Source organism: Leopardus geoffroyi, chromosome D1, assembly GCF_018350155.1.
Source record: "Leopardus geoffroyi isolate Oge1 chromosome D1, O.geoffroyi_Oge1_pat1.0, whole genome shotgun sequence".
Classification (NCBI taxonomy): domain Eukaryota; kingdom Metazoa; phylum Chordata; class Mammalia; order Carnivora; family Felidae; genus Leopardus; species Leopardus geoffroyi.
The window spans coordinates 11,500,585-11,743,017 of NC_059329.1; the positions used below are offsets into that span (position 1 = coordinate 11,500,585).

At 44.1% G+C, this 242,433-nt stretch overlaps 4 protein-coding genes and 1 non-coding gene across 21 annotated transcripts; 1 reads left to right on the forward strand and 4 right to left on the reverse strand.

Moving 5' to 3' along the window:
- Positions 1 to 14,541: 14,541 nt before the first annotated feature.
- On the reverse strand, positions 14,542 to 106,541 carry TMPRSS5 (transmembrane serine protease 5). 8 transcript variants are annotated; one of them, XR_006713737.1, is made up of 14 exons: positions 106,362 to 106,541; positions 84,286 to 84,409; positions 83,859 to 83,957; positions 83,243 to 83,365; positions 82,744 to 82,879; positions 82,279 to 82,392; positions 81,520 to 81,563; positions 80,655 to 80,817; positions 79,296 to 79,474; positions 77,440 to 77,538; positions 76,859 to 77,001; positions 76,432 to 76,584; positions 64,158 to 64,292; positions 14,542 to 14,925 (listed from the first exon to the last, which is right to left on the reverse strand). XR_006713737.1 is itself a non-coding variant. In XM_045482845.1 (14 exons), the coding sequence occupies exons 1-14, from the start codon at positions 106,422 to 106,424 to the stop codon at positions 14,852 to 14,854; spliced, it is 1,665 nt and encodes a 554-aa protein (XP_045338801.1). In that variant the 5' UTR covers positions 106,425 to 106,541; the 3' UTR covers positions 14,542 to 14,851. The 8 variants fall into 8 exon arrangements, 6 of the variants coding, with proteins under 6 accessions (XP_045338801.1, XP_045338802.1, XP_045338807.1 ...); XM_045482845.1 differs by lacking the exon at positions 64,158 to 64,292 and adding an exon at positions 49,326 to 49,476; XM_045482846.1 differs by lacking the exon at positions 64,158 to 64,292 and adding an exon at positions 67,794 to 67,912.
- Positions 106,542 to 118,248: 11,707 nt separating this feature from the next.
- On the reverse strand, positions 118,249 to 138,859 carry ZW10 (zw10 kinetochore protein). 2 transcript variants are annotated; one of them, XM_045482852.1, is made up of 8 exons: positions 138,654 to 138,859; positions 135,108 to 135,242; positions 130,254 to 130,355; positions 129,984 to 130,061; positions 129,671 to 129,830; positions 127,951 to 128,103; positions 127,287 to 127,478; positions 118,249 to 120,922 (listed from the first exon to the last, which is right to left on the reverse strand). In XM_045482852.1, exons 1-8 carry the CDS (start codon positions 138,756 to 138,758, stop codon positions 120,846 to 120,848), a joined length of 1,002 nt encoding a protein of 333 aa, XP_045338808.1. In that variant the 5' UTR covers positions 138,759 to 138,859; the 3' UTR covers positions 118,249 to 120,845. The 2 variants fall into 2 exon arrangements, with proteins under 2 accessions (XP_045338808.1, XP_045338809.1); XM_045482853.1 differs by lacking the exons at positions 118,249 to 120,922; positions 127,287 to 127,478 and having other exon boundaries at positions 127,993 to 128,103; positions 129,655 to 129,830.
- Positions 138,860 to 143,461: 4,602 nt separating this feature from the next.
- On the forward strand, positions 143,462 to 144,148 carry CLDN25 (claudin 25). Its single transcript, XM_045486874.1, has one exon. It carries the CDS (start codon positions 143,462 to 143,464, stop codon positions 144,146 to 144,148), a length of 687 nt encoding a protein of 228 aa, XP_045342830.1.
- Positions 144,149 to 154,833: 10,685 nt separating this feature from the next.
- On the reverse strand, positions 154,834 to 154,937 carry LOC123602771. Its single transcript, XR_006714549.1, has one exon. It is a non-coding gene; the product is annotated as a U6 spliceosomal RNA (small nuclear RNA).
- Positions 154,938 to 158,480: 3,543 nt separating this feature from the next.
- On the reverse strand, positions 158,481 to 225,150 carry USP28 (ubiquitin specific peptidase 28). Of its 9 annotated transcripts, none has more exons than XM_045482855.1 (26): positions 224,960 to 225,148; positions 205,941 to 206,018; positions 204,338 to 204,470; positions 195,372 to 195,477; positions 194,282 to 194,441; positions 189,454 to 189,540; positions 188,587 to 188,724; positions 187,672 to 187,745; positions 186,667 to 186,743; positions 185,068 to 185,216; positions 183,184 to 183,311; positions 180,359 to 180,454; positions 176,669 to 176,845; positions 174,810 to 175,030; positions 172,845 to 172,915; positions 171,249 to 171,477; positions 168,223 to 168,417; positions 167,554 to 167,693; positions 167,223 to 167,408; positions 165,866 to 165,961; positions 165,001 to 165,179; positions 164,812 to 164,890; positions 163,908 to 163,987; positions 163,240 to 163,363; positions 161,096 to 161,291; positions 158,481 to 159,722 (listed from the first exon to the last, which is right to left on the reverse strand). In XM_045482855.1, exons 1-26 carry the CDS (start codon positions 225,014 to 225,016, stop codon positions 159,547 to 159,549), a joined length of 3,432 nt encoding a protein of 1,143 aa, XP_045338811.1. In that variant the 5' UTR covers positions 225,017 to 225,148; the 3' UTR covers positions 158,481 to 159,546. The 9 variants fall into 9 exon arrangements, with proteins under 9 accessions (XP_045338811.1, XP_045338810.1, XP_045338813.1 ...); XM_045482854.1 differs by having other exon boundaries at positions 186,667 to 186,746; XM_045482857.1 differs by lacking the exons at positions 165,866 to 165,961; positions 167,223 to 167,408.
- Between the last annotated feature and the right edge of the window lie 17,283 nt (positions 225,151 to 242,433).

Sequence of the window (242,433 nt, forward strand, 5' to 3'; positions counted from 1 at the left end):
TTTGTTATAGCGGCCCCAGCAGACAAGAGCAGTGAGCTTGTGAAGAGAATGACTTGTGGAAGGCCTGGTGTGGTTGAGACACCAGCCTGCTTGCTATTATGAGCCCCCTCCCCCTTTACTTATCTTGCCCTGCCCTTTACACAGAAAGCTCCAGGGCTCCCGAGGGAGTTGTATCGGGTGGAGAGACGACTGTGGAAAACCGAACACAGGAGATCAATCGGCATCTCATAGATAAGGGAGGTGTAGAGTCAGCTCCTAGGAACTGAAACAGTACTGCAGCAGACGGGTTGTCCATCCTGAGGCACCAGATATCCAATGAGGCTGATCAGAGAAGGGTGGCCTCCAGCCTGTCTTATCTTGCTCAGACCAACTAGGGTCTCGGAGCAGAGGTCTTATTACTGTCTGCTCCCTCCTCTCCCAGGCCCCATGCACCACAAAAGTGAGGAGACTAGAGCAAAAACCTCCACATTGGGAAGGCAGATAATCCGAATGCTTGTCTGGTCTCTTCTATATGATATGATACGATGGAGTCACCTGACCCTCTGTTCTCATCTACTAAATAAGGTACTCATCCCTGCCTTCTCAGCATGGTGTGAGGGTAAGCATGATCTTATCTCTGCAATTGCATCCAGAGAGCTCCCAAGGTCTCTGGGTTGCTAAAGATTGTGGAAACTGTTATCGCTCTCTGCAGGAATACGTGGTCAGAAAACCAGAAGAACACTAGCAAAACCAAGCAGCAAGCAGAGAAAGGACGCAGGGACTTGTGGCCTAGAGAGACTGGGCAGGCATTAAATGAAGTTAAAGTTGGTGGCCAGGGCCTGGGGACTGACTCTGGGTGGGTAGAGGGGGTCTACAGAGCCAAGAGATTTTATAGCCATCTGCTCCTCCCTGGCTCCCATCTCCAAGCAGCCCAGAGTTTTTGGCGAAGCCAGAGGTTTTATCTGGACTAGTCTCTGGTGAAAACAATCATTTTGGCACTGTGTTTTTAGGGAAAATTGTCATTGAGACGCCATGTTCTCGGTGATGTCCACCTTGGATGGGATAGAGGTGATGGAGTAACGTCAGGCTGGTGTGCAGGAAGAGTGGAGGGTTAGGTGATGGAGAATTTATGGTCCTAAAGCCTGGTCCGAGACCAGCTTGAGAGGCAGGCACCGTACAATTCTGTTCTCCGTCCAAAAATCCACCAAGGCCATCAAGCAAACCCTTTGGAAAGGAGAAGGCACAGGGAGAACAGGAAACTAGGAAGAAGCTTGTTTCCTTGCTGTCAGACAGGCGGAGAACTTCAGGAAGAAACAGTCATACTCGACTTTGCCCGCCCCTTCCACACCAAAGAATAATCACATGCCCACCTCCCAGAGCCTTTTCTCTGGAACGAGAGAGAGGCAGGGGAAAGAGTCTAAGAGGACGACCATCCCAGGCTAATCTTTCTTTTTAACAGCTTTGTTGGGGTCCAGTGGAAGTATGACAACCTGCACAGACGTCAAGTGCACAAGTGGATACATTTCAACACACCGTTATCAAGACAACAAACACTTCCATCACACCCGAAGGTTTCCTTGTGCCCCTCTGTAATCCATCCTTCCTTTCACCCCATCTTCAGGCAACCACTCATGTACCTTCTGTCTCTATAGATTAGTTTGCTTTTCCTAGAATTTTATAGGAATGGGATGATACAGTCCATACTCTGCAACAGTAGCTTGGTCCCGGTATCACTGAGAAGCGTTCCACTGTGTGGATACACCACAATGTGCTAATCCATTCACCTACCCATGTCCATCTGGGTTGTTTTCACCGTGGGGCAACTCTGAAAATCCACCGTCAAACTGCTACGAATATGCACCAGCGTGTATAAAAGCAAGCCCATCTTTGACTACTGTTTGGCCAGGGCAGGGATGGTGTCTTTGAGGCTTTAAATTTAAGGTCTTTCACCTGCATGAGGTCATTAGATATTCAACACAACCCTGGTGTGCTGGTTATAGGTGAGGTAGGTTTTAGGCACCACTGAAACACATGACGACATGCTGGCCGCCTGCTATGTTCAGGCACCGTGTTACGTGTTGGGGTTCGGGAGGGATGTGAGACGGGCCCTGAAGGATCTGACACTCTAGTACTTTGTAGATGAAGAAGCAGAAGTCCCTTGCCCAAGGGCACACAGATGGGAAGGGACAGAGTGGGAAGCAGAGCCTTGTCTGGTATCCCCTCCCCACACGGTTGCCTCTTTAGATGGCCAGGTTTCAGGAGCTGCATCTGAACTGGATGTTGACCAGGAGGCAAAAGGTAGGAAGACAGGAAGAGGATGAAGTGAACGCATGCTGTCTTGACTTTTATCTGTGACGAGGCAATGGTGGGAAGTGTTCCCACACAAGCTGGTCCAGGGCTTCCCCTTGCCGACCGACTTACTTTGTGGGCACAATTGCTAGACCTCTTTGGGGATGTAGGTTCTGTTTTAGGGGGAATCCCTCTCTTGTTTATCCACCATGTTGTGGTGGACCTTGCAGGTGGCTGCATCAGGAAAGACCTCCGTGGTGGTTGGCTCTTGTCCCCCAGACCCCTAGGGCAGCAGAGCTGATAACAGAAGGGAAACCCAGATGAAGGGGTGTCAGGCCCTGCTCTTCCCACACGTGAATCCCACACGTGAATCAGTATTTCATTCCTTTTATTTTGGGCTGAATAGCATCCCATTGTATAGATATTCCACATTTTGTTTATCCATTCACCAACTAATGGATATTTGGGTTATTCCCACTTTTTGCCTATTCTAGAACACCACGACGAACATTCGAGTTTTGGTATACAGAGGAGCACATACGACAGAGACCCTAATGCCTAGATTCCAGCCCTGCCACAGGAACAGTAGGACTGACAGCTGCTGGGGCACAGGGGAGTTTGGCAGGCTCAGTCTTGGAAGACTACCTGGAAGAGGCAACTTTTGAGCTGCATTTAACAGTCTTGTTTTTTGTTTGCTTGTTTACGTGTTTATTTATTTATTTTGAGAGAGAGCAGGGGAGAGACAGAGAGAGAGGGAGACAAAATCTCAAGAAGGATCCACAACGTCAGTGCTGAGCCCGACAGAGGACTAGATGTGAGATCACGTCCTGAGCAGAGATCGAGAGTCTGACGCTTAACAGGAGTCACCCAGGTGCTCCTAAAAGCCTCGAAGGGGGGCAGGGTGAGGGAGATGAGCTGATGGGTAGCAGGTAAGAGGTAAGGAGAAAAACTGTTCCAGGTTAAGTGAGAAGGTTGCCTTCACTTACAGAAGATTGAGTCTGGACTGGACTCTCAGGGAGAGCACGCAAAAGGGAAGGGGACTAATTTTTGGCGAGCAGTTTTGTGCTTCCCATTTGAGCCTCACAAGCTCACTAATCTTATTCTCAATTGAGGCTTTTTTATGGAAAAAGCTTGGGATCAAAAGTCACCCTGTCCTAGTTCCTCTGCTTAGTGCTTATGTGATTTTAACCTTTCCGAGCCTCAGCATCCTCATGTAGAAAACAGGAGCTATACCAATGTCCACCCCAGGAGTTGGTCCTGTGTTTAACCAAAGTGTGTCTATTCTATGAGATTCCAGGGCACGTGATGCTCGACGCATGTTTAACAAACAGAAGCACAGCCAGGAAAAAGGCCCTCCGGCACCCCGCTCAGGGCTGTCGGCTCCAGCATTCCAGCTTCCTCCAGCTCGGCCCTGCCCTTTCCGGTGTTTTCAAGATAATCCCGTAGGAGGAGGCCCTGCAGACACTCCTGCCTGTTCAGAAGCTGGCAGGCACTGAAATGCCCCATCTGCCAAAGGGAAGTACAATGACTCCTCTTAACAGGAGAAACGACCTTGGCCACAGATCTTTCAGAGACTTATCTAGGCTTAGGCAGAGGAACGGGGCCCCCTTTCCAGGGTTGAAATACAGCCTCCAGCATCCCTGCTGTGGCACTGGGGCGTCTGCTGCTCCTGGGACAGACAGTGCCACTTCTGGAAAGGCCCCTGCCCACATCAGGTGCTCCGGCGCTGCACTTGGGCCCTAATGTGTAGGGGGCACAGGTGCCTAACGGCCCCACATTTCCAGTCTCTTGCTGTAAGCGTCGCTAACCCAATCTCCGCAGATGCCCAAAGTGGCTCCCGATTGAATTCAGAATTTTTGTTTAATTAATTATCATTCATCTGAAAACTACTGCTTTCCTCAGACCAAGTGATTAACTGTTTCCCTTTCTGAGACTCTTAGCTTCCCCTGAGCCCTGAAACTAGGACTAAAGAGTAAATCTCCTCCCAGGGAGACTCCTAGTTAAAGCTTCAAAGAGGACAAGACAAAATGTCAAGGAGTCAAAAAAGTATAAAGGCGGTCCAGGATGGGAGAAGATATTTGCGAATCTGTTAAAAGGTTAGTATCCTGAACATATAAAGAACTCTTACAACAATTAGAAAAAATTTTTTTAAATAAGGAAAGAATGTAAATAGGCATTAGTACATGTTTTCTTTAGAAAGTGTTTTAAGGGGTGCCTGGGTGGCTCAGTCAGTTGAGCGGCCGACTTTGGCTCAGTCATTATCTCATAGTTTATGAGTTCGAAGCCCACATCAGACTCTATGCTGACAGCTCAGAGCCTGGAGACTGTTTCAGATTCTGTGTCTCCCTCTCTCTCTGCCCCTCTCCCTCTCTTGCTCTGTCTCTCTCAAAAATAAATAAACAATCATTTTTAAAAATGTTTTTTAAATTTAAGAAGTGTTGTAAAATTACTTGTAATTTAGGGGAGGAGCCAAGATGGTAGAACAGCATGGAAGTTTTTCGTGTGTCTCGCGTCCATGAAATGCAGCCAGATCAACACTAAACCATCCTGCACACCTAGAAAACTGACCTGAGGGTGAACACAACAATCTGCACAACGCGAACCACAGAATTCAGCAAGTACGCGGCTTGAAGAGGTGAGCTGGGGGAAACAGAAGCGGCGGAGGGCAGGGAGCTGTTTTTGCTTGCGGAGAGAGGACGGGAAAAGCAGCGCCCCCCTCCCCCTCAAAGCAGCTGGAGAGAAAGTAGAAACGTGGAAACAGCTGCAGGGACTGAACTAAAAAGAAAGAAAGGAGAAAGGAGAGGGTTTGAATTCCATGAAGACGGTATAAATAAGGAGCGCAGAGTCTGAACCTCGGAAGCTCCATACCTGGTGGTGCTCTGGTGAGAAGGGCGAATCCCCAGGAGCAGAGTGAAGTTCGGGGTCTTCAGGCCACATGGGGAAAGCTGGTTTCCCTGCTCGGAGGACATCGGGTAGAGGCTGTGTGCCCACAGGCAAAGGCCCCAGTGGACCCGGGAGAACAACCACATTCACTGAAACAAGGTTGTTGGGACTGAAGCCTGGTGCCAGGTATGTGTTGTGATTTTCCATAATCCCTGAAATACTGCTGCTACACGATCACGTGAACTCTTTCTGGGGCCAGTTAGCACCTGGCCCCAATCTCTGGGCATCACCAGAAGCACAGTCCGTGAAGGCTCCTGGGTGCAGGCGGCACCCGGCCATTGCTCGGTGAGCCCCTCCTGCAGAGGGACAGAACGGGTCAAAGCCGCAGTCCCTCAGAGGTGAGAGGTCGGGACACACAGCTGCATCTGAGATAAAACCCAGGAGGGAGGTGCCACCTGACAACCTGACGGCTTGGTCACAGACATTGTAAAAGTGGGGAGTGGACGGAAGCCGGAGACAAACTACGGGCGCGCGATGGCTGATCAGAGAGAACAGAATTCTGGTACTAGAAAAGGGGTAGCTGGGTGACGCCATGTTCACCGATCCCGCGCATGCGCATACGCATACGCACCTACGAGAGCAGCAACAATCCGCCCCAGTAATCTAAGCAGCGCCATCTAGTGGAGAAGGGAGCCATTACACAAAGCCCAGCCTAACTGGGCCAACCTCACTCTTCAGGAACATAAATCTCTCCGCCTGCTTAGTTTACAGACTTCGAGTTCTAGGGGAAAACGAAGAAATTTCAATCTTATTTCAGTCTGTTCAGTGGCCCATCTATTCAATTTTATTTTTTTCCTCTCTTTTTCATTTTTCTTGAATACAGAAAGATAAAAAAGTTATTTTTATTAAAAATATTTTTTAATCATTTTCTAGTATATTTTTTACTTTTGTGTAAATTATTTCAAATTCTATTTTACTTCCATCATTTCACTTTATTTTATTTCAATGTATTCATTTTTCCAAATTTTCAAATGTTTTCTTTTTTTTCTTTCCCTATTTTCTATAATCAAGACCCTTTCAACACCCAGACCAAAATACACCTAGAATCTACCATCATTTATTTGATTTGTTTATGTTGTTTTTAATTTTTTAATTTTATTTTTTTTTTTCTTCAACGTTTTTATTTATTTTTGGGACAGAGAGAGACAGAGCATGAACGGGGGAGGGGCAGAGAGAGAGGGAGACACAGAATCGGAAACAGGCTCCAGGCTCTGAGCCATCAGCCCAGAGCCTGACGCGGGGCTCGAACTCACGGACCGCGAGATCGTGACCTGGCTGAAGTCGGACGCTTAACCGACTGCGCCACCCAGGCGCCCCTAATTTTAATTTTTTAATTTTAATTTTTTTCATTTTAATTTCTTTTTTTTTTTTACCTTATTAATACCTTTTCTTCCTTCAAAATGATGAAACGAAGGAATTCACCCCAAAAGAAAGAGCAGGAAGAAATGACAGCTAGAGACTTAACCAACATCGATACAAGCAAGATGTCTGAACCAGACTTTAGAATCAAGATAAGAATAATAGCTGGAGTTGAAAATGGATTAAAATCCCTCCGTGTGGAGATAAAAGAAATACAATCTAGACAGGATGAAATTAAAAAATGCCATAACTGAGCTGCAATCTCAAATGCATGCCATGGCAGCAAGGAAGGATGAGGCAGAGCAGAGAAACAGTGATACAGAGGACAGATTTATGGAGAATAATGAAGCAGAAAAAAAAGAGGGAGACTAAGGCAAAAGAGTACAATTTAACAATTGGAGAAATCAGTGACTCATTAAAAAGGAACATCAGAATCATGGGGTCCCAGAAGATGGAGAGAAAAAGGGGTAGAACAGTTATGTCAACATATCATAGCAGAAAACTTCCCTAACCTGAGCAAAGACACAGACATCAAAATCCAGGAAGTACAGAGGACTCCCATTAGATTCAACAAAAACCGACATCAACAAGGCATATCATAGTCAAATTCACAAAATACTCAGGCAATGAGAGAATCATGAAAGCAACAAGGGAAAAAAAGTCCTTAACCTACAAGGGAAGACAGATCAGGCTTGCAGCAGAACTATCCCCAGAAACTTGGCAGGCCAGAAAGGAGGAGCAGTATATATTCAATGTGCTAAATCTGAAAAATATGCAGCCAAGAATTCTTTATCCAGCAAGGTGTCATTCAAAATAGAAGGAAAGATTAAAAGTTTCCCAGATAAACAAAAATTAAAGCAGTTTGTGACCAACTAAACCAGCCCTGCAAGAAATTTTAAGGGGGACTCTCTAAGGGGAGAAAAGAATGAATGAATGAATGAATGAATGAATGAATGAATGAATAAATAAATAAATAAATACCAAAAGCAGCAAAGACTAGAAAGGACCAGAGAACACCACCAGAAACTCCAACTCTACAAGTAGAGTTGGCAATAAATTCATTATCTTTCAGTACTCACTCTAAATGTCAATGGACTAAATACTCTAATCAAAAGCCATAGGGTAACAGAATGGATAAGAAAAAAAAAGATCCATCTGGGGCGCCTGGGTGGCTCAATCGGTTAAGCATCCAACTTCACTCAGGTCATGATCTCACAGTCCGTGAGTTCGAGCCCCAAGTCGGGCTCTGTGCTGACAGCTCAGAGCCTGGAGCCTGCTTCAGATTCTTTGTCTCTCTCTCTCTCTACCCCTCCACTGCTCATGCTCTGTCTGTCTCTGTCTCAAAAATAAATAAAAATATTAAAAAATTAAAAGAAAACAAGATCCATCTATATGCTGTTTACAAGAGACCCACTTTAGACCTAAGGACACCTTCTGACTGAAAGTAAGGGGATGGAGAACCTTCTGTCATGCTAATGGTCACCAAAAGAAAGCTGGAGTAGCCATACTTAAATCAGAAAATCTAGACTTTAAAGTCTGTAACAAGAGATGAAGAAGGGCATTATATCATAATTAAGGGGTCCATCCACCAAGAACACCTAACAATTGTAAACATTTATGTTCCAAATGTGAGAGCACCCAAATATATAAGTCAATTAATCACAGACATAAAGAAACTCATTGATAATAATGCCATGTTAGTAGGGGACTTCAACACCCCACTTACAACAATGCACAGATTATCTAAACAGAAAATCAACAAGGAAACAATGGCTTTGAATGACATACCAGACCAGATTGACTTAACAGATATATTCAGAACATTTCATCCTAAAGCAGCAGAATATACATTCTTCTCCAGTGCACATGGAACGTTCTCCAGAATTGGCCACACGCTGGGACACAAATCAGCCCTCAAGAAGTACAAAAAGATTGAGACCATACCGTGCATATTTTCAGACCACAACAGTTTGAAACTCAAAATCAATCACAAGAAAAAATTTGGAAAGGTAACAAATACCTGGAGACTAAAGTAAAGCCTAGTAAAGAATGAATGGGCTAACCAAGAAGTTAAAGAGGAAATTAAAAAGTACTTGGAAGCCAATGAAAATGATAACACCACAGTCTAAAACCTCTGGGACGCAGCAAAGGTAGTCCATTGCTGCTGGATGCAGCAATCCAGGTCTTCCTATAGAAGGAAGAAACGTCTCCGATACACAACCTAACGTTACACCTTAAAAAGCCGGAAAAAGAACAGCAGCTAAAACACAAAACCAGCAGAAGACAGGAAGTAATAAAGATTAGAGCAGAAATCAACGCTATTGTAACCAAAAACAAAAACAAAAAGAGTAGAACAGATCAATGAAACCAGAAGCTGGTTCTTTGAAAGAGTTAACAAAATTGATAAACCACTAGCCAGTTGGATCAAAAAGAAAAAGGAAAGGACCCAAATAAATAAAATCAAGAATGAAAGAGGAGAGATCACAACCAACACAGCAGAAACACAAACAATAATAGGAGAATATTATGAGCAATTATATGCCAACAAAATGGGCAATCTGGAAGAAATGGACAAATTCCTAGAAACATATACACTACCAAAACTGAAACATGAAGAAACAGAAAATTTGAACAAACCCATAACCAGTAAAGAAATTGAATTAGTAATCAAAAATCTCCCAAAAAGGGGCGCCAGGGTGGCTCAGTCGGTTGGGCGTCCAACTTAGGCTCAGGTCACAATCTCACGGTCTGTGGGTTTGAGCCCCATGTTGAGTCCCGTCTGTGCTGACAGCTTAGAGCCTGGAGCCTGCTTCGGATTCTGTTTCTCCCTCTCTCTCTGCCCCAACCCCCGCTCAAGCTCTGTCTCTGTCTCTGTCAAAAATAAATAAACATTTAAAAAAATTTTTTAAATATCTCCCAAAAAACAAGAGTCCAGGGCCAGATGACATTCCAGAAGAATTCTACCAAACATTTAAGGAAGAGTTAACACCTATTCTCTTGAAGCTGTTCCAAAAAAGAGAAATAGAAGGAAAACTCCCACTTTTTCTATGAAGCAGCATTACCTTGATTCCAAAAACAGAGACCCCACTAAAAAGGAGAACTATAGCCAATTTCCCTGATGAACATGTATGCAAAAATCCTCAACAAGATATTAGCCAACCGGATCCAACATTAAAAAAATTACTCACCACGACCAAGTGGGATTTATACCTGGGATGCAGGGCTGGTTCAATATCCACAAAACAATCAATGTGATCCATCACATCAACAAAAGAAAGGACAAGAACTACATGATCCTCTCAAGAGATGCAGAGAAAGGATTTAAGAAAATACAGCATCCTTTATTGATAAAAAAACCCTCAAGAAAGTAGGGACAGAAGGATCATACCTTGAGATGATAAAAGCCATATATGAAAGACCCAATGCTAATATAATTCTCAATGGAGAAAAACTGAGAGCTTCCCCCTAAGGTCAAGAACAAGACAGGGATGTCCACTCTCACCACTGTTATTCAACACAGTATTGGAAGTCTTAGCCTCAGCAATGAGACAACACAAAGAAATAAAGGCATCCAGGTGCGCCTGGGTGGCGCAGTCGGTTAAGCGTCCGACTTCAGCCAGGTCACGATCTCGCGGTCCGGGAGTTCGAGCCCCGCATCGGGCTCTGGGCTGATGGCTCAGAGCCTGGAGCCTGTTTCCGATTCTGTGTCTCCCTCTCTCTCTGCCCTTACCCCGTTCATGCTCTGTCTCTCTCTGTCCCAAAAATAAATAAACATTGAAAAAAAATTAAAAAAAAAAAAGAAATAAAGACATCCAAATCAGCCAGGAGGAGGTCAAACTTTCACTCTTCACAGATGACATGATACTCTATATGGAAAACCCAAAAGATTCCGCCACAAAACTGCTAGAACTGATTCATGAATTTAGCAAAGTTGCAAGATATAAAATCAAAGCACCTAAATCAGTTGCATTCCTATACACCAACAATGAAGCAACAGAAAGAGAAATCAAGGAAGTTATCCCATTTACAATTGCACCAAAAACCATAAAATACCTAGGAATAAATCTAACCAAAGAGGTGGAAAATGTATACACTGAAAACTATAGAAAGCTTATGAAAGAAATTGAAGAAGACACAAAATTGGAAAAATATTCCATGCTCCTGGATAGGAAGAACAAATATTGTTAAAATGTCAATACTACCCAAAGTAATCCACATATTCAATGCAATACCTATCAAAACAACACCAGCATTCTCCACAGTGCTAGAACAAACAGTCCTACAATTTGTATGGAACCAGAAAAGTCCCCAAATAGCCAAAGGAATCTTGAAAAAGAAAACCAAAGCAGGAGGCATCACAATCCTGGACTTCAAGCTACATTAAAAAGCTATAATCATAAAGACAGTATGGTACTAGCACAAGAACAGACACTCAGAGCAATGGAACAGAATAGAGAACCCAGAAATGGACCCACAAACGTATGGCCAACTTATCTTTGACAAAGCAAGAAGGGATATTCAATGGAATAAAGACAGTCTCTTCAGCAAATTGTACTGGGAAAACTGGACAGCAACATGCAGAAGAATGAACCTGGACCACTTTCTTACACCATACACAAAAATAAACTCAAAATGGATGGAAGACCTCAATGTAAGACAGGAAGCCATCAAAATCCTTGAGGAGAAAGCAGGCAAAATCCTCTTTGACCTTGGCCGCAGAAATTTCTTACCCAACATGTCTCCAGAAGCAAGGGAAACAAAAGCAGAAATGAACTATTGGAACCTCATCAAAATAAAGAGCTTCTGCACAGTGAAGGAAACAATCAGCAAAACTAAAAGGCAACCGACACAGTATGAGAAGATATTTGCAAACACCATATTAGATAAAGGGTTAGTATCCAAAATCTATACAGAACTTATCAAATTCAACACCCAAAAAACAAATAATCCAATAAAGAAATGGGCAAAAGACATGAATAGACGCTTCTCCAAAGAAGACATCCAGATGGCCAACCAACACATGAAAACATGTTCAACATCACTTATCATCAGAGAAATACAAACCACAATCACAATTAGATAACTCCTCACACCTGTCAGAATGGCTAACATTAACAACTCAGGCAACAGATGTTGATGAGGATGTGGAGAAAGGGGAACACTTCTGCACTGTTGATGGGAATGTAAACTGGTGCAGCCACTCTAGAAAACAGTATGGAGGTTCTTGAAAAAATTAAAAATAGAACTACCCTATGACCCAGCAATTGCACAACTAGGTATTTATCCAAGGTATGCACATATGCTGTTTCGAATGGGCACATATACCCCAATGTTTATAGCAGCACTATAGACAATAGCCAAAGTTTGGAAAGAGCCCAAATGTCCATCGATGGATGAATGGATAAAGAAGATGTGATATATAGATACAATGGAGTATTACTCGGCAATCAAAAAGAATGAAATCTTGCCATTTGCAACTACATGGATGGAACTACAGGGTATTATGCTAAGTGAAATTAGTCAGAGAAAGACAAATATCATAGGACTTCACTCATGAGGACTTTAAGACACAGAAGAGATGAACACAAGGGAAGGGAAGCAAAAATAATATAAAAACAGGAAGGGGGACAAAACATAAGCGACTCTTAACTATGGAGAACAAACAGAGGATTACTGGAGGGGTTGTGGGAGGGGGTTGGGCTAAATAGGTAAGTGGCATTAAGGAATCTACTCCTGAAATTGTTGCACTATATGCTAACTAACTTGGATATAAATTTTAAAAATTAAATTAAATTAAAAGAAAAGAAAAAGAAAGAAAATTACTTTTAATTAAAAAAATTTTTTAATGTTTATTTTTAGAGAGAGAGAGACAGAGCATGAGTGAGGGAGAAGCAGAGAGAGAGGGAGACCCAGAATTCGAAGCAGGCTCCAGGCTCTGAGCTGTCAGCACAGAGCCTGGAGTGCGTCTCAAAGTCATGAACCATGAGATCATGACCTGAGCCGAATTCGCACGCCCAACTGACTGAGTCACCCAGGTGCCCCTAAAGTTACTTTTAATTTTATAAAAAGACTATCATCTTATATCTAATCTTCTGGGATTTAAGTCTTTCACTTATATGCGAAAGATTCATTCATAATAATGTCCTGTTGGTAGTTAACATTATAATTAAATCGATAGGCATGCTGTCCTAAAACGTGCTGGCAAATTTTTTAAAACCAGCTTTCCAGAAAACAAAATATATGCATTCAGTAAATTCTGTTCATTAATTCAGAATTGAGGAGCACCCCAGACACCTGGCAATTTCTCTGACCCCAGTGGGGCTCCCTACCTTTCAACTCAATTCTGATACTATCTACCCAGAGATGGCATCAGGTCCCATAGGTTAAGAGCTCGGTCCCACAGGTCAGCCCTCTGCTGCAGGTGATCAGCAGGCTACAAAATAGAGCTTCTAACAACCCCCTTCTTGGTTTATAGGCTAAGGGCTCAGTCCTACAAGGCTGCACACACACACCCCAACTTCAGACATCATCTGCAAGTTCAGGCTGTCTGTCGCCTGTGCTTCTGATCAATCGGCTATAAATCAGAGGTCCCCATGACCCCCTTCTAGGATTCAATTAACTTTTAGAGCAGCTCACAAACTGAGAGAAACAGTTTACTTACTAGATTACCAGTTTATTATAAAAGGGTATAACTCAGGAACAGCCAGACAGAAGAGATGCTTAGGGAAAGGCATGGGGAAAGGGGTGGAGCTTCCATGCTCTCTGAGTGCACTCTTCTCCCTGAATCTCTGCCTTTTCACCACCCAGAAGCTCTCTGAACCCTATCCTTTCAGGTTTTCAATGGAGGCTTTATTACACAGGCAAAATTGGTTAAATCTTTGGCCATTGGCAACTAAGTCAACCTCCAGCTGCTCCCCCCTCCCTCCCCTCCCGTAGGTCAGGAGGTGGAATTTAAAGTTCCTTCCCTCTAATCACATAGTTGGTTCTCCTGGCAGCAAGCCCCTCCATCTCCTACCCCCTCTCCCCACCCCCATACACCCCCATACCCCGCTTTGGGTGCCTTTCAAAAGTCACCTCGTTAACAAAACAAAGAGCACCTTTGTCTATTAAACATACTGAAAGTACTTTTTACCTGTCCTTTGTCCTAACTTTGTTTATGATGCCTTGGACATACTGAACTGTTGAGTCTTCATGTAGTTAAGCAAAAGACCTCTCTTGCTTTTGGCTCTTGGGTTTGTATCTTTCAGAGAAAAGCCCCTCCCTTTGCCAACATTTTCTTTCTCCTGTTGACTTCATGGGTTTACATCTTGACTCTGACTCTGGCTGGCTCCATGCAACACAGAGACAGTGATGATATCTGCCAAGTGAGCCAGTTAGCCTGCATCTAGACAGTAATCTACATTTTAGATATTAGTCTCTGTCGTTAAAATAAGTGTATGGGTTATCTGTTTAATTCCTCTGGAATGAATGTTTATGTGTGGGGTGGTGGTCGTTTCCTTAGGACGCTGGGATGAGTACCACAAACTGGGTGGCTTAAAAGAACCAATATGCATTCTCTCACAGTTCTGGAAGACAGAAGTCCGAAATGAAGGTGTCAGCAGGGCCAAGCTCCCTCTGAGACTCTGGGTGGAATCCTTCCTTGCCTCTTCCAGCTTCTGTTGGTGAATGGCCACCTTGGTGTCCTTGGCCGGCAGCCCCATATCTCTACTCTCTGCTTCCACCGTCACTGTGTGTGACATCTCCCTGTGTGTCTCTGTCTTCACAGGCTGTGGCAGTTTCCTCTTTTTATAAGGACACCAAGCATATTGGATTAGGGCGCACATTAATGACTTTGTCTTAACTTGGTTACACCTGCAAAACTCTATTTCCAAATAAGATCACAGTATCAGCCAGGGTTCTCCAAGGAAATAGAACCAAATATATACATGTATAACATTATATTTTATACAATGAAATAGAGAAAGAAAGAGAGAGAGAGAGAGATTGATTTATTTTTTGTAAATTGGCTCAAGCAATTATGGGGGCAGGTGAGTCCAAACTCTGTGGAGCAGCCAAAAGCTGGCAGGGTGGAAATTCAGCTAAGAGGTGATGTTATGGTCTCAAGTCCCAAAACCATAGGACAGGCCAGCTAGAAACTCAGGCAGGATTGCTATGTCTAGAGGCAAATGTGGGGAGAGCAAGCCCAGGCTGTGTGCGCCTCTCGTTGTCCGGCTCCCTTCTTCACTCAGAATGGAGCAGCTCACAGTGAGGTGTGGGTCTTGGTCTCCTCCCCTGTCACAATTCAAGCCAAGATTCTGACATCCCAGGGGAAAATGAACTCACAGGCAAAATCCACCAGCCACCTGAGAAGCATCACTGTAAAAAGAAAGACAACAAACTGCACAATCAATACAGGATAAATTAGAACCAATGGCACAAACTGATCAATAATGCAAAATAGGTATAATAAATAAGAGAAGGCAATGGTAAGATGAAGCAAAACAAAGCAGTTATTAAAAAGAATCAAATAGAAACACCAGATACAAAAAATTTAATCATTGAAACAAAGCATTCAATAGATGATGTAAACAATAAAAATGGATTCCACTGGAACATAGACAAGTGAGCAAGGTGATCAGGTTGATGTCTTCTCCAGAATAACACCGGGAATAAGAAAGATATAACAGAGGGGCGCCTGGGTGGCTGATTCGGTTAAGCCGACTTCGGCTCAGGTCATGATCTCACGGTCCATGGGTTCAAGCCCTGCATTGGGCTCTGTGCTGACAGCTTGGAACCTGGAGCCTGCTTTGGATTCTGTGTTTCCCTCTCTCTCTCTGCCTCTCCCCTGCTCATGCTCTGGTTCTCTCTCTGTCAAGAATAAACATTAAAAATAATTTTAAAAAAAGAAATATATAGAATTAGAAGCTAATAAATAGAAAAATAAGCTAATAAAATGTAGGTGTTATCACCTGTATACTAGGAAGTCTTGAAGAAAAGAAAGAAAGAAATTTTAAAAAGGAATGCGTCAAAGAAAAAAAATAGCTAAGCATTTTCCGAGATTAAAAAAAAGATGAAAAGCTACATGGGCTCATGGGGTGTCTAATCAGAAAGACATGAGAAAACTCACGCCTAGACACATTACAAGAACATTTAAAAACATGGAGACAAAGGCAAAACTCTAAAGGCTGCCAAAGAAAAGGAGATGGTCCTTCATGAAGGAATGAGAATCTGATAGACATCCAATTTCTGTTCAATAGTTACAACACAGGCCAAAAGACAGACATGTATTCTTTTCAAAGTGTTAATGAACTTCAAACCAAGGATCTACCTTGAACAAAAACAAAGATTTAAATATGCCATAAAAATAATCTCGGGCATAAAAGGCCCAAAGAAGCTAATACATGAAAGTCTCTTTCAAACAAAATTCTCTCTTAGCGAATGTGTTCTAATTGGAAAAGAAATGAATCCATGACACTACTATGAGATAAAAATGAAATGAGAATCAATAAATAACTTAAAAAAGTTAATTCTGTATTAAAAAGTAGAGGGAGAAGGAGAGCTAGAGCTAAAAATTAAGAGATGGAGAGAGAAAAAGAGAGTGAGACTGAGAGAGAAAGAGAGACTATCAAAAGTATTCATAACCACCCAGAAATAAACTCTGGGCAACACTAACACAACAAATGAGCAGTGGATGAAAAATAGTTCTTTGCAAAGGGAGCCAAGTGCAAAGTGAGCATATACTTATTTTGTTATAGAGAAACATATAAACACTGATAGAGAACCTATGAGAAAAAAATAAACACATACATGATTTTTAATAAGCTTAATATAACCATCAAAATGAGTAAAAATAGAAGTCAAGGTTTTCGAACAGGCAGAAGAAAACTGTATCTGATGAAAGACATGAAAGGGAAAAAAAGCAAAGAAAAGTAAAATACAGTAAGTATAAATTAGAAATAAGAGGAGTGAAATAAACACCAATATAATATCAACTACATAATTTGTGTTCTGGATTGAATTGTGTCCCCACAAAAAAGACACATTGGACTTTTAAACCCCAGTACCTCAGAACGTAACCTTATTTGGAAATAGGGTTGTCTCAGACGTAACCAGCCAAATTAAGATGAGGTCATACTGGAGCAGGGTGGGAGCCTAACTCAATATAACTGGTGTCCTAAGAAAAAGCTGGCCACAAGAAGACAGAGACGCAGGGAGAAGGCCATGTGACAACAAAGGCAGAGATTGGAATTCTCCAGCAGCAAGCCAAGAATGCCTAGGAAGAGATGGAAAAGGATTCTCCTGCAGTTTTCAGAGGCAGCATGGCTCTTCTGACACCTTGATTCCAGGCCTCTGGCCACCAGAACCACAAAACAGTACATTTCTTTTTATAAAGTGGTTTTTTTTTTTTTAAGTTTATTTATTTATTTTGAGAGAGACAGTGAGAGTGTGAGTTGGGGAGGGGCAGAGAGAGAGAGGGAGACAGAGAATCCCAAGCAGTCTCCATAGTCTCAGAGCAGAGTGCGGTGCGGGACTTGAACTCAGGAAACCAGGAGATCATGATCTGAGCCAAAACCAAGAGTCGAGGCTTAACTGACTGAGCCACCCTCGCACCCGGATTTCTGTTGTTTTAAGAACCCAGTTTGTGGTATTTTGTAAATGGCGACCTTAGGAAACGAATACAATTTGTAATGGATGAAACTCGCCAATCAGAAGACAGAGATTCACAGACTGGAAGGTTTTTCTCTTTCGAAAAATAATAATTGGCAATGTTTTCTCAAAGGAATATTCATAAAATACAAGGTGACAGGAAAGCTACAAATAAAAGGATGGAAAGGGGATATGCAGTAATTTTGAGCCAAATAAAACAGGAGAGTGAATTGAGTGTCAAATAAAACTGAATTCAAAGCAAAAATAAATCATAAAGAGGGATGTTTTTTAAGGAAAACAAAATCAGAAAGCTGTAACGATTTTGAACATACATGCCTTTAAAAAACAGCTTCAAGATATAAGACGCAATAGCGTAACTACAGAGAGAAACATATAGAAATTATTTCAGAAACTTTTTTTTTTTAATTTTTTTTAACGTTTTATTTATTTTTGAGACAGAGAGAGACAAAGCATGAACGGGGGAGGGTCAGAGAGAGGGAGACACAGAATCTGAAACAGGCTCCAGGCTCTGAGCTGTCAGCACAGAGCCCGACGCAGGGCTCGAACTCACGGACCGCAAGATCATGACCTGAGCCGAAGTCGGCCGCTTAACCAACTGAGCCACCCAGGCGCCCCCAGAAACTTTTAAAAATGTTTGGTTATTTTTTAGAAAGACAGAGATCGTCAGTGGGGGAGGGGCAGAGAGAGGTACAGAGGATCCCAAGCAGGCTCCATGCTGACAGTGTCCAGCCCAGTGCACAGCTCGAACTCACAAACTGTGAGATCATGACCTGAGTCAAAGTCGGGTGCTCAACCTACTGAGTCACCCGGGCACCCCTGTATTAGAAACTTTTGTACAACCATCTAAGAAACTAAGAAAATGAGCAGACAAATAATAAGGGATGACAGAGGATATTCAAATGACATGATTCACACACTTGAAATAATAATTATATGGGAAGGGAGAATAACTTAAAAAAACTGACTAACAAGTGGGAAAAACACATTTTTTGAGCACACACTGAACATTTAAACAATTTACCATTTAGCAGATCAGAAAGAGAGACTCAACACAGGTACCAAAAATCAACATTATACACATTATTATCTGAGCACAATGGATGAAAGTGATAAGCTATCACTTTAATACCTTTAAGGCCTTTACATCTGGAGAGTAAATGGCATGATACTCAATAACCCTTGGGTTAATAAGAAAATATAGAGGAAATTATAAAATACTTGGAAATGAATGATAATGGGAAAAGTACATGACAGAATTTAAGAGACAGCTAAAACAGCCTGAAGAATAAAATTTATGGCTCTGAACGTATTTATCAGAAAAAAATAACAATTAAAAATGAGCTAAGGTTGTAGGCTTTTTTCCTTCCAAGATTAATTAACGTATGGTGTAGTATTGGCTTCAGGAGTAAAATTTAGTTATTAATCACTTACATATGACACCCAGCGCTCTAAGGAGCTAAGGTTTTAACTCAAGAATTTAGGGAATGAACAATAGAACAAATATAAAAAAAAGAAGAAAGAGAAAAAGTAAGGGCAGAATTCAATAAACAACTGGACCAAAGCAGAAGCAACTACAAAGTAAGTAAAAACCAAGCCAGAATCTGGACTTTTGGAAAGATTGCTAAGATGTACTAACCTCCATCAGGAACTGATAAACGTGAAAATAGATGCAGATATACAAAATTCAGAATCAAAAAAGGGAAAATACTTATAGACACCAAAGAGATCAAAATAATCATATAAAAGAGCATTCCGGATAGCTATTCACTAGTAAAATAAAAGCAAAGATAAAATATATTTAAAACATTAAAATATTTAAAATTTATAGAAAAAGTATAAAATATAAAACTGACCCAAGAAAAATTAGGAAATTTGAACAAATTGGCAACCAATAAAGAAATTGAAATGATTGGGGTGCCTGGGTGGCTCAGTCAGTTAGGTGTCTTCGGCTCAGGTCATGATCTCACAGCTTATGAGTTTGAGCCCCGTGTCAGGCTCTGTGCTGACAGCTCAAAGCCTGGGGCCTGCTTCGGATTGTGTGTCTCCCTCTCTCTCTCTGCCCCACCCCTGCTTGCTCTCTGCCTCTCAAAACTGAATAAACATTAAAAAGAAAAGAAAAGAAAAGAAAAGAAAAGAAAAGAAAAGAAAAAAGAAAAGAAAAGAAAAGAAAAGAAAAGAAAAGAAAAGAAACTGAAATGATTAATAACAACAAAAAAGGGACACATACCCCTATCACAAGGGGGAAACATGGCCTCAGGCAGTTGGTTTTACAGATGAGAGCTCAAAAAACATCTGGAACAATTTGCTTCAGAAAGTAGAGAAAAAGAAAAAGCTACCCAGCTCGTTCTATTAGACTAGTATTAGATTAATTCCAAACCCTAATAAAAAAGGAAGAAATAAGAGAATGGCTCTTTTTCACTTACAGATACCCCAGATCTTAAATAAAATATAAGCCAACCAAAGTCAACAAAATATAAAAAGTAATAGGTCATAATTAAATTAGGTTTATCCCAGTAATGTAAAGATCATTTGACACCAGAAATCACTGGATATGATCGACATCCTAGACTAAAGGAAAAACACTAAATGATTTCAAAATATTTTTTTTAATTTGATCAGAATTCTACATATACTTATCATAGAAACCCTCAGAATAAATAAAAGGGAATTCCCTTAACTTAATAAAAGACTTATGCCCCAAATATACAGCACATATCATACTGAATAGAGAAGATTAGATTAGACATGGTGTTCATTATCACCATTTCTGGGTATCCTGGCCAAGACTTGTCATACTAATAACAACAGCACAACAACAATAAGTTGTAAGAATTCAGGGGTGCCTGAGTGACTCGGTCGGTTAAGTGTCTGACTTTGGCTCAGGTCATGATCTCACAGTTTGTGAGTTCAAGAGCCACATCAGGCTCTGTGCTGACAGCTCAAAGACTGGAGCCTGCTTCGGATTCTGTGTCTCCCTCCCTCTCTGCCTCTCTCCCTCTCTCAAAAATAAATAAACATGAAAAATTTTTTTAATTAAAAAAAAGAAGTTGTAAGAACCCAATGGGAAGTGATGAAACTGCTATCATTTGCAAATTATATGCTCTCTATGAGGAATGCCAAACTGTAAAATTCAGCAAGGAGGCTGGATAAAAAAAACAGTCTCCAAAGATCAGAAGCATTTCTGCGGATCTATAATAACTATCTAGAAATAGAAACAAAAAAAGACATGATTCACAACAGTGACAAAATCGATAACATAATCAGGAAATAAGCTAATAAAGAATGCACATTCTTCTAAAGGCATAAATTTAAAATACTATTAGTGTTTAAAGCTTGTTTAAAAGATATAAAGAAGACAACTAAATGGAGAGCTCTCTTTTCCCCCAAATTAATCTATAAAAGCAATGCAATCCAATTAGAACGTAAGCTGAATTTTTGGAGGAACTTGACAAATACTTCTACAATTTATTGGAAAAATAAGGATGTCATCTAGCAAAAATCAACTTAAAAATACAGTACTCCAAACCACTGGTCATTAGGGAAGAGCAAACAAAACCACAAAGAGATGTCACTTGTCACCTACTAGGATGTCTATCATAAAAACACCAGAAAACAAGGTGTTTTGGCAGGAATGTGGAGAACTGGAGCCCTGATGCATTGCTGTTGGAAATGTAAAATGGTGCAGCCACTGTGGAAAACATTTTGGCATTTCTTCAAAAAGTAAAATATAGTATTACCATCTGATCCAGCCATTCCACTTCTAGGTATTTACCCAAGAGAACTGAGCGAACAGATACTTGTACACCCATGTTTACTGCAGAATTATTCACAACAGTCAAGAGGTAGAAACAATCACATGTTCCTGGGTGGTTCAGTCGGTCGAGTGTCTGACTCTTGATTTTGGCTCAAGTCATGATCTCACAGTTCGCGGGTTCAAGCCCTGCATTGGGATCTTTACTGACAGTGCAGAGCCTGCTTGGGATTCTCCCTCTCTCCCTCTCCCTCTGCCCCTCCCCTGCTTATGTTCTCTTTCTATCTCAAAATAAATAAATAAGCTTTAAAAAAAAAAAAGGTAGAAACAACCCAAACATATATCACAAACGACTAAATAAATATGATACATACATACAATGGAATATTGCTCAGCCATAAAATGGAAGGAAATCCTGAAACATGCTACAGCATGGATGAATCCTGAAGGCATTATGCTTAAATGAAATAAGTCAGTCACAAAACGACAAATACTGTATAATTCCACTCATAGGAGGTTCCTGAAATAGGCAAACAGAGAGAGAGAGAAAGTAGACCAGAGGTTACCAGGGGTGAGGGGGAGGAGGGGTTGGGGAATTACTGTTTAACGGGTACACAGTGTCTATTTGGGATGATGAAAAGTTTCTGGAAATGGACAGTGGCGATGATTACACAGCCTTACGAATGGACTTCATGCCACCGAATTGTACACTTAAAAATTGTTAAAATGGTAAATTTTACATTATGTATATTTTACTACCGTAAAAAATACAGCAGAAAAAATAACCAATACACAACAGTAAAAGAAAATATAAAATCCCTAGGATTAGACAAATAAAAATTCAGCTGGTCTACATGATGATAAGTGTACAACATGGCTGGAAGATGTTAAAGAAGACCATACCATTTTCCTGAATGTGGAAGTTCGATATGGCAAATATGTCCATTTTTGCCAAGTAGATCTATAAATTTATCAAAGTTCAAAAATTGTGCTGTTTCTGGAGATGCGCTCATGTATACCTGTACTTACACATCACATGTACCTTTGAAACTAGGTGTGCACTGAAACTCTAGAGAACAAAGGGAAAAGATACTCTGGCTCAGTCTGTCATTTTTTAAATTTTTTATAATGTTTATTTTTGAGAGAGAGAGACAGAGCATGAGCATGAGCAGGGAGGGGCAGAAAAAGACGGAGACACAGAATCTGGAGCGGGCTCCTGCTTCAGAGCTGTCAGCACAGAGCCCAACCCAGGGCTCAAACTCACGGACCATGAGCTCATGACCTGAGTTGAAGTCGGACGCTTAACCGACTGAGCCACTCAGGCTCCCCTCTATCATCTTAATCCAATCTGTCAAAAGCCTCTTCTGGTTTGGGGGGAAGGGGTTAAAAAAGAAACAATCAAAAAGGCTAACTAGATGAGTAGAAGCCATTTCACCATGCATCTCTTCTCTGGAGAAAGAAGCCTCCTTCTTTTACCCAAAAGAAATGTTCTCGAGATACCAAAGTGGGCAGATCCCTCTTTGGTTCCACAGTTACCCCCTGAGTCTGTAGACAGACAGATGCTCTCAGAACAGACTGAAGTGGTAAGAAATGGAACAGAGACTTTGCTAAGCTTATTGGAAAGGCAGGAGGGACCTCTTTCCAGATGTCTGTATGGTGGAGGGTCCATTCTCAAACCTGAAGGGACCCAGGCTCCCCTGCCACCCTGATAAACAGAATCTTGGGGAAAGAGAAGCCCTGTACTGAGAGGAACCCCTCTGTGCTGAGTGACGGCTCCAGCCAGCCGGAGCAAAATTAGGAAGAGGAGGAAACTCAACTGTGCTCTATCTTCCAGTACCCTTTTTCCTTCTTGCCTTTTTTGGTCTTTCCTTGCTGTGCCCTTTCCTCACTCACTCACTCACACAACAAATACTTCTTGAGCTCTTCCTATGTGCCAGGCACAATGTCTGGCATCCAGGACTCCGAGGAAAGCAAGGATTTAGGCACCAACCCAAAGACCTGGAGATGTAAAATGCTCCTTCTGCCAACTTCTCTCATGAGGATTTGTGTTTTAAGAGCCCTCAGAGAGAAGGCAATGCTTAACCCAAAGGTTATCACTTCTCTAATAGAGGGTTTTAAGATATTGCTATCTATTGGGGAAGAGAAAATACTTTGGCCAGCAAAAACGTTTCCATTATTCCTCATAATGCCAACAATAGCTGGCATTACAGCTCAAAACAAAGTCTCCCTAGAACATTTCCTCATTCCACTATGTAGTGACTTTCCCCATGCAGCAGTGATTTCCACCATGGGATATGCCAGAAGATCTATGAAGTATGAGAAAAGAATATGAGACCTTCTCATTCTTCACAACTTTCTCAGCCTATAAATTTCCCATAGGCTTTATAACATATACATTAGTACAAATGTACAGGTAGAGAACTTATGAATAAATACATAAGCAAAAACTGGAGTGTGTGCTCAAAGGAAAACATGATCAAAAATCGTGGATCCCTGATGTAACAAGAAGTGTGATCTGTTATACTTAAAACCAGTCTTGGTAGGAACAGTCTTGGCAGGTGCCTGGGATTTTAAGGTGTGTGTCCCCACACTAAGGTGCAGCTCAGTTAACTCTGGGTCATTTCATCCCAGTCCCACAGACAGAAGGAAATTCTAGTAAAACAATAAGGGAAATGAGGGAGTCAGAAACATAGACTGGAGGGAGAATTGGCTCTTCCAGGTCACTGGCTCATTCATGGGCAACATCCCAGGATCTAAAAATAGAAGAACCATCTGCAGTTTGCCTCCTGGAGCTGGGGCTTGGACGAGCCCCAGGATAGACCCTTACAGACTGGTGGCCATGATGACAGCACTGGCCTCTCAGGTGACCTCAGCAGATAATGGCCAGGAGCCAAAGCAAGATGCTTCCAAAGCCAGGATCCTCACAGTAAAATTAGAGTAGCAGGAATAAACAGAGACATTAGCTCTATACCCGAAAGCTGGCTCTTGTTTCTTAGTCCAGAAACTGGCAACAGTGTAGGGAAAGGAAAGAAGTCTAGAAAAGAAGTTCAAAAATCAGATGGAGTCTCCATTCTCAAGGTTACATACTGTGTGATTCCAACTATATGACGTTCTGGAAAAGACAAAACTATGGATATGGTTAAAAAAAAAAATCACTGGTACCCAGAAGTTGGGACGGGGACAGAGTACAGAAGACTTTTCAGGGCAGTGAAAATGCTCCACATGATACTATAATAATGGATATATGTCATTATACATTTGTCCAAATCCACAGAAGGTACAACGCCAATTTTGATATATCACTGTAGGTTAATCAACTATAACAAAGTGACTCTCTGGTCAGGGATATTGATAATGGGGGAGGCTATGCATGTGTGGGGTAAGTGATGTATATGGGAAATCTCTACACCTTGCCCTCAATTTTGCTGTGAACGTAAAACTGCTCTAAAAAAAAAAAAAAAAAAACACGAAGTCCTAAAAAGATTAAAACCCCTGCAGTCCTGAATTTGCACTGGAAGTATCAGGATTAACTAATGATATTTTTTTATATGTATTTTCTAGCTTTGACCATTGAAAAGACCAAAAGCAATGGCTAAACCTAGAGCAAGGAGCAAATCCTAGCACTAGACTATGACCTTTATAGTCATTTCCCCCTAAAATGAACCAGGGCTCTAAGGAGAAATGGCTGATTCTAGGTCTTAGACAGGAAATTTGCAATAGGAGCTTAGAAGATCTTATCTTACCAGAGACCTATCAGAGACAACCACATGCAGGAGCCAACCTGAAGAGGCTCCTATGGGCGAAAGATGGAACACTCTGAGCATCAGTAAGAATAAATACAATTATTTAAACACATCAAATATGGGGCGCCTGGGTGGCGCAGTCGGTTAAGCGTCCGACTTCAGCCAGGTCACGATCTCGCGGTCCGTGAGTTCGAGCCCCGCGTTGGGCTCTGGGCTGATGGCTCAGAGCCTGGGGCCTGTTTCCAATTCTGTGTCTCCCTCTCTCTCTGCCCCTCCCCCGTTCATGCTCTGTCTCTCTCTGTCCCAAAAATAAATAAACGTTGAAAAAAAAATTTTTTAAATAAATAAATAAATAAACACATCAAATATGTTTAAATCCATGAGTTTGTAATGTCACATTTTTTAAAAAACTTCATTGGATGGTTATCTTTGGAGAATTCTAGGGAACCATTACCTGAAAACTGGCAAATAACAACAAAAAAATCAAGATCTATCTTGCCCCTTTTTTTGTGAACTATCTCAAGAAAAGCAAATAATTGATGAGAGTAACTTTCTTTTTCAGGTGTCTGGCAGCTAAAACATGAAGGCAGCATGCTAGAATTAGAATATCATGAATATGCATCCTCCAGTGGAGAACGGATCCAGCCCATAGTAGTTCTGTCCAGTATGGTAGCCAGTAGCCACATGTGGCTACCGAGCACTTGAAATGTGGCAAGTTCGAATTGAGATGTGCTTTAAGTGTAAGATCCACACTGAATTTCAAAGACTTCATATAAAAAAAAGAATGTAAAATAATCCATTAGTAATGTTTCTATTGATTTCATGTTGAAATGATAATATTTGAAACATATTAGACTAAATAAAATATATTATTAAGATTAATATTACCTGTTTCTTTTTACTTTTTCTAAATATAACTACTAGAAAATTTTAAATTACTTATATGGCTTGAATTATGCTTCTATTTTGTAGGACAGATCGAAGCAATACCCACCAATACAATAAGCACTAGCAATACAAGACAACAGCTAACAAATGTTATATGCCTCTCGATAAAAGTATACAACATTGCCTAGGATGGATTTTTTCTTAAAATATCGACACTGGGGGCACATGGCTGGCTCAGTCAGTAGATCATGGGACTCTTGATCTCAGGGTCATGAGTTCAAGCCCCACAGTGGGTGTGGAACCTACTTTAAAATGTGTGTGTATGTGTGTGTGTGTGTATACACATATATATAATCTGATACTTTATATTTAGCTACTAAATTCGGTAGATACAGGTGGAAGAGATAAGGTAAATGATACCATGAGCACACAATGAGCAAAATCATGAAAATAGGAAACTAATTCCACAAACAAATCACCCTGTTAGTACAACAGATAAATTGCAAAGAAGGGAAAAACAGGAAGAAGAAAGCTAGCAGTGAAGAGAGATTTAAAAACATCAACTAGTTGTGAGGTATGGACCTTATTTGGATCTTGATTTGAAAGAACCATAAAAATAAATAAATAAATTAGGATACAATAGGATTGATTTGACAACTAACTGGATACCTGGTCATATTAAGGAATCATTCATAATTTAGGTAATGGTATTACACTTATTTTTATAAGTCGCTCATCATTTAAAGATGCAAACAGAATATTTATGAATAACATGGTAGGATCTCTAGGATTTGCCTGGAAACAACATAGGGATGGAGAGATAAGAGTGGGGATGGTATGAAACGAGATGGGCTGTAAGTAAATTGTTGGTAAAACAGGATGATGAGGACGTGGCTACTTGTTACACTCTTGCACTTTTGTACGTGTTTGAAATTTCCCATAGTAAATGTAAATGGAATGCGTTATATGTAATAGTATTCATTATTAAAAGTGGAAAATCAGAGGGGCACCTGGGTGGCTCAGTTAGTTAAGTGTCCGACTCTTGATTTCAGCTCAGGTCACGATCTCACAGTTCATGAGAACAAGCTCTGCATTGGCTTCTATGCTGACAGAGTGGAGCCTACTTGGGATTCTCTCTCTCCCCCCTCTCTCTACCCTTCTCCTGCTCATGCTGTCTCTAAAAATAAATAAGTAAACTAAAAAAAATTAAATAGGGGCACCTGGACAGCTCAATCGGTTAAGTGTCCGACTTCAGCTCATGTCATGGTGTTGTGGTTCGTGGGCTGGAGCCCCAGGTCAGGCTCTGTGCTGACAGCTCAGAGCCTGGAGCCTGCTTCAGATTCTGTGTCTCCCTCTCTCTCTTCCCCTCCCCTGCTCACACTCTGTCTCTGTCTCAAAAATAAACACTAAAAAAAATTTTAATAAAAAATGAAATAAATAAAAATTTTAAAATGACTTTTTAAAAAGTTGGACAAGTAGATTATAAACCCACAGGGTTAGCATGTGGAATCTGGCAAACAAAGCAGTAAGCTTATTTCATGTGGTCCCAGAGACTGGGGACTCCAGTGACTGTGCCCAGAGACACAGAGGTCAGTCAAATACAGTGCATGAAAGATAAATGTGACTCCCAGACTGAAAGAGACAAAGCACAAAGGTTCTGGATGCTTCAAATGAAATCAGTCCCAGAACTCAAGACAGAATCCTGGGTTCTGGTGATGGGAGAAGTCAAGTCAGTTGCCTAAGTCTGAAAGGACCAGGCCACACCGGGCTCGGCATCGTAATGGGTTTTTATTTTTTAATCTAGGGCCAGGACCAGAAATTCTTCTGCAAGCCAGCCACATGATTGCTTTGCTGATACCAAAAGGGAGGGGAGAGTAATAACCTCCTCTCATTCACTGCCAGCTCTGTGCCAGAGACTCACCCAAGACTTCCCTTTAAACCTCGCATCATTGGATGCAGGTATTGTTCACGGCTCTTCATAGAGGAGGAATCAAAGACTTGGAGCCTTCAATCATTCACTCAAGTTCACAAAGCCAACAGATGACAGTGGCAGGATTCGCACCCATGTCTTACTAACTCCAGAGCACTTATTTTTATATGTTAGGTTATGTTGTATCTGTTAGCACACACATACGGACTAATATTGAACATGACACAAAAGTGAGTCGGGATAATGCCCTGTTTTATGTGCTACTTCGGTGCCTCACTGCTCAGGGTTCCCCTCAGACCAGCACCATGGGCACGACCTAGAAGCTTGCTAAAAACACAGGATCTCAAACCGACTAAATTGGGATCCACACTTGGACAAGGTACACAGGTGAGTCTTACGCACACTGAAGTTGGAGAACAGCTTCAGTGCGTTTAAACCTGAAGAGTTCAAAATGACATAACTGATTCAGTCAACTGTAAACAACTAAATGTAAATGTATTAATTGATCCAAGTCTCTTAGCATAAATGTTTGCCCTACGGTTCTTCCCATTCTTCCTGTTCATGAGTTTTGCGTTAGGTAATTAAAATGTTTTTAAGTTTGCAAAAACCTACAGGTAGACCTCATCTGGGACCATGGGCTGCAGACCAGAGAGGCAATTCAGGGTTCCTGACTCCTATTTGAATCTCCAGGGAGTTCTATATTCTAATGAAGACTCAGAAAGTGAAACCTTCCCACCCTAGTGCCCAAGGCATCCAGATTCTATGAGGGTGAATATAGCAGCCCCATTTTTATTTTTTTCACATTTTAAAAAATTTAAATCCAAGTTAGTTAACATATAGTGTAATAATGATTTCAGGAATAGAATTTAGTGATTCATCACTTACATATAACACCCAGTGCTCATCCCAACAAGCGTCCTCCTTAATGCCCATCACCCATTTAGCCCATCCCCCAACCCATAACCCTTCCAGCAACCTCTGTATTTAACAGTCTCTTACGGTTTGTCTCCCTGTTTTCATCTTATTTGTGCTTCCCTTCCCCTATGCTCATCTGTTTTGTATCTTAAGTTCCACATATGAGTGAAATCGTGTGATACTTGTCTTTCTCCGATAAGAGAATGGCAAGGTTTCTTTCTTTTTAATTGCTGAGTAATATTCCACTGTACATATGTACCACATCTTCTTTATCATCAGTTGATGGACACTTGGGTCCTTCTCATACTTTAGCTACTGTTGATAGTGTGTGGCAGCCCCATTTTAGAAGCTGGTGGATCTCACCCAAATCTATGTGTGCCTCACCATTTCCCAGACCCCTTGTCATAGACTGGCCAAGTGATGGAGTTTTGGTCAATAGGGTGCGGGAGAAAGTGATGTGTGCCACTTCCAGGCCCCCAGCAAATCCCACACCAAATTCCATCAGAGAGCCTGGCAGAACCACAAAAGAGAAGGAGACTGGCTGGGCCCCTGAGTCACCACTTGGAAGGAGACATCCGACAGCATAACCCAACCCCATCAACATAAAACTTTATGTTGATGGGCCACTGATATTTGAGGGTTGATATAATGGCTAGCGTTACTTAGGGTGGCTAGAGAGTGCTACTAACCTATCACGCTGTCTGGGATCCAGCCCAAGAAGCCAAAAAGGCGAGATTTTCCGAACATCTGAGACAAGAGTAAGTAAAAGTAATTGCTTATATATTAGTCAGGGTTACTCTAACACACAGAATGGCCTTTTGCCAGAAAATAATATTTAGGGGCACCTGGGTGGCGCAGTCGGTTAAGCGTCCGACTTCAGCCAGGTCACGATCTCGCGGTCCGTGAGTTCGAGCCCCGCGTCAGGCTCTGGGCTGATGGCTCAGAGCCTGGAGCCTGTTTCCGATTCTGTGTCTCCCTCTCTCTCTGCCCCTCCCCCGTTCATGCTCTGTCTCTCTCTGTCCCAAAAATAAATAAACGTTAAAAAAAAAAAATTAAAAAAAAAAAAAAGAAAATAATATTTAAAGTCGTACTGTGTGTATAAACTAGTTTCACTACTGGCAAATTAAAGTTCTGAATTATAGTGGAGATGAAAATCACATCTAAATTTACAGAATTGTCAATGTAACACAAGTTATTATTTGCGAGGGTTGGGGGGAGGGTAGTAATATGCTTCCTGAAACAGCCAAAGATTCTTTTTTTCCTAAAAGCTGATTATACCTTTGTTGCTAGAATTAATGGGCCTATTTTATATACTTAACTGGAGATGACTGTGCTAAGTTAGAAATCTTATCTCAAGTGGAATATAAAGTAAAAAGCAACCATTTTTGAAATTGCAGAAAGCGCATATAAAAGGATACTTTTGAGAGTTGGATATTGAACATTACAAAAATCATAATTATGTAGAAAGAAATTTATTTCTAAGAAAGGAAACTAAATAAATATTAGAAATGTTCATGTTATATGAAATTAGAGCAAGTGTTTGTGTCCAAATTCACTTGATTTTTATCAACACTGACATTATGTTGAAGGCAATCTGTTAATGTTTCAGTAAGAGTAAAATTAAGTGGATGTCAAAATTGTTTAGCTGTTTGTACAACAATTAAAAAAAAATTTTAATGTTTATTTAGTTTTGAGAGGGGGAGAGAGAGTGCACGAGTGGGGGAGGGTCAGAGAGAGAGGGAGTTACAGAATCTGAAGCAGGCTCCAGGCTCCAAGCTGCCAGCACAGGGGCTGATGCAGGGCTCAAACTCACAAACCACTAGATCATGACCCGAGCCGAAGTCAGATGCTTAGCCAACTGAGCCGCCCAGGTGCCCCTGTTTGTACAGTAATTTTAAAACAAAAACAGGTTTGTTATCATTTGTGATTTTTTAATAAGCGTGCAGACTCAATCAAGCCCCCTTCACGAGGGCCTGGGATGAGCAGTTTGGGCTGGATGCATTTTAGGATCAGGAGTCATCCAGCAGCCTCCCAGAGCCACCTCATTATAGCAAAAGATGTTCCTATTTCTCTTATCACATAGGAATTTACATGGTTTGGGGGGCTCTATATCAGGAACCAGAGGCAGAGATCAACATGTATATTTTCTATGATCTTACAGTAGATGGCATGGAAAAGAAACTAGAGGTGTCACTAAGGCCACTTTCAGAGATGTACAAGGTTTCAGACAGCATGAGGACAAGTACAATAGCAGTGGAATTAAAGAAAGACAGGCAAGAAATATGTTGGAAGAAAGATAGACAGGAAGTGATAGCTGGAGAGAGGTAAACAAGGAGACAAAATATTAAAGTCTCAAACCTGGGTTCCAGGGAGAAGGACAGAGTATTGCAAGGGGCCGCAGAAGAGGAAGGAAGGTGTCGATGGTGAGATGCTTTGTCCGTAAAGGGTAGGGCAGCAGAGAGGTCGTTTTGGGTTGGGAAGCTACGTTTCCACTGGTGGAGAAGCGGGAACGTGAGGGGCTTGTCTGTTAGACGAGTGCCTAGGCCAGGCTGAGAGAAGCTTCCTGAAGACAGTTGGAAAGTGTTCAGGAAAGAGCCCAGCACCTGGCATCAGGCAGATCGGCCCCTGAATCCTAGCTCAGCCCTTGAGAGCTGTGTGAGCTTAGGCAATTTACTTAACCTTTCTGGACTTGAGTTTCCTCCTCCATAAAATGAGATAAACAATAGGTGGCTAAACAGAAGCCATTCTTTTTCCTTGACCTGTAAGACTACTTCCCAAACTCATCTCAGATATAGCAATTCCTGGGATCACAGGGGGAATCGTTTCTTCATCCCCTGTCCATCGGCCCAGGGAAAATATTGTTTACAACTGTGGTTCTTGAATGCTGTGTATGCACCAAAATCATCTATGGAATATTTTTAAAATACAGATTCCTGAGCTCTCATCCAAGAGCTTCCGTCTCAGTACTTCTAGGCTGGGATCCATCAATATCTTTCTGCTCAAGAACCACTAATCCATAATAAAAGCTGCAGTGGCGATTGAACAGAATGATGGTTACCAACCCCACGCAGCCCAGGTCCTGGAATCCAGTGTTTGCTTAAAAAGTGGCTCTGGTTGTGATGGTGAGATGGTGATGTAGACGGGAGGGGAGTGGGGGTGGGGGGGTGATGGGTGATGGTGAGAGAGGGTGGGTGGTGGCCCTGGAAGAGGGGAGTGATGGCAGGGGCTGGTGAGTGGTGGGAGCCAGGTCCTTGGAGGTCCCTAATTCAGCAAGAAGATTCAGATGATCTCAGGTAGAGCCTGAGGAGGCAGAAAATGGGAAGCTTCCATTGGGAACATGTATCCCTTCTAGCCTCCATCAGGGATCTCCTCCTGGACTGAATCAAAGAAGTAGCAGCTCTTAAGAAATCATATTCTCCTGTCTTCAGAGGGCAAAAATAAAACTGAATCCATGAATAGCAAAACTGTACTAGAATTTGCAAAAGAGATCAATTGTATGAAACCATGCTTTGCTATACAACCTAAGATCAAAATAATGTAATGCCAGCTCCTACACACCCACGGGCTCCATGATGAAAATGATTTAACAGTAATTCCATATAAACTCAGGTTCTAGAGACAAGACCACTGACCGTTCATCCGTTTGCAAATTCTGACCAATCCTTGTCCAGACCTCACTTACTAACTTCTCCCCTAAAAACACCCTATCACAAGAGCTCAGGAACTTCCCCCTTTTCAGCTACTACTGAGATGCTGCCAACATGATAATCCCCTTTCTCAGCATGTTGAATAAGCTCCATTTTGCAAAATCACTGCATTTCCCAGCGGTCATTGTAGGGGGCTTCGACAAGGAAGGTAGGGACCCATGGGCCTTTGCTCTTAGGACGTCAGCTCGTTTTACTGAAACAGCCATCCAGCATCTGGGCCCACTGAATATGGAAAACGGCTCAAACACTTTGAAGAATTCAGTGAGTCACTCCCTGTCAGAATCAAAATTTTGGCATGTTAAAATGAAACCTTAAAGTTAAATTTATTAGAGTCTTTTTACATTCATTTTGAAAAGGGATCTGGGGCCTGGAGGAGCCATCAACAGGTACTTACCTTCCCACACTCGGAGCTCTCTGAGCACTTCTTGGAGAGAAAAAGACCAGTGGAAAAGCAGGGGCAACTTAATCATACCTGCAAAGGCCATTTTTCCAACTAAGGTCAAACTGACAGTTTCCAGGGATTAGAACATGGATGTATTTGGTGGGAGGGGGGGGCACCATTCGACTGCCTAAGCCTCCTGACATACATTATGAAAATAAGAGACGCCCCTTCTGTCATCTGTATAAACCTAGCTCTAAATGTATCCCTTTGAGCCCATCTTGAGAAGTCATTTTATTCTTCCCTGCAAAGTTCCTTAACTTTCCATGTTACCACCAGCAGAAAGGCGTCTTATCGTTTCTAGAGAACCTCAGAACTTAAGAAGCTCGGATATTGACAGGAAGCAACACACTTCCTCATCCTGAAAGCTTTACTCCCCTCCGCCTGCCTGGCTGTTCTCCCCCAAACCCATGCTGCTCTTTGAGGCTTCCTTGAAACCACCCCTCATCCACCCCTCTCACAACCAGGCAAAGATTCGGTCAGCTTCCTGTTGCCCTTCACTACATAGCTGCGTGACTTCCTGCTTCTCACTTCCACTCTCCAGTCCCATTTTCTCCTCGGTATGGAGGGGGCAAAGGCAGACAGTTTGATCTTGAAGGTCCCTCCATTCGAACCACAGAGTTGAAGTTGTTCAGCCCAGAAACCACCGTCTCTCTTGCAAGACCCCCATTCGGCCTCACTGTCCTGCTCAGGGACATCTCAGCTTCTCCTCTCACCCCAAGCCCGCTCATCCTGTTCTCCTGCCCTGAAAGGACCCTCGAAAGGCTAGGCTTACGTCCACCCCTGAGTTCTCCCCTCCCCTCTGAAGGAATCAGAGCAGAATTCTCAACTTCTTAATCCAGCTCCTGCTTCCTCACCAGTAAGTAACCTTCTGATCGTTTCACGAAGGCACACAGAGTACTTCAGTATTCTCAGCAAAGCCCCACAAAAGCCTGCAAATGTTGTTATTTACCCATCACATCCCATTACCAGCCAGAAAGTGAGTATGATGAGAAAGAACTTTCTGTGGGTTTCTATGCCTTCCCTGTTAGAGGTGGCAGATGGTTCCCAACCAAAAATAAATACTTAATCATGCTTGATTAAAAATATATATATATACGTACAGTGTGCACACCAAACCAAAAGGACAGAGACAGAGCGCAAATCAACAGCCTTCACTACGATAGCTTATATTTTTCATTCAAAGGCACTGGTTCGTGTGCATTCAAATCACATCATGCCACAATAAAATCCATAATGGATTTGAAAAAAACAAAAGAGAGAGAGAGAGAGAGAGAGAGAAACCTGCATGCGGTATTTTTTCCAGCAGACATCAAGCTCAAACACTAGACGGTTTAGTTCAAAACCAAGCACACGGTAATCCCACTGCCTGCAGGGGCCTGGGGCCAAAACAGAGCCAGTGTGATACCCTCAAGAACAAGTCCAGGGGCAAGGCCAGCACTGTGGATTCCAGGGATCAATTGCTTTAAATAGCTGTCATCCTATGACTACCTTCCCTACCTCCCTCTTGGGCTGGCTTTGAAATTTTATCACCTTAGCCTTCACCAGAGCATCAACAGGGTTTTATCTTCCAGCCGTGCTCAGGGGAGTGGGTGACCCACCCCTTCTCATCCAGGCCTGTGAGCTGCAGAGCCAGCCCACAGTCATCCTCCCTGCTCAAAACCCGGCCAGCAGGGCAACCCTGGGGAGGCCCCGGGCCACTCTACCACAAGAGCTGGCAGCTAGGATTCAAAAGGTTTCACCAACTGTAGGAAGCAGAAAAATATCAAATGGGGGGGGGGAAATCCAGTGAGTTGTTCTGTGATAAGCCTGCCCTGAGGAGTCTCTACAAGCCATTATTCTGAAGCCTAGAGGCAATGCCTTCCCCAGGGGTGCCCTGCTCTCACAGATACTGAGAGGCCAGACAAAAACACTCAGTTTCAGAGCTTCGAGGAACCCCTGATGAGGCCGGGGCCCCCTGCAGCCGCACGGTGGTTCTGTGCATGAGGAGAGGTCTGAGGCCACTGGCAGAAGCAAGGGACGTGAAATGTAGGAACCACCCCACGGGGAAGGACAGATGTCAGTGGACATCACTGTTTGTGTCTCTCAAAAACCCAGATAGCTCCAGACTGGACAGGTTGCCATTCATTCATTCGTTCATTCATTCATTCACTAAGGACCTAACAAGTGTTAGGGGTCACAGCAGTCCTTGTCCTACTAGAACTGTTTTCACGCGGGGCGCCCAGGTGGTACAGTCGGTTAAGCAGCAACTTCAGCTCCCATCATGATCTCGCGGTTTGTGAGTTCGGGCCCCGCGTCGGGCTTGCTGCTGTCAGCAAGCCAATGCAGAGCCCGCTTCAGATCCTCTGTCCTCCTCTCTCTGCCCCTCCCCCACTTGTGCTCGCCCAATAAATATTTTTTTTAAATCTTAAAAAAAAAAAAAAAAAAGAACTCTTTCCATGGGAAGAGAAAATAGTATTTGTGATTATAAAACATCTGATCTGTTTTCTCGGAGGCATGCAAATTGAGGTGTTGAGGGGCACAGAGGAGGAAAGTCTAAAGCCCAAGGCAGGAGGGAGTCCTAGAGGAAGTCATGTCTAACCTGAGGACTTTACAAGGAGGAAGGGGAGACAAGTTGCTGCGGACAGAGAGAGCAGCCAAATTCTATGCCTCAGAAAGATCAGTGTAGCTGGAGCAGAAAGGAAGGGGGAGGCTCGTTGGTGGGAGGCGAGCCTGGGTAGTGGATTATAGGCGCTTTAAGGACTCTGGACATTGTCCTAAGCGTATCTGGATAGTCTTAAGTGAGTAGGGGAGAGGGACAGCATGCAGATGGGGAGCAAATGACATAATTAGATCTGCAATTTAGAATTGTTTCTCTTAGAAGCAGCACCTTGACCTTGGGCTCTTTGTTATCTTTGACATGCTCAGCACTGGTGTCACAGCAATTGGTAAAAAAAAAATAAAAGTTAAAAAAAAAAAAAGGCAGAAGATAGGAGACAGAAGATGGGAGGAGTCCCTTAACAATCCCCTTACAGAACCAGCATAAGCCTGCAAGGTCCAAGGCTCTCTTGAACCCACATCTGAAGGGAATGCCCCAGGTCCCTCCAATGCCCGGGACAGGACAGGCGCCCCAGCCTTCCCTGCACACAGACGGGGCCTTTGGTAAGCTCTCCATTGCCTTTTAGCCAACTGCGCCCCATCACATCAGGCTGAGTCTGTGTTTATAAAAGATGCCCAGAGACCCCCTCCACACTCACACTCAGATGCTTCTGAGGCCATCACCACAACCCCAAGAGACCAGCCCCTCTCTCCTGCCCACAGTCAGCACATTTCCCGAGTGAGGCTGCTGGGGGTGCTCTAGGACATCCCTGGGGAGCAAGTGGCCTGAACACTGAGCGGCTGTCAGCGCAGTGGATGCCTTTCCCGAGGGGCCTGCCTGCTGCTTGCTCTGCTAACCGGAGAAGGCAGAGTCCTGCCTCTGAGCCCAGAGGGGTTGCTACCCTGAGACTGACTATAAGTGGACACTGTGAGAACGCCACTCCAGGACAGGACGTTCTGGGCAACCTGCACCAGCTCTCAGTTCTGGCAGGGTTTCCCACTCTCAGGGCGAGAACCTGGAAGTGGGGGGTTTGGGACCGTGTAGCCCGAAGGAGAGACAGAAGAGTTTGGGGGTGCATACGGTAGTGAGGGAAGAGCAGAGTGGATTAAAACTCTTCCAACGAAGGCAAATGGGCCACTTACTTAGAAACGACCTGTTGTCAGGTGCCAAGGAGGATCCAGAAGCGACCAGAGATCCGTGACCCCATCAGGGCAACAGTGTTTTCTTGTGCAACTCAGAGATGCTAGAAGACGACAGCTTTAAGAGGTGCCTTATTTTAGGTGCAATGGATGCTCAGTACAGTCCCTGAGACACACATATAGATGCAGTGAGAACTCACATTTGTAATAGAGCTTTAGAGTTTGCAAAATTCTACCACCATCATATTGGATCTTTCTCACAAATCAGATGAAGTAGAAAAGGAAGGTATATTCACCACTTGACAGATGAGGACGCTGCGAGGAGGTGAAGCGAAACAGGCGTGGCAGAAAGGACGTGAGCTCTGGGCCCAAAAAATCGGGATCCAAGCCCTTCCTCTCCACCAACCAAAGCTGCAATAATAACTGTGTTTGTGGATTAACTCTTACAAAAATGGCTGCATTTCTCTTATTTCCATGTTCCTGGGGAGGGGACGGGCACCTCACTGCTGCCCCCATGCATGGCCAACACAGTTCACATTCTCTCCATGGCTCCCAACAGATTACTGCTCTCTCAGTTAATGTGCGCCAAGAGCTTTGAGGAGAGCCTCATCTGCAGCAAGTTGTATAGGTATGTTAGCTGCTTTCGTTTATCTCTCTGTCCCCAACTCCCAGCACAGGGTCTGACACGTGCCGAACACTCCATAAAGGCTGAGGGCATGACTGAAAGGCCTTCATCGTCCAGTGAAGGAGACAGACACATATACACACGATGGCAAATGCACTGATGAATGCCATGGAAGGCATGATGAGCGTGTGGTGGTGGGGAGCACGAGACGGAGCTGCTGGCTGTGGGCAGAAGGGTGAGGGATGGTGCCCTGAGGAGGGGACCCACAAGGGTTTCAAGGAAGAGGGAGAAGAACAAACAATTCAGTACGACTGGAAGGTAGAGTGTGAGGGAAATCATGGTAGAAGATGTTGGTAGAGCCGGGGATCAGAGCCAGACATGAAGAGCTCCAAACGCCAGGCTAAGGAATTTGGATCTTGTTGTCGAGCAATAACAGAGAGCCAGTGAAGGTTCCTCTGTGAAGCCAATAAGTGAATGTTTGTATTACAGAAAGGCTGCTCTAGGGATCGTAGGCAGGATGGACTTGAAAGGCGTGAGACCAGAAGCAGAGGGGACTAGTCAGGAAAACTCCCTTCACGCTCCAAGAAAAAGAGAAGAAGGGTCTCAACTAAGGTTGGATCCCAACATCAGGTTGGATCCCTTGGATGCACCAGGGAAGAAGAAGGAGGAGGCAGCGATGGTGGTGACGTTTCAAACTTGAGTGACTGAGTAAATCGAGGCACCACTCACTGAGTTAGAGGACACCAGCCTGAGAGCACAGGAGGGTTTCCCATCTAGATGCTCACCCAGTGTGTACAAAGCTGTGCAGTGGGTGCCCAGAACCAGAAGAGTCTGTGAAGAGTCTGCAGGAAAGTCTACCCTGGAGCTGTAGGCTTGGAGTCATCAATGGACAGGCAACGGCTCAGCCATGGGAGAGGAGGTAACCTGCACTGGCCATGCCTGGGAGCCACGGCCACATGCTCGTTCTGCCTAAGAACTTGGAGATGAGGAAATACAGACACTCTTCTAAGAATGAAACAGTAATAAACAGCGGATGTGAGGAGCTAACGGTGGGAGTCAACCAAGATGTCTGTAGCCAAGGGCCCCATGAATTGAAAAGGCCTAAAACACCAATCAGAACAGCCTGGTGTAACCTCCTTTGCTTGGACCTCATTTATAGCTGTGAGGCCTGGGCTCGGTGCAGGGTACCAGCCTGAAGAAAGGTCAGAGTGCCAAGAGCATCTCAAAGAAAGCGAGCATGAGCCATGTTTGAACCATGCTCCATGCCTGGCCTTTTTCAGTTACATGATCCAACCAATCTCTTTTACTGCTTTTGGCTTATTTGAATTGTGTTTCTTGATACTTTCGGTTAAAAGCATCCTAAGCTGGGGGCGCCTGGGTGACTCAGTCAGTTAAGTGTCTGACTTCGGCTCAGGTCATGATTTCACAGTTCATTAGTTTGAGTACTGAGTCAGGCTCTCTGCGGTCTGCACAGAGCCTGCTTCAGATCCTCTGTCCCCACCTCTCTCTGCCCCTCCCCTGCCCTCTCTCTCTCTCTCTCAAAAATAAATTAAAAAAAAAAAAAAAAAGCATCCCAAGCTGGTATCCCCAGTGAGCCTGGAAGCATGGCAAGAGGAGGTAATGAATGAGTCCCAGTAGGACACAGCTGTCTGGGAACCAGGGGACTCAAGTCTAAGGGGCGGACCAGGCTTCCCAGGATCACTGCTTGCATGGGGTCTGGATCTTGGCTCCCTGTTTTCAGAACTCCAGAGTCATCAGAGATACAATTTCTGTGGCTCTTTCTTAAAACAAAATTTGTTTAACGCTTATTTATTTTTGAGACAGAGACAGAGCACAAGCGGGGGAGGGGAAGAGAGAGAGAGAGACACACAGAATCCGAAGCAGGCTCCAGGCACCAAACTGTCGGCACAGAGCCTGACACGGGGCTCAAACTCACAGACCGCAAGATCATGTCCTGAGCTGACGTCAGACGCTCAGCCGACTGAGCCACCCAGGCACCCCTCTGTGGCTCTTAAGAGTGAAGAAGCATCTGGGAATGCAAGCTGGTGCAGCCACTCTGGAAAACAGTATGCAGGTTCCTCAAAAAACTAAAAATAGAACTACCCTACGACCCAGCAATTGCACTACTAGGCATTTATCCATGTGATACAGGTGTGCTGTTTCAAAGGGACACATGCACCCCCGTGTTTATAGCAGCACTATCCACAATAGCCAAAGTATGGAAAGAGCCCAAATGTCCATCGATGGATGAATGGATAAAGAAGATGTGATATATAGATACAATGGAGTATTACTCGGCAATCAAAAAGAATGAAATCTTGCCATTTGCAACTACATGGATGGAACTACAGGGTATTATGCTAAGTGAAATTAGTCAGAGAAAGACAAATATCATATGACTTCACTCATGTGAGGACTTAAGAGACAAAACAGATGAACCTTAGGGAAGGGAAACAAAAATAATATAAAAACAGGGAGGAGGACAAAACAGAAGAGACTCATAAATATGGAGAACAAACAGAAGGTTACTAGAAGGGTTGTGGGAGGGGGGATGGCCTAAATGAGTGAGGGGCACTAAGGAATCTACTCTTGAAATCATTGTTGTACTACATGCTTACTAATTTGGGTGTAAATTTTTAAAAATAAAAAAAATTTAAAAAAAAGAAAAAAAGAAAACTAAGACCTACTAGAAATTTAAAAAAGGAGTTTATATGGGTTTGCAGTGATGAAGCAAAAAAAAAGTTCACAACTTAAATTACCAATTTTAAATTGCCAATATTTTCCTTTGTGATTTTTTTGTATTTTGTCTAAAAACTACTTTTTACACCAAGGTAATAAAGTATTCTTTATATGGTTTTCTAATTAAAAAAAAAAAAGAGTGAAGAAGGATCTTTCCAAACAGACCCCAGTAAACCTGGCCCCCCGTCTCACTGGACCAAGTGGGTCACAACCTTCCCTGAAAGAATCCTGAGGCCATGACTGATTCACAGCGGCCTGGATCCCTAATGCCAAGAAAATGTAGTTATTCTTAAGCCCAACAGGCCAAACCTTGGAGCCGAGGGTGGGGGCGGACAAGGGCAGGGGACCTGAACAAAACTGAGATAGCTGCCACAGGTAAGGGAAATGGGTTTCAGGGAGGGGCCTGAGACATCCGCTAGACTAACCAACTTCGCCAACACTGAATACAAGCTGGCTTCCCATTCAGACCTACCTGAGGAGAGAATAAAGACACTGCCCGTGCAAATATCCGGGCCCAAGCTGTATTTCATATTAGTAAGGTTGTTTTCATTTTCAAGCCATTTCGCTTTCAACAGATAAACCCAGAGATCTCAATGGTTCCATATAGTAAAAGTTTCTCTTCCTTTTTAAAAAAATGTTTAATGTTTATTTATTTTTGAGAGACAGAGCATGAACAGAGGAGGGGCAGAGAGAGAGGGAGACACAGAACCCGAAGCAGGCTCCAGGCTCTGAGCTGTCAGCACAGAGCCCGACATGAGGCTCAAACTCACAAATGGTGAGATCATGACCTGAGCTGAAGTCAGATGCTTAACTGACTGAGCTACCCAGGCATCCAAGTAAAAGTTTTTCTTGTCCAAACTCTAATTAGTGGCAACAATGATAGGAGTGCTCGGCTCTAGAGATGGCGGGGTCCCTGCCTCCTTCAAAGGGGCTTCGAAGGTAATCCTGGACATCAGCATTCAGCCAGAAAACGGTGGAAGAGAAGTAAAGGATCAAGAGGGAAGTTCTATGGGCCACGCCTGGAAGTGAGGTACCTTACCCCCATCCACAGTTACATGCCACACACATACAACATAACTTCAGGGAAGTCTGGGGAAGATGTTCCAACCACACGCCCCAGAGGAAGGGGAAATGCGTGTGTAAACAGTAGCCAGTCTGTGCCACAGAGGCTTCTTAGCATTCCCTGGCTCCATTCCCTGCTCCCATCCAACCTTCCCCCAGCTGCTCCCCTCACCCCATTGCAATTGCCAAAGAGACAGAAAGGAACAGAAGATGGGACAGAACACTGGAGGAAAAGAACATGTCATCTGTGAGCCAAGTAGAAAAAGAAGCAAATGAAGAAAACTAAGAATGGAAATCCAAGGACTGAAGACAAAAACCAGAAATGTGGACACACTGAGCTCAAAGAAAGGCATCCCAACAAGGGAAATGAGAACACTTAACCTGTCTTTTTTCCTCATCAGATGGTGTGGAGGGTGAATGAGCTGGGGAAATGAAGTGCTTTGAAAATGGTGAGCTGTGCAGTCGGTCGAGCGGCCAGCTTCGGCTCAGGTCATGATCTAATGGTCCGTGAGTTTGAGCCCCGCGTGGGGCTCTATGCTGACAGCTCAGAGCCTGGAGCCTGTTTCAGATTCTGTGTCTCCCTCTCTCTGACCCTCCCCTGCTCATGCTCTGTCTCTCTCTGTCTCAAAAATAAACGTTAAAAAAAAAAAAAAGAAAAAAAAAAAGAAAATGGTGAGCTGTGGCAGCCATGGAAGATGTCACTTCGGATACCCTATCGGTTTCCTACCACCATCAGGAGCCCAGCCGGCCTGCAACATTCCCAGCAGTCCCACCCTGCTCCCTGACTTTCTGCACTCCCAGCAGATGGAATAGCCAGGAAGGTTTGGACAACTACTCCCTACGACCCCCCGCCAAAATGCCCGCATGATTCCAAAACCTCAGGTAGAGCTTCCAAAGTCAAGAGATGCCTCGAAACCCCCAAGAGGTCACGAGGGCTTACATCCCCAAGTTACAGTGTCCCTGGACCCTTTGTTCACACTAGACTGGACTGCGCTTGTACTAGAAGAAGAAAAAGAGAGAAAGAATAAATACAAGAAATCTCTTGTACAGGCGGCGGGATGGGAGGGTAGGAGGAGTGTTTCAAAAGCTTTTCTAAATTTAATTATATGTCATTTTCTAATTGTACTTCGTAATTGTGTGATTATCCCCAAGTATTTTTTCTTTAAGTAATAGAACTCATAATTACATGCTAATTGAAATGTGTAATCTCGTCATTAGGATATGTAAATACATAATAGTGTGAAGATAGGTAATTAAAATTCCAGGGATGACTCTGCCATAAAAACCTGTACATGGTGCTGCTTCTTTCCCAGGAGTCTCTGTTGCAATGGGCTTTGAAATTCCACCTGGACGGGAGAGATAAGCTCCAGGACCCAGGAAACACGTAATGAGACAGTACATTTACCAACAAACATGGGCCATTGAGCAGTGAGGTTGCCTCCCTCCACACAATCATAAATACCCCAAATTCCTCTCTGGGATTTCCCATTTTCACACTCTTCCCCAGCGGGGAAGACTAGACTTTCAGAACATCTAAATATGCGCTCTCTGACAACTCTCCCTCCCCTGGCTGAATGCAGAGCTCAGAGAGGGCTAGACTGGCCATGATACTAGTCCCTAGAAATGCACAAAAGTTAGAATATATATCCCTCCTCCCCCATATTAGTCAGTGTTCCCCAGAGGAACAGTACCAGTAGGATCTACAGAGACATATTTAAGAGGAGGTTTATTCTAGGAATTAGTTAATGTGGTTACGGAGACCCTGAAGTCCCACAGTCTCCTACAACCTGGAGAAGTAGGAAAGCCAATGGTGTCATTCAGGGCAGATCTGAAGGCCTGTGCATCAGGAGCTGAAAGTTAAAGTCCTGGTCTGAGTCTGAAAGCCTGAGAACCAGGAGCCCTGATGCCCAAGGGCAGGAGAAGATTCACGTCTTAGTTCAAGTAAAGAGAGTGAATCTACCCTTCCTCCACCTTTTATGTTCTATTCGAGCCCTCAACAGATGGGATGATGTCCACCCACATCGGTGAGGGTAATTTTCACCAATTCAAATGCTACCAATTCAAATGCTAATCTCTTCGGTAGGCATCCTCACAGACACACCCAGAAAAAAATGTTTTACCAGCTGTCTGGGCATTCCTTAGCCCAGTCAAGTTGACATATAAAATGAATCATCACACATCCCCTAACCCCTGACCTCCTAACCCCTGTGATGCCCCAAACCAACCACAGATCAATTATGTGAGATTTCATTCATGGGTAGAAACTGCCCCTTTAGGGAGGTCCACTAACCAGGATGACTCTGGGAGAGATTTCAGCCACCTGGACGGCCCCAAGAGGGAGGCAGAGAACCAGCCTGAGCCACAGCCACCAGGGGCACAGACCATGAACAACCCAGCCAACGCAAGATGACACTCATGTCTTCCCCTATAGGGTGACAGGTGTCCTCATGGAGTAAATTCTAAAGCTAAAGAAGCACAGATAAGGAGCACCAACAGGCAATGGGGAGGATATGAGAACAGGCTTCCTGGAGGAAATGACACCTCAGTTCAAGCCTGAAGGCTGAGTGGAAGATGAACCCGGTAGAGGAGTCAGAGTAGACAGGGTGTGATGTAGGGGAGACAACATGCACCACAGCTAGGAGGTGAGAGTGTGGCCATTTCAACGGGGAGTAGAGCATGAAGAAGAGGGTCAAGAGAGAAAGGCTGGAGAGGAGACAGGCTGGGCTGAAGAGCCTTGGAACTTTCATTAAAATTTGGACCCTCCTGAAGATAATGTTTCTGATTAATTTGGCCGGAAGGATGAAAAGATGGACAAATGGATGGACTGATGGAGTAATGGCAGATGGGAAGATCTTGGGTATCACAGCCAAGCCTAAAGCACAGCTGGGCTCCATCAAGGCTGAGGTGTTTCATTCTTCTTCTGGTTGCCTAATCCTACAAGGCCAGTGGCAAAGCAAAGGCTACACCATTAGGCCCAGTGCTCTCTCCCCTCTGTGTGCTCATCTTGACGACATAGAGAAGGTTGTGTCATCCATCCAATACACCTCACCTGCTCTAGTCACTTCATGTAAACACACACACACACACACACTCCAAGTGCCCCTACCCAAGAGCACTAAAGTCCCTTGACCTCCAAGTCCCAGAGGAAGGACCCCTCCGAGCCGACATTCTTTTTTTTTTTTTAAATGTTTGTTTATTTTTGAGAGAGACAGAGACAGAATATGAATGGGTTAGGGGCAGAGAGAGAGGGAGACAGAGAATCCAAAGCAGGCTCCAGGCTCCGAGCTGTCAGCACAGAGCTCAAGGCGGGGCTCAAACTCACAAGCTGTGAGATCATGACCCGAGCCGAAGTCGGACGCTTGACCGACTGAGCCATCCAGGTACCCCTGAGCTGACATTCTTAAACAGAGAATTTAATACCAGATACACAGATTGATTTTTTTTTGTCATCATATTAAAAAAATGAGAATTTCAAGCAAGTTGCTATGAGGTTCAGTGGATGATCCTCAGAAATCTCAGAGGTGCCTGGCTCTACAGCCAGATGGACAAGGCGGACGCTTTCCTAGGAAGTGGATCACACACTCGTCTCCAGAGTGCAGGGCCTGTTGAAGTGTGGCTTGAGTGACAGAGAGGAGGAGGGAGGGTGGCTCTCTGCAGGGAACCTAGTGGAACCCCTTGGTGACAGCTTTGGTGTAGGAGGGAAGAGGAGGGGAGATTAATGTCAGAAACTGGAAAGAAGGTAAGTGGAGCCCCTACTTGTGTGTATTTTAAGCACCTTCTCCATATACCAGTCAGATGAGGGTTGAATTGTGACTTGACTCAGTGTCCCCAGATGCCAGCAATCTGTTACAAGACCCACTCTAATCACTGAAACTGAAGAATACTTCTTACAAGTCCTTTTTTTCTGTCTTCTGAGATGTCTTTTTATTAACATGAAGAATTCAGCCCATGGGCACACAGAAATCCCCAAGCTGATGTTGGTGGCCTTCTTCCACCATGCTGTGCTGAAAGGCTGGGGATAAAGCATGAGAACAGAGGGATCACCCAGCACAGATTCCAGTGCTACTCTTGAGGGGATAATAAGGACCTTCTTCCTTACATTTTCTTGGAAGCCTGGAATCTCAACTACAGTGAGGCCTCAAATGCCAGTCCTAGACAGATGGCTTAAATCTCATCCCATTTGTTCAGAAAAGTAACAGTTGCCTTGGCTTAGACATATTCTTTATCAAAGTTTCTATAATTGGCTGCCTCAGAGACACACACAATAGGACTTACATTAGTAACAATACAGCAGTGTATTAAGTTAAATTACATTTTGAAAGCCATTATCTACTTCAGAAGTCTTTCCCAATAGGTCTGGAAGATGAAGCTGGACAGCTCCCAGCTGAGTCATTACCCAGGGCCTCTCTGGTGAAATTGGTAGGGGGGTGGGGGGGGGGGGTAGGGTGGGGGGTAGGAGCCGATGGGACAGAGGGAATCACAAGCAACCTGAAAACAGAGCTGAGATCCTTGGACATAGCTTGTGGCCTGAGACCCTGTCATCTAGTTGTGGTCCTCTGCCTGGGTTATTCATCTCAGCACCCCTAATTCAGAGGCCATGGCTGTGGCAGATAGGGCTTGGACTCCTGAGTCACACAGATGTGTGTGAATTCAAGTCCTGGCTTTGCCACTGAAAGTAGAGGGACATAAAGAATTTAACTTTATCTCCCTGAACTTTAGTTTATTTCAGTAAAATAAAAATAGATGCACAGAGCATAAGACTATTGGAAAGATTAAATCAGATAGTGTCTTTAAGTACCTGGCACAGAATAGGTATGCAACAATGGTCTTTCCTTGGCTCCCCGTGACATAAAATATAACATACTCTGCCCTCAGGGCTTCTTCCTTGCCCTAGAAATTATCTCTGTCTAGCTGGCTAGCTCATCTCCCTCCTACTCACCCTAATAAGAAAATGGCTAGTATTTATTGAGCAATTACTAACAAAGAATCCATAAATGGTGAGTGATAAACCTGGAGGGATGGGGGGAGTGATCAGGGAATGCTGTCCTAGAATCTCATAAATGAAGCCATTCATCATCTCATAGAGAATGAGATACAAGGGTTGAGTGATGGGGTGAGTGAGATTATGGAGTACAAGAGATCAAAGGTTCCAAAAGCCATGCTATTTCATACCACCTGTCTTTAAAAGTTTAGAGACAACTGGAGAAAGAAGACATGCAAATACAAACCAGGTGCAGCCACAAGATTATGACAGTTATTATCAGCTGGGGGACCATAGAGGACTGTGTGTAACAAATACTAGTGCAGATGGGCAATATTTAGCAATGCAAAGACTGGAGGAAACAAGTTTGAGGAAAATATATGAGGACTCAGTTATTGTGAAGATCTTCTATCTTGGTTCTGGTTCTCCCAAGAAGCTTAAATTGGAGTCAGAAATGTGGATTTTAAGCCCAGCTACTCTGCTTAAAAGTTGGTGACATTGGACACATCACAACCTTCCTGAACCGTAGTTTTCTCAACTGTAAAATATGGATAAGAATATTGGTTTGGATTCTAAGATTAAAGGAAAAAGCGATTGGTAAACAGCATACAGGTCAATGATTCCCAGGCCTACCTGAGTACTAAAATTACCTACAATAAAGGCTAAAAATACAGTTTCTGGAGGGACACAGCTCTGACTAGCAAGGGCAGAGCAGAGAACATGTTTCCAGGGCTCTTGTTGACTGAATCTTGCCAGAAGCTGGCCATCATGGAGGGTGGGTAAGGCAGCTTGTGGGAGTCTTTCTCCTAGTACATACAAACAAGGGTACAAACACAGAATAATTCACACTCTCCCCTTCTCAAAACCTTCAGTGGCTGCCTACTGCCTAGTAAACTAAGCCTAATCTCCCTAACTGAACACCCACCCCAGTCCCTTCATACCTACAGAAAGAGTCTGGAAAGACTCTTCTTCCACTCACCGCTCACATACTTGAGTCTGAAATGAAAATCAGCCAGCACCACTTGTTTTCTAGCCCATCTTCTCAAGCCAGTCCACCTGCTGGAATGTTCTGCCCAGCCCCCTCTGTTTTAGGAGATTCCACTCAGCCTTAATTTAGAGTGGGTCTTGAGCTCTGTCCCTTCCATCATGATATCTCTGATCACCTCCAGCTGAAAGGATTCTTCTTTCCTTCTATTACTACGAATTTCATTTGTGCCTTTTGTATGATTCAGCACATCCTACACCTACACCTGTCATCCATCCTCACTATTCCTTGTAGTGATGTTATGTGTCTACCACTTCCCCTGTTTGATTAAAAGCTCCTGGAGGGTAGAAACCATATCTTGTATGTCTACATTCCCTCGTTCTCAACATTGTCCTGCTCAAGGTGTCTCTCCTTCCTTCCCCTAGCTCACAGGCTCGTATGCCTTCTTTAAGGTACCATTAAATGCTAACCCCACATATCCTCTGTGCACTGTATACTTGGCCCCCTACCCCACCTAGGAAGACAACACCATAGTTAGGAGCACACACTTTCAAATCTGAGTTCAAACCCCAAAACTCTATCAACTCAAAAACTGTGTAACACTGAGGAATTTATTTAACCTCTCTATGCCTGTTTCTTCACGGCACCTTTCATAGCAAATGAGTTAATATATGTAAAGCGCTGATTTAGCACATTGCTGGACATATATATTCAGTGCTGAATAAATTTTAGCTTCATATCATTACTTCACTCTGAGCCCCTTGAACAGAGGACTTGTGTCTTGATCTTTGTTTCCCTAGTGTCTACACAATGCCTGGTATATAGTGGGTGCTCAATATGTTTGTGAGCTGCATGAATGAATACGCCTTTACTATTCAATAAATACTGAATTAATTTATTGATTGCTGGTTGGTTGTTGGTTAGTTGGTGGGTTGGTTGGTTGGTTGGTTGATTGGATGGATGGAGGGATGGGTGGGTGGTCAAAGAGTAGGCACTTTGTTACTGATTGGTTGCATGAGTAAGTAAATCAGTAGCTATTCAATACATGTTGGCTGGTTAGTTCACTGCTTAAAACAAATGAATGAACAAGGAAATGAATGAATAATAGGTATTTAATAAGAAGGTTGGCTGTTTGCATGGCTGAATTAACAAACAGATTTTCCACAAATAGCAGATGTTCCATAAATGTTGGCTGGTTGAGTGAATGAACAAATATCCCTAAAATATAACAACAGCCTCGAGCCAAAGCCAGAGAGGCCACAGCTAGAACATTGGAGGGGGAGAGGGGTGATAGAGGCTGCCCCCCACTAACTGCCTCAGAGATTGTTCCCTTGTGCCTGCCATCTCTGAAGCTCTCCCCCATTCAACAGCTGCTTGTATATATTGCCTAGGGCTGCAGTGTGTTGCTATGGGAACCCAGGGCTGGGGAGATGACAAGAGATGGGCCACCCCAACCTTCTCCCCACTCAGCCCCAGAGGCCCCAGTGCTGGCCTCCCTGCCCCACCCCTAGTAAGGGGTGGGGGCTACACCTTCAAGCACAGTAGAAGCAAATTCTCCATTACCTCAGTTCCCGAGGGCAGGGATGTCAGCTAATTAGTTCACACATCCTTGGCCCCATTCCTTGGCCCTGCTTTTCCCCTGAGGCAGCACCAACAGCTCACATCTCTAGTTAATGAATTATTTTGCAACATGTCTGGAGATGCATGAACTAGAAATCTTACACAAGTTGGAAGATTTTGCCATTTCCATTAAATATGCCATTCATTTGGTGGGTAATTAAATGTGCAATAATGGGCTCTAATTTCCATCTTAAATGACGTCCTAGAAGCAGCAGAAAGGGAAATGCAGGGTGTAATTTTCTGGGAAAGACTTCGCACCCCCACCCCTAAGGCTTCTTAGCACATAGAGGAAGGGGGAATTCAGTAAAATAAAGTTGGTTTTGATCCTGTTCCACAGGTGAGTCATCTGCAATTACCCACCTTGGGGAAAGATACAAGAGCCTACAACACAATAACAAACCCCCATCCCAAAGCCCCAGGGCAGCCTGGGGACAGCCTGAAGTGGGGCAGGTGTGGTGAGGAAGAAGCATCTCTGCAGACCCCAGACCTTCCTCCTCCTGTCCATACTTCCTACAATGTATATGTATGCTGTACATGAGCACACACATACACACGTGCACACACAGCATAGGATTCACCTTCTAACCCTAGAAGCACCAGTCTGAGCCAGCTGCAGGAAGCTGCCAGGAAGCAGGAGGGAAACCATGGAGTCCACATTAGGAATGGAGCCAGGTGAGAAGCACCCAGGGATGAGCAGCATGGGCTTTGAAATCAGACACATCTGGGTTCAAATTCAAGCTCCACCACTTGCTGTGAGAATATAGTTGAATTATTTTACCTTCCTGAGCCTCAGCTTCCTCATCTGTAAGATGGGAGTAGTCAAACCCAACTCAGAAGATAATTGTAATAGTCAAAGGAACCATGTATGGAGGTCCCCGTTCAGCCCTGGACATGGTAGCAAGCTCTCAACAAATCACATTCCCTCTTGCCCTTCTCCCCTCAGTTGGCAATGAAGGCCAGGCCTGCGGGGTCAACTCACAATTATAGAGGTCCAGGAGGCACTCACCCTCTGAGAGGTGCCCTGATTCCTCACTGCTCTCCAGCTTGCACTGGGCCCATTCCTGCCCTTCCCATCGATGAGGGAGCATAGGGCAAGCTGATAGCCAGCAAATACAGCCCCCCTGCCTCCCACCAGGTGTGACATCCCTCAGGCACTCCTGTCGGAACAAGAACAAAGGAAAGGAAAAGAAAACAAATGGTTAACTGATAGAGATCAAAGTCCTGCAGGACAGGAGTCTCTGTCAGTTTACAAATATCTTAGTAAATTATAAGAAAAAGGCAATCTTGTCCACAGCCTAATCTCCAGAAACCCACAGACTCAGTTTCCTGGAGCCCCAACATCATCCCTCAACAGTGATAAGGGAAACAAAGGTGAGAAGGAAATGGCAGGTAAAATTAAATTTCCTTATAACCTGCAGCCCATTGACAAATACTTGAGGCAAATACAGAGTATAACAGGTCTCCAGGAACCCCCTGCTGTCCTAATATTAATGCCTTACTAGAGGGAAAACAGCCTTAGCTTGACAATAGCAAGGCCCCTGGCATCTTATGAGTCCTCTTTAGCACATGAAAATCCTTCTGGAGGCCTCCCTTTTGCCTTTACCTCCCCCAACTCCACAGTACAGAACCAGTCACTCTTCACAACCCCAGTGCAGCTCTTTCTGCCCATGCATCCTATCGCTGTGCTTCAATAAAATCACCATTTTGCTCCAAAGACATCTCAAGAATTCTTTCTTGGCCAACAGCTCTGGACCCCCACGACTCCAAAACCCATCACCATCTCTAGGACAGCCTCAGCATTTCAGGGGGAATGGGTCTTTCAGCCTTTCTTGAGGCAGGGCTGAGATTGCAGAGAGGCTGAGGAGGGTGGAAGAAACTGGGCTCCTGATGTGAACACAAAGGTAGCACAAGGCAGCCTTTCTTGAAGCAGAGCTGTGAAGACCAAGACCAGGCCCTCGATTTTCTAGCATGGTCTGTGGTGAGTTCACAGACTTCCTGGTCAGCCCTCAGAGGCATGCCCCCCTCATTGAATCTTCAGAGGCTGATGCCTGGAGGCATCTAGCCAGGCTTCTCCCTTCCTCATGAATTTGGAGGACTCAATGGCAGAGCTATCCCTGGCTGGAGCCTCCCAGTTCCTGGGTCTCTCCTTAGCTTGGCAGAGCCTCTGAGTGTGGATGAGGGTGCCAGGATGGGGCTGAGGGTAATAAATCAGGCTGTCCCCTGCTCCTCTGACTGGTCTCCACTCTGGGCATCTGGAAAGGAGATAAGTGAATAACTCTGAGGACACATCCCAGGGTATCTCAGAATCTGAGTCCAGAAAATGGATGCATAATAGCCTACCTGGAAGTAGGCTTGGGGAAGAGGTAGAGTGAAGACAAAAAGAAACCGAAAAAACAAACAAAAAAACCCGGTTGACTCAAAGCAGACACTTCACTCAAAAAAGTAGATACAGGTGAATGTGTGCTGGGCATTTATGAGGTGAGACCACAGACTAGAATGGAAAGGAACCCCAGAAGACAGTTCCCAACTACAGGATCTGGGGTCTATTCAGTGAGGTGAAGGAGGTGGCCTGTGACTCCCTGAAGCCCCTCAGGGTCTACCCCAAAGTCTTTCCATTTATTTATTCTTTCAAGTTCTCACTCTTTGCTTACTCAATTACTCAACTAATATTTCTGGACTGTCAACTTTACACAGAGCAGACTATTCATATGATAAATGTCACAGGTTTTAGGGGCAGACAGACCTCGGTTGAGTCCCTGCTCTGTCGTTACTGGCTTTAAGACACTGGTAAGTTACTGAAGTCCCTGGGCCTCAGTTCCTACATCTCTAGAACAGGATTGTTGTGAAGGTTAATGAGGCAGTACCCACAAAGTGCCTAACGTGACGGCAGGCACATAGTTTTGTGTGAACTAAAAAAATTAGTCATTGCTGTTATTATGAAGGCAATATGCTAATGCCCTGAGATGTTCAACACATTATTATCTCCTTGGAAAATCAGTGCATAAAATACACTATATAAAATTACGTCCCTTAGGAAAAGAGTATTCTGTCCTTTTCATTGCCTACGCATGCCTGATAAGGTTTTGCACATAATAGGAATTCAGAAGCTATTTGATAAATGGAGTTAAATTCCTTAATGACCAAGGATGAACCATTTCAGCGGCTTGCCATAGAGAATATTATTACCTCATATAGGACCATTGGGCTGGAGAGGTGGCCATTTAAGTTGGGGCAATGACACAGACCCAAATTTAGACCAGTCATGAAATCTAGGCCTGAACAGTCTCCAGAGTTTGCCTTCATGATGTTTCATTTGATTTTTTCTTAAAGATATAGGACATAAAACATTACACATAGGCTGCCAGGAATTAGCATTACAACATTCATCTCATGTTTTGTGTAATATTTAACCCTTCCTCCCATCAGTGATGCTAATATGCAAAGCAATTTTAGTTTGTAAAGAGGGAGAGAGAGGTTTGAGGGGGTCCAGGCAGAATTCATAAAATCATAGGGCATGACACAAATCTGGAAACTCATCCCATAATACAAGACCAAGAGGGCAGAAGGAACTTAAGAAATCACCCTCATTCTTCCTGCTCATCTGACAGATGGTCCCAGGTGGCTCCAAGAGCTGGCCAAGGCCACTGGCCAGCTAGTGACAGGGCTGGGACAAAGTGTAGTCTCCTGACTCCACTTCGATGATCTTCCCACTACACCTGTCTGTCATGTTCCCTGAACAAGAAATCATCAGAGACAAGCAGATGACTGCTTTCCTTCCCAAGCAGGCCAGAGGGAACACAAGAGCATCACTTAGCAAGAGAGCCAAACACAGTTCTTGATAAGAAAGAAGGCAATGTGGTGATGTAGCCATGCTCAAACGGATCCCGGTTCTTCTTTGCCCCCCAACCACTGCCCTCTACCCTGCTTCTGAAGAGACGGAGGTTGGTAAGCAAGTTTACATCTGCTACTAAGCCAGCTGTTCAGGGGACTTCATCCTAGACACAATTAGAACGGACACCTGCTTTTAATAACGAAAACAATCTGAGGATATTTAAGTTAGTCACAGTTCAGTTGTCACATTTGGGGGGAGAAAAAGCAGGATGAGCCTGAGGGATGGCCCTAAGGAAGGGATAATGGCTGCTGGGCCAGGCTCTTCAAAGGCCCTCTTCCACATGAAACCAAACTCAGGAAAATCCGCGGAGACCCCATCTGCCCTCTCTTCCCAGCCCTGGTCCACCAGGGAGACATAGGAGAGCAATGTGTCTCTCCTGTGGAAGACAGAGCACTTCCTGTGGAAGTGCTCTTCTCCTGTGGAAGGAGAGCACTTCCACAGTGGAAGTGGACAGGCTGGGGGCCATGGAGAAAAGGACATTGAAGGGCCTGGGAGCTACCTGTGGACCCAGCCCCTGCCTGCCCACCCACTCAGGGTCCTGCCCTCACACACAGTCCACTCCTTCTTCACTCTGCCTCGTTCTCCCTGATAACCATTGCAAAGTCTCAAGTGACAAGTGAGGGACCCTCATCATTTTATATCCAGAGCCTGATACAGGTCCTGGTGTGCAGTAAGCACGTATTAAATAAGTGTTAAATAACCGATAACCTTCAAGCGTCAGCATTCATTTCCTTACAACATTATAGTTTAATTCTATCATATCCGTCCTTCACTTAGGTATTTATTACCTTTCAGATGTAGGTGGCTATGAGCACCATTTCACAGATGGAAAACTGGAGTTTGAGTCAGTGAGGAGGACCTGCCCAGGATTACCAGGTAGCCAGAGAAGCCGGGAAGCCCGTAGGCCTTAGGCCCGGTACTCTTTCTGCCACGTGAGGAGCCTTGTCTGCCCAGAGTTGTTCCACAGGTATTAGCATTTAAAAGAGAACCCCGCCCACAGCCCAGGACCTACCTTGGGGCCATGCACATTGTCAGAGCTCATTAGCTAAGACAAACCAAACTTGGAGGCTATTCTCTCACAGGAGCCTGCTTGGGGGGCCGGGGGGAGGTGACCTAAGCCTAGTGGTGGAGGTAGGCGCTGCCACATAGGTGGTGATGATAAGAAGGGGCAAGAACACAGAATAATAAAGCAATCTCAGATAGTCACAAGAGCTGCAAAGATGGTCACAAATGGGGAATTTTAGGGGAAAAATACAGGACCAAATGCATCAGTGGACTCAAGGACTGGGCTGTATGAGTCACACGCTAAGTGCTCAGAGACTCAGGGAAGGGAGAAACTAGGGTAAACAGTGTCTGAGACGCTTCATGGAAGTGGAGGGCCTTAAGAAAGCTTAGAATCTGCTTAAGTGAAGGGTGCAGGAGCTGGGTCTTCCCAATGTGAAATCCAGAACAGGGAAAGGAAAGCAAGGATGCATTTATGGAGCGATTGTTATGTGTCTGGCACCATGCCAGATGCGTCACATCCATTAACAGCTCATTCCACAGAAGAGAGAGTAAGCACAACATGAGGGAACGGGGATGGGAAGAGACCAGACTACAGCAGAGGGCCCAAGTAGGAGCGGAATGAATAAGGAATGAGAGGTGGGGGCAGAGGAGCTCAGGTTAAGTAGGACCTGGCATGCTGGGCTGGGAACACATCCCTGACTTCCCATGGCCTTGCTACAACACTGCGTCATGATTGTTCAGTAACGTCAGCTAAGCCATGAGCAGCTTAAGAGCACAGAAGGTTTCATATCTCACTGCAGTGGTTCCCAGACTGTAGCATGCATCTGAGGCACTGGGAGGGGTTATGCAAACAAGTTCCCAGTCTCACAAATGGCCCTCCTGATGCTTGCTTCCTGGTCAGTCCCCTGTGGGCTTTCCTCCCACACTGAGTAGATCTGACTTGTGGGACCAATGGGCTATTGTGGGAGTGAAGGTGTGTGGCTTCTGAGATGAGATTACAAAAGAAATTGCAGCTTGTCGCTTTTTCTCTTAGGCTGCTCCAGCCACCATGTTGTGAGGACACTCAAGCAACGCTGAGGAGAGGTGCACAGGGGTTGGAACTGAAGCCTCCAGCCAGCAACCAACACCAATGTGCCAGCGATGTGAATGGGCCACCTCGGAGGCAGGTCCTCCAGTCCTACTTCAGGCCTCCTGACTGCACTCCCAGCAGCTCCATGATAGATCCTAAGCCAGAAGCTCCAGAAACTAGGAGGGATAAGAGATGGTTATTATTGATTTAGGCCACTAAGTTTTGGAATCATTTGTTAGGCATCCATAGGTAACTAACACACCAGATGGTGCGGATGCGGCTGGCCCAGAGACCACACTTAGAGAATGGCTGTGCTATTTTAACCTTTGTACCTAGCATGTGCCTGGCACACAGGATGCACTTAATAAATGTGTTTTTTTTAATGTTTATTTATTTTTGAGCAAGAGAGAGAATGCAAGTAGGATACAGGGCGGGGTGGGGTGGGGGGAACAGAGGATCCAAAGGGGCTCTGTGCCAACAGCAATGAGCCCAATGCAGGGTGCAAACTCACGAACTGTGAGATCATAACCTGAGCCAGTCCAATGCTCAACTGACTGATCCATCCAGGTGCCCCAATAAATATTTTTTAATCGATTAATTAATGAGTAAGTAGCATATGAATGGATAAAGGTGAGAAACCTACAGCTATGAGTACTGGGGGGCCATACAGTTGGTGAATGTTAGGACATGGGAAATATTTGGGGATGTTTGCTGAGAAAGGTCTGTAGAACCTTGGTTTGCCGAAGGGCCCTGCTGGCAAAATTGCCATCTTAGTGTGCAATCTCCACTCTAGTTTCTAATGCCTCTGACCAGGGGCTTGGCAGGCAAGGGAGCCTAGGCCTGGAAACTGGTCTCTCTACTTCTCCTTCCAGCCAACAGAAGACCTGCCAAGACATCCATCCACCCCTGCATTTTTACCTCCATCAGGGATCTTCCAGCCCTCTCCCTGCTCTCCTTTGTCAGCCCTCATGCTCCCATTCTGCCAGCCCCCACCTTTTTTCCTCCAACAGCTTCACCTTCCTCTATAAGCCCACTGGGGAAATTCCAGCCTCCTCTGCTGCTGGCCCCATGATGACTGTTTTATCCCATTTACATTATTCCTACAAAGCAACTCACAATACAATGCCCCAAGTATTTACCAAGCACCAGCTGTCTGTGCTGGCCAGCACTAGACTGAATATACAGAGACAAATAAAACCTATTTACAAGTGAAAGATTTCCATTAAAGACTTCAGAGCACCCAGGACCAGCATCTCTGTTTCAGCTAAAATCCCTCCATGCCAAACTCCAATCTCCCCACCCGCCTCCACATACACCACAGCCACCTCTGTGGGACTAGTGTGGGTATGGGGGTTGTGACCACCAGCCTACGCTATGCATCACCTCCTTAGTGGCAGAAACATGTAGAAAAGTGCTAAACATGAGCATCTCTATCAGAGGGGACCTTTCACCACAACCCTAGCCCAGGACAAATCCTCTGCTCCTCCAGATATTTGATTACTGCATTTGTAACTAGCCTGGAGTCTATGGAAGAAAACTGGCTTTGCTTTGATGTTTTTCCAGCTCTCTCCCTCTTGCTCCATTGGTTTCAGTCACTCTGCAAGGGCTTCAGACTTGTTTGTCTTCCCTTGCATTTTGGCTCAAAGTGTTTGTGCAGCAATACTCAGGATTCAGTTGGGATTTCTGAAAAACACAGTATCTGATATGCTATAGAAGACTGGGGCTGTCTAGCCCACTTCTAGGCAGAGCTTGAGATACTGAGCCATTTATTTTTAGCATTGTTATGGTCAGGGTTAAGTGGGCCCATCCAAACCCCCTTATCCCCTTTGGGTCTCAGAGGTCACTTCCCAGGATGCCTAGAGCCTTCAAGACAAGTGTAGTAAGCTTAAGGGGAGGGAGTTGAGCCCAGCCTCAAGTGCCACCCTCTCCTAAGCCTTTGCCATAGGAGCTCTAGAGTTGTTCGATGATACAAGTAAACTTCTAGAGAAACTCTCAGTCCACATGAGGAAGTGGGCCACATGCTCCCACAAAGGATACAGACCACCAGTGTCAACTCAGGCAATGTCCACCCCAGAGCCCTACCTGTTGGGGCTCTCAGAGTCTGACTTCCGGCCCCTTCCCTGAGGCTGCTTTCTATAATGAAAGCACCTCATACCTAGCAAGCCCGAATCAGAATGTTTGATCTTCCCCTCTATCTGCACACATTCATTAATATCACCAGCAGTGTCAGAAAGTCTTGAAGAAGTGGGAAGCTATCCAGATCCTGGTGGGTACAAGCTTTCCAAAACCCTACTGTTCACTTGAAACTTCAAATGCCATCGTTGTCAACCCATCAGTTGTTTTCCTTGAACTGGCAGACTCCCTGTGTTCATTTTTAAATGTCTGCAAAATACCAAATCTGAATAATCATAGTTTTTCTATCAATATATCTCACAAGTAAAATGACATTCTAGGGAAAAAGTGGCTAGTTCAGCTTGCAACTCGGTCATATGAGTGCTTTTCCTAAAGACATCCTCTGTATTTCAGTATGCAACAGAAGGGCTGTAGGGGGGCTCCACGCAGACCTAAAAAAGACATACATGTCTTGTCTCAAAAGCCAAGATTTAATAAAACTAGTACTCTATTGCTTCATCAAGTATACTCTTTAGTGAAACTGGATTTTTTTAAATGTGTGTGGTAGTGAAAAATATGGTGGAAAACCACTAGAACAGTTTGGTGGCATTGCCTTGATCGGTGCCAAGGCACCAGCAGTTTTGCCCACCATCGTTTTCGAAGTGTCAACACTAAGAAAGGGGCAAATGAAATCTTAGTATTATCATGAAAAGAGTTTTAACCATACAGATATCCTGAAGGAGTCTCAGACCCCAGGGGTCCTCAGACAATACCCTGAGTACTACTGGCCTAGGGCAAAAATGATCAGCTAGGGAATCAGATTCCCTCTCAGAAATTTTCTAAACCAAGAAATACTTAACCAACCAGGTGGCTAGTAGGGAAAAGTAAACTTGAGAAGGTAACACCCTTAGATCAGAACCAGCAGGGACCCTGTCCTGGATTGGCCTCCCACCTCAGGGGAGGCCAGTACTTTCTCTCTGATGCCTAATACCTGTGACAAAGGAGACTATCAGTATCATTTAGAAGGGGCACCCCAAGCCTGGATGAGGACCTGCAAAGGCCCTGTTTTATTTCTTCCCTTTGGGGAGCTCACAGACCCTCTACCTCATATGTGGGATTAACCACATTCCCTGAGAGCCCTGGGGCTCACAGCAATGTGGTTGTCACAGGCCCTCATAGGTGGGTCCTGATTCTAGGAGGGCAGCTTGGCAAGAGGATTGCTTCTGCTGGCCAATGCAAAGTATTTCTTTCAAGGGATTACACAAGGTCAGGAAACCAGGATGGTATTGTCACATTTCTTTTGGTGACACTCACTCATGTCAGACACAAGATGAATTTAGGACTTTGGGCTACCAAAGGTTCACTATCAATCTTTGGGCTCATGTATCAGGTGTTCATCCATGGTGCTCCCTTCAGTCTACAGCACCCAAGGACAGTGGAGACACCCATGCTCCCCCACCATCTGTAGTACTTCTGCTTTCTGTGGGCTCCATGCCACATGTCAGATGATCCTCTGGGGATGGTCAGGCCATCTCCTCCAAGGGCTTTAGAGATCATGGTTCCACAATGCCAATAGACCCTTATGATCAATGTCTTCTTTTGATTCTGATAGATGTGATGACATCATATTCTTCCAGGTTAGTCTTTAACTGTCTAAAACCAGGGACTTTCCTTCTTCCTCCACCTGTGTGTCCTTCATCTATCCTCCCTGCAGATGGCAGTGTATAGAGTACTACAGTGGAGTCAACATTGAAAGAAATCATATTCTAAAGTGTCCGAAAAAGTCAAAACAAGACTTAATTAGGAATGTCTTAAATTCACCTTCATTTTTTTTTAAGGATACTTTTGCTGGATATAAACTTCTTGGTTGACAGTCTTTCTATCAGAACTTTGAACATGTAATCCCACTTCCTCCTGGCCTCCATGGGTTCTCATGAGAAGTCAGCTGTTAACCTCGTGGAGGATCCTTTGTATTTTTATTTATTTATTCTTTTTTTTATTGGAGGATCCTTTGTAAATGATGAGTTACTTCTCTCTTGCTGCTTTCAAAATTCTCTGCCTTTGGCTTTTGTTATTTTGACTATAATGTGTCTTGGAGTGAATCTCTTTGAGTTTGTCTTCCTTGGAGTTTGTCAAGCTTTTATATGTATAGATTAGTGTTTTTAATCAAATTTGTTAAGTTTTTAGCCATTATTCCTTCAGATTTTCTCTCTGTCCTTTTCTCTAACTCCTTTCCTTCTGGGACTCCCATTATTTATATGTTGGTAATTTGATGGTGTCCTACATGTCTGAGCTCTGAGTTGGGTCAAACAAAGGCAAGCCTTGAGAATGGCTCTCTTCCAGGGAGCCTCCATACAACTCAAATAAAGCTCTTCTCTGAGTATAGGGTTTTTTTGGAGAGTCCAAGCCCATTCTTCCCCTTTTGGCAGCTATTAAGCTGCTAATTTTCAATAAACCATAGTTGTGAGGCTGCTCATTTCCAAGGTTGCTGTGGAGCAAGGGAGAGGGGAATGGGAATAGGGCAAGCTAAAATACTATGAAAACATGATGTTCTTGCTGACATTTGGCCATTTCTTGAGTGAATGATCCTCAAATTGTTGTATATTGTGGTCAAATTCCAGCATTCTAATAAAGTTGATTTTGACTATTTTTGCCAGTGTTTTCATTGCTTTAATGAAGAAGATTTTTGGAGGACCCTCTTCCACCATTGTTATAAGTGCTTTAAATTGTTTACATACACAAGGGCCCTGAACACCCTCCCAGTAGCCCTATCTGAAAGATTGTCAATGAGGCAGAATTTGAGCCATGGCTCAAGCCAAAGTTATAAGGAAACAGAAACTACATAAGATGAGGAAGAGCAAGCAGAAGTTATAAACTGGATGGAAAAAAAAACCAAAACATATTGGGGAAGCATATATTAGTTGGAAGAGAGCAGAGTTAAGAGCAGATGCCCAGAGTTGCTGAGTCACTTAGTGGCCAAACATTAGAGGAAATGCACACAAATTTCTGTGGCTGATATCCCTTCAGACACCTTGAAATCAGAACCGCCCATCTGTTCCTGCTCTTCCTGAGATCTGGTCTGCCTCTCTTGGGATCTTTAAAATAAAGTTCCTATAAAATGAAGTAATTCGAGAGAGTACCTGTTCCTTCGAACCAAAAGAGGCAAATAAAACAGGCAGACAGAGAGAAAGGAAGGAAATTCCGGGCTCAGAACTCAGCATATGTGATGGCACAGCCAAGTCATAAAACAGCCTGGAATGTTTGAAAAGATGAAAATGAGAGCCAGAAAAGAGGAAAAGGCTGAGAAGCAGGAGAAAAGAAACAGTCAGGAGGACAAGGATTGCATTTTGTGGTGGTTAAAGTTGATGCTAAAGGAACCTGGAAAATGTCTGCTACAGTTTCCATGAGGAGAGGGCAGTGCACGGCTTTATATCTTGGATTTCCAGGAGTATTCCAGGGTTTGGTTCTCCCTAAGTTGGGTTAACACCCAGAGACTCCAGACCAAAAAGGGCCTGTCTTCTCAAGCAGAAATTCTCAAAACGTGCTGCCAGGACCAGCAGCATCAGCACCACGCAGGAATTTTCTAGAAATACAAGTTCTCAAGCCCCACCGTAATCCTACAGAATCAGAAACCCTGGTGGTGGGGCCTAACAGTCTGCATTTAACAATCCCTCCAGGTGATTCGGATACATGCTAAAGAACTACAGGTCTGTGAGCTGAGAGAGGTCTATGGACCCAGGAAGGAGAAGCCCAAGTAGAATTAGAGAAACACATGTACACGGAACTTGATGAAGAGAAACATTCACGTTTCATGAGCCCTGCATGTGGCCAGGACTGAGGAGGCCTCACTTCTGGTCACAGGAATCTGCATCCCCATCACTGGTTTGGGGTAGAAGTGTGGAGGAAGGAGATAGAGGGGAGTATTGCATGTGCTAAGGGCAGTAAACTTGAGCCACTTCAGGGACTGGAGGAATCCAGAATATCCTAGATCCAGACTTATCTTAGCATTATTTTAGGTTCCCACTTTAGTTTTCCAGCTGATTAGAGCTACACTGTGCTGACTTCAACATAAACTCAATATTGTAGAAGTAGAAGAGTGATCGTCCTCCCCCAGGTTATGTCTCTTATCCCCTTAATCTGGGACTAGAATGTTCAGGACTGACTTGGTCAATTCTGAGATGGTTCTACCTGTACTCCTACCTCAATGGTAGGCCTTGGGGCAAAGCCAGCTCATTCCTCAGCCTTCAGCAGCTTTGACCACAGAGTTTATTGATCCTCAACATTAAAATCAATAAGAGAACTTTCAAAAAAAATTTTTTTAAGTCTGACCCTGAGCCTGGGAGCAACTGAATCAGAATTTCTGGAATGGGTTGGTATTTTTAGGGTGATTGCCACGGCAACTCTAACACACATCCAGTGTGGAGAACCAGTGATGACTGCAGTTTCCTTGTGAATCCCATCCTCCTGCCCCATAGAAGGAGCACCCTGGGGTGCTGGGAATCTCAAAGGGTCAAGAGATGGAGTGAGGGAAGAAGGTGGACCTGCATTCTGCTAGAGGGTGTGTGTGCCCAACCCAGGGGTTCCGACACCATCCTGAGGACGCTGGACAGTCGCAGACAGACCTGAGATGGCACCGTGTATGTCTGGAAAAGTCACAGTGTGGTGGTGATGCAGTGGGAGGACCAGGTGTGGAGGACTGGAGCCAAAAGCCTGAGGGGAGATGCTGAGAGTGTGAAGGAAGGGGCCACGGAGGAGGAGGAAGAGGAAGACGATGTGGAGGAGGCCAGGTTCACGGAACTCTGTGCGGATTGATGAGGGAGGACCAGGGATAACCCTGGGTTTCTGGCTTAGGCGCTGGCTGCAGGATGATTCCATTCACTGAGCTGGATATAGGGGCTGCCCTAGCTGCCTGGCGCCCAACCCAGGGGTGATTAGTGGCCCCCTGAGAGCCCAATAAAGCAAGTGGCTGGGAGTCTGGGCTCTGGATTGGTTGGTCTGCATATGGAAGGTGCCCTTGCAGGGGAGTCCTTTACTCTCCATAAGAATTAGCGAGCCCTGGGAGGGACAGTCCCTCCAGAGTCACTGAGGCCTAAGGCATCAAAGCATCAGAAAATAAAAAGGTACGATTAGCACAAGTGCCAATTCATGTAGCCCGCTCCCATGTGCCTGGCACATAGCAGATGTTCAGTGGATGCTCATGGAAGAGACAAGCAGCATAGGAGAAGCATTTCTGTCTCTGAAGGCACCCAAGGTGGGTGTGGGAGGGCCTGATCGGATGGTGTCCTATCCCTGACAGGCAGTGAGGAACAGGCCTGAGAGACAGGTGGCAGGAGAGGGATGTTCTAAGGATGCATGAGGGCTCTTCAGAGCAGGAAGTGTTTGAAGAGAGGGGCAATGTCAGCGGGGTCCTGCGAGGAGGACAGAAATGGGACAGCTGGGGAGCCAGGGCCCCAAAACCACCCGGCCTCCATTGCAGGGCTAAGCCGAGCCCCGCAGGCCTTCCCGGAAGTGCCCTCTTGCATTTACCAGCACTGCCCTCCTGCTCCCACCCAAGTCTTAAAGGACCTGAAGCACCTGGGGTTCTGGCAGGAGCCACCATCCTCATCCCAGGTAACGACTCCAGGCCTGCCCTCCCCTCCGGCCTGGGCATCTTCCACCCTTCCCTGGACTTGGCTGGCTACCCAGGCCTCGAATCAAAAGATGACTTACTTCCTTTCTGGTGCCAGCACAAAACAAAGTTTTGCCTTTAGATGGATTTTTCCTCCCATTCTGCCCCACAGTGACCAGACCCCGAGAGGAATTATAAATGACTTCTTGGCTGAACAGTGAGATCTTCATCCGTTCAAGCCCAGAATGTTTGGAGATCAGTGTTGTGCCAGAGATCCCCAGGGGTACATAATGGGGAAGAGGAGAGTGAACTCACTGGACACTTCAGTGCTGATTGTTCTGTCACCAAATGTGTCCTTGACCGTGACGACAGCTTCTGCATACTTGCTTTCATCTATCTCACAACACACCAAGGGGAAGGGGAGCATATTATTTCTGTCATACCCGAGTTGGACACTGAGGCTCAAAAAAGTCAAATAACTTGCCCAAGGGCAAAAGCTGAGAGCCTGCGAGTCCCATGGGGAACATTTTGGCTCGAGCCCTGCCAGGAGACACCATGGCGGCCACTCCTGGGCGTCACTGAAAGCGGTGAGTTTCTTGTCTTTTGCTCAGGAGGCAGGGCTAGTGCAAAGACCACAGATGAACCCCATCCCCACCTTCTCCAGGTGTGTGAACTTGTGTGTGTTAACATAGCTGAGCCTCAGTTTCGTTTACACAAAGAACAGGCTACCTCCTCGAAGCAGTTTTGTACAGATTCTGTGAACCAAGGTACTTAGCATGGCTCAGTACTTGATACAAAGGCGGTGTCCCACAAGCAACAGTTCCCTCCCTGCTCTTTTCAGCCAGGAGCAGTGGTTTGGCCACATGGAAAGAGACCACATGCTCGTTCTCAGAGCTGTGGTTGCGTTGGAACCAGCTCCCTGCTCACGGAGAGACCTGAGCTCGGTGTGATCCCCAGGAGTTGACACCCTGAGGTTTGTGGGCTGTGCGCAGGGCTGTGAGATCTCTGAGCACGGTGCTCAGACTAACCCGGGGGTGGGGACAGCCCACGGATACCTGAGCAGAGGCCCTCGAAGGTCAGGTGGCAATCATGGCCTGTGTTCACTTGGCTGCACAGTGCCACCAGGAGCCCGGGGAGGCTGAACTTCCCGGTGGCCATTCCACAAGGTCAAGCAGCTTCCCTGAACCTCTCTATACCCCTCCCCAGGCCTTCTGCTCTGCACACTCCAAGAACTCATTAAATCCTTCCTTGATGGTATATCCATTCCCTGGTTCTCACACCACAGATTATAAGCTCTCCCAACAGGAGATTCCTTTTGTTGATGCTGAAATAAACTCTTTCCAACTTCAACTTTGAGATCCGGCAAACAGGTCAGAGGCCACCCTGACCATGACCTGACTCTAGAGGGTGCTGCTCCTGCCCATCCGTGCAGCCCTGACTGATGTGCCTTTATTTATTCAGTCTGCTCAGCTCAGCATTTATTCTGGAGAAAAAGCCATCCTGGCCTCTTGGGACCTTCTCTTAATAGACTGGTTTTGCAATGGCTGATCCCACCCTGCTGTTTCCTATCAATTTAGCTGCTTTGCCAACTTACTCTCATTACAGTCTCCTCTTAAGCTTTTCAACCTCCTACATTCAGTGCAGGCTTAACCGGCTGCTTCTCTTCACTTGGAAGGACCAATGCCAGAAAAGGGTGGATCTGAGGCAGACCTGGAAGCCGGGAACACAGGTCGCCCCAAGCCTCAGCTTCCCACCACCCTCTCTGTACTGGGTCTGTCCCACCCTCTTGGTACCTTGGATCCTGCAGTTGACAGAGAAACAGAGGCTGTGTGGCTCACAGACCCCCTAGGATTATTTCCTGACTTCACGATACCTGATGCTTCATATTAGCATCATGAATCCAGACCATGGAGGGCCCAAGCCCACCTCCAAAGAATACTTTTCCAAAAAGTTCACATGTGTGTGAAGTCCCTTTCCCCACCTACACTGCCCATTGCACAATTTCCACCGAAAGCCCATCCTCAACATCAGCAGAAGAACCTATGTGCTGTGACCGGCACTGAGGATATTCCTGGGGAAAATTAAGGGACAAATGCAATGCTCATTCCAATGAAAAGATATGTGACCTCAGAGGTCTAATGTAAATTCTTACCTTGAAGAGGCACAAGACAGCATAGTGATTAGGTACGCAGGCTCCAGACTATGGATTCAAATCCCAGCTCTGTCACTTCCTAGCTGTGTGATCTTGGGCAAGACGCTTAACCTCTTTGTGCCTCAATTTCCTCGTCTTTAAAATGGAGAAAATAAGAGCAATCATCTCATAGGACTGCTGCAAAGGTTAACAGTGTTGGTACATATAAACTGCATAAAACAGTGCGCAGCACATAGCAGGTGTTCAGTAAAAGCATTTGTTATCAGTTTCCTCTTGGAGGGTAGAGGGGGGTGCTTTTGTACTTGGTGAGTTCCCTGAGCATACACAGGTAGAAGTTTGCAAATGAATATAAGGTCTCTCAATATCCTGATGTTTTGCTTGGGTTCTCCCAACTCCCACAAATCATAGGTCACAAAGTACCAAGATTATAGAAGTGCCACACGCTGTCTATAGGGAAGATGAACCCAATGTAGCTACCCCACTGCACTGCTCCTGCCAGTTTTGAGAGAAGTCCCCATCAACATCCAACTGAAGAAGCATGTATTAACGTAACCCTAATTGTCCAACTTCGGCCATGGCAGGATCAACACAAACAAACCACATAATACCCTTCACTCATGTCTTCACCTTCTGCAAGTGGCATAGGGGTTCTCAAATATTTGATTTACATTTAGTTTAAAACATATTTTAGCCATCTAGACAATTACGAAAATGTGTAACATGCCCAATTTTGGTACTTGGAGACCACCACCCCATTAACTTAGGATACGAGATTAACTCATTTTTATACAGACCTCTGAATGAAGTTTTCCTCTTTTAATTAAAGCATGCCCTGAGACTAAAAGTCAAGCTGTGCAAACCCCATTGTAACTATTAGCAACGACTTAACTGTGTTAAGTCAGGATTCCTTGGTGCAATGCAACTGAAACCAAAATCTGGAATTAAGCTGGGTCGTGAAATGAATATAACTCTGTAATTTGATGCATGGTTCCTGACTTCAACTGCTGACGCTCATCAAAATGGCATCACTGTTCTCACTGACTGATTTTATCCTACATAGGTATCGGCAATGTGGAATTATAAAATGAACGCGTGCTAATAAAACACTGCTTTGTCTCAAATATTTAAGGGCTCCAAATAAAGATTTTATCTTTAAAAGGAGTTTGAGACCCTACACTAACGGTTATATTAGTATGCCACAGTTCCCCTCAAAGCCCACCTGCATATCTCCTTCAGGGTAATCTCTCCATTATACACAACTGTGACTCTCTCCTGCTTTAACGGTCTCAGAAGCTCCCCCCACACTTCTCATTAGACAAAGGAGGACTTCTTGGCTTGGCTGCCACTTATTCACAGGTGTCAGACCCTGTTCTAGGTCCACAATCACAAAACTACTTGCTTCCCAGAAAATATCAGGTGTTTCATGCTGTTCCCTTGGTCCCAAATGGCCTTGTTCTCTCTTCCCCTCCTGGCCATATCCACGCCCCTGCCCCAGCTCATTGCTGACATTCATCAGTCAAGGCCCAGCTCAAGCAGTCTCCTTACCCAGCCACACACCTTATTCATGCTCCAGAATGAAGCACCTTGCACCTGGCCCTTATTGAAATGATTGGTGCACATCTCTAATCTCCCCCACATGATTATGAGTTTCTGCTGAAATAGTGAGATACTTATCTCCACGTTCTGGTACATGACAAGCATTCAATAAAAATGAAGGGAATGAGTATGGAGGGGAAAGGGAGGGAAGGAGGAAAGAGGAGACAGGAAAAGGGAGGACAGAGGGAGGGAGGAAGGGATGGTCAGAGGTTAGCATGACAGATTGGGGAGGACCCGATCCTCCACAGTGATCATCCTCACAAAACTAAACACGGCTTCTCATGCCACACTGCTCACCTCCTAGGAACATAAAAGACCTTCCAGATTAAGCTATGGCTGGACTACCTATGTGACTACTCTGTTACTTGCTCTTTCTTTTTTTTTTTTTTTTTTCTCAACGTTTATTTATTTTTGGGACAGAGAGAGACAGAGCATGAACGGGGGAGGGGCAGAGAGAGAGGGAGACACAGAATCGGAAACAGGCTCCAGGCTCTGAGCCATCAGCCCAGAGCCCGACGCGGGGCTCGAACTCACGGACCGCGAGGTCGTGACCTGGCTGAAGTCGGACGCTTAACCGACTGCGCCACCCAGGCGCCCCTGTTACTTGCTCTTTCAAGATACTAGTACCTTTGGTGTAATTTCAGTTTCATGATAATAAAAGTAATGAGACAGAATCACTCCTCCTATACAGACAAGGAAACTGAGACCCAGACATGTAAAGTGACAGGCCAGGGTTAGAACCCAGGATTCCACAGAGAGCCTGATCTGATCCCCCTAAGGGCCCCAGTTTACCTCCCATTGTGTGCTTGCACGTATGTGTACGGGAGCACAGACAATTTGGCAAGGCACTGTGGGGGCTGGGGGCTTAGTCTTTTCTACTAAACACATGATTCAACTAAGGCTCGTCTTATTGTGAATCAGAGGCAGCATTTTGTTTTGGGCTTTTTATTCTGCACAAATACGTTGGTATGGAAACCACATTTCTGAGGTTACGATCGAAACACCATTTGCCTCCATTGGTTTTCTTAAAACCTTACATGCTGATAGTAGGTGGGAAATTTCTACATTTGCCACATCAGTTCTTTCTTGGCAACAAGCAACTATCTGTAAATGGTTGTACAGTAATTGTAGCAAACTCTTTCAAAATATTTCATATTTGTGCTCTTTCAGCAAATAACAAATATAGCCGTGTTTTAGTGTTTGCCTGCAACTAGCCCATGAACCCCTCGAAGACAGTGCTATTCTTCTATTCAGTTCTGGGTATTCCAGGCTCAAGATGGGGCATGATAGCAAGGAGACATTCAATAAATGGGGTTTGAGTGGATAAACGTGACAAGTGGCAGATGTACCAATCCAGATTAGAAGCAATAACCTGTTACATTTGCCTAGCTCCACACAATCTCCGAGGCCTTCTGGTTATTTCATTTGACTTGGTCTCCCCATCTACTCTGTGAGTTATGTAGAACATATGTTATTAGTCCCGTTACATAGAGGAGAAAATAGGAACTTCGCAAAGTCCAGAGACAGCTGGGCTCAATCACAAGGGATGAAGGCCAGTTCGGAACCCAAGCTCCAGGGGTCCTGGACCTGGCCTCCCCAAATGCTTCCCACGCATCATGTGATGGAAACCCAAACCACGGTCTCCAGCATCAGTCTCCAACACCCTGGACGTCCTCTTCTATTTATTCTCCTGTTTTATGAGCATCTTCTACAGTGATTCTCCTTTATTTTTTTAAGTTTGTTTATTTTGAGAATGAGGGACAGCACACATGCACATGTGTGCAAGGACGGGAAGGGGCAGAGAGAGAGGGAGAGAGAGAGAGAATCCCAAGCAGGCTCCACACTGCTAGTGCAGAGCCCATCTTGGGGCTCGATCTCACAATGAGATCGTGACCTGAGCCGAAATCAAGAGTCAGAGGCTTAACCGACTGAGCCACCCAGGCGTCCCTACAGTGATTTAATTTTATATTAATTGCCGTGGGCTGCCCTAACAGAATACTACAGACTGCATGGTTTAAAGAACAGAAATCTATTTCTCACAGTTCTGGAGCCTGGAAGTCCAAGATCAAGGTGCCATCACGGTCAGGTTCTCGTGAGAACTCCCCTCTTGGCTTGCTGATGACCAACTTCTGACTGTGTCCTCCTATATAGCCTCTTCTCTGTGCTTGTGAGGAAAGAGAGTGCTGGTGTCTCTTCCTTTTCTTATAAGGACACCAGTGAAGACCTCATTCAACCTTAATTACCTCCCAAAGGTCCTATCTCCAGATACAGTCACATTGGGGGTTGGGGTTTCGACACATGCATTTGGGGAAGACATAATTCTGTCCATAACAAGTTCAATCCAGATTTCTCCAAAATGCATACAGATTGTATCCTGGCTCCTCTCCCACAGACCTCCCCTGACCCTACACATCCATTTTTCTAATTAGCTTTGGCTTGCCTTTGTTTTAGCGAATTCTGTCTGTGAGAGAGTTCTGGAATATAGTTCATTTGTTCACTAGAGTTTTGTCCCTGTGTTTATCTCAGTTAATTTCTGAGGGCCAGTGAGTGGGAATCATGAATCACTCTATTTTTCCACTGAGCATGAGTCTGGGGACTGCCATGAGGGGTGGGGGAGGGAGGGTGGCTGATGTAAAGTGGAGCCCCCTGAAATGTAGCCAGGGGCACTTTATAGCATCTGGAAGAGTGGGTGGGGTCTACTTTTGTCATCTCACCTCTGTCTCACATGATGGGCTGCAGTAAATATCAGCCCCTACAGAGACCAGAAAGAGAAGCCAGCCTCGTTCTGGGCTGCTTACTTAATAAGACCCTGTCCAATAGGGGCAGGACCAGGATGAGGCAGGAGCCAGCCCACCCTGTGAGATCCTGAGAGCCATGCCTCACTTAACCTCACCCCTAGGCCTGACCCTGCTGTCCTGGACCTTTTTGATCGTACCCTCCCTCAAAGGAGAAGCTCGCAGGGCTGAGGTCACATGCCCACCCAGAGCCCATGTGCCCCCTTCTAGACCCTGGAATTCAAGTGGCCCTGAGGCTGCATTCGCCTCTTTCCCTGAGGGCAGACCCCACTGGTGGGCACAGCCCTAGGCAGGAGGAATGCCCTCCTGGCTGCCTACGAGGCCCTGTGCAGGAGGGCAGGGATCAGGAGGTGGGAAGAAAAGGTAGCCACACGCCAGTTCTCCCCATCCTGCCATGCCCCAGGAAAGAATCCAAGGATTCTAGGATTCTAAATTTGAATCTGGTATTCTACATCTTTAAGGAGGTATATTTGTCATGGCAAGACATTTTCAATTGAATGATCTGCTACTTTGATGTGTTACTTTTAACTCTTTAGACATATGGTATATTCCATCCATGCTCCTGCCCAAGCCCCACAAATGTTCAAGTGGACCTGGGGGAAGCAGTCTTGAGAGGCTGACTTAAGATTCAGAAGCTCCCATGGGCACATGACCACACATACGTGCACACACACACATATGCACACGTGCACATGCGCATATATACAAACAAGCTAGTACCAGAGGTCTGTGTTTCTTATATGTGACCACTGATTCTTCCTAATTATTTATGATCACATCTGCCAGCGTAAAGTGTTGAGGTGGTGTGTGTGTGTGTGTGTGTCATGGGGAGGAAGAAGCTAAAGGTGGGGGGAGCCCTGTACATGGAAACTGGCCAGAGTTCGATCTGCCTCTTCAAGGTTAGGGGAGAAATTCTGTAGAGCCTTATCCCAGACTCCCTTTATGTCTCCTCTTCCCTCAAGACCTTCAAGTTTCATAGAATATACATACCAGTATACACACAAATATACACACAGACATGTGCCCAAAAACACACAGAGACCACACACACACACACACACACACACACACACACACACGCAGACACAGACACACAAAGATACACATACACAGGCAGACACACAGATACATAGACACACACACAGTATGGATCCTATCACTTCCCAGAAGACGCTACCAGTCCCTCAGACTCTCCTCTTTTCTGCTACCTCCCACCACCAGCTTTGACCCATTAGGATTGAGTGTACAAAAAGTGGTCCATCTTTTGTTGGCCCCAGGACACTACGATGCTGTACTGTCTTGGATGTGCATGCAGAGGTGACACTGGACCCCGTCCAAGGTCACTCTCAGCTGAAAGGTTCCAGGTCCCAGCCCCAGGCCAGGCTAGGCCACGACTAATGTCACTTCTTGATTGTGCCCATTACCAGGGCCATGAATACAAATGAGCGCAGCCTGGGGCCCTTTCTTTTGGGGTCCTCATTGGCAGTGCACCCTACCAGGCCCACCACATGCCCCTGGGTTTAAGAGGTTCTTGGACCCAAGCTGTTGGCTACTGGTTCATGTAAGGGACAGAGCAGAAGAGTGGAGGGGATGCTCTGGCCCCTGGGGGGTCACAGAGATGGCCTAAGTAGCCCCCTCACAGCCTCACCTTCCGCTCCGCCCCAGGGTCCCTTCGAAAAGACTGCCTGGAGTCTGGCTTTCTCCCTGAGTCCCAGCCTGGCCTCCACCTGCTCCAGCCCCTCCCAGCCAGGATCCGCTCTGCAAATACAGGGCCACCGCCAAGTGTGGGAACAGTAAATCTTCCCTCGCTCTTTTATTCATGCCCTCACCTCTGCAGACAGTGCCGAGGCAAAATAAACCCCACAAAATCCCTGTGGGCTCCAGCAGTCTGGCAGTCTCTTCTTTGCTCTTCTCTGCTCCCCTCCGGAGGGCAGAGGCTGGAGAAGAGACCCACCCGCCTCCCAGGAGGGCGATAACCCCCTCTTATCCTCCTCCCAAGGGGGATCAGTGAGCACCTCATGCCAAGCCCCAGACCAGGATCTGGGGACCAGACATGAGTGAGACCTGGGCAAAGTGGGAAAGCGATGTTCATGGCTTCCGGGAGCAACGCTACATGTACATCACCTTCCTAGCCTCCCCCAAATTGCAGGAGGGCTTCTGGGCCTGGGAGGATCAGGCTGTGTGCCCAGAACATTAGGTGAAGCGAGGTACGGCTGTCCTGGCTGCCATCTGAGGGACCACCGTAGGGAAGGACGGACAGCCAGGTCTGTGGGAGACTTGCTCCGAGGGCCTCAGGGCCAAGGCACTATCTGCTAACGTTGCAGCCTTGACAAAACCATCCAGACCTCGAGAATTCCCGGGAACCTTCTCTTCCTCCAACTCTGGGTCACCAGGGAAGCTTTCTTTTAAGCCCGATTGGACTGGAGGAGGCCGAGGGGCACTAGAGTTTACAGAAATGCCTTTTATACAGAAGGGAGGCAGCAGACTTAGCGTGACCCACTGGTTTGCCCAGATGGTAGTTTCAGTGTTAAAACCAGGTCAATCCTAGGCAAATTGGGAAGATAGGGTCACCCTGACTGAAGGGCCATGGGAAAGGATTCTCCCCCTGTGAGGCTGGTAACATGGCCAGGAACGGGGACATCTTGGACCAAAGCTGCCTGTTAATGGTTCTGGTAGCCAAAACCTTTCCTCACTACTCGTCCTCATGCACGGGGAGAGGCTGGGGAGCAGAGGGGGTCCTGCGGCCAGCTCAGGAGCTGTCAAGAGAAAATGGGCGAAAGGAAAGTGTCCGTGGGTCTTTGAGGTAAGGAGGAAATTCCCTCAGTGTCTTTAGGAGTCTGCGGCCCATGAGGCCCCACACAGAGCCCAGGGTGTCGGGAAGGAGCTGAGGAGCAGCTGAAACAGTGCCAGTCACCGGGCTCAGCCTGTCCTGGAACCCTTCACCCCTATACAAACGCTGGACAGACGGACATGGGAAAGACAGCTTTTCAAATTGCCTGGTGCTGTCTCTCCCCTTTCCCCCAGGACCCAGAGGGCGAGCCTCAAGGGAGAGCAGCTGTGAGTGCCTTCCTCTTATGCGCCTGAGGAGCCAGAACAGTCTTGGTCCTTTAGATCCATCCCAGGGAACAGGCAGCTGTCCATTGTGTCCCAACTACAGGGTGTGGGGCAGATGTCTCCAGGGGTGACGGAGGTTTGCGTGAAAGCTGACAAGGCAGATCCCATGGAGACCACCCGGCCCAGACTCCCTATTTGACAGGTGAGAGCCCAAGTTGGAGGGAGGCTGAGTCGTTAGCTCAGGAAAGCAAACTCCCAACTGGTTGGAGACCTAGATTGGGACTCTACACCCTCAGAGGCCACAGCCAAAGATTCCTGGGGAGGGAGGAGGCTCAGGAGATGAGCCCAGCCCTGTGAGCCCCCCTGCCTTCCTGCAGCCCTCACCCCGCTCTGGGAGAGGCACACAAGGGCAAGACCGGCGCCTTCTGGAGCCAGGACTCCTCTTTCCATTCCGTCTGAGTCCCCAGCTTGGTCTGCTCCAGCACCAACCCCAGGTACAAACCCTCCAGTGGCTTCCCCTGGGCTGCCCTGACCCAGGGCCTCCAGGGCACGAGAAGTGTGCCCGCCTGCCCCGCGTCTTCCTGTCCAGGTAATGGAATGTGTACGAAAGATAAGCCTCGTCCTCAGGAGTAGGAAGCTACTCCAGGCCTGCTACTAGGAACTCTTCTAGATGCGATGGTATTCAAGACAGTTTAAACAGCCGTGAGCAACCCTGGGCTCCAATGGGCCAGCAGGAGGCAGAGCCCCAAGGGTGAAATGTACCCCAAGAGTGCATTCTGATGTATCTGAGTAGAGGGGTGGGGGGATCCGGACCAGATATGCTGAGAGAGGCTGAATAGTGTAGCTGGGTTCTCTCTTCACTAGCCTGGAGGGTCCTAAGTGCATGGCCAGGAGAGGGCAGAGCACAGAAGGCAATAGAGAGACTGGGGAAAACCATCCCCTGACAGCTGCTGTACCAGCTTTTAGCATTTATAGCATTTCCAGTTTTGTCCTACTGTGGGTGAGCCCAGCACTTCCAAAAATAAAATGTAGGAAAGAGCTTGAGAAATGTTCCTCAGGAATGGCAGGCCTGCCCCCTCATTCACAGCAGCCCTTCTAGGAAAAGCAGGACCCCACGGAAGTTCTAACAAGTAGAGAGAGCCTGCATCCCACTATACCTTCCAGACCCCGAAAGCACAGAAAAGGAGAAGGTTTCCACCCTGGGCATGGCAGCCAGGAGCAACCTGCTTACAAAGTCTCCTGGGGCTCACAAGCTCTGCCCAGGCAGGTGCGATGCTGAATCCTTGGAAGGGACAGACAAGTTTCCTGCACAGAAATGCCCTGACTTATTCCACGATAGTCCCCTAGAGCTCCCTTCGCAATTATTGCCTCACCACGCAGCTTTGTGCCTGGCTGGCCACTAATAATTTATTACAAATAAGTCTCCTCGCTCCAATAAGGCAGTCAGTTTCTCAACCTCTGAATTCCCTACAGAGCTTAACACAGCTGGGCACCCAGCTGGTCCTCATTAAAATCCTTCTGGACCTGAATTTTCCCACCCTTCCTTGCCCCCATCCCCACCGCTGCACTCCAGCAGCTGGCCCAGGAGAAAGAGCCCAGGCACTCTTTCTCCTCATTTTCCTAAGAGTTGGATTGGCGGGTGCCAGCCAACAAAGGAAGAGCAGGTGGGAGCCTCTGAGTCTGCAGATCTGACTGGTAGCTTGATGAAAGATCCTGGGATCTTCTGTAGGTAAACAGGGAATCACTTTTAGCAAATTCTCTAGTTAGGGTTCTCTTTATCGTCCTCCTGTGGAAGATACTCATTTGTAACGTTTAAGTCAGGCCATCAATCTCACAGAGAACTGGAAATCTGTCAGAATATTGCCTAAGAAGGGTCTCTGGCAGGAGCCACTTAACTTCTTCCCAGGTTTTGGTTGCCTCACCTACAAAAAGCAGGGATGGCGATGCATTTGTGCAGGCAGGTGACTCCACTAGGTGATAAAGAACCTTTCACGTCTACACTGCTGTGCAACACTGAACCATCTCGTTCATCCATGTGCCAAATGGTGATGTGGGTGTGGAATAAAAAGACCCAGGGTTCACTGGCGCTTACTAGTGGCTGGTCTTGGGGAGATGCTTCCTCTTTCTGAACTAATTTTCTTGCCTATAAAGTGGGCACAATAATAATATCTTCACCGCATAGCTAGTGTGAGATCTCAATGAGGTACATGTGAGCTGTGTTGATAAACTGTAATAGCCCCATGTTACTGATTATTAACCGGCTACAATGACTATGATAAAGGAAAACCTCCCTTTAAATAAGCAAACACTCACAGGGACATGAGTAACACTGAAAAGATTATAGTTGATGGATTTGCAGGTAACTCTTTCCTGCCCAGGGGGATCAGCTGCCCTGAACCTGCCTCTTGAGATGGGGACTCACCAGAGTCAGGTGGTAAATGTTCGAGCTCAGGGAAGAGGCTGGAGATCTAAGAGCCGGGTGGTGGGGGTGGGAGGGAATGAGGCTGTCTGTCACCTACCAGAGTCTCTCCCCCACCACTTCTGCAATGTGAGAGCCAACTCCCAGCAACCCCTCCCAGGTAATACAGCGACAGTAAATCGAGGTCCTTATTTTTTAGTGCACTTCTCCAAAAGTGAGCAGACCTTCCAGGAATGAATATTCATTTGTACTACCCCTCCAAAAAAATGCTGATAAATTCATGAAAAAGTTGTTATTGCTAAACGCTAATTGCATTTCCTTGGGTAAGCACCATAAAAAATTCATTGCACTTTTTAGAAACAAGATGCCAAGTGCATTTTAATTGCTAGAGAGAAGAGAGTCGGGGAGAAGCTTAACCAGGAAAATGCTAACTGGGCATAAACTCAGAAAGAAATCTCCCCGAGACAGAAGGCCCAGTGCTGGAACAGGAGCCAAGGAGACAGAGGTCTCATGAGGAAGCCGGAGCCTCCCAAGACAGCACTGACTTGGGGTGGGGGGAAGGTCCTCAAACCTGTGCACCAGCCCATCTGGACGGCGGGGGCTCTTTGCTGCAGGTTATGACACGTAGATTCAAGAAATGTAAAGAATTGAATAAGTGAATGCCCAGATTCTAGAGAGAGGAGCAGGAGTCAGATCCGGAGATTTAAGAAACATGTATGGGAGGAAAACTGCAATTCTATCCTTTTAGCGTGTATGTGTGTGTGAGAGAAAGAGAGACAGAGACAAAGAGTGTGTGTGTGAAAGAGAGACCGACAGAGACAGAGACACAGATAGAGAGTGCGTGTGTACGAGAGAAAGAGAGACACAGAGAGCAAGAGAAAATGAGGGACTGAGACCCTATATCACTTCACTCCAAGACAGCAGTCCTTGAACCAGTTCACAGAACTGTCATTATAAAAGCAAAGTCCTAACTGAAGGCCAACCAGAGCATTCTTAAATGTCCCCGACCCTGCCCGGTCGGGTCAGCCACAGCCACTTGAGAACACGCAAAGTGGGGAGGATCCTGACTGCATGGGCTTGCCCAGCCTTGACCCCATCTGCCCAGAAGCCTCGGGGCCAGGGGCTCCTCTAAGGAGGCACTTTCCTTGCCTGAGAGACATGGAGAAAGCGGTCCCAGGGCATCCCCGAGCATCCTCCCAAAAGATGCGTGCAGGGAAGGGCAGAGGGGGAAGGCCGGGTACCCAGCTGCCGCCAGCAGCATCTTCCTCACCCGCCCCTCCCCCCACTTTTCCAGCCCAGCCCCATCGGCTCTCCCGTTACTGAGGCTCCCTGGTGAGAAAGAGGGACTCAAAACCAGGGCCGAGAGGAGAGGCCCGGACCCGGAGGCTGGCCTGCGGGCGATGACTGTCTTGTGCGAAAGGAGGTCCGTGCCTTCTGCACCTGGGTCTGCAGCTCCTCCTCCATCTGGCGGGCCTGCCAGAGACCCAGGAAGAAGCGTGAGGCTGTGTGCGGTGCGGTGGAGGAGGAATAGGGCTGGGAGAGGGGGGCCTGGGCTGACGGAGGAAGGAGCCAGACCCACGATGGCCCCAACACCTACCAGCCGAGAAATTTCCATTTGAGGAAACCACCGTTCAGAACCTTGGTTTCCACTTCTATCAAATGCAGCTAAAACTATTTCTCTAGGTTTTCTGTAAGGCTTGAATGAGAACAGGGGTTTATGTGTCCCCTGAAACTCTAAAATGTACTACCGGCCACCTGCCCCTGTGCCCAACCCTGGGGAGAGATGCTTCTCATCATCACGCCCTGCATCTGTTAAGTACTTTACACAGAGGACCTGTCTTCATGCACATTATCCTCCTGGGCCCTCCCACTGAACGGATGAAGCCAAGTGGCTTGCCTGATGTCACACAAGAATTAATCCCCTGCTGAACCCACACTGCAAAATGCCGAGCTCTCTCCAAAGTGCAGGGAGTGCAGGCACTCACAACTGCCTTAGAAAGCAGGAACGAATGATGGTCGGAAATATCCCCACGAACAACATGAGGACCACCCACCACAAGCCTAGGGCTGCACGGCTGTCTCGTGGTAATCTTACCTCACTACATCGCCACAGGAGCATTCGAGGTAGCCGTGAGCTACTACCAAGAAACTGGGGCTTGCCAAGGTTAGGAACGGGCCGAAGCTCACCCAGTAAATGGCAGATCTGGGCTACAAACTCAGGTCCACTCTTCCCTAGCTAATACTTAAATTGATAGCAATCCAATGCATTCGGTGCTATAAGCATCACTTCCTCCTCCCCATCTAGGGACCGTTCTCCAGCCCCAAGCAGCGCCCAGACCTAAGAGCTGAGCGTCACCCAAGGGTTGGGTCCTTTATAAAGCTGCCCGCCCACCCCTGCCCCCACACTCACCCTCGCAGTGTCATGGATCCAGTCCAGGAACTCGGCAACCTTGGCGTAGACGCCAGGATGATTGGGCTCCGCACAGCCGCGGCCCCAGCTGACCACCCCCACCAAGTGCCACGTGCCCCCGTCCAGGCACACCAGGGGGCCCCCGCTGTCACCCTGAGGGATCCAGACGTAGAGACACAGAGAAGCGGGCAGTTAGTCCTTCCTGGTGGAGGCGCACCAGAACTCCCCAAAGCACACCCTCTACGCTAGGCCCCTTCTGCTTCCAGCACGGATCTCCGCTCGCCTCGTCCCTCCATTAATCCTTAGCTGCACTACTCAACTCGCCTAGACACCCATCCTCCTAGAGAGGCTGCTCAGACCAGGGGCCAAGCCCCAGCAGGAAACCCCTCATCCCCGCCCCCGACCACGGTCCCGCTCACTGCTGCACCTGGCACGCGTCGGCCCTCCCGTCCACGTAGCCGGCACACAGCATGCGGGGGGTAAGGGCCCCGCTGTACATGCAGGAGCTGTTGCAGAGCCGGGTGCCCAGCAGGGGCACCACCGTGTCCTGCAGCGTGTCTGAGTTGTGGGCTGCGGGAGGCAGACATGGAGATGGAGGGATACAGAGCCGGGCCGTGGGGCACAAAGCAAGGCCAGGAAGACACAGCAGCTGGAGGGAAGGTGGTTAGAGGCCCCGGAGACATGAGACCCAAAGAGCAGAGCCCAAGGTGGGAGCTGTGGACCCCGGGAAGGAGGCAGGGGTCTGTCAGACTTAAGAGTGAAGAAGGCCAGAAAAAGGGCAGGGGTATAAAAGGCCTGGCTTCAGGGGAAACTCAGAAGGTGTTCTCCCAGGAAGACCCAGGCAGGGGAGACTGAGGCCAACGATGACACCAGAGAAAAAGGGGGTTGGCACTGCCATTTGGCCCGGGGGGGAGGTGGACATGGGAGGTAGAGGTGCGTCACCTTGGGGGAGGATGCTCCCCCACTCCCCCACCCCTTTTGTACCCAGGGCCCTGGGAGCTGACTCACTGTGGCTGGGGTCGGTGTGGCCCCAGCCAGACACCCAGCACTGTGAGCCCCTTGGGAAATCTTGCTTCTCAGCTGGCAGGCACACAGCACCCACGGTGTCTGTAGAGAAGCAGGTGGTTCTGGGCTCCACTCAGGCTCAGCTTCCCTTCCCCACCACCTCACCCTCAGCCTCGGGGAAGAACCAGGCCTGGCAGTTCCTCCTCACCCCCTTCTCAAACAACCTTGGTTCCCGGCCTCCACCAACCAGGTCTCCTGTAAGGTTGTGCAGGTCGTGCACCGTACCACATTGCAGGGGGGGCCACCATTCGCACAGAGGACAATGTATAAACTGCAGTGTGCAGGGTGCCTTCTAGGCTGGGCAGTGCACACCCCCAACCCGGGGACTGAGGGAGAAGGAGAATTCCTTCTGAGCATCTGTACTCCTTTGGGACTTCACTTGGGGTGTTGGATCCCTCTTGCGGAATTGTTTCCAAAAGTGTGGCAAGTCCTATGGTTGGGGCCCACACTTGTCGTCAGGTGGCACGTAGACATGCCATTAAATAATCTCTGATGCGTGAGGGGAGGAAGGGTTTTCTTCCGGGTTCTCCTTCAGTCCCTCGAACTACATCATGGAGAAAGATTCCATGGGGTGCCCCTGTGTGGCTCTCCCAGTGCCTGTCAACTTCCCCCTAAATACAGAGACAGCAGGCCCAGACGCCAAATTCTGCAGAGGACTTGAACACTGGCTTGTTTTTGCTCTGTGTTTTCATGGTTGTTACCTATTTGCTACAAGTAATGTGGGCCCTCCAGTTAGGCAGTAGCTTGAAGTTCCCCTTTTAAATGTATTTAAGTCAATTTAGGGGCGCCTGGGTGGCTCAGTCGGTTAAGCATGCGACTTCGGCTCAGGTCATGATCTCGCTGCTTGTGGGTTCGAGCCCTGCGTCGGGCTCTGTGCTGACAGCTCAGAGCCTAGAGCCTGCTTCGGATTCTGTGTCTCCCTCTCTCTCTGCCCCTCCCCTGCTCACGCTATGTCTCTCTCTCCCCCTCTCTCTCAAAAATAAACATTAGGAAAAATAAATGTACTTAAGTCAATTTAGAAATATGAACTGTTGAGCAAAAGTTCAGAGTCACGTAGGCCCAAGGGTATGTGGCAACACTGGGATTTGGGAAACCCAAGGCCATGGGTGGAGGTGGGAGAGAGGAGTGCTGAGTGTATGTGAGTGTGTGCGTGTGTGTGAGAAAGCGTGCACGTGGGTACTTGTGTGAGCACTGGGTGTGTGCACGTGTTTGTGTGTGTGTGTGTATGTGTGTGTGTGTGTGTGTGTGTGTGCCGGTGAGCACACACATGCACGTGCATGCTGGGGGGGCTTGCTCTTCAGATGCTGTGGAGAAGCAGCCCTGGAGCCCGGACACCAGGCTCAGGAACTGTGTGCCGTGTGACCTTGCAGAGTGTCCCTCTCCTCACTAAGTGTCACTGTCCTTGTCTGTATATACCTGTCTCATCTACCTGTCAGGGTTGTTATGAGAGTTGAAGGAAAGACATCTGGAAAACCGTGTAGCATGTCACGCCGTGGCATGGGGACGGGGGAGGGGCGGTCTGTGGTAGATAGAGCAGCCAGGAGCTCCGCTGGGGACTTGCAGGCAAGTCCCACTTGCAGTCCAGCTGCGAAAAGGGCCAGAACCTTTGTCCCCAAAAGCGCCTGCACGAGCCTGGGTGAAGCTGAGGTCCAGGAGATGGCAGAGCTCATCCGATGAACTGTGTTAAGGTTTACAGCGCTGGGAGGGAACTCAGAAGGGAGCTCACCTCTCAGGCGTCCCAGGGCCTGCCCCATTCCCTCCACGGCCCGCAGCCTGTTCGTTCCTGGCCGGTGCCTCACCTGAGAAGTTGAGCGGTGTCCGGAGCTGGAGGAGAGCGACGTCGTAGTCGTGATTCTGGGTGCTGTAGAGGGGGTGAGGGATGATCCTCTCCACCACAGCCCCCTGGTGAGGCCTGACGGCACTGTGGCTCACCAGCCCCGTGTACACCCGCCAGCTGGACAGCCGGGACAGCCTAAAACTACACACAGGAGCCGTGCTGAGCCCAGGGAAGGGAGGGGCAGAAGAGGCTGACATAAGCATGCTGGCGGATGGAGGAAGCTGGCCAGAGAAACCATTAATGGAAGCCCCCATCACCAGGCTGGCCACTCGCAGGACCCAGGGGCCAGGCCTCTTAGTATCGTTGCAGCAGCTGGCAAGATACTGGGCACACAGTAGGTGCTTAATAAATGCTGCAGAACGGCCAGAGACATGAGACACTGGGGGTCATCTGCAACCCCCCAGCCCCTCTGTCCTGAATGAGCCCCCTCCACATTTTGTAACGAACAATCAAAGGGGCTTGTGTGACCTCCTAACTCTGAGTCAGAAAAAGTTCTGGGAGTCCTGCCTCTCCACTTACTACCTGTGACCATGGGGAAGACACCTCACCTCTCCCAGCCTCAGTTTCCTCATTGTGAAGTGAGGAGTGTGCTACTGCCCTGCCCGCTGCCAAAAGAAGAGGTCCAAAGAGCTCATTTGCTCGTCATTCATCCCTTCCTTGCTCCAACCAGTATTTATTAAGCACCTATTGTATTTCAGGACTGTTCTAGGCCATGGGGACATGGCCATGGACAAATTAAGAAAGAGACCCAGGGGTAAACAAGACTGAGAGTCCCCATTCCTGGGGAGCTTCCAGTCTAAAAGGGAGGAGAGACATTAAACAAATAATTACCCGGAAGGTGATTTAATGACACTTGTGATAAACATTAAGAAGCACAGAGCGCTGTGAATATGAAAGTATTTTGAAAACTTCAAAACTGAGCCAGCACAGAGGACCAGTCTTTGTCTTACTGCTGCTACTCATGCAAATTGTTCTTGGCACTGAACGGGGAGAGCACTTCGCAATCCATGCCCCTGAGGACACACATGGGGAGGCAGACTGTTCGACGTGGACTTTTTTTTTTAATTTTTATGTTTGTATTTATTTTTGAGAGAGAGAAAGACAGAGTGCGAGTGGGGAGGGGCAGAGAGAGAGGGAGACACAGAATCCGAAGCAGGCTCCGGGCTCCGAGCTGTCAGCACAGAGCTCGACGAGAGGCTCGAACCCAAGAACCGTGAGATCATGACCTGGGCCACCCAGGCGCCCTCGACATGGACATACCAACGGCCAAACGGAAAAGGCAACTGAGGCCGTGTCCTCCCCAGCAGCCCCCGAGACTTGCCTGTGCATGCAGTGTGCGGCCGTCATCACCCAGCGTGGGGCCAGCACAGAGCCCCCACACGTGTGCCGGGAGCCCAGGGCCACACTGGCCTGCCAGGGCCAGCGCCCGGGAGCCACGGCCTGCCCGCCAACTATCCGGGAAGCCAGGGGCCTCGTCCCACACTCTGCAAACAGGAAAGCATGAGTGAGATGGTGACTAGGGAAGAGAGGTGGGTGATAGATTGGTCCTAACTCTTGGGGAGCACGGTCCAGTGTGGACGGCTCTGATTTATTTCTCCCGACCCTGAATTGGGGGTATGAGAAGGCAGAAATCAGTCTGCGAGCTCACGGAGGCCCACACCCAGGCCTGTGTTGTGTGCAGAGCCCCGACACCTAACCAAATGCCTGTCCCACAGGAGGGGTCAGAATGTTGGTGTGTAGAGGGATGCATGCAACAGGAGAGGTGAAGACACAGACGGATGATTGGGGTCACACGCAAGGAGCTCTGCAGACTGTCTCCCATGCAGCCCCTGGTTTACCACCTTCCTTAGTCTCCTAAAGTTGCTAACCGGTTAACGGCCTATAGTAATCCCCCTGGGGTCTCTCCAGAGGAAAGCGGGAAGGAGCCTCAGAAGTCAAGACAGATAGTGCTAGGAAGAGAAGCAAGATCATCCAACCAGATCGGTGGCTGGTGGGGGACACGACAGAGGAGTGGACGGGGCTCTGTTGAGATGGAACTGTGTCTGCAAGAAGGTGACCGGCAGGCAGAGGGGAAGGTGGGCAAGGAACCCCATCCCACACCCACTCTGTGTGGCTCTCCACACTCAGGACAGTGGGGAGACCCTTTCCTCCCACTGCCGCCTTCCTGGACTGGACACATGACTCACCAGAGCATCTGAGGGAAACGATTTGACCAGAAGCGCAGCTGTCCCTGCAAAATGGAGATGGCAGCAAGAAGCTGGACAGGGGCCCACCCGAGGGCATGGAGGCCAGGTGGAGACAGAGGAGGCCTCCGGTGCAGCCCCCCTCTGTTTCCCACCCCCGCCCCAAGCTCCAGGCCCCTCCTCATTCACAGGCCCCCAGGACAGCACTGCTACCCTGGCCCATTGCCCCACCCCGGGGTACCAGCGGAGGTCGTGGCCCTTGAGGGTTGTCCTAGACAGGGCCCCAAGTTACAGACAAGAAAGTCCAACTGTGCCCACTAAGAGCCCCCAAATGGACGTGTTTTCGGTGGATGAGCGGATAAGGGACTGAAGGAAGAACAGGGAGCTTTGTCCCATGCCCCTCCTGGGCTTACTCTCTCTTCTCTATCCCCCGCCCTTTGCTCTCCTCTCCCCCTCCTCCTTCTTAGCAAACCTCCATTCCTGCTGGACCAAAGCCCTCTTCTCTCACCTGCTCTTACTGGCCCCAGCAGCCTAATGCCTCGATCGTTCTAGTGTCTCAAACCCACAGCATCCCGGCTCTCCTGGCAGAGTGAATCCCCACTCATGGGAACGGAGTTTGTGATTTCAGACTGGGAAATGTTGCTCTGTGTCCTATGTCATACGGCCAATGTCTTTGCTACCAGCCTCCCATGACAGGAAGATTTCTGCCGGACTGTTCACCAGGAAGTAAGGGACCCCACTCAATCTCCTCAGAAGTCCTACCTGGGCTGCCACACCTCCTCCAGGAAGCCTCCCAGTCCTGGAGAGAGCTGAGCAAACCCCTGGGAGCTGTTGAGCTGGATGTCAGACAGGTTCACTCCCTTGTAGTGAGTGAGTCTTGGCAGAAGAGGGGAACAGAACGGGAGGAAATCAGTTTACACTGTAGCACAGGAGATGGCAGTTAATCATGACCGGGATATACGTGATATACAATCCACCCAACAGTACCCTCACTGAGCAAGACTTTGACGATGACTTCTGGGATTTATATTTGTTAAAAAGCAGTATTGCTCAAAGGAGAGAAACAGGCTGGGGTACCATCGTGTCCAGAGGCCAGGAGATGGCCAAAGTGACCTCTTGCCAGTTCCTGAGCACTTTGATGGGGACGGGCAGATAGAGGTCTCCAACTCCCCCTTTCCTACCACCAGCCTGCCACCCTCCCCGGGCCCCTAGCCTGGCCCCAGTTACCTGAGATGTCCCAGGCTCTGGCAGATCCGCAGCCCCAGGGCAGAGCTCCAGCCCTCGTGGCAGACCAGGAGCCAGTCTGGCCGAGCCCTCACCTGTACTGCCAGCAAGAAGCCCTCAGGGTTGATTCTGAAAGATACTGAAGGCACAGCATAAAAGTCACATCCTACCTGCTGAGGGGTAGAGGGGCAGAGTGGCCAGGGGGAGCTGGACCTGGCCGTGCGGGGACCCAAAGAGGCCTTAATGACCCCTGTCCGTGCCTCAGCTAGAGATCAAAACGGTCCCCAGGGTGTGCTGGCTGCTCCGAACCAGAGAGCCACTGTTTGAGGCTGGACCATGTCACTCCCTTCCCACCAGAGGAGGAGACCCAGATGCAGGCAGTGGATTCATGGCCTTCCATTTTGGTCCTCTTTGCCCCTGGCCAGAAGTGGGGAGCCCAGAGCTCTGAAGGGGCTCAGGGCTGGGGGGAGGGCAGTCTTGCTGCCTTGGGGGTGTGGCCCACCTGTTCTGGGAAGCGAAGGGAGCAGGGCTTCCTCACCACTGGCCTCTGAGCAGCTCAAAGGCATCTCCTCATCCTGCAAGTTCCCGGGAGATGGCTGAGAGGCGGCTGGCCACAGATACAGCACTTCAGAGGACAAGGACAGGGAGAGGTCACAGAGAAGAGGCTAGGAGAAGGGAGGGATTCCCAAGGAGAGGGCCAAGGGGCAGAACAAGACCCCTGCAACAGAGGGAGACAAAAGCAGCTGCCTGGGGACTCACGCACCACCCAGCCTTAGGCGGGTCCCCCAACTAACACCCCGAGGAGAGCACACTCTGTCTGTCCCTGTCTCCGTCTCTCTCTGACTGGGAATGATTTCTAGAAAACGTCTGCCCTGGGCCTCCCCGGGTCATCCATTCAAGTACCTTACACTTCTCACTGTAGGACTGAAACATTCTTTACGCGGAGCCTAAATCCCTCCAGCTGCAAATCCATCCCTTGTCCCCTGCTGTCAGCTCGGGGTAGATCAGAAAGACGCTCTTCCCGACTGCCCTTTACACCCGCTTGTGTCTTGCAACAAGGATCCCCCAGATCCTGTTCTCCAGCCCTCCCCAGAGCACCGAAGGGCCCCAGCACTGACCGAGAAGCCATGAGCCGACGCTCGCACCAGCCAGCAGCGCCAGGGCGCCCAGCGCCACGCAGCCACGCCGCCTTGGGCACCAGCGCCCCGCCTGAGAGGCTGTGGGAGAGGGCAGAGGAGTCTGGGTGCCCCGCTCCTGCCTGCCAGCCTCACTCTGCCCTGAGGCACCTCCATGGGGCATGGCAGCCACTGGGCTGTGGCGGGAGTTTGCTCCCACTGTCCCTGCCCACCTCCCCCTGCCCCATCACCACAGAGCCCACTCAGTCCCCAAACTGGGAAACGGCCAAAGCGGTTCCGGGAGGAGCAGTGAGGCTGCCTCTCGCCATCGGTAATTTGGGACTGGCCCATGAAGGGTCTGGGGAATGTGGACAGCTTATCCACTCACTGTCTCCACCCTATCATTCCCCTATAGCCCAATCTCGCCTACTGGGCTGCTGCTGGGCCTCAGGCCTCCTCAGTGGGTCTCCTGGCTCTGCTCTGAAGATCCCAGGTCCTGGACCCTCCTCTGCATACTGAGGCTCCATGTGGGCTTGGCCATCCGGCATCAGGCTCTGGGAAAATAACTGTCGGTCACTCAGGATCCCCACACCACGGTGAGAAGTCACAGCCCACTACGAGCCCCCACTCTCTAACCTCGGCTGTGCACTCACTGCCTCTTCTTCATCTTAGACACTCTCTCTGTCTTCCCACCGATGCCCATGCCCCTCCAGGCCTTCTCCGCTCCCCTGGATCCCCTAACCTCACCGACCTTATTCTTACAAGGCCAGTAAGCATCAGAGCGGGGATTCAAACCCAGACTGGGCTGACTCTGAAACCCACACTCCTCACCACCCACTCCCCTTGCCTCCCACAGCTATCAAGGGCATCCACTGAGCCTCTCCACGTCCCTCCTCAGGACTCCAGACCCCAGCCTTCTTCTTCCCCTCCTGTGTCAGAGTAGGAAGTGCCCCTGCACAATGCACCATATTTAGCCCAAGTGGATAGGCCACAATGGGGAACACTGTAGGGAATTCAAAATAAACCAACATGGAACACTCCCCAGCTGCCCCCAAAGAATCTGCAGTGGAGTCCTGACAATAGGTCATGTAAAAAAAGCAGAACATGTTAAGTGACAGAAGGGAAGTTCAGTTTCACCACCACTGGCATTCAGAAGCAGAGCTTACTTCTCACCAGGGAGATCAAAAAAGGCTTCCCAGAAAAGGCAGCCTGAGACAGGCCCTCGGAGACGCACGGGGCCTACATGGACATATGTGGGCATTGGGTGTTCTAGGCGACTGAAGAGGCAAAAGCATGGGGGTGGAAAAGCACAGAGCAGAGTAAGTTATATGTTTGCCTGAAGTTCACGTGCCGTGAAAAAGAGTAATGGAAAATAAGATCTTGGGGGAAATATTGGAACAGCAGTTCAAAGCTAGGTCTGCAGCCTAACACCTCTCCAAACTTCAGTTTTCTCATTTGTAAAATAAGAGTGGTCACTATTACTACCCAACGAGTAATCTCCCTCCTCTAGTTCTTGTCTCCATTCATTCTCCATGTCAGAGCAATCCTAAAATTCAAACATGAGCAAGTTAATCTCATCTTTAAAGGACCCAATGAGAGGCGTCTGAGTGGCTCTGTTGGCTGAACGTCCGACTCTTGATTTCAGCTCAGGTCATGATTCCAGGTCATGGGATCGAGCCCTGCTCAATCATGGGCTCCTCCCTGAGTGTGGGGCCTGCTTAAGATTCTCTCTCTCTCCCTCTGCCCCTCTCCCCCCACCCTCTAAAATAATAATAATAATAATAATAATAATAATAATAATGTACCAAATGAATCTCTGTAGTCTGATAAATCCAAAGTCCTAAGACATGGTTCACAAAATCCCCTGTGATCTCACCCTTCCTCACCTCTCCATCCCCAGCTGCCAGCATGACTCCCTCCTCAGTGGAATTCAGGATCATACTAACACACATGCCAGTCCTTCAGGCCTTCACGTGCTCTCACACCACAGAGACTTTGCACTTGCTGTCCTTTCTCCCATGTAGCTGACTCCTAGGACCCTTTAAGACATAGCTAGACATCACTGCTCTAAGAAGTTTCCTTCAACCCATAAGGCACCTGTTTTGGCCCTATATTGTGCTCATTTACCTCTCTCTCTCTCTCTCTCTCTCTCTCTCTCTCTCTCTCTCTCTCTCTGCCTTTCCTCACTGGTCTAGGCATCCCTAGATGCCCCGTGGGGGGGGGGGGGGGAGGGGGAGAGAGAGAGAGAGAGAGAGAGAGAGAGAGAGAGAGAGAGACAGAGACAGACCAGGTCAGGGATAGCACAGATGTAGGTACAGCCTTACCATTTGGGTCAGTGGCACCAATGTAAAGCCTCAGGGTCTGCTAGTCAGGGTTCTGCTCCTGTTCTTGGATCAGCATTGATTAAATAGCCCAGCCAGCTTGGTTGGAGGGTGAGGTTTCCCTAGTTCACATAGGGCCCCTCCCTTTATCCTCCCCCCACTACACACACACACACACACACACACACACACACACACACACACGTGCGCGCACGCGCGTGCCAAAGAGACAATAAATCTGCTCAGAAACCATGAATAGACCCCTTGTTGCAGGGAAAGGGGCCAAGGGCTGGGCTGGGCTGGGCAGCCTCAGGCCCTCCCATCTGCTAACTAGAAGCTTAGAAACAGAGAAAAAGGTTATAGGGAGGAGGGGAGGCCAGCTACTGTTGCTTAGCAACCAGGTCCCTTGTGCCAAACAGTGTGCCCCATGCATGCTAGCACATTCCCCCTTCCTGCTGACAGGGCTGTATTGGAAAGACTGATATTAGCATTTATTGAAATGTTTCTGAGCCCTCTGGATTACATCTCATCTCTGTGTGGGTTGGCTTTCCCAGCAGTGTGGTGCTGTCACCATGTTGGAATTGGGATGATAATGAGGAATCTTAGTCGTTTCTCTCCTCAGGGCTACACCTGTCGCCCCAATGCTGAGGAAATGGGGCCTCTCCCCCCAGCTGCCCTGGGGACCAGTTACTACAGGAGCCCCCAGTGCTATCTTGCTTCAAAGCACAAAGTGGCCCGGCTGAGCTGAGCACGCCTGGGAACCACAGCTCTTCAGAGAGGCAGAACAGGTCCCAAGGAAGAAAAAAGACTTGTGTGGCTTCCCCTGTTCCAAATGCTTCCCACGGACCCCTCAGATAGAACAGTTAGGAATACGGGCTTTCACCTAACCCCAGATCTGCCACTTCCCTTACTGTCTCAACTGTAAAATAAGGAAATAGGACCCACCTCATGGGACTGATGTTGGAAATGAAGGAGATATTGAATGTAAAGCTCCTAGCCTGATATCTAGCATAGAATCTACTCAGTAACTATTAGCTGCTATCACTATTATGATTATTACTGTTGAACCTCATCCACACAGCCTTTATTTTTGCTATTTTCCTCTTACATTCAGTGTGTCAACTCTGAGCTTATGGTAATCACACACAGCACCCCACACTTCTAATACAATGAAGAGACAGAGGTCAGCTATGAATCACAGAAGGAGGAGGAAAGAACTGGTGGCGGGAGCTGAGAATTCCCTGGCTAGGCTCTGAGATCCCCTAAAACAAATACCCCTCTGCCTACATAGATGAATAGTTACTGTGTCTGGAATTAGTTTGGGCATGGAGAATGAATACGTCACAAACTAGGAAACTGCAGGCTGAGGGAAGACACAGGAACAGGTATAAATAATTGTTATTTGTGAAAAGTGAAATAACAGGGGCATCAACATAGATGTATAGGAAGATAACGAAATAACCGAGTCCTTTGCCCGGAGGACACAGAAAAGGCTTTATAATAGAGGAGACATTTGAGCTGTGTTTTAAGAAATGAGAAGGCAATCACAGAGAAGGGCATTTCAAATATGTTACAGGTGATGTCAATGAAAATGCCAGAGCAAAGCCCTCTGAAAATTCTCTTCGTCACAAAAGCAAGGAGAAAACTGACAAAAAATTATCAGAATCAACTTCCTCAAAAGTCTGGAAATTAACCGAGGGCTTAATATGGAAAGTGTTTATTCAAGAAAAAGGACACAATCTTGGTAAGAACAGTGAGCCTTTATGGCATTTTAATGTTTATTTACTTTTGAGACAGAGAGACAGAAAGACAGAGAGAGACAGAGTGTGAGCAGGGGAGGGGCAGGGAGAGATGGAGACACAATCCAACGCAGGCTCCAGGCTCTGAGTTGTCAGCACAGAGCCCGACGTGGCATTCGAACCCACAAAACGTGAGATCATGACCTGAGCCAAAGTCGGACGCTTAACCGACTGAGCCGCCCAGGCGCCCTGCTTTATGGCATTTTAATTTGCTCTAATTCCATCACCCTCTCTCCAGCGCTGAAGTAGCCTTAGGAACCAACATCCCATGATCACAGGGAAAATCAGCAGCTTGGTAGTCAGAGGTAGAAGAGGGTTGGAGCTCCTTCAAAAAGCCTCATTTCCAGAGAGCAGTCATTATTTGAACTGTCTGGAAGATCCCTTTTGCAAGGCCATCTTACTTTGACTGGACTCTGAGCTTGCCCAGGATGAAGAGCTTTTTCCCTAAGGAGGTCTGTTGAAAACAAAGACCATTGTGGGCCTTTATGGCTGCCTGAGGCAATGGATAACAGTTGGGGCAAACAATAAGCTAATCAAAAACCTTAAAATAAAAAGCTGGGGAATAAGGTGTCCATAAGGGGATTTTGAAATATTCCAGAGAACCTAGAAAGCATGCATATGCATAGGAATGTGCACATACCCAGGGCTGTGTACTTATTTAGGAAAGACTTCAGGAAGGTCCCAAGCTTTCATCTCTGGCTAACCTTGATGCTCTAAAAAAGTAGGAAGTGAAGGCTAAGGCAGAGTTGTAAACTTCCTGGCTGATTGTTGAAGGCCTGCCCCAACATGCCCCTAGAGCCTCTGCACAGACTGAGAGACTTATTGGTTCTAGGCATCTAAAGCAAATCTCTGTCCAATCTTTAGCTGACCACTAAGCTGACTGAGCAGAGACTTCAGTGGCCACACATGACAAAGAATACATAGACATTACAGAATTCGTTCAGAAAAGTCACTAAACAAACAACATCAACAACAATAAACACCAGGGAAGAGGGAGAATCTGATTTCCAGAGTTGATGTATTATATCATTTAAAATCCAGTTTCCAACAACAAATGGTGAGGCACGCGCGCGCACACACACACACACACACACACACACACACAATAAGAAAGTATGGCCCATATTCAGAGGGCAGGGAAGCAATCAATAAAGGGGTTCTGGTTCAAGATGATGATATACAAAAAGCTCCTGAACTCACTTCTTTCCACAGACACACAGAGCAATGGAGCTCGCTTCCAAGTTCCTTCCATGGAAGGCCTGAGCATCTTGTTCACCTTACAACTCATGTAAGTTATAATACGGTGACTGTAGTTTATAACACTGCAACGTATGATTAGATTTTGCTAAGAGTATATAACTTAAATGTTCTCACCAAAAAGTAAGTAAACAAATATGTCTACAAGGAAGTAAACAAATATGTCTAAAACAGGTGATAGATGTGTTAATAAACTAGACAAGAGGAACCCTTTCACGATGCACACAGACATCAACATCATTAAGATGCACACTTTAATTTTACAATCACAAGTTTGTCAATCATAAGCCTCCATAAAACTGAAAAAAAAAGTGTGGGTTTTAGATTACACTGAGACCGGCCTCTTCCTGGCCATCCTTCTCTGCTCTGCTACCTAAGAAGGCTCCCTTCTCTTTCTCTCTGCTGCTCCTTCCATCCCAGATGAGCTATTCTGAGGGCCCTGGCTGTTTCCCTGGTTTGGACAGAATACCACCACCAGGGTAAGGCAGCAGGAGCCTACGGTGCAAAGTGTAAGGAGGTAGTCACTAGCAAGTGGAGTGTTAGTACCTGACTACTCTAAGAGTGATGCCTCCTTAAATTTTGTGCCATAGGGTGTGCCATCTGAAAACCAGCTGAAGCGTGACCCCTCTGCACGAAGGCCCTGGGATCTCTATTTTTACCATGGTGATTCAAATACAGCCTCATCCTAGTTCTGACCCTGCTCCTCTACTTTCTTCCCGCTGACAACTCCCTGACTCCCAGGACCATGTCTATGGATAAGCCTCAACTCATGAACCTTGAAATTTTGCTTTCTCTCCTCCTTCAGTCACTATTCTCAAAAATATCAGCTGTCCTTCAGAGGGGCCCTGGCACTTTCAGACAGAGAAAAAATACCTAAGTTCAAGTTATAAAGAATTCTCGGACTTACAAACTTTGTTGAAAGAATCTACCATTGAATCTACCATTAATGCTACGGGAAACTGGAGGTGGCCCAAGCCCAGGTCTCCTGACGTCTGGTCCAGGGTTTCCCCCCACTCCTACCACATACATGCCCCACACGTCATGTCTTCGCAGAACATGTGGGCTCAGCGAGAAGAAGGTCCCCCTGGGGACCACAGCTCTGGCCAGCGCCTATGGAGTTCTATCCTGCTCCTGATGTCCCCTTCCTGTCTACCGGTGGGTGACAGCTTCAGCTCTTGTTTGTGGATTTAAGCCTGCCCATGATCTTCTGTTCCTGCCTGCCCTCCCAATTTCAGACTTGCTGAGATGGCCCCCATAATCACTCTCTCTCTCTTTCCCAGAGGAAGAAAGTCTGGCGCTCCCAGTGTAGGTCATGAGAGCACACGTGGGGGGAAATGCAGGATCAAGATTTCGAGAGGCTCTGTACGTCCCCTTCAGTGTCATCTCATGCCCTTCTGTGGCTTCATCTGTACCAGGAATGCCTTTCTCGCTCTCATCCAGCCTCTATCTGTTCATGATCCATCTGTATCTACAATATCCCCAGGTCCCCTCAAACAACTCCCTCCCCCTCCCAGTTCAGTTTGGCTCATCCCACTGGGGTTAGTTCAAGCCATCGGACCCTCTAATGCCATCCCACAGTCTAACGAGGCCCAATGGCATACCTCCTTCCACCCAACCCTCTGCAGAGTAATTTTCTCAATGAAGAAATTAATGATACCTAAATCTAATAAAAGAAAGCTTTAGTGAGTGAAAATCGGGAAAATGCGAGATCCAGTTAACTTATTCTAGACCATTACTGCATATTAACAGGCAGCCAAGAAACCCTGACTGTTGCCATTTTGCTTGCATTGAATACAAAGAAATGGATAAAAGTGTATTTAGAAGGAAAAGAATAGCTATGTGATCTCATATAGTAATCGGTTGTTTATTCATTAGCACACTGCTTTCTGAGTACTCTCTTACATCTTGTTACTCTGACCAAAATCTAAAGTAAGGGATGCCTGGGGCACCTGGGTGACTCAGTCTGTTAAACGTCTGATTCTTGATTTTGGCTCAGGTCATGATCTCACAGTTTGTGAGTTCGAGCCCCACATTGGGTTCTGCACTGACAGTACAGAGTCTGCTTGGGACTTTCTGTCTCTCTCTCTCTCTCTCTCTCTCTGCTGCTCTCTCTTTCTCTCTCAAAATAAATAAATAAAAGAAAAAGACCTAAGTTAAATGTCCCTCCACCTCCTCCAACAGCCTCCACATTGGATAGCCCCCTCTTGTAGTTCAGGCATCACATGCATATGGGACATGGCTGAGGGCTAATTGGTGGTAAGCCCTCAAGACCAGGGACACTGTCTCTTCATCTTCGTCTTTTCAGTTGCACACAGTGACTGGCATGTGGCAAGTGCTCAGTAAAGTCTGTTGGCGCAATCAATCCACATGTGCACTTGCCAGTCTGTTTTATTTCCTCTCTTCTACCATCCTGTCCAGTCAGGGACCTTTCACCCCCCTGCCTTAGTTCAGACTCCTATCATCTCTTGCTTTCTAAACAATCTCCCTGCCTTTCTTCTCAGCCCCACATAGCACATCCTCCACATGGCTATCAGGATTCCTCCTCTTTTTGGCCTCATGTTTCATTGCATCCTCCCCCTCCATACACACACCCCGTAAACTATATTCCAACTATAGTCAAATTTCTAGAATATTCCTCAAGTGGATGCCATTTCCACTCTTCACTTAGGCTGTGCTCTCAGGCTAGAATGTCCTTCCCTCATGTTTTCATAATTAGAAAGCTTCTGATGCTTCAAGATATGGCTCAGCTGTCAACCCATCGCAAAACTTCTCACTGCATCCCCTAAATCCAAAATTACTGGCTTCTTTTTGTACAGGCGCACCCTGGAGGCATTGCTGGTTCAGTCCTAGGCCACAGCAATAAAGTAAATATTACAATAAAGTGAGTCAGATGAATCTTTTGGTTTCCTAGGGCATATAAAAGTTATGTTCACACTATACTGTAGTCTAGTAAGTGTGCAATGACAGCATTATGTCTAAAGAGGCAATACACATGCCTTAATTTTAAAACACTGTATTGCGCAGGGCGCCTGGGTGGCTCAGTTGGCTAAGCCTCTGACTTCAGCTCAGGTCATGATCTCACTGCTCATGGGTTTGAGCCCCATTTCAGGCTTTGTGCTGACGGCTCGGACCCTGGAGCCTGTTTCAGATTCTGTGTCTCCCTCTCTTTCTGCCCCTCACCCCCCCCCCCCCCATTCATGCTCGGTCTCTCCCTCTCTCCCTCTCTCTCAAATAAATAAACATTTAAAAAATACTGTATTGCTAAAATTTGCTAACAATCAACTGAGATTTCAGCATGCTGCAATCACTGATCACAGGTCCCCCTAACAAATACAATCATAATGAAGAAGTTAGAAATATTGCAAGAATTACCAAAATGTGACCTTACAAACATGAAGTGAACAAATGTTGTTGGAAAAATGGTGTCACAGACTTGCTTGATGAAAGGTTACACAAATCTTTAATTTGTAAACAAAACAAAACAAAACAAAAAACACAGTCTGCAAATCACAATAAAGCGAAGTGAAATAAAACAAGGTATGTCTGTCTGCATAGAGTTACTCCTAGCACTTTGCCCAGTAAGCAGCACATCATAGTCCCCAAATTAGAAAAAAAAAAAAAAAATTAGCTCCATTCTGTCCTGCCCTGCACTCCTGTTGCATCAGCCACTAAGGCAGCCATAAAAAGTGGGAAGGACAAAAAAAAAAAAACAAAAAACAAAAAACAAAAACAACTCTCTTATCCCCACGTAGGAGCATGCATTCCCAAGAGGATAGGGAAACAAGGCCTCCCTTGTTCAAATATTCAGACAAAAACTTACCCAAGTTGTATTCTAGGAAATGATTTCTAAGCCTACAAGGAAGGAACTATCCATGGTTTCTGGAGGACTTCTCAAGCTCAGGGATAAAATATGAAGTTTATAATTTACATACCATAAATAAAAATACCACCCCAAATTGTTCATTTTGTTAAGCAACTACGTTTTCCTTTTTTAACTTTGTTTAAAAGCCGTTTACTTTGGGGGCGCCTAGGTGGCACATTGGGGTAAACGTCCAACTTTGGCTCAGACCATGATCCTGTAGTTCACCTGTTCGAGCCCCTCGTCGGGCTCTGTGCTGACAGCTCAGAGCCTGGAGCCTGCATCGGACTCTGTGTCTCCCTCTCTCTCTACCCCTCCCCTGCTTGAGCTCTGTCTCAAAGAAAAAAAAAAAAAAAAAAGGTCAACTTTGGGAGTCATTCAAATTTCTGTCTAAAGACAAGTTTGTGGAATACTCAGTCAAACATGGACTACGAGGAGATTTCCCCACATGGTGAATCAGTGGTGTCACTATTGGACACAAAGGGCATTTTTCACCGGCTTTAATTAAGACAAAAAGGAGTAGCAAAAGATATCAATCATGTGGTTGATTAAAAATAACTTCCCAAACATCTGCTCTAGTTCAGCAATAGCCACCTGACATTTTAAATCAGTATCTAACAACTGATATGACTGTAAAACCTTTGTGACTCAGAGAAAATAAGTCACTCTCTCCATGTGCAACCTTCTCAGATACCCACTTTGTTACCCACTGGTCTTTCCTTTCTTCTCCAAGACTTGCTCTCATCAGTCACCCAAAGCCCATTCATGCCTGCCAGTATATGGTGCAGGGTCGGGCACTGCACAAGGTGCTCTGCTTTCTGGGAACTCAGTCCAGGTCAGACACACACATGCAGAACACAGAGACCACACCATGACCCCGGTAATATGGCGGATGGTAAAATCAACATAAGCAAAGTGAGAGTTTTGTTTTCACATCAGCTTGTGTAGGGGCAGCGTCTTTGATGTTTATTCTGTCTTCACGACCATCCCAGAAGGTGAGCAACACAGGAATTTCTATCTCTGGTAAGTGACCAGGCATAGAGAGCAGAGGAGGTAACTGTTTTGCCCAAGTTTACACGGCTAGGCCAAGTGACAGGAGCAAGGAGAAAATCATGTCTTCTGATTTTACATCAGCGCTCTCTGCCCACCCCCCCCCCAGGGCTGCCCCCTGCAGATCTGGGAAGACCAGTGAGAGACTGCCAAGGTCAGTGGTCCCTGGAGCGAGAGGCAAGCCGAAGACTGGGGTTGAGGTGGGGGAGACAGGGAGAGGTTTGAGGAACCATGCCAGCTCGGACAGGTGGGGTGGAAGCAGCTGAGGAAACCAGCATCAGCCCGTGAAGTTTCCGCGGCGGCGATTTTCGGAAACCCTCCAAATTATGGGAGAACTGACTTGGTATGTGGCAAGATGAGGAAGGAGGGGCATGAAACCACAAGGGTCTTTCCTTTTATTCTGGTTCCCATTCAGTTTTAAAAGACATACCCAGGCTAGAAAAATGCTAATGCCACTTCAGCTCCCCTCTCTTTTCCTGCCGGAACAGAAGCAAAGTTCCGAGGGCCCTGGGGCCGCATCAGGGATGCCTGGAATCAACAATGAGCTCTGCCAGTCTTGTCTCTGTCCTCTGCCAGTCTGTGAACCAGGGTTACAAAGCAGCTGTCACAGTAACTTGACTAATTGAATTAGAGCCCACTGAATGCTTTATTGACCTGAGACTCACTCCAGTGAGCAGGCCCACTTCAAAGGTGACTATGTTCATGGCTGTTAGTTAACAGATTAAATAAAATAGACAAAGACAATGATGGGCAATAGGAAAAGTCCTGTTCCTGCAAACAAAGCGTCTAAAGCACAGCTGCTAGAGTGTGTGACCTGCTATGGGGAGAGTTGTGTGTTCCCTCTACCCAGATACATATGTTGAAGCCTTAACTCAGAACGTGACCGTATTTATGGGGGTGCCTGGGTGGCTCAGTCGGTTAAGTGTCTGACTCTTGGTTTCGGTTCAGGTCGTGGTCTCACGTTTCATGAGTTCAATCCCCGCACTGGGCTCTGTGCCAACGGTGCAGAGCCTACTTGGGATTCTCTCTCTCTCCCTCTCTCTCTGTACCTCCCTACCTTGTTCTGTCTCTCTCGAAATGAATAAACTTTAAAAAAAAATTTTTAAATAAAATAAAATAAAATTAAATTAAATTAAATTAAAATAAAAAATAAAATAAAATAAAATAAAATAAAATAAAATAAAATAAAAGTGACTGTATTCAGAGACAGGGTCTTCATGGAGGTATTCAAGTTCAAAGAAGGTCATTAGGATGGGCCCTAATCCAATATGACTGGTGTCCTTGAAAATAGGGGAAATCTGGACAGAGACGCAGAGAGAAAAGATGATACAAAGAGACAAAGAGAAGACGGCCGTCTACAAGCCAAGGAGACAGGACTGGAACAGACCTGATCTTGGACTTCCAGCCTCCAAAACTGAGACAATACATCTGTGCTGTTGAAGCCCCCCAGTTTGAGGTACTCTGTTTTAGCAGCTCTGGCCAACTAATACCTCTGGACACCTATGAGAGGCAGGAAGACCCCTGGGGGAAAGGACTTTTCATGAGAACAGTAAAAACAGCAACAGCGCTGGACTCAAAAGAAACCTGGGTTGGGACCCTGACTTTGTATTACCCACTATGTGTATCTAGGCAAGACAGTTGACCTGTCCGTGCCTTGACTCCTCGTCTGCAAAAGGGACACATATCTTCCTCAAAGGAGCGGTTTTAGGAGTAAATGTGGAAACACACTCTGGCTTATCCAGGTCCAGGCTGCACAGATCCAGCCCCTCAGCAAGTAGGCAGAGCCGCCAGTGGAACTTCTGACCACCCAGCAAATACTGACGGTGATGATCACAAGGCGCTTTTGTAAAGTAACTGCAAAGTGCACGTTCACCTGATTATTACCACACTGTCTGTGGGATTCTGTGAACATTATGGTGAATGTTTCCCTTCACTCGGTTCCTTCTGCCCCACTGAATTTATTGCACACTTGCTCTGTCTCTCCAACCGGGGACTTCAGCTCTCTGCTTAAAAGTCCCCTCCTGCATTTCTGCTGGCAGCCTTGGAACAGAAGGGGAGTGTATTCAGCCCCCAAGGCCTCCCTCTCTCTCATCGCCTCCCTCTCATGCTCACTCCTGGAGACAGCCATACAGACTTTGGGGGGAAAAAAAAAAGCTTCTTACTTAAATCATTCCACCTCCACCCAAAAATAATCATCATAACAAAACCAAATGGAAAACCACTTCCAGTAGCATTTCATATAATGAAGCCCTAGCTGTACAGAATTATTGACAAATTGGCTGTTTTGGTTAACTGCCTCTGCTATTTAAAAGCCACCCCATGAAGAATTAGATGTCAATCATGTATGCTAAACTCCAAGTGCATTGGGATGGTTTGATCCTCACCAGTTTGAAAGTCTTACAGAATTTGGCAGTGTTTCAGGGACTCCGTCAGGGCTATAGTTGGTGCTGAAGACTCTTGATAACAAGAACTGAAGATAATTTGTGTCTCTAGGCTATATAAATTGTAAACATGTTTTAAACATATACATAAATACAAATATCCACACATAGCCAAGGGAAGAAGTTCCCCTGGGTCCCCAGATCAATTCCTTCCCATGTTAGAGGCCTCACAGGTTACTTACAAGGACACTCCAGTGGGTGTCTGGGTGGCTCAGTTGGTTAAGCATCCTGACTTTGGCTCAGGTCATGATCTCTCAGTTTGTGGGAGCAAACCCCGTGTTGGACTCTGCTACAGCTTGGAGCCTAGAACCTTCTTTGGATTCTGTGTCTCCCTCTCTCTGCCCCTCTTTCGTTTGTTCCTTCTCTCTCTCTCAAAAATAAATAAAATAAAAACTTTAAAGAAAAAAAATGACACTCCAGCTCACACAGCAAATGTGCCTCCCCACCCCCCCCCACCCCTGCTACTCTCTTTAGGTGGCTTACAATGTCACACATCGTGTGGGGCTGACTTCAAACCACTCTGTGAATATTCAGACTTACTCTGCCCAGCTCCATATCAAGAAAAGCATTAGACACCATTCCTGCCCTCAAAGGAGTTCCAGTTTAGTTGGGGAACTGCCTACAAAATTAAATCCTAAATTGGGTGCATTGAGTTCGAAGCACTGAACGCTGGAATTAACAGGTCTGTGATCACTATTCGGGGCCAGGTCCTGTGCTGTGTACTTAGCATAGATTAAGTCACTTCATCTTTTTCGCAAGCCCGTGAGCTCAGTCACACGACTGTCCCCACTTTACAAATTCGAAGTCAGAGAAAATACATAATTCGTGCAAGGTCACAGAGCTGAGAAAGTGCAGCCTTGGGTCCCTGTGACCCCGCAGCCTGTGCTAGCCCTCCACCCTCCAACCAGGCCCCTTCCACCCTTCCTTCCTCCCAAGGACAGCCGGCCCAGCTGGCCACCGAGAAGATCTCCCAAAGGACCGGAATGGAGTCCATTTCAGTCTTTCTTCCCTGCCCTTTTTGTCCCCATAGCTCCTGCTAGTCTTTCCCAAGATAAGATGAAACCAAAAACCAGAAATCTCAGCCTGGAGGCTTTCTCAGGAGCCCCTTTCTTTTGCTCTAAAGCAAAGTCCAAGGCAAAACAGACTTGAATACAAATTTTCAAAGGTGTTTACTTGTCTTCGCTTCGTGTTAGAATAGCATTGCTTTCCTAATGAGACTGTGGCTTTGCCTTTATGAAAAGAAAGCTGTCATATAGGTCTGCTTCTCCTCTAACTGAACTATTCTTTCCTTCTTACTGTTTTGCTGGCAGAAATTGGTAAGAGACAAACAACAGCCAAAGTGAAGATTCTGTGGAGTTCTCAGGGACCCCAAGTTAAATTATCATAGGTTGATAAAGTGAACGTTAAGCAGCGAGGCACGTGAGATAAAGGGAAGCAGAAAAAGAATAAGTAACATTGCCGGCCCCCCAGCCAGATGGAAGAGGTGGCTGGTATTTTTCTAAAATGAACAAGAAGTTGACACCGGGCGGTAGGGGATTTCAACTCTCCCGTAAGACTCCCAGAAGCCCCACTCTGCTAAAACCCAGAATGCCCAGTGTTTTTTTTTTTTTTTTTTAACTATTAGCCTTGCTAATAATTGCTTTTCAGAAAGTCAAAGAAGCAAACGGGCACTTTTTATCCAAAACGTCAGATAGAGGACAATTGCAAATTTCACAACAGGCAAGGAAGAAATGATGTGGTCTAGGCATGGGCCCTGGCTTTAGGGAAGCATATTTCAGAGATCACAGACAGTTGCCAGAAATGATCTCACGGCCAAAGACTTTAAAAGAAAGACATCACACTATGGATGAAAGGGGAGGGGGAGGGAGTTCGAAAGTGAAAATCTGACAATATAATAAAATATGATTATATCACACACACACACAAAAAAGCAGCAGTTTGGCTGCAAATGGAAACCAGCAATGAGTTCTACAAAACAACAACAAACAGGCCCTTCATAAGCAAAAGTATCAGAATGGCCTGGACACAGAAAAACAGCTTCAGAAAGATCAAAGCCCAGAATGTGCTGAAGTTTATAAGAAACATTATTTCATGGAGCTTGCGGGGGTGGGGGTGGAGGGGGTGGGGGGGGGAGGGAGTATAGTCCATGAAAGGAAAGAACCTAAAGAGCTCAGCTCCACTGGGAGCTGATGGTGTGATGTTGAAAACCAAGAGAACGCTGAACTATTCCAACACTGTTATGCTTCCATATTCCTATCAAGGAGAATGATTTTCGGCCTGGAAAGGATAGAACAGACATCGTTGAAAGGAAAACGAAGCCAAAGATAGGTGAGAAGACAGAAAAAGCAAAGCTGGGTTTCCAATGAGCTCATAATTTCAGACTCGGATGAATTCTACCCCACGGGACTTAAAAATGAAAGTGCACATGTAATCCCAAACCCATGCTATTATTTGTGAGCAACAGCAAGGGCCCCAAGTTTGAAAAAGGAGGCAAAAGATCTACTGCTACTTTGGACCAATGCCATCAAAGTTAATTCTATAAAAGATCCCAGGACACCTTACTAAATAGATAGTTGGTGAGCAAGAAGTCCTAATTTTTTCATTTTAAGTAATAATAACGCAGATACAGATGTGGCAAACTATTTAGGCTTTACATTTAGGAACACAGCCTGGTGTTGAAATGAAATTAAATTTGTAACAAAGTTAATCTGACATACTTAATGTCATGCATCATTTTCATCATCTTCCATGTTAATCAAGCATAAATGGAGCCCTTCGTGCAAACGAAAACAATTACTATTCTTTTAAAGTCAGAGAATGCGAATGGGAGACAGAAACCTGGCAGTGGCCACTCTACACCCCGCACTCCACCAGGCAGACCTTAGGGGAGAGGGTTGCCCTGCCTTAAACCAAACCAGTTGCAGACTCCAGCCAATACCCCGTCCTTGGACCCAATAGCTGGAGCTAGGTCACCTTGTCTGTGAAGACAATCTCTGTGGAAAAAACCCAGGAAAATCTGGTTCTAAGAGGGTTCTAAAATCTGGTTCATCAGAGGATATCCTCTCTGATGAAACAATCAACAAGTGGAAGGTCTTTGCTGGGCACCCTTAGAACCCAGAAACTACAGGATTGGGTTAGCTGGAGCAAGCGGCCAGGGCAGAGAGGAGGCTCAAAAGGGAAGTGATGGCATGAGGCAGCCGTCAGGCGCAGTTTGGTGTTTATCTCACAGCCAGTGTTCAGGGAACAGGAGGAGCCTGAGTGGAGAAGTAAAGTTGGGGAAGCAGGGAGGGTGGCAGGCAGGTGGGGGATCCGCCTGCCGGCAGAGGAGAGGGGGAATGAGGAGAGGCGAAGGATGCAAACAAGAAAAAGCTTCAAAGGAAACTAGAGTCAGACTTTACATAGAAATGAGCCCTGGGTTTGAAAAGAGAGGCTGCCTGGCATTTGCTTCCACATTCAGTGTGTTTGTGGGAGCAGGGAGGACGGAGGGGTACAGATGATCAGAGCTGTTGCGTTGCCTGGGTGATCATAATTGTTGAAGATGGGTGATGGGTACCTAGGGGTGTAATATTTTCTATACTTTTATAATATGTTCCCCCCCATCTTTTTTTTTGGAAGCTACTAAAACTTTTCCATTTGCTAAGTTTAAAAGGGGGAGGGGAACCACCCAAATCCTTATAATAATGGCCAACACAATCTTACCTTCTCCTGTTACTTTGCTAACCTCCCCGCCTCCTACTCTCTCCCCCTTCTCTGCTATTCCTTGAGTTCAGCAGGCACGCTTCTCCCACCTTAGGGCTCTGCAAGGGCTGTTCTCTCTGCTTAGAACTACCTGCATCTTGTAGCCACACACCTTACTCACCGTCTCAAGGAGACGTACTCTGACCACTCTATTTGGAATGGCAGTTCACTCCCCTTTTCCCCCTTCTCTGGATCTCCAGTGGAGTTCACATTTTTCACTCTACATGTATTCTTTACACAGCACTTAAAATCTTCAGACATATTGCCTAATTTACTTTGTTTCTTACCCGTATTTGTCACTAGATTTTAAATCGCCAGAGGGACAGGGCATTTTTGTTTGGTGGGGGGAGGTTGTTCAGTGACTAACTAGGGCGATGCTCGACACCCAATAAATGTAGGTGGAATGAACGCGGGGAGTTTTAGAACTGCACAGAGGGCTGAGACCAGGGAGGGGGCAGGTGTCTCTCTCTGGTCTTGGTACCAGTCCCCCATGGTGCTCTTCCCCACCAAACAAGAAATCTAGGGCACCTGATTTCTGAGGAGGAGTGAAGAACTCATACATAGCTCATCAGGTTTATTGCCCTCCTCCCAACCTCCAGGCAGATGTTTCATAACTTGGTTTCTAAGGCTATTCCCGGGTTGTATCACGTGCCATCGCAAAATCCTTAACCAAACTCCTCATGACAAAGTGAGGAATTCGGTCTAAACCATATGATCATTGAACAACTCAAAATTGGGGCTTTGTAGCTTTCAGGAGATTTTAGGCTATTAGCACGATGAGTATTTTTAGGAGGAAGTCATCACAAAACAAATGTTCAAAAATCAAGTCTATGATTAGGAAGAATGTGGGCACCAAAACCCAATTTTAAAGAAAGAGTGCTTTGATAATCTCCAATAGCTTTATCCACTTCCTGCATGTAGAACTATCTCCCTTTACAAGGCAGTTACTCCTATACACAGCTTCACATATCCATGGCACAAAGTAGCTGTGGAGCTGGGGCAAATATCTTTGGGCTGGTTTTCTTATGACAAAACTATGGTGTGTGTGTGTGTGTACACGTCATAACTTTCAGCTGGACAAAATCTTGGGAAATCAAATAAGCAACAGAATGAAACCCCAAAAAAGGCTGGGAATCATGGCCTTAAGTGACCGTGAAAGTATCCACCAGCATGGGAAGTCAATTATCCACATCTTCCTTAACAATGGTATTGATCAAACACCGTTTGATCAATTCACAAGTGATCGCTTGGCGACATTTTGCAGCTTACAGGACAGATGCTGTTCACAGTCTGGATGACCTTCGTGGGCTAACCCAGGCCAGGATACAAGCGCAGGGCAAAATTTCCACAGACCAGACCTAGCTGCCTTGTGATGCTCGCAGGCATGAGGTGAGAGTGCCATCTGGAGGATCTCCCTTTTAAAGAGAAACCCTTGTGCAAAACTGACGTGGAACAAGTCTCCAACAATTCAGGATCCATGTGGGGACAGAAGCCACTATCAAGTGGATTCAAGCTGTCTGCAGTCTTGCCTTTTTAACAAAAACTTTCCTTTTTCCTAAAAGCCTGGGGACCCTTTTATGAGTTTCATTCTTAGGAGTCATTTGTATAGTTCTGATTGTTATTTGGCAAGAGGTTCCTTCTGGGTGGCCCATGGAGCCCATTAAACGAGTCCTCAAGTTCCCTTCCTCCCATCACCTGCGTGCTCTCTCCAAAAGAAGGTTCTACTCACTTCCAGCTCAGGTTCCCAATCAGAACAGGTACCTTCAAGGTCCCTGCAAGAGCTGCCAGACAACCCCAGCTCCCACGTGCCTGATCAAATGGCTCAGCTCTCACCAAAATGGACATGCACTTCATCATCCACCAACCCCAGCCCTGGCCAGGGAGGAAGATGGACTGTGCCTGCTCTGTGTGCCACGGTCTTCAAACTATGAGGGGACACAGTCCTGACACCGTCTACACAGCCTCAGGAGAACTATAATGCAATTTTCTGTGTTATTGAGGAGAGGGAAAGAGTGAGAAGTGCTTTTCAGTTACAAGAGATCCCACCCCCAAATTGCAGTACCTGTCAAGCGACCGTAATAGCTTCTACGAACAAAAGAAATCTGCTATTCTGTGTAATAGTCCTGGGATGCATTTATTTCAGTTCTGTCCTTAGTTCCCCATTCTCTCGACTGCGGAGAAAAAAGACTGCTCCCTGAAATTGTACGAAGTTTCCAAAGCAGGTATTTTTTTCACCTGTGAAAATGGCTCCCTCCTCTCTCAGGAGAGACAACTCCTTTGTTCTCAAAAAACTAACATGGGTTCAGGCCATTCTTTTTTCTGTGAGCTCTCATAGTAGGACCTGCTCAGCATAGACAAACAGCTTATCACTAACCAGCCGATTTCTCTTATTAAGAACAGAAACAGGCTTCTTTCTTATTCATTATCCTGTGACTCTTCTAGTAGGTAAAAGAAACACTACGCAACCAGAATGACGAGGAGCTGAACCAGAAGTGAGGGGGTGAAGGCAGAACACTTGAAGACAGGAGGAAAAAATAATTGTTCTTGTGTGCCAGGAATCAAGGGCTTAAGGCCTCAGGAACCATACCCAATGGACTGAAAACTTCTTCCAGGCAGCATCTGCTTCAGCAGCACCTAAAAATCACACCCTTCGCCCTCTTTTCATGAGAGGAAACAGTATTTCAGTATGAAGAATATCAAGGACTGCAGAGGCCGAGGAAAACTTTGATAGGATACCTCCGTCCGATGGCTGAAAAGAGTTAGAAACAGATGAAGCCAAACTGAAGAATTACCTATGTCCAGCAAATAAAGGGCTGGGCTCCAGAGCCCAGAGTTAGATCTCAGGGCATATATACATGCCAAAGGAACATTATCAATTGAAAACCTCTGTCATTTGGTAGGGTACAGAAACAGTGGAGCTTAAGAAGGTGGGGAAAAAAAAATCCAACCAAGAAAATAGAATTTAGTTGAAATAGCAGAAAGGGTCAAAAACTTATACTGAAAGGAAGTCCTAGGATTTCTAGGCCTTCCAAGAAAGAAGCAAGAAGATGATACATCAGGGAGTCCTCTGTGAGGATCATAAATGTCAATAAAAAGAATGGTGTGGAAGACAAGAAAACTTGTTGGTGTCTTTTGTCAAAGCTCACCATGTTATTAAAGACACTCATCCTGAACTCTGAAAAGCATTATTTATTGGAAAGAACTATTAAAGGAAGTCTCCTTAATTCCTCCGAGGACAAACACAGTTCCCGTCTCCCAAAACATACGTACCATTTGCTCACGAGTTCTTTACCCTGACTCATGGAATCCCCTGCATTCCCTGATCCAAGACCAGGCCTTACATTCACAACAGACACAGTCCCCAGAAGGCCCAGAAGCAACATGGATTAGTGCTACCCTACAGCGTCTTATCAAAGGAGGATGGCTAGGAAGCCAACAAGTTGAGGTGCTTCACTTGACAGCTTATCTTAACATCCAGTTCTTCAACAAAGCCTCATATAAGCCAGGAGGTAAGGCGTTCTTAGGTGAAATCAGACTTCCACGATATACTTGGTTCACCAAAACTAACAGATGATTCCAAGAAGTCTTTAAAGGAGTCATTATGCCAAGAGAGGAATCCAAATAGTCAAAACATGGCTTTCTTGGGAAGATACAGCTATTTAATCTTAGCAAGGGCAGCTGCTCTTCTTTCTGTGTTCTGGAACAAGGCACGGATTAAAGCTTTTACTTCAGTGGAAGAGAATGCAGCTGCCAGGGGCCCCTTTCCATCTGCCCACCTGCAAAATAAAAGATAAAATTCTATTTCCCGTTATGTCTCTGGATAAGCAAGATTTTAAAACTGCTTACTGGATCCCAAATGCTAGTTGGTTTTAAATGGAAGTAAAACAAATGCTGGCATCCTTCCCCTTCTTTCTGGATCCTCCGCTCAATCTCTTTAACTCCTGCTTCTTGGCTGCATTTTGCTATCAGCACAGTCAGATGAAGAGACCAAGTTAGGAAGGTAAGACTCTTCCCCATTATTCTATACTAAGTCCTGTTTGAACTTGAGAATTATGGCCACAACCTCACATGGTTACATGGAGTCTGGGGATCTGTGACTATTTTAAAAAATGAGCCACAGGCAACAAATTTTAACCAACAAAGGATTGGTGTAAAAAATACACAGTGAACTCCCATGAGTCAATAATGAAATCACAAACAATCTCGTAGAATAAAGGGCAAAATGTGAACAGGTCATTTGCCACAACAAAAGAAAAACAAATGATCCATAAAAAGATGCTCAACATCATTAGAATTTAGGGAAATGTAAGTTACAGTGACAATGAACTACCATTTCACACTAACTACAGTAGCAAAAATTCTGAAGTCTGAGGATACCAAATACTGGTGAAACCATGAAGCGGCAGGACTCAATAATGAAATATCTGTAAAACAGAACACACTACAGCTCTGAAGACAAACATGCACGCAGCCCTGTACACAGTCATGAGTCAACTTCAAAAAAACCCAATATTGACCGAAAGAAGCAACTTACAGACGCTTCCGTTTACAGAAAGTTCAAACACGAGCAAGCCTAAACTTTATACTGTTCAGAGACACATGCAAAAGTGGCAAAACTATGAAGGAAAGCAAAGGAAATAAGGAAGGAACACAAAATTTGAGACAGTGGCTACCTGCGGGGACAAACATTTGGAGAGGGGAAACACAGGAGTCTTCGCAGGATCGGTAATATTTTTCTTATATTAGGTAACAGGTACATGAACATTTTACTTGTTTCCTTTTAAGTGTAAATACGTTACATACTGTATTACTTTGTATGTTTGTTTTATGATTTTAAAGCATTTAAACTACACCATCGGAGGTAGATTCTTCAGTAAAAAATGTTCCCAATTAACTACTATCCTCATGTTTACTGAAACCTCTAGGAGAAAAATTCTTCCTAGGCAGAAAAAAAAAGAAGATACACCAGTATTGTGACTGTTCTCAACACAAAGAATTATTATTAGGCTGCAGCAGCAGAAAGAAACTTTCTTATCTGCTGCCCTCTGGAGTCTTACCTAAAGACATCTTATTACCCACTAAGGACTTGTAAATAACAAATACATTAAATCTTGTAATAATGAGGTTGGAAGTATTTTGATGTGACTTTTTTTCAGGTGGAAATGTCACTTTCTTTGTTTTAGAATGAACAATATATACTGAGAAAAACTCAGACATATCTGGGGTGACTGGTCTAATACAACGGGGCACCTGTAATACACTAAAGAACCAGGCTAAAACAGGCAAACAAGTAGCTGTAAGGATGGGGAGAGACCTTGAGGCCTATTCAGGGATTCCCTATGCAAGGTATGCATACCCTGATTATTAATATCTACCAAGACAATAATAAAAGCATCCATGAATGTGTAACTAACCTGTGTCTATCCTTTTTTGTGCAGCATCAATGACCTCTGCATACTAAGTATGATACAATAAAGCATACAGTTACCCCACACAGCAACGTTAACTAATGGTGTTTGGTAACAGGGGGTGGGAAAAACATCATCTGCTAGATGAATCCTCTCTATGTGTATGATGCTTAATCTCTAAAACCACTGTACTCCCTGCAGAAAAACTGCTGGTCCATCAAACAGTGGTTGATGTGGAATATTCCATACAAATAAAAGTCAATTTCTGTTAGCGAATCAAAGACAGTCGTAAAATGTATCCACTGTGGGTTAAAACAGGCAACACTTCCCATCCAGGTGTCAGAAGGTTGTACTTCTTACAAACGAAAGACCATCTGTACAGCATGCCAAACAACATGCTGAAGACTAAAATAGTATGAAACAAGAAGTCTTCATGTTATCAAACAGGAGAAAGTGGTAATGGGGAGCCACATAATTAGAGACCATGGCAAGGCTCCAACTACTGTTACTCAACATGAAACTCTTTCCTGAGCAACTGGTTAAGAAACAGAGAAAAGCACTGCTCTCAGTGGCACTCGCACTCTGTAGCTATCTTTGGAGAGACACATGCCTCTGTAAAAGGGTAATACCTACCGATCCCCAATTTCTTGCAGGCTGGCTTGCAACATCATCATCAATTCCTTGAATGGCATCCATTTTGGCACATAGACTGGAACCTCTTCTTGGTATTTCTTGTTCTTGCTTTCTTCAGAGAGAGGTGCAAACACTTGGGGCCCCTCATCCACCACCGTTTTGCATAAGGAATACAATCTATCACCATCTTCAGTAGAGATGTCCTAGTTTTGCACAGAGGGAACACAAAATAGAATTCGGCCACCTTAGTAGTAAGGAAAGGGCAAATCTTTAGTGCATGCTGTTTAAGCGGTCATCTGCAGCAAGTTGTTTTCCAAGCAATTTAGCACACCTTATTAGACATGAGGTTTCATCAGCTCTGACAATACTCCTGAAGCTAGAATGACACAAAGTATGTTTCAACACATTGTCAATAATTTAGTGTGCCTGCATGAAAGAGCCCATTTATCCAGAAGAATGTTGTGCCGCTTGCTGAAAAGCAGGGGATATTTTTATAAACAAGGATTCAGTCAATCAATGCTTTGGAGACATCAGCTGGCAGAGCCTGGGCCCCTTGCCTGTAAACTCACGTATATAATCTCTACTACCAGAGTGCGCTGGAAAAGGGGCTCCTGCGGAAGGCTGCGTTTCTCTTTACTAAGCTACTGAGTTCACCTGCAAATTAAATAAATACATAACTTCATACTTTACAATACATCTTAGGGCTACCCAGTTTCCAGCCTCTTCGTTCATAATCTACACAGACGCTACATGGAGAAGCAGGATCGTCCTACTCTTAGGTACGCGTAAAGGAGAGACATTAGCTAGTCACCGGCAAAACAGAATGAAGGCAAAACTAAAAAAAAAAAAAATAACCCTATAATGAGTTAGACAGGAAACATGAACAATTTCTTCTACCATCTATGTTGACTAAAAATGAGATACCAACATCATTTGCTTAGAAGAGCAATAATCGGAGACAGGAATTGTCATCCCAGGCCTGGTGAGGCATCTAATGGTCCTTACCTCGAGAGCAGTGATTCTGCCAATGATCTCAGAAACTGCTGTATTGAGTAAAGTCCCCATAGCCTTACAATATATATTCACTGGCAGGACATCCTGCCACACAATTCCAAGTCTCTTCAGCTGGTGTAGAACCTGTCAGGAGGATACAGCTGTTGACACGAAAGAGAGACTGTCGCAACTCCTATTTTCTACATTCACGTGCATCATTTGTGTGTGTTTGGGAGAAGGGGAGGTAAAGTGATCACAAATATCAGCTTCTTGACTATTAAACCCTGGTGGATACCCCTGCTCGATGAAAAGCAGAACTTAAGCTGAGGATGGGAAAACCACTGTGAGAAGCTAAACCAGGAGCACGGAGAAATGTACAAAATTGTGGAATTATAATATATTGTACACCTGAAACTGATATAACACTGCATGTTCATTTTTACTTCAATAAATAAAATAAATACATAAAAACCATTTGCTCATTTAAAAAAAAGGATAAATCATGTTGGAGAGAGGGGCACTGAGATAAAAGCTAGTATTTCAAATTTCCCAAACTCAAGTTCATGGGTCAAAACCTTGCCATGACAGACTTATTAATAACTAGTCACCTTACTGGGTGGATGGAAAGATAGCCTGCTGCTGGCTTGGTGGGGCAAGGAAAGGGCAAGTCTGTAAACATTCCTGTTGAAGGTATCCATATTTTCCACTGGGGGGGCGTGGGGATTAATAGAGCTAACTGCTACAGGTTCTTTGGTTGTGGGGGAGCAGGGATGGGGGGCTCATGTACAAAAGGAGTACAAATCGCAGCGCCAGGAGCAGCTGCCCACCTGCCGGACTGCTTTACTTGCCGCAGAGTAATTCTCTTCGTCGTCCATGTTGGAAAAGTTTCTAGCACTAGATAATCTTTCCAGAAGTTCTCCTTTCTGTGCCCGCATCTGGGCCAGGAAACACTCTGTCCCTGGGGTGGAAAAACAGAATAGAGAATTGCCACTGTTGTCCAGTTACACAGTACAAAGCCAGGGTGGAAGGAGAGAGACAAGCATGAATCACGCATCAGCCTGCTCATTTGAAAACAACTGCTTGCAACATAACATCATAAAGCTGCTGTGAGGTCACCAGAAATGATAGCTTCTAATACATCAGCCAGTCCCGGCAAACCCAATCTCAGGATAATGTCTTTCCCCATAGTCTGTCCAGGGTCAGATAAGAAACGTCACTTACTCAAGAGCAGCAGCTACTTATTTTTTGACTACATCAACACCACCTAAGGGGAAAGTCAGGAAGTAAAAAACTAAGTGAATCATATGGGTCCTCTGCTTTTCTTACGCTATCATTATGGTAAACATATTGACTTCTTCCACATTTCATTTCTTTTCATTTTTAATAACCCCAAGTAAAGCTAGGTGGAAGAGCGGGGAGCTATCTTGAGGTTTTGCAAAAGAACAGGCACTTGCGTTAGTAAGCTCTTACCGACAATGCTAACAGAATTATCACAATACAAATCTTATTATGTGTCACTCTACTGACATGACTCTGATTTGGCAAATTCACCGCACACCAGCAATGCAGTTTGGAACTCTGATGTACCATGAAGTCGTGTCATGGAAAAGTAACACACTTACACAAAGACTGCATTCACTTTAGCAAATTAAGTGACGGGGAACAACTGCTAACGAAATGCTCTCCCACTTTCCAATACAGCGCAGGACCACCACCTAATTTCTAGCTGCCTTGTTCATGAATTACAAAGATACTAGGCCAAGGGACTGCATAATCAATACGATTTCCTGAACTTAAGGATTCCGTTACCAAGCCTCCTGAAGCCAGGGACCAGATCCACGAAAGTGGTAGTGCCATCACAAAGAATGGGGGCGAGACGCAGTCTGAACTGATGTCCGAGGGTCAGCAGATGGTGAGCAATGTACATACAGTTGTTGTGGTGAATGGCGGCCAACTGGGGCAGTTTTTGAAGGTTCTCCCTATGCCAGGAGGAGGGGTAGAAAAAGAAAGAAATCAAAGTTACTGGGATTGAGGTGGAAGAAATGTTACTTCTCTTTTAAGGTACTTCGAGGCTTTAATAACTGTCTCCTGTACAACTGCATAACAAGATGCGGCCTCATCACCCTGACCCTGTTCAGAGTGACAGCGTCCCGCCTGAGTGGAGCCTGATCCAGTAAGACTATCCCAGGGAGTAACAAAAAAGAGCGAGCCAGGGAATCCAGTGTTGACCTGTGTCGACTCTGTATGTAAGCCTAGCACAGCTGTATATAATAATTCCCTTGAAGGACTCAACTGCCCTTCCTCCAAATTCCTTTTTCATCTATGTAATGAAGCACTAAACTCTTTTCTAATGCTCTAGTTTTCAAATTGGCTACAGTTTAGAGTCACCTGGGAAATTTTTAAATATACAGATGTTTAGACTTTTATTAACAAATGACCAATATTCTTTAAACATGTTTTTTTTTTTTTAATGGCTTACTGCATTTAATTGTGAATTTTAGTAACCAAAATATTTTTGGTGGAAATATAAAATGATTGGTTTTAGTCCAACTTACGGGGGCACTTACTTGTGATATGTTGGCACGACATCATGGAACAAATGGAAGATATTCCTCACTGAGTAGAAAAGCTGAACAGCACTAATAAAAAACAGTTTCAATAGAAATGCATAAGGATAGTGGCAATGAGAAAAGAAAATTCAGGTCAAGTGCCCATTAGTCATCACCTAAACACCTGCCTTGGTCACTGCTGAACACACCATTAATCCAGATGCAAATATATTCTCAACCAGTGTTTACTAACTAGATTGCAGTTGTAAAAACCTTGATCTGCTAATAATTTCAAGAAGAACAGCATTAACCCAAAGCCTCTTTCCCATTATCAATCTGCCGGTACCCAGACCATCCCTTCAGTAACAAATGGAGCTAAGCCTCAAGCAAATGTCACCTACTCACGGACGCACTCTGCAAAGGGCAAGGTGTCCATAAAGGCATTCACTTGTTCTCTTAGAATCAGTCTGACTGTCAGCTTTCACCTTTTCTCCTTCTTACTCCAATGCAAGGAGATGAATCAACATTTCAAGGACAGAATCCAACCTCAAATTTTTTTTGCCCTTTAAATCTGGCCTTAGAATACCTAAAGATTATTATTAAAATGCACTTGAGCAAATATAAAGTCTGTACGGCTTACTTCCACATAAGAATATCTTAAACTATGTACCTTGAATACAAAGGAATTCCACAAATATTTAGAAAAACAAGTCATGGTTCCTACACCCCAAAACACGGTTACTACTCGATTACTACAATGACCTGATGAAGTTATGTCATTTCATTTTTGCCCCACGTGTTGCTATTCAAGGTTTGGTAATGGGGAAGTGAGTTGTAATGGAGTTGTGTTTCTGTATGTCCTGTTTAAAACCATTTCTTTTAGAGGAAGCAGTGAGTACACAGACTCATTGTTTATAGTGTTCTGTATTATCAAAAAACTTAGGAAACACTGCCTTGCAGCTCTAACTTCTGGTTAGTATATTTCATTCATGTGACAGCCATGTGACAAAATAGCTACTCCAAAATTTATTTTGCCAAAAGAGTATGTACCTTTCGTTTGTATTTTTCTTCCTACTTATATTTAGAACCAGATGGACCTGTGAACATCACAATTCATTGAAGTCATGGAAATACCTTAGTCAACATGTTCTTTCTGGAGCAGAATAAAATCAAAGGGTCTGTTTGCATGTGGAGATAAGAAGGAAAACTCTGGAAGCCCACCTGAGATACGGTGTGGCTGAGGCAGGCCCTAACCAGGACTGTTCTCTCCCGTGAGGAGGAGATAAGGCGCCGCTACCCACAGACAAACTAGGAGGCTTCTGCCAGTCTGCTCCGCAGCTCGGGCTCCAGCATGCCGCGTCCTCCTCCATTTAGTAAGAGAGGAGCTCGCGGAGCAGAAAGAGTTCGGTATGAGATGCGGACTCGAGGGTGAGGCACCCTGAATATGGTGTACGTTAAGAGAAATCACCTACAAAGGGTAAAATGAGATCTTCGAACATTCCATGCTTTTCCTTCTACCTTGGCCTTCCAACAAACTACTACTGCGCTAAAAACAAACATTTAAAGTGTAAATTAATTATAATTAGGGCCTGGATTTCACAAAAGGCAAAACGAATGTTCAGCTAAAAGGCCAGGGCAGGCTGGAGCAGATGGCATAACTACCACTGCTACCACCACCGTCGGTAATAACAGACGTTTGAGTATTGATCATTTTTCAGATAGTATTCGAAGTTCCCTGCAAGTGCTTCCTCACGTAACATCATTCAACTCAAATAAAAAGTTACAAATTAAACAAAAGTTAAAGAGTTTTTTGTAAAAAAGTGATTAACAACTTTAATGTCAAAGAAACTCCATTCGTCCATCCATGCACACGCTTCCATTTCCTAGATATGCTGTAAGAAGCATGCGTCATTACAAATAAAAGTTAATTATCGATATGTCTCTGTGTTACACTGTTTTTCCAGGAAAAAAAAAAAAAAACGCTAATGGGATAGGAAAACCCAAAGATAATTTTCTTAACAAACGTCTAGTTTAGATACGCATTTAACCAAGTCACTGCCATTTTCAGAACTCTTACCACTGATCACTGCTGGTTGTGGCCTCTAGTAAAGTCTGATAGGCGAGTTCCATTAACTGCTTCACAGACTCACTGATGCGGCACGTGGGCAAAGAAAAGGAATGTTGGTCCAATGTATTTTCAGGCTCTAAATTCACCACCTCGTTGTACTGAGTTGTGGACACTTTCTGTACTGCTGACTTGTCATCCTTCTGAGGACTGGGTAAGTCTGGCACACTTATCTTAGAATCAGCAGTAATCTAAGATTGAAACATAAAACACAGAAAAAGCACTGTCCTCAGAACAATTCAAACGAAAGCATCAGAGAAGGGCAACGTGGTTGCTTGCACGATGATAGAGTTGTAGCTCCACAGGGGCTCCCGGGTGGCTCAGTCGGTTAAGCATCCAATGTTGGTTTCCGCTCAGGTCATGATCTCAAGGTTTGTGGGATCAATCCCCGCATCAGGCTCTATGCTGACAGTGCACAGCCTGCTTGGGATGATCTCTCTCCTTCTCTCTCTGCCCCTCCCGTTTGTGCACTCTCTCTCTCTCAAAATAAATAAATAAACATTTTTAAAAATAATAATAATAAAGCTGTGGCTCTACAGTAATCAAAGGATTTGAGGAAATACAGCAGTATTTTTTTTTTATAATTTTTTTTTTTTAACGTTTATTTATTTTTGAGACAGAGAGAGACAGAGCATGAATGGGGGAGGGTCAGAGAGAGGGAGTCACAGAATCCGAAACAGGCTCCAGGCTGAGCTGGCAGCACAGAGCCCGACGCGGGGCTCGAACTCACAGACCGCGAGATCATGACCTGAGCCGAAGTCGGCCGCTTAACCAACTGAGCCACCCAGGCACCCCAATACAGCAGTATTTTAATGACTACTCAATCTTGGGTGAGAGCATGTCATAAGAAATAAAGAATCTCCTTTCCTGTGCAATTCTTCCATTTCTTCTGTGTATTCTTAATCTTGGTGGAAAGAGCAAAGCTCTGAAACTGGCCCAAGATTTCAGGTAAATGAAAGGACCTTAAAAAATCATCTTTCTCAGGGGCACCTGGGTGGCTCAGTCTGTTGGGCATCCGACTTTGGCTCAGGCTGTGATCTCACAGTCCATGAGTTCGGGCCGAGCATTCGGCTCTGTGCTGACAGCTCAGAGCCTGCAGCTTGCTTCGGATTCTATCTCTCTTTCTCTCTGCCCCTCCCCTGCTCATGCTCTGTCTCTCTCTGTCACAAAAATAAGTAAAAACATTAAAAAAAAAATTTTTTTAAGTCATCTTTCTCAGAGGCACCGGGGTGGCTCAGTCTGTTAAGTATCCGACCCGGCTCAGGTCATGATTTTGCAGTTCATCAGTTCGAGCTCCGCATCAGGCTCGCTGCTGTCAGCACAGAGCCTGCTTTGGATCCTCTGTCCCCCTCTCTGTTGCCCCTCCCTCACTCTCGCTCACTCTCTCTCTCTCCCCCAAAAATAAAAATAAATATATTTTTTTAAAAAATCATCTTTCTCAGACTAAACTATTAGATTATTGCAGACCTGTATAATTTTGTGTTCCGTTGTCTTAAATTATTTCCACCAAGAACTCGTGTTGGCTTAGTCAAAGAAATAACCCATTCAGGCTAGCATATCCTCCGGTAAACAAAACAATACAAAGCTTCCCTAACATTTATACAGAATGAAAATTCCTAGTCTCATCAAGACTAAATGAAAGAGCATTAGGCTGCTAGTCTGGAAACATCAGTAACATTTTTTTACCCTAACTTTTAACAAAGTCATTTAACCTCTCTGGACCTCAATTTTCTCATTGTAAAATGAAGGAATTATACTACAATAATGGTCTTCAAACCCTGCTTCCCAAAGATGCCACAGGGGCCAAAACATAATGAAGTTCCACGGCAAGAGCAGCGGTCCTGCTCCACACACGCTGGGTTTCCACACCGCGCTGCTCACAGGAAAAGCTCTGAGTCTCATACAAACGTTTAAACACCAATTGTGCCCTCCTAATCTATACACCGGTATAGAATAATATCTACCTCAGAGGGCGATAATGAAGTTTAAATGTGAATACAAATGTCAGGGAACTCGCAGTCAAATTTATGACTAAGATCAGAAAGTAGAAGAAAAATATAAAGATGATTTAAAAATGCTGATGTTTTCTGAAAAATAATGGGCCCAAAATACACAGGACTCAAAAAAACGCTGACTTCTTGAGGAGAGTGAGAGAACCCCAGACGGAAGTATGGAAGATCTAATCTGGTAAACGGTCAGGTCAAAATGTTCAAATAGAACCGACGTCGGCAACAAAATGCATCTTTGGGGAAAATAGTGGGTACACACAAGCAGTTGTCTAGAGACAATTTAGATGAAGCCCATGAAAGGCAATTAAGCTGAAAATGGTTTTTAGAAAAAGAAAGAGGATCTTTTTAAAGTTGGGCAGTTTAGAAGATCTAATCCCACGGCCTAGATGCCCAGGGAAAGAACCAGGATAGAGTCTAGACCAGTGGTTCACAGGTAGGGACAATTTTGCCCTCGGGGGAACATCCGGCAATGTCTGGAGACATTTTTCGAGTCACAACGGGGAGACAGGCATCTAGTGGGCAGAGGCTACTACTAAGCATCCTACAAAAGAGCCCCCCACAGCAAAGAATGACCTGGTCCCAAATGTCAACAGTGCCACTACTGAGAAACCCTGACCTAGAGGAAGCCACCACTAGGATTTGAGTTCCTGAAGATAATGCAGTCTTTTTAAGATTTTTTAAAATGTTTATTTATTTTTGAGAGAGAGAGAGAAAGAGATTCAGAGTATGAGTGGGGGAGGGGCAGAGAGAGAGAAGGAGGCACAGAATCCGAGGCAGGCTCCAGGCTCTGAGCTGTCAGTAGAGAGACCGACTCGGGGCTCAAACTCACAAACCGTGAGATACCTGAGCCGAAGTTGGCTGCTTAACCAACTAAGCCACCCAGGCGCCCTGAAGATAATGCAGTCTTACAGGATGTCAGAATGAGCTGAGTAGGGAGCTCAGAGATCAGCTGGTTCAATTCTGTCACATGACAGAAGAGGAAAATGAGGTCCAACAAGGTTAAAAGATTTAGCCTGGAGTCACACAGCAATCCACTGACAATCCTGTTTACATCAAGGAGTTAGGAGACAGGAAAGTGGGACACATATTAACGCATTTGCCAAATATTTCCTGAGCACTAAGTACACAGTACCATGTGCGGGTATCTTCTTGATGTTGGAGATACAGCAGTAGTCAGAAGGGGGGGGAGGGGAAAAAAAGTCCACATGGAGCTAATTTTCTAGAGAGAAAAAAACAATAAATAATTCATATGGAATGTTTGTTGATAATAAGAAATACGAAGAAAAATAAAGAAGGAAAGGGTGTAGGAATAGGAGGAAGTTACAATTTTAATAAGACTTGCCAGGAAACGCAACAAGTCATGTAGGTATCTATGGTAAAAATGTTCCCAGGGGTACCTGGGTGGCTCAGTCGGTTAAGTGATCATAAGTCGGTTAAGCTCAGGTCGTGATCTCGCAGTCCGTGAGTTCGAGCCCCGCGTCAGGCTCTGTGCTGACAGCTCAGAGCCTAGAGCCTGCTTCTGTCTCCTTCTCTCTCTGTCTCTTTCTCTCAAAAATAAACATTAAAAAGAAAAAAAAAAAAAAAGATTTAAAAAATGTCCCCAGCAGAGGGAACAAGAGATTCAAAGGCTCTGCCACAAGTGGGCCCAACACATCCAGGTAACAGCAAGGAGTCCAGCAGTCGTATGCTGTGGTGACTGAAAAGTAACAGGAGACGGGGAGAGAGAGGCAATGTTAGGGCAAACCCTGTATGATATTGGAGGCGGCTGTGAGACTATAGGGTCTCATTCTATAGGAGATGGGAAGCCACTGGGTTTGGGGCAGGAGTTACATAATCAAGTGATATTTATGTAAAAAAGTAAATAAGACCCCACAACACAGTTCCTGGGACCGAGTGAATTGCAGCTCCTGAACAATCCAAAATACCTCAAAGTGTGTTAAAATCTGTGCACCTCTAATGGCTAATTAACTGTTTTTCTCAGTGGACACACTGAGTGGACTACCCCCAAGGAAAAAGGAGGATGGTAAAAGGAGAAACAGAGGGAGGGAGAGCCTAATCCCTAACACTGTGACAGGAGAAAACTGCCTGAGGAATTTTCCATTAAGGGACTACTTTCATTTATGTTTTACTTTAATCTAAGTAATACCTTCCAATTACCAAATATTATTTTATATGTGTAAAATATGAAAAAAAAAACCAGAAAAGAAAATACACAAAATTGTCTAAGGTCAAAGGGGTAAATTACCCCTTTATGCAAATTAAAGAGTCCACTGACTGCGGATAATTGTCGATACCCTAAAAAGATTCTATCTTTTTTGTTTTATTATCTTGACTTCAAAACTAGGGCCGCTAGTAGCCTCACAGATGAAGTCAACATGTTCACAACAGGGTATAATCTCTGGACATAATGAAGCCCAATTACATGTGTCACAAAATTGTGTACTAAAATCTCAAGTAATGAAGTTAAGAAAAATCTACATGGGTTGATATACTAATTTCAACAAAGGTAATTAATCTACACGGACTTTTCCATGTATACAATGCTTTCGGGTGCACTACATATTTGGGCCTCACAGCATTCCATGAGAGGGCCAGAGAGCAGGACCACTTGAAAGATGAGAACTAATGTCAGAAGATGAGTAACTTCTCCCAGGGAGCTCAGCAACTATCGTGCTCTGTTCCACTCTGCCAAATTTCTCTCAAAAATGAGCGGCTTCCTAAATACAATGTAATACAAGATAGCCCCAGTACCTTCACAGTGTTGTGAATTTCAGAGGTCATTAGATTTCTAGCTGCCACGATCACATCCTGACATTTCTTGTTAGCAAAATGAGAATTGATGTTACGGGCATATTTCAGCAAATCAGTAGTATCTCCTTTTAAAAACCTCATCTCCTTTAGGGCATTTTCAAATTCTTCAGTGGACTGTATGATCTGAGAAAGAGAGACATGGGGGAAAAAAGAATTATATACACATATTCCATTCCAATATTAAAATTTCAAATCCAATGTACAAAAAGTAACAAGGACAGGCTGGTCAGTTAAGTTTTAGAGCAGACCAGCACTTAGCAGGTATACATATATTATATATTTTTCCAGCCTTAAATTCACTAAGAATAGTACCTTCAATATAAATTTCTTACTCTACTTAGTAAAAGAGCAAAGATCTCTAAAACAAATACGCTTATCTTAGTGTTCATGGAAACACTAAAAAGAAGCAAAAAGGTACAGTGTCGCATAAGAGCTACTAGAGCTAATACAAGTATAAAAGAACAATTGTTTTTCAAAAGTATCTCACTAAAGAAAATATACCTAAAAAGAAAACCTACTTCCCAGTCGAAAGGTAGAAAGCCCGGAGAGAAATGAAGTAACAGGAAAAGCTGCTTCCACCTCCTATTATAATTTCCTTAAAGATGTCTCTGAAGAGCAAAAAGTCTCTAAGGAATTACAAAAGACACCGACAGGCACCTACAGTCTCTGAAAACCTTGTGTGACGTCTCTGTACTTACCTCTTCGTACTGCTGTAACTTGCTGCTATTAGTTGGGATAGAATAAACCAAACAGTTTTTAATGAGGCACTCAGACAAGTCTTCCCAGATCATGTCACCGAGCAGCTCAGCCAATATGATCTCAGATGGTTTTTCATTTTCTAGATCAGTGTCAAGAGGTAAATCTGCATCATAAGAAAAAGTTTTAAACAAGAAGCCACTCACAGTCCAGATTATTCTCAAGTTCCCTCGTTTTCTAGAATTCTTTCATTTTAGGATGAGGGGGAAGAAAACAGCACAGATACTCCTACAGCCATCTCAACTGCCTACGTGGGACACAGCATGGCATACAATTATTACTTTACTTTCATTGCTCAACTGGACAGTCTGCACTGTATTACTGCCTGTACTCCACAACAGTAAAGTATTCAGCCATCTACATTATACGGTAACCATCTACTGCTAATCTACTGATCTGATTACATGACAAGCACTCAGAAGTTCTGCGTATCAAGTTGAAACTTGATAGTTTAGAATTCTAAACTCATTTAGAATAAAATCCCAGACCTTTAATAATGAATAAACATCCTCTGTCATCTCTGCCTAGGATCTGTGTGTTTGTCCTAAGTAAAATATCAGCAAATGCCTTACATTACAGCGTACTATCTAGCCTAGCAAACAGAATACCTCAATACCTCTCTGAAGTGTATCGTGGGGGTTTTAATGGGGTTATATTTAAAATAAACTATTAATTAATTAAATAATAGTGAAGAATCAGGGACCAATGTAGAGAGAAGAGGAACCAGAAAAGAGACCAGCTATTTTTAACCTGGTTCTGATTCACCAAGGAAGACCTTAGGGGATAAGAACCTTAAAAGAAAGTGAGCATATTATCTTAGAGCCTTGAGAACCTTACAATGTCTAAAGCCTAGGCCTGTACTGCCCAATATGATAGCCACCAGCCACACTTTGCTGCTGAGCACTTGAATGGTGGTGTGACTGAGGAACTAATTTTTTTTTTAATTGACTTCAATTTCAGCTTAAAAATGGAAGCGAGGGTGTGTCATTATAAAGGGGTCGCCCAGAGCAGCCTGTGGCAAGAGCAAAGTGCCGTATCTTGATTGTGGGGGTGGCTACGTGGATCCACACGTGATAAGACTGCACAGAACTATCCACACATACAAATGACTGCAGGTAAAACCGGTGAAATGTGAATCAGCTCTGTGAATCGGACCACAGTCAATTTGCTGGTTTTGATATTGTACTACAGGTATACAAGATGTCAACACCGGGGAAGATGGTGGAAGGGGACATGGGACCTCTGAACATTGTTTGAACAAAAATTTTAAAGTTAAAAAAAAAAGTGTAGTTTTCTATTAAACACAACTTCGTTGTTTGGCTAAGACTTCATTTCACTTTAACCATTGCGCCGCGTCAGCTATTGTCACACTTGCTGTGTCTGTGGCGGGCACACGTATCCCCTCCAGCACTGCACACACACATGACCAATCCACTTGGTGTAAACAGATTCATTCCATTCCAATTATTTGTTGACTATGCACCAATGTAACACCGTAATGTTTATCTGAATATTTATGCATACAGCACAAGTTGCAATGATACCTATATAAATTGTAAAAGGCAATTAAGTCAAAATAACTATTTTAATTATGACATAATTATTTCTCTAAGTTTAAAGGAGATAACTATGGACAAGGTATACTACCGATGCAGGATTAAGTGAAGATGCAAAAGCCAATAGAATCATTGGAACAGTAAAGGGAAAACAAAGAGGGACTGGAGAAAATACGTCATAAATTTCACAATAAATGGTAACTGCAATTCACTAACACAAAGCAAAACAAACGAACCTGCTTTTTTTTGAAGATAATAAAACAGACAAGAGACATTTTCAGCAAATATCATAAATATTTCACCACACTATTAAAAAGTACTCTATTCTTATTTTACTTAGTTTTTTATTAGGAAAGGGTACTGAATTTTGTCATAATGTTTGCCATATCTAATGATATAATCCCTTTTAATATGCTGATATAATAAACTGGTTGATATGTTTCTTATGCTAAACTACCTTTGCACTCCTAGAATAAACAATGTGTCCTTTTTAACAGTACTGTTGGCTTTAACTTACTATATTTTGTAAATGTTTACATTTATAAGCCAAAAGTAAAATCATTTTATAGTGTTTTCTCTATGTGTAAACTATCACAAAATGTACATTTTCATATTACGTTTATGCTGGCTTTTAAAAAATTAAGTAGGACATAATCAACTTTTTCTATTGACCAAAAGGGCTTGATTAACACAGGCATTATCTATAATTTGAAGAATCCACAGAATTTTTAGCCATAAACTTTCTGTGCCTGATGGTAGCCTTTTTAGTGGCAAGTCTTTAACAATCTTTCAAATTTCTTCTAGAGTTATTTGTATGTTCAGAGTTTCTGCTCCTTGGTAGAAATCTGTAGTTGACATTTTCTAGAAAATCATCACGGCAAAAGCAAAACTTGCTTATTATGACAAGCCCCAAACCACCAAGGTTTATAAAGAAAAAGCCAAATCTTCCCTCTCCATATCCACAAGCTTCTCTCTCCACGCCCAAGTGACCAACGTTAAGTTTGGTTTGTCTTCTTCCTCCCTTACATTCATACTACATATATTTATATATGAGTTGCCAAATACACACACATATATATGAATCAAACATACACACACACACACACACACACACACACACACACACACATCTGAATTGCCAAATGCACACACATACTTGAAATGGACTGAATTGTACAGAACTGTATACTCTCCCCGCTGATAATTCATATGTTGAAGCCTTAACCCCCAATGTGACTGGATTTGGAGATAGGGTCTGGCCTTAAAGAGGTAATTAAGGTTAAATGAGGTCATAAGGGAGGGGTCCTCATCCAGTATGACTAGTGGCCTTATAAGAAGAGAAGAAACACCAGGATGCACACTTACACAGGACAGACCGGTAAGAGGCTGTCTGCAAGGTAGGGACACAGGGCTCAGGAGAAACCAAATCTGCTAATACCTTGATCTTGGAACTTCTGGCCTCCAAAAGTGGAAGAAAATTAATTTCTGTTGTTCAAGCCACACAGCCTGTGGCATTGTGTTAGCAAACTAACACAATCCTCATATAAGGGACTGCTTTCTTTTTTATAAATTGGGTTCATGCCAACAACAACAAAAAAGGACTCATGCCATAGATTTTACACTTAACTTTTTTATGACTTCAAAGTAGACCATGGCCATCTCAAGTCAACATATCTAGGTCTCCTTCATTTCTTTTTCATGGCTACATAATGCACCATAGTATGGCTCAACCATTCCTCAAACGATGGGTGCACAGTCCAGTCTGCAAGTATATAATACTACTCACACACACAAAGATATAACCGATTGATATCACTTCCATAAAGAATTAAAAATTGAAATACAGGGGATGCATTTTTTGGATTTTACTATACGTATACTATAACAGAGCTTCGTAATATTTTACAAAGTACTCCAAAAAGCAATGAAGGAGACTACTTTTCCACTTTCTTGTCAGAAGTGTTTTACACAGACCTTTTAATGTCAGCCCTACGGATGAAAGTTCTACCTTGGTGGTGTGATTTCCGTCCCCCCACTAGGGAGATTAAGCAACACATTTTTTTATGTTTATTATCAAATTGCACCTTTTCTTCCATGAATTGCCTATTCATATTTTTTGCCTATTTTTCTATTATTATGTTTTCTTTTTCTCTGGAAAAAAGTCCTTATACTAACACCTTGTCTGCCAAACCTATTGCAAGGACTTTCCCCCAACCCACTACTGTCTTTTGACTTTGTTTATGGTATTGTTTACCACACAGAACTTAACATTTGTATGTAGTCAAATTCGTCCATCCTTTCCTTTATGCATTCTGAGCGTCCTCAGACTATTCACATCTCCTAAATTTTCTTCCAACGTTTTTATTGGTTTTGGTTTTTTTTCATAAAGGGCTTTAATTCATCTGGAATTTACATCTGTGTGGAGTATGAAGCAGGAATCTAACTTTGTTTTACTGCACAGATAGCCAATTTTGCTAGCACCATTATTAAATGAACTATCTATAGTCCCACAAAACTGAAACGTGACTTTGATCAAACAGCAAGTTCTCATTTATTCTTGGCTCTACTTCTGGACTCTTTTTTATTCCACTGATTTCCTTGTACCAAGAACACAGTTTTAATTTTAAAATTCTCCCACTAATGTTTTTTAAATCTTTATTGGCAATCCTCCAAACTATTTTTTTTTAATGTTTATTTCTTTTTGAGAGAGAGACAGACAGACAGAAAGAGTGTGCACAAGCAGGGGAGATACAGAGAGAGAGAGACAGAGGATCCGAAGCAGGCTCCATGCTGACAGGAGAGTACCTTGATGTGGGGCTCAAACTCACAAAACCATGAGACGGTGACCTGAGCCAAAGTCAGATGCTTAACCGACTGAGTCACCCAGGCGCCCCCAAATCTATTTATTTTTTAATTTTTTTTAATGTTTATTTATTTTTGAGAAAGAGAAAGAGAGAAAGAGAGAGAGCATGAGCAGGGGAAGGGCAGAGAGAGAGGGGGAGACACAGAATCTGAAGCAGGTTCCAGGCTTTGAGCTGTTAGCACAGAGCCCAACGTGGGGCTCGAACTCAAACCATGAGATCTTGACCTGAGCTGAAGTCGGCCGCTTAATCGACTGCGCTACCCAGGCGCCCCTAAATCTATTTTTGATGTAAGCTTTAGAGTTGGTTGAGTTTGAAAACATATAATGGGTATTTGACTGGAAATTTATTAAATTTATACATTATTTGGAATGAACTGACAATTTTATGAGGCTATCTTCTAATCCAAAATAGCCTCCCTTTTATTCAGGTCTTATATCCTCGAAAATTTTATGGTTCTCTTCACATATGTCCTCTCCTTTCTTATTAAGCTTAACTTTAAAAATATTACAGATTTTTTTAGCATTATAAATTTCTTTATATTTAATTTACAAGTGATTATTACTAGTACAGAGAGAAATTATCAATTTTATACCTTCATACTAGTATCTATACAACTATTAAGTTTCATATTAATTATTAAAGTTTTAGTAGTCTTTTGGTTTCCTAGGTATGAGATTATATCATTTATATGTAAAGATAATTTCTTCTAATATACATACTTATTTTATTCTCTTCTTTGATTAGCTACAACCCCTAAAACAATACCAAAGAATATTAATGATAACGTGCATTCCTGACTTACAACTGATTTTAGTGGAAATAAAGTTTTTAATCCTTTAATAGAATGCTTGTTGTTAGCTTTTTAGAAGCAATTAGTTTTAAAACCAATCATTACTTTAAAAAAATTCAATACAATAAACCATACCATAATTATGCAAAGTGATCTACTACATAGCTATATAATTTACTTTGTAATTTCCCTATTCTTCAAGATTTCATTACTTTCCAGTATTTCAGTATTATAAGTAACTTTATAATAACCTTATACACAAATATATGGTAATATATACACAAATAGTTTCATATATTTAAAATTATTTCTGCTTCTATTAAGAGGATCATGTAGTTCTTATCCTTTTTTTTATTTACTTAAATATTTTTTTAACATTTATTCATTTTTGAGAGACAGAGAGAGACACAGCATGAGTGGGGAAGGGGCAGAGAGAGAGGGAGACACAGAATCCAAAGCAGGCTTCAGGCTCTGAGCTGTTAGCACAGAGGCCGACGCAGGGCTCAAACTCACAAACTGCGAGATCATGACCTGAGCCGAAGTCGGTCGCTTAACCGACTGAGCCACCCAGGCGCCCCTTTTTTCTTTTATTAATGTGATGTATCACACTGATTGATTTGAGGATATTGAGCCATCCCTATAGCCCTGAAATAAATCCCACTTGATCATGGTGAATAATTCTTTTAAGGTATTGTTGGATTTGATCTGCTAGTATCTTGTTGAGAATTTTTGCATCCATGTTGGTCAGGGAAATTGGTCTGTAATTCTCCTTTTTAGTGGGGTCTTTGGTTTTGAAGGTAATGCTGGCCTCACAAAATGAGTTTGGAAGTTTTCCTTCCATTTCTATTTTTTGGAACAGCTTCAAAAGAATAGGTATTAACTCTCCTTAAATTTTTTTTTTTAACGTTTTTATTTATTTTTGAGACAGGGAGAGACAGCATGAACAGGGGAGGGTCAGAGAGAGGGAGACACAGAATCTGAAACAGGCTCCAGGCTCTGAGCTGTCAGCACAGAGCCCGACGCGGGGCACGAACTCACGGACCGAGAGATCATGACCTGAGCTGAAGTCGGCCGCCCCACCGACTGAGCCACCCAGGTACCCCAGATATTAACTCTTCTTTAAATGTTTGGCAGAATCCCCCCTGGGAAGCCATCTGGCCCTGGATTCTTGTTTGTACTGATTCAATTTCTTTACTGGTTATGGGTCTGTTCAAATTTTCTATTTCTTCCTGTTTCAGTTTTGGTAATTTATATATTTCTAGGAATTTATCCATTTCTTCTGGATTGCCTGATTTGTTGGCACATAATTACTCATAATATCCTCTTATTATGGTTTGTGTTTCTGTGGTGTTGACTGTGACCTGTCCTCTTTCATTCATGACTTTATTTATTTGGGTCCTTTTTCTTTTTGATAAATGGAACAGAACAGAGAACCCCAGAAACAGACCCACAAAAGTATAGCCAACTAATCTTTGACAAAGCAGGAAAAGAATATCCAATGGAAAAAAGACAGTCTCTTCAGCAAATGGTGCTGGGAAAACTGGACAGCAACATGCAGAAGAATGTACCTGGACCACTTTCTTACAGCATACACAAAAATCAACTCAAAATGGATGAAAAGACCTAAATACAAGATAGGAAGCCACTGAAATCCTAGAGAAGAAAACAAGCAACAACTCTCTGAAATCAGCTGAGCAACTTCTTACTAGACACGTCACCAGAGGCAAGGAAAACAAAAGCAAAAATGAACTACTGGGACCTCATCAAAATAAAAAGCTTCTGCACAGCAAAGAAAACAATCAACAAAACTAAAAGGCAACCGATGGAATGGGAGAAGATATTTGCAAATGACATATCAGATAAAGGGTTAGTATCTAAAATCTATAAGGAACTTATCAAACTCAACACCCAAAAAACGAATAATCCAGTGAAAAAAGGGGCAGAAGACATGAATGGATACTTCTCCAAAGAAGACATCCAGATGGCTAACAGACACATGAAAAGATGCTCAACATCACTCATCATCAGGGAAATACAAACCAAAACCATGATGAGGTACCACCTCCCATCTGTCAGAATGGCTAAAGTTAATAACTCAGGAAACAAAGAGGTTGGCAAGGATGCATTGAAAGGGGAACCCTCTTGCACTGTTGGTGGGAATGCAAACTGGTGTTGCCACCCTGGAAAACAGTATGGAGGTTCCTCAAAAAGTTAAAAATAGAACTACCCTAAGATCCAGCAATTGCACTGCTGGGTATTTATCCAAAGGATACAAAAATACAGATTTGAAGGGATACCTACACCCTGATGTTTATAGGAGCATTATCAGCAACAGTCAAACTATGGAGAGAGCCCAGATTTCCACCCATTGATAAATAAAGAAGATGTGGTGTGTGTGTATGTATGTGTATATATGTATGTATGTATGTATGTATGTATGTGTATATACATACATACACATGTATGTGTATACATATATGTATATGTATACATGTATATATATATACATACACACACAATGGAATATGTGCACACACATACACATACACAATGGAATATTACTCAGAATATTCAAAAAGAATGAAATCTTGCCATCTGCAACAATGTGGATGGAGCTAGAGTGTATTATGCTAAGTGAAATAAGTTAGTCAGAGAAAGATAAGCATCATATGATTTCACTCATATGTGGAATTTAAGAAACAAAACAGATGAACATATGGTAGGGGGTGGGAAGAGAGGGAAAACAAACCATAAGAGACTAGTAAAAATAGAGAACAATCTGAGGGCTGATGGATGGAGTCGGGTGGGGGATGGGCTAGATGGGTGATGGGTACTAAGGAGGACACTTGTGATGAGCACTGGGTGTTATATGTAAGGGATGAATCAGTGAATTCTACTCCTGAAACTAATATTGCACTGTATGCTCACTAGAATTTAAATAAAATTAATTTCTTAAAAATTAAGAAACAAAAAGGCTATCTTCATAGAAGCATGGAACTGAGAATGAGAGCATGAGTACTGGCAAACTACTCTGAAGTGTTTCACACTATACCTATAATACTTTGTTCTGTTTTGAATACCATACTTTGAATAAGACTATAGAAGAAATGGAATACATTCACAGAAGAGCAATGAAAATAGGAACTTAAAACTATGTGATTCAAAAAACCTAAGGATGTTTATATTGGTGGTAAGATACAGGGGAAATAACAGCTACTGTAAAGAACTTAGAAGTCCATCATGTGTAACAGGAGTTAGACATGTTATATGTAATTCCGCACAGTAGAAATGGTATCCATGAAGCAGACATTACAGAGCAATGTATTTTGAACAAATTTTTTAAACGACTACCTTCAAGATTTAATCTGCAAAATGGAGGCTTTGCCAGTAGTATTTACCATAGACATAGAACATATGATTTTTAAAAAACAAACAAAAACTCCATAAAACTCAAGAGTTGCCCAGAGACAGAACAGAATGCATCAAGAGGAAGTGACCTCGCTCTCACTACCAGTGCTCAGACTGGCTATGTGATCCATGGATGGCAGTGTGAGAGAGGAGACTCAAGCATCAGAGATCTCTGGTTCTTCCCAATCCTTCGATACTTAGTTTACAACTTTGTTTATTGCTATGTATTATCTCCCTAAGTGAAGGAACAAAAGAACTACCTTGGATTTCTGCAGTTTATACAAGTCTTAAGACTTTTCTTCTTCTCTGCTACTATTAAAACTAGAACCAATTCCTTCCTTGCTTTACACAGAAATTATTTTACATTAATAAACTAAAGGACTGCCAGGAAGGCATTCAAACAACACCAGCATTTTTTTTTATTTTGTCCACATCAAGATTGTTTGATTTGACTATTAAGCCAGACAACTGAAAACAGCATAAAGAAGTCAAATAACTAAAAAGCAACAGTATTAATACACCAGAAGAACATGTTATTTTTCACAGTATTACAACTAAAAATAATTATTCAGAGCAATACAGAAAATGGCTATCTCGATCGTGAATATATAAAGATCTACCCAACTGGTTGAGATGGAATGTACTTTATTTCTTAAATCTAGTTTGTTTCTACCAGATGAATGGGATCTTCTCAATGAAATATGTAAAGCAGTACTTGGTTCATCTCTGCTTCGCCCATAATTAAAGCAAGAGTCCCCAATATGTGATGCTACAAGTCTAGTGAGAGAAGCATATCCCAGAATTTAAGTAACTATTACAAGTACAGAATCTGGAGTACCCTTGGTGACCCTACTTTCCATATGGGAGGAAAATGATTGTAAAGCAGAGCAGGAAACAAGAAGGTAATGACTTTACTCCTATGGCATAATTTACTCACCTCCAATCCTCTATACATTCAACTTGGGGGCATGTTTATCTACCTTAAAATACTATTTACTTTTAAAAATAATATTGACTTTTTCCCAAAAGTAAAAATATGAGAGCAGTACCTTGGGGACACATACCTAGAAGGTGTTTCTGGAGCACTTCCAGTACTAGTCTGATCTTTGCAAAAACTTCAGAAGGTGATGGATGTTCCAAGTCAGTCATCACAGATTCAAAACGAATACTAATGATGTTAGGCTGGCTTTCTACCACAGCATAAAGAGATGGGCAAGATGCCAGAGGCCTAAGGATATACTTCAGCAGCATCTGACCTGAAAAATTTTATGAACGTTCATCAGAAACCACTGGAAGAAACTTTTAAAAAGCAAGCATGCCACACCACCCAAAAAAAAAAAAAAAAAATCTTTGAACCTAACATTAAAAATACATATAATGTGACATCACACACCACTCATTATGCATGGCAGGTTTTACCACTGAAGTTTCCCAGACTGTCTACAGGTCTTTATTTAAATTATTCAAAACAGTCCACTAAAATAAATAGCAGTAGCCAGTTTAAAACAAGGAAAAAAGGAAAGACAAGAAAGGATCCAACCCCTTAATAAAAAGGGTTATATTTATGAGAATTCCATTTGATAAATCATGAGGCCAAACCCTACATCTATCATCAATATTATCCAGAGAACAGGCTTCTCTAGACTTCTTCTCTAGACTTCTTTGCTATTCCTTAAACACTGAACCTTCTAAGATTTCATGTAAATGAAACAAAGTAGTATGTTTTACCAAATGATTTAAGCTTCATTTGTAGCTCCCCAAGAATAGAAAATGCCAAGAGCACTGAACTGATTGGTGGCCCAGGAGTCTTCTCTTCTTTCTGAGATTGTTCAATGCATAAATGAAGTTCTGTTTGTAGGCAAGATTCCAAGTTGCTGGTATCTAAGAGAAAGGGGAAAAACATCAGCTATCTCAGCAATACAATACATTCCCACTTCTGTTCCTCAGAGCTCATTCACTACTGAGATTCCTCAATATGTGGTTTTATTATAATACATTTCTAATGTAACCAAATTTTATTTAATTTTTTTAATGTTTATTTTTGAGAGAGAGAGAGACAGAGCATGAGCAGGGGAGGGGCAGAGAGAGAGGGGACACAGAATCCAAAGCAGGCTCCAGGCTCCATGCTGTCAGCAAAGAACCTGATGTGGGGCTGGAACTCATGAACCGTGAGATCATGACCTGAGCCGACTTTGGACGCTTAACCGACTGAGCCACCCAGGCGCCCCTGTGACCAAATTTTAATTATGACATACATGTCCTTGGCATCACTTTAAAACAGAAAATGACTGTTTTTGGGATATTCAAAGAATCAAACTAAGTGCAAAAGCAACATGATGTGCCTAATAAATGCTTATTAAATATGAATGGAGTGAAGGTAAGGAATGAAAAGTGAGGTCCTGGTCTCAAGATATCTTCTTTAATGTTCTTTCTTACCGAGTACAGAGAACAGCCTAACAAGTTTAACAAGAAGGTTGTATTATAACAAAGTATTAACACGCCTGCTATCTTCTCTTAATTTTACATTCTGCTCGGAAATAGAATCCAAAATTTTCTAGATTACTTCCTTCAAAATATGAAATATTTTGTTTGTATAAAATACATAGGTGTATGTTTGTGTGTATGTCTATGTACACACATACATATACAGTGAATTTGGAGGCCCCACGTGGACATGAGCCAGGGGATGGGAGAGACTGTGACCTTTCCCCTGAAACAAACTGAAATTTTCAAGATTCAATACTAGAAAAACATACTAGGGGTAATGAATGGCATGTCGCTTACATCTACTCTCCGAGGTTTTACTTTGTGTAAACAAGACTTCCAAGAAGGCTCACACCTACAAGTGAGCAGAGAGACTGAGAGCCAAACAACATAAGTCAAAGCCAGGGCCAAGTAATCCTATTTCTTCATCTTATAAAGCATCCCCTATCTCATGATTTTGCCACTATTTTTTCCCCAAGGACTGAAAAAAATTAAGCCAGACCCCTGTCCCACTGACCCTCTGTCTTCTTTCCTTACCAAGAGAGAAAATGGTAGAACAGCCTTTCAAAGCCTTCTAGTCAAGGTAAACTGTTGGGAGTAGGGCTGCTGGGAATGGGTGTACCTACAATGCAGTGGAAACTCGGTGTGGTTTTAAACCGCTGGGACCTCCTCTACCACACCATCATCACGTGAATCCCACCCACCCAATCATCCTCCTCTTCTGTGCTCCTTCCTCATGATGGGGACAGAGAGAAGGATGTAAGGGAAGTAAAATGAGGACACTTCAGGAATCCAGAGGAGTGAGTCCTAACCAGCATTCTGCTTGATATGAGAATTCAGTGCAGACTCGAATAATGATCAATGAAACCTCCTCATCCACCAAAATAAAATATTTAGAATATATTCAGAGGCCAAACTGGTTCAGGCAGATTAAGCAAAGCAGTCCACCTGAGGTCAGCAGCACCTTTTGATGGCGGGAACTTCCATACAATCAGCTTCTGCCACTCTTCTCCAAGGTGATAGAGTATGTTCTGTTTCTGTACTGTGAGCTCCATGCTGAGAGATTTCAACATTTTTAAATCAAAGCATTTTCTGGATTTTAGTAACTTCAAGCATTTCTGTGCCTGGCAGTGAAATGGAATCATCGTTAGACATTCCATCTGGACTCAGGGCAATTAGAATCTATTTGTATAATGATAAGCAACACACAGAACACAAAATTTACTGAAAACAAGAAGAGTACTAATTGCTTATACTGTGGAGAAAGAGTTTAATACCTCTTCCAGACACCGAGCAGCAGTAACATACTTCTTCTCTGTTAATGCGCAGTTATATTCTTCAATAGCAGAAGAAAACTGAAAAGATAAGCATGGTTATTAGGTATTTCATTTTATACATCCTATTATTTCAAGTCTGTCTGCTTTTGTTTTTAAAATATGAAAAAAAAACCTTAGAACCAGGGGATACACATTTAAAAATGAGACCAACTGAAAACAAATAATTTTCTCGCCCCTGAAACACTGAAGTTTGAGTTGAGTTTTACTGACCTCTTGCAGCTGTTTAAGCAAATTCAGAACTACCGAGTCTCTTTCCAACTGTTGCTTCAAATCTGTAAATTCAGCAGTTGACACATGAAGATCCCGGCGGACCTAATCCACATCAAAGAAAAGTACTTTCAGGCTATACGGTATCTAAGAAACAAGACGTTTGTAGCTAATTCATAAGCTTTCGTAGGCAAACATAATTCACGTTGAAATTTAAATGCTGGTTAAGAGCGGAATAAAAAAAACACAGAATGTATGAGGAAGAGATCTTAAGCATCCACTTAGTCCAAACCATTACCCTCTGCAGCAATACCTATTCCCGGCAACATAATATGCTCAGGTCACGATCTATCCTTCAGTTAAGCAGTATTTTTCATCAGAGAGCTCATCTACCTGGATGACTAGAGCGGTATCCCCGTTGCCAAGTGACAACTCATTCCACAGCTGATAGCTCTATTAGAAGGACTTTATGTTAAATCAGAATCCACCTCCCATCCTGTCCTGCCTTTTCAGGGACTTTGCACTATTAATTATTTCCTCTCTTCTGTACCTTTACCTCTTCCTAATTCATTCTTCATTTATAAAATATACACTGATTGAATACCCACTAGAGCAAGGCTCCTTCCTTCAGGTTTAAACATGCTGAAATTTCCCCCCTCTTTGAGAAAAAATTTCCTCTACCTCAGCAACCACGTATATTTCTCAGTAGCTACCTTATTTGTCTCCTCCCTCTCATAAAACCAACCTTCTTTCAAAAGTGAGCCATACTCACAGTCTAGTTTCTCACCTATCGTTCATTCTGTAACTCGCTGAGATCTGGTTTCCATCAAAACTATTGCAAAATAGTGTCCAAAACACCAATCAACTCCTTGTGGCTAAATCCAAAGCATACGTCATCAGTGTTTAACTATCTATCAGTACAGTTAACTCCTTTCTCTTAATTCCCTGAAATTATTCTCCACTGACTTTCCTCCTAGTTCTCTGGCCATTCATTTTCTTTGGGTCACTTCATTTGCCCTCTGACTACTTCACACATATTGATATTCCTTTCTCCCTGGCCCTCTTCCTACTCTGAACCAGTGGTTCTCAAAAAATAATTTTTTTTTTTATTTTTATTTTTTTTGCCCCACTCCCATTCGAGGACATTTGACAATATCTGGAGACATTTTGGGTCGTAACAAATGAAGGAATTCTACTGGCATCTAGTGAGTAGAGGCAGGGGATACTGCTAAATACCCCACAATGCACAGGATAGCCCACCACAACAAACAACTATCCAACTCCAAATATCAACTGGGCTGAGGTTGAGAAACCGTGTTCTATACACTCTCTCTGGGCAATCTCATCCATTCCCATGGCTTCAATTTCTAAGGACTACTATCTCAAGTCCATATCATTTTCCTAACCTTGAAACATGTATATGGACGGGTGACATGCAAATCCATTTTCCCATTCTCTCACAGTAGGAGCACGTGGCTACCCAATGAGACTATACGTTCTAGCTTCTCTCAGTGGAGTGTGACCATGTGTCTAAGATCTCACTACTGAAATCGAAGCAGAAGTGATGTGCACCATTTCCAAGTCTGAGTCAGGAAAACACATGTGCCTCCTCCGTGCCCTCTCTTTGCTCTTAACCTCTGAACAAAATGCTCAACCGGCCCACTGCTCTGAGTAATACACTATCCATCTGCCATCCAAGGAGTCTCATGTCTTCTAACAGCATCCATGAAATCGTGGCAGGCTAACTAGCTAACTTGTGTGTAGATTAAAATCTGAGACCTCCTCAAAGTTCTTGACTGTATAGGATCAGCCTGCTAGCCTAAACTACTGCAATTAAAGAGCCATTTGAGCAATTGCATTTCAAGGTCTGTCTGTCTCTCTCTTTTCGTTTCTTTTCGAAGTCTAGCCTTTGTTTTAATACACTCCAACTGTGCAGCTCTGCTGGGATATCCCAAAGGCTCCCCACAAAAACCCATTCCTTCTCTAGACCCTCTACTGCAGTGAATGGCACATCAATGACCTGGTTTTTCACTATCCTTGACCCCTCCATCTTTCACTCCCCACCTAATGTCCCAAAGATCCTACCTGTTACACGTCACTAGGATTCATCCTCATCCTCTCCTCTATTCTCACTGCCACGGACTTCAGAGCTGGCCACTGTCCTTTCTTCCCTGAGTAGTTTAACTGCTCCTTATGCTTTAACTGCCTTCTCATTTCTCGGTTTCGTTTTCCTCAAGTCCTTTCTTCAAATTGCCAGCAGAATGGGATTTCTAAAATTCAAATCCAATGTCACTACTCTGCTTAAAAGCCATGGAGGCATGGCTTCCACAGGGCCATCAAGATAATTTCCATACCGCTTAACCTGATATACAAGGTCCCTGCTTACCTTTCTAGTCTCATCTTGTGTCCCTTTCCACCACACTCTCCAGACATGAGTCACGTGGAATTGCCTCAGCTCTCCAAAAGCAACATCTCTCATTACATCTATGCTTCTGCAATGCTATCTCCTACATCCATCTGAAACACTCCTTCCTCTTTGTCTAACTACCAAGCACTTCAGGTTTTGGTCTGATACTATTTCCTACAAGAAGCCAAGCTGAGCTGTATTTTCCCTCTCTGACTGAATTATTTCTACTTAATGTGTACCATACTACTTTAGTCATCTACATTAAGCATGAGATTCGCATTGTGAAATAAAAAATTGTCTTGTCCAGCAGCTACCACAGTATTTCACACCTAGCAGATGGCTCAATAAATATACCAAATGGCTAAATAAATCTCTATTAATATCTACCTGTTCAACCTAATTCCGCTTCTCCAGCCATAAATTTGAATCTTACTAAGGCTAAATGACCTTAGTTTCTTTCACTGTTCCAATGATACAATGTTTAGGCATGGACCTTCTCATTCAGACCAGGCACCTTTCAAAATATAACAACCAGAAATGAATAAATTTCACCACCCATAATATGGCCAGCAAAAGGTACAGACAGTCCATGACCCTCTTGTTACAGACACTGTATGTCTAATAGTACAATCTAAGACTGCACCACTGACTTGCTGATCAAACAATCAACTAATTATACATACACCTTGAAGATATGATTTGAACTGTGATGGAGTTGTAAAGTAACAGATTTATGTTTATTAAAACCTCTAATCATCATGGTCGATGAACTGGCGATCGATTTTCCAGGTAACCAGAGGTTTCCCATTTGTGAATGAAATTTTGTACAGAACTTTTGAAAAATGCTTCTGCTCATTTTCCTTCTTTAGTAATTATCACATAGAGAAAAGACTTGGGTATCTTTCCTTGAGGACCCTGAAAATGCTTCACCAACTTGATTTGGGGTATCAATGAGCCCTGCCCAAGAATTTGGCAATAGATGTAGAAGGCCTCGAAGAGTACACCTGATTAAACCTCTAGGGTCAGCTTTCCTTCCCTCAAATGACTATGTTTCCTAAAAGTAAAATACAGGGAAAAAATTCTGGTGAAATAACATAGGTGAAAAAATGTTTTTAAAATTATAAAGTGGCTATTTTTGTTTGAAGACTGGCTGACTTCTTTTTGTGATGGCAGCACTCCGGCAAACGTGATAAGCATTTCTAAACCCACCAGACCATCCAGAAGAAACACAGCAAGCACTGGCCCTATACAGTGATACAGTACGAGATGGGCAAGGATTCTCTCTGCATCCAGAGAGTGGCTTTATGACAGGAAGCACAGTGCTTGTAATTGGCAAATCCAGCCTGGGTAGCTCAGTCGGATGACCATCAGACTCTTGATTTCAGCTCAGGTCACAATTGTGACCTGAGTGAGGGTCATTGTACTGTGTGGGTCATGGGACTGAGCCCCACGTTGGGCTCCACTCTGAGTGTGGAGCCTGCTTGGGATTCTCTTTCTCCCTCTCCTTCTGCCCCTCTCTCCGGCCCACGCGTACGTGCACTCTCTCTCTAAAATAAAAAAAATTTTTTTAATTAAAAAAGAGACAGAAACATTTTATTTTTTTTTTTTTTTAATTTTTTTTTTTTCAACGTTTATTTATTTTTGGGACAGAGAGAGACAGAGTATGAACGGGGGAGGGGCAGAGAGAGAGGGAGACACAGAATCGGAAACAGGCTCCAGGCTCTGAGCCATCAGCCCAGAGCCTGACGCGGGGCTCGAACTCACGGACCGCAAGATCGTGACCTGGCTGAAGTCGGACACTTAACCGACTGCGCCACCCAGGCGCCCCGAGACAGAAACATTTTAAACTAAGAGGAGACAAGAGAAAAGGCCAAATGACCCAGTTCTAAGCTTTATCTGTTTTTATTCTGAAGACAATAAAATTCTGAGATTATTTTTTTAATTTATAAAGTGCTATTCGAATACAAGACATTATTATTATAGCTTTAAATTTTTACTATGAAAATCATTTAAATTATAGTTTTGGACAATATTTCTATTTTAAAATTGGCAGTTCGGGGCGCCTGGGTGGCTCAGTCGGTTAAGCGTCCGACCTCAGCCCGGGTCACGATCTCGCGGTCCGTGAGTTCGAGCCCCGCGTCAGGCTCTGGGCTGATGGCTCAGAGCCTAGAGCCTGCTTCCGATTCTGTGTCTCCCTCTCTCTCTGCCCCTCCCCCGTTCATGCTCTGTCTCTCTCTGTCCCAAAAATAAATAAACGTTAAAAAAAAAAAAAAACTTTAAAAAAAATAAAATAAAATTGGCAGTTACCCTAAAATTATTTAATGCCACTTCCATTTACCAATAAGAAAAGAGAGGTCTTGAAAACTTATACACAGAATTGAATTGTCTTAGGAATCAGGAAGCTGAACTACCAGCCTACAAACCTAACCAATATAACAAACCATTCTTACCTCACTCTCTATCCTAGATTTCAGCAAGTCAATGTCCTCAGATAGCTTATCCACTTGGGTAACCAGGTCCTGTGCACTTTGCATGCTAGGCAGGAATTCACTATACTTCTTGCTGATCATGGTGCACACCTCACCCTATAAAATAAGACAGAAGAATTACAGTGAGATGAGTCGAGAACTCTATTAAAAATATACAGCTCATCTTCCATAAGGAATCCTCCATGTTGGAGCCTTCTTGCCAGTTACCCACACTTTTCCTCCCAGCCAATGGGTTTCTTTGAAAAACACATTTCTCTTCACAGAGCTAGAACAAATAATCCTAAAATTTGTATGGAAACAGAAAAGACCCCAAATAGCGAAAACGATCTTGAAAAAGAAAACCAAAGCAGGAGGCATCACAATCCCAGACTTCAAGCTATACTACAAAGCTGTAATCATCAAGACAGTATGGTACTGGCACAAGAACAGACACTCAGATCAATGGAACAGAATAGAGAACCCAGAAATGGACCCACAAACGTATGGCCAACTCATCTTTGACAAAGCAGGAAAGAATATCCAGTGGAATAAAGATGGTCTCTTCAGCAAGTCGTGCTGGGAAAACTGAACAGTGACAGGCAGAAGAATGAACCTGGACCACTTTCTTACACCAGACACAAAAATAAACTCAGAATGGATGAAAGATCTCAATGTAAGATAGGAAGCCATCAAAACCCTCAAGGAGAAAGCAGGCAAAAACCTCTTTGATCTTGGCTGCAGCAACTTCTTACTCAACACATCTCCGGAGGCAAGGGAAACAAAAGCAAAAATGAACTACTGGGACCTCATCAAAATAAAATGCTTCTGTACAGCGAAGGAAACAATCAGCAAAACTAAAAGGCAACCGACAGAATGGGAGAAGATATTTGCAAACAACATATCAGATAAAGGGTTAGTATCCAAAATCTATAAAGAACTTATCAAACTCAACACCCAAAAAACAAATCATCCAGTGAAGAAATGGGCAAAAGACATGAATAGACACTTCTCCAAAGAAGACATCCAGATGGCCAACTGGCACATGAAAACATGCTCCACATCACTCATCATCAGGGAAATACAAACCAAAACCACACTGAGATACCACCTCACACCTGTCAGAATGGCTAACATGAATAACTCAGGCAACAACAGATGTTGGCGAGGATGTGGAGAAAGAGGATCTCTTTTGCATTGTTGCTGGGAATGCAAGCTGGTGCAGCCACTCTGGAAAACAGTATGGAGGTTCCTCAAAAAACTAAAAATAGAACTACCTTATGACCCAGCAATTGCACTACTAGGCATTTATCCAAGGGATACAAGTGTGCTGTTTCGAAGGGACACAGGCACCCCCATGTTTATAGCAGCACTATCCACAATAGCCAAAGTATGGAAAGAGCCCAAATGTCCATCGATGGAGGAGTGGATAAAGAAGATGTGGTATATACATACAATGGAGTATTACTCAGCAATCAAAAAGAATGAAATTTTGCCATTTGCAACTACATGGATGGAACTGGAGGGTATTATGCTAAGTGAAAGTAGTCAGAGAAACACAAAAATCATATGACTTCACTCATATGAGGATTTTAAGAGACAAAACAGATGAACATAAGGGTAGGGAAACAAAAATAATATAAAAACAGGGAGAGGAACAAAAGAGAAGAGACTCATAAATATGGAGAACAAACTGAGGGTTACGGGACGGGTTGTGGGAGGGGGGATGGGCTAAATGAGTAAGGAGCACTAAGGAATCTACTCCTGAAATCATTGTTGCACTAGATGCTAACTAATTTGGATGTAAATTTTTAAAAATAAAAAATTAAATTAAAAAAAAAGAAAAAAAAAGAAAAGAAAATCACATTTCTCTCACCCTTAAGGATCCTATAACATTATTAGATGCAAGAAGACAAAAATCACCAAATTCCACCAGTGCCCAAAAGCTGTACAAATGCTAAAAAAGAAAAGGGGGAGCCAGTTTTCATATTGAACTAGATTAGCTCAGACTATAGCCAGCAATTTTAATCATACAGCCAACAGAAAAGCAAATAGACAAATTAAATTCACAATCTGTATACTTCAATTTATGAATTTCTATCTTCTTGCTTATAAAACTTTAAGGCCTGATCTTAGAAGTCTAACTTAATTTGAGTTTCATCAATAAACAAATTACTGAATACTTTGCACTGAATGCTTTGGAAGATACCAGGGTAAATTATGCCTGCTTACAAATAACTTATTTTTAAATAGGAAAAATACTATACACTTATGTAACCAGAATACAAAAATGTAATTAAGGAAGAAAGTTAATGTCCTCCAGAAACACAAATGAGAAAGAGGTCACTTCTGCTGGAGCAAAATGGGGATATTTTTCATGCAGAAAACTGCATTTGAGATGGAACATAAAAAATGGGTAGAATACTACAAGCAAAGATGGAGAAATGACAACGTAAACAAAATTGGGAACCAAGAAAAATATTGGGTCTGCTTGGAGCACAGAAAGTAATTGTCAGTTGGCTGAAGATTCAAGTTGGTAAAGGAAACCTGGTGAAAGGAGAGTTAGATCCAGAACGGTAGGAGCCTTGAGTGCCGTGCTAAGGTAGCTTAATAGTCTTTCCACCATATAAAAAGTGGTGAAAAACGCTACAGCCCTGTAAAAGAAGAGATGCCAGTAACCTGAATACTGACTGATTTCAGGAAACTATTTTCATAACATCAAGGGTTGTTAGGAAGACCTACTTCTTGTGCCTTTGTGATAAGGTACCAAACTTGCTCCCTTAAATTCAGACTTCATGCGGGTGCACATAATTTTAAATGAATCCAACGGAGATGTGGGTGAATACTGGCAAGGTAAGGACAGCAATACCAAGTGAAAACTGTGGATGGCTACGTGCTTTTTGTGTGTGTATCAATCTCAAGACAGCAGGGTCCACTAAAGTGCTCTTTACAAGTTTTGTAACACTCAGGACAGCCTCAAAGCACTTGGGGGTGAAGAACAGAGTTTAATAAACATGTTGACAGATTTGAACAATAAAAATTTCAGAGAGGAGAAAGGTACCATTCTCCCAAAGCTATTTTATTCATCAACAAATCGTACAAAAAGGAGTGGGTGGAGGAAACGCCGTAGGGGGTCCTGCCTGCATTTCTCTCTCACAAGCTCCCTCCCTAGACACCTCGGGGCTTGCAGTCCCACCTCTCCTGCTGGTCTCCTCAGTCTTCCTCCAAATCCCCCGACCCCACCCCAACCCTCCCCAACCTAACCCCACTCCCCAGCCACCGTCTCCTTCTCCCCTTCAAGCCTCCCCCCCTCCCTAGTCCCCAGCCCCTGTCCGGGCTCGCCTCCGAGCCCTCTCCTCAATCCAAATACTTCCAGCCTTCCCACTTCGCATTCTTCTCACTCAGCGTCCCCACCTGACTCTGCTCACACCCACTCTGTCTGCCCTCAGCCCCCCATTCCTTTCCAAGTCCCTCCACAAACAGAGCCGGGTTCCTTTTCAGTCGGTCCCCGGGTGCCGGGCCTTCCTTCACCTTAATCTCCTCCACCCGCCGGGTCAGGCGGCTGATCCGAGTGCCCAGATCCTCCTTCTCCAGCCTCCCCGAGTGTGCCAGAACCTCCGTCACGAACGAAGCCATCGCCACGACTGGAACCAACGCTGACGGGGTCACTCTCCCGTGGCCAGCGCGGCAGTCCCAGTCCCGCCGCCGGCGGCGTTGGCGCGCGGCCTGCCGGGAAACTGAGTCTCGCGAGGCTCAGACCGCCGCTGGGAAGGCGAGGCCGCACTACAACTCCCAGCAGGCACCGCGACTGTCCTAGCGTGGAACTTCCACGGTGTCCCGTAGCTGGCAAACCAGGGGAGACGCGTTTCCCTCCCTGGCTATTTTCAAACAGCTTGTCTCTTCCCGCCTGTTTTTCGCTAGACGAAATGAAGGGTTTTTACTTAAAAATCAGTCCTAAATGAACCTTTCTCAACTTCAAAACGCTTACCTGTGACACTTAGCGAGCTGGAACACCGGACGAACCCATCTTGATCTTTTTTCATTGAATATTCACTTTCAAGGGCTGCAGCGGCCATCAGAGTCTATGTGAGTAATGCCCTCTGGAGTTGTGCAAACGAAGTGGCGTCACCTCATAATTAAAAGTCTGACTAAATTGCACTATATATGTATATATATTTTTTATGTATTTATTTTTGACAGAAAGCGTGTGAACAGGGGGAGGGCCAGAGAGAGAGGGAGACAGAATCCGAAGCAGCCTCCAGGCTCTGAACACAGAGCCCGTCGAGGGGCTCGAACCCATGAACATGAGATCATGACCTGAGCGGAAGTTAGAGGCTTAACTGACTGAGCCACCAGGCACCCCTAAATTGCACTCTTTTTATGTTGCATAGTTTACAATGCAATCTATGTACATATATTACATCATATAGATCTTTGTTCATATATTACATATATACTATGTCATGTAGCAAATATGTGTTACATGTAATAATACATTACGTATTTATATTGTTTGTATTATTTATATTACCTAAGTATAAATAATATTAGTACTGTGTGGACTAGAACAAGATACTTAACACTTTTTTTTTCTTTAAAGTGTATTTATTTTGAGAGAGGGAGGGGCAGAGAGAGAGAGGGAGAGAGAGACTCCCAAGCAGCCTCTGTGCTGTTAGCATGAAGCCCGATGCAGGGCTCAAACTTATGAACCATGAGATCATGACCTGAGCTTAAGTCAGACGCTTAAGGGACAGAGCCACCTAGGCACCTGTTAACACTTTCTATCAGAGGTTAATAAATCAACTTGATGAAAAATTTTTAAAAAATTATTTCATTATTTACTGTTACATACTGAAAGATGTTCACAATATACTATGTACACTATGATTGTTTTTTAAAATAAGTAGATACAGATACATATACAGAGGAAAGAACATACACCATATTAGTGGCAGACTTACGGGATTTATTCTCTTCTCTATGTTTTCCTGTCTTTCTGTAATAAACATGTACTGCTTTAGTTAAAATGTCATGTTTAATTTTTTAAAAAGGTATCTTGTGAGGGTTGACCTCAAGTAGATGCTGATATTAATTAAGGTCCTTGTCAATTTTAAGTGTCTGTAGGACAACCCGCCTATCCCAGTGAGGCTAGTGCGGCTTCCTGTGACATGAGCAAAGGACAGGAAACTGGGGTTGAGACAGGAAGTACAAAGGACAGCCTAACATACTGGGAAGGCATCTCTCCCTAGAAAACCAGATCAGCTTCTGTTCAGTAGACCTGTCAGCCTCACTTTGAATTCTAAATGCTGTTACTAGAAAGGTCCAGTGAGAAAGAAGGACCTGCAGATGACCTTCCTGAAAACTTGTATTATGTATTTATTGAGCAACTACTGTATGACAGACAATGGACTAGGCTGGGAATCCAGAATCCCAGGAAATATTATCATTGCTATCTTGAAGGTAAATGAGAGATTGATCCAGATTTTGTGGGGCCTAAATCTTATCAGTTGCTGGGAGGGGGAGGGCCCTTTAAGGAAAAGAATATAAAATAAATACAAAATTCGGTACAGGCCTTAGAATGGGCATGGACAAGTAACAGGCCCTGAAGCTAAGGTACAGAGGGCAGAGAAAATGTTGGAGGAGGAGCACTCAGGCTCTAATTGAACCGGAAAGGTTTCACAGTAAGGAGGAATCTGAACTGAGAATGGAAGGAGGGGCCACTTTGAGGTTGAGCATCTGAGATCTTCTCCAGTTAACTAATCCATGGGTCATACCCACAAATGCCACTGCAGGGCTCCACCTGTATCTGGCAGAGAGACCACTGGATTAGTGGCACAGTGTTCCTCAAGTTTTCTGGGAAGACCCAGAGTTAGGTTGAGGAAGGAGAAGAAAGAACATAGGGGATGGAGTGGGATTGCTACACACAGTCGTGCATGTGGGCATGAATGAATATTTGAATAAGTAAAAAGAAATCAATAACATGAATGGGTTCTGTTTTCCCTCACCAACCTGACCTCCTACCTGGTTCACACTTATCATGGTTTACGTGTCTTCCAACTCACAGATGGCCACAAATGGTCAAGAAAGGGCTCTGAAAAAAAGGCAAGGAAATAAGGAGCAGTATCTGAGAGAATCCGTCCTGAGCTCATACACATGTGACATGCCTGTTTTCAGGAGTCAAAACATCAGACACCAATCTGGATGAACATAGCACAAGCAGGCAGCATTTCCAGGGATCCATAATATTTTGCCATTGTGTTGGTTAGAACATGTGGTTGTTATAAAAGCACCCCATTTGGTTCAAAATAGTGTGAAGGGAGGGATGTGGATGGTGGATGCAGGTATGGATAAAATAAGATTGGCAGGTGGGGATCATTTCTGAAGCTGGGTGGTAGGACATGAAATTTCTTTACCCATTTGCTCTACTTGTGTATGTGTTTGAAATTTCCTATAATAAAACACGAAAGAAAAAGAGAGCCTTCAAGAGCCTTCACCTCCCTCCACCCCCACACCACTGGTAATCTGATCAGGCTGTATTGAGACATCATTCGGATAATGTCAAGGTGGTGTTTCCTTAGATACTCATCCTCACTCTCCCCCCCCCAACACCCCTGCTTCCTGGTGCACCACAGGGCAATCAGGAGGTTAAAATATGAATAGGGAAATACATTGGTCAACATTTGTCTTCGTTATAAGAAATCCCAATTTGGGGGCATCTAGGTAGCTTAGTGAGTTAAGCGTCTGTCTCTTGGTTTGGGCTCATGTCATGATCTCATGGTTCATGGGTTCGAGTCCCTCATCAGGCTCTGCACTGACAGCACAGAGCCTGCTTGGGATTCTCTCTCTCTTCCTCTCTGTCTGTTCCTCCCCCGCTCGCTCTGTCTCTCTCAAAATAAATAAATACACTTTAAAAAAAGTCCCGATTTTCTTCTGTGTGTTGCCATAAAGATTAACCCCCTACCCCACATGTTGTGTCACCAGTGTGCATGCACATTGCAGGAGGAATCACCGTTGTAGCCTGGAGACAGAAACATGAAGTGTCACAGTCTGAGTCCCCTGGCTCAGGAGCTGGACCTGTTGTTTACCAGCTGGGGGACCTTGGCAAGTTGCCCACCATGTACCTCGCAGTGGCGGTGTGAAAATTAAATAAGGATAAAGTATCTAGTCAGAAGTCTGGCATGTAGCCATTCTCAGTAAATGCACATTATCTCCTTTCCTGTCCAAACCTGCCTCTTTGCAGCAGCAAATAGGAGTATGGAAGCTGGTATGGCCACCACTCATTATAGCTGCTGTCCTTCAGCAGTAGGAGAATGGGGAGAGAGCGCTTCCCTCCTGGTATATTCTGGGTCTGGATAGGTTCATTGAATGGGGCATTTTCTATTTTTTTTTCTGCTTACAAAAATATTAAATGGTAAACTTATCAAATGTATAAAGTACATAGACAAGCACAAATAGGGAAATAAAAACTGGTCACTTGCTGGTCTCACTTAACGAATCAAAAATATTTTTCGTGTCACTGAAGTTTCTTCTACATCACTTTCAAATGGCTACCTAGTACTAACCAAAGTGTGCAATCATTAATAATATTTCAATGGACATTTTCATAAATCTTTGCATATATTCGCAATAAATTGGGGTAAGTTCCTGGAGGTAAGGTGCTGCGTCAAAGTGTGTGTGTATTTAAAAGTATGAAATTCGGGGAGCCCGAGTGTCTCATTCTTTAAGCATCTGACTTCACCTCAGGTCATGATCTCATGGTTCACGATCTCATGGTTCATGAGTTCGGGTGAGCTCCAGCCCTGCTTTGAGTGAGCCTTGCTTCTCTGTCTCTCTGTCTCTGTGTGTGTGTGTGTCTCTCTCTCCATCTCTCTTTCTCTCTGTCTCTTTCACTCTGCCCCTTCTCTCACTTGTGCTCTCTCTCGCTCTCAAAAAAAAAAAAAAAAAAAAGTATAGAATGTGAAGTCATGTTGCCCTCCAGAAAGATCTTATCAGTGTGTATTCCCAAAACACCATTCTCATCCTCTCGGAACTGGGGAGTGATTTTAACTTCAGGTTTATGAATTTACTCATCAAATCGATACTGATGGCTTACTCTCTAGCTTTCCTTTGCCTCTCATGGGACCCTCCCCCAGAACCCACGCCCACATCCCATCTTGGACACACCCCTAAACCCAGTGTTGCCAAGCTCCTGGCACCTGCCTCAGCTGCTGCCTAAAAACTGAAACAAGAGCCCTCTGCGAATGTGAAAGACCTTCCACTGGGTCTCCCCCAAAGTGCTGCCTGCTCACCGGTCACCCAGCCGCCTGTCCTCACTTTCTAGCTCCGTGGTGGGAGCAGCCATGGCCTGGAGTTTCCACGGGAAAGCCCAGCTTGGGGGACTGCTCCTCTCCCTCTTCGGCTGGGTCTGCTCATGTGTCACCACCATCCTGCCCCAGTGGAAGACTCTCAGTCTGGAACTGAACGAAATGGAGACCTGGATCATGGGGCTTTGGGAGGTCTGCGTGAATCAGGAGGAAGTTGCCGTGTGCAAGGCCTTTGAGTCCTTCTTGTCTCTGCCCCAGGAGCTCCAGGTATCCCGAATCCTCATGGTAGCCTCCCATGGGCTGGGGCTCCTGGGGCTCCTGCTCTCTGGCTGTGGGTCCGAATGCTTCCAGTTTCACAGGATCAGATGGGTATTTAAGAGGCGGCTCTGCCTCCTGGGAGGGACTTTGGAAACATCTGCTTCAGCCACTACCCTCTTTCCAGTCTCCTGGGTAGCCTACGCCACGATCCAAGACTTCTGGGATAACAGCATCCCTGAGATTGTGCCTCGCTGGGAGTTTGGAGATGCCCTCTACCTGGGCTGGGCTGCAGGTATTTTCCTGGCCCTTGGTGGGTTACTCCTCATCTTCTCAGCCTGTCTGGGAAAAGAAGACGTGCCCTCTCTCCAGATGGCTGGCCCTAGAGCCCCGCCGTTCTGTGCCCCAGCAAATGAGTCCAATGACTCCTTCTATCTAACACCAAGACCTAGGAACCTGTTCATATAGGACCTGCTTTTGCCAAGGAATCTCCGGAATAAAGGAATGTCAGTAGAACCCTTTCCCTTCCTTCTTCTTTACCACCTTCTATATATTTTCCTCATTTGGGGGTGGTAGTCGCTGTCCCAACTTGATAAGGATTTGACTATCATGGTGATATAGTGATCCTAATTTGAGAATGAAAAATCAAGGCATCGTTTTCTAGCAAACATGTTTCTGACTTAGATTTTACTTGTATAATATGCTCTTAAACTCATAACATTAATTATGTACTTGATTCATTACTAAGGAAAATATATTGCAAAATTGGCTCCATCCTAGAAAATCTAGTGTGAATAGCCACTGCAGATATAAATAGAAATGCTAGAGAATATGTCTTGGCAAATGAAAATGAATTATTGGCCCAGGATAGCCTCTTAAGATAGGAAGCTTCCTTGTTTGTGTTCATTTTCTGCCTCTGGCACACAATTTGAAGGGGAGCTTCACAATATATCTTCGTGATTTTGTAGATTCCTTTTTTTTTTTTTAAGTTTATTTATTTTGAAGGAAAGAAAGTGCACGAGCTAGGGAGGGGCAGAGAGAATCCTAAGCAGGCTCCAGATTGTCAGTGCAGAGCCCGATGTGGGGCTGGAACCCACGAAACATGAGACTGTTATGCCCAGAATTCGTGATCCCCAAAGACTACCAGGGAGCCGAGTCCGATGCAAAAGCAAAGAGCCTTTATTCGAGCTAGCTCGAGCTCAATCCCCTACCTGCACTGCCGCAGTAGTGAGATGGGGGGGGGGGGAGGGGGAGGGGGGGAGGGAGGGAGAGGGAGAGGGAGGGAGAGGGAGAGAGAGAGAGAGGGAGGGAGGGAGGGAGAGAGAGGGGGAGAGAGGGGGAGAGGGAGAGAGGGGGAGAGGGAGAGAGGGGGAGAGGGAGAGAGGGGGAGAGGGAGAGAGGGGGAGAGGGAGAGAGGGGGAGAGGGAGAGAGGGGGAGAGGGAGAGAGAGGGAGAGAGGGAGAGGGGGAGAGGGGGAGAGGGAGAGAGGGAGGGAGGGAGGGAAGGAGGGAGGGAGAGGGAGGGAGAGGGGGAGAGGGGGAGAGGGAGGGGGAGAGGGAGGGAGGGAGAGGTAGGGGGAGAGAGAGAGAGAGGGAGGGAGAGGGAGAGAGAGAGAGGGGGAGAGAGGGAGGGGGAGGGGGAGAGGAAGAGGGGGAGGGGGAGAGGGAGAGAGGGAGAGGGAGAGGGAGAGGGAGAGGGAGAGGGAGAGGGAGAGGGAGAGGGAGAGGGAGAGGGAGAGGGAGAGGGAGAGGGAGAGGGAGAGGGAGAGGGAGAGGGAGAGGGAGAGGGAGAGGGAGAGGGAGAGGGAGAGGGAGAGGGAGAGGGAGAGGGAGAGGGAGAGGGAGAGGGAGAGGGAGAGGGAGAGGGAGAGGGAGAGGGAGAGGGAGAGGGAGAGGGAGAGGGAGAGGGAGAGAGAGCGCGGGTTTCAAAAGCACAAAGGTTTTATAGGGATCATGGCCTTAGCCGATTGGCTGGGGAAGGGTCGTGGCCTCAGCCGATTGGCTGCCAAAGTGTGGTCCCAGATCAGCAATTATCAGCGTCACCTAGAACTTGTTAAAAATGCAAATGTTGGGCCTGGTGGTCACAGACCCACTGAATCAGAAACTCTGGGGGTGGGGCTCAGCAATCTGTGTTTGAACAAGTCTTCCAGGAGATTCTGATGCACCTGAAGTTTAAGAACCACTGTGTCTGAGGTTGTTTAACATGTTTGGCCTCAGTGTATACAGAACATTTCTCACTGGTCACCTATTAACCATTGGCTGTCAGCCTTGCTGTGCTATATAAATACCTAGCACCAAACACCATCCCCAGAGACTCTGATTTAATTGGTTTGGGGAGGGGTCAGTTATTAAAATGCTCTCAGGTCATTCTAAGCCTGGACAGGGTTGAGGGCTCCTGCCTCTGGCCCCTACCTGAGAGAAGCCCTCCCTCTTCTACTCACACTTTCCACGCCTCTCACACTCCCCTTCCTCCCACCTCAGACTTCGGAGGAATGCATCAATCGGTAGCCTGCTTTCTTAGAAAACATAAGTTACTCAAGGGGGGGATGCATGGTCTGAGGTTTGAGCAGGAACTTCTTTCTGCGGCCATGTCGGGGACATAGTCACTAGTCAGCCGGCCTAGGTCTGCTCTTTCAAGATCATGACCTGAGCTGAAGTTGGACGCTTAACCAACTGAGCCACCCAGGTGCCCCAGTTTTGAGGATTCTTAATATCCCAGAGGAAGACATACTCTTGTTTCTGCTACGTTATGGGGCTGTGAGCAGTCAGCTCTGTCTTCTCGGCGTGAAGTTAAGAAATAGTGTGAATGAGTAGTTGGATGAACAACTATTCTGGTTTCCCCAGGACTGGACACTTTCAGTGCTAAAGCTAGGAGAGTCCCAGGCAAACCAGGGCAAATTGATTACCCCAGAATGGCTGTGCCTAAGATCTACCCAATGTGGGCATGTACGTGGACAGAATTATCAGCTTCTCAGCAATGTCTTCCACTTCCACCATATGCAAAATCACGTTATAAATCCTTCAAAATGGAACCCAAATGTCAGCCGAGCTACCCAAGTTGTGGCTACAAATGAAGTCCCCTTCACAACGACCTGAGTGCCTTTGCTTGTCCCACCTCCACTGGCAGGCCCTCAGCCTCATTACCCACCTCAGGTCGTCCTCAGACATTTGTGCAAGTCCTCGAGGAAGAGCCTCAAGCTTACCCATAAACCTGTCTGTCGGGTGAAAGCACGCTGCACCTGTTCCTCTCACTGCCATCTACAGCCCCCACCCCCGCTCCCCTACTCAGTCTAAAGAGTCCACGATTCCTGCAGAAGAATAACTAAAGGTGCTCACTCCCAGTGTCCGCAAAGAGGTCACTTCCCCAAGCTCAAAGGCATGCGGGATTGCTTGCAAAACTGAGACCCCGCTCCCTAGCGCTGGTGCTGCGCTTTGCCTGCTCAGCTCTGGGGCTGCTTGTGCTCAGACGCCTCCCATTCTGGACAAAATGGCCCTGGCTGCTTGATAGCCGCTGCTCAAGCAAGAACACACACACACACACACACACACACACACCCCAACACAAGTATAAACAAGTTTGCTGGCATAGCCCAGCACAGTTCCCTCCTCAGAAAAATAACACAGGGTTCGTCGGTTTGTTTTCCTGAGGACATGAGTCAGCCCAGGTGCAACTTCATCTCCAGCAACTTTTTTTTTTTTTTTTTTTTTTTTTTCAAGTTAGTTACCGTACGGTGTAGTCTTGGCTTCAGGAGTAGAACCCAGTGATTCATCTCTTACATATGACACCCAGTGCTCATCCCAAAAAGGGCCCCCTTAATGCCCGTCAACGTTTACCTTCTTACCCAGAGTGGGGTGCTCTCTGGGAGTCATGGTTTCTCCAGAAAGCTCCTTTCCCTTTTATATGTGTCCTTTTGTGAATGTCCAGTCGATGTACACAAATCCAAATGACTCCTAGGTAAATACATTTCTGAGCATAAAAGGGCAGTTTGCACCAGTTGTATTCTGGCTTTCTATGGTTCCAATACCAATTTCACCAACCTGAGGTGGGGTAGCAGGTTGGGGTAATCAATTTGCCCTGGTTTGCCTGGGACTCTCCTAGCTTTAGCACTGAAAGTGCCCAGTCCTGGGCAAACCAGAATAGTTGTTCACCCAACTACTCATTCACACTATTTCTTAACTTCATGCTGGGAAGACAGAGCTGACCACTCAGGGGTGAGGCTCAAATATCCACGAGTTATCCTTGGATCTTTACAGGATCTACAAGATGGATCCATCTCTTCATTCATCCATCCGGTCATTCATTCAGTCATTTAACAAATATGCACGGAGCACCTACCATATCCTTGGCATTGGGCTAGGAACCAGGAATAAAAAGGTAAAAGACAAAATTTATCCCTGCCCCTCGTCTAGGCAAATAGGGGAGACAAATACTAATATGAAATCACTTAAATAAAGGGAAATGGTCACCACAACAACCCTTACAAATTTGGAAAGTTATGTGCTTCTGTAAGATCACGCAACAGGAGAAATTGTAGCCTAGCCGGGAGTCCCGCATGGATACCCTAAAGAAGCAATAATTGGGTAAAAGCTGAAGGATGGACAGCAGTTCTGGTTGGAGAAAGAAAAATGTAGAGGGCAAGGCGAGTGAGGTAGGAAGCAGCCAGACTTGCAGAGCCTACAGGTCATATTATGGGACACTTTCTCTACCTTCAGGACCACAGGAAGCCAAGCATGTGGCCAAGAGTTGGAACTCAGCCCCCAGGTGACCACAGCTGTACCCGCTCCCTCTCCTCTAACACCTCACCCCCACACCGTTTCCCTGATCACACGATTGTGTAGGGAGTAAGAGTTTACAAGACACTTCCACGTATCTTGGCAATATTATTAAACACATCTTGAGAGGTTTTTTGGAGGTTGGGAGAGCAGATATTATTTGGTTTGCTAATGAGGAAACTGAGATCCAGAAAATTTAGGCAACATGCCCATGGTGAGTAATTACCTGGTCAGGACTTGAACCCAGGGCTTCAACATCAGGGCAGTCTTTCTTCACCCCATCCTGTTGCTTCTTAAAGTTGGGTTGCTGAGATAATCCACCAGACCAAGGGAAAAATTAGCAATGAAGCAGAAGGAAAAACCAAAGAACTACAAAGAAAAATCTCGTCCTTTGTGCTTTTGTTGAGGCCTAAACATAGGGTTTTTACTGCCAGGTGGCTCACCTGTTCCTTCTGGTGGCTCCCAGCCTTTGTCCCAATCCCATGTTTGCAGGTGCTAATGGGATATTTATCACCAGTGTGTGATCATGTCCTCCAATGGAAACACACACACACACACACACACACACACACACCACACACTAAATATTTGTTAAGAAAATATTTTGTCTTCCTAACTTTCCCTATCAAGGACACAGCAGCATTTTTTAAATGGGGATGAGAATTGTTGATTGATTCCCAAATAATCAACAGCATGTCATTCCCAGACAGGGATGTGAATCCACTTTTAGAGGAAGAAGATGCTTTTCACTTAAAACTGCCACAGTTTTCATCTACCTACTTTGTAGGGAAAATAATGAGAGATAAAAATAGAACTAATTAAGTCTTGGCTTCAACTCAGCCTTTTCTCATGTAGACTTGCAGCAAATTATTCTAACATGAAAAACACTTCTTTATTGTGGCTACACATGGAGAGGTGTGTTGTCATGTGTATTAGAAACAGCAAAGGACACCAGTCAATCGGAATTTCAAGTCAAAAGCTTTGATTATGTGCACACACTGTAAGAAAGAAACTCAGGGACTCACCAGATTTGATGCCTCAGTGCTATCCTCCCCACCAGGCTGCCTTTGGGTCTGAAAACCTCGCCATCAGCAGACAAGGCATTCCAGAAGGTCCCTATTAAAATACTCATCTGGGGCTCAGTCAGTTAAGCATCTGACTTTAGCTCAGGTCATGATCTCACAGCTCGTGGGTTTGAGCCCCACATCAGGCTCTGTGCTGACAGCTCAGAGCCTGGAGCCTACTTCAGATTCTGTGTCTCCCTCTCCTCTGCCCCTCCCCTGCTCACTCTCTCTCTCCTTCAAAAAAAAATAAACGTTAAAAAAAAATTTTTTTTAATACCCATCTGTTACCCTTCTGGGCCTCCAAGACTCCAATACTCTAGAGGAAGAAGTCCTAAGGGAAGCCAATGTGGGTTAGACACATTTGGGGATGGGAGAGAAGTCAGAGGTAGTTTCATGAGCTTCTGGACAGGAGATGTGTCTTAGCAGCCAGGATGAGAACAAAGGACACTCAGAGTTAGGAAAATGTTTGTAGTCACTGGCCTCAAACATAGAATCAAAGAAGCTGGAGGTCACTTTCCACTCTACTGATTGATGGACTTATTTTTTAAGCCATTCTTGCTATTTCATCCACATTTATAGAATGTAGATTAGACTTCTCTGTTGCTCAGAATTTTTAACAAAGCCTCAAAGTCAAGTCCCATGGGTGCTACGTGCCCCCAATTCTAGAGACAGGGGCTAATACACTGCTTCCAAGAAAGGGCCGAGATGGCCAGCGCCACACCCAACAGCCTATATAAATGAAGCACACAGATTCATTAGGTGGATTCCTGGAAGGGAATTCTTAACAGTTGGTGGGGGGCGGGTATGGTGATGTTCTCAACCCTTCCGTGTGAGAACAGGGTGGAGATGGACCTCGAGAGAACCATGCAGAGATGGGAGCTGTTTCTAGCAGGGCAGACAGCCTGAAACACACCCACCCCACCCCTGCTGAGCTGCGGAAGCTGCATAGGCCCACGCCTGCTGCCCTCAGGATGGTGTCCAAGAAAGTTCTTGAGAAAACCTGACCTGTGTTGCAGAGGCACAGAGAAGGGTGCCTGGTACCCAGTGAGGGCAGTCTGAATCAGGAGGCTGGCCAGAGCAGGGCATGATGGCAGCACCTGCACTTGGCCTCTGTGGGGCGGGTGGTGAGCTTTCCACAGCCCAAGTGGATGCAGGGGAGCCAGTCTGGGTGACACTGTCCCAGAGCACTGCTGGGAGGGGCGAATGACTTAACCAAGAGCTTAGAAGGTCTGTAAGTCAGCCAGGAAGTCCAAAAGCCACATCAAAGGACAGTGCGGAGGTTTCTACAGGGTTGTCTGGAGAACACATAAAATACCTCACACAAGAGCTAGTAATTGCATTCCTGACCTAACAAAGGACATTTGAGAACCAGGAGAATATTACTGTTTTTTGTTTGTTTGTTTGTTTGTTTGTTTGTTTGTTTTTTAAAGTAGACAACATCCCTTGCCTTCTCCTATAAAGCCTCCTCCCTCAGGCTCTAGGGGAGCCAGGAGTTGGGGGTGAGGAGAGGCACAGAGCAGCGGGGAGAGGAACAACATCCTGTGGCCCCTTCCTTACTGCTAGCTCCTGACCATCGGGCCAAGGCCTGGACTAAGGTGAGGGGAGAAGTGCCCAAAAAACAAATGACCGAACTGGTCTAGATGGGTCCAGACTCTGCAATACATGCAAATCTTTGTTTTAAGGCTCCCACATGACAGTACAGCTATGCAATCTTCCTGAGATGCTGTCAGGGGCAGGGAAACAGGATCCATAGGATCATAATGGAAGGTGGCAATGGAAACAAAAAGAAAACAATTGACTCCCTGTAGCTTACCAAGCTCAAGCTTTTCGATAACACAATTAAAGAAAAAAATGTATCTAAAACAGGAGAAGAATCAGGCAGAAGACACTGTAATGTTTCTATCCAGCATGAGGTACTATCCCTTCAACATTTCTCTCTGCCAGTCAGATTGGCCAATATGAACACTTCCACTTGCCAGAGACCCATAACCCTCTGGATATCTACGTACGCCCCGATTATTTAGAACCGACCTGTGAGCCCTGCACAGGTCTGGCCAGCCCTTAAAATTCTCATCCTGTGACAAGTTTCCCCATGAGAACTGCATCCAGGGCTCTGCTCACACTGAGTCACTGCTACATCTATTTTGTCCTTGACTCTTAAAACATTAACTACGAGGTAAGTATTTTCCTGTTTCACAGACCAGGAAAACACGTTCAGCCAGTATTTGAGCTCAGGTGTGTCAGATTCCAGTGTCAATATTCTTTCCATGAAACATCTTCTTAGAAGAGACACCGATTCTGCCGTGATTTGTGAGTCTGGAAAGCTGGAAACCTGTGCAACTCGTGGAGGAGATCCGGCTATTCCTTATGCAGGGATAGTCAGGGTGACTTAGTGAATGACCATGCTACTTTCTGGCCATCACTGGGAATTCTGTTACTATTAAAACCTGCATGCCACCTTGAGAAGACCGTCTTTGGCATGCAAGGACACATCTAGCCCACCATCAGGACTCTAGACAGAGAACGGGCCACGCTTCCATGTCTGCTTTAGCACTGGGACCAACATACATTCAGTTTTGAAGAATGACTACTGTTGGTTCCTGGGCACCACTTTCGTGCCGACATATCAATTCCAAGTTGCCTACATTCTTTTTTTTTTTTTTTTAATTTTTTTTTCAACGTTTATTTATTTTTGGGACAGAGAGAGACAGAGCATGAACGGGGGAGGGGCAGAGAGAGAGGGAGACACAGAATCGGAAACAGGCTCCAGGCTCTGAGCCATCAGCCCAGAGCCCGACGCGGGGCTCGAACTCACGGACCGCGAGATCGTGGCCTGGCTGAAGTCGGACGCTTAACCGACTGCGCCACCCAGGCGCCCCCCAAGTCGCCTACATTCTATGGAAGGTCTAGCCTCTATTCCTACTCAAAGTTAATATTCTTGTCCGTTGCTTATCATCACAGTTTCTGGTCCACCTGATGTAACAAGAGCAATCAGGCTTATTATCTTATTTTTGACAAGGGGAGAGACCAGGTCTCTGTCCTGTAGGACCCATTCACCTGCTTATAAATGGTCCACAGAAGGTTGAGAGGTCATCATAACCTGCGAACAGCCTGATGGGCAGTGTAGCAAGCCACAGTGTTGAAAGGAGGAAGACATGGAAACGGTCCTGAAAATCTCTTAAGCCAGTTCTACTCTTCCTTGCAGTAGATTAATAGTTCAGTTTATTGTCCAACAACTTAGAAAGATTTGGGAAATTTTTTTTCAACGTTCAGAAAAAAGTACTGTAATGACCAAATAGCTGAGAAGCTGAGCCTACGAGCAAACTTTAGGGAACTGATGTGTTTATGGGAATTAAAAGGAAGGTGAATTACAAGAACTATATTTTCGATATCTCTATCAGAGTCGAGTTCAACATGAGGAGTGCCAAAACACACTCGTCCAGAAAACATGAAAGCCTGTAAACTCTCACTGAAGGAGGTTCTAGAGCTTTTTTTTTTTTTAAATTTTTTTTTTTTTCAACGTTTATTTATTTTTGGGACAGAGAGAGACAGAGCATGAACGGGGGAGGGGCAGAGAGAGAGGGAGACACAGAATCGGAAACAGGCTCCAGGCTCCGAGCCATCAGCCCAGAGCCCGACGCGGGGCTCGAACTCACGGACCGCGAGATCGTGACCTGGCTGAAGTCGGTCGCTTAACCGACTGCGCCACCCAGGCGCCCCACTAGAGCTTTTTTTGTAAGACCAAAGAATTCGGGGTGTGGGCGACAACGTAAAAGCCACTTCCTTAGCAGGCACAGATGTTCTTTGAAGGAGTGGCTCTCAGCTGTGCCTGTACATCAGAATCACCTGTGATGCCCTTCTAAACACAAGCAACGGGGTCCCAGCCCAAATCTAACAAGTCAGGATCTGCAGGGTTGAAGGCCAGCCGCTGTTGTTTTACTGTGACACGGATGATCCTGGACTGGCAGCCGAGGTTAAGAACCACTGCTGAAGAGCTTTCCATTAAAAAAGCAGACCCCCCCCCCCCCTCCTCGGGGCGCCTGGGTGGCTCAGTCGGTTAAGCCTCCGACTTCAGCTCAGGTCACGATCTCACGGTCTGTGAGTTCGAGCCCCGCGTCGGGCTCTGGGCTGACGGAGCCTGCTTCCGATTCTGTGTCTCCCTCTCTCTCTGCCCCTCCCCCATTCATGCTCTGTCTCTCTCTGTCTCAAAAATAAATAAATGTTAAAAAAAAAAAAAGCAGACTCCCCCTCACCCAACCCAAACAAAAAAGAAATGTAAACAAAAGCAAAATATAGTTCCTTGAAAAGACCTAATAAACCCCTGAAAATAGTGACCAGAAAAAAAATACACATCACCCAGTTTCAGCATCACTAGAACATCATAGATCCTAGGGAGGGAGGAAGGAAGGAAAGGAAGAAAAAGGAAGAAAGGAAAGTGGAGGAAGGAAGGAAAATCATGAGGTATTATGAACTTTCTGCCAGTAAAATATAAATTTTAGATGAAACAGGACAAATTTCTAACAATTTTCCAAAATTCACACAAGAAGAAGTAACCCAAAAAATCCAAAAATGCTGTAGGTATCAAAAAGACTGCTTTACCATAATGAAAAGCACGCCTACAAAAACATGTAATTCTAAGCTCAGACGATCTCAGATGAGAGAGCATTTCCCAATTCATTCAATAAGGCCAGAATAATCTTGATACTAAAACCCTGACAAGAATGTAATAAGAAAAGTAAAGGCCAGTTTTTCTCATGAACATACATGCAAAAATCCTTAACAAAATATGAAAAATTCCATGTACATATGAAAATATGATCAGTGTCTTCTGGCAACACATGGTTTAACACTTAAATAAACATAATTCACACATGAACAGAATAAAGGAAAAGACCCACGTAATCATTCCAATAGATCTAGAAAAAAACATTTGATAAATTTCAACAGCCATTCATAATTTTTTAAAAAACTCTTTGCAAAACAGGAATAGAAGGAATCTTTCGTTACCTAATAAATGGAATTTACAAAAAGCCTACAGCATACTTAATGATGAAATATTGAAAACTTTCCCCCCTGATATTAGGGGACAAAGATGCCCAGTATCACCATTTCTATTCAGGATTGTACCAGAGGTCTTAGTAAGTGTGATCAGGCAAGAAAAATAAATGTTGCAAGGACCTGAAATAAAGAAATAAAAGCCATCATTCACAGACAATATAATTGTGCACAGAAAAAAAAATCTTTACAAAAAGTTACTGATCAACTATTAGAATTAGCAACTGAACTTATCAATGTCATTAGATACAGAGTAGATATAAAAATATCAATTTCTTTCTCAAATTTGGGTGTCATCCTTGTGCAGAGGCTGTGCTAATCTCGGTATTGTTCTAATTTTAGTATACGTGCTGCTGAAGCAAGCACAAAAACATCGATTTGTTTTTAGATGCCAGCAACAAAACAATTAAAAATGTAACTCCAAAAATGACAACACTTACAATACCTTGAAAAACATCAAAGATCTAGGAATCAATTTATGGAAGATACGGAAGAACTTTATACAGAAATTAAAGAAAACCTACATAAGCAGGATATACAATGTTCATAGATTAGAAGATGTCAATTCCAAATTATCTATAGTCACTGTAAACCTAATCAAAATCCCTGGAAATCTGTATGTGTGAAACTGACAAACTGATTCTAAAATGTATATGGCAATACAAAAGATTAAGAATAAACAAGATGATCTTAGGACATTCAAAACTGGATGATTTATTGTACTGGAAATCAAGATTCATAAAGCTATACTAATTAAGACAGTGTGATATTGCTACGAGTAGACAAACGTACCAATGGAACAGGTAAAAGAGCCCAGAAACAGAACCCTACATAGACCCGTGGTTTATGACAAAGGCACAGTACTGGGAAAAACACAGTGAAAGCTACTGGGGTCAGTCAGCTAACTGGGAAAGGTCAAACAGCAAAACTTCTGGGAGATAACACAGAATGTCCTCATGACATAATGATTTCCTCAACAGGGCACAATACCGTTAACTAATCGTGAAGGGAAAGATTAGTAAATTGGACGATGTTAACAGTATAAAAATTTGTTTTCATCAAGCCATCAGGAGCGAAAAACCAGAGTGGCAGAAGATATATGCAATGCATACAAAAAGTTTCCGTAACTGGGTATCTTTTTTTACAGTTCTTACACATCAATACGTTAGCAAGACAGTAAATCCAACAAAACAAGGAGGCAAGAGACTTAACTAGGTATTGCACAAAATAGCCAAAGGCCAATAAGCATGTAAAGAGATGCTCAACATCGTTAGTGTGCAAAGGGCAAATTAAAACAGTCTTGCACATCTACCATAATGGCTATAATTAAAAATACTGACAAAACCAAATCTTGACAAGGATACAGGGTAACAGGAGCTCACCAACTACCACGGGAGTTTCAGTTGGCATAATGGCTTTGGGAACTTGTGGGGCAGTGCCTAATAAAGATGTAGCCATCTATCCCTGTGACCCTTTGTGACCCACATGCCCTGTGGCCCAGTAATTCCACTCACAGTTCCATACCAACAGAAATGCATTCGTGCGTGCATGGAAATACATGCACATGCATGCTCCTGGCAGTGTTAGATAGTAGCCAAAACCTGGAAACCAAAATGACAATTAGCAGAATAAACTGCAAGATAGGGGCATGCAAAGAAATACAGTAAACCAAGCAATGAAAATGGATAAACTACTGCTACAATGAATCATTCCTTCTATCCCATCTCTGCTATACCCCAGCCCTTCATTCAGTCCTTGCCTCTGGTTCATTCATTATTTCAACTATTCTATGTACGTACTTCACGTTTCTCTCTTGAAGCAGGTAGGATAAAAATGAGTTCATACACGTTGGAGTTCTGAAAGGAGCTAACAAATGCAAGCAGAGGAGGGCTGCAATTCTGGCTAGCCAAAGAAAGCCTAAACCCAGTCTCAAGGGAATTTATGCTGAGGTCAAGTGCCCTGACCAAACCCTTAAATCGTTTTGGGTAAGGGTCAAATACATTTCTTCCCTCTCTCCTCCCACCACCTTCCTGGCCCTCATCCTGCTTTTTCACAATCCTTTAAACATGGGAAAACCATTCTTGGCCTGAGGCAGTTTGTGGACCCCTTAAGAAACCAGGCTGTACCCAAAGCACCCAGTGAAAGTGAGTTAAAAGACATTACTCCTGGGGCGCCTGGGTGGCGCAGTCGGTTAAGCGTCCGACTTCAGCCAGGTCATGATCTCGCGGTCCGTGAGTTCAAGCCCCGCGTCAGGCTCTGGGCTGATGGCTCAGAGCCTGGAGCCTGTTTCCGATTCTGTGTCTCCCTCTCTCTCTGCCCCTCCCCCGTTCATGCTCTGTCTCTCTCTGTCCCAAAAAAATAAATAAAAAACGTTGAAAAAAAAAATTAAAAAAAAAAAAAAAAAGACATTACTCCTCAGCACTCCACTGGGTGGTTTGGGTGGCTCCAAATGACAGAAACTACCCCACACCAAACATACAAATGTCCATCTGTTCCTGTCTTGGTCAATTATAGATTCCCAAGAACTGACCAGAAGGTAGCACCTGTGGAAAGGTACAAACCAAAAGATTTTACAAGACCGCCAAGGAAAGTTGAACGGTTGTTCAAAGCACAGGCTATGCAGTGAGACTGCCAAAGGTTTGTGTCCTGGCTCTAGTGCCTAAAACATCTATGACCTTGGACAGACCAGTCCCCGTCATCATCCCAGGGCCGTTACAGAAAGTGAAATAATACAACTGGGCACAGGGCTCAGTGATGACAGAGATTAAAAAGTGAACAGCAGGGGCGCCTGGGTGGCTCAGTTGGTTGAGCGTCCGACTCTGGCTCAGGTCACGATCTCACGGTCCGTGAGTTCGAGCCCCGCATCGGGCTCTGTGCGGACGGCTCGGAGACTGGAGCCTGCTTCCGATTCTGTGTCTCCCTCTCTCTCTGCCCCTCCCCCATTCATGCTCTGTCTCTGTCTCAAAAATAAATAAACATTAAAAAAAATTAAAAAAAAAAAAGTGAACAGCAAATGGTGGCCCCCAGAATTTTAAACAGTGAAGCAAATTACAGGGTAAGAAGACGGATCAATTTCCCATGAAACCACGATCCTCGCATTGAGCTCTGAAACACAAACACAGCTCTGAAATTCTGTAAAGGATTGCCTACTGTTAATTTAGTCAAAATGTAAGAAGGTCGGTTTTAAGCGAATTTTTTTTAAATGTCTTTTTTTTTTATTTTTTTTTTTTAACTTTTATTTATTTTTGAGACAGAGAGAGAGCATGAACTGGGAAGGAGCAGATAGAGAGGGAGACACAGAATCTGAAACAGGCTCCAGGCTCTGAGCTGTCAGCACAGAGCCCGACGCGGGGCTCGAACTCACGGACCGTGAGATCATGACCCGAGCCGGTCGGACGCCCAACCGACCAAGCCACCCAGGCGCCCCTAAGCGAATAATTTTTTTGCCTTCTAAATTACAAAGTAGATACACTTTGTGCAGTGCAACTAGCAAAGGGGGTGTGGGACACCAGCCACCACTAGGGGCTGCTCAAGAATCCGCAAGATTCTCAACCCTTTCATCTGCTTTTTTTTTTCTTTTAAAGAAGAAAAAATGAAGCACCTGGGTGGCTCAGTCGGTTAAGCGTCCAACTTCGGCTCAGGTTGTGATCTCACAGTTGACGAGTTCGAGCCCCGCTTTGGGTTCTGTGCTGACAGCTAGGAGCCTGGAGCCTCCTTCGGATTCTGTGCCTCCCTCTCTCTCTGTCCCTCCCCAGATCCTGCTCTGTCTCTACCTCAAAAATAAAATATAAACATTAAAAAGAACCTTTTTTTTTAAAGAGGAAAAACTGGAACGTGACAAATGCTTACTGAGTTTACTGACTTCCAGAAAATGTGTGCTTAAATGAAGGCCATCCTGGACACCAAAGGTACAACAGATACTTTTATTGCACATTTATAAAATCTGCATAGTTGTATCGAGTGTGCTTCCCGCCCACTATTCCCTCATTAACGTTAAAATTTGGTTAAAACACAATATCCAATCTGGAGCCTTTTAAAAATGGTCAACAGGGGATAGTTCTCTCTCTACATATACATATATATATTCTTTTTTTTTTTTTTCTTTTTACAAACCCTCACCCCTTATTTTTTTTTCGGAGCACAAAAGGGGAGGGGCATCCAAACGTTCTTTGGGGCCAGCAGCGGCCTCAGACACCTGCTGTTGACAGTTTTCGGATGCCAGAAGCTTTTACTGAAATTCCAACGCTCTCCTGTCTTAGTGACGGTTCACAACGCCGTTCAGTCTAAGGTCCTTACTGCTTTCCTTTCTTTCACTCGGGACCCAGTGTGAGGTTTTCTGGTTTATTTAAAAAATATAAAATGAGAGAGAGAGAGAAGAAAGGAAAGGCAGCTTTCTTTTGACTTTGCAGCCCTTGCTGCCACGTGCCCTTAGGTTTCTACCCACACGTGAAGGGCGGTAGTTCATTAGCAATGCATTTTGTCTTCTCCCATCAAGAGACAGGCGAGGCTCAGAGCTCTCATCTCTTGCCATTTAGAACTTTGAAATGTCATCTGTATTTGATAAAATAACTAGTAGCTGTTCATCTGGTTCAGGTTCTGATGGATCACCCTTGTATTCCACTGTCAAAAATATTTATGCCTGCAGGATAATTTTAAAAGTGGCAAGAGAGTTACAAAAAAGCTTGAGCATTCGAACACGCGTGTAGGTACAAGAGGCATTTCAGGTCTTGTGACGTAATTCGATAGCTTAATACAATGGTTCTTGTCTTTTGTGATGAAATTGCTTTTATGATTCTGTACCTAAAAAGTGCAATTTTATTTTCAATCCTTCTTTACACGCAGAGCATGGTTGGGGGCTGGATCTGAATCTTACTTTCCCACCTAATTCCTTCCCCAGGGCAAACACTGTGATGACAGACTTCTGTGCAACAGGCAGGCAGCCACGGACCAAAGTGGGCCTTGAACATGTGGGGGCTTACTTCACTGTCACAGTTGACACCCCCTGAATTGACTCCATGACAGCTGCAAATCGGCTACAAAGGTCATAGGGAGAATTGGGTCGAATAGTTGGAGGCTCCTTCAAGACAATGATTTCCGCAGAAGGATCGAGAAGCCTGGGTAGGAACTCCCCTAAGCACAGCTGTAGATTTTCTGTGGAGGGAAAGCAGATGGTTACATATACAGCTAAACAGATCTCTGAGTAAAAACTAGTTAAGTCTGCAACTATATGGGAAGGTCTTCCACAGAGTCCATCCATCACCCAGCCCCGAAGGTCACTGCATTGTGCTGGCCAGCTAACAACAAATAACAATTCCTTTAAGCCGAACCAGGAGCAAAGACCACTTGCCAGATATACCAAAGAGTGAGGTCACTGCTTTAAGCCGTATGATGTGTGCCAGGATAACACCACCTATTCATTTCACTGGCAGGCCTTCTAATCTACCATCCTTCTAAAATTTGAAAAACTGGATAGGCTACTCTCTACCATAAATAGAATGGTGTATTTTCCTTCGATGATTAAAGCATACCAATGTGCACACATGGCATTAAGTAAAGGTATATATCTCACACACACACACACACACACACACACACACACACACACACATATATAGACATAGTCTAAAAAAACCCAAGACGTTAAAAGGAAATTCATATTAATACTGTAAATGTAAACACTTCAATAAGTCAATAGAATATCTTTACATCAGTGAGAAACTAACCAAGAGGCTTCATATTAGAATACATACCAACTTTCTAAGTCTACCAAACTCACCTAAAAATGACTAGTTTTAAGCTCCCCTCTCCAAAATGCTTTGGACGAGCAAGACTATTTCATTTGCTATCCTACTAATCTCAAGGGCATCACAGTTAATAGTGGGTGTTCTGTCTTACAACTTCAAGTCACAGGAAAATTGAGTTATGGCACCATCAGGTAATCAAAGTGCATAAACATTTTGATTTTTAAACTATAAAATTGGAGTTCAGATTTTGACAGATGAAAAAGTAATGCAAGTCTGATGTCCCTGGAGAGGAGAAAAATTTTTAACAGGACTTCTGGGCTGCTTGTGAAGTCTTCAGCAGCCACAGAGGAGGTGAAGGAAGGTTAAGAGGGACAGAGGCCTAGGATCCTGTCCCTTGTTTCAGTAGAGCAGAGCCACTTCCAACCAACTTCGATGCTTCAATAATCCTTTAAAAAGGTTTGATAACCAGTGCTATTGAGTAAAAGCACTGTAATTTCTAAAAGTCTCAAGAGCCTTAGAAATTATTGCAAGTGAGGCGGGGCTTGGGTGGCTCAGTCAGTGAGTGTCCGACTCTTGATCTGGGCTCAGGTCATGATCTCACAGTTGTGGGAGTTCAAGCCCTGCATGGGGCTCTATACTGACAGCAAGAAGCCTGCTTGAGACCCTCCCTCTCTCTCTGCCCTGCCCTGTTTGCACTCTCTCTGTCTCTCTCAAAATAAATAAATAAACTTAAAAAAAAAAAATAGAAAGAATTTATTCCAAGTGCTAACAACAACATACCCGCAATATCTTGTCCAAGGTAAGAGCACCAATGGTTTCTCATGATCTCAATGGCATGTAGGTCATCCTTGGAGATGTCATTATTAATGATAAGGTGAATGCAGGGAATGATCAGCTCATTCATCACATTAATGCCCTCTGTTACAGAGTGGTCGTCGTTTGTTTCAAAGAGAGAAGCTGCCTTGGCATTCAGCTCCTATAGATAAAAGGCAGAGTGGGGGGCGGTGTCTGAAAAGGATAAATACCTATTTTAGAAGAGCCTAAACAAACGGTTCCCAAACTTTACTGCATATTGGAATTTCCTGGGAATTTTAAAAACTACTGATGCCCCATCCTAGATACACTGATTTGACTAGTATGCAGGTGACTGGGGCACTGGGATTTTTAAAAGCTCCCAAGGCGATTCTAATGTAGCAAAGTCTGTGACCCACTTACCTAAACTTACAAGTCCAGGTCTTGCTTAACACATGCTTCGACTAAAAGGCCTATTCAATGGCTCTCGATCTCCACTGAGCACCACAATCACCTGCAGAAGACATGCTGATGCCCCGGGCCCCTCCCCAGAGCCTCTGGTTTGACAGTCCAAGGAGGGAACGCTCCCTATGTCATTGTGATGCCTGCTGAATGCTGAGAGCCAGTGATGGAAAGAACCCAAATCACTGTTACCACCCACCTGCAGAAGCTGAGTAGGACATGCAAACTGTATTTGGTGATTTCAAACATAAAAGCATGGCTCTAATAAAATTCAGATCCATCAAATCTACAAGGCCCTTCTTTTAGCTTCAAAATGCCCTACCACAACCTATAACTGATACGGAAATCAAGGTATAAATCAGAAAATGAAAATCTTGAGATGAATACACATCATGACTGAATCTCCTCCATCTGGTAGTAACAAGGCAGTGGCAGGAATGCTGGCCCAGCTCTTCCCGGGAAGGGCAATCCTGCTGGGTGTCAGGAAGAAATGCAAGCTCACAATCAGAAGGCAAGCCACCCCTCTACAGATCTCTGAAGGACGAGCACTATATAAACCCTTGGATAGGCAGAGGGGATATGGGTCTGCCATTCCCCATGACTGCCAAATGCAAAACAGGCCAGGTTAGATCTTCAGTGTTGTAGGACAGTGATATTAACAGAACAGCAGGACTAATTTTTTTTTTTTTTTTTTTTTAAGTAGACTTCATGTCCAGCACAGAGCCCAACATGGGGCTTAAACTCACAACCCTGAGATCAAGAGTCAAACAGTTAACTGACTGAGCCACCCAGGTGCCCCAGCAGGACCAATTCTTATAATTTGTATCTTAAAAAAAAAAAAAACAAAACAAAACTGCAGTCTCGGGGCACCTGGGTGGCTCGGTGAGTTAAGCGTCCAACTTTGGCTCAGATCGTGATTTCACAGCTCATGAGTTTCAGCCCTGCATCGGGCTGTCGGCTGTTAGCAAGGAGCCCACTGCGGATCCTCTGTCTCCCTCTCTCTCTGTCCTTCCCCTGCTCATGGTTTCTCTCTCTCAAAAATAAACATAAAAAAAAAGGGGGAGAGGGAGGAGGAGTTTCTTAGAAATCACCAAATTCTCATCTTTTAGCTTAGCAGGGAACACAGAAAAAACACTGCATTTCTTCAAGACACATCTATTACAGTCTTACGATGTGCCAGACACAGAGAAAACAGCTGAATAAGAAAAGGATCTGTGAGGGGTGGCTCAGTGGGTAAAGCATGTAACTCTTAATCTCAGGGTTTTGAGTTCGAGCCCCACGTTTGGTGGGGAGATCACTTAAAAAAAATAAAATCTTTACAATAAAACACACAAAAAGAAATAAGAAAAGGGTCTGTGTTCAACGAACTCTCAATCCACTAGAGAAGCAATGCAGTAAACCGTGTAATGCAGGTGTACATAGAGGGCACAGAAAAAAGGATAACTGATTGTCATCCTAGCTTCTCTCGGGGGTTGAAGAAGAATTATATTCATTTAAGTGACCTAAAATAATCTGGTTCAATGTACAACTACTCCTAAGAGTTTAGAAAAATCTACAACCTACCCAAGGTTATTTTGTTTTTTAAGTCGTATTTCTTCACGGCTTCAAGGAGCAGAGGTAAAGACAAGAAAATAATAAAAATCATAAGGCTTTACACAAACAGTACAAACCAGAAGGCACTTTCGTCGGTACAAAGCGATGACGGATTCCTTCACCCCCCGGCGGGGCCCCTTGGTCAGCAGGGCGGCATTGCTCTGGTAGGCATATACCAGGTAGGAGAGTGCCTCTTGGTACCTTAGAAAATGGTGGATAAATGACAGCTGAGTGCTCCTTCTTTCTCCAAAATCTAGGGCTCAGGCCTCTCTGTTCCCCAGCACAAAAATTTCTGTAGCTCCAATTATGGAAAAATAACTGTCCTAAGGACAGAGGCAGCGTGGGATACTCTGACTGCAGCCAGTCTCTGCCCTTCTACAGACTGGCCAAGAGACCCAAGGCCAATCGTGAAACTTCCCTGGCTTTCCATTTTCTTCAACTCTAAACCAGAGAAGGGGACTGCATGCTGACTACGGTCCGTGACAACTCTAAACTTCATTTTCTGAGTTCATCTTTATCACAGAGAAAATCTGGCCATTACGTCTTTTCACCAATGTATCTATCACTACGTAAAGGATGAAAAACCACATGTGATGGTTAGTAAAACAGTGGGAAAAGCAGAGGTGCCCTGCCACGTGGGACAAGGGAGGGAACACATGGCTATGGTTCTCTCTGTTCCCGGGTGGCCACCAGCAGGTAACAGTGCCCTGACCAACAATCTGAGAGACATAAAAGGTCAACATACTTTCCTTTTTGGTAGAGTTCCAGACCCGTGAGGAGATACACAGACACCTTTCGAAACAAACTATAATCCTCATGCCACTTCTGCAAAGGAATGACTACCATTAGCGATGATGGTCACCAGGAACTTTCTCTACACTTCCCACCACACTAAGTTTTAAACTCTATACAAATATTTATTGAGCACGTATGGCCAGGCACAAACACAACAAACACAAAAGCTTTTCGATAATGATGTGTTCAACATTTACAACAAAAGCCCACTGCTGACCTTCATTTTCAGTGAGCTATTACTTCCTGAGGAACAGAAATATTTATTTCACAGGAGCTTTAGAGTTTATTATTCTCATTTCCAACACCCCTGTCAAAGTCCTGCAGTTCTGGTTTCAACAGATGCCTCTCAGGTTCTGACAAAACCGTGCGTGTGCAGGGGACACGGAAGGACAAGGCTGTTCCAGTCATTCAGAAGAGCACTTGAGCTCAATGGGGTGCAGTGGGACCCCGTTAGGTGTCACAGAACACTGTTTTCCTTCTAACACACTGCTTTTTTGGGAAATTTGCAGTTATGTACGCATTTTTACGCACAGAAGTTTCATTTGGAATACAGAAATACTAGCAAACAGTATTATTTTACAAGAAACCAAACCATGAATCAAGAATTTTACTGCCTGGGTCCAAGGCTGGAGCAGGTATTAAACGGAAAGGAAGCATTAAGTTACTCCAATAGAAGAATCGAACAAAGAAACCGGCTACTCTGAGGGTTAGAGCTCATTTATCCATTGGCACCCAATTGTGGGTTTTCTGGGGGGAGCGGGTGGAGGCTAGTCAGTCTGTGATAACACAAAATTGTTACGTTTTGCCTCAAGAGTTGATGTTTTTGTTTAGCACACTTAAAGAGGAGACTTCACCTTGTACTCTTCCATATTCATGTCCTCTGGACCAATCTCCTGCAGCTTGGCCTGCGCCACCTTCATGATGCTGATGGACCTGGGTGGGCCGAGGTCAGAGAGCAGTGAGAGGCGCGGCCTTCCCGGCAGGGGTGGGAGGGGCTCGCGCCGGAAGCGGTGGGTGGTGCGCCTGCGCGTTTCCCTCCTCACCTTTCATCGTAGCTGAGATTTTTATCTGCAAACTGTTCCAGGAGGGTCCGTTCCACCACCCTCTTGGGCGCCTCATTTTGGAAAAAGTAGACAAGCACGTGCTGGAGCCGAGGGTCGCTGTGGGCCGTGGGTGTCTCCTTGGCCAGCTGGTAGAGCCTGGAGTACTCTTCGTGGAATGCCTGTTGACGACAAGGTCGGCAGTGAGCAAGAGGGGGCGCTGTGGCCTTCCGCTCCCACAACCCGATGGCTACGTTAGAGAGGTGTTGCAGAACTCCAAGAAGACTTGAAAGAGCTCCTATTGGGGAATTACAGAGGCAAGTATGGAACCTGGGACTTGTCTGCCTGTCAGGAGGGCTAAAACTTGCCGTGGCACCGCAGACGCACTGGGCTCGTAAGAAATTTGTCTCTCGCATAAAATTCTAAGGAAAACAAGTATTTCGTTCTAATGAGTTTGGGCGTATCCTGGAGTTCCAAGGACCTGAATTTTAAAAATTCACATGAATGCAATTTATTCAAGTACCTTACGTTTTACTCAGGTACCTTAAAAAGCAGGGCCTGCTTTCCTAGATCATCTTCTATCATGGCCCTCACACCACAGAGGCAGCTCTATTAATGGAGATCTCCTAAGGACCACGACCAGCCCTCCAGGCTAGTTGTGATCCAGTTGGGCACAGCTTGCCAAGGCTGCGTTCACCCCGAGAGGGGGCGCTGTCGGTGGTGCAATACCGGAAGTGGAGTTTTAAGTGTTAAAGAAAAACATACTTCATCCCATTTTTTTTACCATCTAATAGAATTACGGCTCCATTATTATGATACTTGTGGTGTAAGGATATTAGATTAAAAAAAAAAAAACAAACAGAGATACCTTAATAAGCCCTGCTTCAGACCCATCTCGGTCAAAGGTCTGACGGGCTTTAGCTATGGCCAGGATGACCCCTTGCATGGCAGGGCTCAGCATCACCTACCACAAGAAGGCACACAACATGGAGAGAAAAAGGAGAGAAGAAAAGTTCAAAAGAAGACTGAGTGACAGAGAGGCGAGTGGGCGGCTGAAGCAAAGTGGGGCAGCGTGCCCGTGGCCAGCCCAGATCTGCGCACCTGCCCCCCATGCACACCCACAGCCCCGTCCCTGCACAGCATGTCGGGACTTTGCCCAAGACAGGCTGTTCCTATGTATTCTAATTTTGCTGATGAATTAAGACGGATATCTGAAAATATCTACAAATGGCGACTGCTGAAGAATCAAGTTAAATTACAGGTCTCCCATGGGGCGCCTGGGTGGCGCAGTGGGTTAAGCGTCCGACTTCAGCCAGGTCACGATCTCGCGGTCCGTGAGTTCGAGCCCCGCGTCAGGCTCTGGGCTGATGGCTCAGAGCCTGGAGCCTGTTTCTGATTCTGTGTCTCCCTCTCTCTCTGCCCCTCCCCCGTTCATGCTCTGTCTCTCTCTGTCCCAAAAAAAATAAATAAACGTTGAAAAAAAAAAAATTAAATTACAGGTTTCCCAGGGGAAGTGTCTGCAGTGAGAATTCCAATTTTGTTCTGTAATCTGGGTGTGTGTTCCAGTACACAAATATTCTAGAGTTTAACTAAAAATGTTTAAATGTCTTACACTTAAGACACTCGAAATTAGGCGATATGCTAATATGACTTTATAAAATCAAATGCTTTCAAAGATTTCGAGGGACAGGGTTCATGACTGCTAATGTGCAGTGACAACTCCAAAGGGGACGAACCATAAATAACGTGGGATCCAAAGCTGCTTCCAAAAGCTTTGGAATCAAAAACAACTTCGATTCACATTTGTTTTGCTCACTATACACAATTGCAAGTTTGATATTTTGGCAGAAAAAAATGGGCTAATACTACCAAAGACAAAGCCTCCTAATTGAAAAGGCCTTTTTTTTTCCCTCATAATACCAAAAAAGGAACTAAACACTACCTTTCTGAGCCACTAGACCCTGCAGGGGCCTCCGTGAGTATATGCCTGGGTAGATACACACCAGGGGCAGTGGACAGCAGGCACAAGCCTCCAAGGCTCTCTTTTAAAGAACAGTAGCTAAGGTCAAAACCAGATAGGCCCTCTTGTTCATTAGTTGTTTCAATTAGGAATATTTGTTTCAATATGAACTACTGCCAAACACCTTAAAAAAGTAGATTCGGTCACATGGGAAGGCAACAGAAGAGCAGCGACACACAGCTGAATCCTGCACTCATCTCTGTACCTCCTCATCATATCCATCTGCGTCAGCTCTAACCAGAATCCTTCCCACACTGGGAATCTCGACTTCAGAGGCCTCAGAGTCAGGCTGGGCAGCAGACTCTGTGTCACCAGCCTTTGGGGGCTGCTCTGTCTGCCCTGCGGGGTTTGTTTCCGGGGATATGGGCTTCTCGGGCTCAACTTCCTGAAGCTGTGGCAGCAGGATGGGTAGAAAGAGTAAGAGAAAACAGGAGAAATAAAGAGTGGGTGGTTAAACGGAGCAGAGACACAGAATAATGGAAAGGTGGGGAACGGTGGCAATTCTGGCTGGCAGCAGGCGCCATCGACGTCCTCACCTCATTCAGCGCGGCTTCCACGCCGCCCCGCTCATAGGCGTGTGCTGTGTTCGCAATTGCCTGCGCCGTCTGCTCCTTTGCGATCACAGCGTGCTCAGAAGACAAACAGCGGACCCCATGGGAAGAGGCTACTGAGGGCTCTGATAAAGAATGGCACAAAGGAATCAGCATCTGATGATAAGCAATGTCTAGAACACTCTGTAAAAAGGCAAGCAAAACAGACACGGAGTTTCATTTACAGCCCTTCTAAAGGGCCTTTAAAAAACTAACCCTGTGCAAATTTCCCCTCAGAACTAGGGACTCGAAGAGGTATCTACTTCAATGAGAGCCCACGGGTGGTTCTGTAGAATTTGATGTGCTCCCAACTTTGTCCTGTTTCTTGATGTCGAGGAGCCTTACCACAAACTGCTGCTGGTTAGAAGAGAATGCCCTTGGAAAACCCTTATTAATCCCATCATACCTTCTCCTACAACCCAGGAAACATGTGAAAACTGAACAGACTGAAAGTACAGGGAGCTGGTCTTTCTGATATTCTTTCTGCTCATCAGGAAAGACATTCTGAAGCCACAAGCTGTTCTGTGAGGTTGTGCAATACCCACGACATGTGAACTATACATTGTGCAGACTGGATGCTACTGGATCACTGGCTTGCGTGCCCTTCACCGATACCTGGGGATGTGGAGAAATCCTGGGACACTGAGCTGCTGGACGATTCCATCTGAGGGATTTTGCAGGACTGTTCTTCTTCCCACTCCTCGACCTCCTGCTCAAACCTCCAGTTATCTTCCTGAATGTAGTGCTTCAGTTCAACAGACAGGGCATCCACTTCTCCCAACATCTGATCTGATTCAATTGGGGCCGCCTCTGAGTCAAGAGCAAAGACAGAGTTAAAAGAGAGTGCCATTCAGCAAAAGGTCACCAGGAATCAGAAGGTCCTTTCTAGAAAGAAGGAAAATAAGACACTCGGTCTTTTTTCTTACTCCACGTGAAAAATACATACATACATTCATAATCCAACAGAAGTAAGGACAGTATAAAGCCAACAGTCACAGCACACCAATAAGTGTACCTGGAAGATTAACAGGTAGGCATACACTGAATATCTGTTGAATGGATGGATGAATAAAGAGTAAGAATTTGGAATAGAGGCCAATCACTGGCAAAATAGCAGGAACGGACCAAACATTTCTTGGAAATCCAGAAAATCGTTAGATCCAATGGAAATTTCAAGCTGAACGGTTTTATCAATGTAAACAGTACAACTCTTGTTGATAAGAATATCCATCTATGGGTGCCTAGACACTCAGTCGGTTGAGTGTCTGACTTTGGCTCAGGTCATGATCTCCTAGTTCATGGATTCGAGCCCCACATCAGGCTCTGTGCTGACAGCTCAGAGCCTGGTACCTGCTTTGGATTCTGTGTCTCCCTCTCTCTCTGTCCCCCTCCCCTACTCACTCACGCTCTGTCTCTCTCTGTCTCTCAAAAATAAATAAATGTTAAAAAAAAATTAAAAAAAAAAAAAAGAATATCCATCTCAAGACGGTTAGAACTGAATTCCAAGACATTTATACTGCCTCAAGTTTCACACATGGTAAGTGCTATCAGAAAGCCATGGGACACAATGCTTATTAGATGGCATATAATACCTAGGGGATAATTAAAGACTTTGAGGAAAAAGGACAAAGATATCAAGGGCATATTAAATTTCATTTCTAATCCTGTGACTAAATCAAAATACAAAAGCCTACAGTAGAACAACACATCTACTTCCTGGTTGCCATTAACTAGCCTTTTCGTTAGGAAAATGACAGCTTCCACTTATGTGTTTCTACAGTAGAAGAATGAACCATATGTGTAATAACAAGGCTGCCATATATACGACCAACAATAGTCCAGTCATTTGTATGCCCCCCACAAGCAGCTGTTCCCTCTTTCATGTGCAAAGATGCAATTATGAAGATCAGTTACTGCTAAGTGATCATTCTCTCCATCCCCTGGTCCCCCAGCCACACTGCCAATTGGAAAGACAATGCACTCCCTGGACAAAATGCCTTCTGTGTTTTCTTACTTACTCAACAAAGTACAGCCTGAATATGAAAAGAAAAGGTTTTCCACGATTTTAGATGTGAAATGCTGGTCGCAAGACCTCTTCCAGAAAATGTGAAAGAAAGAAAGAGAGAGTAATGTAAATGGAAGGTGACAGAATTTGGAGTCAGAATTGGATCTGGAATCCTGGGCCTGCCAGCTGCTTACTGGCTGTGTGACTCTGGACGAGCAGAGTACCAAGAACATGCAGGTAATGAGTTCCTACTGTGTCTTTTAGAGTTCTAAGTTATTAGAGAAATAAAGTTTGAAAGATGTAGTAAGGAGTAAAGTTCTAATATAAATGATAATTATGATTGCTCTTAGAATCAGTTGTATTATGAGGGGTATGAAATTATTCAGGCCAATCTACTCATAGAATCTAGCTATTCTCAAAGGACGCAAAACCATGTGCACAAAGATGGCACTAAAAAAGAAAAAAAATTAGAGACAATGTAAAAGTCTATCAGTGGGAAGCTGGCTTAACGAATTATATACATGTTTCATGCAATGGAATTATTATGTAGTTGTTAAAAAGAATGAGTTGGTTCCATTTATACAGATATAGAGATCATTGGGGCGCCTAGGTGTCTCAGTCAGTTAAGTGTCTGACTCTTGGTCTCAGCTCATGTCATGATCACATGGCTGGTGATTTTGAGCCCTGCGTCGGACTCTGCACTGATGGCGTGGAGCCTGCTTGGGATTCTCTCTCCCTCCTCTCCTGCTCATGCTCTCTCTCTTTCTCAAAATAAATAAACTTAAAAAAAAAAAACAGAGAGAGATCACTAATACACATGAGTGATGGGAAAGATGCAGGATAGAATGGAAAAATATCCCATTGGGGGGGGGGGAGTGGGGTGGGGACAGACACTGATAGATAAAATCTAGCATCTGCCTAGATCACTTCCTGAATACTACATAAGAAACCTAAAGAACAAATATATGTTGGGCTCCAGGATAGAAGCAGGAAAGCAAACTTATTTCTTTTCATTCTATTTTGCACTGTATTTTTTAAGTGCATTATTACTTTATAGTAAGTTCTAATTCAGGGGCGCCTGGGTGGCTTAGTTGGTTAAGCAACCGGCTCTTGGTTTCGGCTCAGGTCATGATCTCACGGTTTTTGAGCTTGAACCCTGAATCGGGCTCTGTGCTGGCAGTGTGGAGCCTGCTTGGGATTTTCTCTCTGTTCTCTCTCTGCCCCTCCCCCACCTACTCTTTCTCTCTCTCAAAACTAAATAAATTAGCTTAAAATTAAAAAAAAAAAAAGTAAGTTCTAGTTTAATTATTTAAAAAAATTTGTTTGATGTTGATTTACTTATGAGAGAGAGAGACAGAGCACGAGCGGGGGAGGGGCAGAGAGAGAGGGAGACACAGAATCTGAAGCAGGCTCCAGGCTTCAAGCTATCAGCACAGAGCCCAACGCAGGGCTTGAACTCATGAACCCAGGAACTGTGAGATCATGACCTGAACCCAGGTCAGATGCTTAAGCGACTGAGCCACCCAGGCGCCCCAAGTTCTAGTTTAAAAACAAAAACAAAAAGACTACAAGGTTGTTCCCTTCTGTGAGCAGTACAGATTCTCCCCATCTCGAGCTTCCGTTAGGCTATTTTTACCTGCATTGAAGTGCGGCAGCTTGTCGTTAATGTACATCAGACAGTAAGCACTAACGTTTCTCAGGCCCCCATAAGAATCTCTTTCAAGTTCTTCCCAGGAAGATTCAGTAACAGAGATGTCATTGTACTTGAGCCAGACTTGTCGGGGTTGATTATAGATATAGGCCCAGTAGTGTCCAGCATTGGCTTGTCCTTCATGAACGAGAACTGCGTGCAAGCGATAAGGCACCTGCAGGGCAGAAGGCATATTCTTGAGTTAGGTTAAGCAATGTGAACGAGAAAGTGTAGGCTATTACACTTCAAGCTTACTGCCAACTATGAGACATAAGAAAATTGCCTCTTTATACATGTGTTTGATATGGAGTTAATATCAAAACATCTTGCTGATTCCATAGGAAACCACAAAACACAGCCTTGGAATTTACCAAATTATGTTTCAACTCATGAAGCTTTAAAACCACATGGCTGAACGAGATGGCATCTTTGATGACTCTTTAAATTCCTAAAATCCCAGAGCTGAAGTCAAAGATAATGCAGACCTATTTATCCTCCCAATTCCAAAATCAGTTTACCTAAAAATAGAATCACTTTCACCACTCCTGCTGAGAAAAGGTATACTGCGTTAGGGACATGCGGCAAGTTTAGTACTGGTCTTGCTCTGTGCTGATTTTATTTTGTACCAAATTTCAAGTTAGCACACTTCATCATGAATCAGTCATATGGTCCTCATATTTCTTCTTCCAAGGGATCCATCCACCTCTCTGGGGTGAAGACCCTTTCAACAACATACTTATTTGTTTCAATGTTTGAAAAGCATTTGTTCTTTTTCAATATGGAGAACACAGAGAGCAATACTTAAGGTGCCAAGTAAATATTGAGGAAAAAGGAAAATCAGCCAGAGAGTCAAGTTAAGCCTGTATTCAATCAGTATTTTGGCAGGTTTTTATGGCAGTGAAATTTGTGAAATAATACGGAAGAGCAAATGAAGAAAACCCAAGATTTACATGGCGCGTTCCTACTGTGCCTCCATGAGACCTGGAATCAGACAGAGCTCTCCTCCTCCAACCCTGCACACACGAGCCTCTGGCCGGAGCATCTTTTCCTCTCTGTGCCCACAAGGTTATTCTAAACAAAAGTTCATGTGGACAATAAGAATTTCTGCCCTGGCCACATTCCATTCTGGAGTTATGAGGGAAATAAAGCTTGAAAGCACACTGCTAAACAAAGCATCACCAAGGACAGGATACTGTGGAAAGGGTGGGTAACCAGTCCCTGCCTGGGGTTTTCCTCACCACATGACTTAAACTACCACTTTATGAGAAATTTTTAACACTTGACAATAAACCTTTCTACTATATGAAAAAATACCATGGGCAAAATCAAAACAAGTATGTGTTAAATGTAATTGTTAGAAGATATATTCCCTGTTTGGGCCTAAAAATAAACAGCAAAATACCTATTTCTGTCCTAAGTCTATTCTTAGGTCTCAGGGAGGCTCCCGTTCAGTCTCAAAGAAAACTATCCAATTTTCTCTTTGATCTACCATTAGCACATGAGGACATGCCTTGACTACTTTCCCATCAATTTTCATTCTACCTGACGAAGGAGTGGGTCGCAATACATCTGCTCAATAGTCTGGGTAGTGCTTGCAATACAATTCTTTAAATCTGTTAAAAAAAACACACACACACACACACACACAAAAAAAACTTAGTTAAAATGATTTCGTTCCATACAGCCAACCAAAAAGTACTGCGTCTCTATCCCTGGCGCTCTGGCGATTTCAAATTCTCTCTATGAGCCACAAAAGACTGGATGCTTTGAAAGCAGCTAATGCTTTAGGTTATGAAGGCTTTTAGTTCATCACAATTTGCATTAAGGTTTTAAAAAGTTCTCTCTTATAATTGGCACCAACATTTCCCCCAAAAGAAGCAGTCTCTGTTTAGAAAAAGACCTTAATGGGTCACTTTGGGTGTAAAAATATATGTTCCTCATACGCAACTGGAGAGGAGAAGAAAGAGGTGAGATTTCTGTGATAAGAACTTAGGAGGGATCTGGATTTGATGATTTGATTTGATTTGACCAATGTGATTTGACTGATCTGATTTTTTTTTTTTAATGTTGATTTATTTTTGAGAGAGAGAGAGAGAGAGAGAACACAAGCCGGGGGGGGGGGGGGGTGCAGAGAGAGAGGGAGGGGGACAGGGGATCTGAAGCAGGCTCCATGCTGACAGCAGAGAGCCCGATGCAGGGCTTGAACTACGAACAGTGACATTATGACCTGAGCTGAAGTCAGATGCTCAACGAACTGAGCCACCCAGATGTCCCTAATGATGATGATGATGATATTCATTCATTCATCCATTCATTCATTCATTCATTCATTCATTCATTCATTCTGCCCTCTAGATAAAAGGAGAAAGGAAGAGGAGGAGGGAAAGTCTGAGCAACAAGATGACAATGCCAAAGGACCTTTAAAAACAGAATGCTAGGGGTGCCTGGGTGGCTCGGTCGGTTAAGCATCCGACTTCGGCTCAGGTCATGATCTCGCGGTCCGTGAGTTCGAGCCCCGCATCGGGCTCTGTGCTGACCGCTCAGAGCCTGGAGCCTGTTTCAGATTCTGTGTCTCCCTCTCTCTCTGCCCCTCCCCTGTTCATGCTCTGTCTCTCTCTGTCTCAAAAATAAATAAACGTTAAAATTTAAAAAAAAAAAAAAAAACAAAAAAAAACAAAAAAAAAAAAACAGAATGCTAAATGGGGCGCCTGGTGGCCCAGTCAGTTAAGTGTCCGACTCTTGATTTCAGTGAGTTCGACTCCCGCATCAGGCTCTATGATGATAGTGCAGAGCCTGCTTGGGATTCTTTGTCTCCCTCTCCCTGCCCCTCCCCTGCTCATGCTCTTTCTCTCTCTCTCTCTCAAAAAATAAATAAACATTAAAAAAATAAAACAAAAAACATAATGCTGAATAATTCCATTTTACATTGTGTCCACTGCTCATTCTCTGCCTAATTAGCCTTCGTAAAACGTACTTCATACAAGACTTTTTTTTTAATGTTTATTTATTTTGAGAGAGAGAAAGACAGAGAGTGAGCAGGGACACAGAGAAAGAATGTTAAGCAAGCTCATGCACTGTCATTGCAGAGCCAGACACGGGGCTCAAACCCACGAACCGTGAAATATGACTTGAGCTGGTCAGACTCTTAACTAACTGAGCCAGCTAGGTAGCCTTAGACAAGTCTTTAAAAGTGGAAATCTAAGAGAGCTAAATTCTAAGTTTGGGTCAACAAAAGCCAGAGTTCACATGAACTACAGGAACAGAAATCAGCAGATGTGTAAAAATCCCAGCCGAAGGTGATCATGTGCATCTAAGCGTCCCAAGAGTTCCTAGAAATTTTGAGGAGTTTCTAGGAGGAGTCTTTCCACAGCTGTATAATGGGAGGAACCAAAAGTGCAAAAGCAGTCCCAATCCCCACGTCAGAATCATGCCTCTCTCCGTCATTTATGCCTAACTTCCGGCAGAAAGGGAAAGAGTAACGGTCTGACAAGTTTTAAAAGAGCCAACCTTGAATATCTTGTTCAATCTCACTCCTCCACCTCTGAAGACAGGTCTTAACAAAGTTTATCTCATCCTCTGTGACAGTTCGAGGGGCCGGCTGTGCGGGCATTTCCATGGAAGACCGGGACGATGTAAATGGCTTATTCATTGCCTTAGACTTGGGTAGAGAATCTTCAGGAGAAGAAAAGGTACCTTCGACATCCTGAGAAGGGCTTTCTTTACTTGTACTGAAAGAGGATAAAAATCACATTCACATGATAATTTCCAAAATATGGCTTGGCCTCGGTTAATGTGCTTCATAAAGCTACCTGCTATATGGAAAAGTACAGCTATAATTTGGTGAATATTTGCTCAGTCAAGGCACTGAGCCAAACCGAGTCTTTATATGCATTGTCTCATTTAACACAACTTGCTGATGAGACAGATACTATTATTATCACCAATTACAACAACTATAACTATCTAAGGTTTAGAAAATTAAGCAATTTACCCAAGCTCCCCCATCTAGTCAATTATGGGATTTAAATCCAGATCTATCTGAGTCTATGGTTCATGCTAACTACTTCTTGTAAGAAGGGACAAGGGTAACTATCAGATGATTTCACTCACATGTGGAATTTAAGAAAAAAACAGATGAACATAGTAGAAAGGAAGGAAAAATAAGATAGAGAGAGGGAGGCAAACCGTAAGAGACTGTATTTAATACAGAGAACTGAGGGTTGCTGGTAGGGTGTTGGGTGGGAAGGTGGGCTAATTGGGTGATGGGCATTAAGGAGGGCACTTGTTGGGATGGGCACTGGGTGTTATATGGAAGTGATGAATCACTAAATTCTACTCCTGAAATCATTATTACACTACATGTTAACTACCTTGGATTTAAATAAAATTAAAAAAAATTTTTTTAAAAACTGGAAACAGAAAAAAATATATATATGTGAGTGTATATATATATATATATATATACACATACATATATATCTATATATATAAAGAAGGGACAAGGAAGAAAGGTTCAAAGAAGACTGGACTGGGAGAATCAAGGAATCAACTACAGAGTTTCCACGATGCCGATGACTGAGTAAAATATATAGAAACAATAATTATGAAGTATGGACTTTTTTTATTCAATGGCTTCTAGAGATTCTATTAGCCAGGACACATACATCAATCCTGATCTGAGCTGGAAGAGAATCAGAGGGCTCGTGTCACTGGGCCTCCCTGTTCCTGCACTAGGTAAGCCCCTCTGGGCTGTCCTCTTCACTTTCTAGCTGTTTTTTGTTTGTTTGTTTTTCACATGTTTTAATTGTCTACTCAAGAATAAAGCTTTCCCTGAGGTTAACTTGGCTGAGTATCCTTAGCAGATGTGAGAATGAGATGTTCTGGAAGATCAGGGCTGGAGTGGCAGTGAGCTTACAGCTAGTTAAAAACAAGGTAGACCTGGTGGGGCAGGAACACCACTGCAGATGGATCAGAACCCTCTGAAACAACCCCACCATCCTGTGGGCAAGACAAGTGAGTGCAGCGCCCTGCTGGCAATCAGGAATACTCCCACCTAAGTAGGAGCAAACTCATCCCTTTAACGACAAAGAACTCACAGCCCTTGAGCTCTAATGGAGTGAGTGTTCACCAGGTGGGAAGATGGTGCACAGTTCAAATTAAACAAGTAAACAAACAAACAAAAAGCCATTTACCATTTCTTTTTCAGTACTTTTTAAAAGATTTTATGTGTAAGTAATCTCCACACCAACGTGGGGCTTGAACTCACAACCTTGAGATCAAGAGTCGCATGCTCCACTGACTGAGCCAACCAGGTGTCCCCCAGCCCTCCCGCCATGTGTACTATGTTAAACATTTGTTTTCATTACCTCTCCTTGGATGCCAGGTCAGAAACTGGGCAGTGCACTGAAGAAAGCGGTAACGTCACGTGGTCACTTTGAGACGTGGAGCTTTCTGAGGCAGGTTTTGTACTGGCAAATTCGATAACATATTTCAGCATGTCCGGGAGTGGAAACCGAGCTGGGCCTGAGCCGTACTTCACGTACCTAAGATGCAAAGACAATGGTGCTCTGACTGGCCAGGTTTGTCTAGTGCTTTGTGGCTTGCTGACAAAAGGTCTGTCACTGTGCAGAGTCCGTGGAAAGAAAGGCTCATTCCTAAATGCTATATGGTATTCAATGCGTCACTCAAACAATCCAGAAGGCGAAAATTCTCTAACTACAAAAGTAGAAACTGGTAACAATCTATGTGATTACACCTGGCAGGAAACATTTCAAATGAGCTCCCAATTCAGGTCTTATCTGTTGTGTGTTCTCTTGATTCCAAACCACATCTAGGATCAGGTCATAAAAGTAAATTCTATGTCTTTAAGAAAAATAGATTTATTACCAGGACTCAGATCCACAGATCCACAAATAACACTGGTGAACTGGTACCCAGGGGTTTATTCTTTGCTGCCCGTTAGACCCCCTACTGAGAAATTAAGGAAAATGATAGAGAGCCAGCTGGAAATGAAAAGAAGGTGTTGATAAAGGTCAGAGTTTAAGAAAACCGACAAATCTTTCCTCTGCAGGGTCCCCAGCACTCTATTATTCATGCACTCATTCAACAGCATAGGCCAGCCATAAATTGTTGAAAGCTTCTCTGTGATCAGTAATTAATAAATATCTTCATTATATAACCAAAATAATTAACAAATTATTGTCATAATACCTAATATTCTGCCATTACCAGCACATATTAGACCCAATAAAAAGATACACTGTTAAAGTCATAAACTCTATAATTCACTATAGTGGACAGAATTTAAATGGGACTGGTTGACTGGTTGGTAAAGGCAAACCCTATAATTATGGGCTTCCATTTACAAAGGGATAGAGAGGCACTTCGTATTTTTCTTCTCCAAATAAAGTGAAAGAAAGAAGCAGGTACAGAACTAGGAAGAAAGAAAATTGTGTCCGTATCAAAAAGGGCATTTTGAGGGGCGCCTGGGTAGCTCAGTCAGTTCAGCAACCGACTTCAGCTTAGGTCATGATCTCACAGCTCGTGAGTTCGAGCCCTGTGTCGGGCTCTGTGCTGACAGCTCACAGCCTGGAGCCTGCTTCAGGTTCTGTATCTCCCCCTCTCTCTGCCCCTAACCCACTCACATTCTGTCTCTGTCTCTCTCAAAAATAAACAAACCTTTTTTTTTTTTTAAAAAAAAGGCATTTTGAAATGAAATTACTAGTGGGAAACAAAGTGTAATGCAATTCAAAGCCAAACATATGTTAAAGGGTAGGTAGCAAAGACACTTCATCCTCACTAATTTAAAGAAGGAGAATTAGCATCTGGCTGCCACAGAGACTTCAGGCTTTCACTGAAAAGGATGTCAAATATTCAAACTCAGAGGAACCTTAGAGAACTGTACTATTCTTTAAATTTATTTTCTTGCATTTATTTCGGCTTATCTAAACTCGACTTACCTTTCAAGATCTACTTTCTCTATGAAGTCTTCCTTCCAGCCCCCATCTACCCCCTTCTGAACTTCTACAGGCCAGGACCTAAACTTCTTATCTGTACCACAGACATGGTTAACGTGTGTTCAGAAACACAGTATTTGTCGAAAGAATTAATTTATGCGTGACTGGCCTGGACCAAAGGAAACATTTTCTTACTGGAAATGCAGCCAACGTGATATGGCATGGGACTTTAAGTCATCATTTTACACACCATTTCAGTCATCATGAACCTCTTCCCAGGTATGCTGTACTTTAGTAGGGTACTTATACAAAACTTCAGTGAGAATTTTTCTCTAAGAAACTTATCTTCAATTTTCTGACGTCATCATTTTCCTGTTTGACTGAATTCCTTTAGACCAACTACTTCATGTAATGCAGCGTCTCTATTAAGCTAGTAAAAGTGGAGCGAAAGTAGTTTCAGAAAAGATGTCTAGGCTTTATGCTGAGGTATCGTAGAGAAGAAAGGGCGGACCTTTTTTTGTTTTGTTTAGTGATGTAAGTACTGCACGCACCTGGCAAGAAAACTCAAAGACGAAAGAGTGTAAAACAAATTATGAAATTTACCCAGCCCGTCTCGGTTCTACTGCCTACTAGTATCCATTAAAAGTGTCTTGTATTGGGGCGCCTGGGTGGCTCTGTCGGTTGAGCGTCCGACTTCGGCTCAGGTCGTGATCTCGCGGTCCGTGAGCTCGAGCCCCGTGTCGGGCTCTGTGCTGATGGCTCAGAGCCTGGAGCCTGTTTCAGATTCTGTGTCTCCCTCTCTCTGACCCTCCCCCATTCATGCTCTGTCTCTCTCTGTCTCAAAAATAAATAAACGTTAAAAAAAAAAAATGTCTTGTATTTTTTCCCAGGAGCATGTCACACTTAGGTAAGCAATTAAAAAAAAAAAAATTTACCCAAATAAAGTTATCTGAGATATTAAAAGTCAGTTATTTATTTTTTTTAAGATTTTTTTTTTTTAAAGTAATCTCTACACCCAGTGTGGGGCTCAAACCTATAACTGCAAGATCAAGAGTCACGTGCTCCACTGACTGAGCCAGCCATGTGCCCTTTAACAGCCTTTTTATTTTAAGTAGTATCATACTACATAAAACGCTCCTATACTCTGTTTTAAAATCTAAGTAAGTCAGAATGCCCTGTTGGTTACTGGCAAATTGAGTTCTTCTGAGTTATATAATACATCAGGTATATTTGGTCTTATAAAAACAAATTTTTCCAGCCTTACAAAGCATCAGTGAAACCTTAGAAGTAACATATAGTCACATGTAGAGTCCTTTAAATCACTTCCAGGACAGTATCTGAGGAATTAATCCTCAGTTTAAGTCTATATTAAGACAAATAGAAAACTAATCACTCTCATCGTGGACAAGCTCTTCCCAAGTGAGAGAGAGGAAGCTAAAGATGGGGACCTATAGATGCAGGGTCTTGGGCTGGTATGGAGAGCTGGTATGGAAAGTGCTGGAAATGACATTCCATGGGATTTACTTCTTAAACGCTGAATCATTGGGATCTGTCTTTACTAGAAAGGAATTACACTGACTCCTCCTTAAGAAATCATGGGGTGATGCCAAAGAAATAGTCAGTGCAAAACAAATAAACAAAAAGGGAAAGATTCCTCCATAAGAGAAAGGGCTTTGTATGTGTCAGAACTATTAGCGCTTTGAACCATTTAGCAATGCTCCAAGGAGAACAGCATTTTGTTTTTGTTTTTATCTTTCCCAGATACTTCCACCTTCCCAAGACAGAGGGACTGGAGTACTGTGACAGTTACCTCTCTCATGTTTGTGAAAAAGATGACAAGGGAAGTAGAAGGAGTAAAGGGCTTTAGTGCACTGCTAATAACTGACTGCCTGACTGAGTCCTCTAAGACCTTGGGACTACTATTTGCCCATAGATACTACCAGTTCATCTTAAACACTGCTTCACACTTAGAATTTTTCTTAGCTATTTTATAAAACACACAAGTTAATACTTCAGTTCTGAATTAATTTTTAAATATAAGCAAATTATCTGATTTTAATCTTCTTTTATATTTCTAAGCACGAAGGTATCACGACTCACCTTTCCAGTTTTTGCTGCAGAACTTTTATTTCCTCCTTCAACTTTCGAATACACTCTCTCTTACTTCGAATAAGCTCTTTGCTCTTGTACATGTACCTAAGCAAATCATAACACCACAAACACCATTTACATTTAAAAGCATTGATAGCACACAGTGTCAGCAAACTAGGGATACAAAGGAACTTCCTCAAACAGACAAAGGACATCTATGAAAACACATAACATGATACTTAATAGAATAGAAACAATTCAAGGATATCCACTTCTGTCTCTTCCACTAAATGTTTTTATTGGCGGCATGGCCAATGCAATAAGGAAGGAAGGGAAGGAAAGAAGGTAAGAAAGGAAAGAGAGAAAGAGGGGGAGGGAGGGGAGAAAGGGAGAAAAGGAGGAAGAAAAGAAAAGAAAAGAAAAGAAAAGAAAAGAAAAGAAAAGAAAAGAGAAAAGAAATCAAGAAAAGGCATACAAAGGAAAGCAAAGGAAAAAGTAAAACTGCCTTTTGTTGCAGATGACAAATTGTCTACATAAAAAATATCAAAGAATTTACAAAAAGGCATCAGAACTAGTGAGTGAATTTAGTAAAGTCAAAAGACATAAAGTCAATTCAAAAACAGAGAGGGAAAAAATTTACTGCATCTCTGTATGGTTATAAGGAAAAAATGGAAAGTAGAGCTTTTTTAGAAACCACTATAACATCAGAAGCATTAACTGTTTAGGTATAAACTTAATCAGATATATGTAAGACCTGAACACTAAAATTACAAAACTCTGTTGACAGAAATTAATGATTCAAATAAAAGGAGCTATACCATGTTCATGGACTGAAGGATTCAAAATAGTTAAGATGTCAATTTCCCCAAATCGATCTACAGATTCACCATAATGCCAATCAAAATCCCAATAGTTATTGGTAATAACTGACAGGCTCATTCTAATATTTATCTAGAAATAGGTAAAACCAACCAAAATAAGACCAAAATAGTAAAAACAATTTTGGAAAAAAAAAAAAAAAAAAAAAAAAAAGTTGGCGGATTTACATTACCTGATGACAAATTTACAAAAAGCCACAGTAATCAAGACAATGTGGCACTAGCTTAAGATTAGACAATAGACAAAACAGAGACTCCAGAAATAGAACCACAAATATATGCTTAATTAATTTTTGACAAAAGTACCAAGGTAATTCAATGGGGGAAAGGAGAGTCTTTTCAACAAATGATGCTGGAATAACTGGACATCCACATGCCTCCTTTCCCTCTCCTGCAAAAAACAAAACAAAACCCCCCACACAAAACAACAACAAAAGAACCCTTATCTCATACTATATATAAAAATAAACTCTAAATGGGTAATAGACATGCATGAACATAAGAGGTAAAATTATACAATTTCTAGGGAAAAAAAATGGAAGAAAATCTTTGTGATCTTGGGTTAACAAAGATCTTTTAGTTAAAACACAAAAACACAAACTGTAAAAGAGAAACTGATATATTAGACTTCATCAAAACTAAAAACTCCTGGTCTTCTAAATACATTGGTAAGAAAATGAAAGAGACGGCACAGACAAGAAATATGTGGATCTGTATCCAGAATATATAAAGAACTCACTCTTACCACTCAGTATGAACACAACGAAGATAATTCAAAAGTGAACAAAAGATTTGAGAAGACACTTCACCAAAGAAAATATACAAGTGACCATTAATTAAGCACATGAAAAGAAATTCAACATGGTTAGCTATCAGGGAAACATATATCAAAAGAAAAATAAGATATTCCTACAAACCCACTAGAATAGCTAATATTTAAAAGATGGACAATTCTAATTATGGGTGAGGATTTGGAGAAAATGGAACTCTCATATACTGCCGGTAGGAATGCAAAATTATACAGACACTTGAGCAAACAGTTTGGGCATTTCTTATACATTTCGACATACACTTTTCATACAACCCAGCAATCTCACTCCTAGGTGTTTTACCCAGAAGCACTAAAAACCACACCGAGACTTTTAGGCAAATATGCATAGTAGCTTTATTCATAATGGCTTAAAACTGGATATATCTGAAACGTCTGTCAACTGTTAAATGGAAAAAATATTGGATTACTGCTACATTGGAGTACTACTCAATATGGATGAGTCCCCAAAACATAATCCTGAGTGTAAAAAGATAGCCACAACAGGGAACATACTGAATACTGATGTCACAATGGGACATTCTAGAAATGGCAACACTATAGGGCAAGAAAACAAGTTAAGTGGTTGCTAAGACCTGGGGATGGGGAAAACGGATTAACTGCAAAGGGGCATGAGGAAACCTTTTGGGGGATGGAAATATGACAGACTGTGCTGGTGGTTACTTGACAATATTATTTTACTAAAACTCATTGGCTGCACACCTAAGAATGTACGATTGTTTTGCATGTAAACCATACACTGATAAACCAGACCTTAAAAAGATTAAAATCCTATAATGTAAGTCTGTCTAGGATTTTTCTTTTCCAGGAATACAAATGGTATTCAGATTAGAAAGAAATACACTGTGGCTACTTCACACACTGTTCTTCACCCGACAATTAGCAGGCTTTCACCTGAAGCCTAGCTACTCAAACTGTGATCCCCAGATCAAAATCATCATTAGCATCACCCCGAGAGCTTCTCAGAAATGCAAACTCTTGGGCCCTACCCTAGATCCAATGAATTCCATTAATCCGTATTTTCATATTATCAAAACCTCCAGGGGATTCCTATGCACAATACACTTAGTAAACTCTCCCTTCTCCTTCTGCAATACATCAAGAAGACAGCCCATCACAGAACTCACCTGTCCATATAAATGATCTGAGGAAATTCCAGCTTATTGTGAATTTTCTCTGGCTGACCGAGGGACTGATTGAACTCAAATCTTGAGAGCTCAAAGGTCAACACTGGAGGCAGCTTTGTAAACCAACGCTATGTCAGAAGCAAAAATAAAGAAGTTAATTTGAGGAAATAGCAAAAGCCAGATTTAAACTTTCTTCTTCTGGTATAGAATTTATATTCAAATCAAATTCACCCTGGAGTTTTGGGTTTTTTTTAATCCCCAATACTAAAATGACCACTTAGAATCATGCCCTCTTAGAGAATATGGCTAAACATTCCTCAAGTTTCCATATTTACAAGGCAGTCAACATTTTACTCAACTATCATCCTCAGAAGTAACCACCCTTAAATGCATGAACTGCACCAAGAATCTACACAACTGATTCACTAAGTCATCAGTATTCAAAAGAGGATCAAAACCTGAAGAAAATGGCCAGCCTAACCAAAGAATTAGAAATTACAACCTAAGCAGCATATAACTAAGGAGACAATTATCTCCATGAAATCAGCTCAAAACACTAATATATGTGTTCACAAGCTATTCAACATAATTCGAATCCCCTTTATTTCTGAAAAAGAAACTTGAAATGGCCTCATGATTATGAGGGCTCAAGTTTCTGGAAAAAACCTCTGAATTCTAAGAATTCACAGATGTCTTATAAGGGACCCGGTCAAACTACCTAGATGTTACCTTGAGTTTCAAGGAAAGAAGGCACAGACTTATAAAAAAGATCTCAACTGTTCCTGATCCCAGATGAGGAAACACTAACCCAGGAAAGGCATTCCTGCTCAATTCACCTGTCTGCCAGAGGTCTGCAAGAACAGCTTTACAATGCTCCCTTTACCAAAGGTGCACATGGCTAAGCTCCCTCCGCACACCCTTGTTGGCATGAGGTGAATCCAGACAGCCTGACTACCTCAGGGTCAATCTAAGTAAGGATAAGAGTTTTCTATTTTCTTTTATACCGAGTTCCCATTCTGGAATAAAGGTCTCCAGAGATCTAAGGAGCTTCCCTTCTGTAAGAGCACGCATCAGCCGAGCATGCGTGGGACAAATGCTGTGCCTCCCGACCCTGAGTTAGGACTTTCCTTGGAAGGCCGGGAGCCGGCAGCTCTGGCCTAGGTCCCACACTGCCCTATGGCTGCCTAGCGCACTTTGACAAGGCTCATGTCAGGCTCCCGATGTGGATTCAAAAAGAGTCAGCAACTGAGTTGGACTCACATAAGCCCACAGCTTCGTTTCAACACACGTGATGAAAGGAGAATGATCCAAGCTGTGTGGTACTGACAGTGATGCTCCAAATTCACTAATTCTTAACCCAACTGGAATCCTGAGGTATTGCTTACCAGTGCTCTCCCTCTAACTCCCCCCCTTCTTTCCAACCCACAAAAATAAACAAATATTAAACTTGAAAAATGTTAAAAGCAAAGGCAGAATTTACTATGAAGAACAGTAAATATTATAAGAGGGAAAATATTCTAAATGGCATACCATAGGAGTTAATCACTGTACTTTTACCCTCCGAAAATATGGAGGCAGTGGGTTCTCCCTACTCAGGTACAGGTAGGCTTCAACAGAAAAAGAGAAACTTGATCATACTTAAAACATCAGAAGCAGCATACAACCTTTATATGATTAACTCAAATTCACACTTTTGGTAAAGAATTCATTTATCAAACACTAAGACTCACTAATGCATAGCAACTCGTAAGAAACTTCAGACTAGTTCACCATGTGTTAAATGTAAAGCTAGCTACTATCTGATGGGAAGACAGTTTGCCAAAAAGCTCAGTCCTACTTAACTGGCTCTGTCACTGGCACAGCAAATAAAAATGTCCAACTTACCTCTTGTCCATACTTCACCGAATGATCGGAAGGAAGCAGGTCAATGTCCCCCTCCACCATGGCCCCTTCCAAACATTCGTCTAAGTTGCGATAACCATTTACCTGAAGGGGATACTGGCCGAAGGTCTCATTGTTACAAAAGGGCTTTCCTAGGCAAAGAAACAGATTGCTCTTTTAAAGACATCACTGGTTTTATCTGAAGCCTGTTTTTCTGGCACCACAGAGACAGGTTATCTTCTTATTTCAGCAACTTGCTGAGAACCGGTTAGAAGTGCACGTAAGCCTGTGGGCCACCGCCAACGACCAGCAGATCCCGGTACTGGCCACAAACGACTGCCATGAACTTTCTTTCACAAAAAGAAAGACCACCAGACATTACGTGCCTCCTGATCAAGGACTATCCCATCTCTTGTGAATTCGTCTTGCCAAAAAAAGCCTTACCTGAATCTGGTCAAACTCTAGATCCAACTACCCATTTGTAAAAAGAGGAGTAGAGAGGAGTGTGTTAAACTGTATCATGGGTACGCAAGGGGAGAAATTTCAGACTGTGGGGAATCCCAAAAACAACCTGGTTTCTTAAATTTTTTAAGTTTATTTATCTTGAGAGAAAGCGAGCGAGAGGGCACACAAGGAAGGGAGGGAAGAGAGAAGGAGAGACAGAATCTCAAGCAGGCTCCACGATGTCAGCGCAGAGCCCTATGTGGGGCTCAAACCCACGAACCGTGAGATCATGACCTGAGACAAAATCAAGAGTCAGAGGCTTAACCGACTGTGCCACCCAGGTACCCCAAAACAACCTGGTTGCTTAAAATATACATTTCAAGGAGAAAAAAAGATGGGGGACAGAGTGTACGGATTTTGTTATGAGACTTAAAAGATGTATCAACCAAATATAAATGATCCACATTTCGATCCTGATTAAAACAAACTGTAAAAATAAACATCCCCTCCCCCCAAATATATAGAATTATAAAACAACTTGGAAATCTGAACACTGACTAAATATTTGATATTAAGAAATGCTACTTTTTTGGAGTGAATAGTGGTATTGGATTGTTTTGAAGAGAATATCAGAGGGGCAAGAGAAAAAAACGACTTAGGGAATGTCTGGCCATGGGCTAACGGTTGCCGAGTTCATGTGGGTTTTTAGACTGCTCTATCCGCGTGTGCTAAAAATTCTCCATAGTTAAAAAAGAATTAAAATTACACACCCAACATGCAGCTTAGATAAGCCTCCATAGCAGAGAAACATTTTTTGGCAGTCTAACTCAATAAAGCCTTTTGAGATTAAACATTACATTGAAAAAAACAACACAGAGAAAATTGAGTTGCATCACTGTGACGGACATTAACACTGGACGTAGGCTTTGCAAACATTATACAACTTAATCTAACAATTCTGAGACAGACACTATGTATGCCCATTTTACAGATGAAGAGGCTGAGGGTCCAGGCACTCACACCGTTTGTCTAGGATTACACGCACACTAAGAAGGTAGAACCAATATTCAGACCTGGGACTGCCTGACTCGAAAGCCTTTTCGAGTAATACAGATACGGTCACAGGTCTAGGATCAACATTGAGAGGAAAGAATTTACCTTCACGAACCCCTTCAGTGAGGAAAGTCCCGTAGAAGAGCTGCACCATTGGGTTTTCAGATTTGCTCCTGGGATTGCTGCTTTTAAAAAAAGGAAACAGTTCTCTATCATTTGGATCAGATAAGCACTGCACTGAACCTAATCATCATTCAAAAGCGAAAATAGTACATTTTCATCGACCTCCAAAGAGCCAGATATGGTCTAAAATAAGGAACGGGTTAAATCAGTTTAAACACTCATGGAACAAATAGATGGGCCTGATCCCTGGCTGTGAGGAGCTGGAAGTCTAACAGGAGCGTCCCACATGCAGAAAAATACATGTGTCTTTATACAGTTATTATATGTAAGTAGTGACAGATGTATACGAGTTACAGAACAGGACAGAAGTAAGAATCAACCCTCTTGAGCAGTTTTGCAAATAAACACAAAGTTTTCCCAGGGGCACAACAGAAATGAAGGAAAACAGTTTATTTCTACAAGCCCATCTTAAATGGTTACTATGTAAGCTTCCATGTACAAAGCTGTCCTATGATGTACAGGTCTTTTACTCAGCATTAAAACAGTTTAGAAAATGTCTCAGCATCTGTATTCGAAAAGGGATCCTTGTAGTCTTTGCCTGGAATTTTGCTTCTGAAATTCGTTTCAGTGACTGAAATGATTAAATTCAATGTATCCATGTGCTACCACCACGCTCACATCTAGGATTGATCTGACTTTTAAATACATTTTGTAGCATGGGCTGTGACTTCAACAAAGTTAAGAGTTCTGGCCCTTCGGTAAAAAGCTGTGGGTCAAGATGCTTATCTACATCCTCAGAGACGAAAACCAAAGGCGAGGAGGATACAAAATGACAAGTATCTGAATGGTGACTCTGTGAAGTTTGGCAAAGCCCAGTAATTTCCGCTTGAGAAGCAAAACCCTGTCCATTCCCCGCTTCCCCATATTGCAGTTCTCCCTGGACCACTGTGGGTAGGAAGGCCGTACAAACGAATCCTCAACACTCACTTAACGTTAACAGCTAGCTGGAATGCGTCCTCCAGCCAATCCAGGAGCTTGTGTGTGAATTCACTCACATCTTGCTATAAGAGAGGCACAAATTGCAGAAGAGTTAGACCCAACACTACAGGAAATGAAAGTCTGCCCTTATCCCACCAACAAGTAAGACACCACTGCTGTGAAAGGACTTCTTTACCAAGCAAGGACAGATATCATGAAGCTAGGAGCACTGGAAGGCAGCTCCTGCAGACAGACACAAGGCAGCTTCTGACTAGCTTATGGCCAGAGAGGAAACTGGAAGTTCACCACTTCTGGCCACATCTATTTGTAACCAACCAGCAAGCAAATTCTTCTAGGTAGGCTTTAAAAAAAAAAAAAAAAAGTCCACAGAACGGACTACAGTGCTCTAGAATAATATGAGATCTGAACAGAGAAAGGAAAGTTTTATGAAATGTTTTGAGAATTTTATAGGACTGTAAGACCTTTAGATAAACAGAGGGAAAAATCAGTTTTATACAGAAGGCGCTGCTCTAATAGTGACAGCTCTGTTTTTTAACACAAGGCCGGGAAAGGGAAGTCCTAATGTCTCGAAGAGAAAGATGGCTCAGAAAAGCTGCTGAACTTAGGTTTAGATGATATTAAAAACAGGATTTCTATCGGGGCCATCCCAAGGCAAATGTGCAGACAAAGGGCTTTACTTTTGTCAGTGACCCTTTGCTATGATTCGCTGAGATATTTTCCAATCTCCTCCTCTCTCCTCCAACAGCCCCTGTGTACTTGGACCCGGGACACTTCTGGTCCTTAGTCATGTTCAGGGCTGACTACATGGCTGAACTGGGGCAACATCAGAGTAGTATCCACAAGGCAGGACTTCAAACATCACAGGGTTTGAGGGAAAACACGAGAATCACAGGCTTCTCGCACCTGCTGTTCCTCAGGTGATCGGAATGCTCCCTTTAAGAGATCCAGGGCTGCGGAAGGGTCTACAAATTTGCGATTTGATCCCATCATCAGAGCAAACAAGTACTGAAGCTCTTGCATAAACACGATATTTCTCTTTTCCTGTAGAGGAGACAGCAACGTGTGCTCTTACAACCCTTCACTTGGAAAATTATAACATATGAAAGAGAAGCGTTGTCACTGATCCCTCCCTAATTCGTATTTACCTAGATCTAGAGCAGTGGGGACTCAAACTATGTGACCCATACTCTATAAGGTCCGTGTGGGGATTGCCTTAAACTGAAGACTATCTATGTGGAAGCCAGAAAGGGAATACTGTCAGAAAGGCAAAAATGTTTACTTTCCTAAGCTGCTGCCCTCCCTCCTGTTAGGAAAATGCATCCCGAGGTGAAATCCTGGGAAGGGTTAGATCACTGGCAGAAGGCCACGTCGTTTGGCGAGAACCCACCACAGGCTCTTCTAGAAGGATCCAGGCCTCTGGCACCAGGTCACCCATTCTGCATCACTCGGCCTCAGCTGCTAATGAGCAGTGAGGGACCCCTCACACAGAACGAGTGTTTCTGAACCTTCCGCTCAGAAGCAGAAAAGTCAAGGCTGCCAGGATGACCGACCGCTTTCTTGGATCTGCTTTTCTAATTTTATTTTTACTTAACTTTACGTTTTTGCAGACCCTTGTTTCGTGTCACAAGGAAGGAAAAAGGCCGTTTGGAAATGAAAACAAATACTAGCACGAGCCAAAAAACATCACAGCTGTCAGCTTTAGCCAAAATTTCAAAGCCTTTGGGACGCAAGGGACTAAGCAAGAGTGAGGATTTCTCCACACCAACTCACCGTGTGACTTGGACAGTTTTCAAGTACATTCTGTGGCAGGCTATAGCTGAGAACAAGTCTTCGAAATTCAGGCAGTTGGAAGAGAGACTGAAATAAAGAAAGAGATTCCTAGCCTTTCTTTCAAAATAACTGCAGCAAAAAGATACTTTTTTTTTTTTTACCTCAGAAGCGCGTATGACTGTCACCTGCTATTTCTACTTCTATGCTTAAGGAAATGATGATGGCTCCGTGTGAGAATTTAGCTGACCAAATGAATCCTTTTAGGGGAAAACCAGAAACAACATGATGGCTAACGACAGAGGTAGATTAAATAAGCTACGGTACATGTGCACAATAGGCTATTATGTAGTCATCAATATTGTAGAGAAAATGTTTCTGGAACGTGGACTAAGACACAGCAGTGGAACTGAATGCCTAAGAGCTACAAGGTTAACACGGAGAAATCTCAGAGCTGTGTTCTGTGGAGGTCGAAGTTCCAGAAAAGCAGAGTATGAAATGGTTGATAATAAGGTTAAATATATATAAGACAATATGGCACATTGTTTACGGACCAGGCAGTCCAGGGACTTGTAACGTTTATTTCTAAAGCTGGGTGCCAAGTACAGCAGTGGGTGCTATTCTCCACTTTGTCATAGAAACCACTCTTTTTTTTTTTTTTTTTTTTAACAGCAGATATCTCTGGTTTATTGTCTGTAAGTCATACATGTTTCGATTATGAATATCTCTTGAGGGTTCAAGTTTTTACAAATCCCTTGTATGAAGAGAACTCCTCATCCCCATGGACTCCGCAGATGAAGACCCCTCAGGCCTGCTCACTGGAAGTCTGGAAGCAGCATCCAGGCAGACCACAGGCCTGCAGCTTCCCTCCCACTATGACGACCTGACTGGGGTTCAACCGCCAGGGGGAGCGTCCCGCCGGGCAGTGCTGGTGAAGCCTGGTCACGTTACGGCACCAACGGTCTGCCTACCTGGAGCCAGGGCAAGACCTCTCTGCTCCACACTCAACCTGCCCCCCTCTCTCCCCACCTCACCTGCCCCTTCCCGTGGTCATTCCCACTCTGCTCACGGCACCAGACCATTTCCCAGGGCTTCTGTTCCACCACGAGGAAAACGGCCTTACATTCACAAGTCATTCCGTTCCGCCTCCTCTCCTTCGCCGGAATCTGGCTTTCCTCAAAGACACCGGCATCTTAAAAGCCATCTAAGTGTGAGCTAACGTTACGCTTCCCAATCCAGCGTCAGTACGACCCTCCAACATCTGCTGCTTCTCCTCTATTCTGTGTCACTTAACTACACACTCCTCCTCTACTCACCAAAGTGTAGAACTTCAGAGGAATCTTCGAATCCTTTCTTTGTTATCCATCCACATCCCCTGAGGAAGAAGTCACTTTGACTCTGCCTCCGGGGGGTGCTCTTCGTAACTACCTCCTCCCCACCATCCCTACACCAAGTGCTCATCAGACTCCCCTCACCTCTCACCTGGGTCACTGCTCACGGTCTCCCTGCCTCCAGGGACCCCCTCCCTGCCCGGATCAATTCACTTGCCACACAGGTTCCTCTGTCTTCCTGAGACGACAGAAATAAAGCTGCTGATTCACGGACACCTGCCACAAGGCAACATCTCTTCCTCTCCCAAGTCCTGGCCACACCCAACGGAACAGGACATCCTGTCAGCTCTGCCCTCAGAATAAATCAAGAATCCAACCTCCCCCAAGGCTACCAGCCTTGGGTCCAGGCCACCATCACCTCTCACGTGGGCAACTGTAGCGGCCTCCTGTGTAGTTTTGTCCACCTGTCCCTCACCACCTGCATTCTGTTCTGCCCACAGTAGCCACAGTGAGGAGTCAGAGTTCATCACTGCTCTGCTCAGAACCCTCAGTGACTCCCTCCTCTGCTCCTAGAATCCCAGCCCCTTGGGCCTCCTGAGCACCGTGAGCACACCAAGCCCACTCCCACACTGGGGCCCTTGCTCTGTGCTTTCCTCCACCTGGAGTGTTCTCCCCCGAAGCTGCCTGGCTCACTCCATCACCTCTCAAGTATCTGGCATCTGTTCCAACCGCCTCCCTTGGGCGAGGCCTAAGCAGCACAGTTTATATTGTGCCCTGATTCTCCCATCTCCTCTGCAGCAATTCGGCCATGCCTAACCTTGCTCTTGTTTCTATCATGGTGATCACAACGTAATGTGTTCTGTAAGTTTAGTTAGCTAGTTACTTTTCCACTTTACTGCTCTTTGTGTGTCTTGCCTCACGAGAATTTAACTTCCACAAGCCCAAGGCTCTGTGTCAGTTTTACTCATTCTTTTATCTCAAGGGCCTAGAACAGGGCTACACACACAGTGGGTGTTCAACTAACATCTGCTCAGGGAACACAAGCACACCCATTCAGCCCGGGACCCCTTGGCTTTGTGAGCATCTTATGTCTAGGGACACATTCCTCCCTTCCATCTCTACGACCACGTCTGAGGCCACACGCAGGATGTATCCATTCCGGAGAAGCGGCCAATTCTCAGATCACAAATTCGGAAAAGCCCGCTCTTGGACCGCAACCTGTCTTCCAGCGTTACTGATCCAATTACCCAGAGGACATCTGTTCTTTGACTTTGTCAAAGACCCAAGCCAACGGACTCCCTTCTGTTCTGCCTGACCACCAGTCCCTTCCTGTCTCCAGCTCTGATTCCATGGTCTTTAACCATCCCCCATTAAATCCCCAAACTGCCCTTGGCATCAAACCCAGCAAAGCCCCCAACCTAAATAATGTTCAGTTTCCACCTAAGAGTCTCAGAGCGCTGCTAAGAAAAAAGTCCCGATAAAACAGGCCATCCTGACGTCAGTACGCATTTAAGGTCAACACCCTCAAGCAGACCTTCACATTCGCAGAAATCCTACTACTGTGTTCTGGTGCCGACTGGCCTCCACTGTCCACAGCAACTGCCCCTTTAACCCGACGCCATCCCTTCTCCAGGGACTCAGAAGATGGCTGCTTATCTCACAGAGACGATGATCTGAAGCCACTTCAGCTGTAATCTGCAATGTGCCTTTCTTCCTTCTCTTCTCCCCTATTACTCCCCTGCCCTTTTCCTACTCGGGGCTGATCCCTCCCTCCAGGCTCTAGATCCTGTCTTCTCGGGCTTTCTCAGAAACCTTACTTTGTGATCCTCTCTGTGCCTCTTTTTTTTTTTAATGTTTATTCATTTTCTGAGAGAGAAAGGGACAGCGTGGGCAGGGGAGCGGGAGAGAGAGGGAGAGAGGGAGGATCCAGAGTGGGCTCCGTGCTGACAGCGGAGAGCCCCCTCTACGCCTTTCAATATGCCCACAGGCGAGAAGGCTGAGGAGGGTGGGAGGGCAGGCAGGGTCCTCAGCCTCTCCCCCCTCCTCTCTGAAAGGACTGACTGAGGTCCCGAAGTCCACATTCCTTCCTACATGCTACCCTCAACACAGATGCCTGCCATCTTCGTGAAATGGAAGCCGATCAGCTCACTTCACTGCTCGCAACCGTCCAATACTTTTGCACTTTCCTAAGTCCTCATCGTGATGCTGAGCACCCCCCGCCTTACCTCCGCTACCCTTCTGATATCATCACTGTCTGTTCCCTGCCCGTAAGCACTCAGCTCTGCCTTCTTCCTATTTCTCAACACATTAAACAAACTCCTGAACCTGGGTCTTTTCACTTGCTGTTCCCTCTGCCTACCGTGCCCTTTATGTAAGTATAGGGCGCATCCCCTCACCTCCTTCAGGTCTCTGCTCAAATGCTCTCCTTTCCAGAGAGGCCTCCTTCCCTGCCCAGCTCCTCTTACCCTCACTCATCTTTATGGCACTTCTCACCACTTGATATGTATAATTTACTGCCCATCCTGCTTTTTTCAAAGTAAACTCTCCGTTAACGACTTTCCTTTATTCACTGCTGTTTCCCCAGTGCTAACACAGGGCCAGGCACAGAGTAAGCTGCAAGAATCTGGATCCTACGTGTGGAAAGGGAGGCCTCCGTTTTTGGCTGAGCCGCTGGGGAAGACTGGAGGGGCAGGATCAGGTGCCACACTGTGGCCCTATTAAGTTTAAGATGCCTGGGAGGTACTTCCAGAGAGGCAACACTCTCGAGGGGGGAGTTCGTCAACTCTGTGGGCTCTACCACCGTGTGTATAAGCCACTGACTCCTACAGTGGCATGTGTAGCCCACATCTTTTTCCTGAACGGCAGATTCAAGTCGGTACCGGTTTATATGCATCTCTGTGTCGCACCTTAAACTCAGCATGTGTAGAAACCGAACGGAGATCCCTCTCTTCACACACACCCAAATATTCCTCTTCCGGCATCTAACCATCCTATCATCCACCTAGTTTCTCAAGCTAGAAACCCTGGAGTCTTTCTCAGCGGTCTCCTGCATATCCCCTCTATCCAACCTCTCCCCCAGCACCTGTAGATCTGATTTCCTGCATAACTCTAGAAGGCTTTTCTCTCCTTCCATGGCTTATACTGCTTCCCTTTTCCAGGCCACCATCTTTTCCTGCCTGGGTATCTGTGTCCCAACTGCTTTCTCCTTATTAACTCTGCTGTAATACGTTTTTCAGTCAAAATGCTGATCCACACCACCTATTCGACATATTTACAAACGAATTTGCAACCACAGGATATTTTGTTTTTAGCATTGCCTAATTTAGACACCAGAGCATCTAGACCCAAACACAGGAGAGCAAAACACAATAATGCCATGCGGGAAAACACCCGTCTTATACCTCTGCTTCCATTTCTCTAAGCTGGGTTTCTCACATTTCAACTCGGTAAATGACAAAGTTGTTTCCAGAAGACACAGTTGTTTCTTAAACACATCATACCTGAATAACAGCACTAAACCAACATGTATTGCCAACATTCTTCAGTCCAACTGGCCAACCATCAACTCTCCTCCAGTCGTTGGGATTGGGATTTTCTCCCCAGACTTCACAGCGTTTTCTCTTTGAGCGTTTAGTTTCTGCAGAGGCTGCCTCGCGCATCCTATAGTGTGCCAACATACCACACAACAAAAAAGGAAAAAGTTAAAGAACAATGTATTATATGGAGAATCATGGTCATCTTTCATAGATAATTCGAAATGCCAGATACACTATTTCCTGGGTAATCACTGGGCTATATGGTACCTATAACATTATAATCTAAATCAAAAGTAAAGTTTAGACATGGATGCTAATCCTTCCGTAACAGAGATTATTACCAATAAGGTCCATGATGGAACCGAGCTGACACTCAAGACTATTTATGGCTGCCATATCAAAAGATTCAGATTTCAGCAACAGTGACCTATCTCAGACCTTGCCATTGAGAGAGGCAAGAGAGACACTCTGCTAGAGATAAGAGCCTTCAAATTGCCTAACACACAAAACCTGGCCCTATGTTTTCCTGAAACAACTCAGCAGTGTGAGGGAATAAACATGTCCAGAAACTGACAGGCCTCCACTGGAACTAGATGTTTATGAACAATATCAGTCAATCATCAAATTAGTACTAATTCAAAAAAGATATGTGTGGTCACTTCTGAGATGGGGTAGTTGAGCGTTAACTCATTTTCAAAGAGCCAACAACATAACCCTCAATGTGTACGAAGCCTCCAAGTTTATGAAGGGGATACATACTGTCAGATGCTTGTACTAGGATGGGTTTTCTCTCCCTCTCAAGCGCAAACTATGAAGGCCTGCAGGCCTCTACTCAAAGACCACATCTACTCTAAGACCTTTGCCATATTTGGCTTTGTCAAAAAGTAAACCAAAAAGTAAGCTAATGGGAATTTAAATTTTCTCCTAAAAAAATTTCATTTGGATACAATTAAAAGAGCTTGGCAGAAATGTCCCTCAGTGACCTCCACAGCTATTACTGCCTCTCACCTACATACTATTGTGAGGAGTAAAGATGATAAATTGCATAAATAACCTGTTCAGATCTCTTCCATCAGCTTGAATGTTGGGGGACTCCAACAGACTCAAAGCAATGGCAGCCTGTAGGTCATCTTTGTTATCATGAGTAAGGTCTATCACTTCTGGAAGATAAACAGAAATTTAATTAATCTATATGTAGGAAACAACAGCCTTCTGGCTGTACAGTAGGAAAAAAGGCAAAAGCATTCACAAAACTAGATATGCTCCCTAGTTCTCACGACACTGGCTCATCTGTGGAACAACTTTATTACTCCAGGCCAGAGGCAAATGAGTAACTCACAGCTATACGGTAACCTTAAGATTAGCCAAAAGGGCAGGAATGATAAGCTGCTGAGAGGTAATGAATCAAATACCCACTTCTGCAGTCTTATTCCACAGAGTAAAATATACATCCCATATCTGGAGGTTAAATAGTTTATCTGTCATCATAAAACATCAGCTAAATATCAAACACATTCAAGGAGCAGATATTTTCAATCTCACACAAACTCTTCTAGGGAATAGAAAACATACTCCCCAGGGGCGCCTTGGTGGCTCAGCTGGTTAAGGGTCTGACTCTTGATTTTTGGCTCAGGTCATGATCTTGCAATCCATGGGGTCGGGCTCTGTGTTGACAGCATGAAGCCTACTTGGGATTCTCTCGCTCCCTCCCTCTCTCTGCCCCTCCCCCTCCGCTGCCTCCTTTCTATCTGTCTCAAAATAAATAAACTAAAAAAAAAAAAAAAAAAAAAAAAAAAAGAAGAAGAAGACATACTCCCCAACTCATTTTATGAAGTCAGCGTAACATCTAGGTATATCCCAAACCAGTCAAGAATAGTGAGAAAGGAAAAGCAACAAACATAAACACAGATGTAAAAAAAGAAAGAAGATATTAGCAAATAAAATCCAGTAATCTACCCCCCAAAATCAAATAGTAACACCACGCTGAGTTCATTGCAGAATGAAATACTGAGTTAACATTAGAAAATTACCATCAAAATACACTTAAAGGAATAATCATCTTAATAGATACAGAAAAAGTACTTAATAACATTCAACTCTATTCAAGAATAAAAACCCCAAGCCAACTAAGAACAAAAGAGAATATTCTTAGGCTGAGAAAGAGTACCCATGAAAAGCCCACAGCAAACTTTATACTTAATTGTGAAATGTAAAACACTTTTATTTTGTTTTATTAGTATTTCTTAAAATGTTTTATTTATTTTTGAGCGGGGCGGAGGGGGCAGAGAGAGAGGGAGACACAGAATCGGAAGCAGGCTCCAGGCTCTGAGCTGTCAGCACAGAGCCCAACGCAGGGCTCGAACCCACAAACTGCACGAGATCATAACCTGAGCCAAAGTCGGACGCCCAACCAACTGAGCCACCCAGGCACCCCTCGGCGCAACAGTTCTTAACTGGGGGTGAATCTGCACCGTTCCCCTCCTAGGGACACCTGCCTACACCTGGAGATGTGTCTTCAGCTGCCAGTACCTGGGGGAGGGGGCGCTACTGGCATCCAGCAGGTAGAGGCCAGGGATACTGCTCAACATGCAACAATACACAGGATGGCCCTGTTCAACAAAGAATTATCTGGTTCCAAACGTCAGTAGCCCAAACATCAGAAACGCTATTCTCTGGGAAAGCAACGGAGAGTAAACAAACTAAAAAAGTCAACCAAAAGGTAGACTAGAAGGTGGGAAGGGCTATGGATGAAAAGTTGAGCCAGGCCAGGATGCCAGGATGACGATGGAGGAGGTAAGAAGCGGTCGGATTTACTGAAGATCCTTTGGGAGGCAGGAGAGGAAGCAAGGAGCCAGAGATGAAGCTTTGAGCCTGAGCATCTGGAAGGATAACTAAGTGGTCCTTCCCAGCAGTCTCTTTATATCCATTCTAAACTGCTCCCTCTGCTCCCCTGCCAATCTCCTCCTTTCTCCACACGGCAGCCAGGACAATCTTTAAATAGAAACTCGGTGCCTCCAGTCCCCTTCTCTGTTCACTCCCAAGGCTCCCAAATGCCTGGTGGGCGCCCACCCTGATCCAAAAGGTCTACGATGACATGACCCTTCTAGTTCCTCTTGCTTCTCCTTCAACCCTACTCACCTCCACCTGCCGGCCACAGTGTACCTGATGCACCTCCTCAACACACCAGGCTCTGGCCTCTCTCCCCTAACTACCCTCCACTCCTGTCTGACCCTATTCCTCCTGAAGGCCTCTGTTTAGAGGCCATCTCCTCCAGGAAGTCTTCCTGGACACCCTCTGCTGGGTGAGAGGTCTTCTCTGGGCTTTCACACCACCCTGAAAACACATTTATTTTAAAACCAAGACAAAAATGCCTACCATCAGGACATACATTCACTGTGGTTCTGAACATTCTGGCCAGTTCTTACAATAAGACAATAAAAGGAGAGCTTGGGTGTTTCAGTCCATTAAGCACCCAACTCCTGATCTTGGCTCAGGTCATGATCTCACAGTTCAGGAGTTCAAGCCCTGCATCAGGTTCTAGACAGCAAGCGCAGAGCCTGCTTGAGATTCTCTGTCTCCCCCTCTCTCTCCGCCCCTCTCCCGCTCACATACACTCTCTCTCAAAAATAAATACATGTTTTTTAAATAAATAAACTCATGCAACTGAATAATAAAAAAAAAAACAAAAACAGGCCAATGTTAAAAACAGGCCAAGAATCTGAATAGACATTTCTCCAAAGAATATCTACAAATGGCCAATAAGCACATGAAAGGATGCTCAACATCATTAGCCATTAAGGAAATGCAAATCAAAACTACAATGTGCTATCACCCCGCACCCACCAGGACGGCTGGTATCATAAACAGACAAAACAGGAAAATAACAAGTGCTGATGAGGATTTGGAGAAATTGGAGCCCTTGTGTGTTAGCTGGAGAGGACACAAAATGGTGCAGCTGCAGTAGAAGTTTGAAGGAACCGACTCTGGCAGCCCTTCAAAAAGTCAAACATACAAAGCTTTAGGACATTGGACTGAGCAAGGATTTCTTAGGCCACCAAAAGCACAGGGAACAAAAACAAAAATTGGCAAATGGGACAAAAGCAAACTTAAAAAAAAAATTTTGTGCATGAAAGGCTACAATCAATAGAGTAAATGGGGCACTTGGGTGCCTCAGTGGATTAAGTGTCTGACTTCGGCTCAGGTCATGATCTTGCAGTTCGAGGGTTTGGGCCCAGCATCGGGCTCTGTGCTGACAGTACGGAGCCTGCTTGGGAACTTCTGTCCCCCTCTCTCTCTGCCTCTCTTTCCTCTCCCATGTGCGTGCGCACGCTCTTTCCTTCTCTCCCTCAAAAATAAACATAAAAAAAAAAGATGTAAATAGAATAAAAAAGCAACTACTGAATGGGAGAAAATATTTACCAATCACGTATTTGATAGAAGGGTTAATATCTAGGGGCGCCTGGGTGGCCCCGTCAGTTAAGCGTCTGACTCTTGGTTTTGGCTCAGGTCACTGTCTGGGGTTTCATGAGTTCGAGCCTCATGTCGGGTTCTGTGCTGGAGCGTGGAGCCTGCTTGGGATTCTCTCTCTTTGCCCCACCCCCACTTGCACTGTCTCTCAAATAAATAAATAAAGGGTTAATATCTAGAACATATAAAAAACTCCTACAACTCAAACCAAAATAACCCAAGTTGAAAACAGGTGAAGGACCTGAATGGATGTATCTCCAAAGATGACATACAAAGGCCCAACAAGCATGTGAAAAGATGTTCAGCATCACTAATTATCAAAGAAAATGCAAACCGAAACCATACTAAGGTATCACCTCAAACTCATCAGGATGACAAGTAAAACAAACAAACAGGAAATAACAAGTGCTGGTGAAGATGTTGTGAAATTGGAAGGCTTGGTGAGACTGTAAAATGGTGCAGCAACTGCTATGGAAAACAGGATAGAGGTTCCTCAAAACAAATAAAAATGGGGCCACCACCCGAGCCAGCAATCTCACTGCTGGATATACATTCCAAAAGCACCGAAAGCAGGGTATCGAAGAGATAGTTGCACACCCACGTTCACAGAAGCACTATTCACAACAGCCAAGCAGTGAAAGCAACTCAAATATCCACCGACGAATAAATGGGTAAAGAAAATGCAGTGTATATATACAACAGAGTGTTATTCAGCCTTAAACAGGAAGGAAATTCTAACATAGGCTACGATGTGAACCTTGAAGACATCAGACGAAGAGAAGTAAGCCAGCCACAAAAGGACACACACTGCATGATTCCACTTGAATGAGGTACTCAGAGTAGTCAGAATCATAGACAGAAAGGAGAACAGTGGTTGCCAGGAGCTGAAGGGAGGAGGGAATAGGGAGTTATTGTTCAGTGCGTAGAGAGTTCAGTTTTGCAAGATGAAGAAGTTCTGGAGATCTACTTCACAACACTATGAATACATTTAATACTACCAAACCGTATATTTAAAAATGGTTAAGATGGTAGGGGTGCCTGGGTGGCTTAGTCACTTAAGTGTCTGACTTCAGTTCAGGTCATGATCTGCTGGTTTGTGGATTTGAGCCCCATGTTGGGCTCTGCACTGACAGCTCAGAGCCTGGACCCTGCTTCCGATTCTGTGTCTCCCTCTCTCTCTGCCCCTCCCCCACTCACTCTGCCTCTCTCTCAAAAATGAACATTAAAAATTTTTTTTAAATGTGGGAATGCAAGCTGGTGCAGCCACTCTGGAAAACAGGATGGAGGTTCCTCAAAAAACTAAAAAGAGAACTACCCTACGACCCAGCAACTGCACTACTAGGCATTTATCCAAGGGATACAGGTGTGCTGTTTCGAAGGGACACATGCACCCCCATGTTTATAGCAGCACCATCAACAATAGCCAAAGTATGGAAAGAGCCCAAATGTCCATCGATGCATGGATAAAGAAGATGTGGTGTATATATATATATACACAATGGTGTATTACTCGGCAATCAAAAAGAAGGAAATCTTGCCATTTGCGACTATGTAGATGGAAATGGAGGGTATTCTGCTAAGTGAAATTAGTCAGAGAAAGACAAAAATCATATGACTTCACTCATATGAGGACTTTGTTTCAGATAAACCTAAGGGAAGAAAAGCAAAACTAATATAAAAACAGGGAGGGGGACAAAACATAAGAGACTCATAAATATGGAGAACAAACTGAGGGTTGCTGGAGGGGTCGTGGGAGGAGGGATGGGCTAAATGGGTAAGAGGCACTAAGGACTCTACTCCTGAAATCACTGTTGCACTAGATGCTAACTAATTTGGATGTCAATTTAAAAAAAATAAATTAAATAAATAAATGTTTTAATGGTTAAGATGGCAAATTTTATGTTATGTGTTCTTGACCACAACTAAAAAAAAAGACTTCCAACTAATAAATCATGAAGTATTGATAGAATATTACCATTTCGAAGTCTCCAATAAAGTAAAGCATCTCAGCAATAATCACCAATGACTGCAGAAGACACTAGGTCGGGGATTTTATAATAAATAAATCAAGCGGATAATCTTCTGAACACACTAACAATTCTAACAACACAAAAAGAGGGCAATCAGATGTTACTTGCTTCTTCAACATGACAAAACAGAAGATCCATTACACACACAATACTACCTGTGACACGGTCGTGCCAGTTAAGCACCTAAGTCTACGGGAAAGACAAGGGACAAAAAACCCATTCAAAGATACTGCAAGATTTGATTTCTTTGGACCTTAAACCGCAAGTAAAAAAGAGAGAGGGGATTTATAAAGACTATCTTAAAAGACATTTCAAACATATCTAATGTTTTAATGCCATCTGTATCATTATTTCTGCAAACCAACTGCAAGCGTGTTGTTAATGAGATGATTAAGGAAATTTCTACACTGGTCTTTGAGTGACATTAAAGAATTATTAATTTTTGATGTGTGATAATGTTGCAGCTAAGAAAACAGTCCTCTTTTAGAAAAATTAAAACAAGGAAGTTGACACAGAATTGTTACACGACCCAGTAATTCCATTCGTAGGAATGAATTAAAAACAGATCCTCAAAAGAAACAGAATGGGAAACATGAAAATCCAATATAACAGAGAGCTGATAATGCAGACCAGTGGGTAAGTAAAGTCTTTTTTTTTTAATTATTTTTTTTAATGTTTATTTATTTTTGACAGAGAGAGAGAGAGAGAGAGAGAGAGCAAGCATGAGTGGGGAAGGGGCAGAGAGAGAGGGAGACACAGAGTCCGAAGCAGGATCCAGGCTCTGAGCTGTCAGCACAGAGCCCGACGCAGGGCTCGAACTCATGGACTGCGAGATCATGACCTGAGCTGAAGCTGGACACTCAACCGACTGAGTCACCCAGGTGGCCCTAGTAAAGTCTTTTTAATAAAAGGTACCAGGACAATTGAGTAGCTGTATGGGGCCCAGTGAGTGCCAAGGAATCTAAAACTGTATCCTTACCTTATGCCTTGCCTCCTCCCCGCAAATCCACTTCAGATGGATTAAAGAATGTGAAAAGCAAAACATTATAATTCTCATATCCTAGGACTGCAGAGTATAAAAGGAGTTCTTAAACAAAAAGCACAAACCACAGGAAAAGACTGACAAATGCAACCACAATAAAATTAAGGTATTTAGCTCACACCATAGGGTAAAAACCCAAGTCACCAACAGGGAAAAGATGTCTGTAATACAAATCCAAAAAAGTGGGTTAATATCAAATATATATAAAGTCAATATCAGTAAGATATATATCAAGCCTAAGGCTATTATCAATAAGAGAGTATCAGGAATCAATAAGAAAAAAAGCAAACAAATAGAAAAATTGAGGCAGAAAACCCAAAGAGAAATTTCACTCACAGGAAAACACGAGTGATCAAAAGGACAAAGTTGCTCAATCTCCTTACCAATGTAAAAAAACTCTCACTGAAAACAAGATATTTTGTAACAAAAATACGGGCAATAATTTTATAATATAACCAGTTTGAGAGCAACGGGTTACTCAAATCCTGTTAGTGGGAGTTTAATAAATAGGTAAAAAACCTTCTGGAAAATATCATTACCTATAAAGTTGAAGATAAGAGTACCTTACTACCAATGACACTCCTGGGTATATGCTAACTAAAGAAATTTTGCATACATGCACAAGAAACATGAATCAAACAGCTCACAGCAATCTTGTTTATAATAGCAAAAAAAAAAAGGAAACAACCCCAGGTCAATAAACAAATATATCACTTTCGGTATACTCAGACTATGAAATACTACATACCAGTGAAACTAAAGGAACTACAGTTATAACCTTCAATATGAACGAGTTTCAAAAAGAAAAATCTTAACTGAAAAGACTCACTAGTACACTGACATATACAAGAATATTCACAGCAGCGCTGTTCACAGTAACTCAAAACCGCAAAAGGCCCAAATATTCATTAACACCATCTGCCCCAGCTGATGGCTCCCTCCTCCAGGAAGCCTTCTTGGCTTCCAGAGTCCCATTTTCCCAGCTCTCCTGGTATTCCTCCAACCTCCCTGGACACTGTCCACCTGCTCCAGCCTCTGAGCACTGGGAGGGTCCATTGCTTAGTCACTGAACCTGTTCCTTTTTGTACACCCCCAACCCCTCGGGAAGCTCAACCAGTATCCCAACTTCACGGACCATTCACAGGTTCAAGTTTTCTCTCTCTGTAGCCGGATCGCTCCCCTGAGCCGCACGCACACTTGGATCCCCCCACTGCCTTTCAGACACTCCACTTGATGTCTAGCAGGTGCCTCAAACTCAGCACCGCCCGACGATCTCTTCACCTGCCACCCAGTCTGCTGTAGCGGTAGTTACTCCAGCATTTCTGCAGCTCGGGAACAAAACCTGGAGCCCCTTCAAGTCCTCTCTCTCTCTTTCACACACACACCCCTTATCTCCGCTGTAAGCCAAGTCCCCCTCGGCAGGGGCTCCTCACCCCTCCGCCACCACCTCCTGGCCCACACCACCAGAACCCGCAAAGCCTCCTGACTGCCCTGGGCTCCCTGCTCTGATCCATGCTTACTACCTCAGCCCACAGCTCTGCTCTCAACAGAACCATCAGAATGACCTTCAGAAAACGGAAATCAGTTGAGGTCACGCCTCTGCTCCAAACTGTCCCAACGGCTAGCCTCTAGCTAGCGGAAAAGCCAAACACGCAAAGGCTCAGCATGATCCGCCTCCTGGTCCGTCTACCACCTCACCTCTCACTGCCCGCCGCACTCACTAAGCTTCCGCTCTGGCCTCAGGCAACTGATGTACATCCCTGTCTTAATGCCTCACTGACTTGCTCCCTCACCTCCTTTTCACTATCTTTAGTCTTAGCCCATTTAAAATCCAATCCCCAGTGCTCCTTTTTCCATTTCTTTTTTTTTTTTTTTAACTTTATTTATTTCGAGAGAGAGGGAGGGAGGGAAAGAGAAAAAGACAGCAGGGTAGGGGCAGAGAGAAGGAGACAGAGAATCTCAAGCAGGCTCTGTACTGACAGCACAGAGCCCGAGGTGGGGCTCGAACTCACAACCGGTGAGATCGTGACCTGGGCCGAAATCAGGAGTCAGACACTCAACTGACTGAGCTACCCAGGCGCCCTTCCTTTTTCCATTTCTTTCATTCCATCCTTCACTTTTCCCTACAGGGGTTACCACGTTCTGATATGCCACATAATTTACTTACTGACTTGTGGGTTTCCCCCACAAGAAAACAAGCTGCATGAAGGCAGGGATTCTCGTTCTTCTGCTCATCTCCAGTACCTAAAAGAGTGCTTGGCACATAGTAGGTGCCCATTAAATAAGTGCAGAATGAATGAATGAATGAATGAATCCATGTAATTGCTCAGAATTGTGCCTGGCACACAGTGATGGTTCAATACTTAGCAATTATTAGCATTATTCCTGCAGGGTTGATGTGATTGGTGGGCAACTCATGTACATTCATCTCTTACGTTCTGCTAGTTCAGAGCACGATACACAGAGACAGGATACACCTACTTGCTAATACTTCTTTGCTAGCAGCTCTCCCCTCTACTTCAGATGGTTCCGTAGCAACAGTGTCTTGCCCGGGCTCTTTAACTCTTTCTTCAGTGAGGAGGCTGACCGCCTGGGTGATGTCACCATTACTGGCCTAATGAAAGGGAAAACACAGACATTTCAAAAGTAAAGCATCACAGCATGTGAAATAAACAGTGAGTGAGATTTTTGGTTTAACTCCTGACTACCCTGGTGACATTCTGAGTAATTCAAGGCATAAGGTAGAAAGGAGAAGAGAGTATGGCGGAGGACAGCAAGGGTACTACGCTCAAAGCTTGTATCAAATGGTTGGCTCCAGGAAGGGAGTTGCCATGTTCTGATTTCCCACAACACGCAGAGAAGAATGAAATCTTGCTGGAGATTTGCTCTCACTGCTCTGGAAGTTACTGCTCCTGATTTTACAGGCTAGCAAAGGCATGATGTATCAAAAGGGGCTGACAGTTAAAACAGAGATTCTAAAAGAAGTCAGCCTCTACAATAAAAATGTTAGGCAGTTACCATATTCGACAGTGGTGACCATACTTCTGTCTGTTTTTAACTTTTTATTAGGAAAACTTTCTAACATACACAACAGTAGAGGGAATGTATAATTGAACCCTATGCACCCATCACTCAGCTACAACAATTATCAAGTCATGGTCGATCTTGTTTTGCCTAACCTCTCCCAGACACTGTGAAGCAAATCCTAAGCTTTTCTTTTTAATTTTTTTTAACATTTATTTATTTTGAGAGAGAGCGCACGTGAGACACAGTGAGAGAGCATGGGGGAAGGGCAGAGAGAGGGGGAGAGAATCCCAAGAAGGCTCTGCGCTCGAGTCCGATGCAGGACTAGAACTCACAAACCACGACATCACGACCTGAGCCGAAATCAAGAGTTGGATGCTTAAATGACTGAGCCATCCAGGCGCCCCACAAATCCTAAGCATCTTATCAATACATCAGAATGTATCCTTTCAAAAATATAACCCACAATGCTATTACCACACCTTAACAGTAACAAGTGTTTTCGGGTGCCTGGGTGGCTCAGTAGGTTAAGCATTCGATTTTGGCTCAGGTCATGATCTTGCGGTTTGTGAGTTTGAGTCCCATGTCAGGCTCTGGGCTGACAGCTCAAAGCCTGGAGCCTGCTTCGGATTCTGTGTCTCCCTCTCTCTCACCCACTTACTCTGTCTCTTTCTCTCTCTCAAGATTAAATAAACATTAAAATAAAATTTTTTTAAATAGTAACAAGTGTTTTAATATCATATAACCAGTTCAAACTTACCTGACTCAATGATTTTTGAGTTTGAGTCAGGATCCATATAAAGGCTATAAAACGCAATTGGCAGATGCGTTTCTTAAATCTCTTTTGCTCTGTATGGTTCTTCCCACTTAAGTCTCCCCCATCCTCAACATCCCCCCACCCTTATAATTCACATATAGAAGATACGGGGTGATCTGACCCGTAGAGCTTCCGTCCCTGTATGCACTTTCGTTTTGACATAAAAAATAGCTTGACTTGACATAACCATGATATGGACAACTATTTTAAAGCCTGTTGACTAACAGCGGTCTTGAAACTAACCTTCAGAGCTTCATGAAGAAAGGAGGGGTCCTGAATGCCTGTGATTTCTCTTAGTTGGTTTAACAGCATTTGGCAGCTCTGTATTTGAGAAACAAAAAAAAAAAAAAAAAAAAAAAACACCAGAGACAGGTCAGTCAGAAAGTAAACCTGGATACATTTCAAGAATTTAAGTACCAGCATCTTGGATAATCAGGCTTGAGACTTGCATATTTTACTTTAAGGAACTGACAAACTCCAAGCAACACAGTATTGACTGTCAGACACATTCTAAAATGCCAAATTTATTTCTCTTGTAAAAGGTTAATCATGAAACATGCTTTTGGCACTGGTGGGAAATAACATTAGTAAACGGTAAAACTATTAAGTACGTAAAATATTTAAATGTAGTAGTTAGCCCTCGTAGTAGCTAAAGTGCCTGAGGTTTTTCTTTCTGTGAGTAATACATAACTGGGTCATATAAGGAGTCCAGGGAATTTGCATGGATGTGAAGATGTGCTATTTTAAGCCACACTGCACATGCCATTTTTATGTGTCATTTTTCACTGACAATAAATTTCCAATCGCGTAATTAACAAATGATACCACCAACGTCATGATTTGAAACTTCAGATTTGATTGCTTAAAAAGCAGAGAGAGAACCAACATTTTCTGAATTGTAAATAAAATTCCAGAGGGAATAAACTATGGAAGCCCTTGTCTTCATTAATCAGAATCATGGAAAAACCTATCTTGTTAACTTCCAGCTACCACAAGATCAGTTTCTAACTCCTTTACAGCCTTCAAGTCTTCATTGGAACACTTTACCCTGTTTTGCACAAAGACAAAAGTTAACACAAAACACCTATTTTTCACAAGCAAGCTCGTCTAAAGAACTGGCTCGCCCAATTCTTTTAGATAGATTACTGAAAACGAAATAGTTCAAATTTAATTCAGCGAAAAGAAATCAAATTTATACCATGCCTAAGGTTGTTTTGATATTAAGCCCCAATTCAATATCTGATGCTCCCCATCAACTGTCTTTCAGTTAGTAATATGTCTCTAACAGGCAGTCTACACTCACTGTCAGCTGTAACAGAAATAGTATCCTATGTTTTTCAACAGCTGAGGGCCCAACGCAACACTTAAATATCACACAACTAGAAATAACTAACTGAAACAGACCTGCACAAGTGCTCAGAAAAGCATCAACAGTCTTTCTGCTCTGGTCATGGGCCACAGTCATAGGATAGAAATGGAACCCGATGCTGCTGAGACCAGCACTCTTGGAGGCTATGAGTCTTGTCAAAGGTAGTCACTGCCTGTATACTGGGACAGTGCTATCAGACTAAAAGGTGTCTGGATTTAGCCTTGGCAAATGCTAGCATAGGGCTTTTAGAAAAATAAAGTGTTAAAAAGTTTTTTTCCCCAAACTAATTCTTTTTTTTCTTTAATAATTTTTTTAAGTTTATTTATTTTGAGAGAGAGAGTGGGGGAGGGGCAGAGAGAGACAGGGAGAGAGAGGATCCCAAGCAGGCTCTGCACTGTCAGCGGGGAGCCCGATGTGAGGCTCGATCTTGCAAACTGTGAGATCGTGACCTGAGCCCAAATTGAGAGTTGGACCCTCAACCAACTGAGCCACCGAGGCGCCCCTCAAAATAATTCTAATTCCATTTTATTTTATGTGTAAAAGTGTGTGAATCTATACATCTCAATCATACACAATTTTCTAAGAAATCAAAATCAATATGCCTCAAAAAGGGTGGAATAATACAGACCTTCCTCAAGTTATGACGGAGTTACATGCCAGTAAAGCCATCGTAAGTTGAAAATATCATTAAGTGGAAAATGCATTTAATAGACCTAACCTCCCCAACATCACAGCTTAGCCTAAGCCTACCTCAGATGTGCTCAGAACACTTACATGGGCCTACAGTGGGGAAAAAAAATCATCCAACACAAAACCTATTTTATAATAAAGTGATGAATGTCTCATGCAGTGTACTGAATGCTGTACAGAAAGTGAAAACCAGAATGGTTGTAAATGTATCGGTTGTTGACCCCCCAAGGTAGCGCGGCTGACTGCCCCTGGGCCAGCATCACCAGAGAGGAGCATATCGCATAGCGCCAGCTTGAGGAAAAGATCGAAATGCCAGATTCAAGGTATGGTTCCTACTGGATGCATGCCACGCTTACACCAACGTAAAGCTGAACCCTCATACGTCTGTAATTGGGAGGGGGAAATGAGTGGCGTTGTTATCCCTAAACTGGAACTAACAAGGTAGCAATGGGATTGAGAATCACACCTTCACCTCCAATTACCCTGTGTACCAACTGACACTTTGGATTCCCAGAAAATCATGCCAATCAGAAATAGTAGTTAATGTACGCTGCTTACCGTCAGAAAGGCAATGCTACACATGCTCCGTATGTATTAACTAATTTCAGTTTCACCCTCCTAAGAAAGCTGTGACAGGTATTATGCCGCTGTGACAGAGAACAAGCACAGGGAGGTCCCTGCACCAACACAAGGTTACTAGTAGGAAGGGCTGCTGTGAGATCTGACCCCAGGCTGCCCTGCCACGGGAGTCTGCACCCTACGCCAGGCTGTATCTGAGAAGACAAGGGCAACAGGCAAGAATACCTATTTCAGGGGTGCCTGGGTGGCTCAGTTGGTTGAGCATCCGACTTGGGCTCAGGTCATGATCTCACCGTTCACGGGTTCAAGCCCCATGTCAGGCCCTGTGCTGACAGCTCAGAGCCTGGAGCCTGCTTCAGATTCTGTGTCTCCCTCTCTCTCTGCCCCTCCCCTGCTTGTGCTCTCTCTCTCTCTCTCTCTCTCTCTCTCTCTCTCTCTAAAATGAATAAACATTAAAAAAAAAAAAGAATACGTATTTAATGCAAACCAATGCAGATAATTAATTCTTGTATTTTGACCTTAGTCTTGCATCTTTGGGAGTTTTCTACCACTATTTTGCCTGCCTTACAAAACCACACCTTTGACTACTTAGTCAGACAATCAGTTCTAAAACAGGAAAGTACTGTGTCAGAGGTAAACACTACTTTTGACTGAATCTGAACAGCACACTTACTTTATGCACCACAAAGGAGAAAAAACAGTTGCCACTTAAACCAGGACACAATGCCTTCATGACAGTCCCAGGAGACCCGTGAATTGGTCACACCAGCTTCCTGCAGCCCTAAAATTTCTTATTTATTTCGAGAAATACAGCCATTTCCCCCGCTTCCCCAGGTGCATTGCCTGGCATGGGACAAGCAATTCTTTTGCATGTTTCTCAGCAACAAAACTTAATATACCTAGGGTGGCTTCCTTTCTTAGGTCCCATAAAACACTCGATTGTACCTTTGCAAGAAAATTTGAAACTGCGATCATCCCTCCAGGGACAAATATTTTGCCTCCCATAAAATCAAATTTATACTCTGCTGTTCTGTTTCTATGCCTTTCTTCATCCCGTTTTCTTTTTTCATTTAAATGCCAAATCACAGTGTGATCTTTTAATTTTTTTAATGTTTATTTATTTTGGAGAGACAGACAGAGACAGAGCACGAAAAGAGGAGGGGCAGAGAGACAGGGAGACACAGAATCTGAAGCAGGCTCCAGGCTCTGAGCTGTCGGCACGGAGCCCGATGTGGGGCTCGAACCTGTGAACCGTGAGATCATGACCAGACCCAAAGTTGGACACTTAACCAACTGAGACACACAGGTGCCCCACAGTGTGATCTTTTAAACTGAAAAGTTAACTAACTAAATTAAAAATTCAGCTAACCAACAGCACATACACTCAACCGCCAGGACAGAAGGAACAGCTCTGACCAAGCACAAACGTGTGAAGATAGTCTAAGTACCTCCTACCTGCTACTTGCAGACAGACAATGTAAGGAACATCTCAACTTCAGAGATCTCAGAATGCCAAATAAATGTGAAATCAGTGAAATATGGTACTCAAGTATTAAATAATTAACCAATCATCATATTTAGCCATGGATTAAAGCCCCACTCCCCTTTCTCCACTTTGTAAGATAAGCAGTGGACACTAAGACATCTAGAATAACACACACACGAAAGGAAAATAAACTCTGAGTCCCCCCTTTTTAAAAGCTACTGGTCGGTTAAGTGTCTGACTCTGGATTTCAGCTCAGGTCATGATCTCAGGGTTGGTGAGTTCAAGCCCCGGGTCAGGCTCTGTGCTGTCAGTGCAGAAAAAAGTTTCTGGACACAGATGACAACTATGTAAAATCATTTTGTACAACTCCAGGAACAATACGCTACATGTTACTTCAAATCCAAACTCCTGATTTTGTTCCTCAAAGGCCGTTATCTGCTTCTACCTTTAACCTGCCCATCATTTTCTCCTACTCAGTCCTTACCTCACAAATGCATCCTCTCTCATGCCTTCTAGTGTTAAACTTCTGTTATCTCCAGGAATGCCCAATTCCACAGTCCAGGGCTATATTCATCCCTTCTTTTTTTTTTTTAAGTTTATTTATTTTTGAGAGAGAAAAAGGAAGAATGAGCATGGGAGGGGCAGAGAGAGAGGGAGAGAGAGAGAGAGAGAGAGAAGAGAGAGAGAGAGAGAGAGAGAGAGAGAGAATCCTAAGCAGGCTCCATGCTGTCAGCACTGATCCCAACACAGGGCTCAATCCCATGAACCACGAGATCACGGCTTGAGCCAAAGCTGGACGCTTAACCAACTGAGCTACCCAGGCGCCCCAAGGGATAGATTCATCTCGCTTCCTCCTTAAAGTCATTCCCAAGAACTCTGGTCCACACTATTCTCTACCTTTCAAATCCCCCATATTGCGGGAACAAATGAGCTTGTGAATGAAAGGGACTAAACTGTCTTTCTTTACCCGGTATTTCTCATCATGTGGTTCTCTAACTGTTTTCAAGGGGAAATTCCTGCCTCCATAAAGGCAAGAATCATACAACATAATACCTAATTTGAACCATGCAAAGGACTGTGCTGGTAACAGTTGGGACTATCATGTCAACATCTTCTTTGTGCCCAGAACCTTAGGTGCCTCACACACACGTCATCCTTCTAACAACCCTAAAAGGTAGGAATCGTTATCTTCGTTGTGCAGATTAGGAAACTACGGTTTACCAAATCCATTTTGTCATCAAATGTCTTGAATTAAAAAGGCCAATCAGAGATAACTATTACGAACCTGAATAACAAATTTTACAAGGATTAAGCCGTGCTCCTGACATACACAAATAACGGCTATATGACTCAGTCTCGGGACTGTTGAGCTAAACCTATGTAATTAGTTAAACAAAGCCCAAATCCTAGGAAGTGTGCTACGTTTCAGGTATTAGTTTAACAGTAACAAACACACTACGCTCATTAGGATCCTACTGTATTAGTAACTCCTAGCTTTTCCGGGCACTCCTCAAGAAGCTGATTTAAATATTAACTTCACCATAACTACGAGGCAATATACACAGCCCACACCCAACGGGAGACAAGACAAAGCCTGTGCTCCAGTCATAATGAAGTCAAATAACTAGCAAGAGCCAACAGGTTTGCATTTCCTTAGCTAAATCCACATTGTTTTCATTAAACAAAAAGTACTCTCTTTTCTTGCCCAGAGGCAGTGAAGAAAGACAGGGACACACAAATCTCTAGAAAGAAGAAACTCAAGCTTTCTGACCTCGGCCACTCAGTGATTTTGGTGCAATCCAGTCCACTTCTCAGAACTGATGTTTTCTTAAAGCAAAGACAGTAATTCATCCCACAATAAGCGATGAAAAGGACTATTCACATAATAAACCCTAACACCTCTAATCCTACTGCAGCTAAATTTGAACTCTCTTTGATCAGATGAGGCAAATTTGTGAAATTAATAATTAAGAGTTTTATCTTTAAAACACCCAGTTTAGGGGCACCTGGGTGGCTCAGGCATTTGGGCGTGTGACTTCGGCTCAGGTCACGATCTCACTGTCTGTGGAGTTCAAGCCCCGCGTCGGGCTCTGTGCTGACAGCTCAGAGCCTGGAGCCTGCTTGGGAATCTGTGTCTCCCTCTCTCTCTGCCCCTTCCCTGTCCACACTCTGTCTCTCTCTGTCTCTCAAAAATAAATATTCGGAAAATTTTTTTGTTTCAATAAAATAAAACACGCAGTTTAGCACGATGATGAGGAGCTTTCTAAATTATTCCATTCCTTCATACAGGAATGCTATTGTCATTTGGACATACACGTTTCCTAATCTCAATTGTCTATTCTTCCAAAGACATTTCTAAATTTGAAGCTAAGTGAATAACTGATAAATGTTCTCTTACTCCAAAAAACTACCAAAGTTCTTTGTAAGTATGCCTAATGAAGTCCTCTCCAAAATTAAAGACCTGCTTTTCCAATTTTAAAATGTAACTTAAGGGGCACCTGTGTGGCTCAGTCCAACTCTTGATTTGAGCTCAGGTCATGATCACAGGGTTCTGGAGTTCAAGACCTACACGGGGCTCTGCCTGGGTGGTTCAGAGCTTGCTTGGGATTCTCTCTCTCCCTCTCTCTACCCCTCCCCCACTCGCACTGTGTCTGTCTCCCTCTCTCTCTCAAAATAAATAAACTTTAAATTTTTTTTTTTAATTTTTTTTTTTCAACGTTTATTTTTTTGGGGACAGAGAGAGACAGAGCATGAACGGGGGAGGGGCAGAGAGAGAGGGAGACAAAGAACCGGAAACAGGCTCCAGGCTCTGAGCCATCAGCCCAGAGCCCGACGCGGGGCTCGAACTCACGGACCGCGAGATCGTGACCTGGCTGAAGTCGGACGCTTAACCGACTGCGCCACCCAGGCGCCCCTAAATTTTTTTTTTTACATTTATTTATTTTTGAGAGACAAAGTGAGACAAAGCGAGAGTGGAGGAGGGACAGAGAGGGAGACACAGAATCTGACGCAGACTCCAGGCTCTGAGCTATCAGCACAGAGCCCGATGTGAGGCTTGAACCCACAAACCATGAGATCATGACCTGAGCTGGAGTCACACGCTCAACCGACTGAGCCACCCAGGTGCCCCTCAACATAAATAAACCTTAAAAATAAAAATAAATAAAATGAAACTTAAGTACCCAAGGAAAGCAAAAGTATAGCTGTAGGAATCAAAGAAAATATTTAGCAGCAACTCCAGAAATCCAGGCTGGACATCAGGGTCTTAGATGCATCCAGAGTTGGCCACTGACCCTCCATATTCCACAAAACAAGGACCTGGCCACAAAAGCCCTGGTGCCTTCTCAGTTCTCCCAGCAACAAGTCCACGTTTATTCCAACAACCCCTATTTACTCATAACATGTCATGAGGATAAGACTTTCTATCCTTTTTAGTGAACAAAACTAAACTCCCTGAGAGAGGCTACTTCACAACTTACTTCAATGACGTGTCAAGTAGGTACGTGATGAAAAGGACGGTTTCAGTTCATCCACTGGCCCATGGTTTTTAAAAAGCATTAAAAGCTTTTGGGGCGCCTGGGTGGCGCAGTCGGTTAAGCGTCCGACTTCAGCCAGGTCACGATCTCGCGGTCCGTGAGTTCGAGCCCCGCGTCGGGCTCTGGGCTGATGGCTCAGAGCCTGGAGACTGTTTCCGATTCTGTGTCTCCCTCTCTCTCTGCCCCTCCCCCGTTCATGCTCTGTCTCTCTCTGTCCCAAAAATAAATAAAAGTTGAAAAAAAAAATTAAAAAAAAAATAAAATAAAAAGCATTAAAAGCTTTTAAAATGTAGCCACTCTCATGTGGCACAGAGGGGGGTTTAAACTGGAATTAAAAACCAGGAAGGAACTAACCATTATTCACTTTTCAATTTTTTTCACCTCTTTTTTTTCAAATGCGCAGAGAAATTCCAATAGTAGAAAAGGATACAAAGCGGAAAGGAATTTCTCCCTTCTTTCCATCTCAGTCCCATTTCCCAGGAGTAACCACCATTAATAGTTTCCGATATCTTTCCAGAAATGGCCGATGCACATGAATATATGTTTTCAACTGGATGTCACGTCCTGCAACTTTCTTCTTTCATACTGTAGAACACATTAAGACAAGGCTTTTTCATTTCTTTGAATACGTGCCCCAATCAAGTACAAGAAATGAGGCCAGGAAACTGTTACAATAAGGACATACAGAATGCATCTTCCCAAATTAAAGAAAATGCCATGTTTAGTAATATATTGCTAAGGTCAATGGGGAAACCAGGAAGGTAAGGGCAAAGATAGAAGAAATCAAATGCACATGCTTCCAGTTTTAGAAATCTAACAGTGAAATTCGAAGTTATTATTAGGAGGGACTCTGTGTGCAGTTTCTATTTGCGATAAGCAACGGGGACTTGAGAGGTGGTGTGGGACTGGATTAGGAAAGGTTCTCAATGTCAGCATGAGGTTGGACTTGATCTGATGAACAATGGAAAACAGGTCCCTTGGCAGGAAAAAAATAGGAAGGAAAATAAAGGTGTTTTAAGGAGGGTAATCTAGCACAGGTGAACAGCTATTTCAAGGCGAGATGAGACTACGGAAAAAAGCTTAACTATGAGTTAGAAAGCTACCGATAAAAACAGGTGTGACTGGACAGGGAGGATGCAGGTAGGAGAACGGAGAAGGTGGGACACACAGTGAACAGCTCAAAGAATGGAGAAACGGAGTTTAGTCAAATATTTGAAACTGGATGCCTGAGAGAATGCCGCTGACCATTACAGAAAAGGAGACTAGTGAGAAACCCAACCAATGGAATATAGCACACTGAGAGAACAAGGGGGAGAAAACACATGATTCTCTTGACTGATGTTGAAAGAGCATTTGACAAAATTCATCACCTCTTCATGATAGAAACAATCAGAAAACTAGGAATGGAAGGGAATTCCCTCAACATGATACAAAGGGCCTTTATTAAAAAGCAAAAACAAAAACTCACAGCTAATATCATACTCAGTAGTCAAAGACTGAGAAAGCCATCCTGAAATCAGGAATAAGACAAGGATGCCCACTTTCACCAATGCTATTCAACATCATTTTGAAAGTTCTGGCCCGAGCAATTCGGCAAGTAAAAGAAAAGGCATCCAAACTGGAAAGGATCTGCCTCTGTTCACAGATGACAGGATACATAAAACCCCAAAGGAGCTACATCTGCTTGTTTGCTGACAAACAATTCGGCAAAGTTGCTACAAGATCAACACGCAAAAATCAACTGTTTCTGTACAGCAGCAATGAACAATATGAAAAAGAAATTAAAAAAACAATTCCAGGGGCACCTGGTGCCTCAGTCTGTTGAGGGTCTGACTTCAGCTCAGGTCATGATCTCGCGGTTCGTTGAGTTCAAGCCCTGCGTCAGGCTCGCTGCTGTCAGCCCACTTGCTTCAGATCCTCTGTTCCCTTGCTCTCTGCCCCTCCCCCGCTTGCACTCCTCCAAAAATAAATAAATAAACACACACATATATATTTTAATCCCATTTATAATATCCAAAAAAGTAAAATACCTAGGAACAAATTTAGTCAAACAGGTGATAGACTTGTACTCTGAAAAGTAGAAAACATTGTTTAAAAAAAAAAAAAAAAAAAAAAGAAAACATAAATGAATGGAAAGATATTCAGGTTGATGCATTGGAAGACTGGATTAGTCACGGTTCTCCAGAGAAAGAAACAAACAACAGGGCGTGTGCGTGCGTGTGTGTGTGTGTGTGTGTGTGTGTGTAAATGAACACTGCATTCCTAGTTTCCTGTTGGGGAGATGGGTGGGTGAGAAGTAATTTATTATAAGGAATTGGCGCTTGCAATCATGGAGGCTGGTAAGTCCCCAGATCTTCAGTTGGCAATTGCACATCCAGAAGAGCTGGAGATGTCATTCCAGTCTCAGGTGGAAAGCCAGAGAACCAGGAGAGCTGACAATGTAAGTTCCAGTCTGAGGGCAGGAGACCAAAGGCCCAGCTGAACAGTCAGGTAGGTGACCTTCCCTCTTACTCAGCCTTATTTGTTCTATCCAGGTTTTCAATTGATTGGATGAGGCCCACAGACATCAGGGAGAGCAATCTGCTTTACTCCCTCTACAACTCAAATGTTAACCTTATTCAGAAGCACCCTCACAGACATACAATTGACCAAACGTCTGGGCACCTCATTCTCCAGGCAGGCTGACACACAAAATAAACCATCTCAAAAGACTTCATATTGTTAAGATGGCAATATTACGCAAAGTGACCTGCAAATTCAATGCAATCTCTGTCCAAATTCCAACGGCCATTTTTGCAGAAACAGAAAAGTGGAGCCTCAAATTCATAAGGAATTTCAATGGGCCCTGAAGAGCCAAAACAATATTGAAAAACAAAACCAAACAAAACAAAGTTGGAGGACTCACACTTCTGGACTTCAAAAGCTATTAAAAAGCTACAGGAATCATGCCAGTGTAATATGGCAAAGGACCGACATACAGATCAATGAATTAGACTTGGGAATTTAGACTTGGGAATAGACTTGGGAATTGACCATACGTCTATGGTCAATTAATCTCTGACAAAGGTGCCAAGACCATTCAATGGGGAATAGTCTCTTCAAAAACTGATGCTGGCACAAGTAGACATTCGCATGCAAAAGAATCAAGTTGGACCGCTACCTCCACCATAAACTAACTCAAAATGGATAAGTAACCTAAATATGAGCGCTAAAATGACAAAACTCTTAACATATAGAAGTAAATCTTCATGATCTTGGATTTGGCAATGGATTAGATACGTCACCAAAAGCATGAGCAACAACAACAACAAGAAAAAAAAACGGAGGTAAGCAAGACTTCACCAAAATTAAAAACTTTTGTGCATCAAAAAACATTATCAAGAAAATGAAATGACAACCTCCAGGAGGAGAGAAAACATTTCCAAATCATAAATCTGATAAAAGTCTAGTATCCAGATATATTACAACTCTTATAATTCAAACGACCAAACACAAACAAATGCAATTTGAAAAATGGGCAAAGGACTTGAACAGACATTTCTCCAAAGAAACTACATAAATGGCCAATAAGCACATGAAAAGAGGGTCAACAGTAGCCATCAGGAAAATGCAAATCAAAATTATAATGAGTTACCACTTCACACACACGAGGATGGCTCTTATACAACAAAACAAAGGAAAAACGGAAAATAAATGTTTGGAGAGGATGGAGGTAGAGAAATTAAAACCCTTGTGCACTGCTGGGAGTGGAGGGACATAAAATGTCGCACCTGCTATGGAAAACGGTTTGGCAGTTCCCCAAAAAACTAAAGACAGAATTGCCATATGACCCAGCAATTCTACTCGGAGGAATATATCTAAAAGAATCAGAAACAGGTACTCAAAAATGTTTGTACATGCATGTTCACGGTAGCTCTATTCATAAAAGCCAAAAGGTAGATACAACTCAATTGTCCACCAATGAAAAATGGATAAAATGTAGTAGATTCACAGAGTGGAATACTACCCAGTCATTAAAATGAATGAAGCACAGATAGATACAAGCTACGATGTGGCTGAAACATGAGAATGTTATACTAAGTAAAAGAAGCCAGACACAAAAGGTCCCATATTGTAGGATTCCATTTATATGGAATATCCAAAATAAGTAAATGGAGAGACAGAAAGCAGATCCGTGTTGCCAGGGGCCCGAGCGAAGGAAGGACTAGGGAGTGACTGCTTAGTGGATACGGGTTTTCTCTTGCGGTTTTGAAAATGTTTTTGGAACTACACGAAGGTGGTGGCTGCACAATATTTGTGAATAGATATACTAAAGGTCACTGATTTTGGCTCAGGTCATGCTCTCACAGTCGTGAGATCAAGCCCCGCGTCGGGGTCTGCACTGAACACGGAGCCTGCTTAGGATTCTCTCCATCTCTCTCCTTCTGTCCCTTCTCCCACTTGTGCATATGCATGCGTTCTCTCTCTCTCTCAAATTTAAAAGAGTTAATTTTATGTTATGTGAATTTCACCTCAATTGAATAAAATCAAGAAAGATTTGTGCTCACACATATACACACACAAAAAAGAAAAAGGACAGCAGGAAAGTACTAACTTGGACAAGAGTACTAGAGAAAGCAAATATTGCTTTAAGATGATTCAAGTTTAAAATGACCATCAGCAGGTGCCTGGGTGGCTCAGTGAGTTAAGCGTCTGACTTCAACTCAGGTCATGATCTCATAGTTTGTGAGTTCGAGGCTCACACCGGGCTCTCTACTGTCAGCAGAGTCTGCTTTAGATCCTCTCTGCCCCTCCCCCGCTTATTCTGTCTCTCTCTCAAAATAAATAAATAAAATGACTACCAAGCTATCATGTGGCATGCTGCCAGCACCTACTGACGCAGATCTTTAATTGAGCTTTGAATGTCTGGTATTTTGACCTCCCTTTTTATGTAGAAAGCCTAGACAGTGGGAATAGTGCTACACAGCCCAGATTCCACTACATATTAGCCTCTGGGTAAATCTCAACTTCCCAGGCCATCAATTTCCACATCTGGAAAATAAAGTACCATGAGCTTTGATGGCACTGATGTGACCACCAAATGAAGTAATGCATACAGGATGTGTTAGTACAACGAAAAAACGAAGAAGAAAACAGAAATGGAAAATATTGTGGCCTACCTGCCCAATGAAACTCATCCAGAGGTTGGGAGAAACGACCTATGCTTTGGTTTTGGTTTGATCGCTTTGCACCGCTTTGCAAATTCTACTTCCTCCTCACACTGAATTTTACTTCGTAAGGTTGCTCTATGGGTTCGATGAGAATACGCCCTAACGTACTTCATACATTACCAAGTGGTAGTTGAAAAGTTTGGTTTGAGAAAGGCATGTGTTCCAGGCAGAAAGCTGGATGGCTTGAGGTCCCAACTCTGCCACTTAGAATTTAATCCCGGGTAAGCCACATTTCCCATCTGCAGCATGGAGCCAAACAGGCTTTGGTTTAAAATCTCATATTGGGCCTTTCTAAGCTATATTAAGATCTGAGTATGATTGTCCTCTTCTGTAATAAGACATAATAATCATACCTTGCAGAGTATGTACAAAAAAGTGCTCAGGGCCGAAAATGGCATAAGGCAGATGCTATCGTGACAAGTATATATTCCCATGCCTCATGCACCTGTGGCGAAAGTGGCTATGCAGCAAATGGTCAGGGCCAAGGATGCTGATATGCAAGAATTGTTGAACTAGCATTTGCAAATAGGGGAGTAGAAGTCATTTGCAAGTCAGGATTGCAAATGCACATTTGGAAGAAGTTCATAAAAGGAAAGTAACAACCAAGAAAGCTAACAGGTTAGCCCCTAAAAGAGAAGAAAGAGAAGAAGAACCAGGATGATACAGGTCCAAAATGTTCAAGAGAGAGTGTTCCGTAAGTAAAGCAGCTGGAGCACTGAGGGTACTAACCAGTCACTGAACTGAAGCCTGAGGTCAGGGTTCTGACTTAGACAATGAGATCAACAGTAAATTAACTCTTGAGACCCGTTACTGTATTTGGGGTTTGTTGTTTTTTTTTAAATTTTTTTAACGTTTATTTATTTTTGAAAGAGAGAGAGAGAAAATGAGACTGAGTGAGGGAGGGGCAGAGAGAGAGGGAGACACAGAATCCAAAGCAGGCTCTAGGCTCTGAGCTGTCCTGTCTGCACAAAGCCTGATGCAGGGCTTGAACTCACGAACCATGAGATCATGCCCATGAGATCATACCTGAGCCGAAGTCGGACACTCAACTGACTGAGCCACCCAGGCGCCCCGGCCCATTACTGCATTTGTAAGATGAAGAAGGCTGCGTGTATTACATAAATTCAAACATCTTTTCCAGGCCTCATTTTCCTAAGGAAGTTGTAAAACGATGTAGCCAGTTCGGAAGTGAGGGTAAACTACACTTTAGTCTGTGATAAGACTGTGGCAAATGATTTAAAAAATACACACTGGAAGTTTTTAGGAAAAAAGAAAAAAAAACCCCAGAAATGATAATAAGTAGCAATAAAGATAAATGCCAAAACAAACAGCAACCAAAAAGTGGCAATGAGGAATCATCACACATAAAAGCATAAGAAGGGGATTCGGAGTTGGTACTTGAATAACCAAAGCAGAATGGCAAAAAGAATTACTTCTGTAAAGCCGCGGATTTCACGAAAAGGTGGTTAGTCATCGGTCACCTGCGAGCGATCCATTTCATTCCCAAGCGACAAACAGTAAAAGCCTCCTATCGCCTCCTATCTGGGTTCTCGCTGCTGCTCTGGTGCAGGCTGGGAACCAATTTGCCTTGGTCTGGGGGCTGTGCCTCCAACTGCCAAGAGCTAGTCTTGCCCACAGGATCGGGTGGGGGAGCGTTTTCCAAGTTTTCCACAGTGAATTGGAATTACAAATGTAATTGAGAAAATGCTCTAGAGAAGAAACAGGTGGATTTAGAAACTCGGTTCAAAAAGTAAACAAAAGGAAGGTGCTGAACAAGGCAAACACTGGACAGGGCAGAAGGCAATTCTGTTGCTATTTTGTCGGAGGACCGGGGACACATGTACATAACTGAATGGACAATGGGAATTCTGGAGCATCTGGGTGGCTCAGTCGGTTAAGTGTCCAACTTGTGCTTTCAGCTCAGGTCATGATCTCATGGCTCATGGGATCGAGCCTGCTTGGGATTCTCTCTCTCCTGCTCTCTCTGTCAAAAATAAATGAATAAACTTAAAAGAACAAGAAGAAAATGAAAGAAAAGAAAGTGGGAATTCCACGCAGTCGGGCAGAGCTTCTCAAAATTATCACTCAGGGATGTTGCCAAAAGGCAAACTGTTGGGGCGCCTGGGTGGCGCAGTCGGTTGAGCGTCCGACTTCAGCCAGGTCACGATCTCGCGGTCCGTGAGTTCGAGCCCCGCGTCAGGCTCTGGGCTGATGGCTCAGAGCCTGGAGCCTGTTTCCGATTCTGTGTCTCCCTCTCTCTCTGCCCCTCCCCCGTTCATGCTCTGTCTCTCTCTGTCCCAAAAATAAATAAATAAACGTTGAAAAGGCAAACTGTGATTCAACAGGTCTAGGGTGGAGGCCCCAACAGGGCTATGTTGATTTGTGGAGCCTGTTGATTTCCTTGGTATAAACACTTCCACCATGAGAACTTCAAGCTACCACCATGAGGTCACTGAACACAGAGTTGGGAAGAGACACACACTTTCGGCTGGAGAGGCAGTACAAGCTGGCTCTAACACACCCAAATCTCTACATTTCCAAGGCACTCCTAGATGATTCAGATGCTGCTGGTCCACAGACCATATTTTCAGTCTCAAGATTATAGAAGACAGTGAAGCTATCTGGGGCTTAGGCTTGAGGCAAGGAAATGTGAGATCACTTAGGAGAGCGAGGAGAGACATCACCTAGATCAGGGTTTCTGAAGCTCAGCATTATTGACATTCTGGACTCTGTTTTGGGGGGCTAGTCTGCACATCATAGGACATTGGGCAGCATCCCTGGCTTCTACCCGCTGAAGCCAGCAGCATCCTCCTCCAGCAATCACAATCAAAAGGCTCTCTAGACGCCATGCATCTAGATTCATCTCTAAGAAAGGAAGGAAGGGAAGGGTGGTAACTCATACCACAAGAAAAGAGATACTGAAGAGCAAAAACAAGAGAGAAAGAAAAAGAAAGAAAGAAAGAAAGAAAGAAAGAAAGAAAGAAAGAAAGAAAGAAAGATAAGGAAATCTCCTTAAACACACACACACACACACACACACACACACACACACACACACCGCTTTAGTTAGCACCAGGCTGAACCAAGTAGAAAAGAAGACTGTATGTATATTTAGAAAGAATGTAGGCAGCATTCAAAGTTTAAAACACGAGGAAAGTTCTGGAGGGTAAAAGAAAGGTACTGACCTACGACAACAGGTCCATTGACTAAGAAGTAGGATCAAGGATATCTTGGGCTCTTAGACTCAAAATTGCTGTGTTCAGTCCTGGCTGTATCGTTTATTAGGTGGGTGATCCTGGGCAAATTTCCGACAAGTAAAAGCCTCCGATATGAAGACTTCATGGAGTTGTCATGAGTACTGAGATAATGTATGTTAAGTTCTGAGCACGTGCTCAATTAATGTTAGCTGCTACTATTACCAGCATCATTATTCTCCTTAAGAAACATATGCTTCACTGGCTACTGTTTAAACTTGTTAGATGAAATGTAACACATGGGAAGATCTTGCCTGGTGAGGCCTTACTTGTCAATTCTTTTTATAAATATTGTACTCATCGTGTGAGCAGAAACTGTAGCTGAAGAGGCATTAAAGTTGGGAAAGCCAGGGCGCCTGGGTGGCTCAGTCGATTGAGCATCTGACTTCAGCTCAGGTCATGATCTCATGGTTGGGGAGTTCCAGCCGCACACAGGGCTCGCTGCTTTCAGTGTGGAGCCTGCGTTGGATCCTCTGTCCCCCTCTCTCTCTGCACCCCCACCTCTCTCTCTCCCTCAAAAAAAAAAAAAAAGTTGGGAAAGCCAACCAAACACTGACTGACTGACGTTCCAAAAATCACAACTAATGAGACAAGGTAAATGTGAATAAAAAGCCCATAAATCAAGAGGAAGCAAAAAGAACATTAAATTTTCACTGAAACTGGCAGGTTTTCATAGGGCTCCAGTTAGCATCAAGAACATGTGATGAATTCTAGTACAGCTGCCAAGGATGACAGGTTTATAAGAACCAACCTGACTTCAAGTTGTTTATCCTACAACAACAGTAAACTGTGCTGCTGGTTTTTATCCAAGTCGAGAAGTGATTAAAACACAGAAACTTGTTGGGTGCCTGGGTGGCTCAGTTAAGCATCTGACTTCAGCACAGGTCAGGATCTCATGGTTTGTGGGTTTGAGCCTTGCATTGGGCTCTGCACTGACAGCTCGGAGCCTGGAGTCTGCTTTGGATTCTCTGCCTCTCTCTCTCTGCCCCTCCCCTGCTCACGCTCTGTCGCTCCCCAAAATAAGCAAACATTTAAAAATTTATTTAAAAAAATAAGGAAAGAAAAAACACAGAAACCTGCCTGTAAGTAATTTCTATAGATAATTCGAATATCAGTCTAGGGTATTCAGTAATATCACAAAGTATCCTCTTTCAGACGCTAGTACATACTGAGAACATATTTCAAGAGTACTACATTTTTCTCACTAAAATTCTTGGGAGGCTATGAAGGGTTCTGTCTGTCCCATGCACAACTGACCAATAAGGGAAGGGAAGCATTCTAGGTTTTAAATAGCTTCTAAGTGTCAGGACAGGATAACTGTTCCCAACTAGAACAATTAAGGACCCTTTAAGGGAAATGTAGAATTCTTCAGAGAATCCAAAATAGAGCCATTCTAACATGAAACTCATCAAGAGGAGGAAGTTATTAAAACCTTTCCTCTGAGATGTGAAAAGTAGTTTCCCTGTATAGAATTCCTTCAACCTAGCCTGCTAATTTCAAGCATCTTCATTAGCAAAAACAAAGAGGGCAAACATTATCGAGCATTCCAAGCTTATCATCTGTCTGTATGGGGCGAATCACTGGGAAGAACACTGAATGTCATCACTCTGCAGATGGCCAGGAGTCAGGGTACTACTCCAGCCAGCCACAGCCAACGGGACTTCCAAGTTTTCCAAAAATAGCTATGACTTACATACAAGTGCTCATCAAACACCTCACATACAAACTTGTAGGGAATGCTGATAGTGGCCATTGTGGCAGAGGTAAATGAAGATGCCTTTGATTAACAGGCACATGGTCCCCAACAAATTTAAGTATGACTTACTCACCCTTAAAATAGCCTCTTCCCTAAAATCAACCCAACGGTCTCAAAACTAAGATGTTTCCCACCTGTTTTGAAGTCACTGTCCTAAAACAAATAGAAACGATCTGTGAAACCAGAGAAAATCCTGACTCAGATTCCAATGGGCATTTGTGAACACCTAACAATAGCATCCCCGTTAGAAATCAGCACATGAGATACCATCCACATTACTTTCATTTTGGAGCCCAGGACCAGGAGGTATCTCTTACTACAGGAGTTCAAAAAGGAAGTGTGTTCACTTCCACAATACTGCTCTCCTGTGCGCAGGAACACAATAAAGAGCCATAACCGGTTTCCCACGTGGAGGTATCTGACAGCTTTGTATTGTAAATGTTTATGAAATTCCTCATTTCCGAACTCTCATTTGCATACCTGGCACACGTTTCCCATTCGGTCTCCAAAAAGCACAGTAGTTGAGGGGTGAGGAGGTAATGTTGTTATAGCATTCCAAAGCAACCTTAGAAGACATTCTCAAATTGCCTACTTCCCAAGTTTCTTCACGCGGGCATTATCGGCCTTTTGATTTGCTCCCAAACCAGTGTTCCACTCTCACCCACTTAGCCCAGACATCCCTGTATCGGTTTCAATCTTCTCAGATAATAGGAATGGGAAGGCATTTGTGAGCATACCTTGTATTCCTCGCGCTGTTCCTCCTCCCTCCTTAAAAATCCAGGGATGAATGCACTGGGGAGGTTGCTTTATTTAAAAAAAAAAAAAAAAAAAGCGAGGGTGGCAGGGGTAAGGGAAGGTAGGGAGGGAGTGGTAACCAGGACCCCTGGTCTTTTTTACAAGGTGTTGATAAATCCCTCCTTTAAGTCAGCTAAGTTCGGTCTGCTTAGACACTTCAAAACACTACTGTATAAAAGGGACTTAAAAATGAAAACAAACAACAAAACCCACCTAAGCTGCCACCTTCGGAAGTTTCTCACCCAGGTCAGGGCCCACGAGCGCTCCCCCGAAAAAGCCCTGATGCACACAACCCCAAGTCCTGCCCTTTATACCTACTCCCCTCGCAACATGAGCTCGCCGCGGACTCGAAGGGCGTCCCCGATCCCTGCGACCTGAGCCCTGCAAAGACTTCAGCCCCTTCGCCGGCGCACTGCCCTCGCCCGTGCCCGGCCAGCGCCGGCGCCCTCCGTAGCCCCCTCCCACCCCTAGCCCGCAGCCCCGCAGGCCCGCCCGGGCCCGCGCCGCTCCGGCCCGCGCCCCGCAGCCCCCTCCCCTCCCGGGACCCCGAGCCTCCCCCGGCTCCCGCTCGCCGCCGCGGGGCCCACCGAGCCGCGCCGGTCCGCTGCTCCGGCCGCGTCGTCCTGCTGCAGCTCCGCAGTCATGGCCGAGGCGCCCCTCCGCGGGTCATCCGGCTCCCGCCGCCGCCGCCAGCCCAGCCTCGCAGGAGGTGGAGGAGGAGGAGGAGGAGGAGAAGGAGGAGGTGGTGGAGGAGGTGGAGGCGGAGGAGGCGGAGGAGGCGGGGGAGACGGAGGAGGAGGAGGAGGAGGTAGCTATGCCCCGCCCCGCCCTCCACCCCTCTCCGGCCCCGCCTCCGCCTCGAGCCCGCCGGAGGCTCGTCCCACACGCCCCGCCCCCCGGCCTGTGCGCGCACGCAAGGCGCGCGGCCCGGAGCCGAGCGGCTCTGCGTGCTCCCGCGCACGCAGGGTTCTGACCCGGCGTGGGTCACGTGACTCAGGCCCCGCCCGCGGCTAACGGTCAGCGGCGCCTGCGTTCCGGGGCTGTTGGCGCCCAGGAAATGGTTTGGGAAGCGTGGACGACTCGCTGCCCCCCCCAGGCCGTCTCGCGGAAGAGTTCAAGCTGCTCTCGGCCTCGGGAAGCTGTCTGGAGCCCGCGCTCTGGGCGGTTTCCCACCTGGCAGTAGAGTCGCTTGGGAGTCCAGGCCCTGGAGGGGTTACCCGTCGTTTGCAGGGAGAGGCGGAGGCTGAGCGCGGTGGTCTGGCCAGAGCTACCCAGACGGGCCAGACCCCCTCATCCCTGCTGCCCAGCACCCGCACACACCTGGGCGTGGGGAGTGAGTTGCCGCGTTGTCCCCTTTGCGGTTTTCTGGAGTTCAAACTAGAATTCCAATCTATTTGGTTAAGCCCGAGCCAGCTGCTCCTGACGGCGTATTTAAGAACTCAGTGCCTCCCCCGATCTGAAATTGCATTTTCAACAGTTTGGTGGAAATCCTAACTACTAACCATGTTTCACATTATTCACGTGTTATCACTGACCGCCGTTCGGTTGGCACCCATTTGGCTGTCCCAAATCTCAGTAGAGGCCTGGTGTGGAAGAGCCCTTTTTTAGCGGTATGGTTATGCCTTTTTCCTGATCTGGGCCTCTGGCGGTATCTTGGGTGTGAATTTGGTGTGGATCTTGGCCTTTCCCCCTGTGCTCCTGGCGTTGTTGCCCATGTGATTGTGATGTTTCACCTGCAGGCCTTTCTAGTCTGCCGGTGAGCCCAGCTTGTGGCACCAGGAAACAGGTGCAGAACAGGAGCAGTTCCCGTCGGAGACCTGGCTACTCACAGGAGCCGGGGCCATGACTGCTGCTGCTGCTTTTCACCTGGAGACACAGAGGTTCCCCTTTCCCTGACAGGTAAACTGACAGAGTGATCAGAATCTTCCACGTGCAACAGGCGGACTGTGTGTGTGTGTCTGATGGTTGCAGGACTTTTATGGTTATGCCTTTGCCTTTTTTTTTCCCCCATGAGTTCCACACCTGAGGCTCATGGCCTTAACCCTGGAGTCACGGCAAAACAAGTTGATTTCTCAGTGTGATTTATTTACAGCTTCGCATATTTCTAAGTTACCAGAAAGCTCTATTTCTGTGTGTCTTGACCATGTCTCTGCAACAACTCTTGTTTGTCTTTGCACATTCATTTTAGGAAATTGCTTGTTTAATGGGAGTAAATGGGGTGGAAAACCTGTAACTTATTCATGAACACTTCCTTGAAAAACTACCAGACACCTCCTATACTCGTGTTTCGAGGGGAAAAAAAGTGTATACAGGCCATTTGGTAAATAATAGGCCCCTGAATTTTGATTGAGCATCTTTCTGCTGTGTGGATCTAAACAGAACTCCAGATCTAATAAATTCGATATAATCAGTTTGAGGGCTCTAGATTGACAAATCCTCTTCGCCTCCTTGTGTTTAACTACCACCTGATCTTGGACACGGTAGTCAGCTAGAGACACCCTGTCCAAACAGAGTATTTAATGAAGAGTCTGCGTCAGTGCTTGGCCATCAGTTGGCAAGTTTCATGGTGATCAAATATCAAAAATGGACATCATGGAACATGCTCTGTCACCACAGAAAATCTTTTCTTATTCCTTCTTGAAACCCATACGTGAAGGCTCCAGAATAATTACGTTATTAGTTGATAATCCTTTCGAGAGTGTTCAGGAAAAAAAAAATAAGGGGCAATAGCAAGTCATTGACATATTTCAAAGGGGAATAATAGTTTTGGGGCTATTTTCCTGAAGGAGAAATTGAATTTTTTTTCTTTCCCTGAAAACTGTTTGCCCCCATGCTAAGTTACTTTCTCTGAATCAATGGATTGATATTTCTGTTGGTGACTGACTTCAAACCCAAAATAGAATTTGTATTGTAATAAAATGATCCCATTTTGTGTTATTGAATACTTGTGTGGAGCTTGTGGAATAAAAGAATGAAGGGAACGTGTTAGGAAAAGAAAAAAGGAGAAAGACGGAAATGCATACTTCTATTTCTTCTCTGTTTCACTCTGTAAATAGTTTCTGCCACTGTCTTTGGAGCAACTGGAGAGCTGAAGGCTGAGGCTGATTGACAGGTATGACTGTTCTCTGAGCAGTGGATTCCTTTCCAGGAACAATCTAGTCAGAAATGTCCTTACGGGCCAGCTTCTTAGCAGTTAGGAAAATGGCCTTTCTCACTATTTTGGAAACAGTATGGATATTTCTGTTATAACCCCTAGATTAAATAATTAGATGAATTACAAGGTTAAATTATAGGTGTTCTGAAAGTGTCTCAGAAAAGGCTCTCTTTGGCTACTTGAAAAACGAATTTCTGGCCTTCCTGAAATGTGTACTGTAGGCAAATGTAGTTTGTTACCCATTCAGTAAGGTGAATGAGTTCATTTTCATTTTCAAGGTATTTGGCCTTAGTATGCAAAATAACAACCTCATATCTCCTTGTTTTTGTTACTCTAGAAAACAAACACTAAAAAAGAAAAAAAACATAAAACAAACATCTTAAATCTGTTTTCTTCAGAATTCATGAAAGCCTTTAACCTGTGGGATTCAGTTTTCCTTTTATAAGAAGGTGAATATAACTTTAGCTTCCAGATTGAGAGGTGATAATAAAGAACCAGAAATAAGCGTACTTCTGCAAACTTGATTTTTGACAAACCAGCATTGTAGACCAAGTGGGCGTCAGATGGACTTTTCATAAATGGTACTCAGACAACTAGTTATCCATATAAAAAATTAATTTTGGACTCTTAGTTTACATCATAAGTAGAAACCAGTTTTAGGTGGATTAAAGACTTTAAAAAACCAAAATTAAAAAAATTTTAAACATCCAGTTGGAGATTATACTTTGAGGATAGGAGAACTTCTTTAAATCAGATACAAAAGTACAAACCATAAAAGAAAAGTTGGTAACTTTAATTAATGCTAAAATTAAGAATTTCTCAGGGCGCCTGGGTGGCTCAGTCAGTTAAGGTTCTGATTTCGGCTCAGGTCATGATCTCATGGTTCGTGGGTTCAAGCCTGGCGTCGGGCTCTGTGCTGACAGCTCAAAGCCTGGAGCCAGATTCTGTGTCTCTGTCTCTCTCTGCTCCTCCCCCACTCACGCTCTGTCTCTCTCCCTCTCTCAAAAATAAATAAACATTAAAAAAAAATTAACAAAAGATTAAGAATTTCTCTTCGTTAAAAGGTACCATGAAAAAAAAATATCCACAAACTGGGAGAAACTAATTGTAACAATGTAACTGATAACATATTAGTATCCAGAACAAAATTTCCAAACCTTGGCACTGTTAACATGTTGGGGCCAGATACCTCTTTGTTTTGAGGCCTGTCCAATGCACTGTAGGATGTTTTAGCGTCATCTCTGGCCTCTCCCTACTAGATGCCAGTACTCTCTGCTGCCTACCTATGATCATCACAAATGTCTCCAGACCTTGCAAAATGTTCCCTAAGGGGCATATTCTCCAGTTGAGAACCAATGATCCAGACCAGGTGAATAACCTTTACAAAAGAGACAGTGTAATAGAAGGAACAGCCAAACGCTGTGCAGATGCTGGATAGAAAAGGAAACCCAAGCAGTTGAAAAGATGCTTAAACTCCCTGATAATGAGGAACACAGGAATTAAGACCACAAAGATGCCATGTCATGCATCCAGTTGGCAAAAATTTTTAAATACCACAATTACAAGTGTGGTCAAGAATGTGGAGCAATGGGAGAACACTTACACACTCGCTGGTAGTGTAAATTAGCACAGCCACTTTGGAAAAATTTGGCATCTAGTACTAAAATTTGAAGTTGTGTGTGCCTCACATTCAGCATGTCCTAAGTATGTATCCTAGAACAATTGTTAGTGTTAGTTAGGATATATGTGTAAGATGTTCTTAACACTTTTAATGGCAGATGAAGCAGGGATCAACCTAAATATATCAACGGTAAAACTGATCAATTGTTTTGTGTTGTCATTCGATGGAACTTTATAGAGCTGTGAATTACAGCTATGCAATATCATGGATGAATCTTAGGAACATAGTACTGTAGGGGATCAAGCAAATCACAGAAGATGGCACATAATGTAATTCCATTTGTATGAATTACAAAAACCATCAAATAATATATCATCTAGGGAGATAAACATATGGTTAAACTACAAATGAAAGCCTGAATATTATAAACACAAAATTTGAACTAGAAGCTCTGAAGGAAGGGATGGGAAGGGATAGGGAATGGGCATATAAGGGAATTTACAGGTACTCCTAATGTTCTGGTTTCATAAATCAAGTGGTATTTACATGAGGGTTCATTATATCATTTTACATAAATTTTATTAACTACTCAGTAATACAAAAGTTTAAAAGAACGTTAAACTTAAAAGCCTATCAATCCTTGCTCTAATGATGTTTCCGTGCCCTCAAAAAATATTGAGAAAAGTCTCTGTAGTTTGCACGTTACCCTTTTGAATGCCGGCTGATTCATGAGGCAGAAATTTAACATTCTCTGAAATTAGGGGCCCCTGCGTGGCTCCGTCGGTTAAGCATCCCACTTCGGCTCGGGTCATGATCTCGCGGTCTGTGAGTTCGAGCCCCGAGTCAGGCTCTGTGCTGGAGCTCAGAGTCTGGAGCCTGCTTCAGATTCTGTGTCTCCCTCTCATGCTCTCTGCCCCTCTCCCGCTCACACTCTGTGTGTGTGTGTGTGTGTGTGTGTGTGTGTGTGTGTGTGTCTTAAAAAAATAAACATTAAAAAAATTCTCTGGAATTATAATTTGAACTATCATCAAGATAAATGAAAAATATTACCATTCCATTTTATGCAGAGTGTGCCCCAAATCCATATTTTAGATGATGTCCAATGAGCTAGAAATTCTATTTTATAAAACATTTTCCTCTTTAGCTTCAGGATTTGGGGAAAGACTTCTATGTCAAAGTTGTGGCCTCCTACAGAAACCGAAAATATCATTTAAGATAAAAACCAGAAAGCTACCCAGGGAAAAAAAAAAATAGAAGTTTGTATAATGCAGCAAATACTAGAAGCATAAATTGGAACTTAAGGTGACTTAATGTTTTCACCCAGGGCCCCATTGAAGTGAAAAATCTTCCTCCTCAAAATATCAGAATTTGAAAAAATAGATGAGGCCAGAGTAACTAATACAAACTTGCCTTCGGAAATGCGGATGTTTTTACTGATCTGATAACTTGACCTTGGAAGAAAACAGAACATTTTTAGAGGAAGTAATAACTTCACTGAGCACTTATAGGCTAGGTGGTGTCCTGAGTGCTTTGCATGTATGAACTAATCCTCACGAGACCCTATGAAGTGCTGTTATTATTAATACCTCCTTTACAAATGAGGAAACCATCACAGAAAGGTAAAGTACTTTGCCCAAGACTTTTCTCCTATAAAGACAGGAGCCATGATTCTAAGCTAAGCAGTCTAGCTCTCTTTCTGTAGGCTGAGGTAAAATATAAGATTCTGGCTTAAAGAAACCCAGGAGGGGCGCCTGGGTGGCGCAGTCGGTTAAGCGTCCGACTTCAGCCAGGTCATCATCTCGCGGTCCGTGGGTTCGAGCCCCGCATCAGGCTCTGGGCTGATGGCTCAGAGCCTGGAGCCTGTTTCCGATTCTGTGTCTCCCTCTCTCTCTGCCCCTCCCCCGTTCATGCTCTGTCTCTCTCTGTCCCAAAAATAAATAAACGTTGAAAAAAAAAAAAAAAAAAAAAAAAAAAAAAGAAACCCAGGAAAGATGAATCATTAGAAGAAACAGCCTGTAAAGATTTCTAGGAGGATGGGGCGCCTGGGTGGCGCAGTCGGTTAAGCGTCCGACTTCAGCCAGGTCACGATCTCGCAGTCCGTGAGTTCGAGCCCCACGTGGGGCTCTGGGCTGATGGCTCAGAGCCTGGAGCCTGTTTCCGATTCTGTGTCTGCCCCTCTCTCTGCCCCTCCCCCGTTCATGCTCTGTCTCTCTCTGTCCCAAAAACAAATAAACGTTGAAAAAAAAAAAAAAAAGTTTAAGATTTCTAGGAGGAGGTGTTACCTGAACTGACTTGACAGAGAAAGCAGAGAGTAAGACAATGGGAGTCTTGGCAGGCCATTAAAGACTAGTTATAGGTGGAGTTAACCACAGGTCCCAGTTTGCCTGGGGCAATTACGGTTTACCCCCTGTTCTCCCCGGAATGATTTTTGGTAGCTTTTCCTTCCTCAAACTTCTAGGATTGGATGTTAAATTGTCTGGTCATCCTACTATGGAGCAGTTTATCTTGAAAGTAAGCAATTCCTAGAGAATCTCACCGTAGTATAACCCAAAGTCTTTCAGATATAACTAAAATGCAAATCTCTAGCCCTGTCTGATGAAGTATGTATCCTTAATAAGAACTGGTTCATCTGTTTCTAAAGAACATAGCCAGAGGGAGTAGAGGGCACCCCATTGAAGGTGGGTGGGATCACTGCCTGGAGACCCTTGCCCTTAAGGGACTGGGTAGCTTTTTCAGTTTTGTAAGCCATCCTCTGTGGCATTTAAGGCCTAGAGGTGCCTGAGAGCCATCCCGGAAGAGAAAGGCGACAACGTGGAGTTAAAAGGAGGGAAAATATTTGATGGTCTCTGCCAGAGGGGGGCAGAAGTTGAATGGGTTTTTGATTTTGCTTTTGTGGGATTTTTTTCTTCCCATGAGAGAAGAGAGTTTTAGAATTTTATTTAGACCTGGAATGTTGAAGGGAACAACTTTAAAATTTGGAAACAGTGGTTTGTTGGAGTATTTATTGTCTCTTCCACTTCTCCAGAGTAACCAGAAAGTGAAAACCAAAGGAAGACAGTGTCCTGAATAGAGTGGACTCTTGAGCCATTTTTGTGAGGAGCCGCCACTCCATAGAGGGGACATCAGTTGTGTTCAGGAGGACAGGTACGTAGTGCGTGCTTTGGGCTGGCAGTTCAGAGAGCTGGTCTGTGCAAATCAAGATTCCCTAGTACCAAGGAGTAAAAAGATTTGGAAAAGTTACTTAGCTCGAAATTACTAGTCATGTTATTTGAAGTAGAGGATTCTCAAATTTGGTTCTCTTAACTTTATGAAAAGAGGAACAGTGATCCCCACAATTATTGTCATATGTTAAAGCTCATTAATTCATTGGCAATACAAAGAGAATGGAATAGCAGCCAGACCAGCACTCTGGCTTGATCATGGTGAGCAGGTCCCTGATCTGGTTGCGACCTCGCTGGGAGAATGTGATGAAAATACTTTCCGCATTATGAAGTGACACTTAAATAAGTTTTGATTTTTATAAAAACAAAATTTGCATTGCTCAAACTGAATAGGGTCAAGAGCCCCTTTCTGTCACTTTGTGGACATTACTAAGGAAGCCTGCCTGTTCAGAGCCAGTGCTAGAGGTTCCTGGTTGGGGAAGGAGCACTTATTGAAGCAAAAGTTTAACAAAAGTGATGTTTTTGTTTCTTTTCTTGTCTGGGAATTCATTCTTAGTATTTAACCATACTAGAAAAGCCATATGTGGTGTATATTTTGGCTTCCCCCCCACCATGGACACACATTATTTGGGAATCTCTGTCTTGGTTATCATAAAGACTAAAAATCTGAAGCTTTGGTGTTGTAAGCCCTTACCTTTTTTTTTTTTTTTTAATTTAAATTCAAGTTAGTGTAGTGTTGGTTTCAGGAATAGAACCCAGTGATTCATCACTCCCATATAACACCCAGCGCTCATCCCAACAAGTGCCCTCCTTAATGCCCATAACCCATTTAGCCCATCCCCCCCCCACCAACCTCCCCTCCAGCAACCCTCAGTTTATTATCTGTACTTAAGAGTCTTTTATGGTTTGCCTTCCTCTCTGTTTTTATGTTATTTTTCCTTCCTTTCCCCTATGCTCATCTGTTTTGTTTCTTAAATTCCACATGTGCGTGAAATCATATGGTATTTGTCTTTCTCTGACTGAATTAATTTGCTTAGCATAACAATACTTTAGTTCCATCCACGTTGCAAATGGCAAAATTTTATTCTTTTTGATCACTGAGTAATATTCCATTGCATATAAGATAAAAAGCTTCTGCACAGCAAAGGAAACAATCAGTAGAACTAAAAGGCAACGACAGAATGGGAGAAGATATTTATAAAGGATATATTGGATAAAGTGTTGGTATCCAAAATCTATAAAGAACGTATCAAGCTCAACAACCCAAAACCACATAATCCGGTGAAGAAATGGGTGGAAGACATGAATAGATACTTTTCCAAAGAAGACATCTGGGTGGCCAACAGACACATGAAAAGATGCTCAACATCACTCATCATCAGAGAAATGTAAATCAAAGCCACAATGAGGTACCACCTCACACTGGTCACAATGGCTAAACTGAACAACTCAGGAAACAACAGGTGTTGGCGAGGATGTGGAGAAAGGGGAACACTTTTGCACTGTTGATGGGAATGCAAACTGGTGCAGCCACTCTGGAAAACAGTATGGAGGTTCCTCAAAGAATTAAAAATAGAACTATCCTATGACCCAGTAATTGCACTACTAGGTATTTATCCAAAGGATGGAAAAATGCTGATTCGAAGGGGCACATGTACCCCAGTATTTATAGCAACACTATCAACAATAGTCAAATTATGGAAAGAGCCCAAATGTCCATTGAACGATGACTAAAGAAGATGTGGTATGTATATACAATGTAAGCCCTTATCTTGGTATTTAACAGCTACTAGAACTCATTTTCCCTCTTATAAATGACAGACTGAAAATACTTTCATTTTTTTTACAGAAGTTATGTGATTCATTGTTACTTGTAGTTCTTATTTATTTTTCTTCAGATTTGAAAACTTAGTAATTAATAATTGTGATTTTGATGATTACGTTCAGTCCATAACAAGTTATATTTATTTTCTTTTTATGTTGCTGAGATAGTATTGCCTTTTTTTAAGTTCATTTATTTTAAGAGAGAAAAAGTTAGCATATGTGCATGCACAGGGAAGGAGCAGAGAGAGAGGAGAGAGAGAGAATCCAAAGCATGCTCCACACCATCAACATGGAGCGTGATGTGGGACTTGAACTCGTGAACCATGAGATCATGACCTGAGCTGAAATCAAGAGTTCGACACCCAACTGACTGAGCCACCCAGGCACCCCACTGTGTTGCTTTTTAAAATAAATTAATCAAGCGGCGCCTGGGTGGCTCAGCCCATTAAGTGTCCGACTTCAGCTCAGGTCATGATCTCACAGTTTGGGAGTTTGGGCCTCGCATCAGGCTCTGTGCTGACAGCTCAGAGCCTGGAGCCTGCTTCGGATTCTGTGCCTCCCTCTCTCCCTGCCCCTCCCCTACTTGTGCACTCTCTCTCCATCTCTTTCTCAGATATAAACATTAAAAAAAAATTTTTTTTATTTATAAAATAAATTAATCAAGAATGTTGCTTTTGGTATGGAGGATTAAGATCTTAACAAATCTGCTGTCGAACAGATAACAGTTACAAAGTCTGGACAAAATAAAAAGTACCTGAAGTATCTGGAGCTTGAATAGAGGTTTCAAAAGGGAGTCGTAACGTGGCAGAAAGGTCTGACGAGGGGTGTGTGCCCCACTATTTCAGCTTTACTCAGATAACGGACCATAGTCACAGCATGACACGCGGTGGTTGAAGTGCTAGTGGAAAACCAACCAGGCTTCTGGCCTGAGGAACCAAAAACTAGAGTTTAGGACAAACATGGCAACCCAAAAGAAAGGGAGGGAATTGTGAAGAGGAGAGAGGTAGAGAAAAAGATCCCCAGGTTTTTGTGCAGAGTCTAACCACGTCTCTGGCTGACCCTTCCAGCAGCCGCAAAGCACCTCAAAAAGGACAGAAGAAATCAGATAAGCTTTGAGCTGTTGCCTGTGTCCAAAAGAGACAGTTTGCAGTTTGAGTCTCATCAAATTAATTCACTGCCAAAGCACAAAAACATCGACATTCATTGGAGAAAGAGGTTACACACACACACACACACGCACGCACAGACACGCGCACACACACACACACACACACACACACACACACACAAACACCCTCTCCATCCTTTAGACAGAGAATTGAGAGTCTCGGTAAAACATAATATATAAGGGGGCACCTGGGTGGCTCAGTTGGTTAAACGTCTGACTTCAGGTCAGGTCATGATGTCACAGTTCATGGGTTCAAGCCCTGCGTTGGGCTCTGTGCTGACAGCTTGGAGCCTGGAGCCTGCTTCCGATTCTGTGTCTCCCTCTCTCTATATCCCAACCCTCCCTCTCTCTTGCTCTCTCTCTCTTTCTCAAAAAAATAAAAAAACATTAAAAACAAACATAATATGTAGGAATACAATCCCAAATTACTTGATATATAAAGAACCAGGAAAATATGACCTCTTACCAAGAGAAAAGACAGGCCAGATGAAGATGTTAGAATCCATTAGACAAGAACATTAAAGTGTCTGTGATAACTAACCTCTGTGAAGTAAAGGAAACCATACTTGTAGTAAGCAAAATGGAAGAACCTCCACAGATAATTATAAAACATAATAACAAAATGAAAAAAAAATCAAGCTTAAACATTCAGTATTTGAAATGAAAAAGTCATTGACTTGGCTTTATAGTAGGGTACGTATTGTGTAAAGGAAAAACTCTCACACTGTCTTGTGGGGTGTATCTATTTAGATGTAACACATGACACAACGGAGCATGGTGATGGCAGGGGCCAGTAAATGGAACCAAATGATTGCATGGTAACTACATTTGATGGGAAGGTGCTGTAGTAACTTGAAAAGTAGACTGTGTGAACAATGTTTATTTTAATTTCTAGTATAACCACTAAAAAGAGTTGTGCAAAAAGTATAGCTAAAAAGCCAATAGGTAATCTTTATTAAAAACCAAAAAAATCCAGGGGTGCCTGGGTGGCCTGTTCGGTTAAGCATCCAACTTCAGCTCAGGTCATGATCTCGTGGTTTGTGAGTTTGAGACCTGTGTCGGGTTCTGTGCTGACAGCTTGGAGCCTGCTTCAGATTCTTTGTCGCCCATTCTGCCCTCCCTCCCTTGCTCGTGCTCTGTCCCTCTATCTCTCTGTCTATTTAAAGAATAAATAAACATTTAAAATTTTTAAAAAGTTAAAATCCAAAAGTAGGCAGAAAAGGAGGAGTTTTTTTGAAAAAAGTATATAAAATACAAATAATAAAATGGGTAACTTAAATCCAAACGTATCAAAACTACTTTAAGTATTAGTGGATCAAATATTCCAATTAAAAGGCAGAAATTAACGAAATGAAAAAGAAGACCCAAATATGCTAGATGTAAGAGATGTGCTTTAAATATAAACACACATGTAGGCTGAAAGCAAATAGATGGAAAGAGAAGACATACCATGTGCCATGGACTGAATGTTTGTTTCCACCCCCCCCCCCAATTCATATATTGAAATCTTAACCCCCAATTAGGAAGTGAGGCCTTCTGGGGGGTGATTAGATCATGAAGGTGGAGCCCTCATGATGAAATTAATGCCCTTATTATATATTATGGCCCCAGAGAGTTCTCTAGTCCCCTTTCCATTATATGAGGATACAAGAAGCCAGCAACCTGCAACCCTGAAGAGGTCCCTCACCAGAACTTGATCATGCTTACACCCTGACCTTAGACTTCCAGCCCCGAGAATGGTGAGAAATAAGTTGCTGTTATTTTTAAGCCAACCAGTCTGTGGTGTTCTGTTAAAGCATGTAAATAAGCATGGAAAGGCCACAGTGGTTATTAATATCAGACAAAACAGACCTGTGGCAAAGAGTATTATCAGAAACGGGGCCATTTTATAATGATGGATACATGGATTCATGAAGAAGACGTGATATTCGTAAATGTGGGTCAATGTGTATGTGCCTAATAACAGAGCTCCTAAAATGCATGAAGCAAAAATTGAAAGGATAAAAAGAAGAAATGGACAATTCCACAATGGTAGGAGGAGGTCTTAACACCCCACAGGAAGTGGTACAACAAGAGACAGGAAAGAACCGCAAAAATATAACCCAAACAACACTATCTGCCACCTTGATCTAATTGTTATTCACGGAATGTTACATCCAATGATGTCAGACTGCACCTTCCTTTCAGTACACACGGTGCTTTTACAACAAATCATATGCTAACCCACAAAACAGCTCTCAATCAAAATAAGATTATTGAAATCATAGAATATGTTCTTTTACCACAACAAAATTAAATTGCAAGTCAAGAACAGTACAGATGGTCCCCAACTTTTGAAGATCCCACTTACAATTTTCAACCTCACAATGGTGCAAAAGTGATACACATTCATTAGAAACCACTATGAATTTTGAATTTTGATCTTTTCCTGAGCTGCTGCTGTACAGTATGGTTCTCTGTTGTGACACTGAGCAGCAGCTTTGTGCCACCGTGCCCAGTCAGCCACGTGGTCGCCAGGGTCGACGATTGATCCACCTACAACCATTCTATACCCATGCAACCATTCTGGTTTCGGGTTTTCACTTTCAGTATAGTATTAAGTAAATTATATGAGAGATTAAACTTTATTATAAAATAGGCTTTTCACTAGATGAATTTCTCCCACTGTAGGCTAATGTAAGTGTTGTGAGCCCAGCTAAGGTCAGGTAGGCTAAGCTATGATGTTTGGTAAGTTAGGTGTATTCAATGCATTTTCTGCTTAATGGTATTTTCAACTTATGATGGGTTCATGGGGATGTAACCTCATCATAAGTCGAGGAAGATCATACAATATCTAGAAAGACATCCCAAATTTTAAAATAAACAACTTCTAAATAATCTGTGGGGCAAGAAAAATCATGAGAGGTTAGAAAATATTTAAGACAGAAAAGTAATGAATATACAATATATCAAAATTTGTGTAATGCCCCTAACCTAGTGCTTAGAGAAAATGAATGGTTTTATTTTATGTTTTATTTAAGTATAATAGACACACAATGTTACATTAGTTTCATATGTACAACATAGTGATACAAGAAGTTTATATGTTATGCTGTGTTCACAAGTGTGGCTACTGGTCTGTCCTGATACATCCTGATACATCGCTATTACAATACCATTGACTATGTTCCTTATGCTGTGCCTTTTATTCTGGTGGCTTATTCACTCCATAACTGGAAGCCTGTATCTCCCACTCCTCTTCACCTATTTTGCCCGACCCCCAAACCCACCCCTCTGGCAACCATCAGTTCTCTGTATTTACAAGTCTGATTCTGAAATGGCTACATACTGTATGATTCTAACTATATGACATTCTAGAAAAGGTAGACCTTTATAACACTAAAATTCTTTATTGGTTTTGGGGCTCCTAGGTGGTTCAGTTGGTTGAGCATCCAACTTTGGCTCAGGTCATGATCTCAGGGTTCATGGGTTTGAGTCCTGCATCAGGCTCTTTGCTGACAGCTCAGAGCCTGGAGCCTGCTGCAGATTCTGTGTCTCCCTCTCTCTCTGCCCCTCCCCCATTCACACTCTGTCACTTTCTCTCAAAAAATAAATAAACACTAAAAAATTTTTAAATTCATCTCTTATTTTTTTAATGTTTATTTTTGAGGGAGGGAGGGAGGGAGAGAGAGAGAGAGAGAGAGAGAGAATCCATGGGGGAGGGGCAGAGACAGAGAGAGGGAGACACAGAATTGGAAGCAGGCTCCAGGCTCTGAGCTGTCAGCACAGAGCCCGACATGGGGCTCGAACCCACAAACCGTGAGATCATGACCTGAGCTGAAGTCGGACGCTCAACTAACAGAGCCACCCAGACGCCCTTATATGGTTTTTAATAATACTTTTTATAACATTTCAGAAGTGGGGAGCCAAGGCTTTCTTTATTTCCACTCTTAGGGAGAAAGAGAAACTACCTCTTCAGACATCACTGGGAAACTTGGGTGCTCCTGGGACCAAGAGTTTGGAGAAGGAAGAGTAAGGGAGTAAGCAAAGAGGAATTTGTTGACAGTTGCAAGCAAAGTAGAAATAGATTAGATGAATTGGTGTTGGGGAACCTGGAGAGGAATGTTTAGAGCAAAGAAGACAAGAGGCACGAATAGAGGCATGGCATGACTTTCAAGCTGTGGAAACGTGAACAGTAAAGTACAACGGACGATAGGTTGGATGGATGTTCCCTGGAGCTGCAGGTGCAGTGGCTGCCACAAGGCGGTGCTCTGACTACATCTACTTTGGCTTCCACTGTGCTTTTCATTTTCCCACTCCTCTCTCCTCTTTAAGGGCTCTAACTAGAGGTCTGTCACACTCCAGCCATAGTCAGCCAGCCTGTTATTAGTGCCAAGCCATCCTCCTGGAGCAATGACAGTGTAAATTTCAGCAGTGGCAGAAAGGGGACAAATACAGCTGTTGTGCATTTTAGAATAATTGCCACAGACCATTTAGAGACAGCTTTATAATAACGGCACTTATACAGACTTATACAATATTTCCCTTTTCTGTTTTATTCCTCCCTCAACACTTTGCAACATGAATGTGTTAATCCGCTCATCTTGTGAGTCTAGAATTATCTGCTCCCTAATTTTCTTTTCTTTTACTTTATTTCATGTGTTTATGTTTAAAGCAACTGGCCTTTCTTTGGGCAATTAGGATGGTTCAGGTAGAAACCTGTGTTCTGTCTGCTCCCCAGTTTTACAAAAGGAGGCTTGCAGTCCCAGGGAAGGTACCATTCGGCCTTTTCCTACCTTATTCCTTCTGCTGGGAGTTCCACTCTTCCTGCCCTTGCCTTTTCCCAACACAAATGCTATTTGTGAAACACCTCTTCTCACCCCACCCCAAGTCTGGCTCCTCTTTTTGCTTCCATTGTCCCGAGTTCACTTACCAGCTAGCTAGTGTTTATCTCATTGTGTGCTCAGTGTTTCTTATCCATCACCTCTATTCCAAGTTCCTTGAACTTTCTTTATATTCCCCAATGTCCACCACAACTCCCCACATAGTGAGCACATGGACGGCTGGATAAATAAAACAGGCTCCAGCAGGTCAAAGCCCTTGCCCCATCTTGAGTCCGCAGCAGAGTTGGAAATATCCAGAAATTTAGACCCGAACCAGAGTATCTTCCTGGCTGCTGTGGTTGACCGTGGTCTCTCCACAGAAAAGTTCTAAATGGGCCTAAATGGAGAAGCCCTGGGTCCTGCGGTGCGCCACAGACCCGGGGAGATGCCCAGAGCTGGCACAGCAAGACTTCAGGGCCCATAATGTGTGCAGAAGGCCTGGACGATGCAGATTACTAAGACCACCTGCCTTACATGGCAGTTGAAGCAGCGCCCTGGCACCGATGTCCTCAGAGGCATGACAAGAAGCAGCAAACCATGTGATCCCATGTTCCTCTAGTTTTTTTTGGGCGGGGGGACGGACATCTCTCTCCAGGTAACTGTGAGACCCCTGAATTTTAGCACCCTCTGAGAGAATCACAGAGGCATGAACTCCCTGTGTCTGGATCCAGTGTGTATCCTCTGCATGGCTTGCTGGCTGGCTCTGGACCAAACCCACCAAAAGCGATCTTGCTCTGAACCCGAGTCATCGTTCCCGCCCATCCTTTCTGAGATGGTGGAGGAAGGACAGCATATTGGGTATGGTTGTGAAAAAGCTCATCCCTTTTGGTGTGTCCTCTTTCTTGCATAAACCAAACTTCTTTTCTGCCCGTCTGTCAATTCTTCCCTCCCTCTCTTTGTTCCATCCTCCTTATGTATTTAATGAGTACTCACTAGGTGCCAAGCTCTGTGCTGGAGACACAAAGATGAATTAGGTACAGTGCTCTACCTTCAAAGAATTCACAGGATTCTGGAAGAGACAGGAAGGTCACAATATACTTGCACAAATGCCATAATGTAGGAGGTATCTGTGAGACCCTGGAAGTTCAAGGGAGTGGGCCATAGCACACTAGCAGGTCTTTGGTAGCCAGCTGGTGGGAGGAGCCCTGATTGGTAGTGTTTGCTGATGTCCGACGTCCGTGTGGCAGACATTCCCATCATGGCTGCTCTCAAGCTACTAACCTGATGTCACTGAACAGAGTTGGGAAGGGACGTACACAGTTGGCCCTTTTGATTCAGTAAGAGCCATTTCTAGTATACCACCACGACTTGCCCCTCTAAGACCCTGAGCAGAGAACCCATTCAGGCTGTACCTGGGTTTCTGACTTACAGAACCATGAGCTCACAAATGAGTTTGGTTTTAAGCGCTAAGTGTGTAGTAATTTGTTTTGTTGCCATAGAAAACTAAACAGAGCCTATTACACCCTTTTTACAGATGTGAAAACTGAAGCTTAAAAACAGTAAGCAATTTGACCAAGGCCATGAGCATCTAGCAAGTGATGGGGCTGGGAGGGCAACTGAGATGTGTCAGATTCCAAAGCCTGGGAAACTTACTCCTGTGTTCCATGACTTCCCATAGAAAACCATGTCACGTAGCCAGGAAGGGCCAGGGTCATGGGGGATACTATTCCTCTGTTCCTTCGTTCGTTCGTTCATTCGTTCATTTATTCATTCATTCATTCATTTTAAAAAAAAATTTTTTTTTTGAACGTTTATTTATTTTTGGGACAGAGAGAGACAGAGCATGAACGGGGGAGGGGCAGAGAGAGAGGGAGACACAGAATCGGAAACAGGCTCCAGGCTCTGAGCCATCAGCCCAGAGCCCGACGCGGGGCTCGAACTCACGGACCGCGAGATCGTGACCTGGCTGAAGTCGGACGCTTAACCGACTGCGCCACCCAGGCGCCCCTCATTCATTCATTTTTAAGGACCAGGAGAAAATGTGCGTTACTATTAAAAATGAAATTCTGAGCCAGAAGAAAATCAAATGTTGAGTGCGACTTTGTACTTGAAGTGGCGTCCCAGTGGTTACCTTGATATTTATTTCAGAGGATAATGCTATAGAGTAAAAGAAGTTTCACATGGGACTGTACTCATTAAATATTTGATTTCGGCTAGAGTGTCCATTTCTACTTTTCTGCTCCAGCCTGACCAGATGTGCTCAGAAAATGTGGTTTCCCCTGAATATGTACATCTGTCAAAATTCCTGTCAATGTTAGCACAACTGCCAAG

What these genes read in the sequence shown, in the direction of transcription:
- TMPRSS5 (XM_045482845.1), bottom strand. Translation starts at nt 106,424, where the DNA reads ATGGATGCCATTCAAGGAATTGATGATGATGTTGCAAGCCAGCCTGCA. An exon ending in CCCTTCGCTTCCCAGAACAG is followed by an intron (nt 82,880 to 83,242) that starts GTGGGCCACACC and finishes CTGTGCCTTCAG; the next exon opens with TATCTTTCAGAATCAACCCT. An exon ending in GGATCCATGACACTGCGAGG is followed by an intron (nt 49,477 to 76,431) that starts GTGAGTGTGGGG and finishes TTGTTCCGACAG; the next exon opens with GAGTGCCTGAGGGATGTCAC.
- ZW10 (XM_045482852.1), bottom strand. Translation starts at nt 138,758, where the DNA reads ATGGCTTCGTTCGTGACGGAGGTTCTGGCACACTCGGGGAGGCTGGAG. An exon ending in AATCTAGGATAGAGAGTGAG is followed by an intron (nt 130,356 to 135,107) that starts GTAAGAATGGTT and finishes GATGTGGATTAG; the next exon opens with GTCCGCCGGGATCTTCATGT. An exon ending in GAAGTTCCCGCCATCAAAAG is followed by an intron (nt 128,104 to 129,670) that starts GTGCTGCTGACC and finishes CCTTTCTCTTAG; the next exon opens with ATACCAGCAACTTGGAATCT.
- CLDN25 (XM_045486874.1), top strand. Translation starts at nt 143,462, where the DNA reads ATGGCCTGGAGTTTCCACGGGAAAGCCCAGCTTGGGGGACTGCTCCTC.
- USP28 (XM_045482854.1), bottom strand. Translation starts at nt 225,016, where the DNA reads ATGACTGCGGAGCTGCAGCAGGACGACGCGGCCGGAGCAGCGGACCGG. An exon ending in TTCTTCATGAAGCTCTGAAG is followed by an intron (nt 204,471 to 205,940) that starts GTTAGTTTCAAG and finishes CCCTTTCATTAG; the next exon opens with GCCAGTAATGGTGACATCAC. An exon ending in GGTTTAGTGCTGTTATTCAG is followed by an intron (nt 189,541 to 194,281) that starts GTATGATGTGTT and finishes TCTTTATTTCAG; the next exon opens with TCTCTCTTCCAACTGCCTGA.